General features: G+C 44.8%; 2 protein-coding genes across 2 annotated transcripts; both read right to left on the bottom strand.

Annotated features, from left to right (window-relative positions):
- Positions 1–2,974: 2,974 nt before the first annotated feature.
- On the bottom strand, positions 2,975–10,842 carry PGLS (6-phosphogluconolactonase). Its single transcript, XM_069231742.1, has 5 exons — positions 10,500–10,842; positions 8,087–8,194; positions 7,750–7,851; positions 6,402–6,542; positions 2,975–3,491 (listed from the first exon to the last, which is right to left on the bottom strand). Exons 1-5 carry the CDS (start codon positions 10,767–10,769, stop codon positions 3,354–3,356), a joined length of 759 nt encoding a protein of 252 aa, XP_069087843.1. The 5' UTR covers positions 10,770–10,842; the 3' UTR covers positions 2,975–3,353.
- A 91,142-nt stretch (positions 10,843–101,984) lies between these two features.
- On the bottom strand, positions 101,985–227,972 carry SLC27A1 (solute carrier family 27 member 1). The gene is made up of 12 exons (XM_069231743.1): positions 227,610–227,972; positions 175,723–176,117; positions 174,002–174,160; positions 134,206–134,275; positions 134,004–134,095; positions 133,487–133,596; positions 132,616–132,825; positions 132,107–132,233; positions 130,766–130,903; positions 121,356–121,520; positions 119,116–119,262; positions 101,985–108,982 (listed from the first exon to the last, which is right to left on the bottom strand). Exons 1-12 carry the CDS (start codon positions 227,774–227,776, stop codon positions 108,825–108,827), a joined length of 1,938 nt encoding a protein of 645 aa, XP_069087844.1. The 5' UTR covers positions 227,777–227,972; the 3' UTR covers positions 101,985–108,824.
- Positions 227,973–235,123: the final 7,151 nt, after the last annotated feature.

The raw sequence follows: 235,123 nt of genomic DNA on the forward strand, positions 1-235,123 counted from the left end.
AATTTTCAGATAACTAACCAATGCGAACAAGAAAGGGAAATAAAGAACGCTTGAATTAATCTCAGCCACTGGGGATTCCTTAGGGATTTATACCCGTCTCCCATTTTTCATCTACAATGCCACTCTAGACAGGGACCACACATATGCAAATCAGTTTTGATTCTGATCCGATAGGTACAGTCCAGCTAGAACTGCCAGGCCAGTTCCTCTCCAGATGGCAACACAAGCAACCCCCAGATTGGTTTCGGCCTAGTTAGAACTCCGCATTTGGTCATACAGGAAAGCTGGATTAGAATGTGTGTCTCAATGTTATGAAGGCCAACTACCAAAAGGAGAAGGCCTTCTGTAAAACCATGGCAGGCGTCCAGCCACGGCGTTTACAGCATGTCGAAAGGCCAGCCAATGCTGAGAGCATTTCCTCTCCTAGGCTCATTTTCCTGTTGTCTTACAGAACAACGCTTCAGTTGCCTTGTATGGGATGTTAAGCAATATCGAACTGCTCACACTTCTGACGTTTGGAAACACATCTTCAAAGTGTTAAAATGCCGTATTCCTTATTCTTGCAACCTAAAGCTTGCACCACGTTTCATTTTATGGCCACAATAGGTAACATCAACCACCCAATTGCGACAGACCGCAAGACAATGCTGAAGTTCATAATACAGGGCTCTTCAAACCAGGGGAGGGGCGGACTCAAGTGATCCGGGGGGGGGGGGGGCACCGGGCTCTGGCCAAAAGCAGCATATGCTGATAACAGTGCTTTGTTTTACGCGGGGAAATAATGAGCAGAAGTAAAGCGCTCTGAGATGGACCATCACTAACATCTTTTGCCATTTATATCCTAGCTTAGTGTATGTGTCAAAAGTGAAGGGACTCCAATATTCTTAATAATAATTTTTAAAAAATCACTCCCTCATTTTTAATAATCATGCTGTAGATACTTTTACATGTTAGTAAGCCCTGTATTGGACTGCATTTTTAAAAACTGTAACAGAACTTAACTGCAATGTTTATATAAGCCTAGATCTATTGGGACCTAGACCCTAGACTCCTCTATCCCCCCCCCCCTCCCCTCCCAAGGAGAGCACTTAAAAGTTTGAAGACCACTGTCCTAACCACTTCCAAACAACCGTAGTATGCTCTACAGCCGAAACACACATGTGCACACTGGCCCAAAACCAATCCAAACCACCCAAGTGCTGGTGATTTAGACACCAGTAATAACCATGCACCATTTGACTTTCCACATACACCAATATCTACAGCTTTAAACACACTTATTAACATATGTGCCACCATGTGCACCCAACCACCCATATTTGCAGCTTTTCAAGCTACGTGCGACTTTTCAAATGAACCAATCACCTCAACTCCAGAGGCTAACTGCTATGATATAGAACACCCCAAAAGCACTAGCATCACCCACATCTGCAGCTTTACACAAATATATGTACTAGACACCCATATTTGCAGCACCTATCCGAGGCTTTATCGACCAACTACCAAGATAAAGAAAACCCAGCAAACACTCAATCATCTACAACTTTACATATACGTATATGCACCAATCACCCATATTTAGACCTACGCACACCCATTAATAACAAACGTATGCCACTCTCCAGACGTACACAAATACCAGACACCCATCTTTGCGGCAGAACACACACAGAAAACACAAATATAGCACACTACACACACATATTGAAAGTTTGGCTGTTAGACTTCTTTGCTGCCCGCAAAGTACATATCTTTTACTCAATAGATACTGCAAAAACAAGACTTCCAAAGTTCAAAACATGAAAGAGTTATTGACACGGAATGCACTGCACAAAAGGGTCTCTCTTAGGTTACGCTGCTCAGCACAGCCATCGACAAACAATTCCGGTAAAACAAACCTACGCAGACCAGACTGCGGTCTGAACCCACATCCCCAGTCGTGTGGATCCATTTCTGACAACCAGCAACGCTACAAGGCCCTACCAATGGCATAGCTGCACTATAAAAATACTAGTATTGTACAGGGGTCCTTCTGCGTCTGCTGATTAGGGCTGCAATTTTTTTTTTGAAACCCTGATGAATACATTTGGTACTTTATGGCACTTTGTGGTATGGCGTCCTCCCAAATAACTACGGTAAACTGAGGTGCTTTGTGGTATGGAGCTCTTTCGAATATTTATAGTAAAGTGTGGGACTATTTGATACGGAGCCCTCATGAGTATATGTGGTAAAACTGCGGTACTTTGTGATATGGGGCCCTCGTGAATGTCTTTACGAAACAGTGGAGCATTGTGGTTTGGAACCGTTGCAAATAACTATGGCAAACTTTGTGATTTGGAACACTCACTAATATCTGTGGTAAACTAGTGATTTGGAATCCTCGCAAATGTGTATAATAAAAAGGTGGATCTTTGTAATCCACCACGAATATCTAGGATACAATTTGGAGCCGTTGAGAATATCCACATTTTGCAGCTTCATGATTTGGAACCTTCATAAATACTTAAGGTACATTTTGGGGGCGTTGGGAAGGTTGAAAAATATTTAGCGTTGCCAAGTACATGTGAAAAATCATGTTTTTTTACAATTTATTTTTAACATATTCTTAATTACTTTAAAAAAAAAAAAAAAACACAACTCGTTCTACATAAAATGTAATTCGCAGAAGGGTTTTCTTGTACTCAATCCCATTCTGCAAAGTAAAGCTCTCCAAAGGGTACCTGTCGAAGAGAAATTCAGCAGGCATTTTCCAGTCAGCCTTGGGCATTAAGGCAAACATCGAGCACCCCTACTGCAGAGGTACTAAGATTCTCCGGAGTCCAAGAGGCAAAAGGGCAACATAAGCAAAGGATATTCAGAGATGCGAGGAGGACAACGTGTCAGGTGATGTTTGGTAGTGCATGCATGCGATGCATTAAGGTCAGCGAAACGTAGTACATAAAAACATCTTAAAAGAACAACTCAGACCGTAGTACACGTTCTATGTGCACTTTATTTTTGGCGTTCACTTTACAGCACGGTAACAGTTACACACAAAATGGCCGCAGACCTTCCCAGCAGCCTCCCTCGTTACCATTGAGCTAGACAAGGACTATGCGCCCAACCACACGACCATCCTCCCCCCCACCTGGTCCTACGCATAACACACAGGAAGTGACCCCACAAAGTGCTACCCTCTGATCCGTAAAAAACACACACATACAAACATCGGAATGACAAGTGCTAGGTTAGTGCCGCTGGTGGGCCTGCTGCGCTGGTCCCCTGGATCCGATACGTTCTGCAGCAAGTGGGGCGCCGGTCCTGCAGGAAGTGCTTCGGGATTGCCTGACCCTCGCCGGATGCAATCACTGGTTCTATAGGACTGAGTGCTTCTCCACTGGACCAGTTAGCTCCTTGGCCGCAGCCTCGTCCAGGAACCAGAACAGCTTGCCGTGCTCTGGACGAACTCGTGCCGCTGGCAAAGGGTTCTCTTCCTCCGTCTCTAGGATCCGCTGTCCAACAAGAGACAGTCGTTACGTTAGGACGCAGTGCTTGGCATAGCAGAGCAAACGCGGGAGCAGGTGCGAGACACAGAGGTAGGTCTTTAGTTCAAAGCAGCCAAGGGGCAGCAGCGAACAGGGACCCAGGGAATGACGTAGCAGAGGGGCAAGGAAGGAGAAGAAAAGGGGGCACCCCAGGCAGAAGGAACAGCGGGGGGTTGGGAGGCGATTAAACAGGTGGACAACAGGGGCAGAAGAGACAGGAGCGCCAGTCAGGGGAGACAGCACCAGGAACAGGGGCATGATCGCGATGATGGTCGTCGGGTGGTAGAAGAGGACACCAGAGGTGCGGTGACACAGGAAGGAAGTGTGGAGAAAATAAGACTATCCTAGAGAAGGGGGCGGGGGGGGGCACAGAGTTGTAGACTGGAGTGGCAGAGTGTTGTGTATTGGGGTAGCACAGTGTGGAGTTGTGTACAGTGGCATACATTGGAGTGCTATAGAGTAGGGTGGGCATAGAATTCACTGGTGTGGAGTGTTGCAGAGTATAATGGCGTACAGTGCCCTGGCATTTAATTCAGAAGCATAAAATGAAGAGTTGTAGATTGCAGTGGCGCAGATTAGAGTAGTACAGAGTAGAATTGCGCAGAGTTAAGTGATTCAGAGTTGAGTGGCATAGAGTGCAGTGGCCTATAGTGGTGCAGAGTGGAGTAGCATAGCGTAGTGCAAAGTAAAGTACAGGGCCATAGAGTGCAGTGACGTAGAATAGTGCAGAGTACAGTGGCGGAGAGTTCACTGGCAGCAAGTGTTGTAGAGTGTCAGTGTAGTGGTGTGCACTGTTGCAGAGTGGCGTAGAGTACACGGACAGTGTGTACTTGTGTAGACTACATTGGCGTGCAGTGGCGCAGCATGTAGTAGTAGCATAGAGCACAGTGGCATACAGTAGATTGTTTCAGAGTAGAGTGAAGTGACGTAGAGGGGAGTGGTGCAGGGTAGTGTGCAGTTGCACAGAGTGGCATAGAATGTAATGGCAGAGTAAAGTGGTGAAGAGAGCAGTGGTGCAGAGTAGATTAGAATGGCATACAGTGTATTGGTGTAGAGAGTGCAGGGGCACAGAGTTGAGTGTTACTGAGTAAAGTGCATTGGCATACAGTATAATGGTGTACAGTGCTGTGTTGCAGAATGGTGTAGAGTACAGTGGTGAAGAGTGGAGTTGTGTAGAGTAGACTGGTGTGGGCTAGACTGGAATGGAACAAAGTGGAATGGCAAAGAGTGCATTGACAGAGTAGAGTGGTGGAGGGTAGAGTAGAGAGACATAACATAACGTGGCATAAAGTGCAATGGTGTAAAGTGGATTGGTGCAGAGTGCAGTGAAGTAAAGTAGATTGGTGCAGATTAGAGTGCAGTGTTGTGGAGTGGTGTAGAGTGATTATTCATGGTGTGGTAGCATACCAGCATTGCAGACATTGTGAGCTTGAAATTACCATTGCATTTGCACACACAGTTTTAAAGCTATACAGTAAACAGACATAAGTGTGTGGAAATTGCATCACCTAGTTTAATGATTCATTTTGATCATGTGAAAGTATTTGCTTCCAACACACTTCAGAAATAACAAAATGTGCTGCCTTTCTGCGTTCATAGTTCTGGTATATTCTGAAACACTTACACAGTTCATTTAAATGTTGTCGTGTGTTAGAAAAAACTCTTTCATACCCCCCCAGTATCCAGCAAAATGATCACATAAACCCTCTCACTTTGAAGTCAGAAAAAGAAAAAGAGAAAGGAAAAAAAAAAAAAAAAAAAAAAAAAACAACGAGTGCCCTTGAAATCCAGCACCTGAAATTAGGGATAAACTGAACCTGGAAAGCCTAAAGAAAATAAAGCCAGCAAATGGAAAGCCAGAAAGTAAGATTTACAAACTAAAAGGTCAATGGTAATCAATGAGCGGAATACATTTGTGGGTCAACTTTCTGAATGTCCCCAAGATGTCTTCAGCAAACCAGTCAGCTGCGATATTTGATAGGCTGCAACCTAAAAAGGAGGTGAAGGAGCGAGAAGGAAAAAAGGGGACAGAAGCAAGAAAGAAAAAGGGAGAAACAAGAGTGGGAAAGAATAAGAGGATACAGGAGTGGGAAAGAAAAGAGAAACTAAGGAGGGAAACAAAGGCGAAAGGGAAAGAACAAAGGTGTGGGGAGCAAATAAAGAAAGGCGAGAGGGGTACAAACAAAAGGTGTTTAACAAGAGAGGCAGGAGCAGGGGGCAAATAGAAGGGGCAGGAGCTGGGTTGGACAGGGGACGGTCTAGGTGGTGCCAACAACGGAGACAGGTGCAGCAGGAGACGAAGGAGGCTGGCAGAAGTGGGGGGCAACAAAAAGGACTCTAACTACGTGTGGGTGTATTGTACTGGGAGAAAACTAGGCGCTCTGGGTAGCGAGGTGAATATCAATGAAGAATGTTGAATCTCAAAATGGTGCACTCTTGAAAGACCACACCCAAAAGGTCTTGATAGATGCTAAAAGCACTATTGCAAATATAAAATACAAGAGGCACTCATTATAACATGAAAAATAATAGTACTCATGAGTCAGTATACATAGGCAATGTTTTGTCATATTTCTGAAAATTAATAGGATTATTTCCAACATAATCCCCAATTACAGTATCATTGTCCAAATCCAAATAGTAGAATTAATTGATCTGTTGTTCCAAGTTTGCTATGATCCAAAGTCCAAGTCCAGATTTCTCTAATCAAAGTTCAATCATATTCTTCAAGAGATGATATACAGGGAATAGGAGCCAGGGAGAAGGAAGGGGTACAGGAGGGAGAACAACAAGGATGGCAGGAGGGCAAAGGGGTAGCTTTATCAAAGGAAAATATATGTAAACGCTCTTATCAAAAGCATTACCAAGAAACATTACCTTGACAATGGAGGCTTTGCTCTCGCCGACTGCCACAAATACCACGGTGTGTGCTGCATTGAGAACTGGCAGAGTCATCGTTATGCGCTCTGGCGGTGGCTTTGGTGAATCACTGATGGCTGCAACTATTTTCTGTGTCTCCTGTGGAATTGCAAAACTGGGTTTGAGTGCCTTCCTGCTGTTAGTACACCAACGAGTCTAGTGACTGACAGGACATCTGAGGAGCGCTTTGGGGTTTCTGCAATGCACCAGTACTTTAAAATTGTGACGAGACAGGATGCCTTGTATTTTGTGGTCATAGTCTGTCCTCCTTTCAAGTGTGTAACGTTTCTACAGCAGGTATCCATTACACGCCAAGTAAGTAAGGGTCGAACTACGTTTCAATTACAGGATATGCCGACAAGAGAAATGCACCTGCTTTTAAGTTAAGAAATTCACTTACGTAGTGGCCATAGAGAAATCCTGATGTGATGAGGCCCTCATGGACCTATTTTGGAAACCCCTAACCTACATGCTACATAGTCTTTAAAATTTAATCTGGGCAAGTTGAAAAAAAGCAACAAATATCAACTGATTGGCAAACTCTTGTTACAGAAGAATACTCGGGCGTCTTTAAGTTCACACATGCCAGGCGGTTAGTGATGATGAATTATTGAAACAATCTTTCAAATGTCAAAAAGTTGGATTGCCATCTACAGTGTTAAACAGACATGCACATTACCAGAATATAGACACACATCTCTGGAAAGTGAATATATATCTTTATCTTGTTTGCTTCAGATAGTAGTGAGTATGAAGACTTGGGCTGCCTGTTTACTCTCAAAAGATTAAAAAATAACTGGTGAACTTAGGAGGCAGTGAAAGCTCACTTTATGAGAACCTATAACCACCATCAAAGGGACAAGGAGGTAGCAGGGATATGCGGCTAGGAGCAGCCAAAGTAGTCTAGTCTATGTGCAGACACAGGGACATCCCTCTAAAAACTTGTGGAAGATCCAGGGCAGAGGCTGACAGGATCTGTGAACGTCTGCAGAAGCCTGGACACTTTCACAGTGCGGATCTGTGGCGATCTTTAAACGATTGTCAGGGCCTGTGATTGCATATGGTGGTACAGATGGTACAGTCTGCTCAGACCTGCAGCAGTTAACTCTACAGGTTCATATAGGTCACTCCTGTGTCTGCCAGCGAAGACCTTTGATTGCACCGATCTGAGAGGATACATTTTGTTCAACTACCAGGTAATTTGATGAACCTGAAACATACGTCTTGGAGAAAAAAAAACTATTTCATTCAATTTTAAGGGGCCACAAGATGCATTCAGGTTAATCACAGTACCAGTGCCTCCTACCTGTAGAAGTGGGTGATCTGGAAAAAGGGAGGCGGTATGTCCATCTGGTCCCATACCCAAAATTAGAAGATCAAATACGGGAATTTCTTGACCAGGGAACTCCTACAAAACAAGGGCACACAAAGAGAAATGTGACTGGATGAGGGGAAACATGTGCTGGCATTCAAGGATAAGGTCATCAAACATTGCTTGTACAATTGAAGTGCAACGAGAGATGCAGGACTCGAGGGGGGGAAAACTTCAGACTGCAACACAGCACCGGCGAGATTGGTTTTAAGTATGGGCAGATTGGCAGGGGGGGGGGGTCCCAACTACCCAGTCAGCTGATTGTTAATACCTCTTTTAGCTTCTTGCTGTAATCGGAGGCAGCCTCTTCTACTGGCAGCGAGGGGTTAATGGTTAGCACCTGCTTTTCAGGGATGGGGATCTTGGACAGGAGTTGAGCCTGAAGAGAAAAAAAAAACAGGCAATAATCAAAAACGACACATTAACTGAAATTATTGAATTCCAACCTTCATTCAACACACACGTAAAGGAAAAAAAAAATCCACCACTGCTGTCACATGACCGAAGCAGGAATCACATGGAATAATTGGCAACAGCTGAAGTGACGCCATGACATTAGGCATGGGTGTGTAGCCATAACAGAAGACGCAGTGACAACAGAACAAGGATAGGTAGGCACAACTCTATAGACCCAGAAGTCTACGGTAAGGTGTGTGGCCAACCCAAGATCAGAATTTGGAACTTAAAAAAAAATGTAAGCAAGCGTTGACCAAGTAAATAAATGTGGCCAAGATAAGCTGGAGATTGTTGCTCCCCCCCCCCCCCCCCCCACACCCCCCTGGTGCTTCGTAGTAGGTTTGGTGCTTAGAAGAGGTGCAGAAACCAGGTTATATCTCCATGTTCATCGTGGAAAAGTCCGTTGTTAAGGCACACAAGATCAGGGCAAAAAGTGATTACTCATTGAGCAACAAAGCCAATGGTTTAAGTGGCATAACCCTGTTGTTGCGTCACGCAGGTGGGAGGAAGCAAAATGTGAATGAGAATTGAACAGACCAGTGGATGAAGAGAGCTGACCTACCTCACCCCTTTTGTAAGTATTTATGATGTTGGGGTTAATTACTAGAGGATGGTGAAAAGCTTATTCCAGGCCTAAAAAACTGAGCATGACAGATACACGGGAAACATTCCCCTGCGATACCATGCACTGCTTATTTAGATGTCCACATGATACCACATCATCTTACTGCGAGAAAAATACAATCAACGAGGGATGATTCCTGATCTATGAGTCTTAAGGGTAAAACAGATCTTGATTTACAATCACACGTAACTTAAAATAAAACGCGTCCTCTTCCTCCCCTCTAATTACTTCCTTCTGAAATGCAAAACTACTAGTTTGTCACGTAAATTAATGATAAAATGATTACTTCCAGCATAAAGGTGCACCCTTGTCGGTAAAACTGCTTAAATCTAGCGCCTTGGCCCGAGGAGAGCAAATAACGTTTAAGGTTTCACTGTACAGCATGACACACCATTGTGTGTTAACTTCAGCTGTTAAAGCGTATCATGGCGTCGCTGTCTCAACCCACGTGAGTATCATGGTTGGCAGCCCCGCGAGCATTACGTTTATAGCACCACAACAAAGCGCTACAGAAATAGTGCGGAGACGAAATAACGTATCGGACGATAGATTACATTTTGCATCAATACTGGACATCAGCCTACAAGCAAAAGAAACTGACAAATCAGAGCACACAGCAGACAGAGCTTAACAGCATCCTTTGGAAGACCTGTTTCGTTAGCAGACAAGAATGTACCACCGGGGACCCTGTTAGCGGCAGCAATCCAACACCCCACCTGAGAGCGACATAAACGTACATCCCAAAATAGGCTACTCCCCAAAGGACCCAAGACGTCATCTGCTACAAGGACGGACCCTGGAGGACCAACTGAAATAGAATCCGTTCTGCGGGTGCAACCAAACATCCCTAATAAGCTTCGCTGTACTAAAAACAAGCCGCTATGGTCCTACCGGGCACAAAGAACATCCTACGACAGGTCAACGGCAGAAGGCCCTCTCCAGGTCACACAGCAACCCATAATCATAGCTAAAACTCGACAATTACATCTCTACTGTACAGCAGCCAGAAAACAATATACGAATAGCAATGAAAAGTGCCAACACACACCCTAGGAGTCCACAAACAAGAAAGGCTGGTGCTTATCCCGCTCCACTCTATTGTGCAATGTAGTTAACCTGAACTCACAGAAGAAAGGATTTCACAGCCACAGGTCAAGCGTGGGGGCAGAACAGGACACACCAACAATGTCATAATGAACGGTGTCACGGGGGAGTATCAAGGGATACTCAAGCGAGTGTCACGGCCGGTATCTTGGAGGCTTCTTTGCAACAAATGCTTGTTTATTGCTCCCTCTCGCCGTTGATAGTTATTACCATGTTCTGATGTGCTGCCCCTGCACTTGCATGGTTTCTGCACAGAGAGCAACATGATAGTTGGTGCAACTAAATGATCCCCGCACCCACAGAAATTGTTTTTTGTAACATGCACTCCCCTCACCCGAAACTGCCTCCGAGGGCCTCCTATCCCGTCACTGGACTGCATCCTCAGTATATGTGCCCTGGTCTCATCCAAGCATGACTCCTGCATCCCTCGCTCAGCAGGTGCTTTATTATCTCACCCTGCCTCCTACATCCCATGACTGCCCTGGTCCTGCCCGCTCACCCGGTACTGCCCGTGCGTGCTCTCGGGGTCCTCGAACGGCACCCTGCGCTCGTCGCAGTAGGCCAGCAGCCAGTGGGAGCAGGGCTGGGGGGTCCGCGGCAGCTCGCGGCTCAGTAGCTGCACCAGGCTGCCCCCCGAGAGACCGAGCGAGAAGCGCCCGCCCGGCCCTGAGCCCCGACCCGCCTCCTGCCACACCAGCGCCGCGAGCGAGGCGCCCAGCTCCGGGCCCGAAGGGAAGACCGACACCTGCGCGCGCCCCGGGCCCGGCATGGCTGAACTCCTGGCTGGGACACGGGATGCAGGCTGCGGGGCGGGCACGGGGGCGTGGCAGGAAGCGGGGCGCGGGTGTGGCCGGAAGTGGGGCAAGGGATGAGGTAAGGGAAAGAAAAGGACAGGAAGAGTGGCGCGCGGAGAGGACGGAAGAGGGGCAAGCATGGAACGGGTGGCCAACGCGGAAGTGGGGCATTGGGAGCATGAAAGGAGCAGGGATAAAGGGTTGCAGACTGCAGGGCAGCATGAGAAGAAGAAACTAGGGCAAGCATCGGACAAAAGCAGGGCAAATGGATTGCAGGAAGTAGGGGAGGGCGGGGAGGTGGAAGGATGACCAAATGGTCCACATAAAGCAAGTGAGAAACAAGATGGTCCCGGAAGTAAGACAAACCTGTGGCAGCGAGGCAGGAGCATTCTTTGGAGGCACTATGTGCGACTTTTACATGTTAACAGTGTGCTTATGCATTGTTTGTTTATCTATGATCGTACATTTAAGTCTTTGGAACTCGATTGCAAAAGTAGAAACTATTGCTCATCCTTACACTATCTCTGTAAATATCGTGTGCTTTTATTTACAACTGATGCTCCAAGAAGAGCTTAAACAAAGCTATAATACACACAAAGTGCTGTACAATGCACGATTTTCAACCTGCATCCCTGCATGCAATTTGTAGTTTCCAACATGAAAATCTTTGCAACTCCATGTAAAGCAATCCACAAGTCATTTGTTGCTAATGGTGTGAAATGGCATGTTGCTTCCCAGTCACTAATAATGGACTGCCTCTAAGCGGAGCCCACCTCCCCTACCCCATGCAAGAGCCCACTCCATCAGGTTTAATAAAATTGTACAGTGCGTGGCTGCTGTGCATCATGGCTTTCAAAAAAAGCATTGTAAAAGGCAACAGGTCTCATCTACAAAAGATTAAAACAAGCATATGCAATGCAATGGGTCGCACGTTTGCTCGAGTTAGAACTATTGGCGTTGTAAATTCCTAACTGGATTTTTCTTGCCACATAAATTGAAAAGTAAAAGTAAAATAGTTGACATAAGCAAGTAAAACCAAAGCGCCATTGCTGCCATGACCATGAGCGTGAAGGAGGGACACAAAAGGAAAAATAAGTTTACTCGTATTAGCAAAAATTACAGTTATCCATGTAAAAGGGTCTGTCTCCAAGGCGGTAACAAAACTGCTCCAAGGTGGGACAAATGTCAAGCATTTACCGATGTCATCAAAGGAGTTTTGAAGACAAGCCCACAAATGAGTGAAAGTGATGGGCGAGAGGCGAGCGTGGTTAAAAGCTCCCATAGATACCAACACGTCAGAAAAGCAGCACTTGCACACTGGTGTGCTCAACCTAAGGAAGCACTCTAGTGCCCAACTCTAGCCGTGTCATAGCATGTTTTCGTTTTACTTTTATCCATGCTTTAGAGCAGCTTCTGTGCTGTATAACATGGCAAAAAATACTTACAGAGCACAAAAAATGTATGACGCAGGTATCACTGGCTGCGTTATCACACTTTGTTATTGCTTGGGGGAGTTGGCAAGTGGGATTGGGCATATAGGGGCAACAGTGTTGGATGGGGGAAAAAAGCACTATGACACAGTCAGCGGTGACTGAGTCATAGCTCCTCTGTTTATTGTGGGGTGGGGATGGGAATCAATAAGAAGAAAGGGAGGTGGAGTTGGGAGTGAGACCAACAACGCGGGCAGAGGGTGGAGCGGGAGAGCAACAACATGGACAATAGGACGGAGCGAGAAGGAGAGCAATAACACAGATTACTGGTGGGGTCAAGCAACAACACAGACAGTGATTGGGATAGGAGGTAGAGCACCAACACAGAGTGTGAAACAACATGTAGGACATGGAAAGTAGGGACCCAAAGCAACACAGCGGACGACTACACAAGGGAGATTGCTGGAAATGACACACAGTGTAGTCAAGTGCTTAGTCAAAGAGAAAAAATGCTGTGCCCGATTAAGCTGTGGAACAACACAAGTTCTTAGACGTTGCTGTAGAAGAGGGACAAATACGAGAAGCTGAAGTGAATGCCACATGCACCAACTTATGGAAAGCAAGCAAATGAGAGTGATAATGAAGCCAACCAGTGGTATGGAATGAGCAGCCTCAAAGCCCCTCATAAGTAAACAAAATGTCTCAGAAGCGACAGTACATGAACTGTCTCAGACGACACCTGAAAATTATGGCACAAAGCACAAACTAAAATTAAATACGTTAATATTATTATATTTTTGTTATACAGGCGTTTCAAATTTCCCCCTGTCCATGCTTGAACAGTTCATACAGTCTAGCTTTTTCTTTGCACTTATGTATTTGAACGATTGATTTTACAGTGGGATCAACAAAAAAAGCAAACTTAATGAGCTGTTTATGCAGCACCAATGTAAAATGAATATAGCAGTTCTACCACTGAGAAAACTGGTCAGTTAGGCACAGGGGTTATTTTGTAAATGTCCTTTATTGTAAAGTGATGAGCCAAAACATAACTACACATGGAAACAGTGTGATATCCCAAAACATAGCTACATATGGAATGTTTTGTTAGTGCATTTTTGTGTTTTGGGTAAGCTTCGCATCAGCAGGGAAAGATTTCTACACATTTGAACAGCTTAGATCTGCTCTGAAACTGCTCCCTAGCTTTTGTGGACAAACACACAGTCCCATTGACTTTGAAGACATAACACAGTCAAGGTCTGTGTTTTGTCAACAAAGATAAGAAACTGAGAGAGATGCTGGCAGTAATTCTACTTCCTCATTTTGGAAGTTACAACAACAGTTTATGGTGCTCGGTGCTGGTGAGCCACCGCAGTTCAATGGAGTGTGTGTTTCAAGCCGTTTTCCTTACTGTCCAGTTGCCCAGTCTGTGGCCAGAAAGCTCCTTACTGCTGCTTCAAGTGCTGGCCTTAGGGTGTTCCTGGGAGACTGACAGTCTGTGTCCTTGAATCTGAGCCATGAAAACCTAAAAAAATGCCTTAGATAATTAGATGATTTACAGTGTTTGTTTGTCTCTGGCAGCAGCACAGAGGGGAGAATTGCAGTCATGAGTAATGTACTCGAGTCCCAGTACCCTTGCCGTTCATCATGACTTAAGACTTCAAAGTGCAGTTTTGTGTTTCGGGTCTACATGGATTTTTAGGTCCGGATCCACAAAAACAAGCATTCAGAGTACCTCTAAGAGAGGGGCTTAGGACCCGGCTACATGTTTGTTCCCTGAGTACAGGATTCGATTTGGCTGAATTTGCGGACTTCCAATAAAAAGCTGGTTGTATTGCATTTTGAGCTTGTGGAAAAGCTTATACATGATACAGCAGAACTGTATTTGTTATGGCAGCAAGCCAGTTATCATGCTGTAGTCCTGATCTGCGTATTATGAGATGTTGCGATAAAGGCACTAGCTTTTAATAATAACTTTTCATAAAAAGCAGACCAGACCTATGCATCTGCCATAACATTTTCCAGAGCACTAGTCAGACCCATAGCTTGCCACCATAACTAACTCAGGCCTACAGTTTTTAGTGTAAGCTTTTCCACAAACAAGCATCAGACACACAGTCATAAAGTCAGAAATGTACATAAAATTATAGTTGGCTATGCAAAATACTCTGTCCCCCAAAATAGCTTAACAAAGTCTCTCAAAGAGCAAACATTTTATATCCATTATAGTCACAATGAGTGATCAACACCCAAACCTTTGCCTATGTTAATCTGTGAGATTCCATGTAACAACATGGCTATTTGCAGACTTTAAGATAGAGCGATAGAATCTAACCTTAACACTTTATCACTTTCCGTGTGCCATATCACCTTTTGGAGCACTTATGTTTACATACCAGTTCAACTTGGATTGGATGTTTTGAAAATGAAAATGATTATAATTTTTGTTTATAAATTCATTTTATAACTTATCATTCATGAGCTGATCGTTGCAGTTGCATGGAAGTCTAGGCTGATACTTCCCCCAAAGGCCCATTTTTGAGTTATTTCTTTGTCTCACCCAGTTCCATGGGTTAAAGGTTGTGCCCCTTAACCTTTACACTTTGCCCTCTTAGGACTGCCAGAGTTGGACGATCTCCCACTCGAGGTACTGGCCGATGGACAGCTGCAGTGATGCCGAAGAGCCGCTAGTTTGGTCATGATACAGTCCAAGCTGCATTGTTTGATCTCGTGTGTGGAGGGTCACAGGAGCCGCCCACCATTCCTTTCCCCTTATCTGCAGCAGCCGCCTTCCTCTCCTGGAGCCTAAACCGTCTGCCTTTTTAATGGCTTCCTGAACTAGGGGGGTCACGAGGTTGAGAGCATTTCCCCTGTGTCCAGAGGCTCCTCTTGGTGTTGGTCTTGCTCTGAGGTCCAGAGACTGACCTGTGTTCCCAGTGCCTCATCTCAGGACACCACTCATTGGAGATGCTGGCCACTGGAAGGTGTTTTTGGCCATTATAAAGATACTAATAGCCTCTAATGGCAGCCCTGACTGCCTCATTAATGGCCTTGTGACGTGGGGATTCCTTGAGCCCCACCCCTTCACCTTATTCTGTTACTGTCATGAGAGTCTTTATGAGCTGCTTCCACTATCCTATCAACCCCCACAACTCAGGTTACCCCTTTGAAAACACCCTTCCAACTAACTGCTACTTTCATTTCATGCCTCTGTCCCAGCAGTCTGCTTGCCAAGGACCTCAGGTACTCCCCTACACAACAGCAGACTATAACTCCCATTTTGGGGTAGAGCACTAGCTCCAGCCCAAGCTGACAGGAGCTGGAACAGTCAGTCTCAGCCTCTGTAGTCCATTTAACCCGTCCACACACCTTTATCTCCAACCAAACACGCAAGACTAAATTGCTCTGTTGCTCCGTCCACCTTCAGCTGGTCTGCGCCCTTCCAGCAGCTTCCCACTTGGGTGGGATTACAGTGCCATTGACCCACTAAAATTGCGAACAGCTTATACTAGTCTGTCTCTACCAGGAACCAAAATAGACCCTCAGCCTACACTCTACTTTGACACCAACTAAATGGATATTAAAGGCACCCACCCACCACTTAGTTCAATGACCCTTCATAACCCAAACAGGACCATCGAAAGCGTAGGCTGCCTCTCTGTAAATACTCTCCGATGACTGCATGCTGAAAGTTATATGACAGGCACTGTACCTTCCTCATGCATAACGACTAAACATGCTAACATGCGGCCATAGCAGAACCTCCTACACAGCCAATGTAGGCTCTATTTTAGACTCCTAGCACATTCAACGCATCCAAATGCTCACTGACCTCTCTCTAGGCAACCCTCAGCAATGAATCCTGTCTAGATTCATATCTTACCTCAATCAAACTCCACTATTGGATACATATGGCACACATCCTATCTATTCTCTGTGTCCCTATCCTAGTCTCTAGTCTAGTTCTGTCTCGCTCTTCTGCCCATTTCAGGGAGCTCCAACTTAGGGCCTGATTTAGAATTTGGTGGACAGGTTACTTCATCACAAATGTGATGGATATAGATTTCCCTAGGATATAATGGGATCATAATACAGTGAACGGGAAATCCATCACATTTGTGCTAGAGTAACCTCATCTCCCAAACTCTAAATCAGCCCTTAGTTAAAAGTTAAAACCCTCTCTTGACAACAGGGAAGACTCAATGGATCCCTTACTTGACAATTGGCTCCAGGAAGCTAGTCCTAATTCTCTCAAGATCATCTGTCCTCCCAACCTCTCCACTGTTGTGTAAACTGAGTCCATGGCTCTGCTCTCCATGGTTTGTTTTCACACCCACGGGTGACACAAGTGTGCTTAGTTCAGTGCACCAGTGGTGAATATGAAAAACAGGTTATTGTAGCCCGCAGAGCCATCCCCAATACATAAATGAAGAGGTGCCAGTGCCTTTGAATTACTGACAGGGAGCGGAGGTAATCCAATCGATCATGCATTAATGATTTACACATTCCACATATTTTCTTTAAAATAGTTATTTTAAAATGCAGAGATATAGTGCACAAATAACATTGATAACATCATAGAAGACAGTAAAAAGCAACTAAACTTTTCAACATAAGTGAAAACAGGGAAAAATCATAACATCACAAGTTAGAGGCCTTACACCCTCACTGTGCCATCTCTATGCGCTGTGCTAATTCTAGCAGATTAATAAATAATAAGCCTGAGTTTTGAAGGTGGTGCGCATACCTGAACAACAAGGTTTGGAATATCTTATCAGTTATTTTGAGCACAAGGCCAAGAGCTAGGAGATTGCATCTATATGAGAACACAATCCTGGCACCAGTTTGTGATCGCAAAATGGAATGTTGTGCATTGCCTCGAGAAGTCTTGCTAGAGGCATCTTCTGTTGACACAGAATCTGTTGCGATCTGCATCTGTGACCTGGGTGAAGTTTCTCTCTTCTTAAGGGGGCGAGTTATTATCCTTAAATACCAAATTATGATCAGGGATGAAAACCTCTGACATCGCTTCAGGAATGTTGGATACAGATTATGGGTGCCAGAAGAAGTGTTGTAGAAATGTCTTTAATAGAGAAAAAGCTATGTAGATTTGGACTACACCCTTTTGATGTTTTATCTATGGATGTTCTTTTAATTGCCTTGACATTATGATAAGTGAATACTTGTCCCAGGCTGGGTGTCACATCAGTTGGTATGTCTATGTCATTATCTGAATGACTTGACAGTCTCTCAGTTTTAGGAATGATAAGAATGATAAGGACAACATTAGTGTTATTAGTGTTTATATTAGACATGACAGTGATTTGGCAGAAAATGGGAGAACAGTTTGTCTGAGATAGATTTGGGGGCCTGCCGAGAATGGAGTTGGACCTTATTGACTTTATGTCACTAAAAATGCCCAAGGAACTACAAACACAGACTACTAAAAGAATTGCCTGTCTGAGAGCTTATTTTCCGATATATTTTTCTTCTTTAACAAGCATTGGCAAAGCCAATAGGTCTCACCTATGTAATATCTATTGGCTTTGTTGGAGTAGAGTGGAGAAACGTGGAGGTGAGGGGAGTGGGATCGTATGTAGTTGAGTAGAACAACATTTGGTGTGGATTTAGACTGAGTGGAGTTGAGTGGCATTTAGTGGAGTGGTATTGCGCAGGGCAGAATGGCACTGTGTGACTTGGAGTGGCGTGGCATTGTATGGCATGAATTGGAGTTGCATTGTGCCGAGTGGAGTGGTATTGGAGTAGAGTAGAAGGACATTGTGTGGTAGGAGTGGAGCCACATTGTGAAGTGTGGAGAGGCATTGTTTGGAATGGAGTAACATTGTGTGGAGTGAAGTGGCATTGTTTGCATGGAGTGGTGTGGCATGTGGAGTTGTGTTGAGTGGAGTGTCATTGTGTGACATTGATTGGCCTTGTGTGACGTGGAGTCGCATTGTGTGACATGGATTAGAGAGGCATTGTGTGGCATGGAATGGCATTGTGTGGAGTAGAGTGACACTGTATGGAGTATAGTGACACTGTATGGAGTAGAGTGGCATTGAGTCGTAGAGTAGTGTGAAGAGATATTGTGTGGCGTGGAGTAGTGCCATTGTGTGGCTTTGAGTGGAGTGGCACTGTGTGGAGTGACATTGCGTGGAGTGGAGTGAAGTGGTATTGAATGGAGTCGAGCGGCATTGCATGGAGTGGCATTGTATGACACGAAGTGGAGTAGAGTGGAGAGGCATTGTGTGGCCAAAAGAGTAAAGACATTTTGTGCAATGTAGTGGCATTGTGTAGCTTGGAGTGGAGTGGCATTGAGCAGACTGGTACTGTGAGGAGTGGAGTGACATTGTGTGGTGTGGAGTGCAGTGGCACTATTAGGAGTGGAGTAACATCCCACAAGGTGTTTCAGTGCCTCATCAGGGTTAGTAAGCAGTACATGAATACAATTACAATTGAGTGGAGTGGTGTTGAGTGGAGTGAAGTAGCACCGAGTGAAGTGGTACTGTGTGGAGTGGAGTGGCAGTGGGTGGAGTAGGGTGGCGTGTGGCATGGAGTGGAATGGCATTGAGTGGAGTTGCATGGAGTAGAGTGAAGTGGCGTTGTGTGGAGTGGCATTGTGTGGAGTGGAATGGCATTGTGTGGCATAAAGTGAAATGACTGTGCGGTGTTGAGTGGAGTGGCACTGTGTGGTATCAAGTGGAATAGCTTTGTGTGGGGTGGAGTGGTATTGAGTGGCATGGTGTAGCATTGGGTTGGGTGGCATTGTGTGGCGTGGAGTGCAGTTGTGGTGTGGAATTAAGTGGAATTATGTGGAGTGATGTGAAACGGAGAGGAATTGTGGGGGTTGGCATGGAACTGTGTGGCATGGAGTTAGGTGGAATTGCATGGAATGGAATTGTGCAGCATGAATTTGTGTGACGTGGAGTGAGATTCTGTGGCCGGAGTGGGATTGTAAGGAGTGGGCTGGAATGGAACTTGTGGTGTTGAATTGTGTGGCTTTTAGTGGAATTGTGTGGTATGGAGTGAAATTGTGTAAGTGGAGTGGAATTGTGTGGCATTGAGTAGAATTGTGTGGGAGGTAGTAGAACTGTGGGAGGAGTGGATTTGAGTGAAGTGACGTGGAATTATGAGGTGTGGAGTGACATGGAATTGTGTGGCATGGATTAGAGTGGAACTGTGTCGTGGGTTTGAGTGGAATTATGCAGAATGGAATAGAGTAGAATTGTGTGGCATGGAATTGTATGGCGCAGAATGGAGTGAAATTGTGTGGTTTGAAGTGAGAATGCATGGCGTGGAGTGTAATGAGATTGTATGGCGCACAGTGGGATTGTGTTGAATGGAGTGGAATTGTGTGGAGTGGAGGAGAGTGGTATTGTGTGGTGTAGAGTGTACTTGTGTGAAGAGGAGTGGATATGTGTAGAGTGGAAGAGAATTGTGTGGTGTGCTGTGGAGTGGCATTGAATTATGTGGGATGGAATTGTGTGGCAAGGAGGTGAGTTGTGTGGAGTGGCATGGCGTGAAGCGGAATTGTGTGGAGTGGGTGGAATTGTGTGGCATGGACTGGAATTGAGTGGCATAGAATGGAATTGTGTGGCATGGGGTGGAGTTGTGTGGCGTAGAGTGGAATTGTGCGGGGTGGAGTGGAATTACATGGCGTGACATGGAATGGAATTGTGTAGAGTGGAATTGTGTGGAGTGGAGGGTAATTGTGTGGAGTGGAATTGTGTGGCTTGAAGTGGAATTGTGTGGCATAGAATGGAGTGGCCTTATGTGGCATGGGTGGAATTGTGTGGTGTGGAGTGGAATTGTGTGGCATTGGTAAGTATGGAGTGGAATGTCATGAAGTGGATTTGTGTGGATAAAGTGGAATTGTGTGGTGTGCAGTGGAATTGAGTGGAGTGGAATTGTGTGCCTTGGTGTGGACTGGAAAGATTGTGTATGGAATGTTGCCTAAGTTGCCACTGAATTGCCTTATAGCCAGGGCCACTGGAATTATGCGGCACATAGCACCAACAAGCAAGATGGAGCTTGAGTAGTGCAGCTTTTTTGGCTCCCCCCCAAGCTAATCCTGGTTTGTGATGACAGTGGCGGGTAGGAATGCCGTCTGTTGCCCGTGATGATAGGCTTAAGGGACTGCATTTGTCCATAATATTAGCCTTTCACCAAAAGGACAACGGACGGCAGGGCAAAATTACGGGCAGATCAGTTTCCCCAGCTGGGTTGAAAGAGAGGGAGTCTCCTGTGCTCAGAGGGTGGGAGGGGCAGACAGATAAGAAACAGACCTTCTTGCCGGGGGTCTCCTTCCCTAAAAAAATGCAAATGTGGGCAACTGGTAAATCTGCTAATGTAAAGGGCCTGCATCCACTTTAACCAAAGGAGTCACTTGAAGCTTTCTGATGGCAGATATTTTATTTAGAGGGGTACTGCAATGGTATTCCAAGGTGAGCTGTGGAGTGTGTGGTTTTAATGGAGTGTAATAGAAAATGTCAGTACTAGTTATAAACTGTATATTATCCAAATCTGTATTTGAGAAGCGCTTTTTTTTATTTAACTCAAATGTATTTGCTCATTTCGTAGCAGCCTATATTATGATGTAATTGTATTTATATAGAGCTTACTATCCCTGATGAGGCGTTAAATGCATGTTTAAAATAAGGACTTACACATTCACAGTTCTTTCAGGGGCCTAAGTACCTCATAGTACTAACAAACATTGGCAAAGCCAATAGGTCTTGTCTACGCAAGAGTTATTGGCTTTTCCAATGTGTTTTAGCCATGTAATACACCAGAGAGGCTGCTGTTCATGGCTAAAAGTTAGTGGCATAGTGGTGTGGAGTGGAGTGGAGTAGAAAGGCATAGGAGTAGTGGCGTAGAGCCCAGTGGTGCAGGGTACAGTGCAGTTGTTTAGCGTGCATTGGCGTAGAGTGCAGTGGTTTAGAGTGCAGTGGCATGGAGTGGCGTGGGACAGAGTAGAGTGGCATAGAGTGCAGTGGAGTAGAGTGGCATACAATAGAGTGACAGAAAGTGCAGTAGTGTAGAGTGGTGCAGTGGCATAGAGTGCAGAGTAGACTCGTGTGGCAGAGAGTGCAGTGGCGTAGTGTAGAGCGGTGCAGTGCAGAGTAGAGTATAGTGCTGTAGAGTGAAGTTGCGTTGAGTGGAGTGAAGCAGAGGAGAGTAGCATAGAGTGCAGTGGCATAGAGTGCAGTAGTACAGAGTAGATTGGTGTACAGTACAGTGGCGGAGAGTGCAATGTTGCAGAGTAGAGTCAGTGCAGTGATGTAGAGTGGAGTAGAGTGGCACAGAGAGCAGTGGCATAGAGTACAGTGGTGCAGAGTAGAGGGCAGTGGCATACAGTGCAGTTGTTTAGAGTGGATTGGTGCAGAGTGCAGTGGCATAGAGTGGCATTGGGTGGAGTAGCAGAGAGTGCAGTGGAGTAGAGTGACATACAATAGAGTGGCAGAGTGCAGTAATGCAGAGTGGTGCAGTGTCATAGAGTGCAGAGTAGACTCGTGAGATAAATGTAGAGTCCCAGACATACACTCTAGTGCTGTGAGACTACAGACAAGTTGTGGGTACCTCACATCCTGACATTAGGTGTGAGACTGTCGCCCACACTATCGCCCTGCCATCTTTAAATGTGTTTTAGGCTGAAAGTCCATGAGCGGTTGGGGTATGCCAGATGTTTTGTTCAATTTGTTTAAACTTACATAAGGTTAATTACATTAATGTTTCCCAAACTGTTTGCCAGGGGTTTTAAAATGTTCAGAAACATAACCAAACATTTGCTGTTACTTTCTCTTCAAGAAAGACTGGGTAGATTTGGGTAGGGGTGATGGCCTTGCCGCAGTACTGAAGGGCATTCATTTACTACTGAACAAGGACGTAATGTGACACCTGAATGTAGCATACCAGGAGGCAATCCCAAAAAGACCACAGTGAATAAATTGTGCTGTGTTAAAAAAGAGTAAATAAATGCACTGACAACATAGTGAGGCATGGTTTTTCTTGCGTGTGTCTGTAAAACTGACGTTTGTTCTTGAATTTTTGTCCTGAATTTTGACCCTTTGTTCTAGATTTTTGTCCAGAATTTTGACCCTTTATCCTGAATTTTTTACAGTCCTGTCCAGAATTTGTATCAATGCCAGGTGGTCACTGTAGGAAGTTGTCTCTGTATGTACTATTTCAAAGTAAGAAATAGCATGCACAGAGTCCAAGGGTTCCCCTTAGAGGTAAGATAGTGGCAAAAAGAGATCATTCTAATGTTCTATTTTGTGGTATTGTGGTCGAGCAGTAGGCTTATCAGATGGTAGTGTTAAGCATTTGTTGTATACACACAGGCAATAAATGAGGAACACACACTCAAAGACAATTCCAGGCCAATAGGTTTTTTATATAGCAAAATATCTGTTCTTAGTTTATTTTAAGAACCACAGGTTCAAGATTTACAAACAATACTTTAAATGAAAGGTATTTCACTCAGGTATCTTAGGAACCTTGAATCATCACAATAGCATGTACTGTTTTGGCAAAAATGGCAATAAGGTATTTTAAAAATGGACACTGCAAAAATCAACAGTTCCTGGGGGAGGTAAGTAAATGTTAGTTTCACAGGTAAGTACAACACTTACAGGGTTCAAAGTTGGGTCCAAGGTAGCCCACCGTTGGGGATTCAAGGCAACCCCAAAGTTACCACACCAGCAGCTCAGGGCCGGTCAGGTGCAGAGGTCAAAGTGGTGCCCAAAACACATAGGCTTCAATGGAAATAGGGGTGCCCCGGTTCCAGTCTGCCAGCAGGTCAGTACCCGCGACTTCGGAGGGCAGACCAGGGGGGTTTTGTAGGGCACCGGGGGGGGGCACAAGCAGGCACAGAAAGTACACCCTCAGCGGCACAGGGTCGGCCGGGTGCAGAGTGCAAACAGGCGTCAGGTTTGTAATAGGATTCAATGGGAGACCCAGGGGTCTCTTCAGCGATTCAGGCAGGCAAGGGGGGGCTCCTCGGGGTAGCCACCACCTGGGCTAGGAAGAGGGCCACCTGGGGGTCGCTCCTGCACTGGAGTTCGGATCCTTCATGTCCTGGGGGCTGCGGGTGCAGTGTGTTTCCCAGGCGTCGGGTTCTTTGAAGCAGACAGTCGCGGTCAGGGGGAGCCTCTGGATTACCTCTGCAGGCGTCGCTGTGGGGTCTCAGGGGGGTCAACTCTGGCTACTCGCAGTTGCCGGGGAGTCCTCCCTTTAGAGTTAGTTTTCCGCAGGTCGAGCCGGGGGCTGCGGGTTCAGAGTGGAAAGTCTCACGCTTCCGGCGGGAAACGTGTGGTCTTTAAAAGTTGCTTCTTTGTTGCAAAGTTGCAGTCTTTGTGGAACAGGGCCGCTGTCCTCAGGAGTTTCTTGGTCCTTTTAGATGCACGGTAGTCCTCTGAGGCTTCAGAGGTCGCTGGACCCTGGGGGACGCGTCGCTGTTGCAGTTTTTCTTGAAGTGGGGAGACAGGCCGTTAGGGCTGGGGCCAAAGCAGTTGGTGTCTCCGTCTTCTCTGCAGGGCTTCAGGTCAGCAGTCCTTCTTCGTCTTCAGGTTGTAGGAATCTCTCTTCCTCGGTTCTGGGAGCCCCTAAATACTCAATTTAGGGGTGTGTTTAGGTCTGGGAGGATAGTAGCCAATGGCTACATACCTAATCCTATTGGGGAAATCCTCCATTTGCAAGATGGAGGATTTCTAAAAGTCAGAGTCACCTCAGCTCAGGACACCTTACGGGTTGTCCTGACTGGCCAGTGACTCCTCCTTGTTTTTCTCATGATCTCCTCCGGCCTTGCCGCCAAAAGTGGGGGCTGTGGCCGGAGGGACGGGCATCTCCACTAGCTGGGATGCCCTGTGGCACTGTAACAAAGGAGGTGAGCCTTTGAGGCTCACCGCCAGGTGTTACAGTTCCTGCAGGGGGAGGCGAGAAGCACCTCCACCCAGAACAGGCTTTGTTCCTGGCCACAGAGTGACAAAGGCACTTTCCCCATGTGGCCAGCAACATGTCTGGTGTGTGGCAGGCTGGTAAACCTAGCCAGCCCACAATGGAAGTCGGGTATGTTTTCAGGGGGCATCTCTAAGATGCCCTCTGGGTGTATTTCACAATAAAATGTACACTGGCATCAGTGTGCATTTATTGTGCTGAGAAGTTCGATACCAAACTTCACAGTTTTCAGTGTAGCCATTATGGTGCTGTGGAGTTCGTGTTTGACAGACTCCCAGACCATATACTCTTATGGCTACCCTGCACTTACAGTGTCTAAGGTTTTGCTTAAACACTGTAGGGGCATAGTGCTCATGCACCTATGCCCTCACCTGTGGTATAGTGCACCCTGCCTTAGGGCTGTAAGGCCTGCTAGAGGGGTGATTTATCTATGCCATAGGCAGTGTGAGGTTGGCGTGTGGCACCCTGAGGGGAGTGCCATGTCGACTTAGTCATTTTCTCCCCACCAGCATACACAAGCTGGCAAGCAGTGTGTCTATGCTGAGTGAGGGGTCCCCAGGGTGGCATAAGACATGCCGCAGCCCTTAGAGACCTTCCCTGGCATCAGGGCCCTTGGAACCAGGGGTACCAGTTACAAGGGACTTACCTGGGTGCCATGGTTGTGCCAATTGTGGAGACAAAGGTACAGTTTAGGGAAAGAACACTGGTGCTGGGGCCTGGTTAGCAGGCCTCAGGACACTTTCAAATCATAACTTGGCATCAGCAAAGGCAAAAAGTCAGAGGGTAACCATGCCAAGGAGGCATTTCCTTACAGTCACCCTATGGCAGGGTGGGGGCTAAGAAGGCAGCTTTAAACCCTCATTCTGCTTCTCATGACTCCAGCAACATAGGCAGTCAGCCCATGGAGTCGGGGAATAGGACGGTGTGCAGTCAAGGAGGGAAACACAAAGATCAAAGTGGGCCACCCCCTCACCAAACCATTGCTGGATACTTTGATTCAGCCTCAATGGCTTCTGTGGAGAGAGAGCCGAGGCCGGGAATCAAGGGTTCTCCAGGTGATGGTGTCTACATTTAGCGGGGGAGTTAGGAGGGTGGGGGTGGCAGGTGTGAAACTGCTCTTCCCTCTCGAATGGCTGTTCTGGCTGGTGCTGCTGACCCCACCAGGTGTATGAAAGTAAAAGGGGGCCTCTGGATGTCTTGGGAGGGGTGACAGTCAAACTAACACGCCAAGAGGCTCCAACACCCTTGATTAAATTGGATAATCCAGGGGGCCTGCCATTTGTAAACTCAGTTGTCTCTGACAGGGGCACAATGTTGTTGAAACAACAGGAAGGTGTAGTGAAGGAGGCAACAAGGGAGACTGTGGGGGAATGGATGGTGAAACACCCTTCTGAAACAATCTATATGGCTTCTGCTCATCCCCCCAGCCAATTCTACACTATCCCCAAATGCCCCCCAGAGCTCCTGTTGTACCTGGTCCGGTGCGGCGGGAGCAGAACTCTGATGTTCAGCGTGAGTTGGTAAAGATAAGCAACATGGGGGATTCTCCCGAGCAGGGTGACAATTGTTTTCACTTACCAATGGGTCAGATTCCACCAACTCAAGCTCCAGTGAACTGGGGGAAGGTCATCTACTGGGATCCTAGGGGCGTCCGAGGCCTCGGGAATAAGTTCAAGTGAAACAGTTGACGAAGTGTGCAGTACTATTAAACAGAAAATACATCGTGGTGGGGGGAAAAGATTGAGGGGAAGAAGCTCTAAACAGAGGAGCCAGTGGCAGGAAAGGTCTCTGGTCGTACAGGCTCTGAAATGAGAGTATTCGGCCATAGTCAAATTTACGTGGAAACTCCTCAGGATGATAAAAACCATCCCCAGCTACCGGTCCTGAGCCCTCATTGGGCCTAATCTATAGCTCTATAAAACAGCTGCAAGAAGAGTCTCAGGTGGAAAGCCACAGAGCTCGCTTGGACACTAAGAAACTTCTAGGGGCCATTAGGAAGGTGAATAAGACTGTGCTGAGATAGGGGACAAGATCTCCTCTGTGGAAGAGCTCGTTTCAATGCTGGAACAGGACATGGCGTCACTTCGTTGACAAGCTGAAATGCAACAAGCTCAGATGACCGATCTGATGTGGAAAATAGACAACATAGAAATAACTTAGGATTTTGGGTCTAGCAGAGGGGTTTGAAGGGAGCGACACCCAGACCCTGATTTATACAGATAAATACAGACAGAAAACACTGTGTTTTCTGTCTGTATTTATGTTTTAAATGGGGAAAAATACTGAAAATTGTGCTTCTTTTGAGAGACTCTCCATGCTATCTTTCATGAATTCCAGGCACACAGGATGAGATTTCCTTAAATGCAGGCATGTGTTAAATATATTGGTAGTTTAACACTAATATGCACCTTTAGGTGTAGAATTTTGTTATATGAGGCTGCTTAATTTGCTAAAATGCAACAGGAATCCATGCATGAGTGCAAGTTTAAGAGTAAGTAAATGTGGAACCATACAATTTTACAATTCTGTTTACTCTCAGAACACAAAATATATATGGATAAATACTAATAAAATGGCCCAAAATAAGTATGGGTAAATACAGACATAAATGTTAAAAAATAACTACCATAAAACCGGAAGCCCTCGTCTTAAGTTAGTAGGGAGTACAATACAGGTGGCAAGGAAGCATTAGGTTGCCAGTTTGGCCTGTGGCAATTCATTCAGCTTTAGCTATGTGAAATCTGACAAATAAGGGAGATGGGTGATCACGGAATGTCTGCATGGGAACAGCCTTTTTACCCTAGCAACGGTTTATGGGTCAGTGGTCGATAGCCAGACATTGTTTGTTTGGCTGAACAGTGAATTGGCCTTTTGGGCTACTGTGATCATACTTTGTGGAGATTTTAACTTTAATGAAGCAGGGAGATGGTTAGAGAGAGGAGGGGAGTTTTTACACAGGCCATAAGACAAAAGTCCTGGAGCAGTGGTATCCAACCTGTGGGCCGGAGACCCTCTGGGGTTCATGAAGCCTCTTTAGGGGGTCTGTGACTGCTTAGAAAATTCAATAATATTAAAAGATTAGATCCCAGCTTTCAATAATGATTCATTGGGGGGGTTCCTGAATTCCAATAATGATTCAGTGGAAGTCCGCAGGTTCCATTACTGATAAAGTGGGGGTCTACAGAAGTCAAAAGGTTGGGAGCCACTGTCCTAGAGTCTTTAAGCCATCTAGGGAATAATCATGTGCTGTCTGACGCCTGGTTTAAATAAAAAACAGACCCCAGATATACCTATTACTCCGCACCACATAGAACCCATGCCTGCCTGGCCTTCACATATTCTTTTGCAGGGGGCTAAGATCGAAAAGTTTCTCAGGGTCATGTCCGACCATGATTCACTGGTGTTAGTTAGCTGGGATTGGTCTGTCTATGGTCCAGGAGTGGACTTTTGTTCGGGCACTTCTCCTTAACAATAGTTATATACACCATATGAGTTGCAGGACTTCAGAATTTCTGGAGGTCAATCGAGGGGCCGCCTCTGTAGGTGTGGGATTCCTTCAAGGCTGGTGTTCATGTGGTAACTTTTAGTTTCAGACAGATCCTTCAAAAGAATATAAAGCTGCGACTCACTGAGCTTACTATGGCTCTCAAGGGAACAGAGTCTCAGTTAATCACAGCAGCCACTCTCGGGGCAGATGTAGATGAAGCGCAAGGTAGCCCTGGCTAGGGCTGCGATAACTGATATTTTGAGTAAGAAGGCAGCTGAGAAATGTATGATATGGAAAAGGGAGCGTTACAAATATAGTGAACAACTGGCCCACCAGCTGGTGGTTCGAGTTAGGAAAAAAGAAACACCCAGTCTGAAATAAGGGAGATTAGGGATTCCTGTGACATCCTAGCTTCAGATGCTGACGGAATCCGCAAGGTATTTTGGGGTTATTATGAGGGCATATATAAAACAGACAAGGACTCAGATAACCTAAAAGTGGATATACAACAACTCCTTGACTAGGATCCCCTTGAGAAATTAAGTTTGGATGACCGTGATTGGCTGGATGCCATCCTTTTAATGGAGGAACTGCAACTCGCTATTAGCGATTTGTCGTCTGGAAAAGCGGTAGGCGGGGATAAGATTCAGCTGGAGTTTTATAAAGTTTTTTTCTTGTCATTAAAACAGGACCTGCCCTCTATATTTGAGAAGATTCAGAAAGGTCTGCTTGCTCCAGACACATGGTCGTTGGCTAACATTATATTGTTCCCAAAAAAAGGTAAACCCCCACAAGACCCTGGGTCATTTAGGCCCATAACCACTATTAATAGTGACACACGAATGTACTCTAAAATTCTAGCCTCACGTATGAGTCAGGTCATTGGCAAATTAGTCTCCCCTGACAGCACAGGTGTATCCCCAGGAGGGGCACTACAGGCCACACCCGTCCTGTTATAATGCTTTTTAATGCAGCAGCGGTCTCCAGGAGCCCTGTGGCTTTGATACTGCTGGACACAGGAAAAGCTTTTGATAGGGGTTCCTGGGACTTTCTGTGGCTAGTTTTGGGCTGTTTATTGAATTGGGCCGGGCTTTATTAAAACAGCGAGAGCACTGTGTCATAGATCAACTGCTAGACCTTCCCATAGGGGCGACATTCAGGCGTAATTCCAATTCGATGTTGCACCAGGCATGGGTGTCCCTGCTCCCCTTTATTATTTGCACTTTATATCAACCCCCTTATTTTGAAATTGGAACAAAATCCTTTCATTTCACTTTTGCATTTTCAGGGGTGGGACACCAAGGTGCTTGCTTATGCAGATGATGTCAAAGTGGTGACACCTTGCCCTGCAAAGGTTTTAAGGGAAATGCACAGGCTTTTGGAAGTCTCTCATGCTACCTGCTTAACCAAAGTAAAACTCAGGAAGTCGTAAATCCCTATTTAGGGTTTAACAATGATATGGTTGTGGAAAGTGTTTTGTACTTGAGAGTCACCATGACAACAGATTTGGGTCAGTTGGTTGAGTGTACCTTGGCTCCTGTTGTTGCAAACACAAACAAAGATTTGCATAGACTGGACAATCTACATTTATCTATAGTGGGTCACAGTAACATTATCAAGATGATTTTTGTACCGAAAATATTGTATTTCTTCCAAGCTATCCCCCTCAAATTCAACAAATGCTAGGTTATGAATAACATGATTATACAATTTATTTGGGCGTATTCAAAGACCAGAAAGGCGCTTAAATACCTAACTTTACGCAGGGATAGAGGTGGATGGGCCGTGCTGAATTTTAAACTTTCTTTTTGATTTGGCTGCTGCTCTCAGTTATATGAGTCTTTAGAAATGGAGGAGTTGATGATGGGTGAAATTCCATCTATGTATGAGGTTTGCCTGGGGAAAGAGGCTAGGGGCAGTTTTCTTCGGCAAGTTGGACACAGCTACTTTAAAAAAAAGTCAGGTTTAAGACTGTATACAGTGCACATAGGATTAAGCTTTCGCTCAGCAAAAAACTGGGTTTGAGACATTTTTATCATTATACTCCTTTGCAAAGAAATCTGCCACTCCCTTATATCTTCTGAGGCTCCCCTGTGTTGGACTGGGATTTGCATGGAATTAAATGGCTGGGTGATATTTTGGGGCAGGAGTGGTAATCTCATTTGAAGAATTGCAGTGTAGATTTGAACTACTCAGGAAAGATTTTTTTAGGTATTTACAGATCCGGAATTTTTTAACCCTTAATGGGGGAGGGAGTGCTTGGGGTTTTCAGTAGATAGCGCTGCTTGATCGGCTGGTTTGGAGCAAGTCTTGCTCCATTAACTAACAGTATAGTGATTTAAACGTCCTTTTTCTGGACGATCTTGAAAGACATTCAGAAAAATGGCAGAATAGGATGTGGGCGACAGATTGTGCTTTTCTTGAATCATTAGAGTTGGCCTGTACTACATTGCTGTCGGCTAACTTACAGGCATAACACTACAAGACCATCTTTGTATTATATGCCCTGTGAAATAGCTAGCTGGGGATGGAGGACATGCATTACATGTCCCCGCTGCCAATTTCTCCAGGTAGATTCCACACACATGTTCAGCAGCTGTCTGAACCTAGTTTCCTGGCGGACAGGGATTTCTAAATTCTTTGCTTGGGTATTGCGGTGATGCACAGCGGTTGGTTTTTATAGCCTTGGCAGTGACCTGCTTGTTTATTGCATCACTATGGCTTGACAACAGTCCTCCAACCTTCCAACAATGGTTGCCTCTGCTGTTGGCCATCTTTAATTTGGAAACAGCTCTTTATGAAAAAAGAGGTAAAAAGGCCAATCGGAAAGGTAAGGCGATCAGGACACCGCTCCTAGATTGGCACAGGAGTGTAATTTGAAGATCTTAGTTTTCAAGAGCCTGTGGGAACAAACAACCATTATGTGGTGGGGGGATCAGGCGACCTGTGTGCTAGAATGGTGGATTTGTTGGCTTTCTAGAATTTGGTATCTGCTTGCTTCTTCCCTTTTAAAACTTTGCCCTGACTCTTCCCGGTCCGTATTTCATCTTGGATGATTGTAGCTATGCATGGTTTCATGGAAATGGTGGTGTTACCACTAGGCACTTTAAGGCAATGAATGCACTTTATATCTGTACATGAAATGCATCAAATTAGGCTACTGATGTACGAGTTCTCAGTTATATTTGAGTATTGGAATGTTATTTAATATCCTATCGTTGGTCGTAACAATTTTTTTTTCCAAGCCTAGGTTGTCACTCTTTACAGAATTCTTCTTGTGTGTTGTTTTTTATCTGCAAACTTTAATAGAAATAAAACAGTTAGAAATGGGGTCTCTAGTTGGCAGAGGTATACACCCTTCTCCAAGTAGGGCTGCAATCCTAGCCAGAGTAAGTCACAACACAATCCAAATTATCCTGTGCCCACCCTCCGGTAGCTTGACACTGAGCAGTCAGGCTTAACTTAGAAGGCAATGTGTAAAGTATTTGTGCAGAACTTATACCATAACACAGTGAAAACTCCACAAAAAGACACTGCACAGGTTTAGAAAAAATGGAGAGTATTTATCTGAATAAAACACTGTTGAAATGTGGAAAGTCCAATGTACACAAGCAAAGTTATGATTTTTTTAAAGATTAATTCCAACTAAAGCGCCTAGAAACACAATATCTCTGACTGGGGCTACCACAAAGTCATTGACGGAGTAATTCCCAACAATCTAACACCACCTCGGCCAGTCACAGAGTCACAAGGCCCCCCAGGTACAGTACCTTTTGAAATCGAAGAACAAGGTCGTCATAAGGAGTCGGAAAGAGGCATTGCTGGAGTCGGAGAGGCATCAGTCCCCTACAGTTTCCAAGTAAAGAGGCGTTGGTTCTGTACTGGGAAGCAGGTGGAGGTGAGGCGTCGGTTCTGTCCGGATGCAGTAGGGGAGATGATGCGGCGTCATCCGCGATACGTTGTTTCCTTTTGACCTGGCGGGGTCACTGGTTCCCGTCCGTCAGTACGTGATGTGTCGACTTCACAGTGTCGCAATGGCCCTGAGTGACATCAGCAGAGTCGCAGCAATGTCGAACTTGGGTTGCAGGCCGCAGTTGTTGTGTGCAGTGAGGTCCACGAAGCGGGAGCAGCGTGCGCCATCGCTGAAGTCGTTCTGGAGTCGCTGGAGTCAGGTACTAGCAAAAAGCTAGTAGTTGAAGTCTTTGCTGTCCCTGAGAACAGGAGGCAAGCTCAATCCAAGCCCTTGGAGAGCACTTTTGGGGAAAGGCAGAGTCCTTCCAGCACAGTTAGAGGCCAGCAGGGCAGCAGGGCAACAACAGGGCAGCAGTCCTTCTCAGCAAAGCAGTCCAGAGATTCCTTTGGACAGCCAGGAAGGTCTTCTGACAGAGTTCAGGTGCAGGTCCAGAAGTGTCTGAATTGGTGGGGTCGGAGACCCAGTGTTATATACCCAAAAATGCTTTTGAAGTGGGGGAGACTTCAAAGAGTGGTTTTGAAGTGCACATGTTCCACTTTCAGTCCAGTCCTGTCTGCCGGGGTCCTTGTGGGGGGGGGGGTTATTAGTCCTTTGTATGAGAGCAGGCCACTGGCCTTTGAAATGTAAGTGTCAGGCCCTCCACCCTTCCAGCCCATGAAGACCCATTCAGTATACAGATGAATGCAGATGTGACTGAGTGTCCTGTGTTTGTCTAGCTGAAATGCACAAGGAAGCTGTCAACCAACACACAGCAGTCATTGATAGAGACAGACTGTAAGGTACAGATGGTTTTAAGTGCAGAGAAATGCTCACTTTCTAAAAGTGGCATTTCTAAAATAGTAAAATAAAAATCAACCTCACCAATAAGCAGGATTTTCTATTACCATTCTGGCCATACTAAATATGACCTGGTTACCCCTTTCAGATCAGATTCTATCACTCAAAAAGTATATGAGGGCACTCTTAATGCCAGTCTATGAAAGGAGCAGGCCTCACACTAGCGGAAAACGAATTAAGGAGTTTTTCACTACCAGGACATATAAAACACATATGTACATGTCCTGCCTTTTACCTACATAACACCCTTCCCTGTCGGTAACCTAGGACCTACCTTAGGGGTGACATATGTAGAAAGAGGGGAGCTTAAGGCTTGGCAAGTACTTTTAAATGCCAAGTCGAAGTAGGAATGAAACTGCACACACAGGCCTTGCAATGGCAGGCCTGAGACATGGTTAAGGGGCAACTTATGTGGGTGTTACAATCAGTGCTGCAGGCCCGCTAGTAGCATTTAATTTACATGTAGTGCACTTTACAAGGGACTCATAAGTAAATCAAATATGCCAATTGGGGATGAACCAATGTTACCATGTTTAAGGGAGAGAGCATATGCACCTTAGCACTGGTTGTCAGTGGTAAAGTGTGCAGAGTCCTAAAACCAGCAAAAACAGTGTCAGAAAAGTGGAGGGAGGCAGGCAAAAAGTTGGGGGATGACCACCCTAAGGCTGTCAGGTCTAACAACAACATACAGAAATAAGCAACTAAAAGATGACCTGCAAACCTTTGCAAAGGGTATTTTGAGCTAGAAACAATTTTTTTGTTAAAATCTGGAGATTATGCAGCAGATAATGGCTTATATGGCAAATGTGCAAAACCATAACTATGCAAAAAAAGCTGCAGCCACGGAGTCGCATAATTCCAGTGGCCCTGCATATAACGCTTCAAAGCCTCATGCTATATAAATGCAATTAAAATCCAATTTATATTACCAATTATCTCGACCTAAGCTTTATGTAAACAACAGATGCTTTTGATCTGATATAGGAGGTTATTAGCATGAGCAATGCATCTGGAAGAACTGTTTTGTTTACAAATAAATGTGTTCTAGGCTAAGAGAGGCTAGTGGGTGTGGAGCCACATGTTTCATTCTGGTTGGGAATAAAGGAGATGGAGCCAGGTAGCAAGCTACAAATATTGAAAGTATTTTCCAAACAGGAGAAGCAGACGTGCTCAGTACTAAGCCATGATAGAAAATGATAGTGAGTAACAATCACCTTTTTGCGAGAAGAGGTGAACAGGACAGACTGTCAGAGGTTTAAATCAAACATATTCTAGAAGTAAAAATTAGGAGATCTATGAAAACGTTCTCAGCTGTTGGGGTGTGGGTGGAAGGGGAAGAAGCATCACGGAGAAGGGGTGGGTGGGAAGAGGAAGAAGGACCATGTACAAAGGGGGTAGGAGAGGAAGAAAAATAGCACCTCAATCATAGCCCGAGCGGCGGACGGACGCTAATAAGGATTAATCAATCTGTTCTTGGTCCATGCTCCACAGAAAGAAAAGAAAGTGGTGCCTGGCATACACTGTAAAATTAGAAGGGAGCAAAGAAGAGTGGCAATAAATCCTATTAATGGTAAGCAATAGGCGGGCTCCAAGCCCTTTATGGCAAACAATACCCTCAGCGGACAGCGCATGGGAACTCTTGAAAGGCAGGGTGAATCCTTAAATGGGATTCCATAAGTGGATCTCATTTTCTACATATGCCACAGTGTGAACTACTCAATAATCACTGCAATGTATTTAACTCATCTAAAATCTCCCATGGCCACAAACTCTCTTTCCCACCCTCGCCCAGTTTCAGAGCGCAAGTCACAGCCTCCATCTATAGAAATCTATGAAATGGCAACATCTTGGATCACAACCTCATATTTTACAATCTCACTTTTCCACTCTGTTGAATCATTTAACCACCAGCCAGTGCCAAAATCTGGCCCCAACCTCACTCAGCCCCCACTATCATCGACCTTTGAGAAGGCTCTCCCCCTGACAACCCCCTATATACTGTCCCCTCCAGATAAACTCCTCACACCCTCACCCCTCTGTTCCTAATGTCTGCTACAGACCTAAGTAACTCAATGCCCCAACCCTTTTCCCCACTCCACACCAACCATATGCCCTTCCTAGACCCCACTCCATCTAGGTGTCCTATAACTCAGACTCAGTCTTCCCCTGATACGCTCTTCCCCAACATCATGTCACACTACCCACATGCACCCAAAATGTACACATTAGACTGTACTCATCCCATCCCCTTCACAGACCCATACTGTCCACTTGCCCTCACAATGAACACCTATACTATTTAGACAAAGAAATGAAATCGATACCCACCAACCTGGACTCAACCATACAACAAACATCATCAATAAACTACTGGAAACTCTAACAACTAAAGTGAAAAGGTCCATGCCAAAATTCCTCAGATGTAAAACACCTATTTACAACCTACGAATCAGACCCAAGAGAGCTGTCAATAATCTCACAGAGGAAGAAATACACTCCCTCTTCAACTCATATGAGCTCTCCTGCACTAAACTATCTTACCTGGACTCACACAATATTCCGGTGATCCCAGGACACAGTAATCGTAGGCAATGACTTTCTGTGAGTAGGTCTCTAAATTTCAAACTCAAATTACTGACTGTTTGAGATTTTATTACCATATTGTCAAAAAACAACATAAAATATATGTTACATAACTGCAGATCTGCAGCCAAACACAAGACAGGAATAGCTGACTCCATCTTACATGAAGGGATTGACATCCTATTCCTTCCTAAAACCTGGCTGAACAACCCTTCCTTCCCTCTGTTTGACCACCTAGTCTCCTCTATCTTACCCTTCGAACAAATTGACCAGGATGGCATTACCATCATCCACTGAAACACCCTGCAACTCAGCTGATTCAATGTCGAAAAATACCCCACTTTTGAATATTTGGGGGTTGAATTCCTCATGAAAAATTTGAAGATGACCAAATTACATATCTTATATCACCCGCCATGTGACAACTAACTCTTCACTGAACATATAATTGATCTCATCACCCAACAATTAATCCTGCCTTCTGGCAATATTTTCCTCTGGGATTTCAACCGACACAGGAATGACACCAGCAATGCCCAAACAGCCCATCACAAACAATTTCTGAGAAATAGTGACCTGATCCAACTCTACATGGGTTAAACGCACACCAAGGGCACTATTCTTGACCTTATAGGCAACTAAGAGTCAATCATCATGGACTCCATACTACCTGTCGACTCCTCTGACCACCATCACATCATCCTTTTTCCATCGCACCTCAAAACACTATACATCAGAGGACAAACCAATAGGCTGAAACATTGACACTCAGGCACTCGTCAGCAGTAAACTCGACTACGGCAACACACTCTATGCCGGAATCAACAAGAGACTCCAAACCATACTCATACACAGAATGCCACAGCTAGACTGATTCTGGACATCCTGCACCACAACCACATCTCCTCCCACCTGAGAGACCTGCACTGGCTCCCCATCAACAAATGCATCACTTTCAAGCTCCTGACACATGTGTACAAGGCCCTTCACAACATCGGGCCTGCCTACCTCAACCACCGCCTCTCCTTCTACACACCCTCAAGGCAACTCTGCTCTGATCAACTGGCCCTTGCCACTATCCCCAGGATCTGGAAGAACACACTTGGAGGAGGATCCTTCGCCTACCTCGCTGTGCAGACCTGGAAGACGATGCTGCACCACCACAGGTAGTCCCCCTTTCTGGCTCTGTTCAGGAAGGACCTCAAGACCTGGCTCTTCGACTGACCCACTTCCCCCAGCTTGCGCCTTAACCGCTTCTGTGCCTTGGACGAGCGCGCCCCCCGTGCACCCCCCTCCCCCCAAAGGCGGGGATGGAAGGGGAAGACCTTCCCCTTCCACCCCTGACCTCCCCCACCCCCGTGACGTCAGCGCTCGAGCGCGCGCTGATTAGTCACAGAGGCCTCCCCCATCGCGCTGGAAGCAGAGCTTCCAGCGCGATTGAAAGAGAAATGCTAAGCATTTCTCTTTCAATCACGTGGGGGAGGCCCGGAGGGGCTTCAAAGGGAAGGAAATGTATTTCCTTCCCTTTGAAGTCTCTCCCAGGGTTTCAAAAGCCGGATTGCTTGCAATCCGGCTTTTGAAACCCCACTAGACACCAGGATTTTTTTTTTTTTGTGATATTGACATAAGGGAGCGACCCCTTGGGCAAGGGTCGCTCCCAGGGGGGGCAGAAACCTCTAGGCGCCAGGGCAAATTTTTTTTTTGTGTTTTTGTTTTTTTGTTTTTTTAGAGATGGGTAGCGACCCATCAGGCAAGGGTCGCTGCCCTGGGGGGCAAATTGTATTTAGACCATTTCTGCCCCCCCTTGGGGGCAGATTGGGCGATTTTAGGTCAATCTGCCCCCAAGGGGGCAAGAACCACTAGGCACCGGGGATTTGTTTTTTGGCGCCAATGTCACGCAGGGGGAGCGACCCCGTAGGCAAGGGTCGCTCCCGGGCAGGGGGGGGGTTTGGGGGGGGTCAAATTTATTTTAGGGCATTTCTGCCCCCCCCCCCCGGGACGGCTGAGCTACAGGCCAAACTCCACAGGTAGGCACTTTGCAAAAAACACCTCTGTTTTCTGTGAAAAAATATGTTGTGTCCACATTGTGTTTTGGGCCATTTCCTTTCGTGGGCGCTAGGCCTACCCACAGAAGTGAGGTACCATTTTTATCGAGAGACTTAGGGGAACGCTGGGTGGAAGGAAATTTGTGGCTCCTCTCAGATTCCAGAACTTTCTGTCACCGAAATGAGAGGAAAAAGTGTTTTTTTGGCCAAATTTTGATATTTGCAAAGGATTCTGGGTAACATAACCTGGTCAGAGCCCCGCAAGTCACCCCATCTTGGATTCCCCTGGGTTTCTAGTTTTCAAAAATGCGCTGGTTTGCTAGGTTTCCCCAGGTGCCGGCTGAGCTACAGGCCAAAATCCACAGGTAGGCACTGTTTTCTATGAAAAAATGTGATGTGTCCACGTTGTGTTTTGGGCCATTTCCTTTCGTGGGCGCTAGTCCTACCCACACAAGTGAGGTATAATTTTTATCGGGAGACTTCGGGGAACGCTGGGTGGAAGGAAATTTGTGGCTCCTCTCAGATTCCAGAACTTTCTGCCACAGAAATGTGAGGTACATGTGTTTTTTTAGCCAAATTTTGAGGTTTGCAAAGGATTCTGGGTAACAGAACCTGGTCCGAGCCCCACAAGTCACCCCATCTTGGATTCCCCTAGGTCTCTAGTTTTCAGAAATGCACAGGTTTGGTAGGTTTCCCTAGGTGCCGGCTGAGCTAGAGGCCAAAATCTACAGGTAGGCACTTCGCAAAAATCACCTCTGTTTTCTTTAAAAAAAATTGGATGTGTCCACGTTGCGCTTTGGGGCGTTTCCTGTTGCGGGCGCTAGGCCTACCCACACAAGTGAGGTATCATTTTTATCGGGAGACTTGGGGGAACGCTGGGTGGAAGGAAATTTGTGGCTCCTCTCAGATTCCAGAACTTTCTGCCACAGAAATGTGAGGAACATTTTAGCCAAATTTTGAGGTTTGCAAAGGATTCTGGGTAGCAGAACCTGGTCCGAGCCCCACAAGTCACCCCATCTTGGATTCCCCTAAGTCTCTAGTATTCAGAAATGTACAGGTTTGGTAGGTTTCCCTAGGTGCCGGCTGAGCCAGAGGCCAAAATCTACAGGTAGGCACTTTGCAAAAAACACCTCTGTTTTCTTTAAAAAAATTGGATGTGTCCACGTTGCGCTTTGGGGCGTTTCCTGTCGCGGGCGCTAGGCCTACCCACACAAGTGAGGTATCATTTTTATTGGGAGACTTGGGGGAACGCTGGGTGGAAGGAAATTTGTGGCTCCTCTCAGATTCCAGAACTTTCTGCCACAGAAATGTGAGGCACATGTGTTTTTTTAGCCAAAGTTTGAGGTTTGCAAAGGATTCTGGGTAACAGAACCTGGTCCGAGCCCCACAAGTCACCCCATCTTGGATCCCCCTAGGTCTCTAGTTTTCAGAAATGCACAGGTTTGGTAGGTTTCCCTAGGTGCCAGCTGAGCTAGAGGCCAAAATCTACAGGTAGGCACTTCGCAGAAATCACCTCTGTTTTCTTTCAAAAAATTGGATGTGTCCACGTTGCGCTTTGGGGCGTTTCCTTTCGCAGGCGCTAGGCCTACCCACACAAGTGAGGTATCATTTTTATCGGGAGACTTGGGGGAACGCTGGGTGGAAGGAAATTTGTGGCTCCTCTCAGATTCCAGAACTTTCTGCCACAGAAATGTGAGGAACATGTGTTTTTTTAGCCAAATTTTGAGGTTTGCAAAGGATTCTGGGTAACAGAACCTGGTCCGAGCCCCACAAGTCACCCCATCTTGGATTCCCCTAGGTCTCTAGTTTTCAGAAATGCACAGGTTTGGTAGGTTTCCCTAGGTGCCGGCTGAGCAAAAGGCCAAAATCTACAGGTAGGCACTTTGCAAAAAACACCTCTGTTTTCTTTAAAAAAAAATGGGATGTGTCCACGTTGCGTTTTGGGGCGTTTCCTGTCACGGGCGCTAGGCCTACCCACACAAGTGAGGTATCATTTTTATCGGGAGACTTGGGGGAACATAGATTAGGAAAACAAGTGTTATTGCCCCTTGTCTTTCTCTACATTTTTTCCTTCCAAATATAGGAGAGTGTGTAAAAAAGACATCTATTTGAGAAATGCCCTGTAATTCACATGCTAGTATGGTCACCCCGGAATTCAGAGATGTGCAAATAACCATTGCTCCTCAACACCTTATCTTGTGCCCTTTTTGGAAATACAAAGGTTTTCTTGATAGCAATTTTTTACTCTTTATATTTCAGCAAATGAATTGCTGTATACCCGGTATGGAATGAAAACGCACTGCAGGGTGCAGCTCATTTATTGGCTCTGGGTTCCTCGGGTTCTTGATGAACCTACAAGCCCTATATATCCCTGCAACCAGAGGAGTCCAGCAGACGTAACAGTATATTGCTTTCGATAATCTGACATTGCAGGGAAAAGTTACAGAGTAAAACGTAGAGAAAAATTGATGTTTTTTTCACCTCAATTTCAATATTTTTGCTTTTCAGTTGTTATTTTCTGTAGGAAACCCTTGTAGGATCTACACAAATGACCCCTTGCTAAATTCAGAATTTTGTCTACTTTTCAGAAATGTTTAGGTTTCTGGGATCCAGCATTGGTTTCATGCCCATTTCTGTCACTGACTGGAAGGAGGCTGAAAGCACAAAAAATTGCAAAAATGGGGTATGTCCCAGTAAAATGCCAAAATTGTGTTGAAAAATTGGGTTTTCTGATTCAAGTCTGCCTGTTCCTGAAAGCTGGGAAGCTGCTGAGTTTAGCACCGCAAACCCTTTGTTGATGCCATTTTCAGGGGAAAAACCACAAGCCTTCTTCTGCAGCCACTTTTTCCAATTGTTTTGAAAAAAACGAAATTTTCACTGTATTTTGGCTAATTTCTTGGCCTCCTTCAGGGGAACCCACAAAGTCTGGGTACCTCTAGAATCCCTAGGATGTTGGAAAAAAAGGACGCAAATTTGGCTTGGTTAGCTTATGTGGACAAAAAGTTATGAGGGCCTAAGCGCGAACAGCCCCAAATAGGCAAAAAAAGGCCTGGCACAGGAGGGGGAAAAGGCCTGGCAGCGAAGGGGTTAAGACCCCCTGCTGATATGTCATGCTTTACAAATGTGGATTGACATTAAATAAATCAACTCAACTGAATTCTCTGCAAAAAACAATTCACACCTTCATCCCTTGATGATGACTTGACCTCACACTACAATGCAACCATGTTGTGTATACTTCAGGAAAGTAGCACCTGTGAAACTTAATAGGCAAAAAAATCCCCTCCTGCCCATGTCTCAATTAGGATCTAAATGAAGATAGAGACAAGACCCCTTAACCCTACATCTTTCACTACTATGATCAGAGAGAGACAGATACAAAAAACATATTTTGAAAGCAAAAGACTCCTCTGTAGGAAAGTACCCTCTTTTTGGCATGGTTATCCCCCACTTTTTGCCTGCTGTCAATATGCTTAGACTGTTTTCACTGAGATACGGCTAACTAGGACCCCAGTGATTGTGCTCTCTTCCTCTAAATGTGGTTTCCTAGGACTTCGTACACTCCACAATTGGCATACTGGTGCCCTCTTATAAGTCCCTAGTATTTGGTACTTAGGTACTCAGGGCATTGGGGCACCAGGGGTTCCCCATGGGCTGCAGAATGTATTGTGCCCCCCATGGGATCCGATGCAAAATGTGTCTGAAGGCCTGCCATTGCAGCCTGCGTAAAAAGGTGCATGCACCCTTTCACCACAGGTCACTGCACCAGGTCACTGTAAGTAACCCCTATGGTTGGCCCTCCTAGCCCAGAGCGCAGGGTGCAGTTCCCTGTGTGTGAGGGTACCCCTGCATGAGCGAACTCCAGTTCCATTGCACTGGACTTCGTAAGTGCGGGGAAGCCATTTTACCTGTGTACTGGACACAAGTCACTACCCGTGTCCAGCTACATAATGGTAACTCCGAACCTGGGCATGTTTGGTATCAAACATGTTGGAATCATACCCAAATACTGCTGCCAGTATTGGTTGTATGATTCCATGCACTATGGGGGCTCCTTAGAGGACCCCCCAATATTGCTCCTACCAGTCTTCTAGGGTGTTCCAGGCAGCCTACGCTGCTGCCACCCCTCCGACAAGTTTCTGTCCTCCTGCTGCTTAACCAGCTCAAGCAGGGGAAGGCAGAACAAAAGATTTCCTGTGGGAAAGGGAGGCAACACCCTCTCCCTTGGAAATAGGTGTTACAAGGCTTGGGAGCTGTAGCTTCCCCAAGCCACCGGTTTGCTTTGAAGGGCACATTTGGTGCACCTCCTTGAATAAACCAGTTTGCACCAGTCCAGGGACCCCTGGTCCCTGCTCTGGCACGAAACTTGACAAAGGAAAGGGGAGTGACCACTCTCCTGTCCATCACCACCCCAGGGGTGGCGCCCAGAGCTTCTCCAGGTGGCCACTTGATTCTGCCATCTTGAAACCAAGATGTGCAGAGGCCCTTGGGAGCATCTGAGTGGCCAGGTCAGGCAGGTGACATCACAGACCCCGCGTAGTAGGTGGTCACCTTCCTAGGTGACCAATCCCCCATTTAGGGCTATTTAGGGACTCCTTGCGGTGGGTCCCCAGATTTGACGTGCAAGACTCCACCAGGACTCCTCTGCATCATTTATTTCTACTTCTGGCCACTGGAACCGTACCTGGACTCTTCAGGAACCGACAAACCTGCAACTCCGGTGACGACCTCGCTTTGCAACATTGTTTCTCTGGCTCCTTCCAGCAACTGCAACACTTCCCTGGCAGTGCATCCTCTGGGATCAATGAGATACCTGCCTGCACCAAGAAGCAAGAAGGAATCTCCTTTGGAGTGAAGGAGTCACTTCCCTGCATCTGCAGGCACCTACAGCAACAATGTCTGACTGCATGGATCTGCTCTCCTCTGGAACTGCATGGATCCTGCATCACAGGTGATAGTTCACAGTGGTCCCCTTGGTCATCTCTGCCTGCTATCCAAGTTGGGAGACCTTGAACCCTTGCTTCTCCTTGCAGGACAGTATCACTGTGCAGCACAACCTTTGCAGCTACCAAGGCTTGTTGTCTCCTATTCCAAGGGATCCTCAGACTTCGAGTAGCTCTGGCCCCCAGCACTTGTTCCTGCCAAGCACAGTCTCCTTTCGGCGGTTCTAGCGACGTGGGATTCCTCTTCAGGTGTGCTGACTGGCCTCACCGCGACTTACTGTGCCTGGTGGCAGTGGGTTGCATGTGGGGGTTGCGACTGCTTCTGTTAGACCTTCCGACTGTTGAGGGTAAGCCCGGACTCCCCTCCAAGGGTCAAGTCCCTGGACCTTGCTGGTCCTCTTCAGCAGTGCAACTCTTCTTTTGCTTCTCTTGCATTTGCCACAGCTTGTTGGTGGTTCTCCTACACCACTGACCATCTGCAACCAGACAACAGACATGGGACACCATCTGCACCACTCCATGCACTCCTCTTCTGCTCCTGGGCTCCACAGCTGGTCTTCTTCTTCCCCCGTCGACCTGTTCTTCATCCACAGAAGGCTGGGTATTAGCTCCTGCCCCCACTGGACACTCCATCGTGCACTGGACTCTGTCCCCTTCTTTTGTAGGTCCTCTTCTTTCAGAATCCACCGTTGGTTTCTTCTAGAGTGGTCCTATTCTTGCACAATCCTTTTTCGATGACCTCTTGTTAATCCTTGGGAAGACCCGGTACTTGCCTCTGCTCTCCTGGTTGCTTGGGGCCACTCAGGTACTCACCCCTTAGGGTTCCTAGTTCATCCAGCTCCCCTGTAACGACTCCATATCCTTGGGTGGATGACTTCACTTCGCATTCCACTATTTTTAGCATATGGTTTGGTCCTCCTTGTTTCTTGTGCCAATTCCTAATTACTATTGTGTGTATATATATATATATATATATATATATATATATATATATATATATATGAAAGAAAAGATGTCCTGATTAGCGTGTTACGGCGCACTTGATTCTCCGGTGGTGCTGGTTTTAGGCAGGACAAACATATTTCAGAAAACAAGATTCTCTTTCTATTTTAGCAAGAGAAAACCGCACTCTGTCGTTGTGCCAAAAAATACTTTAACTTTTAATACATTAGTGAGATCATAAACAAACAAACAGGAATCCCCTGACGTGTTTCGGTCTTACCGGACCTTGTTCACAGGTGGTTCCTGTGTACTGATTTTAGCGCTTTAAATAAGATACTCCAAAGTAACAGAAAAAATACTCAAAATTACACCACTTATTAAAAGTTACTCCATAACATCACTAAATATATACACTTTAACAAAGAAAAATTAAACGCTTTTCTATATACATGTTTACCAAATTATAACAGTGTTTTAACTACAATCCAGGGTGTTTTTCACTAGATTCCACATTGCAATGCATTCTGGTATATGTAGTTTGTGACATTTCACTGAATCTAATTATTTTTGAATATATGTCATAAAATCTCATTTCAGCGACTAATGGAGACTTCAAGACATTTTCTGAGGTGTATTGACAAAAATTATTATAGGGGCCCTCATAAATTTTTTATTTATGTTCACATTGAATTCATATTCATTTATTGCATATTACCTACAATAGCACAATCCCCAAGGTTTCTTATTAAGGAAGGCCCTCACTAAATCCTGCACCTCTGATGTAAGAATATTAATATTTGAATATTATTCCTTCAGTCAACTTATTTTTATAGCGCCAAAATTATATGTCTGCCTGACAAATGACAACGGGAAAGAGAGCATCTTGTCAATTAATGAAATAAAATAAAATAAGTGAATGGCAACATCTTATGAGCTATGACAACCCTTATAGGTGTACAAATAACTCTTCATCCTGATTTAAACCTAGCGGGGTGAGGGATCGGATATCAAGTATATGTCTAGATTCCAGTTGACGCAATTTCTTTTCTCTGTCACCACCACGTTCTGATTTTGGTACCTGATCAATTACATAGAATGTCATAAGTTCCCACTTGCTATCATGTTTCTGTTCCATATGTCTCGCTGTTGCATAGCTCCTATCTATATTGATAGTTGCTCGAATGTGTTCTAAAATTCGCTTTTTAGTCTCACATATGGTACTGCCAACATATTTCAACCCACAAGGACATTCAATCACATATACTGTGAATCGGCTTTTACAATTCAAGTGCTTACGTATCACTCTCTCCATGCCAGTATTTGTTGAGTACTCTTTCTTATTCACCCCAATTTTACATGCCTTACAGCTGCTGCATTTCCAAAAGCCAGTTTTCTGTAGCCAGTTTGTTTTTGTAGTTTGGAAGTGACTATGCGTTAATTTATCCCTTAGATTTGCTGTTCTTCTGATAGTCATTAACGGATATTGTCCCATGATTTCCCCCACTATTGGGTACATTTGTAAAATTGCCCAGTGGTTTTCCAAAATTTTGCGAACTTGTGTGGCACTCTGTGAATATGTTGTTATGAACCTTAACTGTTGTTGTTTGGCAAGTTTACTGGCTTGATTTCCTCCATGAATTAGTTGTTCTCTTGATGATTGTTTCACCCGTTTCTGTGCCAGAGCTAAGCATTTTTTCGGATATTGTCTTGCCAGGAATCTCTCCTCCGCTAATTTCAAGTGCTTCTCACACTCTTCCGGCTCTGAGCAGATTTTCTTTATTCGTAGAAATTCACCATAAGGAATGTTCCACTTTGTTCGTGGTGGGTGAAAACTGTTGGCATGTAATATGGAGTTCGTAGCTGTTATTTTCCTGTGCAGTGAAGTCTGAATTGTCCCCTCTTTAACATAAATTTCTGTATCTAGAAATGTCACACGTGTCGCACTAATGTCGTAGGTGAAATTGAGTTTGGCTGCATTAGAGTTCAAGATCTTAAAATATTCATCAAATTCTGACTCAGTACCATCCCAGATAAGAAAAAGATCATCAATAAACTTCAGCCAAGTCACTACTTTTTGTTGGTAAATCTAATTTTCTTCTGCCCAAGCTATTCGTTGTTCAAACCATCCCATTGTCAAATTCGCAAAATTGGGAGAGAAAGAAAAACCCATTGCCGTGCCCTTAATTTGCAAATAAAGTTGTTGGTTAAACAAGAAATAATTATTCGTTAGGCAAATGTTAATCATTTCCAAAAGCATCTCATTGTGTTGATAAAAACGTATATTCCTTTGGTTGAGAAAGAATTTGCATGCCTGGATCCCTATTTGATGTTCAATGTTTGTATAAAGCGAAACTACATCCATTGTTACTAATTTATAGGTGTCTTGCCAAGGTATCCCTTCCAATTGTAACAATAAGTCTCCTGTATCACGTAAATAGGAGTTCAAATTTCTTGCCAAAGGTGCTAAAAAGAAATCTATGTATTCTGACATAGGTTCTAATAGAGATGCTTTGGCTGATATTATAGGTCTACCTGGTGGATGTTGCAAATTTTTATGAATTTTAGGGAGGAAATATATTGTTGGAGTTACAGGATGTTCCACTAACAAAAAATTTGCCTCTACTTGGTCAATGAGGCCTTGGTCTTCCCACCTTAGGATACACAAATTAATCTCCTCCTTCAATTTTATTATTGGGTTCCCAATAGCATGTGCATAACAGGTTTTATCCGACAATTGCCGCATGGCTTCTTTCACATAATCCTGTTTGTTTTGTATTACAATGTTTCCACCTTTGTCCGCGGGTTTGATTTCAACCATTGTTTCCATCTGAAGTCTGTGCAGCGCCTGTTTCTCTGGTATGGTTAAGTTCTCCTCTTTCTTATTCCAATTCTTTTTATAAAGATCATGAATGACCATCTCCGCAAATAAATCTATTTTATTCCCTGCTGGTAATGCTGGGTAGAACTTGGAAGGTGGTCTTTTATCTGTCAGGCCCGCCCCAAGGGGTTTGACTATTTCAGTAACTTCCAGTGGTTTGTTTCCCAGATCTAAATTCACCAGAGTCATCAACGCCTCTTTATCTCCCACAGTAAGGTCATACTCCTGTATTGATGGATCATTTTTCTCTTTCATTTTAGTTTCCGCAAAGGTTTCGGCAAGTTTAATTTTGCGTATGTACTTATAAAAATCTATGCATGTTTGTACTAAATCCAAATCTGTAGAGGGACAGAATTGTAGCCCCTTTTTAAGGACAGATTCCTCTGATTGGGACATTTCCCTGGTGGAAAGGTTAATAATGTTTAACTCTTGAAAATTGCCGCTGTTTGAGCCCTGGTTTTTCTTTGTCTTCCCTCTTTGTCCCCTTCGTGTGGGTTTATTCCTTTTGCGCCTCGTCCTCGTCCTCTTCCTCTCCCTCTTGTTTTGACTTGTTGGTCTTTGGATTGTTGTTGGAGGGTGAGGCGCATCTCGTTTAACAGAGTCAGTTTCACTTCCTGTGTATTAGTTGAGGTTGATTCTCCTTCACTGGATTCATTATCAGTTGACCGTGATTCGTTACTTGATTTATCCGATTTTTCAATTTGGGATACATCTATTTGTTCCTTCAACTTTGCATATTGAAATCTCCTTCCAAAGGTGAAAATTCTCCCCTCTTCATATATATATATATAGTTTGTACTTACCTCCAGTTGGGGGGACTGCTATAAGTATTCTAGTGTTGTGTTACTATAGTAAAGTACCTTTATTTTTGTAACACTGTGTGGTTCTTTCATGTGTGATAAGTTGCTGTGTGACTATTGTGGTATTGCATAAGCTTTGCATGTTTCCTAGATAAGTCTTGACTGCTCATCCACAGCTACCTCTAGAGAGCCCTGGCTTCGTGGACACTGCCTACAATCACTAATAGGGGTTGTCTGCACCTGGTATAAAGTGGCAACATCATAGGTGTCCACGACACAGCAGGCCAGCTTCCTACATTTGTGGTGTAGCAGTGGGATAAGACACTTCCTGTTGCCTTACCACTTTGTCACTAGTAACTTTCCACAGGAAAGTTCACTGCTAGTCTTTAGGACACAGTGCTCTTAGTGAATAGAGTCACTTGCCTCTTAGTTTGGGTAAGTTAGGGATCTGGCATAGCCCTTTCTCCAGACGTTTTGGGGGTCTAGTTACTTAGAGTAGATAGGTGCACACACACTACTCTAGATAGAATGTCTTCAGTGGAAAACACAGCTCGGGTACCAGACTTTCAGTATGAGAGCTGCACCTTTCATGAGTTGAGGGAGATGTGTGCTTCCAGGAAGCTGAAGACAGGGAGAAATTCCACCACAAGTCTACTTCAGGGATTACTACTCCTTGCTGACCAGGAAAACTCAGGTAGCCAGAGGGAGGTTGAAGTAGAGACTGTTCCTCCAATCTTGGACAGGGTAGACCTAGGCTACACTGAGAAGGGTCAGGAAGAATCTGGGGAACACCACAGCCCTGTTAGGAGCACTACAGGTAGTGAAAAGGGGAGTCATTCGAGCAGGCCCACTTTTACTCCTAGAGGGTTGGTACAGAGGGTCTCCAGGAGGAGAGATAGGTCCTCATCTGTCAACACTCATGACTCATCACTATCTGATGAGACACACCACTCTAATTCGGGAGGGGGTCCCTAGATAGGGAATTCCACAGATGGAAATTAGACCAGGCCAAACTGAGACGGAAGCAGCAGCAGTTAGCCCTAGAAAGGGAGGCTCTGGCAGTGGAGAGGGAGAGACTGCTTTTGGGGCTAGCTTCCCATGGTGGCAGCAACAATAACTTTAGGGACACCAGGGTCAGGGAGGAGTCCTATGACTCTAGGAACCTGAGTAAGATAATCCCACTTTACAAGGTGGGAGATGACATCCACAAGTGATTCACTGCCTTGGAGAGGGTCTGTAGAGTACAAAGGATCCCTCAAAGATAATGGGCAGCAATCTTGTGGCTTTCCTTCTCTGACAAAGGCAGGGAAAAACTCCTCACTGTTAGAGAGGACGATGCAGATGATTACCAAGCACTTAAGAATGTACTCTTATATGGGTTTGGGCTAATCAGAGAACAATATAGAATCAAGTTCAGGGAGACTGAAAAAGGAATCCTCCCAGGATTGGGTAGATTTTGTGGACTGCTCTGAAAGGCTGGTTGCATGGAAGCAAAGTCAGTGACTATCAGGGCTTGTACAATCTAATTTTAAGAGAGCACATTCTTAACAATTGCATTTCTGATCAGCTGCACCAGTACCTGATGGACTCTGAGCTGACCTCTCCCCAAGAATTGGGAAATTGGGACATAATGCAGACAAATGGGTCCACACCAGAGTGATAGGAAAGCTCCCACTGAGTGACCACAAGAAGAAGGATTCAGGTAAGAATCAAGACAAGGGTGGGAACAAACACAAAGAAAAAAAGAGTCTTCACCAGGCCCATAAAACTCTTCTGGGGTGTGTTCAAGCCCTCTTCCTCTTCCCACAAGAAACCTCGGTGCTACATCTGTAGATAAAAAAGCCATAGTGCAGGTGACAGCACCTTTCCTAAAAAGAGCACCAAGCCTCCTACCACTACTACTACCACTTCTACCGCTAGTGCCCCTAGCAGTAGCAACAATAGTGGTAATAGTAGTCAGTCCAAAAGTGTAGCTGGGCTCACCTTGGGGACAGTAGTGGGATCTGGGCTAGTCAAAGAGACCACTGAGGCTGTTTTGGTCTCTGAGGGTAGCATCGACCTTGCCACCCTAGCCCCTTGTCCCCTTAATATGGATAAGTACAGGCAGCATCTCTTGATAAATGGTGTTGAGGCCTGCAGGGACACAGGTGCCAGTGCCACAATGGTGACTGAACAACGGGTGTCACCTGAAAAACACCTACCTGGCCACACGTACCAAGTGACTAATGCTCACAACACTCCGTGCCACCCTATGGCAATTATTGGGAAACATCCTGAACAACTAGGTCTAAACCACTACTTGCCTGAACCACTACTGCTAAACAACTAAAAAGTCTCTACAACTAAGTACTGAACAACTACTGTCTAAACAACAATTGTGCCTGAATAACAATTGCCTGAACAACTCATTTTAAGGTAAGGTTTTCTTTTTGGTTTTTATGGTTTATTAGTTGTTTAGAATATATATATATATTAGTTGTTCAGGCAATTGTTATTCAGGCACAATTGTTGTTTAGACAGTAGGTGTTCAGTACTTAGTTGTAGAGACTTTTTAGTTGTTTAGCAGTAGTGGTTTAGGCTGTAGTGGCTTAGGACCTAGTTGTTCTGTCACATATTCCAATTATTAACTTTAGCTGGGGGGGGGCTGGCCTAAGAAAGTTGTATTGTCCTCTGATCTGCCGGTGGAGTGTCTGCTAGGTAATGACTTGGAGACTTCAGCTTGGGCTGAAGTGGAGTTGGAGGCCCATGCATCAATGCTGGGCATATATTTGCCCTAACCAAAGCAGAGGCCAAAAAGCAAAGGGAGCAGGAAGCCCTGGAACCTGGAACAATGGCCTAGAAGGCTCCTAAAAAGAAAGGCAGGCAAGGTACAAAGTTACCCCCTGCTCAAACTTCCAATGAGGATTCCAGTCCTGAGGGAGAGGAATCAATGGCCCAGAAGGCTCCTAAAACGAAAGGCAGGCATGGTACAAAGTTGCCCCCGGCTCAAACTTCCAATGAGGATTCCACTCCTGAGGGAGAGGAATCTGCTCCTTGTGTGGAACCTACACCAGAGGAGCTCAAAGCTGATACAGCTGAGCTCTTAGGTGCAGGAGGAGGGACTCTAGGGAGGAACTTAGGCCCATATTTATACTTTTTGACGCAAACCAGCGCCGGAGATGGTTTGCGTCAAAACATTTACTGCTGGCTAACGCCATTCCAACGCACCAGGCAGGCGCCTTATTTATGGATTGACGTTAGCCGATGCTGCGGCCTGGTTAGAGTAAAAAAGAATGGGGCTTTTGCATCAAAAAAAGGTGCAAGTCAGGTTACAGTCCAAAATCATGGCTCTAACCGGACTTGCGTCATTTTCTGATGCACAACCCTCATTGAAATGACTCCTGTCTTAGGAAAGACAGGAGTCATGCCCCCCTGCCCAAGGGCCATGCCCAGGGGACTTCTGTCCCCTGGGCATGGTCATTGGGCACAGTGGCATGTAGAGAGGCCCAAGTTAGGCCCCCCCTATGCCACTTAAAATAAAAACAAATACTTACCTCTACTTACCTGTACTTACCTGGGATGGGTCCCCCCCATCCATGGGTGTCCTCCAGGGGTGGGCGAGGGTGGCATTGGGTGTCCCTGGGGGCAGGGAAGGGCACCTTTGGGCTACTTCCATATACAGAGACCATGGAAATGAGCACACCGGTCCCTTAATGCCTGCCCTCACCCAGGTGTTAAAAAATTGCGCAAATCAGGCTGTGCGCCATTTTTTAAGGCCCGACCCCTCCTGTGCATCAAAATGACGCAGGAATATAAATAAGGTGCACATGCCTTAAAGTCTTTTTTTTGGACAGGAATGCCTACCTTGCATGTCATTAACGCAAGGCAGTTTTACGCATCCAGAAAATGACACACACTGCTGAAATTTGACGTTCGCGGGGTCGGGTGTCAAAGTATAAATATGATGTTAGGTTTGCGCTGAATTTGCATCAAACATTTTGACACAAATTCAGCACAAACAGAGTATAAATATGCCCCTTAGTTTGTAACAGCAAACCTGTCCTACACTGGAAAGTTTAGGGAAGCAAGCTGCAGTACAAGAAGCAGGGGATGTCATTGGGACCCATAGGGTCTACTGGGACAACAGCCTCCTTTATTCAGAAGCAAGGGACCCTAAACCTGGTGCCACCAGGAGATTGGTCATCCCTCTGAAATTTAGGGAGTTCCTGTTAACCTTGGCCCATGACATTCCCCTTGCAGGCCATTTGGGGCTAAGCAAGACGTGGGACAGACTTGTCCCTCACTTTCACTGGCCCCACATGTCTGAAGACACCAAGGAGTTTTGTTGCTCCTATGTAACCTGTCAAGCCAGTGGCAATAAAGGTGGCACCGCAAAGGCCCCCTGAATCCCACGACCAGTGGTTGGGGTACCCTTTGAGAGGTTTGGGGTGGATATTGTAGGCCGCCCTGGACCCTCCAACAGCCTCTGGGAACAGGTTTATACTAGTGGTAGTGGACAATGCCACCAGGTACCCAGACGCAATTCCTCTTAGGACCACTACAGCCCCTGTAGTAACCAAGGCCCTCCTGGGAATCTTCTCCAGGGTGGGTTTTCCTAAAGAGGTGGTATCAGACAGAGGTTCAAACTTCATGTCTGCTTACCTTAAAGCCTAGTGGAAAGAGTGTGGTGTCACTTACAAATTCACCTCCCCTTATCATCCACAAACAAATGGGTTAGTTGAAAGATTCAACACAACCCTCAAAGGCATGCTTATGGGGCTCTCAGGAAAACTCAGCAGGAGGTGGGCTGTCCTATTGCCTTGCCTCCTCTTTGACTACAGGGAGGTTCCTCAAAAGGGAGTGGGGTACAATTCCTTTGAACCTTTGTTTGGACACCCTGTTAAGGGTCCACTTGCCCTTGTGAAAAAAGGCTGGGAGCAACCTCTCAAGCCTCCAACACAGGACATTGTGGATTATGTATTGGGCCTAAGATCTAGAATGGCTGAATATATGAAGAGGCATCTAAAATCTTCAGGCCAGCCAAGAATTGCAGAAGCAGTGCCATGTCCAGAAGGCTGTACTGACTGTTTATCAGCCATGATAGAAGGTGTGGGTCCTGGAGCCTGTGGCTCTCAGGGTACTCCAGGATAGGTGAAGTGGCATACACACTATTGTAGAGAGAAAGGGTGAGGCCACCTACCTGGTTGACCTGGGCACTCCCAGAATCACTACAGGGTGCTTCATATGAATTGCCTAAAACCTTATTATGACAGGGCTGACATGATTTTACTCATATCCCTGACCTCTTCTCTCACAATAATGTAGATGATTCAGTAGAGGGAGTTGTCCTTGCTGAATGCCTCTCTGACCAACAAAAGGATGATTGCAAAAATCTCCCGGGTCAGTTCTCTGAACTGTTCTCTTTGACTCCTGGTGAAACAACATGGTGTGAACACACCATTGACACTGGTGACAGTCTGCCTGTCAAAAGTAAAATATACAGGCAGCCTGATCATATCAGGAAATGCATCAAAGCGGAAATGCCAAAGATGCTGGACCTAGGAGTTATTGAGCCTTCAGACAGCCCTTGGGCTAGTCCTGTAGTCCTTGTACCAAAACCCCACTCTCAAAATTGCAAAAGAGCGATGAGCTTCTGTGTGGACTACAGAGGTCTCAATAAAGTAACAAAAACTGATGCTCTTCCAATCCCTAGGGCATTTGAGCTAATAGATACTCTGTCTTCTTCCAAGTATCTTAGCACCTTTGATTTGACTGCTGGATACTGGCAGATCAAGTTATCAGAGGATGCCAAACCCAAAACGGCATTCTCCACTCCTAGTGGGCACTATCACTTTATAGTGATGCCCTTTGGATTGAAGAATGCCCCTGCCACATTTTAAAGGTTAGTGAACAATGTTCTCCAAGCCCTAGAAAGCTTCAGCGCAGCTTATCTTGATGACTTAGCTGTCTTTAGCTCCACCTGGGAGGTTCACCTGGTCTACCTTGGAAATGTACTGGAGTCTTTGGAAAAAGCAGGTAACTATCAAGGCATCAAAGGGCCAGAAAGGGCAGGGGCAAGTGGTTTATCTGGGCTACCTGGTAGTGGAGGCCAGATCCAGCCACTCCAGGGCAAAATCCAGATAATCCTGGATTGGACTGCCCCTACAACTCAGACCCAAGTCAGAGCCTTCCTAGGTCTGACAGGATAGTATAGGAAGTTCATTAAGACCTATGGCTCTATTGTAGCTCCCTTAAATGACCTCACATCCAAAAGGATGCCCAAGAAAGTTCTATGGACAGCTAGCTGTCAAAAAGCTTTTGATGACCTGAAACAGGCCATGTGTTCTGCTCCCATACTAAGAAGCCCGGACTACTCCAAGCAGTTCATTGTAAAAACAGATGCTTCTGAGGTAGGGATAGGGGCAGTACTCCCTCAACTAAATGATGAGGGCCAGGACCAACCTGTAGCTTTCATTAGCAGAAGGTTGACCCCCCAGGGAAAAGCATTGGTCAGCCATTGAAAGAGAGGCCTTTGCTGTGGTCTCAGGCTTGAGGAAGCTGAGGCCGTACTTGTTTGACACGCACTTCCTTGTTCAGACAGACCACAAGCCCCTCCTATGGCTTAAGCACATGAAAGGCGAGAATCCCAAATTGTTAAGGTGGTCCATCTCCCTAAAGGGAATGGACTAAGCAGTGGAGCATAGACCTGGGAGTAACCACTCCAATGCAAATGGACTCTCCAGATATTTCCACTTAGACAATGAAGACTCAACTGCAAAAGGTTAGTCTTATTGTCCTTCGTTGGGGGTGAGGAAAGTGCCCTCTTTTTGGCATGGTCACCCCCACTTTTTGCTTGCTATCAGTATGCTTAGACTGCTTTCACAGAGATCCTACTAACCAGGACCCCAGTGATTGTGCTCTCTCCCTCTAAAGTTTGTTGCGTAGGACTTTGTACACTCCACAATTGGCATACTGGTGCCCACTTATAAGTCCCTAGTATATGGTACTTATGTGCCCAGGGCACTGGGTCACCAGGGGTTCATGTATTGTGCCACTCATGGGAGCCCATGCAAAATGTGTCCGCAGGCCTGCCATTGCAGCTTGCGTGAAAAGATGCATGCACCCTTTCATCACAGGTCCCTGCAATAGGTCACTGTAAGTAACCCCTATGGTAGGCCCTCCTGGCTCAGAGGGCAGGGTGCAGGTCCCTGTTTATGAGGGTTGCCCTGCATGAGCAGAGGTGCCCCTGAAAACTCCAGTTCCATTGTACTGGACTTCATAAGTGCAGGGAAGTCATTTTACCTGCGTACTTGACATAAGTCACTACCTATGTCCAGCTACATAATGGTAACTCTGAACCTGAGCATGTTTGGTATCAAACATGTCGGAATCATACCCCAATACTGTTGCCAGTATTGGTAGTATGATTCCATGCACTCTAGGGGCTCCTTAGAGGACCCTCCAGTATTGCTCCTACCAGTCTTCTAGGGTTTTCCAGGCAGCCCATGCTGCTGCCACCCCTCAGACAGGTTTCTGCCCTCCTGAACAGCTCAAGTAGGGGCAGACAGAGCAAAGGATTTCCTGTGGGAGATGGAGGCAACACCCTCTCCCTTGGAAATAGGTGTTACAAGGCGGGAGCTGTAGCCTCCCCAAGCCACCGGTTTGCTTTGAAGGGCACATTTGGTGCCCTCCTTGCATAAACCGGTTTTTACCAGTCCAGGGACCCCTGGTCCCTGCTCTGGCTCGAAACTGGACAAAGGAAAGGGGAGTGACAACTCCCCTGTCCATTACCACCCCAGGGATGGTGCCCAGAGCTCCTCCAGGTGACCCCTTGATTTTGCCATCTTGAAACCAAGATGTGCAGAGGCTCCTAGAAGCATCTGAGTGGCCAGGTCAGGCAGGTGATGTCACAAACCCCTCCTGATAGGTGGTTACCTTGCAAGGTGACCAATCCCCCTTTTTGGGCTGTTTAGGGACTCTCTTGTGGGTGAGTCCTCAGATTCGATGTTCAAGACTCCACCAGGACTCCATTGCATTGTTTACTTCTTCTTCTGGCCACTAAAACCGCAATTGGACTCTTCAGGAACCAACAAGACTGTAACTCTGGCAACGACCTCAGTTTGCAACATTGTTTCTGCATCTCCTTCCAGCAACTGCAACATTTCCCCAGCTGTGCACCCTCTGGGGTTGACGAGACTTCCGCCTGCACCAAGAAGCAAGAAGGAATCCCCTCTGGAGTGAAGAAGTCACTCCCCCGCAACTGCAAGCACCTACAGCAACGATGTCTGGCTGCATGGATCTGCTCTCCTCTGGAACTGGTTGGATCCTGCATCACAGGTGGTAATCTGGAGTGGTCCTCTTGGTCCTCTCTGCCAGCTCTCCAACTTGGGAGATGGTGAGCCCTTGCCTTTCCTTGCAGGGCAGTACCCCTGTGCACTGCGACTCTTGCAGCTACCAAGGCTTGTTGTCTCCTGCTCCAAGGGATCTTCAGGCTCCGACTAGCCCCAGACCCCAGCACTTCTTCCTGCCAAGCACAGTCTCCTCTTGGCTGCTGCAGTGACGTGGGACTCCACTTCAGGTGTGTTGACTGGACCTCACTGCGACTTACTGTGCCTGCTGCCAGGGGTTTGCCTGTGGGGGCTGCGACTACTTCTCTTGGTTCTCCTGACTGCTGGGGGTCAGCCCAAACTCCCGTCCGAGGGTCAAGTCCCCTGGACCTTGCTTGTCCTCTTCAGCCTTGCAACTCTTCTTTTGCTCCTCTTGTATTTGCCATGGATTGTTGGTTGTTCTTCTACACCACTGACCATCTGCAAACCGACATGGGACACCACCTGCACCACTCCAAGGAGTCCTCTTTAGCTCCTGGGCTCCACAGCTGGTCTTCTTCTTCCCCCTTCAAGCTGGTTCTTCATCCACAGAAGGGTGTGGAGTAGTTCCCGCCCCCACTGGACACTCTGTCATGGACTGGACTCTGTCCTCTTGTTTTGCAGGTCCTCTTTTTTCAGAATCCACCGTTGGTTTCTTCTAGACTGTCCTGTTCTTGCACAATCCCTTTTCTAAGGCCTCCTGTTAGACCCTGGGAAGTACTTACCTCTGCTCTCTTGGTCCCTGGGGGTCACTCGGGTACGCACCTCTTGGGGTTCCTAGTTCTTCCAGCTCCCCTCTAAACAGCTCCATATCCTTTGGTGGGGGACTTCACTTCACATTGCACTATTTTAGAATATGGTTTGGTCCTTCCCTTGGACCCTAACCATTTTTCACAAATTGTTGATAATGCTTGTTGTTTCTTGTGCAAATTCCTAATTACTATTGTGTATATATAAAGTGTGTACTTACCTCCATATAATCTAGTGTTGTGTTACTATAGTAAAGTACCTTTATTTTTGTAACACTGTGTGGTTCTTTCATGTGTGATAAGTTGCTGTGTGACTATTGTGGTATTGTATAAGCTTTGCATGTCTCCTAGATAAGTCTTGGCTGCTCATCCACAGCTACCTCTAGAGAGCCCTGGCGTCCTGGACACTGCCTACATTCACTAATAGGGGTTGCCTGCACCTGGTATAAGGTGCCAACAGGTGTCCACCACACACAAGGCCAGCTTCCTACATCCTCCATCAGATCCTAACTGGACACAGCAAAACAACGACAAAACAAACTCTTCAGCACATTAGGCAACATATTTCCCCAGAACTTCAACAGCCATGGACTCAACAGTAAGATGTGCAGTATTTTCTAATTTATTCGAAGACAAGATCAAGAAGATAGATAATTCCTCCATTCACACCCTCCAGGCAACTTCTATCACCAGTGTCATTAAGATAGTCAACTTTAAACATACACCACAAAAGCCTTCAAGGTATTAAGAGAAGATGAACTCATCATATTTGTGTCCAATACAAATAGCTGACCACCATACCCGTTTCCTTATCAAGTGAGTTAGACACCTTATCGCCCCCCACCCCCTCGGGACCACAATAATCAATATGTCACTGTCAGAAGGGGTAGTCCCAGGCTGCCTCAAAAACAGGTCAGGACACATCACTTCTTAAGAAACCCAAACCAACCATAAAGATATGGACAACTTCTGCCCTGTGACCACCTCCCTTTCTTGGCCAAAGTTCTAAAAAATGTGTACTATCACAACTAAACCAACATATCATGGACTACAACTTCTTAGACAGTTTCCCCCTGGACTTTAGGGTTGGCTGCAGTACAGAAACAGCCATCTTCAACATTATGAATGATGCCCTCTCCATTCTAAATAAAGGGGATTCCTGTCTGATCTAACTCGCTGACCTCTCCTCAGCCTTTGACTCAGTCAGTCACAATATTTTTCTAAACACTCTAAAGTCGGGGGTAGGACTTGGAGTCCTTAACCGCAGACCTTCACCACTCCAATAATACGTATCATCTATATGTAGATAGCACACAACTCTACCTTAAAATATCTTCTCTAGAGGATGTATTTCACCAAAACCAACTAAAAAATACAATCTTGACAGCCAACCAACCACCTAAAACTTAACCCACTGAAAACAGACTACTTTCTCATTTTTCCCCCTCAACTCTCCTCCAACCCAAAATTGGCTCAACTACCTAAACACACTCAATTGCACCACAAAATAATTGATGGAACCAAATCTCTAGGGATTTCTCTAGACAAACCCCTGAACATGACTTTTCATATTAATTCCACCACCAAGGGTGCTTTAAACCAACTCAAGCCTTTCATTTCTCTTAAGACTTTCAAAATGTGGTACAAACACTTATAATCTCCAGACTTTACAGTTTACCAGCAGTTCTAGCTGATACACGTAAATCTCACCTTGCTGCACTAAAGGCCTTGCTCAAGTTGGCTGCCAGACTAATATTAGGAGCAAGTCACTTTGAGCATATCACTCCTTCACTGATCACATTCAAGTGTCTCCCTATTGAAGTACACTGAACCTTAAAGGTATACAGTTTCACCAATAAAGTTCTTCACTACAGGGATTCTAAATATATGACCTAGAGACTCACCATCTCTGGAAGCTGCCGCTCCCTGAGAAGCTCAAACTCTTTACTCCTTGAGCCGCCTTGATTCAAGAATGAGAGAGCCTATTTTCACACCTTCACTGGACATGCATCCAGAATATGAAACTCTTTACCCCTGGAGAAACACACACCCTTCCTCTCTGGCTTTCATGAAGAGCACAATATTTCTTCTGGTTGAAAGACACTTAACTCACTGACTAGACATGATTATGTAATGAAAACAGCGATGGAGTACTCTGCCATAGCCATAATGGATCTGCCCTACCCCTACGCCTGTTGTAACAGGTTTATCCCATCCTCCTTGTAATGTATTTTGTTCACTTTTTGTACCAAACCTAACTATCCTTTTAGTAACTGTTTTATTTCTTGTTTATTTTTCATAGTGCCCTGATAACCCCAGTTCATGTTTGTGCTTTGTAAAACTCTCAATATATAAAATAAATGAATGAACTGTATTTGTACATATTTGTAGCTTTATTACGGTATACCTGATGGTTGCCTTGCATGAAGGCATATGACCAACACAGTAGGTCTGTTTTGGCTATAATGACAAGCCAGTGATAAAGGTGGTAGGCTTGATTGTTTATAATGTGATGGTACAATAAAGGCCTTGCATATTGATTTTGTGAAGCACATATTAAAGTCAATAGGCATTTAGAGTAGACTTGTGTTACTCTGTATTAAAGCCTATAGAGTGGTATTTTGTTACATGAAATATCACAGATTACCCTTGTAGGGAAGGATTTTGGTGTTGGTACCACCTCTAACAAACCCTATGGGAAGAAGATTTGCATTTGCCAGAATCTTTACATAACTGTTGGCCGGAATCTTGCAATAAAAAAATACTTAAATAGTAGGTACATCCATATGTATAAATATATATCCATATAGATACATAGAGGGCCTTTGGGTCAGCTCTGTTCTGTCACTGGTACTTATTTGAATCTCTTCATAACTGTCTGCTGGAATCTTGAAATTAAAAATCCTTGAATAATACATGCATCCAAATAAATCAATATATTTCCACATAGATCCTTCGATGGCCTTTAGCTTTGTTCTGCCATTGGTCTGCCCGAATGTCATTTACACTTGGCATCCATCCATGGCAGAGGACTACTTGGGGTAATGGTTCAGTCTACATTAGTTTTGGCTCTCTTGCCCTGTGAAAGATGGTATTTTCTGATCACATGTACGTCTCCCTGAAAATGAGTGTTTCTAATTTTTAGGTATGGTTGGCCAGTCATGGGTTCTAAATTTTCTCCCTTCATAGAGCCCTTTTCATTTCCTTGCGTCATCTCTTTGTATTTTAATGTTTCTTAAGAGATTACTACAGGTCTACAGGCAGTTCTAATAGGTCCATTGATTGCCGCACATTTAATCTGCAGTGCGCTGCATCCAGCATGGCTACATCCTCTAAATCAAGAGATCGTTACCGAATGCTTTTGCCCATAGAATTTTACAATTCCAATATGGCTAAGACATTGGATCTAAATGCTGGAACTTAAAAAAAAAAATTAAAGGTTATTGGCAATACCTCAGCAAGATGGATACCTGCTGCTATGCTTAGATTTGTTATTGCAAGCATATTCCTGTTGTGTTTAGAAAGAAGCATGATTTCTTCTTTTCAACTTGTCTTTTAATTTACCTTGCATACATTGTTGAGTTTATGTGTTTTATTGCAGTTGTGCCAGAGGGTGAATGCAAGATAGTCAGTGAATGGATGAATGGATGCATGAGAGAAATGATGAATGACAGAGTACCTCTATGATGTCTTCGTTGAGTGCCTAAAACACATCAATGATGCAAATGGGCTTTCATTCATAAGCCAAACTATTGTCATTACCAATGTTTGTTTGACGACGTGATGCAGTTTTTGAATTAACATGTTTATTTACTTTTCTTGTGGTATAATAGATTTGATGTTCAGAGCAATATAACATGAAGGCAGCCTGTTCAGTCCCAATACAGTCCTTCACTGCACAAGACCAAATGTCACACGGATGTTGAAAAGATGTCCTGTCAAGCTGGACTCCCATCAGCCATATGCTTTTAGTTCTGTTTCGGAAAGCACGGGATGATTCAAAAATTTTGTAATATACTTGAACAAAAAAATCACCTTGAGTACAGTTGTTTTTGTTGTCTTTAGGTAGTTGAGGTGGTTGTCTGGAAGAATGGCTCAGAGAGTTGAAACATGCTATGATCTGCAAGTGATTTGAATCATTGCAAGACTGATTCAGCCGTCCATACTTTAGAGGTTGGTAGTTTGAGTACAATTATTTTGGGTAGAATTATTATATTTTACAGAGCACTTAGGTCAGTAGGAAGTGCTTGATAAAACACATTAATTATTTTAGCCCTTTCATAACTGCCCTTACCAAATGACAAAACTGAATAGTAATCTGCAGTAACACCTTGATGTTACAAGTCATGAGTTCCGGGGGTAGTTTATCCATCCGGCGAGACTCATTGAATGTGTATCCACTTATTTGGGCATGAAAACATGGGTATTCCCTTTAATTAGGACTTTACTTCTTGTAAAGTTGTGTGAATGCCGCCAAATCGGATCCATTTCACCAGTGGTCTCTAACCACTAGTCGCCGGATTACATCAGCATGAGAGAATGAGTCCCAGCACTGCTGCGCTTATACTGAGAGTGAATATGTACGGGCCGAGACATTCTAGGGATTGAGCTACAGCTCGCATGAGCAGTCAGGCCATCAGGTACTCGCAGGTGCCTGTGTTTGGCTTTCTGGCTATAATTGTTGCCTGTTACAAGTCCTGAAGTGGGCGGGACAAAGGCTCTATAAAAATACAGCTTTAAAGACAATGCTTCCAGTTAAACTGACAGATTTGCCTGAGTAAACACTGACACGCAAGAATGATAGGCATGTGATATTCAGGGCCTAATTTAAAATTTAGAAATACAGAGGAGAATCCACTAGCTGTTTTTTTCTGTCATAGATATATGATTGTGGAGGAAATTCGGCCAGTGGTTTCTGGCCCTTATACAAAGGAAGCACTTAGTACAGCTCAGCATGCTAAATGAAACTGGAAATAGGTGCAAAGTATAGATAAAGCAAGGGCAACTAATTCACCAAATCCGAAAGGATGAAAAGTACATGAGCTAGTGGAGCAAGACAAGAACTGGGTAAAAGTCACAGGGGGCATTAAATGGCAACTTGTGATAGAGTGATCAGCTTTTGAGAAGCAAAAACGGGACATGTCAGACATAAAGGTAGGTCTTTTTTTTTTTATTATTTGATTTTAAACAAGAATTAATTTCATCCAATAGAAATTGCAGCAAAAGAAATGGAAAAGTGATGACAAATATAAAAATGGATCCAAGAGAAAGACCGTGTTGCAATTGCAATTACCCTAACAGGCAAATAAACGATCAATATTAGGGTGCAAAACTAATTAAAAAAACAATTAAACAATTACTTGCCCTCGAACCCAAAGAAAATACGAACAACAGCTCAACAGACCTTGTGCAAAGTGGTGCGTACCTAAGACAGCCAAATCTCCCAATTAAAGCTTGCCCAGATTCTATCAAATTGTTTAATGGTGCCAGCCCTCCTTGCCTTGGCCAGGGATTTTTCGAGATCATATATTTGCTGTATAGATTCCTACCATTCTTTAGGGCGCGGGAGGACAGCCGACAGCCACAGTCTGGCTATACAGAGCCTGGCAGATGTAATTAAAATCGAGAGCAGCCGCCTAAGCCCTATGTCAAACTCTGGCCTATACCCTAACATGACCTCACCCGCAGTGAGCGAGATCCCGTATGCAAGAGCTGTCCTAATCATACTAAGCACCTCTTACCAGAACGCCCTAAGGGCAGGGCATGCATAGAACATATGTAAAATATCTGCTGCCAATAATCCACATTTAGGGCATTTTGCTTTGTTCGATCTGCAATCCACGCCCCAGCTCACAAATTTTTCCAGAGTATAGTAAAGCATACATATTGTCCTAAATTGATGCAGTTTTAGGTTCAGCGAGGGCACAGCACCCTCCACTGTCTCCAGAGCACTATGTATCTCTGTGCGCAACAGATCGCAGGCGAGAAATCTGCTCCATTTGGCCGTGAGCCGGGAAAGGTCATCTCTCCTCTGTTCACAGAAACCCTGATACATAGTACTACTCAGAGATTCCCAGGTAGGTCTAGGACAAATTTTGACATTGCTGAGGAGCTTTCCAGATCTGCGGAGCAGAACGCTTTGGAGAAAAAAGAATCCCTCAGCTGCAAATATTTGAAAAAAGTGGTGGTGGAGCAAACTAAAGTATTCTTGCAGATCAGCAAATGAGCAGAAACGATTAATATCGAGCAAATGCCCCATGGTATCCAGCCCTAATCCTGCCCATGCCTTACAGATAGTCGTGAAAAACTCGAAAACACCAGATTATCCCAAAGCAGTGTTTCCTGTTAAATCAATGTTAGGGCGTTCTTGGAGGAGACTTCCCGCCAAACGGCTACTGTATCCCTAACAAATTTAAACCGATCTCGCTTGTAAAAGCTGGGTTCAGTAATTCGAAATAAGAAAAGCCGATGGTCAGAGCCTAGGGCCAAATGATAACAAAAGGCTGATGGATCAGGTTCTGCTAGGATTAACAGACTGCGCAGATGGCCTGCTAATGCTACCCAGAAATATAAACTAAAGTCTGGGAGTTGTAACCCACCCTGCCTGTAGAGCAACTTTAGCTGTCCTATTGCCTGCCTGCTTGCTTGTAGCCCCAGACAAAACTACTAATAGCACCATCCAACTTCTTGAAGAATGAGGTTGGCGCTCTAATCGGGATTGCTCGAAAAAGATAGAGGAATTTGGGTAGAGCATTTTATAAAGCCTTTACAAGCATCTTACTACCCCCCTTTCTCAGAGCCATACGCTATATGGATGAGGTCAGCAAGGTCCCAGATTTCTGAAATATGACAAGGATTATGGTTTTTCTTAAGAAAGGTAAACCCCCAAAAGAGATTTGTTCATACCGTCCCGTATTGCTTATTAATGTTGGTGCCAAGACTTTTGACAAGGTACTTCCCAATTGCTTGGCCCTGTTATTCTCCCATATGGTCTCCACACAACAACATGGTTTCATTCCTGGCCAGGACACCACTAGTCATACTAACACGGCTATCGCAGCATTCAACATAGCTTAGAAAAGGGGGAATAAGTCGGCAATGATTCTATTGGATGCTGAGAAAGCATTTGACTGGGAGGTCTTTCACTATTTATGGGCCACGATGGGGGCATTTGGGATAGGTGAGTGATTTTCTAAATGGGTACAGTCTCTGTATTAATCCCCGGCTGCCAAGTTATCCTATGCTGACATTATAATGACATCTTTTAAAATCCAGTCGGGTACCAGACAGGGCTGCCCGCTTTCCCCTCTTTTGTAGAAATTAAGGTAGGTCTAAAGCCTTTAGCCTTACTTCTGTATCTGGCCTGTCCCATTTTTGCATACTTTCATACTTTGGCAGTGCTTAAGGAAAGTAATGCATACCTTTCAATTTTGCTTTACAGGATGACCTGACTTTTCTTAAAAAAACCGGAACATTTATTTTAAAATAGCAAAACCGTAAGGACACCGGGACAGTCCCCTGAAAACCGCGACTGTCCGGGAAAATCCAGGTCCTCTGGTCACCCTAACTTGTGAGGACATTTAAGGACCGGTAAAGAGGATACAAGGGAAACAGAACATTTTTTTCTAAGCACAGACGTGTTAAAAGTTGTGATAAGGGACAAAACTTTATTTTTCATTGCAGCATGATGGCCATAATGAATATATTAGAAGGGCCCCAAAAGGGAAGTTGTACCAGAGTATGAGGACATCTATGGTGAAAGGAAAGTTAGTATGTAGGTAGTGGGTCATTATTTTGCATCTAGGAAGAAATGCAGTGTGCAAACAGAGATCAGGGAAAAAGAAACAGGGAGATATGTAGACAGAAGCGGTGGACCAGAGTGTTAGCTAGGCAGCTAGACCATGCACAATATTATTGCTTTGGATAGTAATACAATTTTATTAGTATGACACCCCTAATAATTGTGTTATGTTTCAAATCATGAATTTATGGGGACGATTTACTAATACTTTCCACCTGGGTTGCATCACAAAAGTGATGCAAACCTGTTTCACAAACATGGTGCAAACGTGGTGAAAAGTTTTGTTTTGGCTTTTACTTTCCCACACAAATCCTGAATTGCACTAGAAATTAGCCCTAAAGTAACAGAAAGTAGCACTATGTACTACTTTATGTTTAGGAGGCATGCCATGGGTGGTACTTGGATGTTCTCATGCATCCAACCATGGATTATGATGCTAATCTCTGTTTACTAAATTTGGTGGTAGGAACGGATTTGCATCAAAACAATCACACCTCCTCAAGGCATGTGTAAGTTTGAAGAAAACATTTACTTCTTCCAAACCTTTCCAGCTTTGTATGTGTGCTGTATGATACAGCACACATAGAAAGTGGTTAAGTGTTAAACTTTATCAAAGCATGGAAGTTTGTGCCAGAAGGGTACACTTGCAGTATAATACCTATGCTTGACATCATGCTTGTGCAAGGGTGTGTGCATTGGCACAAGGCAGCCAATGGTACACCGGGAATAAGGGAGAGAGCAACAGCACCATATTTTAGTGGCTATGATGCTAATGTGCTCTCTCCTTGTCACACAATGCCGCACAGCACCTTTTGTTACTACACTTTGTGAAAGCTTAGTAAATCTGCTCCTTTATTTCTCCAGATCAAGCACTCAAAGTACACTGCCAAGCAGTATGTATGACAAGTGATTCCTACACTTTGTAGTCCTCATTGTCATACGTAACATTTCTTCTACATTGATTCAGCCACTTATACGACTCAGTGTTCTGTATAATATGATGTAAAGTGACAGACATCCTACATTGAGATGAGAAGCAATACAAAATAAATGAGAGAGAGTGGCTAGGAAGAGATGAGAGGCACCATTGCGGGATGGTAATGAAGGAATCAGTGAAGAAGGAGGTTATTGTGGGGAGGAGAGGCACCGACCGTCGGATGCCACCTACTTTGCTTAAGGGTATATAGGAATAGGGAAGTCTTTTCCCAGCGTGTGAGCTTTTCCTCTTGTAGCTCAAAACAGATACCATTATTAGTGACTGTAATACATAGAGTTGAAATTATTAGCACCAGTGCTTAATCTGTCCTCTTAAATTATTTTAAGTAGGGGATCTAACAGTCCCATAGATCTATATAAGTAAAGCAGCTACAGGAAAGCTAGAGAGCTTGTTTTTCCCTTTTAAAACACGATAAGGCATTGCATAGAAAAAGGGGTAGTCTTGAAAGGGTTTCAGACTGTATTGCCTAGAGCTGTGTGTGCAAAGTGCCAGGTTGCACAACCAGTGTCACTTAATTAGTCTGATAAGTAATATACAACATTATGTTGTGAGCGGAGAACTGATACCCAGAATATTGCTATAAACATGGTGTTAGTAGGCAAGGATTCAAGCTTTTCACATGTAGAAACAGATTAGAAAGATATGTAAGCAGTGATCTGGCAACCCTATACCTCGATGCATAAACTGGATCAGCACATAAGGATTCTGGTTGGGGGCAGCACATGTAAACATATCTTTTACAATGCTTGTAAATAGGACTGGGGCCTCCCACTCAGCAGAGCATGATCATTCCTGGTGTAGGTCAAGTGGAAACACAATAGCTAGGCTACAGGCAGGAGCCCAAACATAATATCTTCTACATCTCCAATCAGTTTCCCTTAGCGTGGGCAAGGGAAACTGTGTATATCCAGCATAGTTGGTTCTCCAGCATAGTTGGTTCCATTTCACCCCTTAGTCAGGAGTTCATATGATGAAAAGTTAGAGGCATGTCAGTCACAAGAATGTCGAAGAAGAATAGTGTAACCTAGGCAACTCAAAAATAAGAAAATGGCAAACTTGCACTCTAAAAATCTATGACACAACAAGTTGGTTCACATCTCAGTCAACAAATATACATAAAACATTATCAACAATCCAACTACATTGTCAGTGCCAGAGTACTTACGTATGGTGTACTGGCATTGGCATTCTGGACTTGGTGCAAACATACATTCCATGATGCAGATTGAAACAAAGTCATGGAGAATGACCTTTGGCAGCTACTTGCCCACCACCAAGGTTACATTAGTGCTGATATGGTTTTCTTCTCATTAAAGGAAAAAAGTATTGGCATAGCCAATAGGTCTGCGTTTACTCTGCTTACACAATGAGCATTAAACTCAGCAAGAGGAGACAGAGTGTCGTAGGTTTTCATTTGTAAGATAGTTCCTTCTGCAACTTAGTGCAGGATACTGGAGTCACTCCGCTCAACAGGCAGACAACTCACCACTATGCCTGGGCAGAACTCACAGAGTTTCAGTCTATGGAATTGCGTGGAGATAAATCAAAACTCCACAAGATTCTGTACAAGCAGGCAGAATGTGAGCACGTCACACTGCTTGTGCTGATTTTTTGCGTTGGGAGCTTGTTCCACCCTGTAGGATCAACGCGAACTCTAGGATGTCGTATGGTGAGCCTTCCTCTTTTTGCCACTCGAGTAGATTTTCTACTCAAGTGGCAGCTTTCTCAACGCAAACTGTTGTGGCCTGCTGTGACCATCCTCGTTGAGAAAACTCAGAGGGAGGCATTCTAGAGCCCATAAATTGTGCCAGGGAGCGCAAATTCTTACTCGCCAACTTAATGTTGATGAGCCGCACGCAAGAAAAAGCTGCTGCCACACAGCAGTTGGCCAAGTTTTGCTGGAACTCTGCGCTCCCAGTGTAGCAGGGACTGGGCAAAACTATACAAACTTCCCCGGTGGAGTGGAATTTTTTGTCCACCACTACTCATCAAATCAGTGAAGTACTATACCAACACAATCAGTGAAGTAGAACACTTTTAAGGACAATCAAGCACTACATAATCTCCCTGCTGTCCCAACCTATTCCTCACTCCACAGACAAGTGCAATACCATCAACCTCTTCTTTAGTGAAAAAATACTGAAAATCCAACAGCACAACAGCAACACCAAGCCTGCTTTTTCTCTTAAGCCCATCCATTACCATAGACGCCTGCAAAGCTCTAGCTCTTGCAGATCTTGCTGACATCCTCAACTCCTTCAAAGCCACATCTCATGAAGATGATGCCTTACGCTTGTCCTTCATCACCTCTGTCTCTGGGGAAGCTTTCTCACCCATGCTCACCACTGTCAACATCTATCTCACTCCCGGCATCTTCCCAGAGCCTCTGAAAACAGGTCAGATCTTCCCAAGCATAAAGAAACCTACACTAGACTCTGATGACATTGCTAATTACTGCCCATCACTCACCTATCATTCGGCGATGATAATTATGAATTTTCCGCACGTGCCACATAATCCATCATCTGCTGCATAATCTACAGATTTTAACAAAAAAATTGTTTCTATCTCAAACGGGTCAAAAATGACAAAAAAAATATGGTGACTCAGGTTTCTGAGCACCAAAAGACTATTAGCAAAGTTTGACTGTATTTGGTTGTTAAATTGGCACTAATTAAGGTGAACTCTTTTCTTAGACACTATTACCAGTTTTAAAATGACAAAATAATGAAGTAATATGGTCATAAAATGTGCTGCATTATGCTGTTTAACTTGTCTTTCTTGTCGCATAATTTTGTCACCCTTGCCAGATAAAGTTGTCCTCCTCTGCCATATAATTCTAATGACCCTGCCTTAAAGTAAATGCATTTTGCTGTGTGACTCCACGTCATCTGAACACCATGGGGCATATTTACAAGCCCCTTGCACCACCTGGCACCACAGAAGCGTAATTTTTTATGCTAATGTGGTGTTACGGAGACCATTTCTCTGTGCCATATTTACAAAGTGGTGCAATGCACGCATTGCACCACTTTGTATACCTTTGTGAAACATTATACCCGCGCCAGGCATAATGTTCCTCTGTTAGGAGGCCCAGAAAAATGGCACAGTACAATCTATCGAATTCCACTGTGCCATTTTTAGCGTCATTTTAACGCCTGCTCAGAGCAGATGTTAAATTGAGGTTTAGCATTGTTTATAATGGGCCTCTAGGAACTTTGCAGGATTAGCACCAACATTTTTGGCACTAATCCTGCATCATGGTGTGCTGTATCATTAATATGGCGCACGCATGGTGGTGTTAAGGGGGCGCAATGGGGCGCAAGAAAAGTGGCGCTTCATGTAATGAAGCGCCACATTTCTTAAATCTGGGCCTAAATGTATTGAAGTTTGAATCTTACATGTGGTGCCTCATCCAGAAGAACGCAAAAGGCCAATCTATGCTCAATACCTGTTGGAGGCGAGTGTTGAATCCCTGGTGCATTTGCACCAGTTAACTTACCTTTGCTTATCTGGCTCTGAAGGCTTGCACTTGTGGCTGTGGTTTGAAGCCACAAGACTTTGTGAAAGAACTTAAGTGAATCTTTCTGGCCTTGGTTCCAACTCCGTGCCATTCACACATGGGTCTCTGTAACTGATAAATGTCTGCACTGGTGTCAGTATATTTAGAGATTTACCTTGAAATCCACCTCTGGCCTGCTTGGGAGACCCAGCGTGGGTTGTTCAGAAGAAGCAGGTTAGATGGTTCCATGTCTTTCTTAATATTCTTGATGCTGTATTCTGGGTTTTTAGAAGTTTATTGCACATGCTGATAGACTCAGATTAGAGAGTTACATTTCTTGGGGTCCAGTAGGGGACACGTTAATGCAGTAGTTACCAAACATTTTTGACACAGGGTTCCCTTGACCTATTGGCCATTGGCTGCGGCTCCTCATTATGTTACTGTTTTTTTGGTGGGTGGGAGTATGCAATCCCGGCCTTAGGAGTACTTCCAATATTCTCCCTGAAAATAATTGGGACGAAGCCAATGAAGGTATGGTAATCATGCAGCCTGAAAGCCTAGAACTATGCACATTGCCCTGGAATTATGCCCACAAATCTAAGACCACGTCTACAGGGGACTTGCCGGGGATTTGATCAACTAGCATTGCTTTGCCCAGTGGTTGACATTTTCTTGTGGGTGGAGGTCAGTTCACCAACATTGGCTCTCTCCTTCAGGGGAGCAATGATTTACAGAGGAGACTCTTTTTAAAAAATAGTGCTATTGGTGGGGGACCGGAGAAAAAAAAAGCAAGCTGATGATCTACCCTTCTCTAATCGGACTAAAATTACATTTGGGATGAGGTGCATGTTTTAAGTCAGTGAACTGCTCCAACCTCCAACGTAGTTGCCATTTTGGGGGATTCTCTCCTGCTCCATTGGCGGGGTCAAGCAACTGCCCCATTTTACAGCTTGCCTCGGCACCCCTTGCATTTCAGGATTCGCTTTGTACTCCTCATTTCTGGACATCAACTCCGAGCCCACTCTCCAATTTACTTTTCCATTAACCAACGATAAAGATGTTTTAACTTTCAATAAAAACATGCTACATTGTCCGAATACTGCAGTATCCTATGTTAAGCCAGTTGCTAAGCAATTCTTCACTGGGCTGATCAAGTTATAACTTTTGGATCAGTAAACGCCTGGTTAGGGATATAAAACAAAGGAATGCTGAAAGTAAAATTTACATAGGAGTTCATTTTAAAAACAAGAATGTGAGAAAATCTAGAATTTGAGATATTCTTGGTTTATATGCAAAAATGCATTCAAAAGCAAAGCAGGATCTAGGGAGGAGACTTACATAGACTTAGGTACGTACCACTTGGTATTAGTCTTACCGATGAACAAGGATTCAATTGACCAAACCGCAGCTGAGACACAGTGGCAATCCTTGTTTTTCTGTACCACCCACCATCATGTTACTGGTCTGTCAAACTTACAGAACACAACAAGATACATTGTTGTCATAAGAGAGTGGAGAAGACAAGCCATAGGTGGATAAAGAACAAATATTTTAGAATCTTTCTGTCTGCCAAACATGGAAAGTATAAAACCCTGAGATTCACATCTCAGATTCAGATTAGAACCACTAATGTTTGCTGCAGAGATAGTTCAGCCTTAAGTTACTAATACAGACTGGCTGACCAATGAAGTGGAGCAATTTATGTGCCCAAAGTGTCATTCTATAAACTAGGCTATAGCATGTTTTTATGAAACGAATATCGAACCATGTTTTTGTGAAACAAATATCGAACCACAACAAGCCAAAATGACTCCATAACTATGATATATACTAAGCAAGGACTTAAGTGGGAGGCCCGAGAAGATCTTCTACGATATAACCCACAACTCTGGGCCTTGTAATAAGTAACTTTTAAATGTTCAGCAAAAACACTTTACATCTAGGGCTCCAGCAGGCTGCAATGTAAGCCACTCTGCTCACCAAACAGCACGCGCAGACAGGTGGCAGCTTGGACTGTCACCGGTTTGGTGACTTTTGAGAGTCAGCACCTTTGTGTTGTACCTTTTTACACACATCCTGCGCAAAACAAGGGAGTTTACAGAGCTGGACCTGCACCACACCCTCACTGTCAAAGGGAACAGAGGACTGAGATACTAACACCTCTTGAAGTCTCCCTGGACAATGTATTCCCACCCCCCTCCCTCTACTCCCAAAATAATAACAATACCTGAGCCCATTTCTGGTTGTGGGAAAATTGGCCTCAGTTTATTAAAAATTGATTTTACACCAAGACCGCCCTTATATTCTTTATAAGGGCCATAGACGATGTGTCAAGTCTCTTCCACACTTTAAAAAAAATATATATTTTTACTAAGCATATACGAGCAGGTGCGACAGTAAGGCATCAAAATTACAAAACCAAATTACGAAATATTCATATAAACCAATACTGTGCAGAACTTTGTGATGAGATTTGATGTGCTTCTTTTACATAGTAATAATAATCTAGCAATTCGTGAAGACATGTTAATTCATTGTACATTGAATTTGGATTAAATTCTAGATCAAACTGAAGATGATGAATTCTTTTCCCATACATAATGATACTTCACTGTGGCCCCAATTTTTTGTGCAAACAGAAGTTCTTTAGCTTGGACTGATCTCATTTTCTTCTCACAGAGATCATATGAAGGAGCCTGGGGGGGTCTTCCATTGTTGTAAATTCATGGATTTCGCAGTCAATGTTGAAATAAAGAAGTATTGCTTTTCATATTTGGACCGCTCGGGATGATTAGATATGCCAAAAAGTACTCCCAACGGTTCCGGTGTTAGCGTTACCTGAATTTTCGAACTAATCGATTGGAAAATTTGGACCCAAAAATTGATGACAGCAGGGCAAAGATAACAGACATGAAGTCAATCCCCAACCTCACAGTAGCATCGGAAGCAATTGCTTGAAATTGATGGAGCCAACTTATTAAGTTGCGCAGGAGTATAGTAGAGCATCCACTTTATGAAAAATGCCATTCTTTTAAAATTTGCACCTCTTAAAGCTTTAGAGGAATAGTTATTATAGTGCTTTCATGCCTGTGGCTCTATCACGCACGCTGTAGCAGCTGCTATTTTGCTAAGTGGCGGAGGGAGGGCTTTAGCTGGCAATTCTTCTAGAAGGATACTGTATCAGTTACCGACCCCTGTCAGTTTCTGAACCCACATGGCTTGTGTGATTCTGAAAGATAATGGATCGTCTGAATATTGGCCTACAGAACCCTTTGATTGGATGAAGTGGAGTATCTGGAAATAAGAAAAGCTTGCCCAGGCTGGAATGGCTGGATTGCTAATTTTGAGTTGTGCCCATGTAATGACACTATCCCCTGCTAAGAAATCCTGGAGCTTTCTCGACCCCAGATTTTCCCAGTCATTTAGAGCTTTGGTAGCGAGAGGAAGCCCAGATACAGCAGCTTCTGTTAAGGAAATAGTTGGATGGAACCGAGTAAACTGATAGCTTTGTTGGAGTTCTACACCTCTGGACCAGAGAAGGTTTGGGATCTTATATGTGGTCCGTTTCGGGAGCCATGCAATTCTAAGAAAATTAGATAGATGAATGTTGTTTTCAAAAAGCATCTGTTTCAAATAGAAGTTCGAGTCAACATGGTATGTAGAAGCAGCACTTACAATCCAATCTATGTAAGTCGCCTCATAATATATTTTGTAATGGGTTAAAGCTAGGCCTCCGTCCTCTATAGTCAGCTGAACTGTCTCCCGCCGAGTGCGAGGTTTTTTATTTGACCAAATAAATTCACGTAACATTACATTAAGATTCTTGAAAAACTTTTGGGGAGCCTTGATCATAACATTAGAAGGTCGTATCATCATTTTGATCAAGGCAATGGGGCCAATTATCTTCAACGTGAATTCTGCCATTCAAGCATAAGAGCCTGTGCTTTCTTAAGAGTGGGGAGATAGTTCATCGAGTAAAGGTCAGACATGTTTTGAGTGACATAGATACCAAGATATCTGATAGGGTGAGGGGTCTGATAATTAATTTGCATCTCGTCTGGCAAAATTGAGGTTTGAGCATTAAAAAGCAATGCCTCAGATTTGGATTTATTATTCTGATAGCCTCCCAGGTTGCAAAACGCATGGATTTTGCTAAAGGCCTTCTCAATATTCTGCGAATTGGGTGCAAGGTATAGGATTGCATCATCCGCAAAAAGTTTTAACTTTGGCGCACCTTACATCGGGGGTTTAATAGTGTTATCCTGCCTCATAGCAGAAGCCAATGTCTCGATAAAAAGAGCGAAGAATCTTCAATTGGGTTTTAGCATCATGGAGACAAGTCAATGACTGGCGATCGCTGAGTGACTGAAGCAGGCACATGGCATGATAAAATTCCTGCTGGAGGCTGTTTACTTTTTCCTTCTTGGCTTTTCTAAGAAAGGCATTAAAAGCTATGGCTTACCCTCTAATATGTGCCTTACATAACTCCCAGATAGCGGCAGTTGCTTCATTTCTAGCTAAAAGCTCGACAACTGATGCTTTGAGAGTAAAGATCCAGCCTTTATTGGTTAATAAAGAGTTGTCTAGAGACAATGTTGGCCTTTCTCGGTGCTGATCAGAAGAAGATAGTTGAACCCATGGAACGGAGTGATCCGAAAAGGGGTTGGGTATTATGTCAGAGCCGGCTCTATCCCAAGAATGCAGTACTGAAAAGAAATTGATCCTTAATGCCGAGTTAAACCTTTTTGAAAAACAGGTATAACATTGATCTTGTGGATGGTCCAGCCACCAAGGATCCTGCAGAGCCAGATCGTAGATAAATTTTGTCAAAAAACAGTATGCTCGCGGTTTCTTTTGTGAATTATATTAAAATCACTGAGTTCTGCCAAGAGGCAAGGAAGTGTGCTCCAAAGGTTGTAGAGACTTTGCAGTGAGGTAGTTTCATCATCTATGGGACCATAGAAGCTACTTATATGCATTAGTTGCCTTCCTACCTTGACGCCAACTACTATCCCTCTTGCCTGAGGATCACAATGGACCTCCAGAACTTCATGGAAGTCTCATGTGAACAGAACTGCCACCCCACGGACAGCCTCACTGGCAGAGGCAAAAAAGGAATAAGAAATGAAGTTTGGGATGCTAGGACAATTTGCCTGTTGTTTAAAATGCTTTTTCTGTAATAGAATCACCTGGGCCAAGGAGGATCTCAACCAATGGAGTATTCTTCTAACTTTATGTGGATTATTCAGCCCATTTGCATTGCATGAAGCAATTTTGAAAAACCCACCAGGCTACGAGAGCCGTGTTTCATGTACCCCCTCCAACGACTGCCTGAAGGCATCCCATGGAAAGTAGCCCTGCCACCCGCTGTGTTGGGTGTGGCCTCCCCACCTTCTTTAATGTTTTTTTCCACTTTTGCCTCCGTTGTTGTACCCCTTCTCTCCCAGCCTGCGACTTCCTGGGTAGCTTTCCGTTGGTGCAGGTGGGTGGGTTTCTTGGTCCTGTCGCTCCCCAGCGGCCCAGATGAATAGAGAGGTTGCGGACAGGTCAGCCCTTTTTTATGGGCCCGCAAGCCCTGAGGGTGTGAAGGGGGAATTCAAATGTATACACATCCTCCTATTGGCCCTGGGCTTCGTGCCCTTTTCTTGCACGACACCTTGACCACCTTCCTTTCCCCCCAACCACAATTTGCCACTCTGCAACAAAGAGCCTTTTTGCACACCCCTCCTGGGGTCTTGGCATGCTTTATTGCAGGCCTTGAAGGGGTTTTGGCTTCAAACCCTCTAGCCCCCTTTGGGTGCAGGCATTCGCTCTAAAACCCTCCATGCGGCCTACTCCCGATATAATAACAATTGCTCAGCCCATTTCTGGTTGTGGGAAAATTGGCTGCAGTTTATTAAACATTGATAGCAAGACCACCTTTATATTCTTTATAAGGGCCATAAATCATTGTGTCAAGTCTCTTCCACACTTATGATAATTACAGACCACTTTGAACTATTACAAATCTTAAATCACTTTTAATATTCATGCAGGTTACAGGTCATGTCATAAATCACTTTGACACTCATCTCAGATCATAAATCATTGTTGACAGGTTTACCATAAATCACATGACATTTGCATGTCACATGTCCAGAAATCAATCAAATGGTTAGTTCTTTGAGTACATTGCCCTTGCCGCTGATGTTCATCCATTTGTGAAGGGGGGTACTGCTTTTGTTTTTAGGCTTCACTCGTTACCTTTGATTATTCCTTGCGGCCAGTCCTCTGGCGGACCTGGGTTGCGTGCACTGTGTTTCATGTACCCCCTCCAACAACTTCCTTACCCTGCCGAAAGGCATCCCAAGGTAAGTAGCCTTGCCACCCTGCCGCGTTGGGTGTGACCTCCCCATCTTCTTTACCGTTCTCTTCGCCACGCTGCCTGCAGGTTACTGCCCATAGGTGACTCCTCACAATTCGATCCTTTTTATTCGTAGCCCACTAGCAGCATGGCTGCTCAAAGGTTGGCCCAGAAGACCTCCGTCCCCTCTGTGGACAGGTGCACCTCGTCGTCACTGAAATACTCCGGCCTCTGTAGGTTGATTAGGCCATGCCGAATGCTGTCCCAGCCGTTAGCAATGCAGAACATTTTAACTACCATGTTTTTTTTTTTTTAATATGTTTTTATTGTTTTATCAGCCAGGTGGCAACTTTCAAATAAAATAACAGAGATTACAGTATGTTTCGACACGTGTTGTTCACAACTATCGTTATTTGCACATACTACATGTCTCAATTCCACCGCAGCCCAATTTGGGCATTACAGATTATATTTTCGAGTTATACAGTAGTTTAGTATGTGCAAAGTTGTTAAATAAACAGAAAAATATAGCAGAAGAAATTAAACAGAGAAATAGAGTGGGCACGGCGGGCACAGTCAGAGAGGAGGAGAGGGGGCAGACGGAGGGGGGGGGAGGCAGCAGCGGGGTGAGCTAGATGTCGGGAGGGGGGGAGAGGTAGCGCCGCTCGTTTTCCAATTCTCCAGCGAACCCACTGGGGGTTCATTTGAGGGTTATTGCGGTTTCTAAATTGGTGTATCACTTTCCCCAAGCGTGTCGATCAACCAGTGTGGTAATGATTCCATTTGCCGCATAAGTAGCGGGGTTGTCTTATTGTGTTGTTTTAGGGAGGACGGACGTCATGTTTGTTTTCTGCAGCTATCACGAATGTGTTCCATACCTCTAGGCCTTTAACTAGAATACCTTTATCCAACATATTTTGTAGGGTCTGTGTTTTTGCTTTGGCCCAGCGTATTACCTCTTCTCGCCATTGGGTCACCGTAGGGGCGCCCGGAGCCTTCCAGTGCATGGCGATAACGCGTCTATATAGCACCAAGGCCAGGGCAATGCATTTATATGATCGTTTGTGTTTCTTGGAGAGGGGTGTTATACCCAGTAAGCATACTTCAGGAGTGGGGGATAGTGTGATGTTCGTCCATTCAGTCAATAACGATGTTATGGCTATCCATGTATTCCTAACCGGGAGACATTCCCAGGTCATGTGATAGAAGGTGGCTTCTTCTGTATTGCATCTGGGACATGTCTGGGGGAGCGGGGGAACATGCGTGTTATACGGTGTGGTGCTAAATAAGTCTGATGTACATAATTAAACTGTGTATATCGAAAGCGGGGATTACGCGAAACCTCGCGGGTCATTCTCATCGCCTGTTCCCACGAGTTAAGTGTTAAAGGCTCCAGCAACACACAATCCCATCTGTTTTTTGTTTGTTCCTGTTTGTGTTCGGTTTGGGTGGTGAGGATGCAATATATATTCGATATGCTTGATGAAACGTTGACGCTCCCCAGTAGCTCGTGGAGCAAGGGGGAGACATCTGGTTCCGAGCTGCCGTTTCTCCGGAACTCTCGCATTACCTGTCTGATTGCGCCGTAGGCTATGAAACCCCCCTGACCCAATTCGTGTTTGTCGGCTAATGTTTCGTATGGTTGAAGTTGCCCATCTTGGTAGATGTCTCCAAGTGTGCGTATACCTCTGCTGACCCAGGCGTTCAGATCCAGCGTGACCGCAATATTTGCCAGCGTGGGGTGAGCCAATAGTGGTATCCTGGGGGAGTACTGCGGGTCTTTACTGCTTTGCAGTGCATAACGTCCCCAGGCCCAGTGTGCAGTGGTCAGTAGCATATTACTTGTGTGTCTAGGGTTTGTCCGATTCATAAGGTATTGCAGTACTTCCGTACCGTCGAGATCCGCCAGCACCTTCTGTGCCTCCGGGCCGGTAGGATTTCCAATCCAGGTGGTTATCCATTGTATCTGAGAGGCTGCATAGTACGCTTCAAACTTGGGGGCGCCAGCCCCCCTAGTTTAAGTGGTTGGGTTATTTTTGCTAATGCGACGCATCTGCGTCCCTTGCCCCATATTAGGTCTGTTAATAGGCTATTCAATAGTTTGAAAAAGGAGCTCGGCAGTGTAAGGGGAAATGCCATGTAATAGTAGAGGAGGCGTGGCAGCACTATCATCTTTGCGATGGCAATTCTGCCCATGGGAGACAATGGGAGTGAGCACCAGAAGGGCAAGGAGCCCCTCGTTGATCTGATCACTTGACCAAGGTTGCCATCTCTTAGATCTTGATTGTCTTAACTACCATGTTAAGCTTCTTTCTTGACTTTGTCTATGGCTCCTGACAAATTGGCCCCCCACCAATTCTGCCTTGGGATAATCTTCGATCAGATCTGCATTGTGTTAGCGAGAAGTCTAGCTGCCCAAATAAGATCCCCCTGATGCGCTCCAGGAGCTCCTTCCTGCCTAGCTGTGCAAGGTCGTTGTCCCCTAAGTGAATGATTACAACGCCTAACTTATGCAGCCATGAAGCCTGCAATTTGCTAAGTGTGGACTTTAGATGCTCCCACTTTGTGCTTGGCATTCCGAACCATTCGATGTCTGTCTGCTGACCGGATAGCTTCCTCCGGGGCCCCTTTGTTTTCCACCAGGTCTGGGTTCTCCGCACAAATGAGTGGCCAACCACCTATGCTGTCTTGTGTCTTGTAGGCGAAGTAAGTGCGTAAATGTCTGGGTCTCGTCTACTTTATCTCCCCTGTGTTCGTGTTGTTTTGACGATGTTGTGGCTCCTGTCGGTGGTGGTGATTGGGGGGGGGGGGTTCTAATTCTTCCCTGGTTGTTGCCTCCTGATGTAGCTTCTGTAGGTGTTGGAGCTCCATCTCCTAATTGCCTTGATGCCTGCTGCCGGTAGCCCGTGCTGGCCCGCTGATGTCGCTGCCCCTAACTGGAATGAATGTGTGCCAAAGTTGTCTGCTGGCAAACCTGCTGTGGTCAGTGCCCTCTTTAGCATTGTCTTGAACTGGAAAGTGCCTAAGTACTCCCCATTGTTGTGTATAAAAATTACCACCTCCCCGGTCGGCCTCCGTCCTAAGTACTTCCGTATATTGCATATTGGGCATAAGCCATGCTCATCCAGACATCTTAGCTCCACTGTGGCTCCCTTACACATTTGATCAGTTTTGGATCTCCTGAGTAGAATCTGCATCTGCCTTGTGCCTATCTGTACATCATGGCTCTGTAGGCATGTATAAGCACCCCCTCGCTTAGAGGGGGCCACTAGCTCGTTTACCCAAAAAGTCCCAAAGAATGCTAGTGTAAGTGCTGCTTTGAACAGCGTGCTCTTGTAGCTATTTAGGTATCTTGAGTCCAGAAACCCCACCAGCTCTTTCAGTGTGTGGAATTCGATTGGTCACCTCGTATCCCTTGTGGGTCCATCTAGTCTGCGCCATCCTTTCATCGCTGCCCTTGTACAATGTGAACCTGTGGGGTCCTGCCCTGATGGGATTTTGCTGAAATGTGCTACCACTGTTAGGTGCACCGGAGCCCACGCCTTTAACTTCTTTTGCGTGAATGCTCACTGTATAAATGTTTCTATCGTCCTACCTGACTTCTCGTATTTCTCAAACACTCTTAATCCGGTTACTTCCTAGACTGTTCTTGCATAGGTTTCTTATCGTCTTAATGTCTTTGGGGCAAACGCATGCTCTATCTGATGAGACAGGTCCCCTCCACAAGTCCACACAGGCTGTTCGGGAACAGTGTCATCTCTGCTCTGATACCGGCATCAGACTCCTGAATTTCTCCATCTGGAAGCGAGAGAGTGCATCTGCGTTAGCGCTATTTACTCCTGGGACATGCCTAGCCCTAATGTCCAAGTTGCTTGCTAGTTGCATCTTTACCAAGTACTGCAGCAACTCTAGCACTCGGCCACTGTGCGGCTCCCTTATTAATCACCTGAACTACTGTCTGGTTATCTGACCACAGCATGGGCTTCATGTTCGTCAGCTGCTCCTGCCACATAGTTAAGGCCACCACAATGGGTAAATGATTTAGGAGTGTGATATTTTAGTGAGGCCTGCTGCAGACCATTCTCAGGGCCACTTTTTGGCACAACATCTATTCTAAAGGATCGCTCCGAATCCTATGCTGCCAGATGCATCAGTGTATAGTTCAATTTATTTGCTGACACCCAGCCTTCTCTCCAGATCAAGGTCTCATTGAACTCATCTAGAAATGTGTGGTGGTGCTTCTTCTGAAGCCCCTTTGTCAAATATATGAGTTGCCTAGCAAACACCCTCCCTGCCGGGATGACGGTTGCTGCAAAATTTAGTTTACTGATCAGTACTTGTAGTTCCCACAGGGTGGCCTTTTGTTTTCCCAATAGCTTTTGAATGTCTCTACCAATGTCCTGCACCTTTTCTTGGGGCATTCTGGATGTGCCTGCTTTGAAGATCAGCTCTATGCCTAAAAATACCAGCCTGGTGGTAGGGCCCACAGTCTTGCCTTCTGCCAGGGGTACTCCCAGTTCTACTGCCAAGGTTTGGAAAGACCTCAGCAAATCTCCACACTCTGGGCTGCTGGGCTGCCCCATGTATAGAAAATCATTTAGGCAGTGCAACTTTCCACACTTTGGGTGTCGCTTGTGCAGGGTCCACTCTAGGAGGGTGCTATTGCCATCGAAGTAGCCAGAAGAGATGGAGCAACCCATGGGCAGCGCCTTATCGAAATGTTTCCCTTTTTAATTTGAAACCCAGGAGATGGTAACTTTCTGGGTGGACAGGGAGCAACCTAAATGCAGATTACACATCTGCTTTTGCCATCAAGGCCCCTCGCCCATTGGGCGCACTATCTCTATAATGTCTTCCACAGATGCGTATCCCACTGCACAATCTTCCGGGTCTATTTCATCATTTAGTGATTCACCCTCTGGGAAAGTCAGGTGATGTATAAGTCTGAATTTGCCCTGCTCCTTTTTGGTTACCACTCCTAGGGGCGAGATTATCAGGTCCAGGGGGCCACCTCCTTTTAAAAGACCTTCTATTCTCCCCTGCTCTTTTTCTTTGTGGATTTTTTCTCTTATTATCTCAGGGTGCTCGCTCGCAAAGCACAGGTTCTTTATCTCTTTGCCATGGGCTTTCCCTCTGGAAGGGATTCCAAAACCTTGTTAACTTCACTCTGGTTGATGGCATTCTGCCCTTTCAGAAGGAGCAAATCCACACACAAAGTAGTAAATAAGTTCCCTTAAGTGCTAAAAATGAATATGGAAATATGTGCTTTTTTAGATGAAAAAATATGTTTGCTTTTTGCCTTTTAGCTTTTTTTGAGATTGATGAAAGTCCAGTAGCTTGCCAAACAATTAAAACTTGCAAAATTCATGATAAAACAAAACAAGTACAAAGCTAGAAGGCTGGTGGCCAAGGCCAGAGGTACTCTGCCTAAGCTTGTTGTTTCAATCAATCAATCAATCAATCAAAGAGATTTATAGAGCGCTACTCACCCATGAGGGTCTCAAGGCACTGGGTGGGGGGAAGGGGTATGGGGCTGGGTGGATCACTGTTCGAAAAGCCAAGTCTTGAGGCTCTTCCTGAAAAGTAGTAGGTTTTGGATCTTGCGGAGGTGGGTGGGGAGGGAGTTCCAGGCCTTGGGGGCCAGGTAGGAGAAAGATCTGCCTCCGGTGGTGGTGTGTTTGATGCGGGAGACAGATGCGAGAGAGAGGTCGGCGGAGCGGAGGTGGCGTGTGGAAGGTCACTCTTTCGTTAAGGTAGGCAGGGCCGGTGTTGTGGAGTGATTTGTGTGCGAGGATGAGGATCTTAAAGGTGATCCTTTTGTCTATGGGGAGCCAGTGGAGGGATCTGAGGTGTGCTGAGATCGGTTCGTGTCGGGGGAGGTCGAGTATGAGTCATGCCGCTGAGTTCTGGATACGTTGTAGCTTGCGCTTGCGTTTTAGTGTGGTGCCGGCACAGAGGGCGTTTCCGTAGTCAAGTCTGCTGCTGATGAGTGCGTGAGTGACTGTCTTTCTGGTCTCTGTGGGGATCCACTTGAATGTTTTTTTCAGTATGCGGAGTGTGTTGAAGCATGAAGAGGTGAGAGCGTTGATTTGTTGGGTCATCAAGAGGGTGGAGTCCAGGATGATGCTGAGGTTGCGTGCGTGGTTAGCGGGGGTGGGTGCGGGGCCTAGCGTGGTGGGCCACCATAAGGGGTCCCAAATGTTTTTGTGTGGGCCAAAGAGGATTATTTCGGTTTTGTTGGAGTTGAGTTTTAGGTGCTTGGCTGTCATCCATGCGGTGGTGTCGAGGAGTGCATTGTGTAGGTTGGATTTGGCGGTGTTGGGGTTGCGGGTGAGGGAGAGGATGAGTTGGGTGTCATCGGCATATGAGAGGATGGTGATTCCGTGGGGTTTGATGATGTTGGCTAGTGGGGTCATGTAGATGTTAAATAGTGTGGGGCTGAGGGAGGGGCCTTCGGGGACTCCGCAGGTGATTTTGGTGGCGGAAGATTGGAAGGGGGGGAGATGGACTTTTTGGGTTCTGTTGGTGAGGAAGGAGGTGAGCCAGTCCAGCGCTTTGTGTCTTATCCCTGCGTCGTGAAGGTGTGTGCTGAGTGTGTGGGGGCAGACAGTGTCAAAGGCTGCGGAGAGATCCAGGAGTATGAGTGCTATGGTTTCGCCCATGTCTACTCTGGATCTGATTTCATCGGTTCATGCTATGAGAGCGGTTTCTGTGCTGTGGTTCTTGCCGAACCCAGATTGGGAAGGGTTGAGTGTGTTTTTTGTCTCGAGGAAGTGGGATAGGCGGGAGTTGACTATTTTTTCCGTAACCTTGGCTGGGAATGGGAGGAGGGAGATGGGGCGGTAGTTGGAGAGATCGTCTGGGTCGGCTTTGGGTATTTTTAGGAGCGCAGTGACTTCCGCGTGTTTCCAAAGGGATGGGAAGGTGGTGGTTTCGAAAGAGCTGTTGATTGTGGCTCGGAGTATGGGGGCGATGGCGGGGCTGGCTCTGTTGTATATACAGTGGGGGCATGGGTCGGAGGGGGAGCCAGAGTGAATGGAGTTCATAGTGGTTTCAGTTTTTTCGTCAGTGGTGGTGGCCCAGGTGGTGAGCAGGTTGGGGGATGTGTGTGGTGGGTTTGTGTTTGGAGGGTGCGTTGTGTGTGTGGAGGATGTGTGTGGTGTGAAGCTGTTGTGTATGTCTAGGATTTTGCGGTGGAAGTGATCTGAGAGGGAGTCGCAGAGGGTTTGTGTGTGCGTGGGGTCTTGGTTGCTGGCCTTGGGTTTGGAGAGCTCTTTGATGATGGTAAAGAGTTCCTTGCTACTATGGGAGTTGTTGTCAATGCGTTCCTTGTAGTGTGCTCTTTTGGCGGTGCGTATGAGTTGGTAGTGGATGCGTGTGGTTGTTTTGAGGGTGGCGAAGTTAGTGGTGGTGGGTTCTTGTCTCCAGATTTTTTCTGCTTTGCGGCATTTGCGTTTGGATTCGTGGAGTTCAGTGGTGAACCATGGTGCGTTCTTGATATTGCGGGTGGTGATGTTTTTTCTGAGGGGCGCAAGATTGTCGGCACAGGTGGTGATCCATTCGTTGAGGTTGTGTGCGGCGGTGTTGAGGTCGGTTATGTTGGGGGGGGGTTTGTGTCAGTTGGTGGATTAGGCGCTCCATGGGGATCTTGTCCCACATGCGGTAGGGGGTGGTGTGATGGTGGTGGTGTTCAGAAAGGGATACCTTCCTGAACAACAACAATCACAAGAGGTGTTTTCCTCTTTCTATGTGTGCAGATCATTCTCCCTATTGAGCCACTCTCTGCTACCCCTTTAGGTGGTGTAGGAATCTGACGCATTCCCAGACTTGTAAATCTGGGAATGCGTCAGATTCCTTTGGGTTCCATGGGTGTTGCCTGGGAACACCCCAAGCGCCACCTATGGAACACCTTTTTCACGCAGTCTTATGCGTGAAAGGGGTCCATATTTACAAGGCCATGAAAAGCCACGGAAGGTGGCTTTGCGTGGCCATGTAAATATGGGCTGGCACACTACGTGACTGGAGCGTAAAATAAAATGACACTCGGTGGCAGTAGGGCCTAGCAAATGAGGCCCTGGCTGTCAGAGGCAGAAGAGACTTTGAAGTAGAGTTGAGTATTATCGGCATATTGGCGAATATTTGGCATTCCCAGCTTTTTACCCTAAGTTGCGCCCTCAGGGTAGCACTTTCAGCCATTCAAAATTACTGCTTTTCAACCCTTCCTAAAAATACTTGGGGAATTTATAACTTTCCCAAAGTATTCCTGTACTGGAGTTGGAAAAGTAAATAAGCCTGCCAGAATATTTGCAAAGGTAGGAGGAGAACCAGTGACAGACATTGCTAATGAATTTCATTTGAGACTTCAAGGTGTGTATGAGGGTGGGATGGTTGACTGGGCCAAAGGCGGTGGCGAGGTCCAGCAATATCAAGTGGCAGTGGTCATCTCCTGTGGTCAAAGGCATTTTATCTACTGTGTGTAAGGTAGCAGTCTCCTCCATTTGATGAAAACCTGGTAAATACATTAAGAGCATAGAGTATTAGTAAAGGCCTCTTGTACGACGCCATAGATATGTAATTTGTCAATTACTTGCAATTAAGACAATATTAATTATTTTCACATATTCTTAGCTGTAACTCATACCTACCCTACAAAAAAGATCTTTATTCAAAGAAAACCCATTCGTACTCAAATGACTTTTAAACAAAGCCTTTAATTCACCATGCAAAAAGAGATAATTTATGTTAGTAAACATTTCATCTGCTCTCAGGCCCCTCCCAGTTAAGTTAAAGTACAAAATTCATCCAAAGCTACACTTAACCCGTTTTATGAACTGTGCAGTTCCTTACACCGGAAATTAATGTGGGTGCTCTGTAGGCATTTTTCAGTGTTTGTTTCCAAAGGCCATGTTCCCCTTAAAGTCCTATTGTACATCAGTCACTTCACCACAGCCTTTTCACCATACCCACCGCTGGGTACAATACACAGGGGTCCCCGTTCTTCACTCAATCAGTCTCTTTATCGATGAAATCTCTTCTTTTCTAACGATAATGACAGCAGAATTCACCTTTGTCAAAGGGGCAACAATGTGAAAAGCTTGTTTTCCGTAATGCAATTCAAATGTTGCTTTACCGGTCGTCAACTTACCATTGCACAACTTTAGAAACGCAACTGTACGTATGTAAATTATGCAAATCTGCTCTATCTACCTTTCTGTCCTACAGGAAACTACTTATAGTTTCTGTATCCGTATCTTAGGTCTGTTTAACCAGTGTCCTCTACACTGTTGTTGTTTGTAACTAGGGCTCCCAGTTTTATGGTGTTTTTTTTTGTTTTTTTACTTTTCGGACTGTATGTATCCATATATATTTTTGCTAGTTTCATCTGTATTTATCCCTATTCATTTAGGGTTTTATGAAAAAAAAGAAGCTGAAAGTATAAGTCCATATTTATGTAACTGATAAATGAGCACTTGTAGATGAACATCTGATAGATCTCAATGATATTAAAACCTGTAGCTCATAAATCAATGCACTTATATGAAAAGTTGCACATGTTAGTTTTAAGGTTGTGCATATCTACTGCTGTTTAAGCATCTTTACTAAAATTATTTTCTTTTTAAAATCTGCATACCTGTCAATCTGCACAGCTATTGGCCTGGCAGTCATGACTAACAGCATTTAGAGTCATTCAAAAAATAACCAAATTACCGTTTTTATCCACATTTAAAAATAAATAGACAGGAAAACAAATGGTTTTCTTTCTATATTTTTCTACAAAAAACAGTAAAAACAAGCAACAGGGAGCTTTATATATAATGTAAAGAAGTCATGCACCCGGATGTCTAGTCAACCCAAGCCAATGTTCTTTCGTAGCACCACTACTTGGCTTAGTCTAACCTCAGATGCAAAATGTAAGACTCAGCCCTGCCAAGCCTCATTGGTTAGACTGACACATTTTAATGCTGTGTTTGCATCCTTGCACTAAAATGCATTAGCCATGCATTCTAGCACCCCTGGGGCCACTCAAAAGACAATGAACGAGGCTGTATTTAAGCTAAAATTGTTTTGCTACGATGGTGCCTGCACTTCTTCTTAGAGCCTGACACTTGATTATGTCAACACTCAAAATAAAATAGCTTTTGACATCAAGCCCTGGCGTGTGACAAATAACCAACTTAAAGCATCCTGGGGCTTAAATGAAGCCGAGGCCCACCCCTAAGTCCCTGGGAGGGTCACGTGGTCTATCTCAGCACGTGGTCTTGGGAGAACACAACAATAAATCCAGGTGGGAGTCTGCCCTCATGTGACGTGAATGCTGGAGGCATCTTTGCTGTTTTTAGGGTGAAGCGTGCAAGCGCTCTAGCCTACTGTAATCTCTCAACCACGCCCCCTACTCGTCCATCAGTCTTGTTGTTTCCTGGGCTTGCCTTTTAAAAATCGCATGATTTTATTTGTGAAAGGCAAGCAAACGTCAAGCCTTTTCTGGTATTTAGCCCTCCTCAAGCACACCGGCCAACTACTGAAAACATACGAGGTTCCATGTTTTACACATGGCTGCTGGACTACTTTTACTCCTATGCAGCATGATCTCGCTGGGCAGTAGTCAATCATTTTGCATGACATTGACCCTGTTACACGGTTAATTGCAAAACTGCTGATATGTTTGACTGCGAGTGATCTTCTGTTTCCTTTCGTGTGCTCCTTCACGCTCATGGCATAGCACTTTAAATTGGCTCACTTATGTAAAACTGTATTACTTTTCATTTTCAACTTATGTGGCAATAAAAATCCGGTTAGGACTTTACAACGCTAATAGCTCTAAGTCGAGCAAATACGAGACCCACTTCATTGCAAATACTTGTTTTTCTTACTGATCTGTGGAGAAGATCTTGCTGCCGGGATATTTGTCATCAAGTCCTGTTGGCACCTGCCCCAGCATTTCCCCAAGCCATACATTTGGTCGCCAGAACTCTGTCTACTTTTGATGTGGCTAGTGGAAAGTTTCAACTCAGTATGTCATGGAACACTTCCTGTCGCGTTGTGTATTCTAATAGCACTTAAATGTGTTTGTAATTGTCAGGGCAGAAGTAAAAGGCAATGCATTTAGAAGTGGAATAAACAGTAGCTGCTCAAGCATATAGCCCATTTCTTGTGTTCTTTCCTTGGCTGCCACTTAACTCATATTATCAGTCAAGCTCATTCAAGTGAGCAGGCGATTGTTCACCCTCTATTGTAAGGCTCTTTGGTTTCTCCGATACAAAGGATTTGAAAGATGCATTAATCTGTCCACACAACACATTGTGACTAGAGTAGCCGTTAGAAGGACCGTGGAATAAAAATGATTAGCTTGTGGGTCACCTAAATGGCACACTACGTCCCAGGCCTTAAGAAGCGCCTGTTCTGGTGTGCTTGTAATATTTAGTGACAACAAAAAAATTGTTAATGGTTCCTGCTGCTGGTTGTTGAAAAGCAGTCGTTTGGCTAAGACCAATTTCTGTAACATGAACTAGACAATGAGGAGAATCGACACTGAAACACACACACGCACAGACTTCTGCCACCCGTGTGCCACCGAAAATAAGATATAGTTTTGAGTTCCAAATTAGTGGAGAGCCTGAGTCTAGACAAGCCTTAAATTGCCCAAAAGGGGGCCATTTCTGATAGTCTTGGACTTCATCTTCTGTTTTTTACTTGCAAAAAAGTGCTAATTGAAGTGTCACATATTTTGCAGTAGAACGTCACTCATACGCACACTGCAATCATTGAAGTGTCACATAAGCAGTTTGAAAATTTGGCAGCAGTGAAGGCTCTGCACCGAAAATGCCATTTGATTGTTTATCTCGAAAGAGAATTGATGCAAAAATGATGATGGCGTGAAAATAAAGCTACAATCGAATTATTTTAAGTTTCTCGATAAGTGAAATAGGCAGATAACAGAATTGAATTATTGTTAGAAGGAAATGCAGTTCTAGGGATTTCCACCAGACGGCAGCAGATGCAAAGAAGTGCATTTATCAAAGCCTCCATATCGCACCACTGTATTTATGCTATTTATGAAGCGACTTGTGTTCCCCAACCACAGAGGCATGGGGATAAATTCCAACGTTTAGTGTTGACAGGAGAGCTACGTTACGTATGGGAGTAGGTTTCGCGCGAAAGTGTATTTTTGGCTGCGAATATTTGAACTTAAACAAATAATTACCTGTCTTATGTAGCATTTCCTAACGCAAGTGTTCACTTCTGTATTGCTGTAAAAATCAGTGATTACCAATATTAAAATAATGTTTCTCGACTTCAGATGAACGATGGGCAGGGCCAGCTGTGAAATGAAAACAGATTTTACCAGAGAGCGCGTAGAAGAGCAGCCATCATCGCCGAAACCCTTGTGTCTAGCCCACTGTAACTAAGACAATTCCTCACAGTGAAATGTCACTACGTTCAAGAATTATGCCAGTATGTATAACGTGGTGGCCGATACAGCATTTTGCCTGTTTGGGCGCTCCTCGTACATTGAAAAAAAAAGCATTTTCAGCCAGGTATTTTTCAGTCGTTTTTACACTGCTACCAGGTGGCAGCCCAAAGCTGCCTTTCTTTGGCTTTCAGCAAACCGACACTTTGAAGTGGCTTACAAAGAGCACAGTTGCACACTTGTCCTTAATACAGAAAACCATGCCCAAGAAATACAGGACCGCTGCACGATGCTCATCAGACTCAGGCCCTCATTATGACTTCGGTGGTCTTTTTGCAAGACCAGCGAAGCCGCTGCCGCCAACAGTCTGAAGACCGCCATATTTGGAGTTGCTTCAGATTTACACCTGTGGCCAATGGAGGAAGAGAGACGGTTCCACCGTCAGCACAGCCACACCAACAGGACTCTGCCCGCCGTATTACGCTGCGTAATATGGCGTGGAGGTGTCCTGTACGGCAGTGCGGTGCTGAAAGATGCCAGGACCCATCCCCTCCCAGACGACCGCCGCAAAAAGCCTGGCGGTATGCTGCCTCCTAATACGGCTGGCGGTCTGAGGCCTGCCGCTGGCCCAGAGGAGCTCACAACAAGCCGCGTTGGGGCGACCGCATCGGTGGGCCAGGCATCGTTGTGGCGGTTTGGCTTCGGCAAAAGCGGCCTACTTGTAATGCGGCGGTCTGTCTGGACCATGTCTTAAGACCTGGTAATGAGGGCCTCAGTGTTTTCAGTTTTTAAAGATTTTTGTAGCTAAATACAGACAGAAAACAATGGCAGAAAAATTAAGAAAAGTGGCGCTGCATTATATATATAATGCAGCGCAACTTGTCTTGCGCCCATCAGCACCTCTCCAACACCACCAGGTATGCACTGTATTAAACATACAGCTCACCATGGTGCAGGTTAGGGACAATAGCGTCAACATTTTTGTCGCTATTGTAGTACATTGCAGGATTAGCGCCAAAAATGTTGGTCCTAATCCTGCAAGGTACATAGGGGCCCACTATAAATAATGGTGTGCTCCCTTTTAATGCCTGCTCTGTGAAGGTGTTAAAAATAGCCGCTAGCACTGGTGCAGTGGAATCTTATAGATTCCACTGCGCCATTTCTGCGGTCCCCCTAATGGAGGAACGCCCCCCTTGTATACATTATGCCTGTTCCAGGGATAATGTGGCGCAAGGGGTTAAAAAGTAGCGCAATACGTGCATTGTGCCACTTTGTAAATCTGGTGGGGCAAATTTGGTCTTGTTGAGTCATATTAGCACCATAAAAATTGATGCTAATGTGACGCTTGGCCCTCCTAAATTTGGGCCAATGTGTTTACTTTCTGTAGTTATTTTTAAAAGCAGAAAAATACAGAAGTTTGTCCTATTGTGAGAAACTCTCCATGCTAGCCTTTATGAATTCCAGACCAGCTGCTGAGCTGAGAGAGAGTTTGGGGAGCTAAAAAAACCCAAAGATGATATTTCCTTAAAGACAGGAATATGTTAATATATATTTGTATACAATGCTAATGCTTATCTCTGAGTGTAGTGTTTTGTAATATTTGACTGCTTAATTTGCCAAAATACGAAAAGTATCAACATTGGAGTTCATGTTTTTCGTTTAAATAAATATAGAAATTTACCTTTTTACAACTCCATTAATTTTTAAAACACCAAATAAATATGAATAAATAAATACCAATAGGATGACCAAAAAATAAATATGGCCAAATACAGACGGAAATGTTAAAAGAAATAAAGTACCATAAAACCGGGGGCCCTTTTGAGAGTGCTACTGCAAAAGCAACAAAAAAACATAAAAAAGCTGCATACAATTCTTTTAAACGTGTTGCTCTAGCTTTAAATTACATTTACTGTTATCAGGGGTTTCGGGCTCATTGCATCCTTCTTCAGGACAGAGATAAAATGCTGCAGTCCTCAGGGCTGCACCTCAACAATGGGCTCGCTTGGATATAAAACCATCACTCACAGAAACAGATAAACTGCATACCCTTCTTGCATTTTAGAGTATGTTTAACCTGGGAAATAACACATTCTTGAAGCGCAGCACCATTGTTGTGTGGTAATGACATGTTCATTATAAATTAATTATATATCAGTAATTGCACTTTTGAAAGTTACTTGCTTGTTGCAAGTGGTAGGATAGCAATTAATATTAAATTTGTAGCCCTGTATTGATAACGGATTGTTCACATATTTTATTTTTGGATATTCCAAAGAACAAGTCATAGCGTATTGGGTACAGTTCTCGGACAGCAATTCCAATGGACGTCTGGATCCGCAAATCCTGCTGCCCTGCTTCTTGGCTTTGACTGTGAAGATAAACAGTGAACCAACTAACCAGTATAGTTCAGGAAATAAAAGAAGTGTAAGAAATCCTTTGTTCTCCAGACAACAGATCTCAAAATATTTCTCCGGATACAAGTTGAGAGCGGACATGTAAATTGACCGAACATGTACATTTGATAGATTGATTGAGCTCAACTAAGAAATTCTGTAGGCACTGAAAAACGGTTCACGGGAATGAATCAGGAGAACAGTAGCCTCGGTGTAGTGTCCTAGCTGCTGAAGTCCCTTGCTCACTACATGGTTCTTTCCATAAATGTATCCGTGTTTGGCAGCAAACAGTGGGATACTTCGAATGGGGCGATCGAGACGAGTCATGCACGGTTCCCTTGAATAGTGATTCTAGGCTTCCTTCGGAGAACATGAGCTGACATAAACTGCTCCACAGTCATTCCACCCCCACCTCAGCAGTTACTGGAACAATTTACAGTCCCTCTTCAGCTGCCATCTAGCCAGTAAAATACAATTGTGGAAATCAAACTGGCTTAGTTCTGGAAATTCGGAAGAGAAAGGTAAAAACACATTGCTCCAAAGTACTTTCATAAGATCAACAGCTACAGGCAATACAAGCCCACTAAATAAAGTCCTGTTTTTTGTTTTATCACAACCAGCATTTCAAGAATTGATGGCTAAAATATCTTAACAATATATTTGAAACTGTTATAATGTAAACTGCGGTGAAATATATTTCAGGGGAGGAAGTGATGCGATTTTCATTCATGGAGAGCGACCGAGGCTGCTCTCCTTGTGTCCCAAGAGGTCACATGAAGTTATCTGATGAGAAGGCAGCTGACAGTGTAATATCTTTTGGCTGCCATTCATCAACCACTTACCTCAAGACTTTATGTGCTAAATTAGAGCTGCAACCCAATCAAACAGCAGCACCTACTAGGACTTCATCATCGTCGGAGCCCCGTGTCTGGAGAAGAGGACTGACAAACTGCCTCAACCCATGTGTGTCCCAGCGTTACTGACAGCATGCGCAGTAGGCGATTCGGAACAGCAGAGTCCAAAAAGTCCATCTATGCCGAGAGATCTCCAGGAGCCCAGAAAGGGTCTGCTGCTGCCCTCCACAGCATCAACGCGCAACTGCCCAGGACCGCAACCTACTCTGAGATTCAGTCCTGTTGGTCCTAAGAAGTGCCTGCATCCTATTGGGGGGTAGAGGGGGTGTGTAATACTGCACCCGATCTAGAGGCTACTCCACCAGTACCACATGGCCATTAAGTGGAGGAAGGAAAGGGTAGAGTGCCTAGCAGGGGCCCCACCTGGAAGCACATGGGATTCACACCCAAGCATCACGTTTCTAAAGTTTTGTTGTGTATAGTATTGAGCCTTTTGGTAAAATAAAGCACTTGTCTATTTCAAAACAGAAGCACTGGGGTAGACAAATATATGTTTAGGCTGCTGTGTGTAGTGTTGACCCTATGTGCCTCCTCACTAACCTCCCTGAAAAACCAGTGACTGCTGACCATTGCTACTAATGAGAGTTAAGTGCTGAAAGGGTAGTAAGTACTAGGCCTAGTTTGCAGAGCCATAGTAGAAAGGATTGTTGGGCAAGAGTTAAACAACCCTAGCCCCCTCACCCCCCATGTATGTATCCCCGTAGCCCCTCTGCCCCATAACCCTTTAAATGGGATCTAACCACATACCCAAGACAGATAAATCACTTGGCAATGTTTCTGCTGATAGTTTTCTGATACTCACAGCAGTATTTAAAATTGATGAAAGCTCATTTTCTAAACCTCACTTAGGTGAAGATGGGATTTCCTTTCTGCTCTCCTGCACACAAAGAGGTGTCAACAAGGTCTCTTTAGTCCTACATGATAGTAAACTCTGGAACCGTAGGGTGCAAAAGCTGAAAGCCCATATTTACCTTGCCTCTAACTTGCCTGCAGTGGTCCATGGTAATTCTGTCATCAGCTTTTACTTATAACATATAAAAATCTTTTCCAAGGGATTAACCAGTAGCACAGACAATACAGATGCAAACCGAAATTATTTTAATACTCTTTATCCAGACTGTTGTATACTTTGCTGGTCTATTTCCAGATATTTCAAATTTAAGCAGCATAAGCTGTTGCCAGAACCTTGAGAAACCATCACCTTAGCCCATTCACTTGCCTCAAGTCAAGTTATACACAATTTTAAAGCTTACCTTCAATCAGTCTTGTAGGCGGTGGCAGTACGTTCATTACTTTAAAAATACTGTTGAAATCTGCCAGTCTGCTCTTAGACTACCATCTCTGGATAAAGGTCTTTTAGGTAGTGCCTAGTAAGGGCCGGCAGCACCTTTCTATTAGGCCCCTACATATTGAGTCAACCGGCCCTTAAATATCCCCTACTCAGGCAATCTCCAAATATTCAGAAAACAGTGAAAGTCATTGTTTTCCAGCCTTTTGTTACATTACCCCATCTATATTCATTGTTTGGATGCTCTTTTTGAGTCTAAAGTTTCACAAGTAAATAATAAATAGTGCAAGTAGCCCTCCATTGAGATTCAATGGAATGTAATTTTTATTGAAATAATAAACTCATTTTTTTCCGAATGAAGTATTTAGTAGTAGGTAATACTATGTCATAAGAACATGCTATTTACCTTCTGAAATGCTCTGGTGGATAATCTATTTAAACACAGATTCCCCTTCCTAGAATGTCCCCCAGAAGCCAGACCGGATCCATAACTGGCATCAGGAGTGTAGGAAAGTGCCTCTTTTAGACATGCATTCCTCCCACTTTTTGCCTGGTATCTGATGTGATTTTGGCTGAAAGTGCACTGGGTTCCTCTGAATCAGGTCCCAAGAGCCAGTGGTTTCCTTAAACTGTACAATTGTTTCCCCAATAGCTAATCCTTTAGCACTGCCTGCAAGTCCCTAGTAAATGGTACCCCTGGTACCTAGGGCCTTAGGTGCTGAAGAGGGTCACTAAGAGCTGCATCACAAATTGGGTCACCCTAAGGGACCCCTCACAAAGCACATGACTGTGTGCCATTACAGACTGTGTCTTGGTGCATACAAAAATGAAGCACAACATGGCACACAGCCTGAGTGCCATGTCCGTGAACACTGTATGCAATATATGTAAGTCACCCCTCTAGCAGGCCTTACAGCACTAAGTCAGGATGCATTATATTACATGTGAGGGCATATCTGTACGAGCAGATATGCCCCTGCTATGTCTTTGTCAATTTTCAGACATAGTAAGTGACCAGGGAAGCCATTTTATTTAAATGCACGCGCTTGACACTGGTAAATACGAGTTCCCCAGCTAAATGATGGCTTTATTGAAGATAGGGATGTTTGGTATCAAACATCTCATATTGGTGAACCCACACTGATGCAAGTGTTGGATTTACCAACACAAGCACCCAGAGGGCATCTTAGAGGTGCCCCCTGAAATCCTTCAATCCTCTGGTGTACTCGCTGATCAGTTTCTGCCAGCCTGCAACCCGAGACACAGTTCCGGCCCCCTAAGGTGAGAGCTTTCTGCCCTCTGGAGGCCCAGAACAAAAGCCTGCCTGGGAAAAGGGTGTAATACACCCTCCCACAGGATGACCTGCTGACTATCCTTCCCAAGGCAGCAAGCCTCAAAGTGCTAACGCCTTTGAAATGCAAATCTGGCTCACCTTACAGGAGAGGAATTCACCTCCTCCCCCTACAGGTGTGGAAAATTAGCTAGTCAGGTAGGTGTGCCACCTCCAGGTTAGTACCACCCCTAAGGTGGGCTACAGCGAAGTAGACACAGTTTTTCAGAAGTAGCCACTCTTTGAGTTGCCATTCTGGGACTGCTTTATGCCCACGTCTCCCAGGAAGTGGTCATATACGGGGCATAGTGACCCCAAGGGTCAGTAGCCCATTGGCTACTAACATACACACCCCTAACACCTCTAAATTCAGTATTTATGGGAGCCCCTGGCACCAGAGAAGCAGACCCTGCCGACCAATGAAGACCAAAGACACCGAAGAGCTGCGACACAAAGGAGGAGAAAAGAAGCAGCTGACCTGGTACCAACCCAGTCAGCTTGTCTGCATCCCTCGTCGTAATCTGCACCAAAGTCAACTCGTCCTGCAGCTGTGACTCCAGAAGCCCGGGAGGACTGCCTGCCTTCAAAAAATACTCAAGACCTCCTGAGAACACCAGACCTGTTCCCCTGCAAACCCCAAAAGGATGGACTCTGAAGCCTCTGGAACCACCGAAACCCGACACTTAAGTCACCACTGCACCCACTATCTCCGACCTGAGTCAAAGTGAACCACCGGTGCCAACACGATTCCACAGCCCTCCAGAGTCCAAGTCCATCGTGGGCTCAGCCCTCCTGGACTCCCTGACGACGCCTGCAGCCTCTGCATGCAACCCCCCTCTAAAGCTCCGATCAGAAAAACCTGGCACCTAAGGACACCTCTTCACCTGTTGCCCCTGAGCCATGGAGAAGAGGACCAAAGGTGCCTACCTGTCCCGTGAGGCATGAATACCGCTGTTGGTTCAGCCCGACTGACCTCCTGGCCAGAGCCTGCAGCCTCTTTTTTGCAGTGATCGATCTTTATAGGAATGCATTGGGCACCGGACGCTGTTTTGCACTCTGCACCCAGCTGCCCCTGTACCGCTGAGGGTGTACTGTGGGTGCTGCCTTGGACATTGCCCACTACTCACCTTAACCCCAGAAGATTGGATCCTGTAAGTTGCTGTACTCTTACCTGTTTGCAGAATTTGTTTTTCCTCCGACAAGATAACATTGCAGAACTTCAAAATTGCACTGCTTACACTTTTTAAAGTGAAAAGAATTCTTATTTAAAAACGTACTTACCTGAATAATTTTTATCTGATGCCTAAACGTATATAAAGATACTTGCTATTTTTATAAATTGATCTCATTTATTGTCTATTGTTTGTATTTGTAGATGTCTTGCACTACAGTGTTAAGCCTCACACTGCTTGACCACACTACCCCTAAATAGAGCACTTTGAGATTCCATAGCAAGCCCAGGCCACTCACTGGGGAAACCCTGAACCCTTTACACGGTATTCACATACCACACAAAGGGCCAGCTTCCTACAATGGGCATCTCACAGACTTTATTTATACACCAAAGCCTATGTCACAGCTTGCCAGATATTTAACATAGGCGGTGCGGGTCAATTTCCAAAAATAGATATTTGGAGACTATTTTACGGCCTCCGACTTTATAATAGTGTTGTTTGCCAGAGAAAGTGGATCTGCTGGTACCCAGTTAACGCCTACTTTTTTTCTTTGTTTTACAGCTGCTTCTGTTATGTCAAGGTTTGTGACTTTTCAGTGTATGAGATTGTCTTTAACTCTATAAATACATGGGGACACATTTACTAAACTTTCACACATTGAAGGGAAGCAGGCAAAGTTGGTGCAATGTGTTGTGCGAAAGGGAGAGAGCAGAAATTCCCCATAGTTACAAGGATATGGCTCATTTCTGCTCTCTCCTTGTGCTGGTGCACTGTGTGCAGCCTAACATCAACGCAGGCACCCTAGCACTATAGTGATTTGTTGGGGTTTGGTTGTTTGTAGTTAGTAGAAAATGTACATGGAGTTAAGACTTAAAAGGCCTCATTTGCAAGAATCTAAAGCATCGACTCCAATGCGTGAGATTTCTTGTGCTGCCTTACAACCCGCTAATGACGCCATGGATGCACTGTATTTACAATACAGAGCTCCATGGCGCACATTTTCACAGATGCATCAGAAATTCTGAAGCATCATTGGTGTTAAACCAACGCATTGCTGGACTAGTGTCAAAAAATGACGCTACTCCAGAAATGCGAGGAAGGCTCCCATGGAGAAGAGGCCTGCATCAGTTTAATGCCTGCTGTGAGCAGCCGTTAAAGTTCTGATGGTGATGTCGCAGAACGATGCAGTGAAATTTCACTGTGTCAGTTCTGCATGGCTTTTCCCCGAGGAAATGCCTAAATTGTACCTGGCGCATGTATACAGTGACGCAAGGCTTTACAAACTGACGCATTGGCCAAATGTGTCAGTTTGTAAATGTGGAGCAGTTTAAAGCACTTCTTGTGCCACTGCTGAGTCACAAAAATGATGCAACGGTGGTGCAAAGGCCTTGTAAGTGAGGCCCAAAATATTTTGTCTACGTTAGCATCAAGGTAAAGTGCGTTGGATCCAGAAAGATATTTTTCCTGTTGTCTGTGTATTGGTGGGTGTGCCAAAAGACATTCCATTTGTTCTCTCGATTGAAGGGGATGATAACAGATTTGTGTATACAAGTTTCTGAAGGTGTAAGAAATATGCTGCAAAGATACTCATGCTTTTTAATTACTTTTTTAATTTATTGATCTCGAATTTATTGACACTTTGGACTAGAGAAGGACTGAGTCACAGCGACTTGAGTATGTTTTGCAGCACAGTTAACACAACTTAATTTGTCCCTGAAAAAAAAACGTACTTTTAAACCCGAGGACTTGAGGCTCCACCCTGGAAGACTGCCACGCATCAGTCATTATTACATAGTGGATGTGTGGGCAGCCACATCAATAATGAGTTCGTGACAATAGCTTATAATGCTAGCACCACACTGTGTTGACATCACAATAGTCAAACGTGGAGTGATTTTTTTTTTAAACTTTTATTAACTTGCAGAATAAACTAGAGACCAAAGACGAGGTGGGTATGGCACTCAATATAGTTATTTTTTATTATAAATATGTATTAACATGCGCTCCCTTTTTAACCGTGTAAAATAAGTAGATTGAAATACTCCTAAAAAGGTTGGCACAGCCTCCTACAACTGATAATTCACACCTCAAATAAATGAAAATCAAAGACATTATCCTTACTACAAAGGAACATGTTGCTAATAAAATACGAAATACGGCAGTTGTTCATTTGTTTAAAGAACTAGGAATACACCTTTTGATACGATTCTAAAAATGTCAGTGTTAATCAGTTCTGCTACGATTATCGAATGTTACGATCTGCTAGTGTCACTCTTCTCTGATGCGCTTCTGTTGCTTGCAGAGTCCGGTGGCAAAACCTCGAAGCACCCATCCTGAACTACCGCACTCCGGAGAAGTCAATGCTAAAAGGCGGAGAGCGCCAGCTGCCGCAGTATAGCTCTCCCATACACTCTGCCTACAGGTAGAAGTGGGATGTGCCCCACCCCCAGGGCTGGGTGGAGTAACGGTACCTGTAAGGATGTCATCCACTGTACCAAAGGTGAAACTGCTCTTTCATCCTGGCCCCTGAACACTGGGCTACTCTTTGAAACTTATAGGCGGGATGCAGGAATCCTCTGCGCTGCAATGGCTTTTAGGATAGGATGGATCTAGCAACTTGCAAGCAGCTGGATGAAGAGCTAGGAGCTAGGGTTATATAAAAGCGAATAAGGCCGAATACACTTGTAAGTTGATTTAAAGGCAGGCAGGGCCGTGAAGAAGCATGGAGGGGTCAAGAAAATGCAGGAGCAAATGGTTTTAGAGATCACCTGGGTAAGACACTGCCAAGATCTGTCCACTTTTGACGTGTTGAAGAAGCAAAAGTTACATAGCTTTTGTTATACTGCGTGTTACGGAAAGACCATTGGGTTGATCTCTGCCTGGTGCCCAGTTTGAACTGCAGACTAGGTTACTGGGCACAGGGCACTGGTTCACACCATGCCTTCTCTCTGGACAGATATGCGTACTGTGCCCAGGGGAGACTGGAAGTATGGTTTATAGCCTGAAATGCCCACTAGGCAGAGCCAGGTTTGGTGATTACCACACACAGAGGTCTTTGGCTACAAGGTATGCCTCAAGTGCATGAGCTTCGAATTCAGGAGATGATACGGTACCATGTCTAACCATAAATGGTGAAAAACAGTGCTTCTGGGTTTACATCCATAATTAACAACCTCTCAGCAATGGGTTTAAAACTCATATTTCACAGAAATTATGTCCCAACTATGAATAATTTTCCACAATTCGTGGAAATTACATTATCTGTTTAAATTGCAGATTACATCAAATGAGGAGGCTGAAAAATAGTACAGTATATTACCACACACAGCAATATTATTTTGTGCTATTTTTAAATTAGCATTTCCCATTTTAAAAAGTGTACAAAAATAGTGTTCTGCACTTAGCCACATTTACAAAACACTTAGCCTCATGGTTCATTATCAAGTCACCGGCATTTGTAATGAGGGTTTGTGAATGATTTAGCTTACCACAGTTTTGGATCACCCCTACCGTCTTGCCTGAAGCTGGTATTGCCGCAGCACATCTACATACAGGAAATTGGCGTGCCTGGCGGCCCTGAGTAACAGGGCTTGTGAAAGTCCTGCCTTGAGACTACAGTATCATAGAAGTGGTCATAAGCTATAAACTGGCTGGCAGCATACATGCCAATAGACCTGATTCAGGCAGAAAACTCACGTTTTTTTAACGCAAAAATTGGCTTTATTTTGGCTATCGCAGTCAATGGGAGAAATACATTCTCCAGATTCTTTTTTTTGTTTTATTAAACTCTTCCACCTTTCTCCTGTAAAATGCTGGCATGTATGTGGCAGCAGTAAAGTCCCTCTGGATCCACAGGGCCACTTTTTGATGCTTTTTCAAATAGTTGAGAAACAACTGTGCACATTGCGAAACTGTGGAAGTTTTTTAGACAAACAAAATATGTGAAGCATTAAGATTTACTTGGATAGCCCTCTTTAGGACCATAATCAGGCCACTGGGATTATGTGGCAGGAGAGGGCCATGTTATACGGCAGGGTTGAGCAAATTATGCAGCAAGAAAAGGCAAACTATGCCGCCTAATGCAGATTTTGTAATAGTATTACCTCATTATTTCATCATTTTTAAACATGTTAACACTGAAAGGGCGCTGGTTAGATCTCATTAGTACCAGTTTAAACACCCACATATATCAATAACCAAGAGAAAGGTGACCAGTCCAGCTCTGTAAAGGACCTTCAACAGTGTAGCAAAACGTGATGCTAAAGTTTTAGGAACTTTTGAAACGTTTGAAGTAGAAAAAAAATGTTTGTTTGTTAAAATCTGCTGATTATGTGGCAAATAATGGAGTATGTGGCATTTGCGGAAAATCAATAGGGATACAAAAATCGCCACACAATTGCATAATTCCAGTGGCCCTAACCATAATACACAGCTTCTTGTTATTCATCCCCTACACATATTCGCATAGCCATTTCAGAGGCACTATAGTGCAACACTGCTTCTACAGTTAAGGTTACGGCCAACATCATTACTTAAAGCACAATATTAGTAATTAAACACAGTATAACAAATATTTGTAGATTCACCCAAAAGAAAAAATACAAATGGCGGTGGTGAATTTACAGACACCTGGGTCAGCAGCAGTGATCTGAAACCTGTAGGGATAGAGGAAAAACCCAAAGGCAAGGGTTTAAAATGGTCTTAAAAATAGGAAGATTTGACGCCAGTTCGTTGCTTATAAAAGGACCGGCAGGGTTGGGATGGATTCATTTGCACACCAGCCAAGAACATAACTGTGACATTCCTCTTCGTGTGAGACTGACTTTGACCCGGCTCTCCCACGTGTCTTTCAGTGACACCACCGCACCACAGCTCACAGTCCTCTACCCTCGTGAGAGGCCTGGAATAGACAGCAACGCAGGACAAAAATGTGCTTTCACTTCCTAGCTCTCAGAGCTGCGGGACTCCCTATAGCCTCGGAGAGTGAGTGACAACAGCTGCTGCTCAGTCTCTACAGCAAGCAGGTTACTGGTTTTCATTAGAACAGAGCCTCCCTGCTGCCAGGACACTTTGTAACTCTCCCGCACAGATGTGTTCAGTAGCCATAGCAATTGCTGGTTACAATGCAAATTAAGCCCAGAACACAGGCCCAATGGTATACTGAAAGTGAAGCAGAATGACACTTTCTGCTTGTGAATGGTGCTGGGTTGGGCTGGAGGACTGCACTGGTGGGGTCTGGACCTCCTGCTCCCCCTCAAAAACGTGCGCTGTGTAAAGGCTGTTTCAGAGGGGGTGGGGGGACGTCCCTCCACCTTTCACTAAGAATGTGTTTAAGGAACCTGTACAAGTGACACACTTGTAAATGCAGCAATCACTATCTTTGTGGTATTGTAATGCCACTTTGAAGGGAGGAGTTCAGACTTCCCCAACTCCACCCCAAAAGAGTTTTTATCCAAAAAAATATGAACAAAAGGTCCGCTTGTAAGCACATTAGGTCAGCAGCATTAGACACAATACTAGAATGAAAATATTGTTTATTTGGTGGTGGATTTCCTCTTGCATGCGTAGAACGAAGCTGAAAGTCCCCTACTGCACAGAAGATTTGATCATTCTGAACCTCATGCTTGCAGGGGGTGACCAGGTCACCTGCCTCGCATACACTTGTGCCCCCCTAGTGCATGTGGGGTCAGATCTCCAAACATACAGAGATATGCTTGAATTCCTCCAGAAGGCCGGCAGATTACACAGTCTGGGAAGGGATTTGGTCCCTTGCTGAACTCACTGGATATGTTTCACATCTACTGCCTGAGGCTTGCTGACAAAACCTGCATGCAATGGGGTGCAGTGACCCCGATTTTCCGGCGGTGGAAGTTGCTCTGCAATAAATGCTTGTGCAAATCAGTGTCGAGTTATTACAAAAGAGCCTAAACCATTGTCCATGCTGTGTAGTGCCTTTGGGAGAGCGCCGCGGGCTTGTCCGTTAACTAATTATTCCAGGCAGGAATTGAGCTGTACTTTACGAAGGAGAACAGAAAACAGGATGAAAAAAAACTCTTGCATAAGCGAGGCCTTGTGCTCCTCGTTGCCGAGCATTTGCCCATTGATTGGAAGCCCTCCGAGTCACGTCCCGACCCTTCTTCAGGACAAAAAGGATGCAGCGCAACTCCCAGTCCAACAGACCGCAGCACAAAGGAGACACTTCATGAAGGAGACAAGCCTCGAGCCTCACGTGACAGCTTCCATGACGTCACCGAAGCCAGCGGCATTCACAGCCGAGGGCCCGGGGATGGAAGTCTGCTGAGTCACTGCGCTGCCACCTGACCGCCCTCAAATCCTGCGCGCGCGCCCGGTACTGAGCAATGAAAAGCAAACAACCTTACTTCCAGAGAGGGCATCGCTTCTAAGACACTTCTCGTCACACAATACTTTATTAGATTAGGTCTAATATTCATATTTGTTCCCAAAAAGTACTTCAAAGTCTTTAATATATAAATGTGTTAAAAACAGATACATCTTTAATTCCTTCCTTATTTGCGCAGTTTTGGAAACTCTCATGAGGTTTTTCTAGGCAAATCTATCAAGCAGTGTTGACCACACAAGGTGAGTAAGTTACCTCTTATGTCAACGAGTGACCTAAACTCAGTACTTCTACCAACAAATGGGGCTGGCACCACCAGAGAGAGGCGTGACGAGATCCTTCTTGTAAAGCTCTTTTCAGAGCTTGCCTGGCCAGTGCCACTCTGAATGCGGGTGCCCAGCCCACTTTCCTGGAGCATAAAGATTTGTGTCAAATCGCTTTCTCTAGTCAGGCGATTGGACTGATACTGCGGATGAGAAGGTTGGTGGGTGGTGCTAGTGTAAAGCAAAGAATGCCAAAACAGTAGTCACCCTAAAAGTAACTAACATATCTGTTCTGTGACAGCCGTAAGCAAGGAATATGAAGAAAATATCACAACAGAGATGTCACAAAAGCGTATCAGTAAGATCATCCAGTCCAAACTCATCCCCAGAGTCAGTCCTTGACCTCATGCTCCCAGGTTTTTGCCCTTCTTATGGCACAGAGTCCGCTCTTACTGCTGTTTTGGAAAATGTTAGGTCGATACTGGATGACAGTAGCGTGGATTCCATATTTTTACTTGCCGATCTGCGGTATTTGACTCAGTCTATCATTCGTATCTTCTTGATAGACATCTGAGCAGTGGCTCTTCCGCCTCCTTAATCCAGATTTAGTCCCTGCTTTTGCTAGTGACGCACTAATTCTTATCTGTTTAGGTACTTCTCAAGCATCGTCTGCTGACAAATTGACAACTTATATGTCAGACATGATGAACAAGATGGCTTCCAATTTCTTCGAACAGAACTCTGGTGTGTAAAAAAACAAAACAAAAAAACAAAAAAAAAAACAAAGAGGCAATAGGAGGCCTCCTTCAACCTCGTCCTCAGCTTGGTGGCTGGAGGAGCTAGGTTCTTGGATTAGGGTCTCCCACTCCAATCAAGACTGCTCAGCACCTTGGCCTTCTATTTGATTCATGTTTGCCATTGAACCTGCAGATCAATAAAGTGGCACCCACGTGTTTTCTGCTACTTCATATTTTGTAGAAAATACTGTTCTCACATCTCAACATGGTTATGTCAATGCGCTCTGCTTTTGTCTTCCTAGCTTACTTCTGCATATATGTCAAGCAGTACACAATGCCATAGACCACCTTCTTGTGTGGGACATTTTTACCCGACTTGCCTCCTTTGTTTCCTGTGTCTAAAAGAATCTGCTTTAGGACCCTTTTCAAAATCTAGCCCACCTTGTATATCTCTGGAAACGTTTGCACACAACTTTCCGCCAGGAGCTCCCCAGTCTGCTTATCTGAGCCTCTCAAACTTCTTCAGATTAAAAGTATGAGACCTGAAAGCTGCTCCTTTTCATTGTGTGCTGCCAAACTTTGGAAGAAACTCCTGCTTAAAATCGGTTGCATCTGAAATCAGTTACATTTTCATAAGAGCGCCAAACCCCATCTTTTTTCTCATATAATTTCTGGTCCACTGACTCTTAGAAAGTTTTTTGAGATAGCACTTCTTCATGAAATAGAGCTTTTTATTAGTTTAATTAACAACGAATCCATCCTCTTGTGAGTGTTAAAGAGGCATAAAGGAGACCCAGGTACAACCTCAAGGCTAGACTAATAGATCATAACCCTATGACTGAGAATATGCAAAGCCTTGGAAGAAATGTCAGACGGCACTGCATATATTATGTGAACATCTGGAAAAACCTCGGAGGAAAAACAAGGGGAGAATTCCAAAGTTACACTTTGTTACAAATGAAGGTTCAAGTGCTATTCCTACAAAGAGCTTGCAAATAAATTGATGACTAATAGAAGGGAGTTTTCTGAAGAACCAGGCTGAGGGTCGATAATACTGAGACAAAACAAAAGCAAATTAGGGACACAGAGAAGTATCGCCCAGCAGATGGTACTTTAAAATACTTGTCCTTTTGGTACTTTAGAAAACTCATTCTGGAGTCTTTCTGGAAACCACTTTACATTCAACTTTAAACTGAATTAAGGGTCAGATTTATAATCAGGCAGAAAGCAGATTTCTTCACCAGGGCAATGGAGTAAATTATTCCGTCGCTCTGAGGTGCTGTCTGCCACATTTTGAAATGACTGCGAAGCAGGCAGTCATTTTTATTAAAGCATTGCCAGGAACTGCCATTACAGTGATTCCCATCGATGCTCATTGTAGTTTGGAGCAGGGTTCCATTAACATAACAGCCCTGCTACAAAGAGTTTTCTTTTTTCTTTAAAAAAAGAAAATGCTCCCCTTTCCATCTGACTGCTCTCACATGGCAAGGAGAGCATTTAGCAGTTTTCACTTCCTCTTACCACCAGGGGTTTCCTTAGGTGGTAAGAGGAAAACTCACCTAATTCCACCCATCTAAATAACGTGGTCAGAATTATGTCAACAGTAAGTATACCCCATCGCCGTTGACAGAGTATGCTTACCGCCAACCTATAAATGGGGCCCCTAAATCCCTCTTACCTCCCTCTAAGGAAATCAATTCAATTAAAAACGTGTTCAGCATCGCGGTTTACATCTAGTGTCTACAGTTTGCTGTAGAAGCGCAAGCAGGAAAATATGGTAGTAAGCTCTCTATGACCCACCTAAAAATTCATTCTTGAAAATACACATGTTGCAAAATGTGGATGCATGCCATTGAATATTCTGGCTGAAAAACTCAAATTCTTTAACCTATTTCCAAAAAACAAGAGGCACCGTCTTAAACCCCAGACAAAAAGCTAAAATCTGGCTTCTATAGATCTCACCTAGTGACAGCATTTACCTATCTGTTGTATAACACACACAAGGAAGAAAAACAGAAAAGGGTGACAATAATAAAGAAATGAGTTGTTGGGATTGGAAGATCCATGGGTAACAAGAAGTTGGGTAGGGATTTCCATAATTAGAAAAAAACAGGAGGTCAAGTCTGGATTGTCTGCAACAGAGGGTTAATTGAGAAAGGCTGAGCAGCAGCTTGAAAGAGATATACCTGTACGTAATATTACATATGTGTGATACCGTGAGAGTACATTTTTGTTTTTTAACAGCTTATGAAGCAGTCCCTGTTGCATCACTACGAAATGTAGAAAAGGGGCCTTTCAAAGGTCATACATTATATTTTGGTGGTACCATAGCGTAAAATTCTGTATCCTCCCATCCAACAATGTCAGCCTCACAAATACTTTTTCTATGACTGACTTACCGTTTGGAAGTAAGTCATACCTATGTTTGTGTAATAAAAAAAAATCAAAATACAAAGTATGTGAGTCAGGGACAACGTAAGCAATGATGGCAAAATGGCCCTAGTTTGTAAATTCCTAAGCATGCCACCTCAGAGCATGTTTAAGCATCTCAGACATGGTAAAGTTTAATTGAGTTCACAATCAAGCAAAAAAAAAAAACGACATTAAATCATATTTCCAGGGCAGTGCTTGTGAGAACTAGCATGTGCTGGGAAAGAAACCAGTTACTTACAAGTGATAATGGTTTTGAACCCTGAAGCTCTTATAATTCTGCCATCTTGTGTTTGGGTCTGGAAGGGCTGGATTACAAAACCTTTTTTCTAGTCTTGGTGGGCTTCGACCTAGGCAGAGCCTGAATATGAAGACGCGTGTAAGCCCACAAGGTCCCTTGTCTTGACTTCCATCTTACAATCTTTTCTTGCTATCTCTACCACTTGCCTCCGTCCTAGTGAAATATGACAGGCTTCAGCTATAGTGTTTTGTTTGCCATTGATAACAGTACTCTATAGTCTGGACTATCCAACTTCCAATTTTATTTTCTTTAACTGCGAGCTAGTTCTTGTGGTAATTGACCTATGAAAAGCTGTGTAGTGTCCCTGATGCCCTGTGCTTCCTGTTTTCTGTATGCAGCATATTCCCACTTTTCTTTGCTGCATTACTCAGCGTTGGAAGAAAGCAGGAGGGTCATGGCTTACTTGATATGCAATGGTGACATTATCTTTGACAGGAACCTAGTGTGTGCTCCCAAGATAACGTCCCTGATAACGGTTAGGTATGGTTCCTGCACTGTAAGAGCTTGCAACTCACTAACTCTCCTCCGAGATGCGATTGCCACTAAAAGGATTGTCTTTGTAAAATGTTCTGGAGTGATGCTTTATGAAATAGCTTAAAAGGTGGGTGTAAAAGCCCTGCTAGCACTAACTTAAATTTCACTGGGGTGCTGGAACTGTACAAGAAGGAAAAGGTCTCTTCCTCCTCCAGGAACCTCTGAATAACTAGATCAGCAAAGTTGTGTTTCATATACATTACCCTAATTAATGCTGCTTTTTTCACTGTTGGAGATATAGGTTAGTTTGCAGTCCACAAGGTATTAGATTACCATTGTCTCATCAACCATGCGCTGATGGGAACTGCTGTGTTGGCACCATACCAGTTCCATTTTAAAGGCGTAACAATTTCTGGTAGCTGGCTTATGTGCTTCCACTATGACATCTAGTGTAATATCAGGTAGTTATAAGTGACTAAATTCAGCTATATCAAAACTAGGCCATCAGCAGCAGGTCCTTTGGGTTGGGATGGTAAACCTTTCCATCTTGCATTGCGAGTGTCGTCCTGTACTGGGATTTTGGCACAGATCCCCTGTGATATTTGTATTAGGTGAGAAAAACAAATTTGCAGTGGCATCTGTGCCCTTAGAATCAATGACATGCTGGATGCCCTTCTGAGACTATCTCCTGTCCCCTTTTTCGATGTTCCTCTGGAAGGTACTGAAGTAGCTCTTCTATCTCGTCCTAGTAGGCCCTATCATATCTTGCCAGAAGTGCCTACGAATTAGCAATTCCCCAATGATTAGCAACCTGTGCAGCTGCTCCTTTCCCTGCTGCATCAAGTTTTTTGCTCTCCTTATCAGGGAGAGGAGCATCTCCTGTGGATTGACTGTTGGCACGTTTCCGTGCTGTGCTTACAACTAGAGTCAAGAGGTACTTGTGATCTGATAAATATAGGGTCTGACGGTGATGGATTGTACTTTTTGTCGACCCTTGGGGTAATAATCCTTACACAAACAGGTTTTTTAAAGATGTCTGTGGCATGTCTAAGCATACCTGGCAACATGGGCAGGAACTGCCACTGTTTGACCGACAGTCACAATGTATCAAAGAGGAAATGCTCTTAAATCGGGTCATTGCGCATGTGTACTTTATGGTATGCAGCTGCCCGTGCAACAACCTGATTGTATGCTGTTGCATCTTCAGGAGGTAAAGGCCAAGCTGGGTACAAATCAGGGTCATTAGGAAGTATGGGATCTGGATCATATAAATCCCATGGATCTACATCATGTGGAATTTCACCCAAGTCATCGTCATGAGGTGGTGGTGGTGACCCTTCTGGAGAAAATTGTTGCTCTATGAAAGATGTAGGAGATTTTGGTGGTGGTGTTGGAGTAAGGGGGACGTACAGGAGAGTGAGGTGGAGAAGGCTGAGGGTGAACTGGGGCCTTGTCTTTGGCCCTGGAGACTTTTTCGGAGGAGAAGGAACAGTGTCCAAGGTCTCTTGAAAAGTAAGTCTCCTTTTTATTGGAACAGGGGGAGAAGCAATTATTTTCCCCGTTCCCTTTTGTATGTGGAGCTGGCACTGACGAATGTCCATTACTTCCAGAATTGGCTCTACTGGTGAAGCTGCTCCCGATGAAAGAGTGGAGTCTTTCAAAGCCCTCATCCTCGGTTCTGAGGTTTTCAGAAAGGAAGCCTTTTGTCAGGCAGAAGGTGTCGGCTCCAAAACGGATGTTGAAGGCTTCTTTCTCGGAGCCGAAATGCTCAAATCGAAAATTCAACTCTATCCCAAGACTGTGTGGGATGCTGTTGAGTCTGTGGTCGATGCCGAAGACATCTTGGCCTTGGCAATTTTCAGTGCTTAGCTGGAGGGCGGGGCATCTGAATGTAACTGTCGGATCCGACCATGGCCCAAAGGCAGTGGTGGACCAACGACCAGTTTAGATGTTTTTTCAAAGACTTTAGATGGGAAATTGGGGCTGGTGTAATCGTGCTGCGGTGAGTGGCTGACTCTCGATGTCAGATTCGACATACAACTCGGAATCTCAAATAGAGAGGGCGAATTGATGTACGATTTCCTCCTGTGCATGCTCCTCTCTGAAAATGTCAGGAGTGTTGTCTGGTGTCTTCGACGCCATCTCCAACCGACACACTCTTCGGTCCCGGAGAGTCTTCTTAGATCGAAAAGACCTACAGGCGTTGAAGTTCTCTTATTTATGTTCCAGGGACAAGCACAAGTTACACACTAGGTGTTGATATGGTGTGTGGAAACTTGGAATGGCATCGAGGACAGAACCTAAATGGAGTCCGTTCCATCAGCCCTGCATATTCCAACAGCATGTGAAAGAGAAGGCCCAAAAAGAGTGCCAACGCCCCAAAGGGTGGTGAACCGTTTCCCAATGAGGGAAGTCGGTTTGAGTACATTAAATGTAGAAAACGAGATTGGAATACTATACCGTTGCTGAAAGAAAGAAGGAAGGAAAGAGTTCGGGATAGACGAGCCAAGGAATACTGGAGCGAGAGAAAAACACATCCGAACCAGACAGCAGAGAGAAAACAATCTAACAAAAGACTCAATGCCCATGCACAGTATCACCGAAAGGAGTCACTCGATCTTGTGACATGAAAAGATTCTTCGAACAAAAACAACTTGCAACACTCCGAGCCTACACTAGATGGCAGACTTATAGCAAGCATGTGTATCTACAGCCACACATGCCATCAAACATTAAAGTTTAGTGTTTGAACAGCAAACATGCCCAGAAGTCCTTAGACTTATGCTGGATGTTCGCCATTGAAGTGACGTTCCGATGGCTATTTGGGCAGAACTTGAAAATCACCTTAAAGAATCTCACAAACCCCACCTTCAGAAAATGTAATTCTCCAACTATGTAAAAGAAGAATTTTCAACAGCTTCTTTGGAATTTCTCGTGATGCACCTCTGAACCCAATCATGGGAAAACGCATCTAGGATGGCAGCCTTGTTAGGGGGCACTGTGGGCTTGCAGTCAACATCATGTCCAGGCTCCATCTACGTCAGTGTCTACCAAGGGGCAGAATTCTGCACACTATGTGTGTAGGGTGGAGTGCATATTTCACACTGCAAAACTTGACATGGTTAGTAGGCGCTGGCTCCAGGGCTAAGGCTGATAAAATAGGATCAGTACTTGTGCTGGATGTAGATTCCAGGCACTTGTATAGGAGTGTGGGTACTGACAGAAGGGAATGGCAGGTGCTCTCATAAGGGTGGCAAAGGAGGTGCAAATACCAGCCAGTGGTACATAGGAGCAAAGTGACAGTGCTGGTAGAAAGGATGGAAAACCAAATCCTGGTAAGGAAAGGGGAGTTTGCAGGACCCCATGTGAGAGTCAGAGAACTAAAATGGACAAGTGGTGTTGAGTGTATGGGGTGCTGTTGTATCCTGCACTGGTCCGCAGGATGAATATGCCAGTCTCGAAGTCTGTAATGGGCAGATTCATAATTAACGATTCACTACAATTTTGCATGAAAGCATGATTCCTCTAGAGCCACAGTTCCTTACAAAACTTTCACAGAAAGAGAACAACATCTGGTAGCAGCACCAGTAGCACCTATCGCCAATAAAAGTCCAGTCTAGCACCCACACTTACTAAGGAAAGCAAAGGCTGATCGACTATGGGCGTTGCTCTCGTTTGAGCAAGTTCAGGTAAGGCAGCTCCTATAAGCCTTCATCACTCATTCTGGTACGTACAAAGGGTAGAAACAATTGCAGAGTGCCTACTGTTAGAGGACCCTCACAGAATTTTAAATAACAGAAGTGGCTGCCTCAAAGTAGCCTACTGCTTTTGTCATTGCATCGGGGACAGAGCCAAATGAATTCAGGCCTGGCCCGAGCATACACTAATATGAACGGTAAGAATCCACTTCAATAATTCATCAAACATTCCTTCCCATCTAAATTATTTACAGCTTGAGTTGCAGTTTAAGGATCTGTCCAATACAGATTTGCAATACCCCATAACACCATCCCCAGCCACCATATAGGAGTCCAGCCTCAGCCCCTAACTGTTAAGAGGTGTGTCTTGCCCTCTTCCTCTACAAGCACATCTACAGCCACAAGTAAAGTTTCTTACATGCATAAGTGCACCCCAGAACCACCAGGTCCCACTTCTACCACAGGGTAGTATGTTCTTACCTAAATATTTCTATATAAGTGTATTCCTTGCACCAGAATGTCTCTTTTTAAGGTGCAGGAGTGTTCCAAAGAAAGTTCAGTCTACCCTCTGCCTGCTTCCATCCCTTTTAACCGTGTAACCTAAGTTCAGTCCATGCACACCCTGCTTGATGTGCCAAGGCTGAAGTTCAAAGGGGGATCTTTCCAGTCTGAATGTTGCTGAAGGTGCTTTCATCTAGTGGAACGTATTGCCCCAGCTTTGTGTCCAGGAAGAACAACCGGTCTGATGTCAGAAGTGGATTAAAGCCTTCTCGTTGTAACCGCGTCTTCTGAATTTTAAAGGTGCCTTGAAAACAAAGGAAAGGGGAAATGGGTCAAAAAGGCGGATAACGGCTCCTTACTGCATGCTTTCCCCCACAATCAACTGCAGCAATGTGCCTCACCAACCAGAGCACTTACCCAACAGGTTAATCACCAAGTTGTAAGAGATAAAAATTAAAACACTTTAACATGAGCATAGTTTGAGAGTGGATTGGTATTTGGGGTGTGCGGTCACCCACATTGAAGAATAATGATAGTAACTTGTCAGGGTGAATTCCAAAGTTACTAAATTAATCTTACCTAATCTCCCAGGTTTCTATGCCATAAAACAGACAGGCTTAATTTAGGGAAATGTGTAAATTATTTATACAGTACCAACACAGTAATGAAACAAAACACCAAACAATACAAATCTCAAACAAATTAGATAAACAAATGATTATTTATTAAAGAAAGTAACACGAAAATGGCAAAAATCAAGTAAGAGGAACAAGAAATCAATAAGAATTCGTAAAGTTTTAATTAAAATAGCACAAAAGATCACTAAGCCAACTGAACAAGTTACTTACCTTTGCTAACACCTTATCTGATAGAGACATATTTTAGTTGTGGATTCCTTACTTTAGAATGTCCCCCAGGCGTCAGTCTGGATCCGGAGATTTTTCTTGAGCAGTACCCCTTGCGCGCCTTCTGGTTCCACTCCAACGCGCAAACGTCTGTTTCTTTTCACAACTTTCTACACCACAAGTGCGGAGCTATGACGAACACTGACCACTGGTGCGTCAAAACTAGGGCCCTGAAAGGGAAGTCCCTGTCCTTATAAAAATCAGTTTGCATAGCAGGGAGGATGGGTAAGTCGGTAAGGAATCTGCAACTAGAATATGTCTTTACCAGATAAGGCTTTCCCATAGGAAAGTAACTTGTTCGACTGATAGAGACTTCTAGTTGCAGATTCCTTACCTTAGAATAGATAACCAAGCAATACCATCCCCGGAGGAGGGTCTGCGAGCCGAGATCATACTAGGAAGTCCTGCAGGACCGAACGGGCAAAGTACTCGTCTCTTTGAACTTGAATGTCCAGGCAGCAGTGTTTGGTGAACATGTGGAAGGATGCCCATGTTTCTGCCTGACAGATGCCCATGACTGGAACTCCGGGGGCTAACGTAGTGCTTGCAGCTGTCACTCAGGTACTCTTTTGTACGATCAAGGTAGAATACCAATGCTCTTTTTGGGTCCAGGCGGTGGAGTCTCTCCTCTTTCTTAGAAGGATCTTGGGGCGAGGGGGCGCAAAAACGTAGGCAAGGTGATGGATTGGCCTACATGAAAGGGCATGACCATGTTTGGCAAAAAAGAAAGCCCTGATGCAAAGCACCACTTTATAAGGAAAGATGGAAAGGTAGGGTGGCTTAGATGACAATGCCTTCAGCTCACTCACCCTGCAGGTAGATGTAATGGTCACAAGGAAGGCTGTTTTTAATGTTAGACGCTTGAGAGGAAAATTGTGAAGAGGCTCAAAGAGAGTATACATGAGAAATGTCAGAACCAAATTCAAATCCCATTGGGGCATGATGAATGGTGATGGAGGAAACATGTGGGTAAGACCCTTGAGAAACCTACTAAAAATAGGAGACTTAAACAAAGAGGGTTGGTAAGGTAATCGCAGAAATAGCAGACAAATAACTTAGAGGGTGCCCAAAGCAGAGCCCTGCTGGGACAAAGAAAGTATAAACAGGAGGACCTCGGAAAGAGGGGCAGAGAGAGGGTTTACAGACTTTTTCTGTGCACGCCACAAATTTATGCTAATGACAGGTGAATACCGTTTTGGTGGCTACCAGGATAACATCACATACTTCGGGCGGAAGGTCAAAAGCTGTCAACTGCCACCATTAAATCTCCACGCAAGAAGGCAGAGACTGGACCGGTTTGGGTGGCGAGACCTCCCTTACAGCTGCACAGAAGATCCACCCGAAGAGGCAGTCTGATTGGAGAATGGATGGACATGCTCAATAGCTCGGGATACCAGACTCTTTGTGCTCAGTCCTTCTTGATCTTTGAGAACCCTGGGTAGAAGTGGTATGGGCGGAAAGAACTATAGGAGACCTGAGCTCCACTCAAGATGAAAAGCACCACCGAGCGAGTGGTGCCTTGAAAACTCCAACGCGCAAAACAGCTGACTTTGTGTGTTCTCTGCGGAGGGATAGAGGTCTAACCAAGGCTCTCCCCAACTGCTGAAAGAGACCTTGCACCACCTCTGGATGGACATGCCATTGATGATTGACCATGCATTGTCTGCGGAGTTTCTCTGCTGTGGCGTCCAGAGGGCCCGCAGGTGTTTAACCACCAGGGAAAAGCCCAGATGTTCCAGCCTTGTCCAGAGGAGATTCCTGACAAAGGGTCCACAACCCCATCCCACCCTGATTGTTGCAGTACCACATTGCGGTGGTGTTGTCCGTGAACACCTACACTACTTTCCCTTTGAGAGAGGGAAGGAATGCTTTCAATGCCAGTCTGATCGCCCTGAGCTCCAAAAGATTGATGTGGAACCCAGACGTCTCTGATCTCCGCCTCTCCCATGTGGCCACCCCATTCCAGGAGTGATGCATCTGTCACTACTGTCAGATCTGGTTGGGGAAGGGAGATGGATGTGCCTCTGACCCATTTGCGTTTTAAGAGCCATCACTACAGATCTTGCGCAGTTCCCGCCGAGATCTGGATCACGTCGGAAAGATTTCCCTGATGCTTTGCCCACCGGAACTTCAGGTCCCACTGCAGAGCCCCCATATGCCATCTGACATGTCACCAGTACGATGTGGGAGGCCATGAGGCCCCGCAGCCTCAGTTTCATTCTCACCGAAATCTAGGCTAGAGGCTGAAACATTGGTATCATACCCTCAACATCCTGGTCTCACTGCTCAGAAGGATAAGCTCAAAACTGCACCATGTCTAGAACAGCTCGGATGAAAGGAAGCATCTGAGAGGGAGTAAGGCGTGACTTCAGCACATTTAAAGTGAACACCAGCGAGAGGTCCGCCGTAGTCTGGAGGTGGGAGACGACAGCCTGGGACGAGCCTGCCTTTAACAGCCAGTCATCGAGATAGGGCAAGACTGAAACCCCTGACCTGTGCAGATGAGCTGCAACCACTGCCATCACCTTGGAGAACACTTTAGGGGCCCTGATAAGGCCATTGGGAAGCACAGTAAACTACAAATACGCATGGCCTACAGTGAACAGCAAGTAACGTCTGTGCGCAGGCAGGACGGAACTATGGAAATAGGTGCCCTGCAAGTCCAACACTACCATTCCAGTCTCCTGGGTCCAAGGCAGACAGAACCTGAGCCAGAGTGAGCATGTTGAACTTCTTCTTCTTGAGGAAGAGATTAAGGGACTGAAGTTCTAGGATAGGGTGGAGGCTCTTGTCCTTTTTGGGTACCAGAAAGTAGTGGGAATAACCATGACCTACTTCTGGCACAGGAACCCTCTATGGCTCCCTTGGTCAAGACAGCCATAACCTCCTCGCTGAGATGTGCCAGGTGATCCTCCACCATCCGATCGTAGGATGGTGCAATAATGGAGGGGTAGTCTTGAAAGGGAGGGAATAGCCCCTTTGGACTATTCAAAAAACACACCTGACGTGACGGACTGCCACCTGGGAAGGGGATGGCAAAACATGCCTCTGAATGGCAGGGAAGCGTCAGAATAGGAAGGTTTGCAGGTCACTGCCGGGGAAGGGGCGCAGTGGACTGGCTAGACCGCTGGCTCCCTGATCCACAAGGATGTTGGATCTCATGTCCCCGGCCACGCAGAGGCTGGGCAGCATGTCCAGCACAGTGGCTGGTGGGGAACGGACGTGGTTGGGTGCCCCTTCTGTAACCACGAAAGGGGCAAAAACCAAACTGAGGGGGCGAGGTGCAGCTGTGAGGCCAAAGGACCTGGCCGTAGCCCTGGACTCCATAAAGCACTAAAGAGCCAAGTCTCCTTGGTCTCAGAAGAGATGGGTGCTATGAAAAGGGCATGTCCATAAGCGTGGATTGAACCATCTCCTGAAAAGCCAGACGTCCTCAACCAGGCATGGTGCCTCAAGGCCACCGTTGATTCTGCCTCATGAGTCGGTTGTATCCAGACCACATCATAATGTGTACTTTGCTGCATCTCTCCCATCGGCAATAGCTTGGGAGACAATGGCCAGGGCCTCCGTCAGGACTCTACAACTAGAAGTCTCTATCAGATGCAGTCTACTAAAGTGGTAGACCAGAGCTAGGTACAATTTTAGGCTGACGTGACCTTCTGGCTTAGTCTCTTTATGAATCTCAAAATCCTACAAGGGGGCAAACCAGAAGCTGTATCGGAGGAAAGTGCATAGAAATGAAACACTCGGAGGTCTTTGAAGTCCAAACATGTTACGTCACAACTTTTGCAGGGCTACTGGAGCAACTCCACTTGGTCACTTCTAAGTATCCCATGACCTCAGAGACAGTATTTTGGGGCAGGGCTCACTCCAGCAGAGGCCATCAGCAAGGTCCAGTTGGTACTGTTCCGCTGGTCACTTCAGGAAAAAGGGCTTTTGCAGTTTTCTGTGTCTGTGTGGCCACATAGGCCATCCAACTGACCATTGGAACCCAGCTGCTTGTCCTAGGTACAAGTGGGAGCAGGCCAAGTACTTCAGGGCACCTCTCAGGCCACAGATATCGGGTACGTAAAGTATGTTGAAGAGTTTTGTCGGGACGCCATATTTATGGTTGGCATTAGCTACTGGGTGGAAGTGACTCCTGGCTCCTCCCTACCCAATAGGATAAATGTTCCCAGAGTCACCCCTTCCAACTTTTTCATTCGTTCCCATTTGCCCTGCTGCAGTGATTCTTAACTTTTTGACTTCGGTGAGCCCTCACTTAATCATTACTGAAATCCAGGGCCCCCCACTGAATCATTATTGGAATCCGGTCAACACCCACTGGTATCCTAGCCTAAGCATGATTTGAACTGCAAAACAATATACAAAAAAAGAACAATCTACATTTTAATAGGAAGGTTGAATCTTTTCTAACTTCTATTGAGGCTATGTCTGGTGCACTTGCAATGCTTCCACAAATCAATCTAAGGACACTTACTCAATTATTAGGCTCCAATGTCAAATGTCTTCACATTTACAGAATGTTTTCAAATGTTCAAGTTTACATGTTACATTTGCTTCTTTATTTACATACACTTTATTAATCTGTTAGTATTATTTATTTTCTAAGCAGACGTGGACCACCTGAGCTGGCTTCATGGGCCCCCAGGAGAATATGGACCACAGGTTAAGAACCACTGTCCTACTGCAAACAATCCCAGAGTGCCTCTCACTCCTAAAATCCAAGATGGGGGAACCCTTTTCTCCTTTGTGCAGAGCTGTTGTGTCAATTCAGAGATACGACTAAGGAAATGAGTAGGTTTTCCAACCCACTTCTCAGGTTAGCTTTCCTCCCTCTGGGTTCGGAGTCAGTCTGGCTATTGTGAGCCTTGGGAATAAAAGCTTTCCCTTCTTCAGTTCTCTCCCTACATTAAACTATGACTGGGCAGACCTCACCTTTGTCCCTTTCAAGTTAATTAAGCTCTTGCATCTATTTAAAGTATCGTTTCTGGGCTGATATGGATCAAACACCCAACATCCAGTCAATCCTGCAACCAAGCCAAAGCTAATGGTGTGCTCTGGGACGTCAAGCACTTGTTGTGCAGACTGACTAACTCAAATGAGCATCAAGAAGCTTCAGATACAGAAATTTAATTTTTCTAAAAGATACTTACACATGCCATCAAACATATAACTTCACCAAATAATTAGACATTTAATAAATATGAAAAGTAGTCTTTGAATGAGCCTCTTTAGCCTCTTCCTTTTGAAAGTTACAGATGAAAGTTTATACTCTGTACTTTGGATTCAGCTACAGCTCTGCCAGTGAAAATAGCTTTTTGTGGTCTCCTCACTCCAGGAACATGCCAACTTTAATTTTGCTCATATTCCACTTTTAAATAACAAGGTGTACGTAGGAGTGACTTATTAATGTTTAAAAGCAGCCTTTCTCTGCATGTCAAATTAAGTTTATTTGACAGGTTTGACAAGTTTTTAGGCTGCTGTAGTCAGGCTACACGTGGTAGGGCCAGCCCTATGCACCATACCATGTGCACTACAGTCCACATGTGACATTTAACTTCCATGCCATGGGTCTATTTCCTACACTATATGCTAGGGACTTGCAGGCAAGTTAACCATGCCAATCGGGGTAAGCCAATTTAACCATGCTTAAAGGAGGAGGACCCAACAATAAAAATGGAACTATAAACCATGTTTATAGCCAGGAATACCCAACTGTACAACATGTTTATTTACCAAATATTGGCTTAGCAGGCACCTCTGGTCTTCAGTGGCTCGGATGGTAAAGCAATCTAGATTCCACAGAAGGCATGCAGGGGTGCCAGGCATTCTCAGTTGTAACTGCTCAACGTTGGAACAGTATACCTTTTGATATTTGTGCAGAGCCCAACCATACACGATTCCGCAAAACACCTAAAACATATATGTTCCAACTGTAGTTCTGCTCTCTGCTGTTTCTATATTTAGCGCCAGTACACCACTGATAACTGCACACTTTACAAAAAGTAAACTAACTTTACTGCTGTTCCGCAAGGGTAAAGTGCAGAGTTAAAAAACCTGCAAAAATATGCTCCAGAAAAAGGAAAAATCTGGGATGATCATGCAGAAAAGGTGTATTTGATGCATGTAGCATCTCGTTCCCCGATTAAACTCAAAGATAGATGCATATCTATATCAAAACATAACTGGTCTCTTCATACACTTACTATGGTGCTTGCTTAGAAGACAACCATTTTTTCACAATCTCTTTGTCTGCCTGGGAATTTTCACATTGCATAGAAAGTGGCCCGCCTCCTCAATCCTCGCACCACAAGTGCTCAGGCCACGCCCCCAAATAGGCCATACACAGACCACATATTTTCATTCCCTCCCCCGCACTTTTAGATGATTGTGATAGATTATAGAAATTGTAAAAGAGCAAAGAGGATGACAGGTGAAGGAGTTTGACAGACGCAGGACTTAAGATGAAGTACGGTAGTCACTATATAAATTAACATTGTTCATCTGCAATCCCTTTCCAACTCTTAAAAACATTTCCAGGCAACATGGGAGGGGAGCTCAAGGGGAGAGGCAGCTGTGATGAACTTAACAATTCTAGTCATCACAGCACTGCCAGACTAAGCACAACATTTGAGCAGACATTTAGAGCATGGTGTTCACAGTAATCGTGAGATGTTGCTTAAGTGGTTGCTTTGGACATAATGTCCAAGGGGGTTTGTTTCTAAATAGCCAGTGGGGTGACCAATAAATAAAAGGGATGAAGAACCTTAAATGCTCAAGTGCTCCTAAAGACAAGATGCAATCCACACCGGTGTCAGTCAGTGTCTTTTGCATCTGGGTTAGGAGATGACTGCCTCAGCCCACCTAGAAAATTTGAAGGCAGTGGCTCAGGAACAGGAAAAGTATCAGGATAGCCAACTTAGGGCCAGGGGCAAGGAGGCATGGGCTCCATGCAGAGCTTGAGCTGTAGTGAAAGCAATGGACAGGCAGTTCTATGATGGACACAGAAGTACATAGCAGAGCCTAATCAACAAGATTATGAAGAGGGTGCCGCAGGGAGCCAGTAATCCAGCTTGTGTGGAGGGCAGAATGGTGCTAGTAGAGTCCCTTAGGTAACTCACAAAAGAAAATAAGGTGTCACAGTGATATTCATAGAACTTTCTCCATGGACAGCTGGGGAATTATCTGGTTTGCACCTTCCATAGAAAAACACCAAAAAACCTACATAGTGTGGCATCGGTCTAAGTGAAGCTTCACAGGAGGCGAACTAAAAGTTGGTTTCATGGTGAAGTTGAAGATCTCAAAGCCCTGAATCTCACATCTCTGAGTGAGCATCTATCCTGTCTCATGCAAGAAGAATTTGCCCTCGAAACCAGGGAATTGTTTCCTTATAAATCCAGCATCTATGTAAGGATTGAGGGTGTAAGCGAGACCAGTTCTTGTGCTTGTTCCCTAAGATTCTGAAGTGTATCTCACAGCATTTGTAATGCATCAAATTTACTAGAAGGACGGAATGGCATCTCATCAGTGGTGACTGGTGTACATATTAGAGTAGACCCCTTCAAAATCACCAAACTTTTACATTGAGCATTTAACCTAGCTGGAGGTGAATTACTCATGTGGAAATGTGATGCCTGCTGTAGTACCTTTCCTTCAGGACTTTATAAAACTCTTTCTCTTTGTCACAGGCCACATTGCTTCTTTCTTTCGGTAATGACAGGTCTTTAGAAGGTTACTGGTATACTAAAAACTGCAGCGGTACTGAGAAGGTACTCCCTGGCACATGGAGGTAGTGGGTTGTCAGGGTGACATTCTGTGGGATCATCTGGGATTTCCTTGGAATGAGCGGGTCGAGTGGGTGCCTAAGGTTGCTCCCTGGAAATAAGTTAAGGGTGGCATCTTTGGTTCACCTCCTGAAACTATACTGTAGTCCCTCAGCTTTGGATCAGTAAGATTGACCAGACAGTTGTCTTGCTTCATGGCTTACAGGAACTGCTGCTAACAACTATGGCAACCAAATGATGCCAGGTGTGACACTGGAAGGAAGAGGTCACCAGGAATGAAAGCCTATGAAAGCAAAGGCATGTCTGAGGTGTTATTTATTTCACACAGTTTGCTACAACTAGGACAGACAGATCTGTAATCGGCGATCATTTTAAAGACATTATATTTAGCAATTTAGTGCCAGGACACCTCTTTTTTTGGATAACCTTACGCTTTATACATTTCATTCATTTTGTCATGTAGGTTTTTGCCGGATATGGCTACGCCACACCTTCGATGGTGTCCCTTCTACCGCACTCTCACCCAGAGCAGAACAGCATTCTATGAAAGTTAGCCTAGCCCAGAGGTGGGTTATTCAGTACACATGTTTTTGTTTTAAGACGTTCAAAACTTCTAAGCCTTCACTTTTCAAGGGAAATCTCGGACAGTGTCATACTTTATTAAACTAAAAGGACAGATTAATGATAAAAAGAATTTTGATTGTAAGAAACTGCAAATTGAAGTTATTTTTTTCAGTGTGATTTTGGCTTTTATATTGTAATTGGTTTGTATCCTATACTGTATGAACCAAATTCTCTCTAGCCATCACTGCAAAATACAAGAAAGTACTCCAAGCTGAACAGGGTTATCGGGCAATGATGGGGAATTTGGGGTAGAGTGTTTTATGACCTTTCTTGCAAGTGATGGCAGAGTATCAGGCTTCATCATGAGTGGGGTGGTGTATGAAGGCTAGGAATTGAAATATCTATTGTCAGTTGTTCATATTTGAATGCTGATTTGTAAATATATACCCCAGTTGAACAAAAGATGTTTGTTGAATACACATAGGAAGATTGACTTTGTGGAAAAAAAGCAGTAATGTGGACTTTAATGCCCTAAGAACAGTTGATGGATGTTATGCTGAACAGTGTCAAACATTCACCCCCAGTCACAGATCTGGCCTAACTGCATCGTTTTTTTGCTTGCCATGCCATTCCAGTTTGGACCCAACCTAGCTATATGCAAATCAGCCTAGACTCTGCTGCACAATGGAACAGTCCAGCCGAACTGCCAGACCAGGTCCTCCCAGGATCAGAAAAACATCCTGGAACCGGTTTCGGGGTATCACCCCTCATCAGCCTGGATAGCCTGAATCCGGTGGCACAGCGTGCATTGGACCCACGTCTGGACATACCCTTCCCAATGGATTTAGGCACAGATCTTAGACTCGGGTGAATGTTTGACATTGTTCAGCGTTCCGTCCAACATCTGTTCTTTTTCTATATAATGCCCTTGCAGGTTGAACTTCATCACATGCATGCACAAAATGGAGGTCACGGAGTCTTTCTTGAGCATCCCAGGGCAGCTGCTGAATTTTTACTAAAACAAACACCTGAACTTACAAAATAAAATGTCACCTCTTCCATGCGCATTACTAATGCAGGTCCCTTCTTACAGAGACAAACCTTTAGCTGTCTCAGAAGTACAGCGACTCTCGTACGTGTCCAGAAGAATACACAGAATTTCAGACCCAAACGTTAAGTACCTGTTTTATCAACTTCGGGCAGAAGGCGCAAGAAAATGGGCCGAGCATAGGGAGGCAGCACTTTCTGCAGCTGCTGGTACAATGCGTTTGTGTTGAGCTTCGCTTCTGGATCTGCAATCGCTGCCATGCCGGCCTTCCCTTCTACTCCTAAAAGAAATAGATTGGAACAGGAATTTGGATTTAGACAGTGTTCCTCACCACACACAAGGACGAGAAAATGGAGGTCAGAGAAAAGGCAGCTTCTACTGGAAGGCACAAACTCATGAACCAGGCAGTGGAACTAAGCAAGATGAGGAAATGCAGTAGAGTGGGCTAACATCCTGCAACACGTAACACATGCTCTCGCTTCTCATACCAGGCACCTGTCTTAAATGCAACCCTTGCTGTGGAGCTCCCACGCCGGTTTGTATTCTGATAAATGTTTGGCGTTACTTAAATATTTTCGCCTTAAAACCTGCCTGCCTCACTGGGTTATTTCTTCCACTACAAGCATTTGAAATTTGGGCACACTCACCCTGCAAGCAGTTTCTGATTGGCTTCAGTTCACAGCAATCAATGTTCCAAAATGGCTGCCAACATGAAATAAACAGAGAGGAGGTTGTGGTGAATCCAGCGTGAGAAGCTCATCCGGAAGCGTCCTGGCTTGCAAACAACCCAAGGATATAAGGGGGTCCACATCATCCCCATGCGCTCCGTGCTACTTCTCAGGAATTATCTGCATGCCCCACAGCCACCCCTTTTCACGCTCCGCACTGGTTAGTTTCCCATGACCGGCTGCTTCCTTTTCAATATCACTTACTGTTTTAGCACTGCTGTGCCAATCCAGTTTAATTTCCAGGTCACAGTCGAGTGTCCTCATCAGGTACTCCTCTGATTTTAGACTGTCGGCTGAATTCATGTGATTCATAGACTGGGTATGCGTGGGCACATGTCGACAACATGCATCTATGTGCAAAAGCACGGCTCAGACTCTGCAAACAGCAGGACTCAGGATTCTTCCTGCTCAAACCAGCTGATGGAATCATCTTCATGCGGGCTTTGGATAATCTTCGTTTCCTTTCGTGGGAAAATCCTGATCTATACAGCAAAGCAGATTTTTTCTCTACTTGCTCTAAATCCTGAAATCACTTCCAATTATCCCAGGATAATTGCCTTGATGGATTCCACCAGATAGGCATTAGCTGTCTTTAGAGATTGGAGAGGAAAGTCTTTATTTACCAAATGCGGGTGAAGGATGAATACAGATTGTTGGATGTGGCTTTCTGCCAGCTTTTCAAGAATGTCAAAGAAAAAAAATCGAGCGAGAAGAGACTGTTTTAAGAAAAACACATTTACCTAGCAAGGGAATACACAAGATGCCTGAACTTTGGAAGACAAAAGGGACCTCGATGGTTTTAATGAAAACCAAATTAAAACAAGCAAATCGGGTTACCCAGAGGCAGCCCTTGTGACTAGGAAGGGGGACCTTAGGAGCATGTATATCCAGAAAGCAGACAGAATAAAATCAAGAGACTCAAAGAGCAAAGTGGAAACATCCGGCAGTGGGCAGGGAAAGATATGCAAAAGTTTTTCGCCAGCTCACCATTACAAATAGGTAAACTTGAAGGAGTGCTGTAAACAACGGCTTCTCATTTGAAAATCCTAGGGCTATCACCAGAAGTGCAGGTACTCGTGTCACAGACTTTATACAATCTTTCCAATAGAAAAATGCAAATACTGAAAAGTAGGGTCTTATGCACTGAATAGGAAGCTGATGCACCTTTCTGGGAAAGCAATCAGTACAGGTTTAATGGAGACTAGGACTGCTTTTCTCATTATAAAGAAGCAGATGTGAAAGATAGGGTTTCATGAACAATGGTCAAAAGCAAAAACATGAAAACGTGTTAGCCGATTCCACCTTTTCACTCAGTTTGGATTCTTCCTTTCTGTGTCACAGATTTCTTCTCACTCTCTCTGGGGTTTCTTACTCACTCTCCTCAGAGATCTTCACTTTTCGCTCCCGATTTGAAATTGCACATACTTCCAGTAGCCTACAGTGCTCCATGTCTTCGCTGCTTGCTTTTTACTAGAAACATTCCTCGCACATGAATACAGAACACAGACCCTTCTTTTTATGTAAAAGAAGCACCTACAGACCTCACGACTGCACCTGAGATGTTGGTGAATTCTGTGCTTCTCTACTGTTCAGGGTCTAGCTCAGGCCCCCCCCCAGAGTCCTCCCAGACATTCGTGTCAGTTACCTGGCACCTCCACTCCATACACAGCAACATCCGCCTGGTTGAGAATATGGCTGAGTGTCCCTTCCACTTCTGTGGTGGACACGTTCTCGCCTCTCCACCGGAAAGTATCGCCGCTTCGATCTTTGAAATACATGTAGCCGAGCTCGTCCATTACCAGCACGTCACCTGAGAGAGTAAGGAAATACACCACAAGCAACTGAATAGTGAGAACACACTAGAAACAACTGAATTGTGAGAGCATATTACGCACACTGTACATAATATCTTTCTATGCTAACTAATCTTTCTGTCCTCTCGGGCCTCATCCTCTCTGAATCCACTCTACTTTTCTGCTTTCTCTCATTGTCCTGCTCTCTCATTTGCCTTCCACCTCTCCTATGTTCTTTTCATTTATCACTTTAGTCCTTTTGGATACGATAATTCTTCTTCGTACGGATAGCTGCTTAGTTTTTAAACTTTGGATATAAGTAACCTTGGGCCTGATGTACGACCTTTTGTTTTGCGACTTGCAGTTTGCTATCAGTTTGCAAGTCACAAATTGTGTGTTGCAAAACAAAATCTATAACTGTGAACAACACTGTTTGTGATTCTCAAATAGGTAGCAAGAGACCTGCCTCATTAAAATTCAAGAGGCAGGTCGCAATTTGCGACCCATTTGGGAATGGCCGCATTCACAGGGATGGTGGCCTGCAGGGGTCAGCAGACCCCCATGTCGGTGACTGCTTTTCAAAAATGCATTTTTTTTTTTTTTTTTAAATGGAGCCTGTTTTCCTTAAAGGAAAACGGGATGCACTTAAAAAAAAATGAAGTTTTCTTTTCATTTTTTCCAGAGTAGGGACCACTGTCTACTCTGAAAAAATATTTTCACATACACTCACAAACAGGAAGAGCTCCCTTGTGGACCTCTTCCGTTTGCCAATGCGTTGACACCAATTTGAAATTGGTGTTAACTGCAATTGTTTTGCAACCGCATTCACAGTCACAAAACAATCGTACATACCAAAGCGACTCGCAATTAAAAAGGGATACCACCGGGCCCGTCCCTTCCTAATTGCAAGTTCCCTATCTTGCGAGTCAATAACTAAGGGCCAGATGTAGCAAGCAGTTTTGCCCATTCTGTGTCTATGGGAAAATGTGTTCGTACATATGGCCATAAGTACCTACCCACAAAATAGGGATGGCACATCATACATGGCCATATTGCAGGCGCAAAAGGGGTCATACATTGGGCCTCTGCTTTTTAATCTTGGCTCTCACTTAGCCGCACTGTGTGATGCTGGCAAATTGCTGCATTTACTTGTTCCTTGGTAACAAAGTTCTCAATAACAGGCAGAATGCTATCATGGAATCTGACATTTGTAACTGAATACATTCTCTTCTTGATTCTCTTTGTTCTACCCCCTCTTCCTCACTTGTAAGATATTGCTTTTTTGTGTTATAGTATGCTTTGAGGGGTTCTGAGTTTCTATCCCACACTACCTCCCTGAGTAAGCCTTGGACTAGTACTTCACTACCTTGTGATGGTGAAGTGCTAAAGATAAGTACTTAATGCCTAGTTTGGGTCCAATAGTAAATTGGCCCTAGGTACCAGAGGTAAAAACTCCATTAGTCACCTTTGGATCCCAGTAACTGTTGATTGCCCTGGGAACACCCACAACCCATTTTCCACATTCCCATATAACTGCAGTGGCGGTGCATTCTTATTGCCCACTGGCCCAGAAGAAACCAGTCCTGCTACTGTCAATCTCCCCAAGAATGCTCTTGCTGCAGTGCCAGAAGCCCGAGCACCTGCAGTGCTGGTCTCTGCTGAAGAAACAGCAATAGCACATTGTGCCGCCCTCCTCGTCTAAACAAAATGATGTATCTGGGTGTGGAGTGGCCTGGTGGGTGGTGAGTTTTGCAGAAAACAATAAAACTTTTGAGGCGTTGTGGAATGCTCTCTGCCTCACCTGCCGCAGAGATCACATTCTGAGTGATACTTGGCTTCCTCTTTTGAGCCACTGCCACTCCCCTGCTCAGTGTGGCGACATCAGTGAGTGGAGTCTGAGCTATGATATGCTGGTTTACCTAGTGTGCGAGTATGGTACTCTTCTACACATGCATGAGTATGTGCTCTTCAGCACATGTAAAGTGAATTAACTGTGTCTGGTTGCAAATGCACTGCTCCCTACACACTTTTACTGTACCGCACATGCACCCTGCGGCTGAAGGGTGCAGTAGGAGGCTGGCCTGGTGTGTGGTGAGCACCTGTGGTGTTATCACTTTATACCAGGTGCAAGTATCCCCTATTCGTGAGGTGGTGTTCTGTGTCTAGGAAGCCAGGCTCTCTAGAGGTAGCTGTGGATGATCAGCCAAGGCTTATCTAGGAGACCGACATAGCTCTTGCAATACCACTATAGTCACACAGCACTTACACACATGGAAGAACCACATAGTGTTACAAAAATAAAGGTACTTTATTAGGGTAACACCAATACTAGAATACTGAATAGGAAGTCTCCCAACTGGAGGTAAGTAAACACACTATTATATACACATTAGCAATCAGTAAATAGCATAGAAAGCAATAAGTATTGCTAAGAGCAATAGCAAATAGTGAGGGCCCAAACATATACTAAAAAATGGAACATGAAAGGCAGTGGCCCACCCAAGGAAGTGGAATCAGTAGAAGGGAGCTGAAGGAACTAGGAAGCCCAAGAGGTGATTACCAAAGTGACCCCCCTGCAACCATGAGAGCCAAGGTAAGTGCCTGGTTTTCCCCAAAACCAAAAGGAGGACTTTGGAAAAGGATTATGCAAGACCCAACCAAGACTGGAAGAACCCAAAGGTGGATCCTGACAGAAGAGGACCTGCAAAGGAAGGGGACCAATTCCAGTTCGTGATGGAGTGTCCGGTTGTGGTAGGAGATACTACCCACCCTTCTGTCGATGCAGGACCAGGTCGACGGTGGACGAAGATGGTCAGTAGTGCAGCACAAGAGACGATGCAAGTGATGTTCCATGTCAGTGGTCGAGATGCTGTCAGTTAGTGGTGCAGGAAAACCACCAACAAGCCTTGGCAAATGTTAGAGACAGAGAAGGAAGTTTGCAAGGCTGAAGAGGACCAGTAATGTCCAGGGGATTCAACCCAAGAAAGGGAGTCCGGGGAGATCCTCAGCATCTGGGAGAGTCACAAGAAGGGGAGGCAGCCCCCACAGGCAACCTACTGGCAGAAGGCACAGGAGTTGCAGTGAGGTCCACTCAGCATGCCTGAAGAGGAGTCGGACTTGGCTGGAGCAGCAGGCAGGAGACTGTGTGCTCTGCAGGAGGGAGTGCTGGAGGCCGGAGCTACACAAAGCCTGAAGATCCCTTGGAGGAGGAACAAACAAGCCTTGGTAGCTGCAAGAGTCGTGGTGCACAGGGCACTGTCCTGCAAGGAGAGGCAAGGGCTTACCTTCTCCAAAGTGGGACATGTAGTAGAGAGGATCAAGCGCACCACTCCAGACAACCACCTGTGATACAGGATCCAAGCAGCTCCGGAGGAGAGAAGATCTACGCATCCAGTCATCCTTGCAGTTGGTGCCTGCAGATGCAGGGGAGTGATTCCTTCACTCCAAGGGAGATTCCTTCTTACTTCTTGTGCAGGCTGAAGACTTGCCGCCCTCAGAGGATGCATAGCTGAGAAAATGTTGGGTCCAGTTGCATTCCCAGTGGCCAGAAGATTAAGTAAACGATGCAGAGGTGTCCTGTTGGAATCTTGCACGTAGAATCTAATGACACACCCAAGAGGGAGACCCTAAATAGCCCAGGAAGGCGGATTGGTCACCTTGCAGGGTGACCGCCTACCAGGAGGGGGCTGTGAAGTCACCTACCTGACCTGGCCACTCGGATGCTCCCAGGGGTCTCTGCCCACCTTGGATTCAAGATGGCAGAATCAAGTGGCCATGTGGAGGAGTTCTGGGTGACACCCCTAGGGTGGTGATGGACAGGGGAGTGGTCATGCCCCTTCCTTTGTCCAGTTTCATGCCAGGGCATGGACTGGGGGGTAGGGCGGGGAATTTCCTGGACTGGTGCAAACCAGTTTATGCAAGGAGGGTGTCAAATGTGCCCTCCAAGGCATACCGGTGGCTTGGGGAAGCTACCCCTCCCAAGCCTTTGTAACACCTATTTGCAAGGGAGAAGGTGTTACCTTCCTCTCCCACAGGAAATCCTTTGTTCTGCCTTCCTCTGCCTGTCTGAAGGGTGGCAGCAGCGCAGGCTACCTGGAAAACCCCAGAAGAGTAGTAGGAGCAATGCTAGGGGTCCTCTAAGGAGCCGACAAAGTGCATGGAATCATAACACCAATGATGGCAACAGTATTGGGGTATGATTCCAACAAGTTTGATACCAAACATGCCCAGGTTTGGAGTTACCATTATGTAGCTGGACACAGGTGACCTGTGTTCAGTACACAGGTAAAATGGCTTCCAGGCACTTACAAAGTCCAGTGTAATGGAGCTGGAGTGTGTTGGGGCACCTCTGCTCATGCAGGGGTGCCCTCACACATAGGTACCTGCACCCGCCTTCTGGGCTAAGAGGGCCTACCTTAGGGGTGACTTACAGTGACCTGGTGCTGTGACCTTTAGTGAAAGGGTGCATGCACCTTTTTACGCAAGCTGCAATGGCAGGCCTGCAGACACATTTTGCATGGGCTCCCATGGGTGGCACAATACATGCTGGAGCCCATAGCCCCTAGTGCTCCAATGCCCTGGGTACCCAAGTACCATATACTAGGGACTTGTATGGGGACTCCAGTATGTAAATTGTGTTGTGTGCAAAGTTCAAAGCAACCAAATTTAGAGGGAGCGAGCACAATCACTGGGGTCCTGGTTAGCAGGATCACAGTCAGAACATACTGACAGAAGCGAAAAGTGGGGGGTAACCATGCCAAAAAGAGGGTATTTTTATACAGGCGCTTTGTTAAAGTGCACACCATGTGTGCACCGAGGCAGATAAGCTGGAGGGACAACACTAAACCCAACCTGTTCCGCGTATTTTATGGAGGTAAATTTTCCCTGCAAGAGGGCTTGTGGGGCAAGGCGTCCACTAACGGTCTCTTGGCAAGAGTTATTGAAAGTAAATGAATGGGCATCATAGGCCATCTGTGTCCCATCCATTCCTTGGACAGCGAGATTAGAGAAAGCACACCGTCAAGGAGCACCAGTTGAGCAGGAGGACTGCGCTTAGGAATGATAGTTCCAGTGTTGTTTACAGAGTAAGCTGTAATCTACTGTTAAATAGGTAGCCGCGTACTTTGTTTTATGGCCTCAACAAAACATAAAGGGACTGTTATAGTCCTTTTAGTGGAAAAGCACAACATCCTAAATACCAAGAGCCCTTTCTCAACCCTCACAAGCTAACACAGTCCCAGCCACACAATACCAGATATATTCTTCAGCTCCTTACATAAGCTCCTTTTATAAGTTGTCATGTGAGTTGCCCACACTGAAGGACTAGTTACATGAACTGTGGACTGTAGGGTACTTTATTCCCAGGTATACCTAGCATTTCAGGTTAATCTCGCCCATCCCTACACCCTTTCGACTGACTGTCTTAAAAGAACTCGTTTGTAAACTATAGACATTATTGATAAACCAAAACGTGGGGCTTTCTACAGCTCTGCTACGTTTAGTACAAACACAATGATGAAATGTATTTGGTTAGAGTTTGTAACTAAATAGGAGTAGAGTTCAGCTGAACCAAGGTCCCAGTGCATTTTACGCTCCAAGTTCAGCACAGAGCGTTGAAAACCACTCCCATTGTCCCTTCTGCATCTTTTCTGTAATGCTCAAAGGGCAGTGGCTGCTGGTTCATATTAGCTGTTTTAAAGTCAATAAATCAACACTTGCAGGTTTTCTTCTATGATTGGCCATTAGCAATCCCTACTGTTGTCACTATCAAAGTCTTACCGACGACATTCAAGCAACTCACCCTGTGGTTTTCAGACTAAAATCACTTTACAGGATATTACCTTAGAACTGTCATCTCCAAAGTTTCTCTCTCTAGACCAATCAATGACAGACTTTCAGGACAACCTTAAACTCCATATATCATTATGCTTTAGATTAAATGTCTGTACATTTATTTTAAACGGATAGCCTAAACATTTGGTTTGGCCGAAGGCACTCTTAGTACTAGGTAGGTGCTATTAACACATAGCAGCTTCTACAGTCCCCCTATATTATACAGACCTGCTTATATGTGGTATCTAACAGTACATGGTTCCTATATGTATTATTTAATTACAATTGTGTATTTATAAAGCTCACTGTGGTGCAAAAGGTCCATTTCATTGGTATATGACAATGGAATTAACATCACTCTGCAAGATATAGTTTAAATTGACAATACAAAAATAGACGGTGGTAATTTGCGTTAGAGAATATGTTTATTACATGATGTGCATGGAATAATTTGTTCACAAGACGTAGAGTGGTAAGATGAGGTGATGCCTCAGTACTCCAAACAGGGATCAATGTGTGAACTAATAATACAGGTGCTCAACATGTATGTATAAGAACAAATTCTGACTGCAAGGCAAATACAGTCGTAAATACGGTCGGAGAAGGCTGGTCTGGTCACCAAATGGAGTCATTTCCAGGCAAAAGAGCAGTCCAAAATGAGAGCAGCTAACATCAGCGCTCATGTGCGACACTTACATGTGGCTCCGTTCGTCGCTTCCGGAATGCAACAACATTGGTACGGAGCTGCACGATGCCACAAAATGGTGCACAGGAGCACCACTTATAATTTCCAGATTCAGGTTGACACCTGGCGAATATTCACATGGTGAGGAATCTGCAGCTAGAAGTGTCCTTCAGATTGAATATCAGTCGAATATTAGACTCGACAATGCCATGAATATGTGGGTCTTCATCAGGACGGGTGGTGGGGCTACAAGACAGTTAGGATAGCACCAAAATGGGCGAGGATCCAGTGATTCACTGAGCTGCATTGTGGTGAAGGATCACCTGAAACAAAGATACATCTAAACCACTAAAAGAGAAACTAAATTAAAATAGAGCGTACATGGGAGAAGGTGGTCCAGGAGGCAGCTATACCTCGCTATTCGAGTACCACATACAGTTGTAGGCACAACTACGCTCAACAGGATCTTAATCTCTTCCATTGAGACAATCTCCCTAGAAAAGCCCAGTGAAAGCCCATTTCATCTTAAGATCATCAGTCGTACGCTAGCAGTTTACACTCTTCAAAGCATTATCACTACATAGCTGTTTCTAAGCGGCAGTCAATTCACAAGTAGGAGTGGGTACCCGAGCCTCCGGGGAGCCCGCATCTGAAGACTGCGGTTGACAGATGCAGGAGACTACTGTCTGTGTAAGTTTTGAATACGATCTTCACAAAAGAAAGGCCCTCAGGCCTCTCTATTGTAGCAAGTAAGATTCATGTGTTTTCTGTTGTCTCTTCTTGTCCGTTTTTTCTGGGTAAATTATGACTTTTTCTTCCTTTGCTTTCCGAAGACTTCAAGAAGACTGCTCGAGCTGCCATTGTTGGTGATAGCCTGCATTACAGAAATTACCTTCACATAGATATAGCTGAAGACCAAATTAATCGACTACAGATGGTTCCAATTCAAGCTACTAGGACTGTCTCCTTAGCACAGGACTTTGCTACAGACAAGCCTTTATAACAGAAGCTTCATTGGTGCGTGGTTAAAAAAAAAAATAAAAAAAAAAACACACAAGGTCATTTTGAAAGTCAAATGTCTTCTACATACATGTCTTTACAAACCATTACCTACCGTTAAGGCCCAGCTAAGTGAATGGACCACTGACAGAATATCAGAGACTGAAATAATGTGTGCACATAATATTGTGCAGAAAATATCGAGGACCAAAACATCAAGGAGGTATTTACAAACAGGTAAGTATAAATGTACTAGTTTTAACTCCATATCTACATGACTTGAAGATATCTATATCGTCAAAGTACATTTATGTGGAGTTCTACATAGTAAAGCTTTTCTTACCTATAGAAATTTACCTTCAGAATATTTGTGTCCTTGATATTCTTCACACAATACTTTGGTCACAGTATTTCTCTTTCAGATATTCTGTCTAAATACTAAGTACATACCTCAGCACTATGTTCTTTATGTACCTTTCTCCAAGTTAATAAAACTATTTGGCGGGGAGGGGTGGAGAGGAGGTGGATGCCTCTTCAGTACTTGCCTCCAGGTTGTGGAATGGGCAGCCATCGGACCCAAAGCCCATCACTTTCCACCTTCACTTCAAGAAGAAACTCAAATGATATCCCTTCTGGAATTGTTATTCTTTTAGTCCCTGTTCTGTGTTCGGCGTTATTGCTTTCAGCACCATGAGAACCCCCGGTAAAAAAGCATTTACTAAATTCAATACATGACACGGAGGACACAGTAACACAGTCTCAGAGACTTTGTATTTAGGCAAGCTGAAACTATCAAGGTGTCACATTATGCCGAGACCATGAGTGACTCACCCTGGGACATTTGATTAAAGAGAAGGCGATTGAGGCTGTCTCTTGGACACACGACCACGATCTAAGTAGATGAAAGCCCGTAGGACCAATTAGAACAAGACTAACAGTGGTGCATGGTCCACATGGCATTTAAAAGACGTTCTCCCAGTAGACAGAGGTGTTCGCTTGATTTTTTTTTTTTTTTAAATGCACAAGCCCAGCCTCATGACAAAGGGCACAGTCATGAGGGGAGTGATGTGACTAAAGCACAAGAGGTCTAGATGACATGAAAATAGCTTTGTCAGGCATGAGGGTACGACACCAAAGGCACGGCCCGTGGGAGAGGTGGAGATTCACCGTCACAAAACTCTGCACGACACAAGAAGCAAAAGCAGAAGAGAGTCCAGAAGAAACATTCTATGGAAGAAAGTAAAGACAACAGCAGGAGATGGTTCATAGAAAGCGGAATTATTTTGACTTAAGAGACTGTCTATTGGATACTCCGAAAGATTGCCAGTCACACTACACTGCGGCATCCATAGAACAGAAGACAATACTGGAAGAGTTCTTAACAGACGCATGGATGCATAGATCACACGCTACACCATCTATGAAACGCATAAGACAGGAAGACACTGCAGAATACTGACCCTGTAACACAATAGTTGACACAGTGGCTTAATTCTGCCTGGGGACACATTAAAAAAAGAGGTCATCTAAAAATAGACTCGTCTGTGAAATCACGAGACAAAGCCAACTAGCACCACATTGTCCATCAGATTCACAGATATTAAAACAGAAATTATAGTAAACATGGGTATTCAGTTTAGTATTTTAACAAACAGATAAGGAGGCATAACAGTGACATCACATATGTAGAGTTGCTGGGGTGTGAAGACGAATGCCCTGAACTGGACAACTCATTGAAAAGGTTACCTGATAAATAGGCACTGTCTCCTTTTTCAAAAACATTGAACGCTATCTTCTTGTTGGTGGCTGCCTGGTTCGTGTAGCCATCAAAGCGTCGCAGCGGATCCTGTTGATTGATCCTCCCAACCAGAAGGCCTGCTTCCCCTAGAGAAGGTCAACAGACTGCGTCAGAGATGCTGGAAATGCAAAACAACTTTGCATCCTCAGCAATAAGGTACATCACATCTCCTGGCTTCCATCATTTAATCATGCACTAAACTAGACAAGAGCTACTCTTCAACCCAGCCATACCCACTCCCAAAGCCCAGGAGTAGTTCCCAAAATCGAGTTGTTGTTGATGAAAAAGCATGGCCAAAAAACAGCCATTATTCTTACCATGGAATGCAAAATACAGCATTTACAAATCCATGAACACTTATTTAAAGATTTCTGAATGACCGGCGCTTTAAATGGGCCGGTACTCTCCGGTACTGAGTACCGGCACTTCTTTATTTTGAGAGGGAGAGTACCGGCATATCTCAAGAAAAACGTAATACTTTTAATTGGAGAGTACCGGCACTTCTCAGAAACAAGCAGGTAGTCTGGCACAGAGTACCTGCACTTTAATTTTCCAGCTAAAGCACTGTGAATGGCTGCCTGTGGAAACCAGTGGTTTTAGCTACCGAAGACTGACTTTTATAAAGGAGCTCCTATTGCTGACAGTGGAAGCCAGCCAGTATAGGGGCAACAAATCATTACAGCTTCTAGTGACTTCTTCCAAAGCAGCTCATACTGCTTTCAAAATCTCTCCTCAGATCCACTCAGGACAAATCCTAAAGTCCACAGCCTCGAGCAAGGCATCACTTTGTAACAGTTGTCAATGTTTCACCCTCAAAAAACAGTACTGCAGCTCCCGCAAACTACACCTCACAAATAAAAATCACCCCATCACCTTGGAGCAGCCTCTGCAAATCGGTGAGATTTAAAGCATCACTGCATCCCCTAAAACAGGAGACAAAAGTCCCGAAGTATGTGCACCCCATGTGTCGCCTGAGAATCATAGGCGTGCATCTCAGAGTACATTACAAGGCTAAGGAGGGCAAATTTAAAGCTTTGAGTTGTCAAAACCCCAAGTTGGCTGCCAAGAATGCCAGGCAGGTGCTCCGGGCTAGCTTTTAGGATCGCTCATGGACGGTAATTGAGCACAGCTAGGATCATTGGGACATCCCCACAACACTTGGAAGGGGCAATATAGGGTCTGTATGTGTTGGCTAAGGCGGTCTCCTTTTACCTGTGCGCTGATAAGCCCACTGGAGTGAACCCCCTTTCGGATACATTACTGCGATGTGCGAATGTCCTGGATCTTACCGGGCTGGCAGGAAACACAGATTCCGTTGGAGTCCCGAATCAGGTCCATTGTGTCCTCGTTCACCTTCACCAGGCGAATCGGATATATGTTTGGCAAAATCCGGCTATTAAACCCGCAGGCTCCCACCTGGAGGGACAGGGGTTCCAAGAGCAGAGAGCACACCCATTAAATACGAAGCCACACAAACTAGAACAGCGCTGCAGACTTAGTGAGCCAACTTCCTACAGGAAGAACCCTGCCCGCCCCTCACCGTGGCACTGCCCCCTCGCTGCGATATGCCTCATAGCACCAGCCCCTGTAACAACCAGACTCCAGTAGGCCTCAATGGCTGCACAACACCGCCATCACTGCTGAAACAGCCCATGTCGTCCCCGGGGTGAAGCAGAACTTCCCATGAATTCGCTTTAGGTTTTACCCTCTGAAGAGCCCCCTCCCCCACGGCTACTCAATCCCCCAAACCCCCGTGCACCACCCCCACACATTCTCCCTGCAGACAGCTCTCTGGCACCTTTCCATCCAGGTTGGCGACGCTGCAGTTGCACTCAGTGGCCCCGTAGAACTCGCCAATCTGCTTGATCCGGAAGCGTTGGGTGAACTGTTCCCAGATGGAGGGTCTCAGCCCGTTGCCGATGGCCAGGCGGACACGATGCTTCGTCTCTGCCTCCCGCACGGGCTGGTTCAGCAGGTACCGACATATCTCTCCGATGTACTGAATGACCTGGAGGAGTCGTAAGTGACAGGCACAGTTAGGACAAACGCCATGATCTCAGCTAACAGCAATGCAGCTGCTAACGGCGGGCCCCCTCTGTGGAGGCTGAATGCAAGCGCTGTGCCAAGTGTGGGAGCCGGGGCCTTCACGCTAGCAGGAGACGCAGTGCTTGGTCCGTCAAAAAGGAAGAGCGGGCACGTCTGGTGCTGTGGGAGTAGTACTGTTGCCGCTTCTACTCGTGGGCTGAGAGGACTATATTGCTTTGGACACCGGTTTCCTTGCAGTTCTGGCACTCCTATCTAAGCTGGGTTGGCATTTGTGTGGACTAGTGCAGCAGTATGAGCCATTGAAGACAAGGCCTGTGTTCGGGCACACCCACTTAGGACAATGCACGTGCACACTGGGAAGCTATGGTGCCCTGGTAAGGGCAATGTAGCCATGTCTGATGACACAGCACAGCACAACTGCTGTGCTCTTACACGGGCAGAGGGGCAAGCCGAATGTGGGCGCAGACACACAAGCCAGCTGGGCACACACTTTTTAGTGGAGTGGGCATTTCTAGTCCAAGGACCTGGGGTGTGTGCAAGGGGCAGTTATGCGAATCTTCACACTTCTGATAAGGCAAAGCGACCATCTAATGCACCCTGGTACTGAAAGCAGGGGTACTTACCGTGCAGTTGTACTTCACGCAATCGTCCCAAAATCGACTGGCAGAAAACTTTTTCCTGATGACCACGGTGATCCCATAGAGCAGGCACTGCCCCATGCCCATGGTGTTGCCTGGAGGATGGATGAGGTGCAAACAGCAGAAAATTAGGAGAAAATAAAATAACAGCAATGCTAAGTGAAATGTCTGAGAACTGTGGTCTCCCCTACCGGGATGTGTGCACTTCTGCCCTTAATCTGGAAACACCCTTCAGCATGTAAGAGGTCTAAGCCCCATGAGTATTACCTGGAACGGTTTGTAAGTGGCCCATGTCACCTGAAGTGCTTCTATCATTGAAAGACTCTTCTGCCCTCCTGGTTTACTCCCACGTGAGAAGATAACAAAATGGTGGCAGGGCCCATGGCACAAGCACTGCCCCCTTCTACAAAGAAAGCAACCACCATGATGCTGCTGAGTGCACTATGTGAGCACCCCTACTGTCCCAGATGCAGAGGGGTACCTGAACCCCCCCAGAGCTCACCTGCACTGTGGTAGAGGGGCAGACAGTTGTACATGATGTCTGAAGGTTGCAGGCGGTAACTGTAATAGCCAAAGGCAGCGATGCGGTAATACCTGTGGGAGAGGATGTGGTGCAGGGAAAGGTTACACCAACACATCGTCGCGATGACCAGATTAAGAAAAACACAAACCTATAAACCATGGACTGTTAACCAAGAACCCACCTGCTGTGGACTACGATAGCTGCCTTTGGCATCCCGGTGGTCCCAGATGTATAGATGAAGAACAGGCGCCCTAAAAAATACAGAGAAGCAGTGAAACTCCTGGCTTCTTCCCATCCTTCCTAAAACACGGAATATGAGAATTAGATACGGAAATGAGCAGCAAACGTTCAGGGCATCTACAGAAGCGTATTACGTTAACTCTTCAGCACTCTAACAAATACTGGCTCCTCCCATTCCTTGGTAAATATGATGCTGGCCCCACCCACTGCCCTGTAGAATCCACTACTGGCTTATCCGATTTCCTGCTAGATCCGACACCAGTTCAACCCATTCCATTTAAGACCCGTTCCCGGCACATGTAATTGACCTGATCTGGTGGATCTGATACAGGTGGATTCCATACCCCGATATGTGCAATAATGATCATCCCATTCCCCTTCCGATGGATCCCAATGCTGTCCCGTAACACCATCCTCGATACATTCTGCCCCAGATTTATCCAGTTTCTACATGTACCTCAAAGCTGGCTTAACCTGGGAGTCTTAAAAATATTCGATTCATCCACCATAAGGTGGAGCTCAACGCTGTCCGGTTTAATCCTGTAGCGAACTAAGCAGCGCCTGACAGCAAATGGCAGCTGCCAAGCCCTCGATAAAAAAAAAAAAAAAAAAAAAATATATATATATATGTATACACACATAAATGACCATAAGAGGTGCGGGAGCTGCTGGACGAGCAGGTAGGGGGGAAGCAAACGGAGGGGGCAAGGGTGCAATGGAGGCACACAAATGATGTACCCACATTTGGTACTCAAATATGCACTAGGTTAAAGAGAAAGGCACCCTTAAAAGTCAAGTATATATTTTAAAATGGTTATGCCAAAGACCTGCCAACCAAACAGAATGCCCACGTTTGGGAATCCTGGAAACATTCTTGCCAAGTAACCAGTGTCGACTGCCAGGGAGGAGGGGAGTCACTGCCCCTAGCCACTACAGTCCTGAGTCCCACTGGACTCTATGTTGGGTACAGCTTGCAAACTAGCTAACCAGTTTTCACGGTCTCTCAAAATGCGTATTTTCCTTGCATGGGCCTTTATCCCAGGCTCTCCCTGCTGCTGTACAATTGTTCGAGTAGAGGGGCACCAAAGATGTAGGGGTCACCCACTGGGAGTCACAGTGGCCATAAGACACTGATCCTACTGAAAAAAAAATAACTATGGCTTTATCTGGAAATCTTTTGAAAATATAACTAGGATGATGACTGAAAGGGTTAAAATTCCAGATCGAATTCCTATAGCAATTGATAGCCTCCCCCCCATTGTTTGGGGAAGATGACCAATAATTGTGAGGTCCCACAATAGTGTTAAGATGCAGGCTCCCCTTCTCGACTTGTGAAGGTGAGGGGGCATCTCCTCAAACTGGTTGTCTTTCTTTCTTCCCCTGGGCAGCTGAGCTGTGCGACTGCAGGGCTCCTGGGCAATCTCTTTTTTTGGATCTGTCCTGCTGCACAGGTTCTGTCAGCTGGCTCGCTTCTCTTGGATGTGAAGCCATAATGTTGGGTTTGGGCCTAACTAAAGACATTGGAGGTGAGGTGTAGAAATACTAAGTGTAAAGAAAGTCAATGGAAACTACTATTAAACTCAAATCTATGAGTACGTCTTACCTACACGTTCACCAACCATTATTTAAATGCTATCATTATTGTTATTTCATAGCCCAGATCCTTGAGTCCCATTTACTTCCGGTTATGTAGGAATGATTCTTTATTCATAACTTTAAAATCAGTCAGTCATTATTAGAACCACACACATTACTAAAATAAATAGGGTTATAGAGTACAGTTACCAAATTGTACTACCACGTTTTTAAAAGAAAAGACCATTTTTAGATCAGACTCTTAAGTTACTATAAGAAAGGCATAAGTCCTTAAGACCTGCTAACCTTCGGAATCATTCTGACCACATGAGTGTGGAGGCGGGTCCTCAAGAGGAGGTACGACCGAGGTACTCACAGGCATGGTAGGACATTTGGAGGTGATGGGACTGGTGAGGAGGGTTGGTTTTGTGCCATGTCTTGCCACTCCTAACTCTCCACAAACAACAGATAGAAGAATTCTGAAGTCCCCTTCTTTATCCTAAGTGCAGAGCCACCACATGCGAGCTGGAAACCTATTCTGTATAGTAGTTTCCAGTTCATCCTGTGCTCACCGTGTGATACCAGCACATCACCGACCATGCCATGTGTGTCACACTAAGATTTTTTGTTTTACTAATGTTATCACAGAAAAGCCTCAACCTAAAAAAACGTAAACTATACATAAGGGGTCTGGTTTATGAAATTTTGCGAAGGAATAATATATAAGCAAACGCTGATCAATGCATACGCAGCCCTTCATTTACTAATGTTAGATTTATAGCCGATTTCAGGGGATTTATTTATACTTGGATTTCCTTTGGATCATGTCACTTCTTCCTGCCAGGTGCAGACCACCCCTCCTCGCAGGTCGACGTGTCTTCATTCTCCTTTGTTTTCAAGCAGCAAATCTAGGCTTCCCAAGTCTCAGGCTCAGGGTGGAGGAAGAGAAGCAAACCAAGAAGAGGTTCCACTCCTGGCTCTTCTGCCTTCTCATCTCCCAATGCTGGTGCACAGGACCTCTTTGGTGCCCGGTAGAAACAATGAACAAAGTGCTGGCTGCGGAGAGTAGCACGTATCCTCCTTTGGTGTTCAAGCAAGGATCCAATCCTTGGGAAACATTCTTCCCACACTTAAAAATGTGCAAGGTCCCTGCTCTGCTGCCCCTCCTGAGGTTTGTTTGATCTGTCTGAGGTGCATGTGGTAGGACTGTCTGGGAGGCCATGATACAGAGGGTTGTTGGTCAAAAAGAGGGAAGGAGGGAGCTCAATCTGGCAGGGGGCTCTGCTACATAGAAGGGCAGCCAAAGCAAGTCTTTTTAGGGTCTAGCCTACGTTGCATGCGCTCGCGCATGGGTATTGCAGCAAGACGCTTTAGTTACTAGAGAAGGGCTCGGAGCCCTGTCGATGTCAAGTCAGTGTGTTTCATTGGTTCGTGGGCTTGCTTAGTAAAATCTGCTTGCTTTCATTAGTGGAAGGCATGCACAGGTCATGCCTTTTCCGGTGATTAGCCCTCCTCAAGCGCAGCGACCAAGTACAGAAAACATGCGAGGCTCGCTGTTTTCTGTCGGATCGTGGACTACTTTTTCTCTATTTTCCTAGCGCAATTTTGCTTGGCAGAAGTCAAGCGCTTTACACAGTTAATTTCACTTTTTCGGTTACGTACATAAAAGCACTTTTGCCGATAGATTAAAAGTTGGGTTAGGAGTTTACAACGCGATCAGCTCTAACATGAGCAAACTCAAGACCCGTTGCATTGCAAATGCTTGTTTAATTTGGGGAGGAAAATAGATGCGTGTGTGGGGTCTGGCCATCAGGCCTGCACAATAGAGGGTACAATTTTATGTTGCACAGCCCTGTGGTGTACTGTGAACTCCAGCATCCACCAGTCTCTTCAAACACATAATTCCACCCTTTGCCCTCAAACCCACATACTCAATATTTACTATATGCACCCTTAATGCATGCCCCATGTCTGAATCGACATTTACCTGGGGTAGTAGAATTCAGACCATCTAAAGTAGTCTACAGGTAAGAAGACACGTACACCTGACTACAAAATAGGTTGTCGCCACCACCAGTACTGCATCGCCTGAGCAGTGGATACTACCAAAAAGGGGTTACTTTTGTGCCCCTGACATTGGAGTCCAAGTTCTGCTGTCCCACAGTCAAGTGAACGAGAGAACCTTGAGTGGGCTCACACTCTTATCGGGCTCAGTGGGGGAAAATGCACAGGACTGTTGAAAACCGCGTGGAAGACTTAACTCACCACAAGAGAAATGTAGAGCAACAACGTCAGCCCTGTGATGTATATAACATCTCTACATTCGAGATTTGAAGCACACAACCCAGTCAAAAAGGGAAAACGGTGAGGATGAAACTGTTAGCCAGTGACATATGAGCTCCTGAATGTCTGATCTACTAAAGATGGTCTACTGAATACCGCAAGCGCCCTGGAGTGCATTATTTTTAACACACTGAAGTGGGATAAGTAGCTGGTGGGCAGAAGCTAAGCCTACCTCCAATGGCTTAACGCAAAGCCATGGGGCGCCCTGTAGAATGTGATGAGGGGGTCTCTTAGTCTGCTTTAGTCCACAGAGATTCATTGGCCTTGAAGTGAATGGGAGCCCGCTGAAGTGCTTGGCCCCATAGGTGTTGGGAGCCCTTGTATTGCAAAGGCTTGTATTACGCCTCTGCTTACCTACCGAGGAGGGCAGTACTCAGTAAGCACGGTCCTGGGCAACACCTGCCCTTATATTATTACAACATGTACTTTCTCTGCTGGGCTACTGACCAGGGAGCGGCCATGACCCAACCATGAATGCCCCTCAGCCCATTCAAACCACAGCTACTCCGTTGTTGGGTTGGGTTGGCATTTCAGTCAGGGCGCATTAACAAGCGGCTCCCTCAGTATTAAATTTTTTTATTTCTTTTATGAATGAACAATTCTCCCACAATTTAGCACTTTTGCAGCCATGGGGGAAAAAATTCTAGAGACAGAAAAAAGCAATTTAAGTGTTAGCGCCCGTTTAGTCACTGGATGGCAGATTTTAATGACAATATTCAATGTAGATGACAGCGCAAACTATCTTAACCCCCTAAATACTTCTGCGCCTTAAACTAGACCATATTCATACCTTTTATCCACTAGTGGAAAAAATGTTTAATTCTTACAAATATGCTGCATTATAGATAGAGTAACGCCTGCGGACTGCAGGAATGGTGCATAAGAATTACTCAACAATATGGTACATCACAATTCTGCATCATACTGTCGAAACTGGCAGCGTAATATAGTGGTAATAGCTTCAGGGACCTTGTATGTGTGAACGAACACGAGAGCCTGTGACACAATTTGATTTGGAAAAACGTCTCTGTATTCAAGTGGAGACCTGTCGTACTAAGCACAGATAGCCCTTTCCCCCTCCTAAAAAATGTTTGCAAGTGTGTACGAAAAGAAGGGCCCCTTGGGCAACGTGCAACTGCAGACCAGTCAGCACCAGCAGAGTAGCCAGAACAACTCTTCAAAAATGTCTGGTTCTTCTATGACACAACTCAAGAGGGCTGAAAATTGGAAATTTATCAATATGGTTCAAGCATGTCTTCATGGGAAGTACCAGACATCTAAGACGTAGGCAAGGAGAGAGGCTGGAGTACAGGTACTTTTCAGCAGCATCTGCTCCGTGGATCCCAAAGGTAGCCACACCATGGCATCTGACAAAGAAACTAGGGCCAGATGTAGGAAAGGATTTGCAACTCGCAAACGGCAAAAACTGCAGTTTGCGAGTTGCAAATCGCATTTTCCTATGCAGAAATGCATTCTGCGAGTCGGACCGACTCGCAAAATGCATTTCAGAATCACAAATAGGAAGGGGTGTTCCCTTCCTATTTGCGATTCCTAGTGGTATGCAATACCATTTGCGACCGCATATGCGGTCGCAAATGGTGTTGCAGTTACCATTCACTTCAAGTGGATGGTAACCCACTCGCAAATTGGAAGGGGTCTCCATGGGACCCCTTCCAGTTTGTGACTGGTCCCAAAAACATTTTTTCAGGGCAGGGAGTGGTCCAAGGGACCACTCCCTGCCCTGAAAAAATACCGAAACTAAAGGTTTCGTTTTTTTTTTTAAGTGCAGCTCGTTTTCCTTTAAGGAAAACGGGCTACAATTAAAAAAAAAAAACTGCTTTATTTAAAGCAGTCACGAACACGGAGGTCTGCTGACTACAGCAGGCCTCCATGTTTGCGAGTGCCCATAGTCGGTATGGGGCCGCAATTTGCGACCCACCTCATGAATATTCATGAGGTGGGTCATTGCGACCCCATACCGACTCGCAGACGGTGTCTGAGACACCGTTCTGCATAACATTTTGTGAGTTGCAAATAGCGAGTCGCTATGACTCGCTATTTGCAACTCGCAAAATGTTTCTTTGCTACATCTGGCCCCTACTTCCTAGCAGGCCGCAAGCTGTAGGTAAATAGCGCCTTTCCTTCAGTACTGTGGTTGCGTGAACACAAAGCAGATGCCCCACTAGCCGCCCGCCGCCAACCAACAAATATGAGTGTGTGATATTTAACGTGCCCCCCACCCCAAAAAAAATGCCCACTTTTCGGACGAGCCATTACTTGTTCCCGTTAAAAGCAGTACGCAGGTTGACATTTCTATTATTTACTAAAATTGGCTCCCTTTCCGGACAACTATTATGAGTCACTGGCCTGGAGTGGTGGGCTCAAGATTCAAAACAAGCTTTGGCAAAGCCAAAAGGTCTCGTCTGTGCAAGAGCTTTTGGCTTTGCCAATGTGTTTTAACCATGTTATACACCAGTGGAGCTGCTGTTCATTGTGACGTAGGAGTGGTGTGGAGTGTTGTGGCTTAGAGTGGCATAGATTGGTGTGCCGTGGAGTGTTGTAGAGCAGCACAGAGTGGCGTAGAGTGGAGTGTTGTCAATTAGAGTGGAGTGGTGTACAGTGGAGTGATGTAGAGTGGCACAAAGTGAAGGGGTATTGATTGGAGATGTGCAGAATGGATTAAAGGGGCATAGAGTGAAGTGGAGTAGAGTGTCAGACTGGAGTGGCAGAGTGGAGCAGTGTAGAATGGAGTTGAGTGGCGCAGAGTGGCATATCGGAGAGTATCATGGAGTGCAGGATTGTAGAGTGGAGTGTCGTAAAGTAGAGTGCTATAGTTGGTAAGTAGAGTAGAATGTTGTAGCATAGAATGACAGAGTGGAGCAGAGTGGCGTAAATAAAGTGGAGTGTAGTATTGTCAGAGTGGAGGGGCGTAGAGTCACAAAGCATAGAGTGGAGTTAAGTGTCACAGATTGAAGTAAAGCATTCTAGAGTGGAGTGCCACAGAGTGGAATGAAATGCCTAGAGCGGACTGGAGTGAGTGGAGTGGTGTAAAATAGTTTAGTAAAATGTCAGAGTGGTGTGGTGTAGCATTGAGTGGCACAGAGTGGAGTAAAGTGGCGTAGAGTGAAGTGGTGCAGAGTGGCATAGACTGTCAGACAGGAGTGGCGTAAAGTGGAGTGACAGTTGAGTGAGGTGGCACAGAGTAGAGTGGACTGGCGTAGAGAAGTGTGCTGTGAAGTGGTGCAGAGTACAGTAGAGTGGTGTAGAGTGTATTAGCACAGAGTATAGTAGTGCACAGCAGCATAGAGAGGCATAGAGTGCAGTGGGGTAGAGTTGAGTGGTGCAGAGTAGAGAGGCATAGAGTGCAGTGACAGAGTGGAGTGGCATGAAGTGGAGTATTCGTGGTGTGGTATTGATCTACCATTACAGACAACACATTTTCAATTGAAAAGACAATTACATTTGCACAGACATAATATTACTAATAAAAGTATACAGCGCACAAACAATAATGTCCAGAAATGTCATCACCTAGTGTATTGATTTCTTTTGACCATATTAAATTATTTTTTTTCACCACATTTGAGAAAGCCATTCCTTTCACAGCAAAATAGTTACATTAATCCTATTACTTTGAAGTCAGAAAACAAAAAGTAAACACCAAGCTCCCTCGGAAGACAGCCTGACATTTGACCTGTCTTTGAATACACGGCAAATATGACAAGATAAGAACAATATTTAAAGGCCTGTTTACAGAAAGCCAGCACTGTGGAAGAATACAGTTAACAGGGTATGCTCACTGGAAGGGACAAAAACAAGCAGGGCAGCCTAAAGCACATAAAGCCAGGAAATAGAAAGAAAGTCAATGTGAGTTACAAACCAAAAAGACAATGGTAAGTAATTGGTGGAATGCATTGCCAGGGAAGCTTTCTGAAAGTCCACAAGATGTCTAGCAAACCAGACAGCTGTGCTGTCTGCTAAGCTTCGACCTAAACAACCAAAGCTGGCATAGAGGACATTTTGGCGTCAAAGGCAGGAGGGCTCCACTCGTCCAGAATATTTTGAAACACATCGAAAACTAATTTTGAAGCCACATTTTTGTACATTATATCATCAAAATAAGCTTTTAGGGTTAATATACCCTGCCAGCACATTTTACAAACAACATCGCTCATAACATAAATAGCCAAGAAGTATATCGAGCACTGCCTTCCTTGGTTTTTGAGCACAAGTCATTGCATCATCCCACTCGAATATGAATACATTAGTCGTATCGAAAAAAATGTGTTGTTCCTTCATTACTTTCCATGTACAATTGTTGTGCTGAATTTGTTATTGAAATAAGGCGCCAATCCTTTTGTTTTCCTAAAATAAATGTTAAGCACTGTCTGAAAATATGTTTTCATGCTAAAATATCAGTGATAGGCAGGAATGTAGCTTGTTTAGGGGCTGAAGGACAGTGTGATATCTAAAGATTACAGTGTTTTAATTGTGAGTCTGGACTCGGCAGTTCTAGACATCACTGCCTTCCCAGAGGCTGTCCTCTCTCTCTCGCCCCCCGACCCCCCCCCCCCTCCCCCCCCCACACACACACACACACACCAGTGGCATAAGGCAGCACGAAAAGGACCCCCTGCCGAATATGAAAGGGAGGCCTATGAGTCTTCCATATCTCACAGATACTCTTTGTTCTTGGCTGAATGGGTGCCCCTGGCGTGTTAGGAGGCTCCTCTCTCCTTACTTTACGCCTTGTACTCTCTACACTTTTATCATGTCTATGATGTTTACCTCGGCACCTTCTGCCCTTTCCCTTTCTCCCTCGCTTTCTGTAGCAATTACTAGCCTTCCCATTTTACGCGGTCTCTCCCGCCATGTCTTCAGCAGCGGTGTCCGCCCACCCCTTCATGTCTTTCCCCGGGGCTTTCAGCAGTTCCCGGCCTGTGTACAGCTTTCCACAGGAACCCCCGCTTCCCCTCTCTGTGCCCTCCCCTTCTCTCGCCAGCAGTGCCCCTCTGTAGAGTCAGCAGTCCCCACCCGCTGCTCTTCCCGCGTGGTTCCTGGCCTCCAACGAACATGTCCCACCTGTCCCTTCTTCCCCTTTCCAGACCCCTTTCTCCTCCCCCCGTAGCCCGCCCCTTCTGGTTCTCAGCTCCTCTCTTCTGTCAGAATTTACCACCCCCTCCCCCGCCTCCCTTAACTAACCAACGGGACCAAAAGTTTTTAAAACCGTGTCCCAAAGACATTGTCAACAAGGACAAATGTGACAGTACGCTTGTTGTGGTTTTATTCTTAGGTCACAAACAAACTGCATTTTGAATTATTTGAGGGTTAAACCGCGCGCATCAGAAATGACTGTGTAGCCAACAGTTAAAGCTTTGCCCTGGTCAGAAGATTTTAACTGAGTGCTCTGGAACACCAATGCAGACACGGGGTGGACAGGGAAACGGCCTACCTGGGCCTCAAGACCTGGAAGGGACTTTTGTGTGTCCTGATGACACCAGTATACATGTCAACTTTTGGAAGGAGAAAAGAGGACGATTTTAAACAAGCAATGGCAAAGCCAACAGGTCTCACCTATACAAGAGCTATTGGCTTTGCAATGTACTGTTGCCATGTCGTACATTAGTGTGGCTGCTGTTTAGCATGGTAAAAGGTAGTGGTGTGGAGTGTTGCAGAGTGGAGTGGAACAGGGGCGAGTACAGTGTCTTACAGCTGAGTTCAGGAGAGTAGAGTTCAGTAGTTCCCGTGGCAAAGTGAGTGGAGTGGCATAGGGTGGAACAGAGGGAGTGGATTGGAGTGGACTGAGGTAGTGGGGTGGGCTGGAGCAGAGTACGGTGGGGTGAATGAAGTGGGTGGATTGGAGTGGGGTGGATTAGACTGAACTGATAGTACTAGGGTGGGGTGGATTAGACTGACTGGAGTGGGGTGGACTGGATTCATTTGAATGGAGTTGGGTGGACTGGACAGGAGTGGACTAGTCCAGAGTTGAGTGGATGGATTGGAGTGCAGTGGATTGGGTACAGCAGGTTGGATTGGGCTAGAGTGGGTGGACTGGACTAAAATGGGATGGGTAGAGTGGGGTGGGGTGGAGTAGGGTGGACTGAAGGAAGCGGGGTAGTGTGGAGTAGATTGGGTCAAGGTCGATTGTATTGGATTGGGGTAGGGTGACTTGACCTGGGATGGGGTGGATTGTAGTTGGGTGAATTGGACTGGAGTAGGGTGGATTGGACTGGAGTGGGGTAAAATTGAATGGGATGGATTGGATTGGGTGAAATGAGGTGGAGTGGATGGGGGATGGACTGGAGTGGGATGGAGTAGGGAGGGATGGATTGGAGTGGGATAGGGTGAGTGGATTGGAGTGGCTTTTTTGGAGTGTGGTGGTTTGGAGTTGACTGCATTTGAGTAGGGTGGATTGTGGTGGATTGGACTGAAGTGAGGTGGACTTCACTGGAGCGTGCTGAATTGGGCTGGAGTGGGGGGATTGGAATGGAGTGGAGTGGATTGGACTGGGCTGAATATGATTGGTGTATGGTGGATAGGATCAGTGTGAAGTGGAATGGGTTGGTGTGAGATGGATTGGATTGGTGTGGGTTGGATTAAGGTGGCCTGGAGTAGAATGAATTGGTGTGGAGTGGGGTGGACTTGAGTAGAATAGGGTGGATTGAAATAGGGTAAGGTAGATTTGAGTACAGTGGGGTAGACTGAAGCAGAATGGGTAGAACCTGATTAGAGTGAGGAGGACTGTAGTAGAGTGGGTGAGGTGGATTGGAATAGGGTGGATTGAAATGGGAGCGGTGGATTTGGGTAAGGTGTGTACGGTGGATTGGAGTGAGGTGGAATACACTGAGGTGGGGTGGATTGGATTGGAGTGGGGTGATGTGGATTGAGTGGGGTGAATTGATTGGAGTGGGGTGAAGAGGATTGGGCAGGGGGCTGGACTGGACAAGGTGGATTAGTTTGGATTAGGGTGGGGTGGATTGGACTGAAGTGGCAAGAACTGGATTAGAGTTGGGTGGATTGGATTGGTGTGGAGTGTGGTGGATTGGACTGGAGTGGGGAGGAGTAAGGTAGTGTGAGGAGGAGTGGATTGGACTGGGGTAGGGTGGATTAAGGTGAACTGGATTGGCCTCGGGTGGAATAAAGTGGATTGGTCTAGAGTGGGATTGACTGGGGTGAGGTGGTGGATTAGAGTGGGTTGATTGGGTTAGACTGGATTCGGGTGTTTGATTGTAGCGGGATGGGTTGGGTTAGTTTGATATGTGGTTGTTTGGAGTGGGATGGGTTGGACTGGAGTGGGGTGGGTTGGACTGTGGTGAACTGGAGTGAGGTAGACTGGACTGGGGTGGATTGGATTGGTGTGGGGTGGACTGAAGTGGGGTGAATTAGGATGGAGTGGACTGGGGTGAGGTGGACTGGATTGGAGCAGAACCCCAAGCCTGGTACTACCAGGAGGTTGGTCATATCTCAGAAGTTTATGGAGTTCTTATTGGCCCTGGACCAGGACATTCCTTTTGCAGGACATCTTGGGAAAAGCAAAACGTGGGACAGACTTTCACTGGCCCCACATCTAAAGACACCAAGGAGTTTTGTCGCTCCTGTGTCACTTGCCACGCCAGTGGCAATTCAGGTGGCATTACCAAGGCCCCCTTACTTCCACTACCAGTAGTTGGGGTTCCCTTTGATAGTGTAGAGATTGACATTGTTGGTTCCCTTGACCCTCCTATAGCCTATGACAACAGATTTATTGTGGTGGCGGTGGACCATGCCACCAGGTACCAAGAAACTATCCTCCTAAACCCACTACAGCACCTGCAGTGGCCAAAACCATTCTAGTAATCTTTCCAGATTGGGATTCCCTAAGCAGGTGGTGTCAGACAGGGATGCAAACTTCATGACTGGCTACCTGAAAGCAATGTGGAAGAAGTGTGTTGTAACTTACACATTCAACACCCCTTACTATCCACAAGGAAACGAGTTAGTTGAGCCAACAAAACCCTTAAAGGTATAATTGGACTCTGAAATACTCAGGAGGAGACAGGGAGTCCTGCTACCTTGCCTTCTTTTTGCCTACCGAGAGATTCTACAGAAGGGAGTGGGTTACAGCCCATTTGAGCTTCTGTTTTGGCATCCATTTAGGGGTCCTCTTTGTCTTGTGAAGGAGGGATGGGAGCAATCTCTCAAATCCCCCAAACAGGACATTGTGGATTATGTAGTAGGCCTACGGTCACATATGGCTGAGTAGATGAAGGCCACTAAAAACCTTGAGGCCAGCCAAAGCTGCAAAAGCAATGTCATGACCAAAAGACTCTGCTGACTGTTCACCAGCCAGGATAGAAAGTGTGGGTTTTGGAGTCTGTGGCCCCAAAAGCACTCCAAGCACTCCAAGACAAGAGGAGTGTCCCCTACACAATTGTGGAGAAGGGTGAGGTTATCAATTTAGTTGACCTGGCTACTGCAAGAAGTCCCCGCAGGATGCTTCATGTGAACTGCCTAAAGCCTTATTTCGACAGGGCTGACATGAGCTTGCCCATGGCCACTGATGAGGGACAGGAAGAAGAGTGACTCCCTGACCCTGTTGATGGTTCAGAGGATGGGGTAGTCTTTGCTGATTGCCTCACTGAACTCCAACAAGCTGACTGCAGACAAGTTCTCAGTCAATTTTCAGAACTCTTTTCCCCTGATACCCAGTCAGACCACCTGGCGTGCACATGATGTGGACACAGGTGATAGTCTGCCTGTCAAGAACAAAATATACAGGCAGCCTGACCATGTCAAAGACTGCATCAGGGCAGAGATCCAAAGGATGCTTGAGTTAGTTAGGGGTTATTGAACCTTCAGACAGCCCTTCGGCTAGTCGTGTAGTGCGTGTGCCCAATTCTCATTCCCAGGGTAGAAAGAAAGAAATTAGGTTTTGTGTAGACTACAGTGGCCTCAGTCCAGTCACTAACACTGATCTCTATCCTATCCCCACAGCAGGTGAGTTGATTGATACTCTGGCTACAGCCAAGTATCTCAGCATTTTTGGTCTGACTGCAGGCTATTGGAAGATCGAATTAACTGATGGTGCTAAACCTAAAACCGCATTTTCCACTCCTGGTGGGCATTATCATTTCACTGTGATGCCCTTTGGCTTGAAAAATGCACCTGCCACATTCACATTCCAGAAGTTAGTGAATTAAATTCTGGCAGGCCTGGAAGACCTTAGTGCAGTTTATCTAGATGATATTGCTGTCCTTATCTTCACGTGGCAGATCACCTGGTCCACCTCAGAAGTGTCCTTGAGGCCTTAAAAAGGCAGGCCTCACTATCAAGGCTACCAAATGGCAGATAAGGCAGAGCAAAATTGTTTACCTGGGCCACTTGGTGGGTGGAGGACAAGTTCAACCTTCACAGAGCAAAATCCAAACTATTGTGTATTGGGTTGCTCCAACTACTCAGACTCAGGGCAGAGCTTTTCTGGGCCTGATTGGGTATTACAGGAGATTTGTAAAAGGGTATGGCTCTCTTGTGACTCCCTTGAATGCTCTCACATCAAAGAAGATGCCTAAAAAGGTACCATGTACAGTTGGCTGTCAAGAGGCCTATGATGCCCTGAAAAAGGGCATTTGCTCAGCTCCAATAATTAAAAACCGTGACTACACCAAACAATTCATTGTTCAGACAGATGCTTCAGAAATAGGAATAGGAGCAGTACTATCTCAACTTAATGAGGAGGGCCAGGATCAACCAGTAGCTTTAATCAGCAGAAGGTTAGCCCCCAGACAGAAAAGTTGGTCAGCTTTCGAGAGGGAGGCCTTCGCTGTGGTCTAGGCCCTGAAGACGTCGAGGCCCATTTTTGGCACTCACTTCATCGTTCAAACAGACCACAAGCTCCTCTTGTGGCTTAAACAGATGAAGGCTGAAAATCCAAAACTTTTGAGGCTGCCCATTTCCTTATAAGGAATGGGCTTTTCAGTAGAACATAGACCTGGGAGTAACCATACCAACACAGATGGACTTTCTAGATATTTCCACTTAGAAAATGAAGACTCACCTAGGTAAGGCTAATCTTGCCCTCTTTTGTTTGGGGGTTGGGGTGTGTAGGAAAGTAGCACCTTTCTGGCACAGTTACCCCCACCTTTTTGCCTAGTGTCAGTGTTTTTAGACTGTGGTACACTGGGATCCTGCTAACCAGAACCCCAGTGTCAGTGCTCTTGCCCCTAAATGTAGTTATAAGTTAAGTTTTACACCCTCAATTGGCATACTGGTGCACCCATGTAAGTCCCTAGTATATGATATTTAGATACCCACGGTATTGGTACACCAGGGGCCCCCCATGGGCTGCAGCATGTATTGTGCCACCCATGTGGGGCCATGTAAACTGTGACTACAGGCCTGCCATTACAGTCTGTGTGAAATGGTGCGTACACCTTTCACTCCAGATATAAGGGTTGCCTTATATCATGGTCACTGCACTCTGACCCAGTAAGTCACCCCTAAGGTAGACTCTTTAGCCCAAGGGCAGGGTGCATGGTTCTAAGTGTGAGGGCACCCCTGCATGAGTGGAGGTGCCCCTACAAACCTCAGACTCCATTCTCTGGGCTTTGTAAGTGTGGGAAGTCATCTTAAGGTACGTATTGGACACCGGTCAAAACGAGTGTTCCAACTTCATAATGGCTTCCCTGAACATCGGCGTGCTTGGTATCAAACATGTTGGAGTGATGCAACTACACCAATTCCAGTGCTAGTTGCATGATACCACGTACTCTGGGGGTTTCCTAGGGGGATCCCCATGTCTGCCTGTACAGACTTGCAGGGTCTGCATGCCAGGCCGTGCTGCTGACCACAGACATTGTTCTGTTTGCCTGCTGCAAACCTAACTCAGGCAGGGGAAGGCAGAGCAAAGGATTTCCTGTAGGACAGAGGTAAGACCACCTCTTCCTTAGAAACAGATGTCTCTGGGATGGGGTGGGGGTGCCTCTGAGTGCCACAAGACTGCTTTGAAGGGCACATTGGGGGCCCTCCTTGCATAATCTGGTTTACACCAATACAGGAACCCCTGGTTCCCATTCTGGCACAAAACCACACAAAGGACAGGGGAGTGCCCCCCCCTGTCCAGCTCCTCCCCTAGGGAGGTCACAGAACTCTGCCAGTGGGCCACTTGATTCTGCCATCTTGGAAATAAGATGAGCAGAGGCCCATGGGAGCATCTGACTGGACAGACCAGCTGGGTGACGTCACGGACACCCTCTGATAGGTGGGTCACTGCAGTAAGTGTCCAACCCCCTTTCTGGGTTACTTAAAGGCTCCCCGGAGGGTGGGACCCTAGATCTGTCTGCAAGACTTCAAGAACCGTCTGCAAGTCTCCTCATTAAGACACTTCTGCAACCGGGACACAGGTAAAGATGCTGTTCTTTGCTGGAACAAGAAGCAAGACTGTAACAAGTAGGAGGGCTCCTACTGCAACTTTGTTTCCAAGTTCTGCAAAGACTTCTGCAAACCTGTGGCCCTGCATCGCCCAGAGTCACTGGGACTTTACCTGCACTTAGGAAAGCAAGAAGGAATCTCTCTTGGAGTGAAGGGGTCACTCCCCTGCATCTGCTGGCACCTCGACTACGATGACCAGCTTGTGGATCCCATGGTCCCTCAGACTCACCCAGGCTCCGCAGCACAGGTGGTGGTTCTGGGGCTCTCCAGAGGTCTGATCTATTTTCTTTGCAACTGGGAAGTTTGTGGTCCCTTGCTGGAGCCACTTGGCGGAACCGCTGTGCACAGCTTCTGCTTGTTGTTGTCAGTTCGAAGACCTCCAAGCTCAAAGAAGCCCCGGCCTCCAGCACATTCCAGCTCCAAGAACGATTTTCTCTCTGCAACTCCTGGGACATGGGTATCCCTCTTTGATGTGCTGTTCAGGCCTCCATGTGACTCGCTCTACCTGCTGCCAAAGGGTCCTGCTGGGGCCTCCACCAATTCCTCCTGGCTCTTCTGCGTGCTGACGGCTGGCCCTGGCCTACCTGCGAAGGTCAGATTACCTGGACCTTGCTGATCCCCGCAAACCCTGCAAACTCCATGCAACCCTTCCCTGCATTTCCCAAGGCTTATTAGTGGTCCTGCTGACCACTGACTCCTCTGCAATTCGACGGCCGGCGTGGGGCAGCTTGTGGATGACTCCTGGAATCCTCCTGCATTGCCTGGACTCCACAGCTGCACTTATTCGCCCACCGTACTTCAGGAAGCATCACAGAGAAGGGTTAAGATTGCCCTCTGCACCGCCTGGGCACATCTTGGTGGACAGGAACCTGTCCCCTCTCTCCTTAGGTCCTCTTTCTCTGGAATCCACACCTGGGTTGCACCAACCTGGTCCACGGGTTACTACAGCAGCTGGACAACCGAGATCCCCTCTGACTTCATTGGGAGGCTCTGACACGATTTCACCCCTATGCACCTGGGCTCCCTGGTTTAGGTACTCCACTGTTCTCGGTATCCACGGGTGAGGGCACTATCCAACCTCCCTTGTCCCAGCAGGTTTCCTCAGGGTCCTCCGGGAAAGGCCCTAAAATGTGAACACTCCAACTGCAACTTCCTAATGGAAGCCTATCAACACTGACCCGAGATTTCTACTCTGCCTGGGGAATCCTACCTACTTACCTTTGGGGTTTTAGTACTTCCCCCAGTCCTGAGGGTCCTTGGGTGGTGGTGTGGGTGGGGAGTGATTTTCACATTCCATTTTTTTAGCATAGGGGCCCATGTTATTTTATGCCTTTTTGCTAAGTTTATTTTTGTAAGACCTTATCTCCGGTTAGGAGATATACCAAAGTTAGTTCTAGAGCGTGTGTTAGAAAAATATGTAATATTTATCAATATTTATTATAACACTGGTGTGGTTCTTTCCTTTGTGACCTTCACGACTGACCTGTGTGGTATTTGCAACCGCTTTACACCCTCCTGGATAAGCCTTAGCTGCTTTCCATAGCTACCCCTTTGAGAGCTTTGGTTATCTAGAGTCACCTACACTATACCTAAGGGTTGCCTGGACTCAGTACAGGGTGCCTCACCGATAGGTGTACACCATGTACTGAGCCACTCTCCTACAGTGATTATGCAATAATTGGCTCTGTGATCATTAGTATGCAGACACTGTGTAACCTCGCCCACTTGTCCTTTTATTTTTAGTCTAATATAAAATCTATGAGTATTGAAGGAACTATTAATAAAAAAAAAAAAATTGTAAAAATTAAATTAGATTCTTACTTTCTCGTTTCCTAACAAGTTCTTGCTTTTATTCAGTCCCTTCTATATCTGTTTGACTGACACATTGCTGAATATAAAATCTATTCTGTCACACAAGTTAATAGTGCTTGGAAGTATGAAAGGTTGGTCAGCCTCACCAGGATTTGAACTGTGAAAACTGCAGCTTTCATTGAAACGTCTTTTATACCCTCTTCTCTTTCAGTGTTAGGTATTCTTTTATACAAATCCCTTATGGTTATTTAGAGTAAAAGGAGACCTTTCTCTCTCCTCTCACCTATAACCTCTACTGCAAACCATGGTTGCAGCAACGTCCACACACTCCAAAGAAACTACTCCTTAAGCAGACTATTCTGTTACACCAATAAAATGGCCCTATCAATCAGCTAATGGCTGAAGGGTTTAGTCTGAGAACAACCACTGTCCGAGGGGGCTTGACGTCCGACCACTCCTCTTTTAGATACATTAGCCTAAGGTGATTAAAACAAACAATATTTAAAGCTCACTGGAAAGGTACTTGTACGCACTGCTCAATGTGAAGTAAATTTGTGCCGCGCCACAGCTGATACGCAACATGACGTGTATTTGTACAGCAAACATCACCTCAAGATGTTTCTTGGTGCTCTAAAACAAATGTTTATTTGTTCGGTATCTCATTTAATCACCATCAGGAGGAAGAAAGACTCAGTCCTAGAATCTATGATTGTGTCAAACACAGATGCCTTTTGTCGGAGTACTGGTTCATTGTGTCGTTGGGCGAGTGCTCAATTTAATTTCCATTGATGTACTGGTATGAGTAAATAAAAGTTTACTCGAGATTGGAACAAGTAACTGAAAAAGGGGAATGTACAAAAAAGACAAAACACATGGCACTGGCACGATAATACTTTTCCAGTATCACTACAATGAGATTCTCACTGAAGTCACCATTCCTCGCATAGTCATGCATACAGAGGAAAGCGAGGGAAAGGCTTTACTAAATCTCCGCACTGGTTCAATATCATGCAATTCTGGGCAAATCATACAACTTTGCAATTTTATTTGTTTGGGTGGGTACGTTGTTGCCAGTCACACAGTTGTGCTTACTGACCATGGCACCACAGAACCGGTCTGTAATTGATAAGACATTTGTTTATTTATTGAGGTGTTTTGTAAAGGGCTGCTTGTCATACTTCGTGGTGCTTTTGGATAGACTTCAGCTGTAGCAATTACAGTGGAAAGTGGGTCCCTGGAATTCTGGGGAATGAAGTAAATCCGCCACCCTCCTTTTCTTTAAATCACGAGAGTCAAGAGAATGAAGTCAGAAAAATGCTCCAAATCACCCTGTGGTGGACTCAAATCTTTTGGACAATTCATGCTGGAGGAAGAGCTTTTGAAGTCGATGCTGCATAGCTGTGGAAGAGGTACCCAGTGGAGATCAGCTGCCAAGGAAACTATCTCAGTTTTAGGAGAAAACCCACAAACCTGGCAGTTTTCTAGCCAATGTCTACCTTCCCTCACGAGTTGGCAACTCCAGAGGGCCGAATTATCGTGTTTGTGCTAGTGTCACGAAGGCCTTGGGTAAACGTTCTTTATGAATAATACAGAGTAAAAATATAAACAGTTCCTACTCATCACCAATGTGTTGTGTCCTATTTTTAGGTGGAACCTGTTCCTACATGCACTGTTTTTATTAAATAAACTGGTCGTGTACCAAGTAATGGAGCAGAGAGTAACAAGGCTCAGAACGTTTATTCTGCACTCGGCAACTGCCAGGTATCCTGCCACGAGAATGTACTCTCAGCACTAAATCTGACAAAGACATTAAAGGACCTGGCAAGTTCAAAGTCATGGTTGGGCCTTAGCGTGACAAGACACCTTATTTATCCTGCACTTATCCAAGGTTAACATAAGGTACTGGAGAAAGGGTGTTTTCAAACATACCACCAGCACCTGGAATCAGAAACTGCCTTTGTGAAAAGTGTGTACTGAGCACTGAGTGGCCGACACCTGCATCAAGTGTAAACTACACACAAAGTTTATGCTCAGTCTACAGGAGTGGGCACAACAAAGAACAGCTACAGAAGCTTCTGCCCTCTGGTAAAGTGACCAATAAAACGTAGGGCCTGATTTCGAGTTTGGCAGATGAGTTACTCCATCATAAAAGTGACTGATATCCCATCCGCTGTATTACGATCTCCACGGGCAACAATGGGATCGTGGACAGGATATCTGTCACGTTTGTGATGGATAAACATCAACTGCCAAACTCCAAGTAGGCCCTTAGTCAAAGAGGCTACACAGTAAAATAATGGCAACGTGATATATCCCTAATGTGAGAACCACTGTCTTACCACTGCGATCTGTTTTGAAGTAGAAACACAGAAAATGTTGGTTTTGTATGTGCAACTGAGCCATTCATGGCTTGAGGCTTGCACAACGTTCTCTTACCGAGTAGGGCCAGAGCAGAATTAGGTCTGTGCAATCCAGGCCACAAAACAGCAGATTTTCATCTGAATGTGTTCATAATTGCTTCTATCACCTTAGTAAGGAGGGTTGACCAAGGCAGTTTTTAAAAAGCCATGGCTTTCTTCAAGACCAAAGAACAAGTTATTTACCTTCTGTGACTAATTATCTGGTAGAGACATATTCTAGTTGCAGACTCTTTACCTTAGAATTTTGCCCAGGTGTCAGTCTGGATCCGAAGAGTTTACTCGAGCAGTACTCCTGTGCAACATTATGTGGCGTTGGTCGACTCGGTGTCCGTCGTTGGCGTCTAGTTCGCCGGATAGGACGTAGCGGGTCGTATATAGGCACCATCCTGGCGCGCAGACAGTTTATTTTCACGACTTTCCACACCAGAAGCACGGAGTCATGAAGAACAATGACCCTGGGGTGTCAGAACTAGGGCCCTGAACGGGAAGTCCCTGTCCCTAGAAATCAGTTCGCAGAGCAGGGAGGATGGCGGGACAGTAAGGAATCTGCAACTAGAATATGTCTCTACCAGATAATTTGTTACCGAAAGTAAGTAACTTGTTCATCTGATAGAGACTTCTAGTTGCAGATTCCTTACCTTAGAATAAACACCCAAGCAATACCATTCCCGGGTGAGGGTCTGTGAATCAAGATCATACTAGGGAATGCTGCAGGACCACACAAGCAAATTACCCCTCCCTTCGGACCAGACTGTCCAAGCAGTAGTGTTTGGTGAACGTGTCCAATGACGCCCACGTTGCTGCCTGGCAGATGTTCAGGACTGGAACTCTGCGTGCTAATGCAGTGATTATAACTATTGTTCTGGTGGTGTGAGCATGCAAACCCACCAGGGGTTGCTTCTTAGCCAATGCGTAGCACATTTTAATGCAGAGAACAATCCATCTGGAGATGGTTCTCTTCTGCACTGCCTGACCTTTCTTCACACCGACATAACCCACAAAGAGTTGATCCTCTACCCGGAACACTTTGGTATGATCACGATAGAATGCCAGCGCTCTTTTTGAGTCCAGGTAGTGGAGTTTCTCCTCTTTCTTAGAAGGGTGTAAGGGCATGTAAAAAGTATGCAAAGTGAGGGACTGGCCTACATAAAAGGAAGCTCTGGTACGAAACACTACCTTGTCTGGATGGATGGAAATTAAAGGTGGCTTGAGAAAAGGGCCTGCAGCTCACTCACCCTGATGGCTACAAGGAAGGCTATCTGTAGAGTAAGAAGCCTAAGTGGACAGTCAGGAAGTGGCTCAAAAGGTGCACATATCAGGAAAGTAAGAACCAAGTTCAAATCCCATAGGTTCATTATGAACGGTGAAGGAGGAAACACATGGGTAAGACCCTTCAGGAATCTACCAACAATAGAAGATTTAAACAAAGAGGGTTGTCAGATAATCTCACGAAAGCAGAAAGGGCAGACAAGTAATCCTTGAGAGTGCCCAAAGCAGAGCCCTGCTGGACTATAGAAAGAACAAACAAGAGGACATCTGACAGAGGGGCAGGGGACGGGGGAGTGGAGGGGTCAAGAGATTTGCCTGTACACCATGCCACTTATTTGTTCCAATGACAGGCACATACTGTTTTGGTGGAGGGACACGTGGCAGCCAAGATAACGTTACAGACTTCACACGGAACGTCAAAAGCTGTCAACTGCTGCCACTCGATCTCCATGCAAGAAAGCAGAGACTGGACAGGTTTGGGTGGAGAACCGTCCCCAAAGATCCTCCCAAAGAGGCACACTAATTGGAGGATCGAAGGCCATGCTCAAGAGCTCAGGATACCACATTATTCGTGCCAAGTCCGGAGCCACAAGAATTACTTCGACCCTGTCATTCTTGAGCTTCTTGAGAACTCTGGGAAGAAGTGGTATTGGTGGAAAGGTGAAGACGAGGCCTGAGTTTCACCCAAGGCGAAAAGCCTTGGAAACTCCAACGTGCAAAATGGCTGGCATTGTGCATTCTCTGTGGAGGCTAACAGATCTGACTAAGACTCTCCCCACTGCTGAAAGAGACCCTGCGGCACCTCCAGATGAAGACGCCATTCTTGATCGACCTGTCATTGATGGCTGAGTTTGTCCACTCTGGTGTTCAGAGAGCCTGCCAGATGTTGAACCACCAGGGATATGCCCTGATGTCCCAGCCATGTCCAGAGGAGCAGAGCCTCCTGCAAAGGGTCCAGGACCCCACCCGACCTGTTTGTTGCAGTACCACATGGCGGTTGTGTTGTCCGTGAACACCTGCACTACTTTCCATTTGAGGGAGGGAAGGTATGCTTTCAATTCTATTATGATCACCCTGAGCTCCAAAAGATTGATATGGAACCCGGACTCTGCCGGAGACCAGATGCCTCAGATCTCCACCCCTCCCATTAGGCCACCCCATCTCAGGAGTGACGCATCGGTCACTACTGTCAGATCTGGTCATGGACGGGAGAGGGATCTGCCTCTAACCCAATCGCAGTTCAAAAGCCACCATTGCAGGTCTTGCACAGTTTCCACTGAGATCTGCACCATGTCTGAGAGATTCCCCTGATGCTGTGCCCACTGGAACTTCAGGTCCCACAACAGAGCCCTCATGTGCCACCTGGCATGTGACACAACCAGGGGGCCATGAGGTCCGGCAGTCTCAGAGTCATTCTCACTAAAATCCAGGAAAGAGGCTGAAACATAGGTATCATAGCCTGAATATCCCGGACTAGCCACTCGGGAGGATCGGCCCAAAACTGAACTGTCTCCAGAAGAGCTCCGATGAAAGGGAGCATCTGAGAGAGAGTCAGGTGTGACTTTGGCACATTTATAGTGCCCCCTAGTGAATGCAGGAGGTCCGCAGCTGTCTGAAGGTGGGAGACGATCACCTGGGGCAAACCCGCCTTCAACAGCCAGTCGTCGAGGTAGGAGAAGACTTAAATCCCTGATCTGCCCAGATGATTGGCGACCACTGCCATCATTTTGGTGAATACTCGAGGGGTGCTGGTAAGGCCTTAGGGGAGCATGGTAAACTGAAAATGCTCTTGGCCTACCATGAAATGCAAGTAACGTCTGTGGGCAGGCAGGACGGGAATATGGAAATGTGCATCCTCCAAGTCCAACGCTACCATCCAGTCTCCTGGTTCCAGGGTAGATAGGACCTGAGCCAGAATTAGCATATTTATCTTCTCCTTCTTGAGGAAGAGATTGAGGAACCGGAGGTCTAGGATACGGCAGAGGCCCTTGACCTTTTTGGGCACCAGAAAGTAGTGGGAGTAACACCACGACCTACTTCTGGCACAGGGGCCCTCTCTATGGCTCCCTTGGCCAAGAAAGCAGTAACCTCCTCAGGGAGAAGTGCCAGGTGATCCTCAGTCATTCGATCGTAGGATGGTGGCATTGATGGAGGGGTAGTCTTGAAACGGAGAGAGTATCCCATTCAGACTATTTGTAAAACCGACAAAAACACAACAGGGAGCACGGGGTTCTTTTAGTATAACGAGGGATGGATCAATGGTGCATCAATTGTGACACCAGATCCCTCGTGGTCCTCAACTGGAGGCGGGGTATCAGTTAGCTATGGTACTGCAGCGGGTCTGGAAAACAGGGGGGGGAGGGAGGGGAGAGAAAGGAATTTCCTTTACGGACTAGGTGGTCTCACACACTATATAGTGTCATGCTTCATCATATGACCACCTAGCCCCACCCAGGTAGGACAGTGCCACCTGGGCGGACTCAACCTCACTGTTAAAGGAACAGGAGGGAGTGCGTAAATTAATTCTGGTTCTGGAAATAGAGGGATCCAGCTAAACTAAGGAATAAAAACACCTAAACAGATACCTGTGTAAGTATTTAATAAAAGATTCTGTTTGGTGTGGTTAAAAAATGGAGATCGGGACACCTCTGTGAGAACAAGGACTCACAGGGTCACCGATCTAGGAGGAAGGAGCCGACATGTTTCTGCCCTCAGTAATGAGCTCTGGAAAGTCTCGGGGCATTTATCAGGGCGAAGGATCCTTGCTACTCATGCTAAGGGTATGAAAAAGTGAGTAAAAAGAGAAGGGGCCTACCTTGCCAGGAAACTACCTGGGAGGGAGCCCTATCCTTAGAGGCTACTAGCCTCTAGTGTCCAGGAGAGGGAGTGTCCCCTTATAGTCAGACATGCATCAAAGGCGGGCGCTCACTGTGCGCCTAAACCGTCCTCTCCCTGGACCACTTGGATTCCAGGTAGCCTCTAAGGATAGGGCAAAAGGGGTTCTGAAGTGGAAGCCCCAGGCTGAAGCACCACAGTCAGGTGGTTAGTCCTGATGGCCACCAAAGGCAGCTCAAGGCCCCGGACCACAGCCACTTTCCTCACCACAACTGAATAAGATGCTCCCTCCTCCGTAGCCACAGCAGGAGGAGAAAGCATGTCAGTGTCAAGGGAAGTGTCCATACCACTGGCTTCGCCCAGGTCCCGAGTCCATTCCATGGGGTCATCAAGCTGGTATTTTAAAGACTCCAGCGACCCCTCCATACTCTCACCTTACCCGTACTCATAAGAATACGGGTCAGGATCTGACCTAGGGAGCAAGATTGGAGTCGGAATCGGCATCCTTGTTGGAGTCAGGAATGAGTATGGGACTGACACAGACCGCAGGCGTGGGCGGCGTCTGGAGCATTGACATCTGGTCAATGGTGGTGGCACAACTGATGCCGGTGTAGATCCGGAAACGGATCTTTGGGTGACCTCCAGAGCCGAGGCCAAAACCATTGGCGTGGAACCCAAGTGGGCCCCTGTCGACCCCGTGGTGCTCGAAAGCACTCCAGAGTAGGGTAGGGGTAGGGGTGGCTCCGGCTCCTGGAAACTTGGGGAGGTGTGGAGCCGACCCAGAAATAGCCTCAGAGGATAGAGGCCTACAGCGACGACGCTCCTTTTACCGCATAACGTCATCTGACGGATTGGGGTTAGGTCGAAGAATGTTTGCTCTTCTTCGACTTCTTCCTGTGCTTACCCCAACATCCCGAAGATTTTGAGTGGTACGACAAAGAGTGTGGGCTCCACGAGCAGTCTTGGGACCTTTCTCTTGATACAGAAGAGAAACGACGTGGAGCCGAGCACCAAGCTGCAGGTACCTTTAGGGACCACTCCCTCAAAGCTTTCGGGTTCATGGCCTGGCACTTGGACCATGGCTTAAGGTCGTGGTTGTGCTCCAGACACCAAAGACACACGAGGTGCAGATCCGTCACAGATATTATCCAATGACAGGATCCACAGGCTTGAAGCCAGTCTTCTGCGATGACATTTCGACAATGTCAGAATGTCAAAAAGCTTCAACCAAAGTCAAAAGGTCCAGTCAAAAAGTGACTGTGAGGTAGCTCTCCTTTGGATCTGCGCATAGGCTGACATGTAAAGGACTGATGTCAGCGTGCTGGAATGGTGCATATATACGTCCTGCGCTGTCATATCTGACGAAGACCGTGCCAACGACTGATGCGGAAGACACCACCTAACGGCGCACATCGTACTGCTCAAGAAAAATTTCCGGATCCAGACCGACGCCTGGGGGAAATTATAAGGTAAGGAATCTCCAACTAGAAGTCTCTATCAGATTAATACTTTTCAGCTGAAGACATTCCAGCTAAAGTGATAATAAAGGAATAATCCTGCTTCAAAAGGTAAAAACCATTGCCAAAACCAATTGGAGAGGCATTGGCAGGTTGCTTTTCTTATTAATCTTACGCCAAATATATTAATATAATTTTAAAAAGGACATATGCTCTGGCTAAAAGTGGCAGCCACATGAATAAAACTGAACCCTTGTGTATACTTTTAATAGAAGCATTGGCAAAGTCAATTGGAGAGGTCTTGGCAGGTTACATGTTTTTAATCTTATCCCATATACAATAAAATAATTAAAAAAGGATATATGCTTCAGCTAAAAGTGGAAGCTACATGAAAAAAACAGAACTATTGCATATTCTTTTAATGTAATAGTACAGAGGACCCCTACTACACAGGTGTACTTATAGCAGGAATGGAAACCCTGTTTAGTATGAATGCACATCACAGGAACCTGTGGTCGTTGTTGGCTTTGACTCTTGTAACCTGCTAACATTTTAAACACACAGGAATTACTAAAATAATAATAAAAAGGCTAAAAATATAAAGAAAATAGCAAAACATTGGCAAAGTAAAATATTGGGCCTCCAGGCATGGTACTGAAGGCGTATGTGTTCAGGTGAGCTGCCTTCTGTCACAATGCATGAGAGCCAGTGGCTGAAGTGGGCTGACTCACTGTCCTGAACAGTAAGCTGTAGTGTGCAGGAGCAGAGTGAGAGTGGCAGCTGAACAGACCAATGGATAACAAGGTCTGACTCAACTGCATTTTTTTTTCTTTTGGATGGTTAGCTAAAGCTATCTCTAAAAGAGACTAAGATATGTAAAGAATCAAAAGGCCCATGATTAACAGAGTGCAAATGCAATTAGATTTCTCCTCACACACTTGCATTTTTACTTAAATCTGTTCTTGACTAAAGAACTACAAAAGGGGGTGCATATTTTGGCTGTCATTTTTTTGCTTATCTCCCACTATTAGAAAGCACAAATCCCTCAGGGACCAAGAATCCACGGCGCAGTAGCTCATCCAATCAAAGTTTTTAGTTTGCATTCTGGTACTTGTCGGCTTGATTATCCCATAGTAAATTTAGGATGACAAGTACCACAATGCAATGAAAACACCTTATCTGGATAAGCCACTCGAATATGGAATTGAAAGCTTGAAATCATTTCAGCATGGGGAAATAATGTCGCCTGCCAAATTTAGAAATCCAAAGGGCCTTATTTCACGAACCTCAGTTTTTGGGGTAGTAATAAAGCATCCAGTATATACTTATACTGCAGAGTGTGGTATTAACTCCCCATTCAGAGTTCTGACCCAGGGAATGCAGGATAACACAGTAGTACTACAAGTTTTCGATGTTTTATCACACATTGCAAGGGGGCTGGAGGAGAAGCGTGAAGAGCTGAGAGATATAAATTGGAGGCCAAAGGGAAGAGAGAATGAAATCAAGGGCGAAGGACTAAGGGAAGAACGAAGACCTGTAGAGTGGAGAAGAGCCTGACAGAGTAAAAAATAGAAATGGGCCTAAGGTACGAAAGGAGGAAAAAGAGCAAAGGGGAGGAAAAAGTGCATCAAGGGAGTGATCAAGGGAGGAAAAACAAGGAATAAGAGCTGATTTAAGAAAACTTAAAGAAGGGCTGTGAGGAGAAAAAAGGCAGGCGATAAGCAAAGGGGAAGAGAAGCATATTAAAAACAACTTCAATTTTCACATATGTTGTAAAAAACAGAAAGCTAACTAGGAACCATTCCAACAAACTACAAGTACAACTGAAGCCACATCCACACTCCTTCCACCATCCCGTCTCCTTAGTCTGCCTACCTTAGAACAAAGGGGCATATTAATGAAAACTGACAGATCGCTGTGTCAAGGCAGAGCAATGCATCAGAAAAGGTTGCACTGCAGTGCCATGGCGCAAGGACTCTGCCCCAAAGTGACGCACAGCTGATTTTGGGCTTACCACAGGCACAAATTCAGAAATGCATTACGCAACAGAGGCGAAGCGTAGGTTCTGACTGACAACTGGACTAATGTGTGGGGACTAATGTAATGAAGTGTGAAATAGAGAAAGTCTCACCTTGGACACAATTCCACTGGTCCTGGATGAAAATCAAACAAGTATGAAGTAGGCATATGTGTTACATTACAGCGGGCATCGTCTACTTATGTGCACCAATATACTTAGGTGTGGGTGACATATTGAGTGAAACTTTAATGTGAGTGGATACAAGTAATTGATGTAATGTAAAGTGACATTTCCTGTGTTACCAACCTACTGTGTGCATTTACCGTTTGTGGTTTGTAGTAAGCTTTCCTGGACTTGTGGGGCCCATTCCTATACTGATCTGTGGCAATCCTAGCCTGTCCCTTTTATGCAGTACATAGCATCACATTGAATTGCTGCAGTGGATGATAATATATTAGGAGCCATGGTTTCAAGTTGCTCAAGAGTCTGACATCATGATTGATATTTGTGTAGGCCTACTACTAGTTGAGGGGATGTAAGATTCAATTACTTATTCCATTGTCTTAGTTGACTTCAGCTGGTCAGATTCCTATACCACTGCCACTGCATAATTTCTTATGCCTGGATTACTTAGTCATAGGGATTTTGGCTCATTCCAGGCTTAGCGCGATGCATTTAAAAGAGATGTCACACATTGCCAAATCTCATGGATACCACTGCGTAAGCCTTGCATTATTATTTGCGGAGAAATGCCTATCTTACATATTTTAAATTCTGCATGGCGCAGTCAGTTCTGGTTTAGGTATTTTTCGATGTATCAGTTCTTGTAGTGCTGCACTTGGCCGCATGTGTCGACTTGTAAATATGGAATACTGGCTGTGCCGTTATCCCATCAAAAAATAATGGCACAACGATAGCGCAAGCCTCTCATAAATATGCCCCAACGTATACAGAAACCCTGGATTTATTTGCAGTTTTTTTTTTTTTAAGTTAGACACACATTGATGCAAGAAAGGTCAGACACTCAGCTTATCTCTTCAAAGGAGCGGCACTGTCAAATTTGCAAGTATAAGCCAGCATACTACTGTAAGCCTAATAGACCGGGAATGTGTTATGGTTGTTCCTTGGCCCATGGTTCAGTTAGAACCTGAAGTGGTCACCAGGAACAGCTAAGTAACATTGAGGATGTCACGCAGACTACTCTGTTGAGTAGATTCCACTGTTGACAGTTGGATTTAGAAGTTGCCCCATGTCGGCCGGTGTTTCTGAGCTGTATACTCCTAACCGCATTACAGCCTACTAAGATTTACCTCGACTATGGGTCTTCTTTCCAATGTAGGCTTAATAGTGGCGTTGAGTTGTACCTGGTAGTGGACAAGCGTTGACCACCAACATTTTCCTTTTGGTGCTACAAAAAGCAAAGTCAAAAGAGGACTAACCACAGGGAACCAACTTTAGAGGTTAAGGATTTTTCATCACGTCAGACCTTTGCCTCAATAGTAGGATCACCATGTGGCCCTGGGCACAGACCAGCCTGAGTGCAGCATCTCCTTTCGAGCATCTCCCACCGCAAAGATCAAAATCCTGCAGTGAGAGAATATGCGTGTCAAAAACAGGCCAGCGGCACATGGCAGCAATCTTATAGGGGGACAGAGCGACCAACTTTGCACAAAGAGGTGCCACATCAGGTGGAATTGAGCTTCTAAACAGGAAAAGAACTTTCGAACCTATACGATTCGCTATTATTGTTACTCCATACTTATTATGTGAAGTGCAAGTATGGTAACAGTCGTTCAAGCCTGAAGGTCTGTGGCACATGTATTGCGCAGCATCGTTATCCATTTAATTTTTGGAGACCATTCAATCCATGCTTCCCCACCGGGTATTCATCCCAGTAAGATGAAATCTTGATCCAATGGCGATTTTATTCTTAAAACATAGTGATTTCTGACAGGAGTTGTCCTATAAAACCCCTGCTTTTCTTTCAGAAAAGGAAGACAGACACCTACTGTAGAAAGAGTATAAAACAAAACTATTTGACAATTTTCTTGTTGCCATTCAAGGGGAGAAATTCTCTCCAGCTAGGAAGCCAGGTGTTTTCCTTCATAATCTGGATGTCAAAGAAGGGGACATTGATGAGAGTTTGGATGTACTGCCTTTAGGGGGCACAGATGTGCAACTGAGAGATGCACTGAACATGTTAGTGTTGATGCTTGAGAAACAATTTGGCAACCACATCAATTTTGTTCTAATACCTCACAAATTCTTTGTGAAGCCTCAAAGAAAAACAGAGTGTAAGGTAATATGGGGCCTTTCTGAGAACTATGGAATGCACAAGTGACTTTGGGAAACTCTCTAATTCCTTAATAAGGACCAATTGGTAAAGTACAAGAACAGTCAGAGTTTAGGAGACATTTTTGAAAAAGAATCCTTAAGTAAGAGGTGAAAATTGTAGAAGGAATGGAGAACACAACAAACTGAGTGCAAGAGATGTGGGAGAGCCATAATGAAGATGCGAATGCTGTGCTATAAGAATGAACGTAAAAACTGTTGTGTCTCGAAAATTGACATGGAGGGCAGGAATGTTTAATATAGCAAAGAGGTCAAAGAACAGCGGGTAAAATGTTACAGATGTGGCAATTTTTAACACATGGTTCAGAGTGTTTTTCCAGGAACTCCACATGCAGATTTTGAAAGAAGGGCCATTACGCCAGAGTGTGAAACAGTGAAAAGGTTCAAAATGTAAAATATGTCATGGAAGGTATGAAGAAAATGGTTCTCAGTATGAAAGATGATTGCTGCCAAACTGTGTTTGTACCGGAGTGTAGGTCTGCGTTGGGTGGTAAGAAAGTGATGGGATTTGTGGATTTTGGCTCTACTTCAACTATCATGGGAGTTAAGAACTTGGAAAAATATTGCTACCAGGGGATATCAGTCATGTGAGCAAGCAAAAATAGATGTCCTGGGATATGTTGTAATGAGGCTGCAATTCTGAAACCAAGAGACTCAACAAGTTGGTATGCCAGGGCAACAGTGGTATCACGATGAACCCTAACATGCCTGAACAAGTTGTGTATCTTGCAGATATAGGTGACAGTGTTGGCATTTGTGAAGAATTACCAAATGTGTTTGTGAAAGAAACATGGACCAGATGTACAAAGCACTGGTCGTAAAAAGCTGGTTGAAATGTGTGACCAGTATTTTTGCAACCAGTGAGGTATTTTGCTCTACTAGGTCGTTCACAAAGTACAGAATCATAGGCTGCAATTGGCTCTTCCTCATGAATATTAAGGAGGTTGGTTGCAAATTGTGACCCACTAAGATTCATAGCCATTACAGGGATGGTGGCCTGCAAGGGTCAACAGACCTCCATGTCTGTGATTGCTTTTTAATAAAGCAAACTTTAAACACAAATGCCTATTTTCCTTAAAGGAAACAGGATTGCATTTAAAATGAAGTTTTTTATTCTTTTCTTGCTAGTATAAAAGCAAGACATTGTCCCCATGGATACCAGAGGGCTTTTTTCCCCCCAGGGTGATATATTGTTTATTGGAGAAAAAAAATAGAGGTCATGTCAAACTGTTAAAGTTAGTTCTGAGGAAGTTGCTGGACTCAGAAATCACATTTAAGAAGGAAAAAATTAAGGTTCTGCGCTGTAATAATTTTCAGCCACATCATATCAGGAGAGGGTATTACCCCAAAACTGGAGCTAGTTGAGAGCAATGTTGCAACAAGAACCAGGTGATCTAATTCCTAGGACTCTGAGTTTTACTATAGCCTTAGAACCTGCTGTAGCAGGCTCTACCGGCCATTAAAAGCCCGCTCCCGCGTTAAAGGCCAGAGTCTGAGGCGAGGGCCTTTAACAAGGGAGCGGGCCTTTAATGGCCGGAAGAGCCCGCTACTGCGGGTTCTAAGGCTATTAGAACATTCTGCCACTCGGGGGCAGAATGTTCTATTAAATAAAACAAATTCCTCAAGAAGCCAGAGGCTCCGTGAGACTTTGTTCACAGGTTATGCTGTGAACAAAGAGAACATTGGAATGTTGGCTCTGGGCTTTTACCGGCCAGTAAAAGCCCAGAGCACCCCATTGTCTGCAATGGAGATCAGAACATTCCAATGTTCTAATATAGCCTTAGAACCCGCCGTAGCAGGCTCTACCGGCTATTAAAGGCCCGCTCCTGCATTAAAGGCCCGAGCCGAAGACAACAATGTGACTTTGATATCTCCTTTTACCTAAGATGGAGGACTGCCAACACATAGTTGAATCCAACCTGGGTGGGTGGTAGTGAGCACATACGATGTATGGCACATGTCTAGCTTGTGAGATGGGAAGATCCAAGGATCACCACAGAACCTAGTATCTGTTTTGGACCTTCCTCTTTGATGAGGGTAACTTCTGTTGCAGACTGGTGAAGAGGGCCACATGGTGACAAGGATCTTGACATGGACTAAACTTCTTTTCAGAGCCCTATTTATTCATGAGCTTATGTAATTCCTTGAGTTATGTATAAACTGTGCATGTTTCTCAAGTTACAATAAGACGTTTCTGGTCTCTATCTTCTTCCTTACATTCCAAGTCATTCCTTCTATTATTTTGTATGTTCTTCCCATGTTTTATTTTATTGTTGGGTGGGGGAGGGCGCGGTGGCTGTTCCTTGGCCCATGGCTTACGTAGAACGTGATATGTTTATCAGACACAGCTTAGAAATGTTGAGGGTGTCACACTGCCCCGCCTACTGTGTAGTTAAGGCTGGTGACCCTTGGATAGAGAATTGCCCTGTTTAGATTGGTAGAATCTATAATTCTGACTGTATTAAAACCTACTAATACTCAATTGGACTCCAAATCTTCTTCTCAGTGTAGGCTTAACAGAAGAGGTAAAAGCCACCTCAGTGAAATAATCACTCCATCACTTAGCAGAGCCAAGGAACACAAATGATTAGAAGCCCAGGAAGTTGCTGACCAATACCAGCCCATTCCTCTTTGGTGTTTCCATTAAATGTTCCTTACGTCTTAGCAAGGAGTCTTTTTCTTGAACTAGTGCAAATATCCATCCCAATAGCATGCGTGGCGATGGTTTTAGACAGTAACACACTGTCCACATTTCCAATGTATCAAGTATAGGATTCTAGCATTTAAATGTAACCTTTTTTCCGATCATATGTCATAAACCCAATGGGTCTCAACTATGCAAGATCTATTGGCTTTGTTAAGGTTTTTTCAGCCAGGTTTTACAACCCCACGCCTGCTCTGCAGCATGGCTGAAAGTAAAAAAGTGCAATAACACAGTCAAGGTTGGCCGTGTAATAGCGATTATTATATATTTTTTTACTTTCAATTATGCAGCACAGTAGGCGCGCTGCTGTACAACATGACTTAGAAATAAGTGTACAAAGTCAAATATTAGAACAATCGGACTGTTGTTTTTGCCAAGTTGCACTGCAGCGCGGCTGCTGTGCAGCATGGGTCAAAGAAAAAAACGGTATAAGGCGGCCAGCACTAACTGCGCCATTTTCATTTTTTTTTTTTTTTTTTTGATCTTTCAGCTATGCTGTAAAGCAGAGGCCCTGATGTACCACAAGATTTAAAAAATGAGAACGCCGATAGATCTTGCATAGACGCGACCGGTTGCTTTTGCTAATCCTTCCTTACACTTAACGATCGCATGCAGTGCATCCTGTCCTTTCAGGAGTGCTGGACTCCCAGTTCCACAAAATAAGTGTCTGTGAAGCCTAGTATTGATTCAAACTTACCACTGAAGGTAGGATACAAAATAAATATTAAGTATGAGGCTTCAAAATATCCTCTCTTTCTTGGAAGTCCTGAAAATGTTTTATTTATTTATGTTTTACAACTATCGGGTTATGTCACATTTGTGTTTCTGTTATCGCCTTCAAAAACGAAAAAGTAGTTCAAAAAGTACTCCAAGACCCCTGTATATTCTTTAAAAAAGGCTTCCATGAGAAACTTCAGAGTTTCAGGAATATTTACAAAACCGGGAATTGACAGATACACAGTTTTTTTTTTATGAACTGCCAAGATTTCTCGTGGGCGCAGGTTGGTAGTGGTGTAACCCGCAAGAAGGGGTGTCTTTGGTAGAGTCAATGCTCAGAGCTTGCACTGCCATGTTATTTTTAATGTTTTTGCAGTTACACATAGCTGCCTGAGGCAGTAGAGCGCTTTACATGAGCACCAGTATAAGGTTACTCTTTGTTTTCTATGGGACATGGTATGCTTAAGTGATATGTCCAATGGCAGGATTAGAACGCGGTTCCCCAGTTCAAAGTGGACAGCTCTAGGCCCCACGTCCCCAATCTTCTGACTGCCCCGAAAAACATGATCAAATAAAAAAACAAAAAGGAATGCACCCTCAGGGGCCCATCTCACGATGTAACCGTTAAGCAGGCAACGGTCACCAAAATCAAGCCTGTGTACATCCCTCACGATATGTTCGGGTGGAGGAGCAGAAACAATTCCTGTTGGAAATGGCCTTTCTGCAGGGTCACCCCCAAACGTTTTGCCTTCCTCCTCCTCTTTTTCGGACCTCATTTTTGCTGGCTTTAGGATTCTGTGCACTTTACCACTGCTAATCAGTGCTAAAGGGCATATGCTCTCTCCCTAAAACATGTTGACATTGGCTCATACCTAATTGGCTTATTTAATTTACTTGCAAATCCCTAATCAAGTGCACTACATGCGCCCAGAGCCTGTAAATTAAATGCTACTAGTGGGCTGCAGCACTGGTTGTGCCACCCACATAAGTAGCCCCCTAACCAGGTCTCAGGCCTGCCATGGCAGGGCCCGTGTGTGCAGTTTCACTGCCACTTTATCTTGGCATTTAAAAGTAATTGCTAAGCCTTAAACTCCCCTTTTTCTACATATAAGTCACCCCTAAGGTAGGCCCTAGGTAGCCCATAGGGCAGGGTGCTATGTAAGTAAAAGGCAGGACATGAACATGTGCGTTCTATATGTCCTGGTAGTGTAAATCTCCTACATTTGTTTTACACTGCTGTGAGGCCTGCTCCTTTCATAGGATAGCATTAGGGCTACCCTCATACACTGTTTCAGTGGTAGATTCTGATCTGAAAGGAGTAGCCAGGTCATATTTAGTATGGCCAGAATGGTAATAGAAAATCCTGCTTATTGGTGAAGTTGGATTTAATATTGCTATTCTAGAAATGCACTTTTAGGAAGTGAGCATTTCTCTACACTTAAAATCCTTCTGTGCCTATCAATCCATGTCTGGCTAGGTTAATTGACAGCTCCCTAGCGCATTTCACTCAGACAACCCCAAACACCGGATGCTCAGTCACACCTGCACACATCTGCATACTGAATGGGTCTAGGAGGGTGGAGGGCCTGACACATTTGAAAAGACAGTGGCCTGCCCTCACACAAAAGAGTGTCAAACCCTGGGACACTGGCAGACAGGATGGAACTGAAAAGGCGACCTTGTGCACTTCTAAGCCACTCTTTAAAGTCTCCCCCAGTTCAAAGGCACATTTGGGTATTTAAACAGGGCCTCTGACCCTACCAACTCAGACACTTCTAGACAAGATACCACTGGTGAAGAAAATCTCAACCAGAACCTGCCAAGAGGAACTGTCTTGCTGCCCAAAGTACTCACCTGACTGCTTTCTTTTCTGCAAAGGACTGCTGCCCTGCTGTTGCCCTGCTGCCTTGCTGCCCTCTGGCTCTGCTGAGAAGTGCTCTCCAAGGGCTTGGATAGAGCTTGCCTCAGAGCCAATAAGACATCCTCCTGGCAAGAACTCCTTGTACGGCGAAAATTTGGCGCACAGCCTGCCAGAAACGACTCACAGCCTGCATCGCGGTGAGAAAATCACTGCACGCCGAACCGTAACAACGCAGCCCGGCTTCCCGACTGGAGATTGATGCAGTGCAAGCTCTGTAACTGGAACTTCAACGCACGGCCCACTTGATCGACGCATAGCCTAGCCGGAACGACGCAGCCTGGCTTCCTGCGAGAAGAATCGATGCAGCGCCTGCCGTGCAACAGAAATTTCCCTGCATCGCCCACCGGTTCGATACAGCTCCTGTGACTTTGTCCTGCACGCCCAGTATTTCTCTGCATCGTCCCCGGGGCGCCTGAATACCCTGCAACCCAAACAGGATCCAAGTCAGCGCGTCGGAAATCGACGCAAAGCCTTCCCTGCGTGGAAAATTATCGACACATCGTCTGTGTACGCCCGGAGAAATGGACACACACCTGCCCGTGTTCCATGCATCTCCTCCTCTGCGATCCCTTGCGGAGAATTTGAACACAAACCAGGTACTCTGTGCTTGCAAGAGATACTTGTTGCTTTTTAAAGACTAAAGACTCTTTTTATCATTCTCTCAAGTGATATTTCAACGTGTACTCGATCGTTTTGACCTGCATTTAAATCAGATAAATATTATATATTTTTCTGAACGCTGTGTGGTGAATTTTTGTGGTGTTCTGTGTTATTACATGATTTATTGCACAAATACTTTACAAATTGCCTTCTAAGTTACGCCTGACTGCTCAGTGCCAAGCTACTAGAGAGTGGGCACAGGATAATTTGGATTGTGTGTGACTTACCCTGACTAGAGTGAGGGTACTTGCTTGGACAGGGGGTACCCTGACTGCCAACCAAAGACCCCATTTCCAACACTTCCGCTGTTATGTGATTACCGAACTGTTGAGTCAGGGAACACCTGCTCTGGGGTTAGCTCGTGTTAGAGAACAGTCATAAATCCATTGCCCACAAAATGAACTAGTGTGCGCGCGCCCATGGAGGCAAAATTACTGTCAGTTGAGCGGTACTGATTGCCCGTCCAAAGACTTTCAATGCACTATTACCTCTCTGCTAGTGGGAAACGTCGGTGCTTAATTTGTGCCAGTGGTTAAGCACTGACGTTACTGCTGTAGAGATAGCTAGAAAATAACAAAGGAAATCTAGGACGATAAAGAACCCGCGAGATTGAGATCAAGAGACATGAAGTGTGGGTGTATGACGAAAGAGGCGCGAGGGAGAATGAAAACAATGCAACTTCTGTGTTGGGAAACCCTGGCATTCGGCAGAACCCTCCTAAAACACTTTGGGGCTTTACACTTCTTGTTTTTTATGAGAATTAAAAGTTAAAAGGACTGCAGGACGCATAGAATTTAAACTAGCAGAAAGAGACTTAAGCTATCAGTAAGCCAGCAGGGGCACCCGCAACAAGAGTATTAGAGACCGTCTATGCCCCAAGAATGTCTATTACTCCCAACCGAGGACTGGGGGTATTTTCCTTGTTTGCGGCCTTTTTATCTCACCCGGGGCAGCTGTTTCCAGCTGTGGTTTGAGTAAGACTGCGCAAAGGCGCCGAGAGTCAGTGGACACGTTCCCACAGACCCGCAGCCAGAGCAGCGCACGTGGACAGCCAAGTGACTCGGAAGCCAGACAGTGGCGTGACGAAAGTTGAAGGGGCCCCACTGCAAGGTACCTGGAGAGGTCTCCCTTACCACTGGAGTCAGTCACGGGCCTACCGCCCGTGCACAGTGTACTGTGCTGAGGGGGGGCCTGGTGCTCGGCCACCCCCTCTCCCCGCACTGCGGGGCCTTTCTTACGCCACCGAAGCCAGAGGCTAGACGCTACTGCGCCCTGGGAGTGCAGCCTTTAACCACTTCCCCCTTTGTTAAGTCAGTGATCATCTGAGGCGGAAGTAGGGTAAAGGTTACTGGAGGCTGCCAGCCAGCACACCGAGCCAAGCGTCACGTGGAGTTTGCAGCACGCTCGACTGCCTGGGTGACGCGCGGCATGTTCAGACGGCAACAACGTGAACAACTCGGTCAACAAAGTGAAGCGGGGTCATGAGAGGCCTTACAGGGCAGAGAGTCACATACCCGTCAACCCATCCTCATTTGGAGGGAGCCACCCTGCTTGGACTACCCGCCACCCTCACACAGGTGAACTGCCATCCAGAGACTTCAATGGAATCTCCCTCCCTTTGGAAACTTGCCCCACCCACCCAAAATGGCCATCTCATATTTTTTTGTACATAGAACTTTTAGCGAAAGTGTCCCAAGAGCGCTTTATACAAGACCCAACGTTACACCTTTAAAAAAAAATGCACATAAGTGATATTGCCCAGAATCGCAGGATGCTAAGCCACGGCCAGGACTGGCACCTGCTTCCCCACTTTGGCCACTATGTCACATCTCCATTAATTTCGATGGAATTAACCCCACCCCTAAAATATCTCTCTCACCCTTCTTAAAGGGTGATAGCGTTGAGAGGTATGCTGAAAATGAATGGGTATCTAGAGCAACCTGGGGACTGAATACATATATATACATACACAAAAACCGCACACGTTATTTTAAAATCACAAACGCAATGCACTAAGTCCACTGAGAAAATCCCCCTTACAAATATAGGAATCTTTGGATTTCGCGGAACGAAGGCCAATGGAGGAAAAACAATAGGATAAAACAAAATCACATAGGGGCCGAAATGTGAAAAAAACACATCTGCTTTCTTTTTTTTTGGTTTTGAAAGTGGAGCTGGAAGAAAAAAATCTTCTTAGAAACAGAACCCACTGGATTTACAGGAACAAATTACTTGCTTTGCCTACATCATCATGGAAATATGTTTATCGCAGCCAGTAGAGCATGTCAGTCCGGAGGCTGTGAAGCATAGACGATCAAGAAGCCTGTTCTAACAGAGCCTGAATTAATGCGAAATGGAACAGATTGAGAGGAAGGACATGGGCCCAGAACACTGATGGTAGATTAGACACAGTACAGACCTCGGAACTGGGACTGTGCAAGGTCTCAAATGTGCTGTGTTAAATTATGAATATGTGTAAAGCGCATAGCTCTCCCCGGTGGGTATCCAGGCGCTAGATAAGAAGAAAATTGAGCTGTCTGAGCCTGTGATCTAAGTAAAGAGTCATGAAATCAGTTGCTTGTGAAATTTAAGAACTGAAGATGCAGCTCTGATGTGCGGAGAGAGGTCCTTCCAGGCCTTGGGTGCGAGGAAGAAGAAGGCGCCATCACTAGCCCTGGCGCTGTTGATGCAGAGGATGTGGGCGGGCAAGAGACTGGCCGATCGCAGGTTTCTGGTGAGGGCTGTGGAAGTTGATGCGGCTGTTGAAGGAAGAGCGGCCTAGATAGCACAAGGCTTTGTACATGTGGGCGAGGAGCTTAAAGAGTGGTCGTTTGTGTGCAGGGACCCAGCGGAGCTCTTTGAGATGCGGGATGACGTGTGTAAGGTGGGCGCTTGAGTGTACGTCAGGCCGCTGAGTTCTGCATAATCTGTATGTGATGTGTTGTTCATTTTATATAGCCTTTCATACCTCTGATAGAGCGCTGTAGTACGTTACTGGACAGGTGTCATCGGAAACCATAGTGGACTGCTTGGTTGGAAGAGCGTAGAACCTCAGGGTTGCCCCTGTGGGAGGCATTTTGGAATCAGACCTGAATGACCACAAATGCTCTCTTATAATCTCTGAGGCCGCTGTCCCCTTTAGTATAGTAGTAGAACGAGGAGTGAGAGATAGAATGCACGCCCTATATATTAATGCGCGGCTATTCCGACTTACTATGTTTTTTTTCTATCAAATCTACCCCTTAGGACCAGGAGCAGTGTACTGCATCAGCGGCACAGCGAAGGGGCCCCAGGCCCTAATACAAGAAAAGAAAATGCCCCCCCCGGACTGGGTTGAGCGGTACTCTGAAGTATCTGGGCCCCTGGTGCCACTGCATCTACTGCACTGCTGATAGTCACTCCCATGCACGACATGCACTGTATACAGGCAGTCATTACTATGTAGTGACCCTGGAGTGAGGAAAGCAACCTGCGCATGAGGCCTGTATACAGCCAACTGTGGTAGAAGCCTTAAACGTGCATAAACGTGCGTAAACTTAGGGGCGACAGAGGAACGACTCACTGGCGTGCACCTATTACAGACATCCAGGTTCACCTATATAGGGACTCCAGAGGCAAGGAGAGAGGGATACATGTGGCAGGGTCTGGCAGTGTGCATTCAGCGAAGATGTACTTTGTTCTTTCTTTGCACCATCTGCTAGCACGCCTCAAACCGGCTTTCTTTGCAATACTAGACTGTGGCACTGCAAGGTCTTGTTTCATTTGTTATGGCAAGCCAGAGCCTCTCCCTGGAGGGAGGAGAGGCGGTTCAGCAGCTGATTTGCTGCTCTTGGTATCTGGGTCCTGGTTTTTAGCTTCCACTTCCGGGGGGGGGGGGGGGAATCACCAACTCTCCCTGCCTCCGCTGTAGTCTGAATAAATTAAAAAACAATCCGCATCACATCACTGTATCTATAAATGGCTCCACTCACAACCACGAACATACACTGTTCTATACACAGCATGTCATGTACAAGTGGCTCCTGCTACAGCAAAAATGCCCTCTACAAAGTTTTTTGCTGCTCCTTGAGCCAGGTGAACCCCATCCCACCCCCCAAAAGAGAACAACTAAGTAGCTTGAAGGTGCTCTATGCTGGAGTCTGGTACTACATGTACCTTAGTTATGCCTGGCACGAGGCAGAACTGAACCCAGGCGGCTATTTTACGAACACAGTGTTTATCATTGTAGTTAAGGCATGCTGTTCACCATTCATTCCAGTCGCTGGGCAGGGAACGGGCGTGGTGGCTGCTGCCTCCAGCAGGGGGTCCAGGTGCTTGGTGCCCACTGGCACCGACTCCAGAGCAAACTCTCCACTGCAGAACCTGGACATGTTCTTCCCCAGCTGCTCGTTTACTTCGGAAATCGCTATTATAAAAAGAAAAAATGCATTGCTGTTAAAAGGAGCAGGGGCAGCCTTGCACATGGGTACAATTCTTTATGAAATGAGTAGCAGTATACAAGGGCACTATTGATACTGTACCCCGCACTTCAAACATCAGGCACCATTACAACCATTCGAAAGCCCCAGTGCTTAATTAGTGCTGGTGTCTTCCGGTGCCCAGCACTGGCACGTATTTCATTAATGCCGCACGTATTTAAGGCGGTCCACCACGTGCTCCATCTAAAAAAGTATTTTTTACAAAAATAAATGAGCCAAGTGTTTAAAATGTAAATACACGAGCAAAAGTAGTAATACTAAATACTATGCTGCTAAGACCATTCTTACAACTATGGGTCTCCTAGTACAGGCCAGATTGTAACATTTGTAGACTGTAATGGCAAGTAAATGGAATTGCTACTGGGATTTGGCAGCACTGGCATGGACCTGAAGGGGCAAAAGCAGCAGTGGTCTCCTGATAAATATCTTGGGCTCTGGCATTAATCACTGGCAAGCCTTTTTCTAGCGGGAACCTTCATACAACCTGTCTCAGGACCAGTACACCAAGTCACAGGGGCATTTTGGTGGGTTGGGACCACTCTTCAGATCGCAAGGACTTTATGTCAATGGCTTGCCAGTCTCCAACCACAGAAGAATCATTCAAGGAATCAACTAGTATCCGACCACAGAAGCCTCCTTTTGGGGTATCCAGATTTCTGATCACAAGACTTTCTTTTGGGGACAAAGTGGGTGCATGCATGATAGCCCAGCCCCGGTGCAAAGAGACGCACGGAGGGAGACCTTCTCCTGATATTCCCAAGAGTGGATCTCGGTAGGTACGGGGTTGATTCTTGCACGAGGCACAGGCCCCTACTACCACTACAACGCCAGACTGCGTTCATCCATTATGCAGCAATGGCAACTTCTACAATTTAACTGGGCCCCTCTGAAGTACACATTGTCTGTTCCCAGTTCCGTGAGCCTTTGAGCGTCCACGTGTCCTACAGAGGCGGTGCAGGGACGAGCATCAACACTCCCTCACCTCGGAGCGCTAGTACCGACGTCACAAGTCCTACCTTACTGCACCTATCCTGCTGCTCTCTGGTGCATCACTCAAGTGCTCACACAAGGGTACACATGACCCAGCAACCACCACACCTATGCTTAGCCCGTCCTCGTCTGAAATGAGACCTGCCACATCCGCACACACCTGTACCTAGCCCCGCCTTTCAGCCATGATACCGGTTATACAAGGACTCACACGTGCACGGCCCCTACCCTTGAGTGGTGCTATACACCAATGCCAAGCCCTATATCCTAACATTTATAGAGGTTGCACAGGGGGCTCTTAGCCGACCTCAGAATCTCATCTTCCAAGTACTTAAGTATACCTGTAAATCCCTGCAGGCATTAATACAGCCCCACTGGAGCACCTCACCAGCTTCCTGTACCCCTGCAGGTGTTAGAATACGCCAATACGCCCATCGCCCACTACCTCTACCCACAATCATTAGTGGTCACTTCTCAGGACCACACAGGCATCCCTCACCTGAGCTCAGCTCCCCTCCAAATATCAGGGCTTTTGCACCGGATGTGGTGATGCAGAACATGAGCGAGTCCAAGCGTAGGTTGAAGTTGATGAGGGCAGCATGCACCCCCATCTTGGCCATGCCAAGCCACAGGCCCACAAACTCAGGCCGGCTCTCCATGAAGATGGCCACCACATCCCCAGGTAGGTAGCCCTGCTGCAAGAGGAAGTTGGCCACACGGTTGGAGTACTCGTCCAGCTGGCGGAAGGTCCACTGTTCCCCTGTAGACTCGTAGATGAGGGCTACCTTGTTGGGGTGCCGGCGCACAGTGTTCTGGAAGATGATGGGCACACTGCTCTTCGACCGCTGGAGCCGACTCAGATCCCATTTGACACGGAGAAGCACCGACAGACCACTGGAATGAAAGTCAAAGAATAAATTATTTCTGCGGTCAAAAAGCCTCTAACAAAGCAAGTACATCAGGGGTGTCAAAAGTAGGTTTAGGGGTGCCAGATTAATGCCAAGCTTTTGGGACTATAGCGATTGATGTCAAACCTTGCCTGTTATGGATTGTACATCATATTAGTTTAACCCAGGGGTTTTCAAACTGAGGGGCTGACCTAAAGAAGCATTAATCAGATAACAGAACATTGTTTTAACCACAAAATAATTTATTTAATTTTTAAAAAGGTAACAGAATTAACTGCAATGTTTAAATATGTCTAGGCATATTTAAATATTCTCAATTTAACAGACTAATAGTGAAAAATTCTGAGGGGGGGTGGTGATGATTTTTTTCACCCATCTGGGGGGCATTAAAAAGTTTGAAAACCACTGGTTTACCCTAACCGGACAGAATAGACTTGAATTATTCAGCGATTCTAAATGGATGCAATTCAGCCTTTATTTGGTTTAAAAAGACAAAGCATAAAAGATTGAACAATAATTGGACAATAAAACGAAATATAATTAACAAAATAAAGCAAGAGAACTCATTATTAAAATCTCATGCTCACCAAATTTATTCTGTTAAGATTTACTCCTTCCAAATTTAATAAACTTTTCCTAACCCTGACATCCCGCTGTACTAGGCTAGGCAAGCAGACACAAAGGGCCCAGTTTAGAGCTTGGCAAAGAGGGTACTCCATTGCAACGGTGACTGTGTACCTTCTCTGACAAACTGAAGGACCTCTCGCCTCATTTAGAGTCAAGCAGACCTTCATTATGTCGACAGAAGAGAATACCCACTGTCCATTTGAGGTTTGGCCATGTGTCCACCCACCAGACTTGGAGAAGGAGAATACATGGCCAGCTTTCTCTGTCCGTCACTGCCAGGTAAATCCTTGCACAAGAGGCACTGAAAACAGCAAAATGCACCCATATAAAAATGCGGCAGGTGGAGATTCCATCAAGGCAACAGAGTACCTTACTCATTGGAGCATTCTATTACTTGCAAAAGAACAAAGTGCAAAGGGCATTGTTAGAACCACCATCACAAGGACAATATGGAGGATCCACTGTCCCACCATCCGGAAGGCCACCATAAAATGTTGAATATCTAAATGAGAATGAGTCAATCTATGATGCAGATTTAGCACAATCACAAGATATATTGGATGCCCATGCTGGGTAGTAACAGAAAGTGTGATTTTCAAACTCTCTCCATGCCCTCTCCTCGTCCTTTACTTGATTAAGTAGAATTTAATTTTAGATTCAGAGTAAAAACTAATAAATTCAAAATCTTCAAAAGTAGTAAAGTCAACAAAAATCATGTTTTTTAATATAGTCCAGCCAGGGATTGTTAAAGGCATAATGAAGAGATAAACAACAATAAATAAGTGTTCTATTAAGCCTTGACTGAGGTTTAGCCCACATTGAACAGCACACAAATGGCTGCAGTTTTATCATGTCATCTGCATATACCAGAACTGATTCTTTGTGGTAGATATGAGAGGAGCAGGTATGGGGGACAGTAAGTTGTTTTCTAAGAAAGGTGTTCTCTACCTTTTGTAAGGCCCCACTATCCATGTAACCCCAAAGACTGCGCCTTAACTGACAACAGAGAGACGCTTACTTTTGTAGATGGTACACATCTATCTCCTTAAGAGGTCTGGAGCCCACATTTATAGCAAATGTAAAGACTGCCTATATCAATTTGTTAAATTGCTGGTTCTATATCTTTTGTAAATGGGCACAGTTTGTTTCCCCAGATACACAAAAAGTACACACTACTAACCAAGGGCAACGAATAGTATGGAAGCGTGTCTTAGTTGTTCCATGTCTACAAACGGTGAAGGATTTAATTACATTTATTTTAAGGTCTAATTGTTGCATGAAGGATGTAAAAGCCATTTGACATTCTTGACATCAAAACTGCATCATCCCAATACACTATGGATGGTAACAGGCAGTACCCTCTCAGAAATACAACAAATTACATTTTGCAACTAGAAACCTTTCTAGGCTATTAATATAGAGTGTGAATAACAAAAGGTGCAAGGACAGACCCTTGCCTACCTCCCCCTTATAAGACTAAAAGGATTAGTTCACTTGCCACCAGGGCCATAACAATCTTTACAATTAGCGTTCTGGCACATTTGACTTAGAAATGTGGCGATCGATTAATCTGTGCTTAATGATCCCATCATTTGCCACAAGTTTGAATGATTAAAGCACTGAAATACACTGCTTAGGTCTGTGAGTCTAAAGCGCAAGAATCCCTTTTTGGCTCTGTTTTAGTTACCAATTAATAGATTCACACATTGCTCAACTGTGCATAGTCCTTCCCTAAATCCAAACCGTATATCTGACAATATAGTTTTCCTCTGCCCATAATTCCAGCCTCTTTAATAATATTTGCCCCATCATCTTCACTGAGGAATCTATAGGGGGACGGGGGCGTATGGTTCACATTTAGGGCCAGATATACTCCTCCTTTTAAAAACGGGGACTATTATAAATTGGGTCCATGTTGATGGGAAATTCCCTCCCACTGCAGTCTGTAACTGTTTAGCTACAATTGGTGCCCAGAGACCGGTATTGTTCTTATAAATATCCATTGGGATACTATCTGGCCCCAGGGCTTTGCCAGAGCAACTTTTGTTTATAGCACAGGATTTCTGTCACCTTAAAAAGAATTGTACAAGCATTGATAATTATAACTAAATCGCTTTCTCCGGTTATACTGGTTGCATCTTTGGATAAATCGCAAATATTACAAAAATCGTTCATCCAATTCAAGACGGGAATAAAAAATAAAAGAAAAAACAGAAGGTGTTGTCAATTCTATAAAAATGGAGAATTAATGCTATTCTAAAATAAAGTATTACCTTTAGTCTTGCTAGCCCTTACTAGTTTTCCTCAGGCTTCATTTCTGATTATACGTCTAACAGTTAGTAGTTCCTGTTTGTATCTTAATATACAATCTTGTACCTGTACTTTACCTCTAGGAATTTAATTTAACACTTCCTTCAGATTTTTTACTCTTGTTTACAAGCCTGGACAAACTAACCTCAATGTTTGCACTTATTCATACTTTTGATGCTTGTCAACAGGGCTTTAACTGCACCCAAGATGGCGTCAAAGGAGGCTCTAACCTGATTATTACTTACATTATCTAGATAGGCCAAACAATCTTTTACAGTATGTCTATCCAGTGTCGCTACAAACTGGGTAGGGTCAACCACAGTCCATTTAATTCACCACCATTATTCTAACAGACTCTCTGCCACACGCTAAATTGGATAATTTAACTGGAATTAGGCCTACACGTATTTCCAACACAATCGGATTATGGTCACTCAAAGTTTGGAATAACACTAGATTCACAGATGGCAGGGATCAATTATCTGACACCTGGTGGCCACTCTACGGGAACAGACAATATATAACATATGTCATTATCAAATACAAAATTAGATTTGATAAGAAGGTTATTCAACAATTCTACATCCAGGTACAAGTACAAAATGTGACTGGTCCTACACCCAGACTTCCACTATCCCACAAACCTCCTTGCATGGAAGCAAACATAAATGCACATTAAAATCCTACACCCTAGACAACACACACATATTACCTAGTGGTAGTCGCCACTAGGTAGTTAAGGTTAGGACCATGTTTCCATTGAAAAAGTGTTTTTGACTTGCCCGTATCTACGGCGCCGTTTGACGAGTCTTCACAAAATTTCCCCGAAAAAGTGGCCCGGTGTTTCTTGTTGCACACAGGAAGCGGGGTACGAGAAAAAGGGGGCTAAAAAAACATTGAATTGCCCATATTAATTCCCATAGGGCCGGTCAACACGTCTACAGACCGAGCCACTGGACGGAATTAAAACTAATTTGGCAGAAAGCTAGCTGCCGGAAAACAGATTGTGCTTTTTGTTAGTTGGTGCAAATCTGTTCAATAGTTTAAGAGGTATTTAAGGGAGGGCAAATGCATTTGCATCTCTCTGGCCACAAATATTTCGTGAAATTTACAAATTTTTGCGAATACATGTGCAAAAAGAAGTGTTGCAATTGGCTGACCGCAAGCTGACTAGAAAGTTGAGACCACCATTTTAATTCACGGGACACCATCCCAGAGGCTGAAAATTCAAATTGAAAGTGGCATCCGGGGACAGGGTGAAGGTACCCTGACCACAGGGATGCAATATAGGTGCGTTTTAGGGGCAAATTATAGGTTTAATATAATTTTGCATCACGGTGCACAATATTCACAAAAATTCGTGAATGTCCATGAATTATTCAAAACATATTTGCGCTTACTGAAAAATCTGAAAAAAAAAAAATACACAGGCTCATTTATACACTAATTCGTTCACTCATACATGCACTCAGAAGCTCGGGCGCCCACTCACACATCCTCTCAGACATTCATGCATCCACTAAAACCCACTCAGACTCACACACCCACTTTCGTACCCACTCAGACACTCACATCTATTGACAGAGACAGGCCCTGTGGTCAACCTGTGCTGCGCACGGCCAAAGGCCATGCATGGTGCAGGGTTGGAATAATGTGAAGTAATTAAAATTACTTTACGTTAAAAAAATATATATATTCACTGAAGAAACCAAAGGTTACAGGGATGTTATAGTTAGATTCTTAATTTACTTGTACAAAACCATAAACATTTAGTAGTAGTTAGAGTTCTTTCAAGTAACTATAACTCACGCCATAAGGTAACTATAACTCACACCTTCGCTATGCACAGCTAATTACTCCACATATTATGTCATTGATGAGATCTTGTATGGCATATTTGAAATCACTTAAACGTTTGCAATAAGATTATTGGTAAGAAAACTGTGCATGGCAAGAGTAGGAGTTATAGTTACTTGAAAGGACTCCAACTATAACTGCTGAATTTCTATGGTTTTGCACAAGTAAATTCAGAACCTAACTAGAACATCCTTGTAACCTTTGGTTTTTGCAGTCATATATATCTATCTATCTATCTATCTATATATATATATATATATATATATATATATATATATATATATATATTCACTTATAAACCAAAGGTTACAGGGACGCTATAGACAGGCTCATATTTTAATTGTACAAAACCATAGAAATTCTGCAGTTATAGTTAGAGTTATTTCAGGTTAGCTATGATTGGTGCCCTTGCCCTGCTAATTAACCCAGATATTACAGCACTCATGAATAATTTTATAACATCATTCATAGTATCTCTGCAACATTTGTAGTACAATTAATGATGAAAAAATTGTGCATGGTGGGGGCGCGCGTTATAGTTACCTTAGGGCAAACCCCTATAACCACCCATCCCCACTACAAGTATCGCCTTCGGCTGTATGGGACCCTGCAGTCAGCCCCTGATTACCACCCAACCCTGTGTCACGCACGGACTTTGGGCGTGCATGGTGGGAGTTGGACACAGGGTCTGGCCTAAGGCTAGGCCCTGCGGCGAACCCCCTATAATAACCCAACCTCATGCCACGCAGGGCATTTCTTCCTTGAAAAGTGGCAGGGGGGAGGAACGTTAAATATCACTAATGTGTATGGGGCACTGCCAAAAGGGTGGGGCTTCTAGGCCATTTAACATTCTTGTATTTGTAAAAAGAGATAACACAATATCTGGTCTCAGCAGCAGATGACAAGAGAGAACCCACTCATCAATCACTACATGAGATATTGCGCAAAAAAAAAAAAAAAAAAAAAAAATCAAGGATGCAAACACCTCCATTGAGGTTTACAGAAAACTTTTCAAAGGTGAAGATGCAGAGAAAAAAAACTTGCTTTGCCTTGACCATGCGCAAGTAATTTGGATGATTACTACTTCACAGAAGTAGAGCTTCAACTTGAACACCTGCTTTGTTTATATCTGTAAATGCTTCCCATTGAGGTTTAATTTCTGTGAAATGAGCATTGTGTCAGAATTAATCCTGCCCTCCGTATTTATCAAAGAAGAGCCTACCATTTTTTGCAAAATATCTACCCAACTGGAATACTTTCTAGCGGCTAATTAGTAAGTGCTACCTCGTTGGGTAAATGTATACTGCATCTCCTAAAATACAGCTGGGTAAAGAAAGCTGAGGTAATGTCTCCAGTGACCTTGCTTGTCTTTAACTTTGCTAATGTGACCGGGGATCGCAGGGGGAGCTTCACAGCCCCTGTGGTCCCAGCCGGCTCCCCTTCTCATGTGGGAGCAGGAAATGCTCCCACACGCAGGGAGCTGCTGGAAAAGCACTCTGCATGCAGGAGCAATACTTTCATCTTTTCCCCTGCCTGCAGAGATGCGGGTAGGAAAAAAGTTGAAATCGCTGCTTCCAGCAGGCGGGAGCATTTTTTACAGCTCTTGCTTGCTGGAAGCGGAGTTTTTGCTTTTGCATGGTGGGGGCGGTCACAGTACCCACCAAGCAAAATCGAACAGCTATCTATACAGAGGATGGGCACCACGGGAGGTAGCAGGAGCTGGCCCTGGGTGGTGGCGGTCCCCAGAGCCATATCTGACTCCATGAAGAGGGCCATGCGCCCACTCTTCTTAATCCGCACGTGCCGTCCATGGGGAGGTGGTAGTCCCTGAGGCCGTATATGGCCTGGGGGGGGGAGGGGGAGGGCCCCCCATGGCCTCTCTCCACGCTTTAAAAAGTATAATATGCTCACACATGTTAAGGTGGTCGCCGGAGTCTGCGTGGACCCCCTCCTTAACATTTTTTCTAGCCCAGCAGAGGTGGCGATCCCAGGGGGATCCATGCGGCTCCCCCTAACAATTTCATGAATGTAGCCCCAGGGAGGTGGTGGTTCACCGGTGGGGGTGTCCACATGGCACCCTGTATTTTTATTAAATGCAGCCCCGGGAAGGTGGGGGGCAGGGGTCCCCAGGGAGGTCCATGAGCTCAAACTATCAATTTTATTAATGCAGTCCAGAGGAGAAAGTGGGGCTGGGAGGTGGGGGGGTTGATGCAGCCCCGTTGTATTCTTATTAAACGTAGCCCACAGGACTTGTCCCACCCGGGGGCAGTACTAATAAACAGCGCGTGACACCACAATTAATGGTTTTTAAATCTCTGCAAAATCCGTAGATCCACCTGTGGATTTTGCTGACATTTAAAAAAAAAAAAAAAAAAACATTTTTGTCCTGAGGGATCTCAGGAGGACCCCAGGACCAAGGTTAGGGGGTTAGGGTATTCCTACCCTAACCCCTTTTCTTTTTTTGTGTTTTCTGAGTCCCAAAATGGCTGCCAACAGGTCCTGGTTGAAGTGTTGGCAGCCAATCAGATCTCTGCACAAGATCAGGAGGATTTGAGAATGGTTCACACCTCTAGATATACAAATTTTGTTTTCTTTTAATATTTCAAAAACTACTTAACGGATTTACACCAAATTTAAAAAGGGGTGCTTTCTGGACCAAGAGCTGTGTAATTCTGTCCAGCGGTTCGGGCTGCAGTTGTGTCTAAAATCCCTATGGGAATTAACATGGGAAACTCACTTTTTTGGACCCACCCTTTTTTCCTCAGCCCCCGCGTGACACATCACACCAAAACTTTCCTTGCACAACAAGACCCAACTTGACACTTTTTTTGGAACATTTCATGAAGATTTGTCATCCAGTGCCAAAGATATAGGCAAGTCAAAAAACACTTTTTCTGTATAAACTAGGTCCTAACTAGAACTACCTACTGGTGACTTCCTGTAGGTAAATTATAGATATCTATCTACATACATACACAGTACACTGATTATCGACCTGGATATTATAATAATTAATGGCTTAATTCCCACCTCCACTCCCATAATTTGACAGTATGGTGAGTCTATTTTAGCTCCCAGTATTTTCACTAGCACACACATCCAAGCGATGAGATGAAGATCGCTAACCCACCATTTGTGCTTCCAGTTCTGTAAAGGGTAAGAGGGGTCTGATATATTATATAACCATCCACATAAAAATATTTCCTGCCCAGGTTTCTTGCAGGCATTAAATTAAACTTAACCAGTCATTACTAAAGGATTAACACATACTCCCACTACAATTCAGGTTGCCGGCCTTACATTACTCTCTACAAATCTCTCCCGTGAAGAGCTTTCATACCAGCAGGGAGTTTTTACCGACAGTCAGTGCTTCAAATGGAAAAAATAAAGTGGAGGTACTCTGAGCAGAGTACCTGCTTGTTTCTGAGAAGTGAGGGTATTCTACAATTAAAAGTATTACGTTTTTCTTGAGATGTGCCAGTACTCTCCCTCTCAAAATAAAAAAGTGACGGTACTCGGTACCGGCCCATTTAAAGCACTGCTGACAGTGGGATCACTAAGATGATTCAAACCATCGGGATTTCTGGCTAGCAGGCCAGGAGATGCCTCATCCTTTCCTTTAATATGTAGTCTAACTCATCAACTAAGTCAAGAGGAGAACATTGAGGATACGGAGCAAATATGTAATGTGGAGATCTGTAACCAGAGTGCTCTTCCATAGGTTAAGTATCTATTGGCTTCCTAGGGTTCATGAGTCTATAAAAATACGCCAATGGGAAGCTTCAATCCTGCTGTAGTGTGATGGAGAGTGTATTTATTCTGCTCAGTATCTGATTCAGAAGGACAGGATTCTGAAGGTTTGTCACCACACAGTCACCACAACAAGATGCTTTCCCCTTCCTACCCGATGAACCCGCCTCAACATACATAGTTCCTGACCAGGATCTACCACAGGCAATTTTTTAATTAACGATTAAGAGCCTTAATCATAGTGCGTTCTGCAACTTCAAGCCTCTCTTCAACACTCACAATTTTAATACTGATTATTCCCTTTGCACCAATTAAGTAGATAGTTATCAAGATAGTAACTGTTCAATCCTTCGTGGTTAGGCCAGTGGTATATTTTCTCTTTCCCATTTCATACTTTATACAGCATTTGCGGGGTCATCAAATTAACAAAAATCTCAGAGGGCTGGCGCAGGCCAGACCCTTCCTGGTTCTGACAGGATCAAATGGGCCCTCATCGGCTCAGTCTTTGCCTGGGTGCGTTGTACTTTGAAGAGCCTGGAACCCTAAATCCTCTCCAAGGAGGATTCTGGATGCGGTAGTCCTCAGCTCCTTACACAATGCACGAGTCCTGCACAGTGGTAATGTGTGTCACGCTTTTAAGCCCCTGCCTGGATCCTGCATCCTATCCTTCTCAGGCGAGAAATCTGGACTCTGTAGTCCTCAGGCTCCCCAGAATGCAAGAGTACCACTCATGGAACTCATTTACATCATCTGTGGTTGTCTGTCACGAGTCTGCCCCCCGGATATATGATGAACACAACTGAGGTTTAGAGTAAATCTGATGGTGTCAATGAAAACGATAATTTTGTCTACAACTGGTGCTTTTCAGGCAATGTTGAGCTCTGGTGCTAGGATTTTTGCCCACCTTCTTCCTCAAGCAAATTATCATTTTTTAAGCTTTCCGCTTCAACGTAAAGCTATTTTGGGTTGGTGCTCTATGGCTGCTGCCTAGTTACCACTGTAATGTAGAACCAGTCTTAGTAAGGCTGCCAATAATATCCATCACATAGATTATGCACTAAATAGACAATGATACAGTCATGCAGTAATTACGTTATTGCATTAAGAATCAGCTGCAAAACCTTTATTTTGCCTTTTCTGTACATGGACCTTGAATAAATTGGTCATTTTAGCCCCTTCACTTCAGAAGCAGCCTTCCCATTATAAAACGCAATAATCTTACATAATGCTCCCAGTATTGCCAGTTAGATAGCACACTTTTGCTAACGCAGAAACTGAGTATTGGAAATCTGTTATCCTAGTTCTACGGTCTGCATTTAAACTACAAGACCACCACTCTCTACAACGCGGGCATCCAACGTAGGGCAAGGACGGCAAGATAAATGACTAATTTTCAGGGTGACTATTGACTATATGAATGAGATCCACATTAATTCACTGTTGTGCAAATTTATTTTATGTGGCTATCCTGAAAATTGGGCATAGATCTGGCCCGCCTGGATCTACCACATACAAGCCTGCTCTACAAGCTATATTTTTTTGCCCGTTGAACAATAAAATGATTGTTCAGAGGAAGAACAATTCATTTTGGTGTCAGCAGGTGGACTGCGGTTCTGGGGTGAGTGGTGGGGTGTGTGTTTTGGTGTACAGGTTGCAATGAGCTATTAATCTTTAGCAAATCCTGATGTCCCCCTGAAAAGTAGAGTATGCAGTAGGGTTCACCTTCTTGTAACATAACTGCTGCTTTCTTTTTTCAGGAGAAGTATATGCTCAAGATCCAGAAGACAGACAATTTAATTCCTGGGTTCAGCTGGATAAAGTAAGAGATGGAAGCTCTATGCTGTGCTGCTAAACACGCACTGATCTGGGGTCAGAAGCATTATGCTTTACGGACGTCTGATAAAAGGAACTGGTCACATGCGGTCACAGAGATCCGAGGACCAGCCACAGGATCGGGTGATGTTGCTGAGGGTAGGAAAGCCAAAAGAGAACTGTTACTGGGTATGAAAATGAATGTTGACTGCACCTGAATGAAGTATGAGAAAAAGTATACAAAAAGTAATGGTTTGAACAGACCAGCTTGAACTGGCAGGCCAAGTGCCCGATGAACCTTCTGTCTAGGACAATAATTGTGGACTGCACCCGTGCTTAACTACACTCCTGTACTTAAATGTTGGTAGTGATTACACATTTGGCTGAAACTGCTCAAATTCACAGGAATACGTGAAGATTTGTAGTGAAATGTTTGCTACAACCCGATTTCCTTCCTAGAACACAAAGTGTGATTCTGGGCAAATCACACCTCAGTGCCCAGATCCAAGACTAGGATGGCTCACAGAACAACTCCAGATGTTAAACATTATATCAAAGTCTCAATCTTTAAGCGACATTCTATTCCTGACGATTACAATAAGAGCTAATAATTGGCAGACTGGCAATCAGGGGTCCAGATATCAGTGCAGGCTGTGGGTCACTGCACTAATGCACTCATTGGATGGCATCTATATCCACCTCTATGGTCATAGTGTGGGCACTAATCGCAGTTGGTCAACTTAGGAAGGTCAACAAATTAGGGCCAGTGAGTAATGTAGCACTATCGACAGGTAGAAACTACTTTGAAGGTGAACACAATCTACGAAAATTGACTTGGGTAACAGGAAATTAATAATCATGAATGACTGTTGCAGGTGGACAATAATGATATTATTTATGTACTTTGTCATGGATACAACTGCAATGCCGTCATTGCAACCATTTGAATCTCTAGTCCTACATGCAGATACCATACAGGAAGGAATTAGTCAAGCAGTGAAACAGTCTACAACAGGTGTGGTATGGTCCCAGACAAGAGGTCGATCTCTAAAATCATCTTTTTGCACCGACTAGCAGTACTTAGAAGGGGCCCAAGCAAAAAGTTGAAACGCTATACAGAATCCGAGCCTTTGCAGAGGCAGACGAGGTGTCACGTTAGACCTCTGCTATGCAAACAGCATCAAACCTCTTGATCCAAGCACTGTAACTCCTCCCCTGTAGAGGCACTGTCAGACCCCTCCAATCGTACAGTCAAACAAAGTCTATCGAAGCAGCATTAATCAATCAATTAATCAAGGATTTATAGAGCGCACTAATCACCCGTTAGGGTCTCAAGGCGCGGGGGGGAGCTACTGGTCATAGAGCCATGTCTTGAGGCGTTTCCTGAATGTCAAGAGGTCTTGGGTCTGGCGAAGGTGGAGCGGTAGGGAGTTCCAGGTCTTGGCAGCTAGGTGAGAGAAGGCTCTTCCTCCGGCGGTGGTGCGGCGGATAGAGGCAAGGGTGAGGCTGGCGGAGCGAAGATTGCTAGTGGGGGTGTGGAAGGTGAGTCTGTTGTTGAGGTAGGCTGGGCCTGTGTTGTGGAGGGCCGTGTGTGCGTGGAAGAGGAGTTTGAAGGTGATCCTCTTTGATACTGGTAGCCAGTGAAGGTCGCTGAGGTGGGGGGAAATGTGGTCACGGCGTGGGATGTCCAGAATGAGGCGGGCGGATGCGTTCTGGATTCTTTGCAGTTTTGTTAGGAGTTTGGTTGTTATTCCTGCATATAGGGCGTTTCTGTAGTCCAATCGGCTGCTGACCAGGGCATGGGGGACAGTTTTCCTGGTTTCGATGGGAATCCACTTGAAGATTTTGCAGAGCATGCAGAGAGTGTTGTAGCAGGAAGAGGAGATGGCATTGACCTGCTGAGTCATGCTGAGTGTGGAGTCCAAGATGAAGCCTAGGTTGCGTGCGTGGGAGGTGGGTGAGGGCGCGGTTCCTAGGGAGGTGGGCCACCAGGAGTCATTCCAAGTTGAGGGGTTGGTGCCAAAGATGAGGATTTCTGTCTTGTCTGTGTTTAACTTGAGGTGGCTTGATTCCATCCAGCTGGCGATGGCGTGAAGTCCGTTGTGGAGGTTGTTCTTTGCAGTTGTATGGTCTTTCGTGAGGGAGAGGATGAGCTGAGTGTCGTCTGCATAGGAAACTATTTTGATGTGGTGGGTTCTTGCGAAGTTGGCGAGGGGGGCCTGTAAACAGGATAAACCTCTGCTATCCACGTAGTGTCACAAGCAGCGCCAGGCATCTTTTATCAAAGCTGCATCAGACCCTCCTATGCAATGTCAGAGCACTTCTATTTAAACAATGTACGGCCCTGCTTCTTAGGCCGTGTCAGATATTTCATTTCCAATCTGTGTAAGATCATTGGTTGCCAGACCTCAACTATTTTGTCCAAGTGGACCATGTCCCAACTGTACCAGATCTAGGCACAGAGTGTTACGTTTCTCATTACAGATATAGGTCTAAATGACCTACAATGTAGAGGGAAAAACCAGGAAAAGGTAAAGGCGCGTGACAATTTGTGACCTCTGGCTTTGTAACAGTTCAAGCAGGCTTAGTGTGTGGAAGGGAGGGCGCGCAGGTAGGTATACAGAAGGCAGGGGAGGACTATATATTATATATTCATATAATATACACACACACACACACACACACACACACACACACACACACACACACACCCCTGCAAAACTGAACAGCATTTTGTCATTTTCATGAGGGATGTTATTATCCAGCTGCAGGGCACCAGTTTTACTGCTGTCAGAGGGATGGAAGGCCGAGGAAGTTCTGCGGAGATGCCAACCCACATCTTGCTTGCCCACAGATACTTGGGTTTGACGTTTAAACCACCACGCTATCTTACTACTCCACTCATGTGGAGCAGGGGTAGAAAGCAATTCAATAATGTGCTGAACTTAGTTGCAACACGTTTGTGATCTCTTCAAGAATTTATTATATAATTACTAATAGTTGTCTTTTAGCTTTGAGATAACAAGTTTGAATACACTTTACTATCCATCTGGCTAATCCTTGTTTGGAAATGGGATTACCTTTATAAGGCTGTTGAAAAGCCCCAAAAAGATGTTTTGATTTTTTTTAAATCTTTTGTTCTGTCTATATAATACATACGTTTTTTTGAGATCAAGAATGTGGGGAGCTCTTTCAGCAACTGAATCTGGCTGTAGAAAGAAGAATGGCAATTCCACTGACTGATGTGAAATGGTGAGACCGCTTAGGACAAATCCAAAATTCCTACCCAAAGTACTATTTTGTGTTTGTGAATTTGGAAGAAGGGCTCTTCTAAAGTGAATGCTTGAATTTCACTTACTCTCCTTAAGGAAGTAATTGCTACTGGGAAAGCAGCTTTCCAAGAGAGAAACTGAAGTGCGCAAGAATGCATGGGTTCAAATGGTGGACCCATTAGCCTTGTGAGCACAATGTTAAGATTCTAGGCTGGAGCTGGTGGAGCTCTAGGTGGAATAACTCTTTAAAGGCCTTCCATAAAAGCATTTATGACAGGAATTCTAAACAGAGAGATATGCTGTCAGTTTTGGAGGTAGGCTGATATTGCTGTTAAATGAATTTTAATACATCAATATGCAAGATTTGCTTTTTGTAGGTAAAGCAAATAGCATACAATATTCTGTACAGATGCCTTAAGTGGATTAGTGTTTTTAGGTTGACAGTAATACATAAAACATTTCCATTTAGCTGCACAGCACTGGCTAGTTGTAGGTTTACGTGCTTCCCTTAGAATGTCCATACATTCTGATGGAAGCTGTAGACATCCAAACTCTATGACGTCAGGAGCCAAGTCGCCTGGTTGAGCATACTGTGATTGGGATGTCTGATTTGACCTTTGTTTTGAGTCAAGAGGTCCGGTCTGTTTGGGAACTTGTGATATGGTACTACAGACAAATCCAATAGTGTTGTGTACCAGTGTTAACTACCCACTTGGAAGCTATGAGTACCATAGAGAGGGAAGTGTGCCGGATCTTGATGACCAGAAATGGAATTAGAAGGAGAGGGGGAAAAGCGTAAGCAAATATCCCTGATGAATTGATCCATAGAGCATTGCCCTTGGATCGAGGATGCAAGTAACTTTTTGCATTTCCGCATGTTACAAAAAGGTCTATGTTTGGTGTTCCCCACATGTGAAAGTAATGTTGGATTACTTGTGGGTTAATCTCCTGTTTGTGTATTTGTTGCTACGTCCTACTTAAGAGGTCCCTAGTTGGTTGTGTATGCCTGGGATGTACTCTGCTAGTAGATGAATGCGATTGTGAATTGCCCACTTCCAAATTGTTTGTGCTAGAAGAGACAATTGAGATGAGTGCCCCCCCCCGCCCCCCCCCCCTATTTCTGAAGATAATACATTGTTGTCATGTTGTCTGTCCTTATTAGGACTGTCTTGTGTGTGATCTGTGGTTGGAATGCTTTGATTGCTAAGAACACTGCCAGCAATTCCAAGTGGTTTGTGTGGTTGAAATGGTCACCCATTTCATAAGTTGGTGTGATTCCACCATTGCAGTGTTGTAAGTCTGGCGGTCCAACAACACTAGATTGTTAAGTTGACCCTGTGCCCGAGACCATTGCTGTGAGAGAGACCGTTGCAGGGGTCTCATGTTTAGACATGCATTGGGTACTATTGATATGCAGGATGCCATAGTTCCCAGGAGTTTCATGATAAATCATACTGTGTAAGTTTGTATTGGAGTTGTGATATGAGACTGTGGAACGCTTGAATTCTTTGTGGGTTTGGATAAGCTAATGCTGACTGAGTGTTCAGAACTGCTCCCAGATATGATTGTAATTGGGCTGGCTGAAGGTGAGACTTCTGGTAACTGATTATGAACCCTAGACTGTGTAGGGTATTGATTGTGTATTGTGCGTTTCATTGACACGTTTGAATGGTACTGGCTTTTATTAGCTAGTCGTCTAGATAGGAAAAGACATGTATGCACTGTCTTCTGAGATATGCTGCAACCACAGCTAGGCATTTGATAAATACTATTGGTGCTGTTGTTACTCCAAAGGGTAGCACTTTGAACTGGTACTGCTTACCTGCTATTACTAACCTGAGGTACTTGTGGTGTGCTGGGCGAATAGGAATATGGAAGTAAAGATCTTTTAGATCTAATGCGGTCATGTAGTCTTGTTTTTGTAACAAAGGGATGACATCCTGAAGAGTGACCATGTGGCATTGCTCTGAGAGAATATATTGATTGAGATGTCTGAGATCGAGGATTGCTCTGAGAGTGCCATCCTTTTTTGGTATGAGGAAGTATAGAGAATATACTCCTGTTCCTTGTTGAACGATGAGTATTACCTCTATTGCACCTTTGAGTAGAAGAGATTCTACCTCTTGTTTTAACAGAACACTGTGTTCGGGAGAAAGCCTGTGTGAACGAGGTGGAATGTTTGGTGGAGTGGAGAGGAGTTCTAGGCAATAACCATTGTGGATAATTGACAGTACCCTTAGATATGATGTAACTTGTTGCCAATGACGGTGGAAATATTGCAGTCTTCCTCCCACAGGAGATGTGTGCTATGCGGGGATGGATAGAAAGTCACTGCTTTGATGAGGTGGATGCACCTCTTGTGGCAGTGGATTTGTCCCTACTTCTGAAATTGTGTCCCGTATAGGAGCTCCTGAAAGATCCCCTAGAATAATATTGTTCCTGTTTTTGTTGGGACGTGTAGGCCTCGGATGTTTGGGGCTTAAAACCTCCTCTGAATTAAGGATTACGAACAGTGCCCCGAAAAGGTGTTGTGTAAAACGCGCCCATGGCCTTTACTGTATCGGAGTCCGTTTTTTTATTTTTCAGTGGTGGTATCCACCTCAGGTCTAAATAGTTGCTGTTTATTAAAAGGCATATTATGGACCGCTTGCTGTATTTCAGGTTTGAAACCTGAGGACCTCAACCAAGCATGCCTTCCGATCATCACACTAGTATTAATTCCCCTAGGTGCGGTGTCCTCTGCGTCTATTGTGGATCTAATCTGATTGTTGGCAATAGCCTGTCCTTATGCCACTACCTGCTGTGCCCTTTTTTGGTGTTCTGTAGGGAGTTGTTGAAGGAATGCCTGTATTTTGTCCCAATGGGCCCCGTCAAACCTGGCTAAAAGATCTTGGGAGTTGCCAATCCTCCACTGATTTGCAGTTGAGTTGCCACTGTTTTGCCTGCTGTATCGAATTTGCAGCTTTCTTTATCAGGGGGAGGAGCATCCCCTGGGGATTAACTGTTCGCCCTTTTCCTAGCTGCGCTGACCACAATGGGAATCAGGTAGCAATTGTTGCAATATAAAAATTTAATCTGATGGTGCACTTTATATATTTTATCCACCCTAGGTGTTTGTACCCTAGCCGTTGCCAGCTCTTTAAAAATGTCATCAGAGTGTTTTAACATACCTGGTAACATTGGCAAACAATGGTACTGCTTATGTGTAGAGGCAAGCAGAGGTGGACCCAAGGGATTCTGTCACTTTTTAAACTGTTTTTGGTGATGGGAAGGGGCTGGTGTACTCACAAACTGCGCTGCATGAACAAATGACTGTCCCCATCTGAGTCACGGTCGGAGTCTGCGATGGAGACTGCAGTTTGCACCTGTTCCTCACTAAAAATGTTGGGCATTTGTTCTGTCGACTTCAATGCCATTTCCAGCCGTCTTGCTCTTCGATCCCGTAAAGTCTTCTTGGATCATAAGGATCGGCACACCTCACAAGTTTCTTCTTTTTGATCTGAAGAGAGGTAGAGGTTACACACCGAATGTTGGCTGGTGTAGGGGAACTTGGCGTGGCACGGAGGGCAGAATCTAAATTGAGTCCGATCCATGTGACTCAGAAGGCCCAAGAAGGGTGGAGGTGCTCAAAAGGGTGTTTAGACAATCCAGACACTACAATCTGATCGAGTGTTGTCAGAAAATGCGTTCAAAAACTATACCGACGTTAAAGGAAAAGATAGAGAAGTTCAGGTAATACCAAACCAAGATATACCAGAGCGAGAGGGAACACGTCTGAACCCAACGGCGGAAAGAAAACAATCTAACAAAGGACTCGATGCCCATGCGTACTATCACCAAGAGGAGGAGTCACTCGATCCAGTGACTTGAAAAAGCTTCAACGAAAAACAACTTGTAACACTCCAAGCCCAACACTAGATGGCAGAATATGCACAGCATGTGTATCTGCAGCTACACATGCCATTAAATATAGATAGATAGATAGATAGATAGATAGATAGATAGATAGATAGATAGATATCCACTTGAATATTCAAATACAAGAATTTGTCTGCGTTGAATTAAGTGTCTTCAGGCATTTATATATATTTTGGTAACTGTTATTTAAGGAATTCTATAAAAAATGTTTTGTTTTTTTAATAGTGTTGCACTTTGACAATCATGCTTTTAGACAAAACGTAAAGTTAATGGAGGGAGCCAGCAGTGGCTCTTATGTTCATACATGTGGTTGTCGCGGTGTTCACATCATGTGATTTATTATGGTGATAACTGGTTTTGGAAAAAGGCCAATTCAGTGACAAAACACGTCATTGTGTGGGCTTGTAGCAAAATACATTTTGGCTATTGGAATCCTTTGAATATCGAAGCCTGTTTCATGGTTGTAATAAGGCATTTTATGGTGTTCTATATATATACACGTATAAAATCTATTCTTGGGTTGAAAACTAATCACACCCATAGAGAGCTAAATCCTTCACCTGATTCCGGTCAAAGATTAAAGTATTAAAATAGCTAAATATTCATAGTTCTAATAAAATAGATAATAGAGAGATACTTGGTTCAATTGGAAATTGGAAAACAAACTTCAGTCAAGAGGCCTTAGAGCTGACCAGTGAAGCAGCCGTTAAAATAAGTTTTTGAGAGAAAAAACACCTTGAAATCACTAGTCTTGTATTACCCACATAATTTCGTCAGTCATGAGACTGCTGGTCTTCATACCTACTGCTGGGGCTAAAGAATGAGGTTAAATTAAAATAAAATAAATACAAAATATATGTCTGTACAGTTCACAAATGTAGCAGTAACAATTCAATGTTTTTCTGCTACATTTCTGTATTTTGCACCGTTAAACGAGCCCTGGCCCACTAGGCTGAGCGTTCTTCAGCATCTTTGGTATTAAAAAAAAAAAATATATATATATATATGGAAAATGTCACTTACCCAGTGTACATCTGTTCATGGCATGAGACGCTGCAGATTCACATGCTGTGCATATCCCGCCATCTAATGTTGGGCTCGGAGTGTTACAAGTTGTTTTTCTTCGAAGAAGTCTTTTCGAGCCACGAGATCGAGGGACTCCTCCCATTTCGGCTCCATTGCGCATGGGCGTCGACTCCATCTTAGATTGTTTTCCCCGCAGAGGGTGAGGTAGGAGTTGTGTATATAGTAATAGTGCCCATGCAATGGAGTAAGTATGTATGTCCATAATGTGATTAAAAGTGTTGTATTTCCAAATTTACAAATGTACAATATTATTTTATCAACTTATAACGGCTGGTGGCTCACGGGGAGGTGGGAGGGCGCATTGGAATCTGCAGTGTCTCATGCCACGAACTGGGTAAGTGACATTTTCCGTTCCATGGCATGTGTAGCTGCAGATACACATGCTGTGCATAGACTAGTAAGCAGTTATCTCCCCAAAAGCGTGGTTTAGCCTGTAGGAGTTGAAGTTGTTTGAAATAATGTTCTTAATACTGCTTGTCCTACTGTGGCCTGTTGTGTTAACACATCCACGCAGTACTGTTTAGTGAATGTATGAGGCGTAGACCATGTGGCTGCCTTACAGATTTCTGTCATTGGTATATTTCCTAGAAAGGCCATGGTGGCGCCTTTCTTTCTAGTGGAATGTGCCTTTGGTGTAATAGGCAGTTCTCTCTTTGCTTTTATATAACAGGTTTGAATACACTTAACTATACGTCTGGCAATGCCTTGTTTGGATATTGGATTCCCTGCATGAGGTTTTTGGAAAGCTACAAACAATTGTTTTGTTTTGCGAATTTGTTTGGTTCTATCAATGTAATACATTATTGCTCTTTTTATGTCTAATGTATGTAATGCTCTTTCAGCTACAGAGTCTGGTTCTGGAAAGAACACTGGGAGTTCCACTGTTTGATTTAAGTGGAACGGTGATATGACTTTTGGCAAAAATGTGGGATTTGTGCTTAGAACCACTTTATGTTTGTGTATTTGTATAAAGGGTTCTTGTAAGGTAAAGGCTTGCATTTCACTTACTCTCCTGAAAGATGTGATAGCTATTAGGAAGGCTACTTTCCAGGTTAAGTATTGTATCTCACAAGAGTGCATGGGTTCAAATGGTGGGCCCATGAGTCGTGTTAATACAATATTGAGGTTCCACGAAGGAACTGGTGGTGTTCTTGGTGGAATGATCCTTTTTAGACCCTCCTTAAATGCTTTTATGACTGGGATTCTGAATAGTGAAGTTGAATGTGTAATTTGCAGATAGGCAGAAATTGCTGTGAGATGTATTTTAATGGATGAAAAAGCTAACTTAGACTTTTGTAAGTGTAGTAAGTAGCTTACAATGTTTTTCGCGGATGCGTGTAATGGTTGAATTTGATTATTATGACAGTAATAAACAAATCTTTTCCATTTATTTGCGTAGCAATGTCTTGTAGTAGGTTTTCTAGCCTGTTTGATGACCTCCATACATTCTTGTGTAAGGTCTAGATGTCCGAATTCTAAGACTTCAGGAGCCAGATTGCTAGATTGAGCGATGCTGGGTTCGGGTGTCTGATCTGTTGTTTGTGTTGAGTTAACAGATCTGGTCTGTTTGGTAGTTTGATATGAGGCACTACTGACAGGTCTATTAGTGTTGTGTACCAAGGTTGTTGTGCCCAAGTTGGTGCTATTATTATTAGTTTGAATTTGTTTTGACTCAATTTGTTTATGACATACGGAAGGAGTGGGAGAGGGGGAAAAGCGTAAGCAAATATCCCTGACCAACTCATCCATAACGCATTGTCTTTGGAGTGAGGCTGTGGGTACCTGGATGCAAAGTTTTGGCATTTTGCGTTTTCTTTTGTTGCGAATAGGTCTATTTGCGGTGTTCCCCAGGTTTGGAAGTAGGTTTGTAGTATCTGGGGATGAATTTCCCATTCGTGGACCTGTTGGTGATCCCGACTGAGATTGTCGGCTAACTGGTTTTGAATTCCTGGTATGTATTGAGCTATTAGGCGAATGTGATTGTGAATCGCCCAATGCCAAATCTTTTGTGCTAAGAGACACAACTGTGTTGAGTGTGTCCCTCCCTGTTTGTTTAGGTAATACATTGTTGTCATGTTGTCTGTTTTGACAAGAATGTGTTTGTGGGCTATTAGTGGTTGAAATGCTTTCAACGCTAGAAACACTGCTAGTAGTTCTAACTGATTTATATGAAGTTGTTTCTGCTGAGTGTCCCATTGTCCCTGGATGCTGTGTTGGTTGAGGTGTGCTCCCCACCCTACCATGGAAGCATCTGTTGTGATCACGTATTGAGGCACTGGGTCTTGGAAAGGCTGCCCTTGATTTAAATTTATGGGAATCCACCATTGAAGCGAGGTGTATGTTTGGCGGTCTATCAACACTAGATCTTGAAGTTGACCCTGTGCTTGTGACCATTGTGTTGCTAGGCACTGTTGTAAGGGCCGCATGTGTAATCTTGTGCTTGGGACAATGGCTATGCATGAGGACATCATGCCTAGTAGTTTCATCACTAATTTTACCTGAAACCTTTGGTTTGGGTGCATGCATGCATTTTATTACGTTTTGGAATGCTTGTACCCTTTGTGGACCTGGAGTGGCAATCCCTTTTTTGTGTTGATTGTTGCTCCTAAGTATTGTTGTATTTGACACGGCTGTAAGTGTGATTTTTGGTAGTTTAGTGAGAACCCTAGTTTGTGAAGGGTTTCTTTGACGTATTTTGTGTGTTGAAGACACTGTTCCTGCGTGTTGGTTTTGATTAACCAATCGTCTAGATACGGGAATACGTGTATGTGCTGTCTTCTGATATGGGCTGCTACTACTGCAAGGCATTTTGTAAATACCCTTGGTGCTGTTGTTATCCCAATGGTAACAATTTGAATTTGTAATGTACTCCTTGGATTACAAACCTTAAGTATTTCCTGTGTGAAGGATGTATGGGTATATGAAAGTACGCATCCTTGAGATCTAATGTTGACATGTAGTCTTGTTGTTTGAGCAAGGGGATTACGTCTTGAAGTGTCACCATGTGAAAGTGATCTGATTTGATGTAAAGATTTAGTGTTCCGAGATCTAAGATGGGTCTCAGAGTTTTGTCCTTTTTGGGTATTAGAAAATACAGGGAATAAACACCTGTTCCTTGTTGATGATTGGGTACCAGTTCTATTGCTTCTTTTTGCAACAACGCTTGGACTTCTAGTTGTAATAGATCCAAGTGCTGTTTGGACAAGTTGTGTGTTCTTGGAGGCACATTTGGTGGTAATTGTAGGAATTCTATGCAATAACCATGTTGGATAATGGCTAGGACCCACGAGTCTGTTGTTATTTCTTCCCAGTTTTGGTAAAAATCTGTGAGTCTCCCCCCCACTGGTGTTATGTGTTGGGGATTTGTGACACTGAAGTCACTGTTTATTTTGAGGGGTCTTTGGGCTTTGGAACTTTCCTCTAGATTTAGGAAACTGTCCACCTCTGTATTTTCCCCGAAAGCCTCCTCTCTGATACTGGCCCTGGTATGTGGGTCTGGATTGTGAGGTTGAGGGTTCTGTGCTTTGGGCCCGAAACCCCCCTCTAAATTGTGTCTTTCTAAATGTGCCTCTGCTCTGTGGGGAGTAGAGCGCGCCCATGGCCTTGGCCGTATCTGTGTTTTTTTTCAGCTTCTCTATAGCTGTGTCCACCTCCGGCCCAAACAACTGCTGTCCATTAAAAGGCATATTAAGCACAGCCTGTTGGATTTCGGGCTTAAATCCAGAGGTGCGTAGCCATGCGTGTCTCCGAATGGTGACTGCGGTATTCACAGTTCTTGCGGCTGTGTCTGCTGCATCCATTGCCGATCGTATCTGGTTGTTCGAGATACTTTGTCCCTCTTCCACCACTTGTTGTGCACGCTTTTGGAACTCTTTGGGCAGATGTTCTATAAAGTGCTGCATTTCATCCCAATGAGCCCTGTCATATCTTGACAATAAAGCCTGGGAATTGGCAATGCGCCATTGATTGGCCGCTTGTGCTGCAACTCTTTTCCCCGCTGCATCAAACTTTCGACTTTCTTTGTCGGGTGGTGGTGCATCTCCTGAGGTGTGTGAATTAGCCCTTTTACGAGCTGCGCCTACTACTACTGAGTCCGGTGTCAGTTGTTGTGTGATGTACACAGGGTCTGTAGGGGGAGGCTTGTACTTTTTCTCCACCCTAGGTGTGATGGCTCTGCCTTTGACAGGTTCTTGAAATACTTGTTTTGCGTGTTTCAACATCCCTGGTAGCATCGGGAGACTTTGGTACTGACTGTGTGTCGACGACAAAGTATTAAATAAAAAGTCATCCTCAATGGGTTCTGCGTGCAGTGCCACACTGTGAAAAGCCGCTGCTCTGGACACCACTTGCATGTAGGCAGTACTGTCTTCAGGTGGTGATGGTCTCGCTGGGTAGCAGTCTGGACTATTATCTGATACTGGCGCATCATATAGATCCCATGCATCTGGGTCATCCTGGCTGATCCCTGTGTGCGTTGGTGATTGCATCACAGGGGTGGTTGCAATTGGTGACAGTTGTGGTGAGTGGTGTGGTGATGGTTGTGGCGAAGAGTGAGGTGGAGTTACTGCTTTTGCCACTTTTGCTTGTGGTTGTTTTTCTTTGTCTTGGAAAGCAAGTTTCCTTTTCATCCTTATAGGAGGGAGAGTTCTTATTTTCCCGGTTTCCTTTTGAATATGGAGCCTTCTTTGTGTATAATCTGGCTCCCCTGCTTCTAGCTCTTGTCCAAATTTCTGGCCTTGTAATTGTTCTGAAAGGCCTTGTTCTTCAGAGTAGGAGCTTGTTTTCGGCTCCGAAGCTGGGTGTTTCGGTACCCAAACATTTTCTACAGTCTTTTTCGGCTCCGAAGCCACTTTTTTAGTTTTCCGTGTGCCGATCTCTCGGTGCCGACTTATCTCGGAGCCGGTCTCTCGATGTCGAGTCTGGTCTGAGCCATGTTCTCGGTGTCAAGTATGCTCTGTGCCGGGATCTCGACCGGAGTCGGATGACTTCGACACGTGTGTGCCCTTTTTCGGTGCCGATGGATGGTCACCGATTTTACGGGTTAAGCCATGGCCTGCCGGCGGTGACGTACCCTGGGCCTTCATGATTTTTGAACGAGTTTTGGCCGGGGCTGGTTTACTCACGGTTTTCGGCGCCTGCTCTGTTTCGGGCTCGTCCGAGTCAGCAATGGAGAAAGTCTCCTCTTCCTCGACGTCGTGGTGTCCTGATGGTGCCGACGCCATTTGAAGCCTTCGTGCTCTCCGGTCCCGTAGCGTTTTCTTCAACTGAAACACCCAACAGGCCTCGCAGGTATCCTCATTGTGTTCGGGGGACAAACACAAATTACAGACCAGATGTTGATCTGTGTAAGGATACTTGTTGTGGCATTCGGGGCAGAAGCGGAATGGGGTCCGTTCCATTAGCCTTGAAGACGCACGCGGTCAGGTCAACCAGGCCCTGCTGGGGAATAGAAGCCCCGAAGGGCTACCGGAGCTCTTCTTGATTCGGTGTCGATCTGCGTTAACTAACCCGATACCGAACACCAACAATACCGTCAAATTTTCCGAGACTTAACTAACTTTCCGAACCAAAACACGGAGCGAAGAGGAACACGTCTGAACCCGATGGCGGAAAGAGAACAATCTAAGATGGAGTCGACGCCCATACGCAATGGAGCCGAAATGGGAGGAGTCCCTCGATCTCGTGACTCGAAAAGACTTCTTCGAAGAAAAACAACTTGTAACACTCCGAGCCCAACACTAGATGGCGGGATATGCACAGCATGTGTGTAACACATGCCATCGAACATACATATATATGTATATGGCTGTTTGATTTTATTTCCCTGTAACTTGGCGAATGTAGAATATTAAATATCATCCATAGAGATATATAAATATATATAGATTATAATATGGACCAAGAGATTAATAGAACTAGTTGCTTTAATTTGAGTTTTTGCAACACTTTAATGCACTTTACATGCTCTTTTGCACTTATTATTAGTTTAAATTTTCAGCACTTTGCACTTTTTGCTAAGGCCTTCTTTTTAAATACAACCTATCCACATGAGTGTCTATGGAATCACCTATTATACAGATAAGGACAGTGAGGAATCAGAGTTGATTATATAGGCATTAGATGTACACTATAGCATCACAATACACTCATTGTTACTATCAAACATAATTTTAATACAGGATATGAATTAGTTATTAATAACTATTTATACATATAACGAATGAGAATGTAAATATTTAAAAATTGAAAAATATGATATTATTAGTTCCTTCGTTTATATTTATACGGGCATTTTTCCTGTTATTTGAGTATTGTTCTTATATGATCAAACATTATGAATTATTGGAAGCTATTGTCTCTCTGCCTATTATATTTATCATTTAATAATTATTACTTAGGACTTTCTAATTTTAATTCTGATCTTATCTGTGATAATTGGTATTAATGTAGGTTTATCCTTTGATTAAGCGTTGTATTTAAATAATCATTATTACATACTTCAAGATGGCCGCCGCTTTTTTAGTACATTATAGTGTTATGGAAACAAATGAAGGACTTAAAAGTTGTATGAAATTGATGTCGGCTGAGTAGCCAAACTGTCCAGTAGAAGGCGTTTTGCCGAAACGCGTTGACAGACATTTTACTTGGGACTCTGGATTACCTGCACAAGAAAATAAACTCATGAACTAAATACGAGCGTTCTGGATTTAACTGATTTAACTGATTTCGAGATTTGGGAGATACGTGATGGGATCGGTGCAGCAGTCAGATGGCTAACAGTCCATCTGTTGAAGAAATAATTTAAACGTGGTCTCCGGTACGCGAGACGGCTGGCACGCCGGTCGAGTGCGCGTGGCTGTACTACTGGAAGAATTTGGATATTGTATCTCACGCAGCACCGTGCCTTTGATAATCAAGATAACGCAGCTGGACTGACACGGTAGGATTGTTGTCTTTTCCCCGGGGGGGTTGGAGAACGCCCGTGGGGTAATGAACGCGGCCCTCTGAGCAGTTTGAAAGCTTGATATCAGCGTTTCTTCGTTCACATCACCAATTGGCACACGGCCCGGAAAATAAATGGAAAATCAACGGCAGGGAAGAATTTACTTTGCCTTTTGATATACGGCTTTCCTGTCCCACAAAAGCAGATTAATTCAGAATCTGAAACAATCCACAAGCTACACGGTATTTAGCTGTGAATAGGTTTATATTTACACAGAGTCCCGGTTTATAGAACTTTGGTCCATAACCTGTTATTCTTATTCTCTGCCCTCTTTGTTAAGAGTTACATATCTGACATTTGAAACAAGCTACGAGATAGTGTCAAACCTTATGTGAAATGGCTGAACGGAGAAAAATGTGGGAACAAGCAGCAGCCAAGCTGTTTGACAACTCGAAAACCAGCAGTGGACCCATGGGGGTTCAGATACAAACTACCTCCAATATTATACATCAACTAGAAAAAGCACGTATTTCTGAACTTAAAAAATGGTGGGAAATGACCTCATTAACTAAATACATTGAAAGTGGTAGAGTACCTAGAGGTCTATGTATTTTCATTTTACCCACCTTAGGAGACATGGACTCTGATCTATTGGAGGAATGGAGAATGCAAACAGCAGACTGCTCAACCAAACTCATGAGAACCTTAATCACTCAAGCCAAGAGACGCATGGAGGAACAAATTATTAAAATTGAACAACTTACAAAAGAATTAGAAAAGATGCCTAACCAACAAGAAATTTCTAATCAGTTAGCAAAAATGGAAGAACGGATTAAATACAAGGAAGAGGAAATTAAATCATGTAAAGCACATAAATTCAACAGAGATAAGATGGATTACGAGCATGGAAGAATCTACACATTTGCTCGAAAATATGACATGGCAAGAACCAAAGATATGTCCAAGAGTGGGGCTGATTGTGCTGTACAACAGATATCTGCAGATGACAGTTCAGAAATAGAGTCCTCTGCTGACGAGATACCGCGCAACAAGCTGGATTTTCAGGGGGAAATGCGCCTTATGCAAATGATCACGCCACCTCCTGGGCAAAATCGCAGGCGTGGCCGAGGAAGCGGAAGACGAGGAGGGGCAAGAAGAAGAAGCAACCAACTATCAAATTAGAACCTAATCCCGGATCAACTAATAAATTGAATGACTTGAGTACGGTGGTGAATATTTCCCATAGTACCTTGACAGACAATCAGCTTCGTATACTTGATTTAGGACTAAGCTTTTGCCCTAATACACAATGGGATTATGTTAACACCCGTATTGAACTGTACAAATTTGTTCGTAAACTACGTTTCATCAAGCATTTTTCAAATAAAGATATAAACCGAATGACGGACAACGTCAACCAGAGGGCTGGACTCTCGGGATTCAACATTGCTGATAGCTCAGAATTGATAGCTATCAATGAGCTGGATCATGACAGCGATGTAGCTAGATGTTCCATATATGATGATACAAACAAGAGCACTGATATGCTTAATCAGATGGGATTTACAACTAACCTTTACAATAAAAGCAATCTAAAACTGTCGAGTAGATTTAATCCCCCACTACCTAGTGGCAATTTGATAGATATATTTCACGAGCTAGTGATCAACGACATTGACAAATTTCGTAATAAGAGCTCTTTTAAGACATCGAGAAAGATGAGACCTAACTTTACGCAACAAGATTGGCAGGATCTAAACACACTGAGGTCTAATTCTTCTATCATCATTAAGCCCTCAGAGAAGGGTGGCAACATTGTTGTCATGGATACAATTGATTACACTAAGGAAGCACATCGGCAATTGATGAACAGAGAGCATTATGAGAAATTGAAGATCAGCCCCTTATCCCAATATCAAGGGACATATCATGATATGTTAAATGAATGGTATACAAAGCAATTGATGGATTATGATGAGTTTATGTATTTGAAAACTGACAACCCTAAAATCCCTTGTATTTACTTCCTACCTAAAATTCATAAGAACAAAACCCATCCTCCAGGTAGACCAATAGTTAGTATGAATCAATCATTACTTGAGAACACTTCACGATATCTGGACCTGTTTTTATGCACCTTTGTCACAGAACTATCTTCATATCTACGTGACACCAATGATTTTCTGGCCAAGATACATGACATCCCATGGCATAAAGACTACTTATTGGTCACCATGGATGTAGCATCACTATATACATCTATTAAACATCAATATGGATTACAGGCCTGTAGGTACTTCTTACAAACACGATCCATTGAATTTTTGGAGCATACTAATATGCTCTTATCAATGCTACAGTTTTGCCTGACACATAATCTGTTCCTCTTTGATAATGAAAGTTTTTTACAAAAACAAGGGACAGCTATGGGGGCATCCTTTGCTCCCACCTATGCCAATCTATACATGGGCTGGTGGGAGAAGGAGGTGGCATGGTCAGAAAGTAATAACATCTATATGGATAGAGTGATACTGTGGGTGCGATATATCGATGATTTGTTTATTATCTGGGATGGCACAGAACAACTGTTGTTGGAATACATAAGTGTTTTGAATAACAATCAATTTAACATTTATCTAGATGCTATCTATAGTAGAGATACTATCTCATTTTTGGATGTCCAACTAAAAATAGAAAACAATCATCTAAAGACATCTATATATCGAAAGCCCACGGCCTGTAATTCTATATTGCATGCCAATAGTGGGCATCCTCATGCACTTAAATGGAGCATACCATATAGCCAGCTACTGCGGGCTCGCAGAATATGCTCTGATGAGAACCAATATGATTTGGAATCTAAGGCAATGGTGGACAGGTTTTTAAGTAGAGGTTATCCTCCAAAAATCTCAAATGATGCATTACACAGAGTACGGAATAAAAGCAGAGAAGAGTTACTTTTTAATAACACAGTGACCAGCAATGATTTCCAACATTCAGCACCTAGAATATTCCTGCAGTATAATCAACAACATGATTCACTGAGAACTATACTCCCAAAAAATTGGCATGTTTTACAGAACGATCCCATTATTAATGATCATATAGAGACCCATCCGTCCATAACATTTTGTAAAGCACGTTCTTTGGGAGACTATCTAACCAGAAGCTATTTTTCAGTAAAAACTAATACATCTTGGTTGAGCCAAAAAAGTTTGGGATTTTGGAAATGTGGCCATTGTAAGGCCTGTAAGTATGCTCAAAATACACATAAATACCAAACTTTTGATGGCCGTCACTGTGAGATCAAAGACCGGATCACATGTGACACTGAATTTGTGATTTATGTCATTGAATGTGGATGCCATAAAAAATATATTGGAAGTACCATTCATAAGTTAAAAGTTAGGTTCCTACAACACTTTAGAGCCATAAAAAAATCAAGATAAAACCTATCCTCTGGCCAAACATTTTTGGGAAGTACACAAAGGAGAATGTGGTACTCTAGCTTTTTATGGTATCAATCATATTAAAAACAATCCCAGAGGCGGCAATAGAACGCTTGAGCTCAGACAAATGGAATCCAAGAGGATTTTACTATTGGCTCTGAGTCCCCATTGGGGCACAATCTTGATGCTGAGCTCCATGTTCATCTTAGATGAGAATACTTTGTTTATTGCTTTTAGTTATACCTTAAAAAGAGACTCCCTATGTTTTCTAACTTTAAAAACAGTAGTGCTATTTTAGCAGTATGTTACTTACATTGGGTGAAGATGGATGAGAAGATCATAACTAACTTAGATGAACATGCCATGATGGAATTTGTAAAGTGGATATAACTGATTAACTTTCCTTATTTTGAGTTCATACTACAGTCTGATGAAATTTAGATGGAATAAGTTCGTATACAGATCTGCTCTGTGCCATTGATGATGGCTGTTTGATTTTATTTCCCTGTAACTTGGTGAATGTAGAATATTAAATATCATCCATAGAGATATATAAATATATATAGATTATAATATGGACCAAGAGATTAATAGAACTAGTTGCTTTAATTGGAGTTTTTGCAACATTTTAATGCACTTTACATGCTCTTTTGCACTTATTATTAGTTAAAATTTTCAGCACTTTGCACTTTTTGCTAAGGCCTTCTTTTTAAATACAACCTATCCACATGAGTGTCTATGGAATCACCTATTATACAGATAAGGACAGTGAGGAATCAGAGTTGATTATATAGGCATTAGATGTACACTATAGCATCACAATACACTCATTGTTACTATCAAACAATTTTAATACAGGATATGAATTAGATATTAATAACTATTTATACATATAACGAATGAGAATGTAAATATTTAAAAATTGAAAAATATGATATTATAGTTCCTTCGTTTATATTTATACGGGCATTTTTCCTGTTATTTGAGTATTGTTCTTATATGATCAAACATTATGAATTATTGGAAGCTATTGTCTCTCTGCCTATTATATTTATCATTTAATAATTATTACTTAGGACTTTCTAATTTTAATTCTGATCTTATCTGTGATAATTGGTATTAATGTAGGTTTATCCTTTGATTAAGCATTGTATTTAAATAATCATTATTACATACTTCAAGATGGCCGCCGCTTTTTTGTACACTATAGTGTTATGGAAACAAATGAAGGACTTAAAAGTTCTATGAAATTGATGTCGGCTGAGTTGCCAAACTGTCCAGTAGAAGGCGTTTTGCCGAAACGCGTTGACAGACATTTTACTTGGGACTCTGGATTACCTGCACAAGAAAATAAACTCATGAACTAAATACGAGCGTTCTGGATTTAACTGATTTCGAGATTTGGGAGATACGTGATGGGATCGGTGCAGCCGTCAGATGGCTAACAGTCCATCTGTTGAAGAAATAATATATATATATATATCCTACTGATGAGAGCCAATAGGTAGCTATAGTTAGGACCAACTTTTACCATAGACAGTGAATTTTGTTTTGCTAATAACTTTGGCGTGGTTTGCCAAATTTTCACGCACTTTTAGAAATTAGTTTGCCACTCACTTTAGCTGCTGTGTGGAAATTTTCATGGTGATTCGTCAAGTGGAGGGAGTGAAAACGTGGGGGTCCCATTTGCTTTTTCCCCATTCTGTATTTTTGGGGCTTTTCCAATCTGTAAACACGGCTACAGGCCGAACTGCTGAACAGAATTTCACCAAATTTAGCAGGAAGCTAGAGCTTGCTGTCCAGATAGGGCTTTTGTGATTTGGTGTAAATCTGTTTTGTAGTTTTGGTTATATGAATGGAAAAGAATATAGATGTCTGGGTATGCGGATCCTCCACGGATTTAAAAAAAAAAAAGCCTCACACTCCAAAGCCTTGCAGCATGGGGTTGAGTGCATGTGTGTGGCCTATGGCCAACCCTGCAGTGGTGTGTTGTTTTTTTTGTTTTTTTAAACAATCAAATTAACTAACAGGAACTAAGGTTTCAGGGACGCTAGAGTTAGGCTCATGTTTTACCCAGACACAACCATAGAAATTCAGCAGTTATAGTTATACTTATCTACTTATCTGAAGAAACTATAACTTGTGCTGAAAAGTAACTTTAGGCTACAAGTTATAGCTTCTTAATTTAAGCATACCTATAACTGCTAAATTTCTGTGGCTTTGTGTGGATAAAACGTGAACCTAAATAAAACAACATCCCTGTAATTTTTTTTTTTCCTGAATAGATTTCCAAGATGGCGTCAATCTAAGACGCGATATCGGCCCACGGCTGCCTCCGGCTTCGAATTTCTGACACAATTCATGGTATTAATACCACATAATACATGATGCATTTCTCTATATAAATTCCTGTAATGACTAGACATCATCAGATCATTTGTTTTACACGATTATTGAAATGCCTTGAGAAAGCCCTAGGTGGACTCACCATAGAGGGCGAAACACATGTCGGCTGTGTCTGATCTGGAACATTTGAATAAATGACTGAATATTAAGCACAGTCTGCAAGTTTATTTCATGAAAATTGGATACCATTAAACTGAACTACAAGTGGGTCCTCACTCTCTACTTGTTCGGACTTTTCTACATAAGGGGGATTTTGGTCCATAACCCCCCCGATTGAGTTCCCACCACCAATATTTTTCAATCCTTAAAGGGTATTTACACAGGAAGAAAAAATCTGGACCATCGCTCTCTGAGGTTTAAATTTGCTACTTCCAAAAAGTCATAAGATTGGGTAATTCTTTGATTTCAATAGGTAACAAATTCAATTTCGAGGGAGCCAATGAAGCAAAACTCCTACCACCCCAGGAAAACGTCTTTATTCTGGGGACACACAAATAGTTAGACTTTGCTAACCAAAATTTTCTAGATGGAACATAACGCTCCAGACATTCCTTCATAAAAGATAGAGCCATACTAAGTAGAGTTTTGAAGGTATTGCATAATATTTTAAGGCCGATTCTTTTCTTGACTGGGAGCCAGTGTAATTTTCTTAACGCCAGAGGCAGATTGGAATTTTTATACGAAGCTGTGCAGCGGGGTTTTGCACAACCTGTAATTTATTTAGCAGTTGTTGCTGTAGGCCAACATAGAGGTTGTTGCAATAATCTTACTTAGATAGAATGAGGAAAGTAACTACCATCTTTTGTAGTTCTGGAGGAATATAAAGTAGGATCTGCTAGATAATTTTCAGCCCATAAAAAGCTGAAGAACGAACAGCATTGTTTTGGTCAGAGAAAGTCAACCAGTCATCCAGGAAAATACCTAGATTGTAAGCTTTCTTCACCAGGGCTAGGAGTGCCCCCAGCTATTTAGGTCACCAGCTCGGCAACCAAAAAGCCATATAGGAACCAAATTACAAAACTTCAGTTTTACAATTACACAGTACACCATGAAAGAGGTTTCTAAACACTACCCATACAACCTAAGAAAGTACAAGTCCATGCTTCTACCCCAATTTATTTCAAATAGTCACGCTATTAGGTTTGTTGTGGGCACAGTCCAGGACGTTGCGACCCAAACAATGCAGGATCTCCTCGGGACAAAACAGATAAAATGGGACACCTAAAAAGAGGAAGAACACTGAGATATATAATTGAACTTGTTGTTAAAGTAGAAGGTAGAATAACTGAATTCAATACAGAGAGAAAAATAGACGCTGGAACACACACCTAATCCACAAGTAAATCCCATGTGCAGAACACCACCAGTGCAATCGTACTTTCAAGTAGCTTGGCAGAGGAAAAAACAAGTCAGTGGCCATACTTTATGAGGGGTGAACTAAATAGAAATGAAATTATGGTAGGCACAGCTTATCCCCAGAAATGTAAGTGACAGGTAAATTAAATACTACAGCCTTACTAAAACTACAGGTCGGTTCCTGTTATAAATACAAACAGGTGAGTGACAGGGGGAAAAAGAAACAGGAATGAAAATGTTAATCCAAATGCCGAAATCTCCTCTTATACAACGGCCCACGAGACTCCATGGCTTACCTTAACCAAGTGGCATACACTCATGACCCCCTTATCAATCCAATCCAAACTAGTCACTCCGATTTTGATGTAGTTCATTACACTGGAGAAATTAGTGCATGCACTCAATAGCTCAATGAGACCGGAAGGCACAGGAGGCCTCAACTACCTGGACGGGGAGGGAATAAGCAAATAGACTGGTGTGCGCTTCGTTGCACTGCAGTGGTGCGGGCACTGTCAGCCTCACTGCGTCACCATGGGAACCACGGCACTCACACCAATCTGACAATAAAGGTGGTCGTGCTCCCTCTTGGAGGAGGCGTGGCCACTCTGGATAGCATGGTAGCCTCGGGGGGGGGTGGCCTATGAATGTGACGCACTGGAAACGGGAAGCTGAGATTGCCTCAAGAAAGTTTTAGAAGTCCTCTGAATTAATAACCAAAATCCTAATTAAAAAAAAAAAAAAAAAAAAACAGGCTGGGGCAGAATATTGAGGAGGGTGGGGGATATAAAACATGGGAACAGTCCCCTAGCCCAGAACTGGACTGGCTAAGTGTTAAAAACAGCTTCTCTACTTGTGTGCGTAGGAAGAAGAGAGCCATACAACCCTAGAGAAGCATAAGGACTTCCTATACACTCCCCACATGTGCAAACTAGGCCAGAATGCTTATTAGAATAGGTAGAGAAAAAGGAAGCAGAAGTGCAACCAATCCCAGGGAGGAAAGAATGCACGTGCACAGGCCTAAGGACTGCATATTATATATGTATACCTTAACAAGTCATTACAATAATGCTCCCAATAGCGGAGCGTAACAACCACCATAGAGTAAACATAGAACCTTAACGATGAATGCGTATTAGCACAATATCCATAAATAGCAAGAAGAAAATGTTCTTTGTACCTGAGAATGTAAACAAGCACAAGCACAAAGCAAACATAAGACGTTAATAATGAATGCGTATGGATCTACACACTAAGTCAATACAATATTAGAACCCAGCTCCATTATTGGTGCAGGATGGAAATGTCTCATTAGTAGATCCAGCCCAGTGGTCAATCAGTTGGTCAAAAAATAAGAATAACATGGTATTAAGATTACTCAAAATTACGAGGCCATATCATGAGGCTGGACTCACGTAGGCTGATGATAACCACCCATGGTCTCTCTCTGTCCAATGCACACGGATGTCTCTGAATGTCCAACTTTATATGCAATAGCAGAGAGTTCACTGGGTCAGTCTATACGCCATCCAATGATGCAAACAAGAATGTAATTACAAGGAGATAAAAGATAAGTGCTCAGTCCACCAAATCAGCTACATACCCCTGCCATTCCTCTGCTGTGTTAAGTCCTTGTTTGATAGAACCGCAATGTTCAATCCATTTCACTTCCCTTTTCTTGAGGATCACTGTGATATCTCCACCTCTTGCAGGAGTTGTGACGAGGTCAACCACTTGCCATCTGAGATTATCCCGTGAATGTTTTTTTCCTAGGAAATGTCACTCCATTGGGGAAGTCGTGACCGAAAACCTAATCTGGCTCTGATGCTGGCAAATGCAAGTCTTAATTGGCTGTGATGTTTGCCTGATGTATATCAATGAGCAAGGACACCAAATGGCATAGACATCATTGTCAGAATTGCAGCTGACAAAGAAACTTAGGTCTACCTTTAGTGCACCATGTTTAAAAGTCTCAGGGGGTCATTCTGACCCTGACGGGCGGCGGAGGCCGCCCGCCAGAGTTCCCCCCTCCGAAATACCGCTCTGCGGTCGAACGACCGCGGAGGGTATTCTAAGTTTTTCCCTGGGCTGGCGGGCGGTCGCCAAAAGACCGCCCGCCAGCCCAGGGAAAAACTCCCTTCCCACGAGGATGCCGGCTCGTAATCGAGCCGGCGGAGTGGGAAGGTGCGACGGGTGCTGTTGCACCCGTCGCGTATTTCACTGTCTGCCAAGCAGACAGTGAAATACTTGTAGGGGCCCTCTTACGGGGGCCCCTGCAGTGCCCATGCCAGTGGCATGGGCACTGCAGGGGCCCCCAGGGGCCCCGCGACCCCCCCTACCGCCATCCGGTTCCCGGCGGGCGGACCGCCGGGAACTGGATGGCGGTAGGGGGGGTCGGAATCCCCTCGGCGGCGCAGCTAGCTGCGCCGCCTTGGAGGATTCAAAAGGGCGGCGGTACACTGGCGGGAGACCGCCAGTGTTGCCGGTCCGACCGCGGCTTTACCGCCGCAGTCAGAATGCCCTGCGGGGCACCGCCGGCCTGTCGGCGGTGCTCCCGCCGACCCTGGCCCCGGCAGAATGACCACCTCAGTGTCAAATGTAAAAGCATATGCTACACACTTCCCACATCGATAGTGCCCCAATACAGGTTAAAGGCTCCACGCTGCTTCTAACCTCAAGAACTCCTATGGGCTCATGTTTCTGTTAGCTGAGTGAACAAGGGGATTCCTTATGCTCTTTCCTTTCTTAAAGGAAAACATTGGTGATTTCAATGAACCGTCAATGTTTTGCAAAATGTGGCAATTACTTTTCACCAATTTTCTAATTTTTCAGGTTTTAGGACAAAATGTGGTCACACATACTAATCTGTATATTGAGGTCTTAGATTTAGCACGTAATAGTTCCTCCGCGGGACAGTACCAAGCTTGTTTCTTTACTGCTTTTACAATTTTTTATGATACCCCTTGTAGCGAAGTCTTTCCTGCAACTTATACGCTTCTCACAAATAGTCTTCTTTTAGTGAGAAATTTCTACGACAATGTAGAAACTGACTGAAGGGCAGACCGTCTCTGAGAGCCCTCAGTTGATGACTATCAGAAGAAAGTAAGGTATTCCTATCTGTGGGTTTCGGTATAAGCTTGTGTAAAGTTTGTCTTCTCTGTGTTTGATCATAAAATCTAGGAAAGCAATTTCAGAATTACTAATGGAGAAAGTAAAGATGTTCTTGGACCTGATGTAAGTATGTAACGTAATCCTGAAGTTCGTGTTTTTGTGCCAGACCAGATTAGAAAGATATAATCGATGTATCTTTTCCAACACTCGCTCATTTCATCGCACCCAAAATCTGGGATGAATTCCCTAAACACGTCAAAGGCTCCTCCTCGCTTTTCGAATTCTACAAGAAGCTGAAGACCTGGCTTCCGGCTAACATCGCTGGGCTCAGCACCTACTCACCATGCTCAAACAACTGGATGCCCTCGCAGGTGATTAGTACGCTGCACAAGTGCACTTATAACAGGTTAGGCGCAGGGGAGGGGGATTCAAGTGGCTGTTACAGTGGTTCAACTCATTACCTTCAATCCTACGTTTACATTTACAGGAGTACTACTCTACCGCCCCCCAGGTACTTATGATGAATTCCTGAACCTATTACCAGAGCGGATGGCAAGTCTCATTTGCAATAGGCCGAATTTTACTTTATTAGGAGATTTTAATATCCAAGTTGATAATTTAGAACTGATGGCAACTAAGCAGTTAGTGAATGATCTGGAAGCTCTGGGATTACACCAATTGATCAGAGGCCCCACACAGGAGAAAGGGCATACTTTAGACCTGGTGTTTAGTAATCTTTCATCGTTGGTCGCACTACCCCCTACCCCTGTAGCATTGTCCGATCATTTTTCAATCACCTTAAAGGCTAATATAACTAATAGGTTTGGACACCACCATCACTCCAACAGTAAGATTAGGAAGTGGAATAAACTAAAGACAACAGAATGGGTCAATTCACTGAATAGAAATAAAAAATATTTTATGAGGGACCAGCAGATAGACCCTACCTCTTTTAATGAGTGGATCTCTGATAGTCGGGACAGAGTGCTGCCCTATACACCCCTCTCTGGGCAAAAGAAGGGAGGAAAGGCTCCCTGGTTCAATAACCACTTAATGACATTAAAGAGGAACTGTAGGAAGATTGAAAGGAAATGGAGGAAATCACTAAAAGAGACGGACAGAGAAGGGTACAGAGGTTCAATTAGGTTGTACCAGAAGGAGATCAGATTAGCCCAAGCGACCTTTTATGGAGATAAAATTGAAAAGGCGGCAGGATCTCCAAAATAAATTTTTGGTGTGCTCAAGGAGCTATTGTATATTCCTGCTTGCCCGGAAGCAATTGAAGCTTCAGAAGAACATAGTAAAAATTTTGCCTCCTTCTTCTTAAAGAAGATTGAGGACATCTATGAAAACTTCTCAGGGGAAGTAGGGGGAGTCGCAGGGCATGCAATGAAGAAGAAGGAAGGTGACAATGTTTTACAGAGTTTTCTTCCGATCTCTGTGGAAGGAGCTTTGGGGCTCCTCAGTAAATTAAAATCAGGCTCTCCACTTGATCCTGCACCTCCCCATATTATTATGCAGGGAAGAGTAGCGCTAAATCCGGTAACAACTGAGCTGTTAAACAGCTCGCTACAAAGTGGGATGGTGGCGGACTCCTGGAAACATGCAGTGGTCAAGTCCCTTCTAAAGAAGCCTAATCTAAATGGAGCGGTCTTTAAAAACTACAGGCCTATCTCGCTCCTTCCCATGATGGCAAAACTTATTGATAAGCACGTAAATATACAACTATCGGGCTTTTTGGAAGAACATAAGATTTTGCATATAACTCAAATGGGCTTTAGACCAGGCCACAGCACTGAATCTGCCATGATTGCGGTTACGGAAGAAGCGAGAAAACAAATGGACCAAGGTCAGGCAACTGTAATAATAATGCTAGATTTGAGCGCAGCATTTGATACGGTCAATCATGATCTACTCATTCAAAGAATGGGAAATAGTGGGATTAAAGGAAAGGCGCTTAAATGGTTAAGCTCGTTCTTACAAAATAGAACCTTTCAAGTCCTGGATCGTTCTTTTTTCTCAGCCCAGTTGAAACTTTTATGCGGAGTTCCGTAGGGCTCATCTTTGAGTCCCACTCTGTTCAACATTTACATGCCCCCCCCCCTAGCAGAAGTCATAGAACCCTTTGGGGTATCCCTGGTGTCATATGCGGACGACACACAGCAGGTGGTTAACTTCTCCCCCAATAAGGAGGCGGACAACTTGGCCTTGCCTGCCTGTCTCCAAGCGATTGCTGCCTGGATGACAGAAAGCAGGCTGCAACTCAACGAAGAAAAGACAGAAATTATGTTTTTAGGAAAACTGGCCAACCCTGCTAAAAATATAGGAGCAGTAATACATTTAGATTACTTACCCCCCCCCCCCCCCCCCCAAAGCTCAGATTAAAGCCTTGGGAGTTTGGTTGGATCCCAAACTCACCATGGAACATCAAGCCAAGAGAACGTCAGACACCTGTTTTGGGATTCTTAAACTACTAAGGAAGATTATTGGTCTGCTTCTGCCATTGGCCAAAAGATTGGACGTACAAGCCCTGATTTTATCCAGATTAGATTATGGAAACAGCCTCTTTTTGGGATCTCCAGGTTATGTGGTTAACAAACTACAGGTGGTACAAAATGCTGCAGCACGTTTGCTTTTTAATCTGCCTAGGACCACATCAGCTAAAAAAGCTCTGATTGAACTGCACTGGCTTCCAGTGGCAAAAAGGATAAAGTTTAAGGCTCTTTGCTTCTTCCACAGAGCTCTATATAAAAAAGGATCCTCATTATCTAAAATCATTAATTTCACTATATACACCCACAAGAGTTTTGAGATCGGCCTCTAAAGCCCTGGTAGTGGTACCCAAAGTAAAGAGAACATCATGGGGAGGAAGATCCCTGAAGTACCAGGGAGCCAGACTTTGGAACTCCCTACCCACGAATATTCGCATGATGAATCAGGAGACTGAATTTAGGAAGGCCATTAAAACCTGGCTATTCTAAATTCTTCTAAGTTCCCCCTCTCCAGGGAAGTTTGAGATTCCTCCAGTATGTTCTAAACTTTTCAAACTGATCAGCGCTACAAGGCCTCCGGGTAGCTGGCGCTATATAAGTCTCAATAACATAACATAACATGCACATCGGTGGGCATACATAGGTCTTACAACAACACCAGCAACGCAGAACATGAAGTGAGAACTAATTCCTTGTTGGATTTACAGTAACACAAATCATAAACGCAAGTGTGAACGTGAGCTGACTGACCACCTTACCATGACACACATCAGACGGACAGGTGTAAGTGGAACTCAGAGCAAATTACAGTAACACAGGCACTGCAGGGAATGTTCCCCACTGAGCTTACAGTAACACAAGCCACACGAGGTGATGAACAAGAGCCCACTGCAACAACTTGTAACATTTCGTATAGCCCAGAAGGGAGGATCTCGCTTTTAAACAGCAATAGGCCACATGTCACAGGACAAGGGTGCATTTCTCAGGCCCGGCACCCAAGATAACATGCTTAGTTTTTAAACCAACCAGAAAGTAAGGAGGCGCCTGTTCCTCCCGTGCAAACGACCACCCATCAGCAGTGGAGCCCCTAGAAAGTAACTCTAAATGTCAGAGGTTTTTTTCTTTTGAATTCTGGGACTAGTTGTCTTGATTATTCCATTCTAAAACCAGGAATACGAGTCCCAGAATTCAAAGAAAAAATACCCTGGATGGAAGCAGGTCATCACGCATAGACCTGAGTAACTTAGCAGCTATGCAGGCACTGGCACTGTCAAAGGATCGAGCGTGCCTCTGACATGTAAACTGGAGCGGCTGGAAACCAGTCCGTGACGCAGCAGAGACCAAGGTGCCAGAAGCCATACTCAGGAGTGAGGACGTCGAGGCTATGTACGGGGTGTCGGTTCCGCTCGTCATTCACGGGGTGTATGTGGGACGCAGTTCCAGGCTGGGTTGAGGATCAAGCATGAGACATGCCCCACTCAGTGTCTCTGCATGGTGCAGACACTAGGCCCTTTAAACGAGTCCTGCTCACAGCCGAGTCCATGAGTCCTTGGCGTTGGTTGACTGAGGGTGAGACAAGAGCGCGCTGGGTCACATGGTTACCCCGAACTGCAGAGCAAGAGGGCCTGGGGTTGCAGGGAGAGAGGTCTGCGCACTACGAGCACAGAAGTCACCAGCCAAAACGCTGGTCAAGACCTATGAGCTCTGCAGTGCAGGGACATCGGGCCAATGCACAAGTGTGGCTGCGACTTCACAACATGATTTAAACTTTTAAAGTTTAGGGGACAGTGGAGCAGCTGGGGGAATTTGGAAGGTACGATGGCTTCTACATACTGCAAACATTTAAAGTAGAGGACCCGGCACTCAGTTATATTTGAAAATGGTCAAAAGCTTTGTCTTCCCATGCTTGCAATATAAGTCATAGATCACATAATTCCATAATCAGGTCTTATTAAAATGATTGTATTTTATTAGTTCATGTCAGAAGTCGAACATTCATAGCCTCATGTAGAAAACTGAACACTCATAGCCAATGCGTTTCGTCCAAACTGACTTCTTCAGGGCTTTAAGTATGCACATCCACATAGTAAACATCTAGAAAGTGATAAAACGGGGCGCCACCAACACTTGTACATAGACTACCAGTCCACTTAAGAGAATAATTTAGGAAAAAAAGTTAGGGCAGTGCTTCCCAAATGTTTTAAGTCCAAGACCCAATTGTTTGAACGACAAACTTTCCCACTCACCCAGCTTTAATGGAAAGTGAGTTGTGCGCTTTTTTATTTAATTTACCTAAAGCATTGTGTGGTAGTGCACTGCCATTTACTTCACAAGCAGCACATATTCCATTGAAATGGCCATTAAATTTGTAGATTTACAAGTTTACTGGCACAACTATATTGCGTACAAATGATAATCGGTGGCAATCGGCTTTCTGTGAATAATTTGCTGTGATCCTATTAAAATCTTTGTTTTCCTAACAGCTCAATGTGTATAGTTAATTTACATTTTGTGATTTAAAAAAATGACACCCTACTGCCTTTCCATTTCCCTGTGCCCCACCTAGATTTTCACATAGTTCACTTCACTTTCTCTGACTGCAAAGTGAGAGCAGTTAGCAGCACAAAATCTTATGTTAAAAAAATGGCAGTAATTATTTCAGAAGACAAGCCTAACATTTGACCTCCGCTTGCGCATGTGCAGTAGAATGTGTAACAACATGAGCAGTGTATTTTTCAATGAGCATGCACAGGGCCTGCAGAAACAAGAGTGCAGGTTTCTCTGTATTTCTACAATTGGCAAATGGGACACCATGTTGAAAGTCCTTGATCTAGAGAGCTGCTGACTGCAATCCTGTGTGAGCAATTGGAGATGGACAAGTACTCTAGGAAGAGGAGGATATCTGGCTCTTCCTCCTTCAGTCATCCTCCTTCAAGATGTTATAAAGCGCTGGGAACAATCACTGGAAGATAAGGTAAGGAAAATTGTTTTAGAGGCTATGTCAACCTTACAGTCTCCTAAGTCTGCTTTGCCTGTTAATGAGGAACAAGGCAGTGAGAACAGGAGAAAGGTATGGCGCATGTTCGTTCTGATAAAAAAATATATGCTACCAGAAATCTTACCCAAAGTAAAGTAAAATGTAGGTTTTCTAATGGAGAGATTACCCCACACGTCTTCAGAGCCAATACCTCTTTAAGACTTCCATTCACCAACATGTCTCTGATGTGGTGAAGAGAGAATTAAGGGATCCTGATAAAATCAATGTTCCTAGATTTAGGTCTAGGCAATATCACTTGGAGGACACGGAAAAAAACTGCATCTGAATCCATCATGGTGGAAGCTAGTCTGGTTGGCCACACTTCCATGTTGAGTAGAGTATCTTAAAAGCCCCAAATGAAGAAAATACATTAACACAGTACCTCATCTAGCCGTGCATGGATGAATATATGGAGCCTACATGTCATAGTAGTTGATTATGCACATTAGAGGCCTTTTAAGGTTGCTCAGAAGAGCGAGGAGTGCTCTTCGCTCCTAGAAGAAATCGAGACGCAAGAAGAGTTATGATACGATATGTCTTTCAATATAGTAAGGGAATTGGGAAATCTCTATCTGAGGGTGTGGCATATTGATGAAGCACAAACATTAATGGTCTTGCAAATGCCTTTTGAGGGAAAAATTAGGCCTGAGTTAGTTTGCAGATGTGGTTACTCTTTCACAAACGTGACTTGATAACCAGTCCGCCAAATTACAATTCCATAATATTCTATGGCGGATGGAATATCCATTACATTTGTGACAGAAAAACCTGTCTGCGTAACTCGAAATTAGGCCCATTGCTCGGCTCAGAGCAGGAATAGAAGTCACGCAGAATTATCAAAGAGAAAAAGTGCAATCAGGTCCATCTAGTTCAGATTTTTGCTCCTCATCAAATTCTTCTTTTCGCCAACCTTCTAGAAGATCGAGTCATCAACAGAAATGTTCACTTAGGAAAGGAAACAAAAAAATCTGGGAGTGCAAAGAGGAAAGTCATTGTCTCCCTCCAGATACCAGTGTTCCCGACAATGCCAAGGATATTTTAGGTCGGCCACTAGGAGGAAGAACAAGGCTATTCCAGTCAGGGAGAACTCTACTTTTGATTTCTGGTTTCACCAAATTGTGAGGAAAAGATACCCGAATAGAGTGTTTGGAAACACCAATAGAGACTGGGATCATTCCTATGCCAAATCCTCGAAATGCAATACAGAAAAATGCATTGAAGTCAGCCACTCACAAACATATGGTGAAAAGAGCTGTGAATCCTGCCCCTTGAGAGGAGAGGGGAAAATGAGTTTACTTCACCTTTCTAGTCCCCAATCCCTCAGGGGAATTCAGGATGATAAATGACTTAAAGAGGGATAAACAAATTGATAAAAAATAGTTCCATTCATGATGGAAACAATGCAGAAAAACCCTTTACTTCTAGACAATTCATTCATGATCACAATTGCCCTGATGGACGCTTACTTCACTATTTCTATCACAAAGGAACATCAAAATCGTCTAAGGTTTTTTGAGCTAAAGAAGTGCTATCAGTTCCAGGAATTCTCCCCTGGCATCAAGTCTGCCCAAGGGTATTCACAAACATGATGGCTCCCTCGGTGACGCTTACACCTCCGCAGGGGTCAGTGCTTAATTTGTGCTTGTTGTTTCCGGTGCTGAGCACCAGCACTTATTTTTGAGGGCCAGGCCTTATTCTTCTGCCTCAAGCATTTACTGAGAGCAAAAGACACATATGGGACAGACAGAGAGAGGGAAAAACGAAAAAGCGTCACAAAGGGAGAAAGTAGAAAGCTGCAAGAGTGAGCTGAAGGGGCAGGGATTGGCTTTATATGTAATGAAGAGGCCCGCGATGGCTTCAGGATTATGCTGCCTCAGTATTCCGTGTTCAAACATTTAATTGCTGCAGCCGTGAGTTTAAGAGGAGGACTTTGGGCACCTGCACCTTTTTACTTACAAATTAAGCACTGGCAGGGGTGTAATATTTTCCCATACCTGGATGATTGGCTCCTCCATGGTTTATCACGGGCGTTCTGGAAGGTTGAAAAATACTGACTGCCCTGGTCTAATGATCAATTTGAGGAAATGCAAACTGAATCCTTCTCACTACAGTGTTAATTGAATCATATTTCAGGACAGATTAGTATGGTGTTTCTACCAAAGGTTAGAGCAACAAGGTTAAGAATGACGCTCATATCTCGGTTAGCTCAAGCAGAAGCACCAGCAAGACTTTGGCTGAGGGTATAAAGACACATGACTTCTTGTGTTCCTATTATCATGAGCAAGGCACTGCATGAGACCACTCTTGCTTCACCAGGCAAAATAATAAAAACCTGTTTCAGTGGAGATCCCCGTTTCAGATCTGATCGAGGGCAGCTAAGATGGTGGCTAAAACTAGAATTCTCAAAAAGGGTTTCCCTTTACATTACCCTCCAGAGATGATAATAACAATAAATGCCAGATCCATAGGATGGGGAACAATAACTTAGAAGGAACGCTTGGGGGAGATGGTCTTCAAAGGACAGACTGAAATTGATAGACTTATTAGCAATTCATCAGGTGCTGATACACTTCAAGAACAAAACTGTCATGTGATTATTCAGACAGACAACACAATATTGGCGTTGTTCAGCAACAGGGAGGAACAAAGCCCACCTCTGAATCTAGTAACATTAATGACTGGGTGATGGGCAGAAAGTCATCATCATTCCTTAAACGCAATTCACATCAGGGGAAAAGGGGAGGGTAACGACAGACAAACTAAGAGTCTTCAGGTCATCTCACACTCTTCCCCCACCACCCCTAGAGTTGTCTCCAATATGCCAAAGGTTTGGGGGACCCTTTCTAGATCTTTTTGTCTCCTGAGAAGACACACAACTTCCAAGGTTCTTCTCTCATTATCATGGTCATGCCTTTGGAGTGGATGCTCTATTTTCACCTTGCCTCCGCATCTGCTGTATGCCTTTCTATCTATTCCTTGTATCCCTTGTCTGCTCATAAGAATTCTGAGGAAATCAGCAGTGGTAAGAGGCCTTGCCACTCTAGGTTTCCTCTACTGAAAGCTACGTTTTTTTTTCCTCGTTAGAAAATTCCTTTCTCTCACTATCTTCTCAGGTCACTGGGTTATCTACCTCTTCAGAGACTCTCTGTCGGTGTGAAGACTGAGAGGGTCGGCGTCAAAGGAGTCGGGTACCAGAACATCTAGCAGAGATCATTCAGGGGCTCAGAAGCCCCTCTACTATTGATATCCTACACCAAGCATTAGGGGATTTTTTAGAAATGGGGTTTGTCTAGACCTCTTTCGCCACTGAACTGTAGAATCATCTATCCTTCAGTTTGTACTTAATAGGTTCCAAAAGCAAAAAGCCAAAAAGGTCACTCTGGGCTTTAAAAGACCACTGGGCAGAAATCAGAGCTTTTAAAGAACTTTGGTTTAACTCTAGCAAGGATTTTGTATCTGCTGAAATGTTTTTTTGTTTGTTTCTAAGCCTACCTCTAAGCTTACTGCTCCTCCATGGGATCTTCCACTAGTTTGAAAGCATTTTGGGGGAGAAGAATTTGAGCCTTTGAACTCAGTTGCTGTAAAGTACCCATCTTTAAAGGTAGCATTTTTATCAGCTTTTATCTCAGCCAGAAGTACAGAAGGACTGGTGAACTCGGAGCCTTATAATGCACGCCCCTTTTTTAAAATTCTTCAGGAAAGAGTCCTGTAGAAACAAAATCAGTGTGTGTTCCTAAGATAGCTTCCAAGATGCATAGAGAGCAAGAAATATTATTACTTGTGTTTCTCCCGCCTCCTTCTTCCAAGGAAGAGGAGCTTTTTTAAAATTGTATGTAAAATGTCTGTTTCTCTATACCTACAGCGCTCTGTGTATAAGAACCTTGAATATTTATTTCACGTAGACCCAATATGTAGCCTAGATTCATATACCTGGAGCAACATTAAAGTCTATTCAATTAAATACACGCAGTATTTTTGTACAGAACACTCCCTGAACTACTGTTTTAAGGGGCTGTTGTGTGGTGCAACAGCAATAAAATATTTGCCTAGCAACACACATTTTGGGAGACTGGGACTTGTCAGGGTTTTCTGGTTTCAAATTGCTCGGATTAGCTACAGAGGTGGGTAAAAGTTATCTCTTGTCTCTCTTGTGGTTTTTTTTTTTTCTACATCAGAGGTCACAGCTTTTGCTTTGATTCTTGGTACATGAGATTAGAGCATGGGTGGCGGGCAGAAGCCACATGGAAGCGCGCCTCGTTTTGGGTTCGAGGCTCCAACAGAACTTTGAGATGCCAGAGCCAGGCCTCTACCTGGAGCTTCAGTGGCTGCCCCACCTCTAGTCACGTGGTCCGTAGACGGGACACTTGGACTACGGGCGACTCAGTGCGAGCAGTTCGGGGTATAAGGACAGAAGGAAGAGGTTGGGGTACATCATGAACACCAAGTGCATAAAGAGTTGGTGTAAATGGACAGTGCGGAACACGCACAGCTGGACTACTTTAGGAGCTTGGGGCACATGAAAACATTGCCAGGAGCTATGTGTGGGGTGAGGGACGGGGAGACAAAAAGGGAGGGAAAAAAACAAGAGGCCAAGGATAAACGATAAAATAAAGAAAAGTTTTGGGAGACAATGAAAAAAATAAAGAAGCGAAAGAAATACGAAAGGTTAGTGCTTTCCAGCAAAGCCACTGGGCGCCCCACCGCTCCCACGGGGGGGGGGGGGGGGGCTGCGTGGCCGGTCAGCGCCCAACCGCCACCTCGAAGTCTGTGTCTGTCACCCCGGAGTCCTCACCCGCCCCCGGTCACACACACACATAGACCAATCAGTGTCCATATGCTTCCGCGCCCCAACCAGGATCTAAAGAGCCCCCTCCTCGCAAGGCTCCTAATATATCGAGTTCCTTGGCAGCCGATGTCAGCCTCCCATCTATCTTTAGCCAGCTCACTGGCCAAGTGCCCCCTCCCCCACACTAAGAGGGTTCAGACAAGCGACAAGCGGAAAAGGGGCAAAATGGGGAAACCGAAAAGTCTCAGCTCCTGGGATTTCTGCAATAGTCCGCGATCAGTGACAGGATATAAAGGAAACATTGTCCAGTGGGCCATTCACCGCGCACTGCTGCAGGATGAGAATGATGCAGAACTGGAGCAGAAGGGGTTAAACTACTGTGTTAAATAAAATATCACTGCACCAAACTTCCCGCAGAGCCGCCTAGGCCCGGATCCAGCAGGTGCACAGCCTGGAAAAGGTGTAGCGAAAAATGAGTTCGCTTTAATCAAGGCTTCACCAATAACCCCAACAAACCGTGAGCCAAGGCAAATCTCTTTGCCATCTATGGTCTTCAATCAATCAGTCAACAAAACATTTATAGAGCGCAGCAAATCACCCGTGTGGGTCTCGAGGAGCTGATGGCATTTAAATTTAAAAAAAGGATTGAAGTGTAAAATGTTTAATCCTGTACCAATTTCAGGTACAGATTGGTTTAGGCGATCTGGTTTCGCTCGGAAATCTGTTCTTTTACAGCACCTTAATTTCGAGATAGCTGGTTGTCCAAAAAATAAATAATTGAATTATTAAATAAACCTCTGTAAAGTGCCCTGCTGCTTTTGTGACGCTCCTACTGTCCACCAGGGTCAGACTGGCCAAGAGGGCAATCTGGCAGTGTCCGATGGTCTGGTCTGACAGTTCAGTGTGTGGGCCTGTGCTTTAACGGATACTCGGCCTGTTTAGGGAAGGTGGTCCGGTTTTTACTGTGGATTTCCATGTTAACAACACAAACATTGCCTGCAGCAAACACAAATAAATGCAGTCTAACACCCCTTGTAAAATACTCCTGGGGCGTGTCTTTCAAGTTTCAAACTGTCTTGATGTGCAAATGTGGGACACTTGGTTAGCTCTGTTTCACTAACGGGCCGTTTATTTTGGCTCTCCGGGCCTACTTTTCGTTCCTGTCCGACCTTGCTTTACACCTTTCTGCATCTCAATGGCACTCCTCTAATCAACCTCAGATGGGCAGAGTCCATCCCACTGGAATCGTGCAAAGCTTTGTAGCAGATGCATTAACCCGCAGAGCTGTCTCAATATCAACTGAAGCACGATGGTGCTTTTTTAACACGGTTTGTGGTCAGCAGGCCTGTTTTCAGGAAATGCCTAGCTTGCATTCTACGTGACGCTAGCTGCCAGGATTGTATACGTCTGTATCACATTAGTAGCAGGGTTACCTCAATGGTACTCTGTTAATCGCTCTCGAAACGGTCAAGGACTGGATTCAGACGCGTGATGCGCAGAAATATGAAGGTACAGAATGGACCAGAGTTGTGAATTTGTTGCCAAGCAAAGAGGCAAAGCCAGGTCAGCTGGGCCCTCCATCCTTGCACCCTGGTACGGAACTCAGTGACGAGAGCTGTTCCTGGGCCTCAGCTAAGCGTCCGTGGCTCGGAGGCGAACACCCTGAATGCAGACTATGGAAAGCTTTCATCGCGCACAGTGTGGGGCCACGGGAGGGGCCATCCGGTAACCTTATCTGCAAGATGGCCCAGCAAAGGTGGGCTGGATTGAAGGAGGGGAAGAGAGCTGACAAGCTAGTGCATCTGCAAGGACTATTGGGCTGGGGTCGGGCCAGTCACGTGCCAGACGGCGTGGATGTCCAGCACAGCAGGCAGTGACAGGAGGCTCCACATACAGTGAGCATGTGCTCATCAGGCAGTGAGTGGCCATTTAGAAGGCAGTGGGCGGACGCTAAAGAGGCAGTATCAGGCAAAGAGCAGAGGCTCGCCAGGCACTGCGCGGGGCTGAGGGGGCAGCGAGTGTCTGTTCAGCAAGCAGTGCGGAGGTGGGTAGTCAGCAGGCAGTGAGAAGCCCCAAGAAAAATGTAGGCGGAAACTCAGCAGTCGGTGAGTGGACACTCAGCAGGAGGAGTTAGGGAAGCAGTGAGTGGAAGCCAGACAGGTGCGAGGTGGGGCTCAGCAGGCGGTGTTTGGGGGCAGTGCACGGATACCAAGCAGGATATTAGCGCCTGCTCGGAGGGCAGTAAGCGGAAGCTAAGGAGGCAGTGAGTGGATACTTAACAGGAAGTGAGTAGGAGCTCAGCAAGCATTGAGGGAATATTATACAGGTAGTGAGTGGAGGTACCGAGTGCATGTTCAGCAGGCAGAGATGAAGCCTTCAGCAGTTAGGAGATAATCATGAGAGAGAGAAAAAAAATAGCTACATAACCAACAAGGTGAAACTCAGCAAGCTATTAGTGGGGGCCTTTGCTAAGGAGCCGAGTTAGAGAGCACTCCGCGGACAGTGATAGAACAAAGAGCATGCGATGTGTGGAAGTAGACATGGAACTCTCAGCAGCCAGTGAAGGACGACGCAGCAGGCAGTATAGAAGAAGCTCAGAGGAACGTGTGAATACATGGGGTCCGATTTAGAGTTTGGCAGACAGGTTACTCTGTCACAAACATGAGAGATATTGTGTCCACTGTATTACAAGTGCTTTTGCATATAACGCACTTGTAATTCGGGAGGCAGAACTCCACCACGCGTGTGATGACAACCCATTCTCCAGACTCTATATCAGACCATAAGCTGGCAGTGAAGTGAGACACTATGTTGCTTGTGGGTGCCACTCAGGCCACAATTGGAACCGCAACAGGCAGTCAGTTAACACTAGGTTAGGGTGCATGCTGAACAATCAGGGGGCACTCAGCTGGAAGGGAGGGATCAGACAGTAGATGCTGTGTGGAGGAACAGCGAGGACGCTCAAGAGAAAGCGAGGGAACAGAAGCTGCTATGTGGAGGAAGTCTGTGGCCTCTCTGCAGGCACTGAGGGAACTCGACAGGCAGTGTGTGGACAGAATGTGTAGAACCTCAGAGGTACTTCAGCTGGAGCTCAGTGAGAAGCAGGTAAACGCCAAACAAGCAGCAAAGTGAGAAAGTAGAATTTGTGAGCTAATGCTCACTGACTGGACACTCAGCAGGCAATCAGCAAACTCAAAGACTGGGATGGCTGGTCTTCTAGGTTGGCAGTGAAAGGTAAGTCAGCAGGCAGCATGTGGAGCAGGCCCTGAATGGAATTTCTAGCAGTATGCAGGGGTGCACCGCCAGGTGGGGTGTTTGTGGTGTGGTGTCGCACCCCCAAAATAAAAACATTCTTGGCTTGGTAGTTGGGTCTGGTGGCCGAGTCAGGTCTCCTAGGTCTGTGTTGGTTTTTCTAATTTTCCTGATTTCACTCAGATGTTTTAACATGTTCATTTTTTGTTATAGGAATAGATGGCTTTCACAAAAAAAAAAAGAAAAAAAATCTGCAACCACAGCAGAAGTACACCTTGAATATATGCAAATTTACTACTTTTTAGAATTCACAAACACTGGCAATAGTAGGCTTGACAAGCTGCGCCAGTCTCAAATTTCCAGGCATACTACTGCAATCAAACACTCAAAAGCTGATGGGACGAATGCTTGCAAGTAGACTAACAACTGGCAGTCGCTAGCTGGTAACATCCCAAACCATTATTTTTTCATCCACTGTGCCAGTCTAAACAGAGGGCCTGATTTAGGGTTTGGCAGGAGGAGTAAATGCAGACAGGGTGGTAGCAGACTTTACGTTTGCCTTCTGCCTCTACTCCGCCCTCCAAATTTAGAGAAGTCTGTTAGCCCCGGGGATGTTCCTACACATTGGCAAGAACTGCTGTCATGACAGTTCATGACAATGTTAGAATAGTTTGCTTTGTCAAACAGCCAGATTTTTCTACCATTTTTTGTTTTTCAATAAAGCAAGAATTTGTTTTTGGAAAAATAAAAAGGTAAGGATCCTCAACCATGGGAGTTTTCTTCCATTGTGTAGAGGTCTATTTTTTTTGTTAACTGTTCCTCACTGCCAGGTTATACCATCAAACAATCTACTCTAAATAGGGTGGGTAGTTGGATGGCTTACCTTGATGTCACCTACTGCACTAGGCAGTAGGAGAAAAATGTACACGGACATTGTTAATTTAACTCAGTTGGCGTAAAATGTGTGGTCCACAGAACTCAAAATTGGGCGAACGGACCTGGAGTTTGGCCGATGGGGTACTCCGTCTCCACTGCAAAGGAGTACCCGTCTGCCAAATACTAAATCAGACCCAGAGGCCCACTTATGGAAAACAGTAGTGCCTCTGCCGTCCATCGCAAATCTCGTTCATCTCACCCACTGCTTTTTTACTTAAAAAATTTGAGCTTCAAACCTCCCAAATCTTTCTGACTTAGCAACTCCCCCGGCAGTGAGGGGTCAGTCAGCAGGCAGTGAGCCAACATTGCTCTGACAGCGAGAGGAGGGTCAGCAGACAGTGAGAGGAGAGGTAGAGATGCTCTGGGGCGCTTGAGTGCACGGAGGGCAAGGAGTGGCGGTCAGGAGACATCAGGGTGTACTCGTGAATGGATATTGAATCATGCAAGGAGAGCGATGGTACGTTCCGCAGCGAGCAGACAGACTCTCACAAGACAGTGTGTGGATGCCTTGTTAGATCAACTTGACAGAAACAGTGTGTTGAAAAGTAGTGGCTCGTAAAGCCGGAAATGTAAAGCATTCACTCCACAATTCTACAGTTACATGTCTTTGCTTTTTCAATACTTCTAAAACACATTTCATTTAGCGCGGGACTTGCGGTCACCTGCCTTGATTTCGCAATGCATAACATGAAAACTAGAGACCAAAACGTATCCCTCGTAGACTGCTTTGGCGTTGTGGAAGCGTACATTTAGATGTACCTTTACATAATGCATACTACAAAAATATGTATTTATATAGTACCCATGTGGGAAAAGTGTGTGTGTTTTTAAATAAAGCATTTATGGCTCCTATGTCTCTCAGCATTCACAATTTTCAGGCAAGGAAAATAAAGGAGAGCAGATGAAGTTGCGCGCACACTTAAGGGAGGGTTACAGCTGGAGTCCTAAATCCCACAGACAGCATTTAGCTACCAGCTCGTATCTCGGCGCTAGATCACTCCTGAGTCGCGAGGCGCCTGCATTCATCTACGCTGCTTACTGCGCGTCGCCTCGCACACGGCCGCGTGCCAGGGTCACTCACAAGACGTCCCGGGCCGCCGTCTTGAAGACGATGCGCAGGAAGCGCCAGCCGCCGCTGCCGATGTAGATGCCCAGGGTGGCGGCAAGGCTCCACGACCAGGGCAGCCCCATGAGGCGCATGAGGCCCAGGGAGCCGAGGAAGGCCGTGCTGGCGCCCATCGCCAGCATCCTGCAGCCCGCGGGACAGGCGGCAAAGTTTGTGCAAGAGTCCGTCCTCCTGTCAGAGCTCCCCGAGAGAGAGTTGGGGGGGCGATACCTCTAGCCGGGAATGTGGGCCCTGGTGCGCCCACGCAGAGCTTCAGAGACCCGCGCCTTCCTTGCTTGGAGCACAACCGCTATCAGCAGCGCCCCGAGGCGTGGGTCTGACAACAAGTGGAGGGAGGCCTGGGAGGGGCTCAGAGGCCAAGGAGGAGCTGCAGGGAGAAAAGGGCGGAGCGGCTGGCAAAATACAAAGGCACGCGGCGGGAGAGGAGAGGTTTGTCAGCAAATGTAGGTAGAGATGGCCTATAAACCGAATTTAGAAGAGGAAGAGTGAACATGGATAATCACGAAGAAAACATGTGGGGGGGTGAATACACGAGAAAATACAAGAGGAGACACAGAATGGAAAGGGAAGAACATGTCGAGGCAAGGAAATAAGGGTGGTGTGAACAAAACAGGTGTGGAAAGGAGTATCAGACGTGGAGATGAAAGGGAAGGGAAGACGGTGAAAGTGGACCTGAGAGAAATCCCCCACCAACAACTTTGAGTGTTGTATACTCGACTTCTGCAGACTAGAAGGGGAAATAAGGGAATACGTGCTCTGGGAAGCAATTATAGATGAAAGAGGCCAAGTGGAGGAGGGCAGAATTGGGAAAAGAAAGTAGAGCCAACAACGAGTGACGGGGTACGAGATGAGAGGAGCAAAGGAAGCAAACGATGGACGTGAAGGGCCAAAATGTAGACAGGGAGAACACAGTCGGGGATGGGGAAAGAAAACAAGAAGGCGCACGAGCGGGGCAAGTGGGGTGTGCAAAACGAGGGAAAGGAGGCACAACGGCGCCACAGTTGAAAAGAGGTACCAAAAAAAGGGAAAAAGGAGCAATGGGAGCCGGAGGGAGACAATGAACACGAGGAAGGGGGGAAATGAGGTAGGGACTAAATGGGAAGACGAAGAGGGAGAAGTGGAAGAGAAGCATAAATGGGAAGGGAAAGGGAGAAATACATCGGGAGAAGGAAGTAAATGGGAGGAGGAACAAAATGACGCGGGGAAAGGAATTGTTGTATGGGGAAGCAGAGTGGGAGGCGAAGAGCAAGGGAAGACAGGAATGGAGAACCTAACTGAGGAAGTGATAGAAAAGGCGACGGGAAAACGAGGGCAAGTTTTCCAAACTGCAATATGGAGAGAAATATGTAGTGTTTGTAGCTACTAGTAATGTGCTGCAGTCTCAGGTCCACTCCTTTAACAAACAGCTTGATCCTGGGCAGGTCATGCTCTTCCTTAATCTCTGTCCACTGATCTGACCCAATGCCATTCTTTTGAAACAGGCATCATGGAAGAAATGCAACCCTACGGCATTACTGCCATTCCAGGACCCCACATGTAGAACAAAGGTTCCACGTGGAAGAGCAACAAATGTTTGGGACACAATATATTTCAGAATTCAATCAATAGAAAAGAAAGAAACAGAATCATTGTGAGTAATGAACATTTACAACTGTGAAGAAGTGCTCAGTGTTCAAATGTGTTCACACAATGATCAATGTCTATAATAATGCAGTGTGGAGGATTGTAGAAAGTCATAAGAAAGAGCGACCCATGTATTAAACAAAGAATGAAAATGTACATGCGGTTAGAGAAAGTCAATGCACAGTCTGTGTATGACACATGGGAAATATGCCAATAGGGTACTTACTAAGTTCAGTAAGACAACACGAATATGCAAAAAAAAAAAAAAATGGAAGTATGCAAGTTTAATCAAGGGCAACGCTCGAGGTGATGGGAAGCCAAGAAGTGAACCTGTCATCAACCCAAAAGTGGGCACTTACTTGAGCAAATAAGGAGCCGCGTTAACAAAGAATCATGTACAAAAAAAATGTATTGTATCTTGTTTGTGCTTCCCAAAATGGAACCTAGGGAAGTCCATGTAATGTACCATAGGAGACACACTTGCACTCAGTATACATAGACAGCACATATACTGTTCAGCACTGTTACCTCCATGTATTGTGCCGCCACAGACACACACATATTCAGCACACACATTCAGTCTACATGCACTGTTCAGTACCTTAGCTTCACTGTATTGTACCCTGGTGCGCTGTTTGCAAACACCCACACTGCCAGCACAGACACCATGTGCATGCTGCACAACACTTCACCCTTCATGTATTGCACTTCTCGCAAGCACACATACAATCCAGCACATGCTTTCATTGCACAACCACAGCAGAGCAATACATCTCTCATGTAATGTAGTCCTCATAGGTATATATCCACCCAGCACATGCACTAACTATACATGCACAGCACGACTCTGTCCCTGTAATGTAGCCTTCCCAGGCACTCGTATATCTAGCGCAGTCCCTATTCCTGTGCAGCACTCTACATCTGCCTGATGTAAGCCAAGGGTGAGGTAAGCACACAGCAGCATAACTTTAGAAAGGTGAGAGAGCATGTAGGCCTCACTCTAGGAACACAGGGTAAAAAGGACCTGTTCACCCCCCACTGATCACTACACGGAATGCATGCTGCCACCATCGTGCTCATCAACCCCAGTGAAGGCAGTACCCTTCCATTACTATGAAGATAGCGCTTTGGGTGCCCTCCCAGTCCAACAAGACTGCAATCAGAGAGACACGCCTTTGTCATGCCAGTGTATTGTTGATTTGACCACACAGTTGTTTTTCTGCTTTAACCACCTTGGATAAAAGGAGTGGGCCAACATGGCTCACATCCTATTTCTCTATGTGGATGCTGACTCATGCAGTTTCACTGACAGTCACTGCTGCTTTGGGACACAGATTAATGCAGCTTTACTCACTCAAGGCCCTTGTGCAGCTACAGCCTACTCACTGTGGCTGCAAGGCAGGTCTAATGATTGGCCCTCCTTCCTACTTTATCGTATCATTTCAGGATTTTGAGCCATTTGAACATTGTAACACTGTTCTTTTGATCAACTGACTCAGTACTTACAATCCTCTCCTTCAGAACTTATTTGGTTGTTTGCGTGTGATCTCGGAATGTGGCTCCCAAGTTGCTGAAGCAAGTGCCCACCTTTTGGTTTTGGTGAAGACATCTTGGTATGCCATTTGGCTTTGTGAAGTCACTTCTAGTTTTCCATTTAGAATCTAAAATTAACATACACAGAAACACTATGTAGATGTGCTGATAAGTGGTGGTAGAAGACTGGTAATATATTGAGATCTGGGTGTGCTATTTGGCTTTGTGAATCTGTAATGAACGAAAACAGATATATCTAGCATCATGGAAATATAAATTAATAAATGCAATATTTTAAGAGGCGACTGATTGCCAAAACCAATATGACCAGTCCTTGAAATCCAGAAATTAATGTTTTAAGAATATTTATTTGAGATCTCTGAATTAAGTTGGGATAGAATTCAAAACATAGCCTGAAGAAGTGGTAAAGTACAGACCGTGAAACACGTTATGGCTATTGGTGATCCGAAAAGACTTGTTCTAATGTGTTTCTAATTTTTTCCATTGCGACCACTGAGGGATAGAAGAGTAAAGTAAATGTTGAATTGATGATATACTTTTGTAAAGGATTATGAAATGTGTTGGAATAATTCATTATATAGATAAAAAAAACATTTGATATGAAGTATGTTCTTTTGACTCCGCTCTACTATCAATTCCCTAATGGGGCGTCACAGTGGAAATGTTGGTATGACTAATATGAAGCTGTTTTGGGGAATCACAGTCACAAGGGTTTGAGAAATCGCAGGGCTACAGGAGAGTATTTGGTACATCGATCAAAAGGAGGGGATAGGAGGATTTATGGTCCAGTGTATATCCTCCAAAGAACCTAATAATAGAATATGATACACTGTTCCAAAAGAATAGGGAGAAGGAGAAAAAGAGTCCTGATCATCAGGAGCAAGAGTCCTCACACACCATACTCGGTGTCATGCTTCATCATCGGACAGCTCCTCGTCAGACCGGCGCTGCAATGTCTGACGGGCTCCCCCCTAAAAAGGGGGGGCTCTTTGCCGGAGATCTTTTGTTTTGCCGATGGTGCCGCGGAGCCAAGTATGGGTCCGTGGGGAAAGAAAATACAAGAGTAAAGAATAAAATTGGCTCAGGACCCTCATTAATTGATTTATTCTTTGATGTTGGGAGATGGCCAAGATAAAAAAATGGCAAGGGAGTGAAGATAGAGGTAATGCTCAGACACTCACACTAGACAATTATAAAGGAAGTCGGTAATTATCTGAAATTCCTTAATATGTGGTCGACATGTTTCGCGTCTTCTTATGGTCCCAACAGGATCCTATGACGCTTCTTCAGGACCTATTAAATAATTGGAATTCTTCAATCGAAACCAAGGTGAAAAAAATATATGTATAAAGACTCCTGCAATCTATCGTTTACAGTCAAAACGTCGTCAGTCACTTACTAGGATGAAACAGGACTGGCTATCTCCTATCAGTCACCCTAAATTACAAAAAGAACAGAGGTTAAAATTGTATAATCTCTTCGTTGAACATGAAAGAGTAATTCGATCAAGTCAATGGTAAAATAGTGACAAACTGTGCAACACATCGTGATGGAGTGGAAGGTAGCAACCCATGCTGATAATATATTGGTTGGGCTTACCATCTCCACTAGAGAAAGGGCTTCATGGGATCACGTAGGCCTGATGCCCGATACACAACCATTCTGGTCAAGGTAAACAGAGACACATAACAAGGAGAGCACAAGAATGAGTAAACAAGTAAACAACAGAGAGTATGTTCCTCAATAGTAAACCAAGCTACTTCAACGGTGCCAAACTGTAAATAAGAAAAACTTCGCAATGCAGTCAGCTCGAAAAAGCGCTAAATAATATATACTAATATGCGCAATGAAACAACATTCACATAATCATGGAAAAAATCAATGGTAGAGGCAATAGCCACGGGTTCTAGATGCATGTACATGTAATCCGTATCACAGTCACATTTAAACAAGTGCTCAAAAGTAGTGAGATAATCACGTTAGGGGCTCGGGGTTTAAACACATACTAGGTCCCTCCCCCTTGCTGCCAAAGATAGCCGAGCAGTTAAAAAGAAAGATTCAGAGTAACTGTCGGTAAATGGATCACTTTCTTTGTTAAAAAAGGAAAGAGGTACCGACGGAGGAGACACGCGTACCCCCCATGGGACCGATATCTCGAGTGAACAAGACGGCATTGCGTCCAAAAGAATCCGTCGGGACGTGGAGGCACTTACTTGTGTGTGTGCCGGTGTCCAGACGCAGCACCTACCCTCAGGCTCCGTTCCCGAATGAGACGGAAGCCGGGTGCTCCAAGGACATAAATAATACGCGTGGAGTGCGCGCGAGCGTCAATTATTCAATAGGTTGCATAGCAACATCTCCCTTCGCACAAGGCGCGATCGGGATGGAAAACAATAGAGATAGAAGAGGGGGCTTCCAAGTACGTAACTAGGAAAGGAAAAAACATGGCGGCCATCTTAGGCTAGTCTGGATATAAGGAAAATAGGTGTAAAAACCACTCTAGGACAGCATAAAAAACTCTGAATGCCCCCATCTGATACAGTGACATGCTCATAGCTAATTAAATCCCGTAGAGAGCACTCATTTCAATAGTAGGAAATGTAAAGAAGAGTAAACAACTGACGTAGGGGATGTTACCACCGTAGCTCATATTGTTATAGTCATAAGAGAACACATTTGCATGCATCTTTCAGCCATAAGTGGATGATAAGTCAGCTGATAATTATCTACATTGAAAGGTTGAACCAGGGTATGTCATCATTCAACCCTTGGCGATGGGTGTTAAGTCTGTAAACCCAGCGCTGTTCAAGTTAAAAAAGTGGACGAGTACCTTTTGAGGCTGTAACACAACCCACCACATATCATCTGGTGTATGGTTGGACTCAATGTAATGGATGCTAAGTTTAGTTGTGACTCTCCCGCAGCGGATGTTGCTGCGGTGTTCATTTATTCTTACTTTCACAGCTCGTGTGGTCATCCCTACATATCGTAGATTACATGGGCAGGTGATCAAATAAACACAATTGCGAGTATTGCAATTAGTATGTTTCATCAATCGCCAAGTTAGTATGGGTTCGAAATCTAGGGTGTCTGTCCGTTTAGTGAGAGAGCAAACATTGCAAGATCCACATGGAAAATGACCCTTGACTGGAGGAAGATCCCATAGGGATCTTTGGCTGGTCGAAGTCATAGTGAGTCTCGGTCGAGTGTGTACTAACATATCTTTAATGTTAGAAGTCCTCTTAAAAGCAAAAACAGGTTTAGGAATACTCTCGCCTCCACTGCAGAGAACAGACCATCTTTTGTTAATAATCTTTTTGACTGTATTAGAGAATGGTGTGAAGGTGGAGACACACGTCAGTTTGGTTTCTGTGGATCTGGGGGTCAACTGTAATAGTGAATCTCTGTCACTATATTTGGCTCGTTTGTAGGCCGTCCTTATGACTTTGTCAGGATAATGGCGGTCATGTAGTTTTGTCTGGAGGTCAGTAGCTTGGGTATTAAATAGCTTAAGGTCACTACAATTCCGTCGGAGACGCAGGAATTGCCCGTACGGTAAATTGTCTCTCAATGCCTTAGGGTGATAGCTGTCGTATAATAACAAGCTATTCCGATCGGTCATTTTATGATAAGTTCTTGTCTTCAGTTTACCTCCCTCAATGCTGATCACTAAGTCTAAGAAAGGGATCTCAATAGTAGAGACAGATGATGTGAAGTTCAAGAAGGGATCAAGACCATTAATCCAGGTCGTGAAAGAGTCAACTTCTGAGACAGAACCATGCCATACAACTAAAATGTCGTCTATATATCGACACCATAGTTTAATGTTGTCAAAAAAAGGAATAGTCTCTGGCAGAATGAAGCGCTTTTCAAAATCATACATATACATACATGCTAGACTCGGGGCAAAAGTACTACCCATCGAGGTGCCGCGGATTTGATGGAAAAGTTTATCCTCGAACTGAAAAAAATTCCTTTTCAAGGCGAGGCTAGCACAGTGCATGATGAAATGAACAGGGGTAGTTGACTCCAATCTGGCTGACAGAAGGGCTGCCTCAACTACCTCCAGTGTAGCTGCCTGTGGGATGTTGGTATATAAAGCCTCAACATCAAGAGTGATGAGGGCATGAACGTTGACTGTTAGGTTTATAGTTTCAATGAGATTGAGGACATCTTTTGTATCCCTAAGGTAAGTTACCGATTGTTGTACAAGAGGTCGTAGAAAATGGTCACAAAATATGGATAGTGGTTCGAGGACAGACCCAATCCCTGAAACTATCGGGCGGCCTGGT

The sequence above is a fragment of the Pleurodeles waltl genome, chromosome 4_2 (genome assembly GCF_031143425.1).
Source record: "Pleurodeles waltl isolate 20211129_DDA chromosome 4_2, aPleWal1.hap1.20221129, whole genome shotgun sequence".
NCBI classification, from domain to species: domain Eukaryota; kingdom Metazoa; phylum Chordata; class Amphibia; order Caudata; family Salamandridae; genus Pleurodeles; species Pleurodeles waltl.

What these genes read in the sequence shown, in the direction of transcription:
- PGLS (XM_069231742.1), bottom strand. Translation starts at nt 10,769, where the DNA reads ATGCCGGGCCCGGGGCGCGCGCAGGTGTCGGTCTTCCCTTCGGGCCCG. An exon ending in ACAGCAAGAAGCTAAAAGAG is followed by an intron (nt 7,852 to 8,086) that starts GTATTAACAATC and finishes CTTGTTTTGTAG; the next exon opens with GAGTTCCCTGGTCAAGAAAT. An exon ending in GCAAAGCCTCCATTGTCAAG is followed by an intron (nt 3,492 to 6,401) that starts GTAATGTTTCTT and finishes CTTGTTGGACAG; the next exon opens with CGGATCCTAGAGACGGAGGA.
- SLC27A1 (XM_069231743.1), bottom strand. Translation starts at nt 227,776, where the DNA reads ATGCTGGCGATGGGCGCCAGCACGGCCTTCCTCGGCTCCCTGGGCCTC. An exon ending in TGGAGGGGAGCTGAGCTCAG is followed by an intron (nt 174,161 to 175,722) that starts GTGAGGGATGCC and finishes TTTTTATAATAG; the next exon opens with CGATTTCCGAAGTAAACGAG. An exon ending in GCCCCTCTACCACAGTGCAG is followed by an intron (nt 133,597 to 134,003) that starts GTGAGCTCTGGG and finishes TCCATCCTCCAG; the next exon opens with GCAACACCATGGGCATGGGG.